The sequence below is a fragment of the Neoarius graeffei genome, chromosome 12 (genome assembly GCF_027579695.1).
Source record: "Neoarius graeffei isolate fNeoGra1 chromosome 12, fNeoGra1.pri, whole genome shotgun sequence".
Classification (NCBI taxonomy): Eukaryota; Metazoa; Chordata; class Actinopteri; order Siluriformes; family Ariidae; genus Neoarius; species Neoarius graeffei.
Window position 1 is genome coordinate 79783258 of NC_083580.1, and position 288358 is coordinate 80071615.

At 42.3% G+C, this 288358-nt stretch overlaps 5 protein-coding genes across 7 annotated transcripts; 2 read left to right on the forward strand and 3 right to left on the reverse strand.

Annotated features, from left to right (window-relative positions):
- Positions 1-38784: 38784 nt before the first annotated feature.
- On the forward strand, positions 38785-136980 carry si:dkeyp-23e4.3 (rho GTPase-activating protein 7). 3 transcript variants are annotated; one of them, XM_060936518.1, is made up of 15 exons: positions 38796-38871; positions 39098-39260; positions 111911-111982; positions 112080-112161; positions 112258-112321; positions 112446-113710; positions 113808-113981; positions 118268-118427; positions 118597-118795; positions 118951-119164; positions 125550-125664; positions 128456-128647; positions 128755-128969; positions 133201-133374; positions 134128-136980. In XM_060936518.1, the coding sequence occupies exons 2-15, from the start codon at positions 39140-39142 to the stop codon at positions 134243-134245; spliced, it is 3165 nt and encodes a 1054-aa protein (XP_060792501.1). In that variant the 5' UTR covers positions 38796-38871; positions 39098-39139; the 3' UTR covers positions 134246-136980. The 3 variants fall into 3 exon arrangements, with proteins under 3 accessions (XP_060792500.1, XP_060792501.1, XP_060792502.1); XM_060936517.1 differs by having other exon boundaries at positions 38785-39260; XM_060936519.1 differs by lacking the exons at positions 38796-38871; positions 39098-39260 and adding an exon at positions 105825-106026.
- A 2623-nt stretch (positions 136981-139603) lies between these two features.
- Positions 139604-172309, reverse strand: rars1 (arginyl-tRNA synthetase 1). Its single transcript, XM_060936510.1, has 15 exons — positions 172183-172309; positions 169218-169349; positions 167225-167413; positions 166786-166894; positions 166597-166697; positions 164659-164780; positions 160197-160317; positions 157550-157679; positions 156075-156179; positions 152060-152238; positions 150109-150218; positions 149865-149970; positions 145004-145176; positions 140950-141197; positions 139604-139813 (listed from the first exon to the last, which is right to left on the reverse strand). Exons 1-15 carry the CDS (start codon positions 172225-172227, stop codon positions 139704-139706), a joined length of 1980 nt encoding a protein of 659 aa, XP_060792493.1. The 5' UTR covers positions 172228-172309; the 3' UTR covers positions 139604-139703.
- Positions 172310-173391: 1082 nt separating this feature from the next.
- ublcp1 (ubiquitin-like domain containing CTD phosphatase 1) lies at positions 173392-193700 on the forward strand. Its single transcript, XM_060936511.1, has 12 exons — positions 173392-173479; positions 173941-174005; positions 174277-174441; positions 177581-177672; positions 177839-177927; positions 178055-178170; positions 180157-180255; positions 183677-183714; positions 185403-185501; positions 188558-188674; positions 188796-188923; positions 192963-193700. Exons 3-12 carry the CDS (start codon positions 174288-174290, stop codon positions 192988-192990), a joined length of 960 nt encoding a protein of 319 aa, XP_060792494.1. The 5' UTR covers positions 173392-173479; positions 173941-174005; positions 174277-174287; the 3' UTR covers positions 192991-193700.
- A 4504-nt stretch (positions 193701-198204) lies between these two features.
- Positions 198205-205294, reverse strand: il12bb (interleukin 12B, b). Its single transcript, XM_060936512.1, has 9 exons — positions 205241-205294; positions 205024-205108; positions 204470-204742; positions 201778-201880; positions 201531-201700; positions 199428-199603; positions 199213-199328; positions 198462-198492; positions 198205-198364 (listed from the first exon to the last, which is right to left on the reverse strand). Exons 1-8 carry the CDS (start codon positions 205253-205255, stop codon positions 198465-198467), a joined length of 966 nt encoding a protein of 321 aa, XP_060792495.1. The 5' UTR covers positions 205256-205294; the 3' UTR covers positions 198205-198364; positions 198462-198464.
- Positions 205295-214153: 8859 nt separating this feature from the next.
- Positions 214154-260846, reverse strand: ubtd2 (ubiquitin domain containing 2). Its single transcript, XM_060935255.1, has 3 exons — positions 260618-260846; positions 240122-240358; positions 214154-215552 (listed from the first exon to the last, which is right to left on the reverse strand). The coding sequence occupies exons 1-3, from the start codon at positions 260685-260687 to the stop codon at positions 215167-215169; spliced, it is 693 nt and encodes a 230-aa protein (XP_060791238.1). The 5' UTR covers positions 260688-260846; the 3' UTR covers positions 214154-215166.
- Positions 260847-288358: the final 27512 nt, after the last annotated feature.

A 288358-nucleotide genomic window follows, 5' to 3' on the forward strand; every position in this document is an offset into this window, starting at 1 on the left:
AGTAAGTGGATGGAACGAGACTGCCCTGGTGTCAGCCTTCCACCATGGTCTGTCTGACCCCATCAAGGACGGTCTGGCCTCTATTGGATGCCCAAGTGACCTCGAAACCCTCATCTCACATGCTATTCGTCTGGACAACAGGATGAGAGAACGCCACCAAGCCTTGAGCCCCCCCAGCCTCCCTACCTCTACCTGGAGACCGTCTACCTCCTTCAGTGACTGTCCAGAACCCATGCAAGTGGGTCGTACTCGCCTCTCCGCATCTGAGAGGGAGCGCAGAAGGAGGGACAAGTGCTGCATCTACTGTGGCAAGCCTGGTCACTTCCGAGCATCATGTCCCGAACTCTTGGGAAAAGGACCGCCCCGTCCAGCCGAGGGAGGGTTGTGACGGGGCCTACCCTCTCTCCCGGACTCCCTGGCCAAGGAATCTACATCCCGGTCTCCATCTCCTGGGGTGAGTCTGTCCACTCTTGTCAAGCTTTGATAGACTCAGGGGTGGCTGGGAACTTTATGGATATTCACTTCGCCCAAAGCATCAATATTCCGACTGCACCTCTTGAAGTCCCACTGTCTGTGTCTGCCCTCGATGGCCAAGCGTTAGGTGATGGAAGAGTCACCCAAGTTACTTCTCCAGTTTTCCTCCAGTCTCAAGGTCACAAGGAAGAAATATCCCTGCACCTGATTCCTTCACCTGAGTTCCCAGTTATTCTAGGCCTTCCTTGGCTTACTCGCCACAACCCTCGCATAGACTGGGTAACAAGCCAGGTTGTGGAATGGGGCCCTGCATGCCATGCCTCTTGTCTGCTCTCTAGCTCTCCTGTGTCTCCTGCTGAGCCCCCTGATCTCACCGAGTTATCTCAAGTTCCCACAGAGTACTGGGATCTCAAGGAGGTATTCAGCAAGAGCAGGGCCGCCGTTCTTCCTCCGCACCGGGCCTACGACTGTGCCATCGACTTGCTCCCTGGGACTACCCCTCCTCGTGGCAGACTGTTTTCACTCTCTCAGCCAGAACGCAAGGCCATGGAGGAATACCTCAAAGATGCCCTGGTCTCTGGGTTTATTCGACCCTCCACTTCACCTGCTGGAGCCGGCTTCTTCTTTGTCGGCAAGAAGGATGGGGGGCTCCGACCATGTATTGATTACAGGGGCCTGAATAAGATCACTGTGCGCAACCGATATCCCCTTCCGCTGATGTCCACAGCTTTCGACCTGCTCCAAGGCGCCACCGTCTTCACCAAGTTGGACCTACGGAACGCATACCACCTCATCCGTATCCGACAGGGAGACGAGTGGAAGACTGCCTTTAACACCCCGTCTGGGCACTACGAATACCAGGTGATGCCCTTCGGACTCACCAACGCACCAGCTGTTTTTCAGGCCCTAATCAACGACGTCTTAAGGGACATGATTAACCTATACGTTTTTGTCTACCTCGACGACATCCTTATCTTTTCCAAGACCGTGCAGGAGCACCGCCACCATGTCCGCCAGGTTCTCCAGAGGCTGCTACAGAACAATCTGTTCGCCAAGGCCCAGAAATGCGAATTTCATGTTCCCGAGGTCTCCTTTCTGGGATTTATTGTACGGACAGGCCAACTCCAAATGGACCCTGCCAAGACCCTGGCCGTCCGGGATTGGCCTACTCCCAAGTCCGTTAAGGAGGTTCAGCGGTTCTTAGGATTCGCTAACTTCTACCGCAAGTTCATCAGGAACTTCAGTTCTGTGGCAGCACCCATGTCAGACCTCACCAAAGGGACAGGTGGATCTTATGGCTGGTCTCCTCAGGCAGAAAAGGCGTTCAAAGACCTCAAGGACTGCTTCTGCATGGCACCCATTCTGGTTCTCCCGGACACCTCCCAACCATTCATCGTGGAGGTGGACGCCTCGGACAGTGGTGTCGGCGCGGTGCTCTCTCAACGTTCGGAAGGAAAGCTGCACCCCTGCGCTTACTTCTCCCACCGCCTGAGTCCTGCTGAGTCCCGGTACGATGTGGGGGATCGAGAACTGCTAGCGGTCAAACTGGCCCTTGAGGAGTGGAGGCACTGGCTGGAGGGAGCACAACATCCATTCCTGGTTTGGACTGACCACAAGAACCTGGAGTACCTCCAGCAAGCCAAGAGACTGAACCCTCGACAGGCTAGGTGGGCCCTGTTTTTCAGTCGGTTTGACTTCACCCTCTCATACCGCCCCGGCTCCAAGAACACCAAACCTGACGCACTGTCCAGACTGTTCTCTGCCACTAACAGGGAGAATGAAGTCGGGCCTATTATCCCTGTGTCCCGGATTGTGGCCCCTGTCCGCTGGGGTATTGAGGAGGCTGTCCGACGAGCCCAACGCCAGGACCCCGGTCCTGGGACGGGGCCACCAGGCCTCTTGTACGTCCCACATCAAGCCCGGGCCAAGGTTCTCCAGTGGGGTCACTCTTCCCCTCTCACCGCCCACCCGGGAGCTCAGAGGACCCTGGACTTCCTGAAAAGATGCTTCTGGTGGCCTAACATGGAGAAGGAAGTAAGGTCATTTGTCCTGTCCTGTGAGGTTTGCACCAGAACCAAGAACCCACGACAGCGTCCCCAGGGTCTCCTGCATCCTCTGACCATTCCCCGGCGTCCCTGGTCCCACGTGGCAGTCGACTTTATCACGGGTCTCCCTGAGTCACAAGGTAACACGGTCATTTTGGTCTTAGTTGACAGATTCTCCAAGGCCTGCCGCTTCATACCACTGTGCAAACTCCCCTCTGCTCTTGAAACTGCGAAACTTTTGTTTAATCATGTCTTCCGAGTCTTTGGTCTTCCACAGGACATCGTCTCAGACCGAGGGCCCCAGTTCTCCTCCCGAGTGTGGCACGGGTTCTGCAAGGTCATCGGAGCCACTGCCAGCCTCTCCTCTGGGTTTCACCCACAGTCCAATGGTCAGACGGAGAGGCTCAACCAGGACCTGGAAACCACCCTGCGAGGCCTGGCTATGGATAACCCGACATCGTGGAGCACCTGGCTGCTATGGGCGGAGTACGCCCACAACACCCTGCAGTCATCGGCCACCAAGCTGTCGCCATTCCAGTGCCAATTCGGGTTCCAGCCACCTCTGTTCCCGGACCAGGAGGAGGACGCGGGGGTGCCCTCGGTCAACCAATATGTGAGACGGTGTCGCAAGACCTGGAGCAAGGTCAGGAAGACCCTCATACAGACCTCCAGAACCAACCAGACTCAGGCCAACCGCCATAGAAGACCTGCACACGCTTTCCGCCCTGGGCAGCGTGTTTGGCTGTCCACTAAGGACCTTCCACTGCGGGTGGAGAACCGCAAGCTTGCTCCTCGCTACATTGGCCCCTTCAAGGTGGTGCGCAGGGTGAACCCTGTCTCCTACCGGCTCCAGTTGCCCCGGACTCTGAGGATCAACCCCACTTTCCATGTTTCCCTGTTACGGCCCATACTGACATCTACGTATGCCCCTGCCCCTAGGAACCCCCCACCCCCCCGCATCTTCCAGGGGCAGACTGTGTTCACTGTGAATCGCCTGCTTGACTCCCGCCGGGTCCGCGGCGGGTTGCAATATCTGGTGGACTGGGAGGGCTATGGTCCTGAGGAGCGCTGCTGGGTTCCTGCTCGGGATGTCCTTGATAAAGAACTATGTCGGGACTTCCATTCGGCCCATCCGGATCGCCCTGGGAACGTCAGGAGACGCTCCTAGAGGGGGGGGTCCTGTTAGGACTAGGACTGTTTTGGCCTCTAGAGGCCGCTGTTATTTCCTTTTCATGTCGTGTTTATTTTGGCCTCTAGAGGCCGCCACTGTTCCTGTGTTTTGTGTTTGTGTTAATTGCCTAATTATCTTCACCTGTGTCCTTAATTAGTTTGTCTATTTATACCCCTGAGTTCAGTCCTCTTGTCACGGAGTCTTTGTGCTGTTATGTTTATCTCCAGTTTCCTTTGTACTGTGTTTTTTGATCTTCTTAGCGTTTGAATTTTTGCACTTTGCTTTTCTTTTGGATTATACTCTTTGGTTTTTTTTTTTGTCTTTTGTTTTGCCCTGTATATAGTGTATATAGTTTAAATAAACCTTTTGATTCTTTTTCTACTTCCGCCTCACGCCTCTGCATTTGAGTCATCCCCCTGGTGGCCTAGTGGGGGTTTGCTGGATTATCACACCAACGAACCAGGTTCGAATCCCAGCAAAACCCTAACAGGTTGTGGGTCTAATCAAGCCATGCTAGAGGCTTGGAGGGAGCTTGGTGCAGAAAGAGTGCTTTAAAGTAGGTGGGTAGATGGGGAAGCCATGGTCTAAGGGTTAGAGAAGCAGCTTTGGGACCAAAAGGTCACTGGTTTGATTCCCTGGACCAGCAGCAATGGCTGAAGTGCCCTTGAGCAAGGCAGCAAGGCACCTAACCCCCAACTGCTCCCTGGGCTGCCCACTGCTGTGGGCATGTCAGGGTCTGGTTGTACATCGCTCTGGATAAGAGCATCTGCTAAATGCCTGTAATGTAAAGGTCTGTTTTTGGCTATGTAGGTAAACATCAGTGGTAGTCCATGGGAGGTTGAGAACAAGTTGTATAGCTGCATTCTGGAACAGTTGCAGAAGTCAGATGGGGTGCAGGAGCGAGTTGCAGGAGTCCATTCTTGGAAATGGCAAGGAACTGAACTGGCCTCTGTGGATAGAAATGGACAAATTTGTTTGATGATGTAAAGGACAAACCAGCGTAACCAAAATCGGTTTAGTGAGATGTCCATGGTTACGTCATGGACCCCAAGGTTATGTCATGGATCCCAAGGTTGTGTGCAGTGACGGATGATTTGAGTTGTTCTGGGAGATCACAAGATCTTGACATGGGGATGCATCTCCAGGGATGTCCAGCAGCTTATAATTTTTCAGCTAATGAGCTGCCATCCATGATGTGATGTCTTCATGATAGGAATAAACGTGAGTGTCTGAGGAAGGGAAGGAGATGAGTTGAATGTCATCAGTATAGCAGTGGTATGAAAACCAAGGTGATGAGATGACCTCAACAAAAGCGTGAGGATAGAGAGAGAAGAGAACAGGACCAAGCACTGAGCCTTGTGGGACACCAATGGAGATTCTGCAGGAAGCAGGTGTGGCTCTTCACCATGTCATCTGACAGGAACGAACCTGCCAGGCTGTCCCATGAAGTCCAAGACTCAAGGCGAATCTTGTGATTGATTCCATTGAAGGCTGATGAAAGGTTGAAGAGGATGAGGACTGGTGACATTTTGGCTGATCTAGCTGCATGAATCTTCTCAGTAACTGATACAAGAGCAGTTTCTCAAACAGGCTATTAAACATGAGAACTCATCAGTATAAAACTTTGATCATGGTGGGTTGTGATTTCCACCACTGTAACAAAATTTACAAATTACACCCATGTGTGTTTAATCAAATCTCAATCACTGAGCATCTCTAATCACATGTCTGTAGACCAGAAACCACTTAATAAGTTCATCTCAGAACACTGATGGTTGATTTCACATCTAATGTCTTGTAATATAGCTGCTTATTTAGCAGGTTTGAATTTGCAGAGGTGGGCACACACCCAGAAGGTCATCCTGCCAACAGTGTGCCAGCTGCAAACACTGCTTATTCTTCACAAAGAAAAAAAAAGTAAATATGGCCAATCTACTTTTGGAGCTCAGGCGCCTTCATGCCTGTATCACTGAAATGTGATGTGCACTGAAATGTAATGTCTTTCTTAAGGTCTTTTTTTTTTTATAATGCTTTTCTTCACATCATGCCTTCTTTCATACTAAATGCCCTTGGGTATCTAATACATCACAGGGAAGTGCCATAGGTTCCTGCAAGTTTGTTCTGAAATGGGAAATGTGGCCAGGCATTTGAATGAGAATTTACCCGTGTACTCGGTTACAAAGCTAATGAAAACTTGATTCGTTTTTCCTCAAGAAGACATAAACAGCTTCAGAAAAAGTTTAGCCTAAGCCGCAATCTGGGATTTGAAGTGATGGGCTTGTTTACATCTAATTTATTGTTTACACGCAATGATTCTTAAAGATAAGTCGTTTAGATCCTACACGTCCTCAGTTCAACCATCACACCACACCACGGGCCAAAGTCAGCATGTTGTTTTCTCTCAAAACCTAATTTAGAGTATTAGAGTGGTTCTTTATTTGGCTTTTTAATACGTCGTTTGAGGATGTGGAACAGAAAAACAAGATGTCAGACTTAACACGGACCAAAAAAGGACAAATATTTAAGGGCTGGATCAAGGGGGACCAGAAGTGGCTTCAAATGAAGAAATGTGAATGTGTTTATGGACAGGCCAGACCTAATAAATGTCTAAAAATGTCTTTTGCCGGTCTCTAATTATAGTGAAATTATAGTGGATGTTTTTGTACAAGGGCAGGTTGTAGAGAGCCACACCATATATCAGCCATTCAACAAATTTTAATCTTCATAAAGTTTCCATTCCACCGACACGATAATTATCTCATTAGAGATAGTGACCTGTTTTTTTTTTTGGGGGGGATTTTTTTTTTTTTAATGTTGCTATTTGATAAGATATAAGCTGATGAGAAGACAGGACCATTTGGGATTAAATTGGGCTAGGTAAAAAATATTCCAAGGTCACCAGGATTTTAGGGTGTATTCAGACCAGGATAGTTCGATAGTTCACTTGCTTTGGTCCGAACCAAACGTTTATTTTATTTTTTCATTTTGGTGCGGTTCGCTTTCACACTGTACATTTTAGTAAGCGGACCAAAATCTGTCAACAAAGCCACGCGCCCTGAGGTCGTTCAGCTATTGGTCAGAGACGACACGCGCACAAAGCGTTAAGTTCAAAAGTAGTCATGGAGGCTTTCCGTGCTGTTATTCTTTTTAATGTCATCAAAGCTATATGTTTTTTCCAGTTTTTACTGTTTTCACAATTGTGCGATTACTATGCTGTTGTACAAGTAATTTATCAACGACGACTTCAAAGGGCAAGGCGGCTACGGAGGATAGCGCTGATGAGCTCACATCATGTTATGACAGTTCTGGCTCTTCACGCAAGACGGAGGAGGTATGTGTCGGGATATTCACCTTATCCATCGTAATAGATGAATTTCTTTTTTGCGTCGCTAGTACCGCCACTTTTTGAAAGAATGTCCCTGATTTTAATGTAGGTCTGACGGAGTTTCTTCACTTTTAGCCGACATTGTTCTGGGGAGCGCGTGAACCCCTTCTCCTTCATTTTCTCACTGAATACAGCAAACACGTCGGCATTTTTGTGTGTTCTCTCCAAAAGCTCAGATATGTGGACATCTGCCCATATATGCACAAGGGTGTGCGTTTCTTCCTTGGCCCACGTTTGCCCCCTACTCATTTTTTGTACTCTGTAGTTTGGCCTGAATGACTGAACGACTGTTGTAAGGTTCCCTTGACAACCGAAACAGTGTTTGCACTTTGCGGTGGAGTGTCAAGACTCTGTTTCCCATAATGCTCGACAAACGACGGAAGCTGCCGAGGTACAAAAAAGCAAAACTGTCGGATTAGGTCCAGTCTGTTTTCACACCTCCAAAAGGTCCGCACCAGGGTTCCTTTGGTCCGGACCGAGTCCGACCTTGCAGCTCAGTCTCGGTCCGCTTGTTTGGTCCGGACCAGAGTTCGGTGGTTTGTATTCAGACCAACCCAAAAGGTCCAGACCAAGGGAAATTTGGTTCGTTTGGTCCGGACCAAACAACGTAGGTGTGAATACGCCCTTAGAGTGAACAAGACCATCAATGGCAGCGTAGCTAACTCCGGCCCCATCTAGTCCAGAAGGAACGATCTAAAGTGGGCCACCTTGGGCAGTTCTACTCTCAACTAATCAACTGTAATGAAGCAAATCTGGGTAGAAGTTATATGCACCCTAGGTTCCCCTACCTTCATGCCAGAAAGAATCAAAATCAGTGAAAAATTGAGGAAGAAGAAGCGATTTGTCTGGAAACTGCTTGTTAGGGCTTAATTACGCCATATCTTCATTATTAATTGCAATTATGCAAATTTGGATATGTCATATGCACCCCAGGCAGACCGACCTTCCTGCCAAAAAAATAATAAAAATCGGTGAAGAATTGAGAGAGAAGTGATTTTTGTGAAATGTGGACGACACCGGACGGATGATGGATGGACAACACGAGGGCATAAACTCATCACCTGTCGGCCAGATGAGCTAATAATCAGAATTACATTAAATATATTTCTGCAAACAAAGGCAAAGTATAAGTTCAGACAGTGTGCCCATTATGTACAGAATCATTTCTATTGTATGACAGGTTGTTGTAAAGATTGAGAGAGGTTAATGTCAATACGTCAGAAATGTATGAGCACCACAGTGTCCTCAATTCCAACACAGAGGCTGAGAAATAGAAGAAAAATAATGTCCGTCTTTCTCTTTATCAATGCTTTATCAAAGTTTTTGGCCTAGTTTCAGTTCTTTTGAGTATTTTTTTTTATGCTGAAATCTTGCGACCCGGGCGGCACGGTGGTGTAGTGGTTAGTGCTGTCGCCTCACAGCAAGAAGGTCCTGGGTTCGAGCCCCGGGGCCGGCGAGGGCCTTTCTGTGCGGAGTTTGCATGTTCTCCCCGTGTCCGCGTGGGTTTCCTCCGGGTGCTCCGGTTTCCCCCACAGTCCAAAGACATGCAGGTTAGGTTAACTGGTGACTCTAAATTGACCGTAGGTGTGAATGTGAGTGTGAATGGTTGTCTGTGTCTATGTGTTAGCCCTGTGATGACCTGGCGACTTGTCCAGGGTGTACCCCGCCTTTCACCCATAGTCAGCTGGGATAGGCTCCAGCTTGCCTGCGACCCTGTAGAAGGATAAAGCGGCTAGAGATAATGAGATGAGATGAGATCTTGCGACCCTGGTTAATATTACTGTATTAGCTTTTCAGGAAACACAACATTGAACAAAGTTCGGTCTAAAACTGCTTCTGTACGCTGGACAGCCATGTTATCGATTCTTGGCTACTTATTCCAAAGTTGCTCTAAAAATTCTTTCAAAGCCTAAAGCACAAATCGAATGTGGAAGCCTTTCAATTTTCACTTAAGGGTATATGCGTTATGTTATTAGTAATCCAAAAATCTTGTGACCAAAATATATGGTCACAAGACATGCTGGGTAAGCGTAATTGAGGATTATCACATCATTCTGAGACCAAAGTGAGGGTAGGAATATGAGATTTTTGTTATAGTGTAAACCACATCATCACAGCTTGCACAGGCCTGGAGCATTAACCAAGCCCCCGAAGGTGCAGTAAAGAGCAGCAAATCAGGTAGAGGTGTGAGCCGATGACCCACAGAGCTTGCTGACAAAGCAGCTTGGTTCACTTTGAAAAGTTGCTGGCTGGATGGGTGGATGGGGTGGGGGGCAGGAGAGACCTTTTGTGCAGTATGAAGATGGTTGAATTATTTAAAAGCCTCTGTGGAGCCTCTGTGCAGCGAGGGCTGCTTCATACAGAGTGCCAATGACCTTCATCAAATTCCACGCATCACACACAAACAACAAATGTTTATTCCTCCAGTTCGAGCAGTTATGAAAACTGAAGGCCAGATCACAAATCCCTACTGAGTGCTAGTCAGGTCCAAAATATAAATGATTTGCAACCATGTGATCAAAATGTGCTAGATCATGAGCGTCCACCATGATGGTGGATATACAAAGCAACTAGGATGGCAGCTGCTGAAAGCGTGTCTGTAAACGATGCTGAATTTTCTCAGTATTACCATGATCTGAACGGTCGAGCAAAGATTCAGTACAAAGAGAAGATAGATGTGTGGGTTTTGACCCATATTATTTTAAAAAGTCAGGTTTTTCTGAAGATAAGAGGCTTCTACTGACCACTAAGTACCCAGATATTGCGTTTTATCTGGTTTGGCTGCCGAAGAATAAAGTCCAACCTTGGACGAAACAGAGCCCGTTTTCTGAGTGGGCGCCCAGTCTGGATTGTTTCTATTGTATAATTTTGCTGACGCTCCTAGAAGCGAAATGGTAATACAGGTGTTAAAATTATAACAACGACCAAGCGAACCACGACAAGAGAACGCTCATTTTACTGCAAGATTCTAGCAACACAAAATAAAATTTTTCTATGATATTATTGAGAAAGCTTTTGAATCTCACCTGAGATAAAATGATTACTGCAAACACGAGCTGTTTTGGTTTTAGCCTCTGTTAGATCAGCCCTGCCGATGTTGTTCAGACGTGCTCGTCTCCTCTCCCCTCTGTACTAAGCCAGACAGAATTCTAAAAAATTGGAACGTGCCACGGTCACGCGTACTACTGTGACCACAACCGTATACAGCACAAAGATATGACAGAGCTAAAAGAACGCTTAAAGCAAAAGCAAGAAAGAAAGAAAGAAAGAAAGAAAGAAAGAAAGAAAAACTTTATTCATCACACACTTGTGAAATTCCTCTCTGCATTTAACCCATCTGAAGCAGTGAACACACACGTGAGCAATGAGCACACAGACACCCAGAGCAGTGGGCAGCCATGCTAACAGCGCCCGGGGAGCAGTTGGGAGTTCGGTGCCTCGCTCAAGGGCACCTCAGCCCAAGGCCGTCCCATATTAACCTAACCGCATGTCTTTGGACTGTGGGGGAAACCGGAGCACCCGGAGGAAACCCACGCAGTGGAAAAACAGAGTTGCGCACGCATGACTATGTTTTGTATGGAATGTCGCTTGACTCCGCATTTGTATATCCACCAACATGGCTGACATCCGGGTTTCTACAGTGGTGCTTGAAAGTTTGTGAACCCTTTAGAATTTTCTATATTTCTGCATAAATATGACCTAAAACATCATCAGATTTTCACACAAGTCCTAAAAGTAAATCAAGAGAACCCAGTTAAACAAATGAGACAAAAATATTATACTTGGTCATTTATTTATTGAGGAAAATGATCCAATATTACATATCTGTGAGTGGCAAAAGTATGAACCTCTAGGATTAGCAGTTAATTTGAAGGTGAAATTAGAGTCAGGTGTTTTCAATCAATCAATGGGACGACAATCAGGTGTGAGTGGGCACGCTGTTTTATTTAAAGAACAGGGATCTATCAAAGTCTGATCTTCACAACACGTTTGTGGAAGTGCATGAACAAAGGAGATTTCTGAGGACCTCAGAAAAAGCGTTGTTGATGCTCATCAGGCTGGAAAAGGTTACAAAACCATCTCTAAAGAGTTTGGACTCCACCAATCCACAGTCAGACAGATTGTGTACAAATGGAGGAAATTCAAGACCATTGTTACCCTCCCCAGGAGTGGTCGACCAACAAAGATCACTCCAAGAGCAAGGCGTGTAATAATCGGCGAGGTCACAAAGGGCCCCAGGGTAACATCTGAGCAACTGAAGGCCTCTCTCACATTGGCTAATGTTAATATTCATGAGTCTAGCATCAGGAGAACACTGAACAACTATGGTGTGCATGGCAGGGTTGCAAGGAGAAAGCCACTGCTCTCCAAAAAGAACATTGCTGCTCATCTGCAGTTTGCTAAAGATAACGTGGACAAGCCAAAAGGCTATTGGAAAAAAAATTTTGGACGGATGAGACCAAAATAGAACTTTTTGGTTTAAATGAGAAGCGTTATGTTTGGAGAAAGGAAAACCCTGCATTCCAACATAAGAACCTTATCCCGTCTGTGAAACATGGTGGTGGTAGTATCATGGTTTGGGCCTGTTTTGCTGCATCTGGGCCAGGACGGCTTGCCATCATTGATGGAACAATGAATTCTGAATTATACCAGTGAATTCTAAAGGAAAATGTCAGGACATCTGTCCATGAACTGAATCTCAAGAGAAGGTGGGTCATGCAGCAAGACAACGACCCTAAGCACACAAGTCGCTCTACCAAATAATGGTTAAAGAAGAATAAAGTTAATGTTTTGGAATGGCCAAGTCAAAGTCCTGACCTTAATCCAGTGGAAATGTTGTGGAAGGACCTGAAGCGAGCAGTTCATGTGAGGAAACCCACCAACATCCCAGAGTTGAAGCTGTTCTGTACGGAGGAACGGGCTAAAATTCCTCCAGGCCGGTGTGCAGGACTGATCAACAGTTACCGCAAACATTTAGTTGCAGTTATTGCTGCACAAGGGGGTCACACCAGATACTGAAAGCAAAGGTTCACATACTTTTGCCACTCACAGATATGTAATATTGGATCATTTTCCTCAATAAATAAATGACCAAGTATAATATTTTTGTCTCATTTGTTTAACTGGGTTCTCTTTATCTACTTTTAGGACTTGTGTGAAAATCTGATGATGTTTTAGGTCATATTTATGCAGAAATATAGAAAATTCTAAAGGGTTCACAAACTTTCAAGCACCACTGTATTTTGCTTTGACGTCACTTGCAAGTCAAAGATGGGAAACAGGCACTCGGATCATTCCTCTAGTTCTGGCACGTGATCAAAATGGCAGGCTAGTCATCATATGCTATATTGTTTACTGAAACCAACTGAGTGTTTGAGCACAGGAGAAAAGTAATACAAAATGACACCAGGAGTTAAGATTGTTTACGTAGATTGTTGGTTTAGTCCAACAGTAACTTAGCAGCCACAGATGGAGCCGCTATACAGGAAGAGAGGCAGAGGAATTCAAATGGATGCAGTTCACACCATCAGGGTGCTCTAACAGCGTCCATATGAAGTGTTTTTCGAGTGCAGTTAATGACAGCCAGCAGAGAAACAGCCATCAGGAGAGATGTGGATTACAGGCTGAGCTCGAGCCACAGTTTGCAAGAGCACCATCACTGTGTGGACGTCAGCACTGTGGAATGACGAGGGAGAAAGATGCAGACCAGAAGATCTGGGCTTTCAGGGTGACACATGGCAGAAGCCAGGAAGTTCTGGCACAGTGTTCAGAGTTGCCAGTTATGGAAAATAGGCCCGAAAGGAATTTATGGTATTACTTGTGTTATCCTGTGCCAATACAAAAAAAAAAAAAACAGCTAAGCTTTTTCAGGGACAGTGACTAGGCAGGAATGCTCGTGTGTGTGTGTGTGTGTGTGTGTGTGTGTGTGTGTGTGTGTGTGTGTGTACACTTTTTTTTTTTTTTTACAGGAATTGATGGAATAGTTTATTACTTTCTTAAGCAATAATATAGTGATTGCTTGCATTCTTGGCCAGTACACCTTGAGATAGTATGACTCATACGGAGCATAAAAACAGCTGCTAATATCTTTTACTGAAACATTTTACTGAACTTGTGATGGATGGTTCAGAAGAGTATTCCAAAAGCAACTTCTGATGTTCTGATCAAAGCAGAGGTCAGGATTTTTTTTTTAAAGATAATTATTGAATAGCTCTGAAAAGATGCTTGGACATCCTTCTCTTTCTCTGCATTGTAGGTTTTCCCTTAATGAAATATTCCCCTCCCATTTTTCCTTTCCTCTTTTATTTGTTCAATATATTTAATATAATCACTCATGGGTGGCACGGTGGTGTAGTGGTTAGCGCTGTCGCCTCACAGCAAGAAGGTCCAGGTTCGAGCCCCGTGGCCGGCGAGGGCCTTTCTGTGCGGAGTTTGCATGTTCTCCCCGTGTCCGCGTGGGTTTCCTCCGGGTGCTCCGGTTTCCCCCACAGTCCAAAGACATGCAGGTTAGGTTAACTGGTGACTCTAAATTGAGCGTAGGTGTGAATGTGAGTGTGAATGGTTGTCTGTGTCTATGTGTCAGCCCTGTGATGACCTGGCAACTTGTCCAGGGTGAACCCCGCCTTTCGCCCGTAGTCAGCTGGGATAGGATCCAGCTTGCCTTCGACCCTGTAGAAGGATAAAGCAGCTAGAGATAATGAGATGAGATATTTAATATAATCACTCATGGGTGGCACGGTGGTGTAGTGGTTAGCGCTGTCACCTCACAGCAAGAAGGTCCTGGGTTCGAGCCCCGTGGCCGGCGAGGGCCTTTCTGTGTGGAGTTTGCATGTTCTCCCCGTGTCCACGTGGATTTCCTCCGGGTGCTCCGGTTTCCTCCACAGTCCAAAGACATGCAGGTTAGGTTAACTGGTGACTCTAAATTGACCGTAGGTGTGAATGTGAGTGTGAATGGTTGTCTGTGTCTATGTGTCAGCCCTGTGATGACCTGGCGACTTGTCCAGGGTGTACCCCGCCTTTCGCCCGTAGTCAGCTGGGATAGGCTCCAGCTCGCCTGCGACCCTGTAGAACAGGATAAAGCGGCTACAGATAATGAGATGAGATAATCACTCATGTATCAAAGAGATTTGTCATCAAGTTAAAACCTGGACAGAAACACCACCATGGCCACTGAGAATAATTTTCATGTTCTATATAAACACAGCTACTGTATATATCTATATAATTTTTCCCTAAAATATATTTAAGAAGAAGAAGCCTGTGTCACATGCACACTCAAGCACAGTGAAATTCCTCTCTGCATTTAACCCATCTGAAGCAGTGAATACACAAGTGAGCAATGAGCACACACACATACCCAGAGCAGTGGGTAGCGATACTACAGCGCCCGGGGAGCAGTTGGGGTTAGGTGCCTTGCTCAAGGGCACTTCAGGCCAAGGCCACCCCACGTTAACCTAACCGCATGTCTTTGGACTGTGGGGGAAACCAGAGCACCAGGAGGAAACCCACACAGACACGGGGAGAACATGCAAACTCCACACAGAAAGGCCCCCGTCAGCCACTGGACTCGAACCCAGGACCTTCTTTCTCTGAGGTGACAGTGCTAACCACTACACCACCATTCCATCACTGGGCAATGAACTTGGAGTATTATTTTGCATTTGCACCACCAGGAGGTACGCTGAAATGACGTAAGCCGGCTTGCTGGCATGATCTTAGCAGGAAGTGCTAGCAAAGATTTTTATATTTCGCTTAGACGCATCAAAATCGTGCTGCATTTCCTCTATCGCATATAGGTTTAATAAAGCATGGGCTTCTTTTTTGGTTCATTTGTCCATGTTTTTTCTCTATTTTTAATGACAGTATTCTAAACGTGTGTGAATGGTTATGGGATGCATCCTGCAGAAGGTCCCATCATCGCCACTCTCTGTTGCCATGGAACAAGATCCTCCCAGGCCAAGCAGTGTCAACTGATCACCACACTAAACAAATTCTCAGCAAAAGGCTCCAAGGTCATGGACTGAGTGCCTTGATCTTGGAAAGGATACTTGACCTCGAGCTATGCCAAGGACGGATGGACAGACAGATGCACACCAACATTAAAAACTGTTGTTTACACGGCTAACGTTTTACATGGATTTTAAAAAATGCCAATTTCCCATGCTGCATTGGCTTGTGTTCAGCTAATCACTGTACACTTACATCATTCATGGTTCCTCTTGTACTGGGAGAGAACCTACCCTGAAGTAGGAGCAAAAAGTCCCTCAAAATGACATTCGAAGAACTATGATCATTCTCAGTTCCTGCAGTGTGAACACACAAAACAGGGGGAACTTCCTCCAACAAGTATCTTCATTTTGACCTATGTCTAATGGTGAATGTCACACAGTGGAGTTGAAAAAGAAAATTTTAAAACATGACCACGGATGAGATTGATGAATAAACCAGAGCAGGACCAAATTTATGACTCATCACAAGATCACTGTATAAAGTGACTAAAATCACACTCAGTGGCTCTGGGCCTTTTCGATCAAGGCTACAAGTGCAGCATAAGTGCTGGTTATTTTGGTCTAGACAGCTCAAGATGTTAAGCAAAGGCACCAGAGAGACTGCTGATTTATACTTGTATTTTTTTTAATTAACATTTTCTCTCCAAACACTGATCCAGGATGTGCATTAGATTCTTTGCAAAGTTTCCTGTTCATAAGTTAGTTGTGGAAGCAGGGGGGTTTGATCAAGCATTTGACATGAATCTCATTCACACTCGGACAAAATGATCTCTAATGATGTACAAAAGGCAATATGGAAGTGGAATTTCCCATCGTTATACACCTTCCCTTATGTCAGAGCACTATAATGTTTTTGTTTCAGTTTCCCATCCACCACCAAACACACACTTCACACTGTCATGTTAATTGTAGTTTTCTCCAGGAATATCTGCTCCTTCACTCTTTTTTGGAGAAACAGAACGTCACGATATAAATCCATCAGTTGATGGTGGGATGTTGGTAAAACTCAAGTCAGCAGTACACAACATGTAAAACAAACAAAAAAAAAAAGATATTAAAAGGCAGACACAAAAGAATCAATGATGGAAGAAGAGCTGCGGAGTTCATGAGAAGACAAATGCAGCTGCCAAAAAACCTACTGGATGAGAGAGGATGTAAAGGATTTATCCGAGGATTAGAAAAGCCTGAAACTCCTAGATGGCAGAAAGATACCAGATAAACAAGACATCATGTCCATTGTCTTTAAATGAAAAACCCTGTACAGCAGAACACTGATGAGGCAACAACAGACCATCTACTACAAGCTGCCACATCTATCAAATGAAGATAGTACTGAACTGGAGAGCTTTGTGTCCTTTACTGAACTGACACACTGCCTTGGATCAAGAGCAGTTTATTGGTAAAATCACCAGGAATAGAAAAACTGACGAGAGTAACAGTTTTAAAATGGTCTCTAGCCTTTAATTTGCCTATCTATACTCTGTATGAAGGAATTTTTTTGAAGTATTTGGTCTGTCGCAAAGCTACAGAAGGGCAGTGTTGATTCTCCTCCCTAAGAAAGGAGATCAGAGATGTTTGAGAAACTGGCACCCATGGATTAAATCCTCTCCAAGCTCTGACTGCTTGAAAATTGTGTTGGCAAAAAGTTCTCCATGCTGAGCAGCCCTACTCCAGGTCGCTCCTGGAATGCGCTTTGACAATTTGTTTTCAGATCTGAACATTGAATTTGTTTCGCTGCATTAAGAAAGAGCAATCAATCAACAGGATTAAGTCTTGTTAAGACACTCAATGCCTTTGGCCACAGCCCAGAGTTTGCCTTGTACACACTGACCCTTTCCAGTCAGAGGAACGCTGTTACAACATTCACACTCACAGTGAAAACTGGGAGCAAAATGGTAAAGTTGAAATGTTCATCTATCCCATGGTGATCTAGTACCATTTACGATGATCTTTTGCCATGTTTCCAGTTGGAATTGGAACCATTAGATTAACGTGTTGTGAATGGTTGTGATGTAAATGATGATGCAGGTGATATTGCGACAGAACTACTGACGCCTGCATAATCTGAATACTAACGTTAACCAAGTAGCTTGGGCGACACAGTGGTGTAGTGGTTAGCACTGTCACCTTACAGCAAGAAGGTTCTAGGTTCGAGCCCAGCAACTGACAGGGGCCTTTCTGTGTGGAGTTTGCATGTTCTCCCCATGTCTGCATGGGTTTCCTCCGGGTGCTCCAGTTTCCCCACAGTTCAAAAACATGTGGGTTCGGTTAATATGGGGCAGCCTTGGGCTGAAGTGCCCTTGAGCAAGGCACCCAACCTGCTCTGGGTATGTGTGTGTGCTCATTGCTCACTGTGTGCATGAGTTTGTTCACTGCTTCAGATGGGTTAAATGCAGAGGATGAATTTCACTGTGCTTGAGTGTGCATGTGACAAAGTCTGCTTCTTCTTAGCTCATGTCGCAACTTGGGATTTTTACAACAATATGGACTTGCCACCTTCTGAATTGTACATCATATCCGGTCTTGCATGTTTTACACCTCTCACGGAGGTTCGGGCTCCATAACATCCCATTAAATACAGTCAGGTGGAAATACACGACACCTGTTACTTTACCATCATGGAAGACTGAGCGGGAATGCAAATTTATCATCGATCCCATGTTGGTTTGAAACCCAGTCCATTGAAAGGTTTCGTATGTGAAAGGGGTTTTGAATCTTCAGTCCTTTGCCTAAAACCTGAGAAGTGTGTGTGTGTGTGGGGGGGGGGGGGGGGGGCTACACTGAGGATATCAGTCATCATCAAAAGAAATGCAGACATGAGACACACAATTGAATGTCCCCAGAAGCTCCAAAGAGCCTCATATTCTTGCATCACCTGGAACAAAAGTAATTCCCTCCTAATTAACAGATTGGTTCAAACTCTTCAGTAGTGCTCTTGGAAACAAGTTTTGGAAACAATGCTGGGGGAAAAAAAAAAAAGCTTTCAGTGCTTATTTATCAGAGGCTGTTAAAGGCAAAAGATAACCATTTATGGTCCAAGAAGAGCCTTTGTATTCCAACCTTTGTTTTCTTAAATCAGGTCAACCATTCTAGTAGATTTAATGGGGCATTTTCCAGACCAGGACTGACTAAGCTTGTTCACTTGGTTGATGAGAGCTCAGGGGATTGACAAGCTGCACAGACGCTGTCTGAACTGGCAGGGCTTTGACTGATGAGGGCAGCAAGAAAGCTGCTTAGTGTGCTGAAAGATGCCAAACTCATGACATTTGCGTCTTCAGCTCTAGTTGGTCAAGAGACTTGTTGCAATTTTCTAAAGCCGTATGAGAGGGATGACTCCTCTCATTTACTCATGTTCACAAAGCATCAGCAAAAGGATCTTATAGGAAGCATGTCTGTGCACTGTGGAGGCCTGAATTCAGAAATGCGACACCAAACGGAGGATTCGTCTGACACTCTGTCCTTGGTAACTTCATTCATTCATTATCTCTAGCCGCTTTATCCTTCTACAGGGTCGCAGGCAAGCTGGAGCCTATCCCAGCTGACTACGGGCGAAAGGCGGGGTACACCCTGGACAAGTCGCCAGGTCATCACAGGGCTGACACATAGACACAGACAACCATTCACACTCACATTCACACCTACGCTCAATTTAGAGTCACCAGTTAACCTAACCTGCATGTCTTTGGACTGTGGGGGAAACCGGAGCACCCGGAGGAAACCCACGCGGACACGGGGAGAACATGCAAACTCCACACAGAAAGGCCCTCGCCGGCCCCGGGGCTAGAACCCAGGACCTTCTTGCTGTAAGGCGACAGTGCTAACCACTACACCACCGTGCCGCCCTCCTTGGTAACTTACCAATTCAATTTTATTTGTACAGCATGTTTGACAATAGACGTGGTCACAAAGCAACTTTACATTCCAGGCCTTTAGAAGATGCTCTTATCCAGAGCAGCCTGGGAGCAGTTGGGGGTTAGGTGCCTTGCTCAAGGGCACTTCAACCATTCCTGCTGGTCCTGGGAATTGAACCAGAAACCTTTTGGTCCCAAACCTGCTTCTCTTAACCATTAGGCCATGGTTGTTGTGTGATGCCCACAATGCAAATGCCATATCTTAAGTGGAGGATTCCGTGCACCATCATGGCCACAAAAACATATAAAGATTATGCAAATGTGAGCATCACAGTGGTGTAGTGCCATGGTCATCACTATTACCTCACAGCAAGAAATTTTGGGCTCGTACCTTGGGGCTTTTCTGTGTGGAGTTTTCATGTTCTCCTTGTGTCTCTGTGGGTTTCCTCCGGGTGCCTGGGTTTCCTCCAACAGTCCAAAGACATTCAATTAGGTCAACTGGCTACTCTAAATTGCCCATAGGTGAGAATGTGAATGGTTGTTGGGCTGTGCATTAGCCCTGTGATAGATTAGCGACCAGCCCAGGGTGTTGCCTTTCACCCAAAGTCAACTGGGATTGGCTCTAGCTTTCCCCATGACCCTGATGAATAATTGCTATAGAGGATGGATGGATAGATAATGCAAATGTATCCATGTTTTTTGTGACATGTTCTAGGCTAGATCCTCCGTTTGATCATAGTAGTTGAGTACAATACTTGGGGTTTCTTGTACAAAGGCTTTCCTCTAAGGCTACATCCACACGACAATGGCAACGAGATTTTTTTTTTTAAATATCGCGTCCACATGGGCAACGGATCAGTAAAATATCAGGTACATATGGCAATGCAACACTTGCTGAAAACGATGCAATACACATGCCACACCTCTACGTGCGCTGTAAGACGGTCCCATCGGAGACACCAGAACAATAGAAGTAGTAGATGCATGCGCATAAACCCCTTCTTCTGTAGCATCAGCCACATAAAGTTTTGATTATTAATCAGTAGCGTAAAACGAAAGACGCAGAAAGAGGAATGAATGGGGGTAGATGGAAGCCGGTACGCCAACGTTCTGATATCCTCCAGAATTCTTTAATGGTCCGGAATAAATTGAATGCTACATGTTGATGGATTACTTTGTTCTTCTACGCCCTTTTTGAGGAATGTATTGTCGGACTTAAACCAACATCTGAAGAGGTGAGATCGCTCCTTTTTTTTTCCTATTTTTGCTGGCGGGATTGTTTTTGTTTTTGGAAAGCGCACGGGCGGTGCACGGTTTTGGTTACACTGCTTCCGCAGTGTTTGGACTAAAGACTCTGCCCCAAGGGCTATTCTCTCTCTCTCTCTCACTTTGTACCATTACACAAATATTCACAGTGAAAATATTTTGTAAGCGCGTTTCATGAACCAAGTTATAGGATTTGTTGACAACTCGCATCGAGTTCGTTACACTTCTACCCGGCGTGAAGCACTGACAGTCATGTGGTTGTGATGTCATCGTAAACAAATCCGTTCTACTCATCCAGACGACTTCGCAATGGCGCCGTTGCCAGATTTTTCCACTCTGGAACCCGTTCTCAAAAGATTTCATTTTGGGGCACCCAAAACGCTGGTGCCGTGTGGATGCCAGGCCGAAATGATAAACAATTTTATCAGATTCACCTGAATCCGTTGCCGTGTGGACAGGGCCTAAGATCACAAGTTCAATTCCTGTTGATGTCATGGCCATACTTGGCTGGGAGTCAAAAAAAGTGAAATTAATCATGCTCTCCAGGTAGGAGGGGTGGCATACTCTCTGTCAACCAGAGCAACATGAGCCAATCATTTGAACTCGTGTTGAAGGGGCAGTTAGTGCTTTCCTCCAAGTGTGTTATGCTGCCCTGTGGCGAAGCCAGCAATGCAGCATCTTTCCAAACTGCTGCTCGTACTGCGGGTGTCTTAGAGATTAGCGGTCATGTGAAAAGAGGGAGCTGGCTAAAGGGTGTACAATGGCAAGTGACTAACTTTGGAAGAAAAATGGCAGGGGGGGGGGGATTGTGTGCGCTCTCTCTCTCTCACACACACACACACACACACCTGCAAACTTTTCCCTGAAGAACATCAAGTTATTCAAATACAATGGGGATTGATATGTTTCTCCTATATCTCATCCCTTGGTTTGACGTAAATGCTTTCGTTTGTTAAAAATCACAGAGCCTTCTGCTGCTCGTCAGTGTGACTGAAGGAATGTCCTGAGTTACTAGAAAGAGAAAGCCAGAAGGGGAAAAATAAAGTAACAAAAATACAACTGACTCAAGCGGTCACTGGTGCTAAGGCAGACTCGTCACAAATATTGATTCTTTCTATGTGGAGTGTAGATGGTTCTGAAGGGCCCTAGAGACTTGCTAAATTAATTCAAAATAAAGTAACCTTTGGTGCAGAATGAAAAAAGGGAAAGTTTTTAAAACGTGTGTATCAATTTTAAATCAATTCTTCCACCCATAGACAAGAACCATCCAGATCCATTATCCACTTCCTAGACACATATCTAACAAACTTGTAAGGAAAATTGTGATTGAGGATCAATGAAAGGTGAGATCAAATTTTATAAAATCAAATGTGTACAAACTTGGTGCAAGGTATAGTGTAAAAGTGCTTAAGGGTGAGATTTTATCCCATTTCAATACCAGAGGTTTTTAATGACTAGGAAGGCTTGAAGCAGACACAGCAAGCCACTCTAGCAATGAAATCAACTTAAATTAGAAATATCAATTAATCCTGTTCTGTCAAGCCACTGAAAAGTCCTGTTAAGGTTATGGTCAAGTATCTTACAAAAGGTCACGTTTGATAAAAGGCAACACTCTGAAGGGTCTTCAATTTGTCCTTCTGGATGAAGGATGAATCTATACATAGCTTTGCAATTAGTAGAACCACTTTAGATAGATAAAACCACTGAGGGACTGTATTTTCCTTATTAGGGGGAAATGGTGGCTTATTAGTTATGGCTGTGGGTTACTGATCAGGTGGTCATGAGTTCAAGACGAAGAACCACCAAGCAGCTATTCCTTTAACCCTCTCTGGTCTAGGAGCACCATATGACATCACGACTAATCAGCCACTCTGAACCCAGCTTTCTAACAAGCTGGGCTAGGATGCGAAATAAAGAATTTCACTGTACTGTTTATGTATATGTGACAATACTCAATGTGTATTAAATTAGCTTTTGAGTTTGCACAATTGTTTATCTTCACCAAACACAAGATGTTTTTTCTAACTTTGCAAACAAAATAGCATTGTTTAATCCGAGCTTAATGGAGACAGTTCCCAAGTATGAGTGGATTTCATTGTATCACCAGGATTTCACCATCAAGAAATGCCCCAGTCAGCACTTACTCTTCCGCCAAGCATGCTTACCCATTACATTTTGTCCTTGAATTATCAGTCTCTGAAAATGGGGAACTTAAATTTCTGACTTCTTCTTTCGGTACTTTGTGTTCCATCTTACTGGCATGAAACAAATTGGGGTAAACAAACCCTGAATAATTTGTAACACATCCTGGATAAGCTGTTTACATTTACTTGAGATTGGTGCACTGAGCAATACTGTGTAAGATTATGAGTTTCCCCTCCATCCAGTAAATCACACAAATCAGGAGGGAGTTAAATGAAAGAGCTCCATGTTTACCATTTGCCAAGATCATTACTGTCCCTAGATTTTCTCTTCTGCTTATAGGGACCATATTCAGAATTGGACTCATGTGTGGTATTAATACTGAAATTGTTCAAACTGGCATATAGAAGTCACTATACTGAAGGTTTTGCTAACACCCCCCCCCCCCCCAAAAAAAAAACAAAACAAAACAAAACAGTGTTCAGATATCTGCATGTGTGTTAAGTTACCATAAAATGGAGAACTGAACTTTGCGTGAGCATTTTTCCCCTTCCTGCTTCATAAATAATTTATTCTGCTTTATTTGTGCTTTACGTAACTCCACCCACTGTCTGTTCATCTGAAGGTTTAATCTGAACAATTCCATTTCAGAGAAACCAAGAAATTATCTGAAACCTGTTGAAATTTTGTTGGAATTAGAATGCAGGACATTACATGGTATTTAGCAGATGCTCTTATCCAGAGTGACATACAGTGCCTTGAAAAAGTATTCATACCCCTTGAACTTTTTCACATTTTTCCACCTTACAACCACAAACTTAGAAGTTTTTTATTGAGATTTTATGTGATAAACCAACACAGAGTAGCACATAATTGTGAAGTGAAACAAAAATGATAAATGGTCTTCAAAATTTTAAACAAATAAAAATCTGAAAAATGTGGTGTGGATTAGTATTCAGCCCCCCTGTACTCTGATACCTCTAAATACAATCCAGTGCAATCAATTGCCTTCAGAAGTCATTTAATTAGTTAATAGAGTCCTACTGTGTGTAATTTACTCTCAGCATAAATACACTTGTTCTGTGAAGGCCTCAGTGGTTTGTTAGAGAACACTGAAGAACAAACAGCATCATGAAGACCAAAGAACTCACCAGACAGGTCAGGGATAAAGTTCTGGAGAAGTTTAAAGCAGGGTTCGGTTATAAAAAAAATATCCCAAGCTCTGAACATCTCAAGAAGCACTGTTCAATCCATCATTCAAAAATGGAAAAAGTATGGCACAACTGCAAACCTACCAAGACATGGCCGTCCACCTAAACTGACAGAGCGAGCAAGGAGAGCACTGGTCAGAGAAGCAGCCAAGAGGCCCATGATCACTCTGGAGGAGCTGCAGAAATCCACAGCTCAGGTGGGAGAATCTGTGCACAGGACAACTATAAGTCGTACACTCCACAAATCTGGCCTTTTTGGAAGAGTGGCAAGAAGAAAGCCATTGTTGAAAGACCGGCATAAGAAGCCATGTAGGGGACACAGCAAACATGTGGAAGAAGGTGGTTTGGTCAGATGAGACCAAAGTTGAACTTTTTGGCCTAAATGCAAAGCGCTATGTGTGACGGAAAACTAACACTGCTCATCACCCTGCACACACCATCCCCACTGTGAAACATGGTGGTGGCAGCATCATGCTATGGGGATGCTTTTCTTCAGCAGGGACAGGGAAGCTGGTCAGAGTTGATGGGAAGATGGATGGAGCTAAATACAGGGCAATCCTGGAAGAAAACCTGCTGGAGGCTGCAAAAGACTTGAGACTGGGAAGGAGATTCACCTTCCAGCAAGACAATGACCCTAAACATACAGCCAGAGCTACAATGGAATGGTTTAGATCAAAGAATAGTCATGTGTTAGAATGGTCCAGTCAAAGTCCAGACCTAAATCCCATTGAGCATCTGTGGCAAGACTTGAAAATTGCTGTTCACAGACGCTCTCCATCCAATCTGGCTGAGCTTGAGCTATTTTGCAAAGAAGAATGGGCAAAAATTTCAGTGTCTAGATGTGCAAAGCTGGTAGAGACATACCACAAAAGACTTGCAGCTGTAATTGCAGCAAAAGGTGGCTCTACAAAGTATTGATGCAGGGGGGCTGAATACTAATGCACATCACATTTTTCAGATTTTTATTTGTTTAAAATTTTGATGACCATTTATCATTTTCGTTTCACTTCACAATTATGTGCTACTCTGTGTTGGTCTATCACATAAAATCTCAATAAAAAAAAGTTCTTGGTTGTAAGGTGGAAAAATGTGAAAAAGTTCAAGGGGTATGAATACTTTTTCAAGGCACTGTACAACGAGTGCAAAAGTCAGATACATTAAGTGCTGAACTTCTGGACAAGAAAGTTCTAGTGCCAACTGAACAATTGACAGCAATACCAAGTGTAATATTCTGTTGAAGTACCAATACTCAAACAGCCAAGTACAACTAAATAGAGAACTCAAAATGGCTAACCTCAGGCTAGACAGTACACAGCCTGGGTTGGTCTAGACTGAAATGCAGTGACACAGTGGGCAGGGAGGAAGGAGAGACGTGCAACCTGAAGAAGTGAGTCTTCAGTCTGCACTTGAAGGTGGTCAGGGAGTCAGCAGCTCTGACCTCAATGGGAAGGTCATTTCACCAATGGGAAACCAGGACAGACAATAGTCTTGAGCAGGCTGGGCAGGAGTAGAGAGGAGGAGGGGCCAGGTGACAAGTAGTAGCAGAGCATAGGGATCTGGCTGGCATGTAGGGGCAGATCAGACTCTGGAGATATCTGGTAAAGCTAGCACCAAATGTCTTAAATTGGTGCTAGCTTTCCAGGCTGTCAAGTGGTTTCGGACCAGCATATTTCCAGAGTCTGAGCCGCAGACCTTCCCATTGAGGTCAGAACTAGAAAAAGACACATCTGACAGTTTATGAGACTGAAAACAAAATGATGACACTGAACACAAACAATTTGTCTGAAATTCAGACTGTAAATTTAAAGCCAGATGACTTGATAACAAACCCTGTGGATAACAATGTGACTATTTCAGATCAGAAATTAGAATGTGTTACTCCCCTTCAAGTGATCAAACTAATTTCACCAATTTCCTCATTAAAATCATGAATTTGTATACTAGATTCCTAATCTACAGGTTTCTTCAAACAGATAACACCAGAAGCAATCAAACCTCTTCTTAAAAAAAAAAAAAACCCTCAATTCTTCCCTTTGCACTGGCTATGTACCTAAATCCTTTAAACTAGCAGCTATCAAACTCCTGATTTAAAAACAAAAAAACCCTAACCTCCACCCCTGTGAGCTGTACAACTAATCGGCCAATATTAAGCCTCCCCTTTATCTCCAAGATCCTACAAAAAGCTGTGGCACAGTAGTTATGCTCACATCTCCATAGGAATAACATCCATGAAATGGAGCAGTCAGGATTTAGACCTCATCATACCACAAAAACAGCACTGGTTAAAATAGTAAATGACCGACTACTGACCTCTGATCAGGGTTGTGTCTCCTTGCTTGTGTTGCTTGACCTTAGTGCAGCTTTTAATGTCATTAATCATACTATTCTCCTTGATAGACTAGAAAAATGTTGGAGTCAAAGGAACAGCCCTCTCCTGGATTAGGTCTCATTTAACGGATGGTTCTCAGTTTGGTGATGTAAATCGCGAGTTCTGTACACATACGAAGGTAATTTTTGGTGTTCAAGGTTCTATTTTAGGCCCACTGCTCCCCCCCCCCTTTGTATATGCTACCTCTGGGTAATATTCATCAGCATGGTATTAGCTTCCACTGTTATGCTGATGACACACAGTTGTGCATTTCAGCAGAGCCAAATGAGAGACACCAACTTAATAAAACTGAGGAATGTGTAAAGGACATTAGACACTAGATGCTTATGAACTTCCTTCTACTTAATTTTGACAAGACCGAAGCAATTATAATAGAACCACATGCAGCTAGAAGTTTTTTTTTTTATTCTATAGTATCTCTGGATGTACATGATGGAATAGAAAGGCCTGCAGTAAAAGACCTTGGTGTGATTATTGACTCCAGTCATTCATTTGAAGCTCAGGTAGAGAACATTATGAGGATAACCTTCTCTGATCTCAGAAATATTGGTAAGATAAGAAATATGTATCACTACACTATGCAGAAAAAAATCATTCATGCTTTTGTTACCTCTAGGTTGGATTATTGTAATGCCTTACTGTCTGGATGTTCCAGTAGGTGTATAAACGAGCTCCAGTTAGTCCAGAATGCAGCAGTGAAAGTCCTTGCTTGAACCAGAAGATACAACCATATCACCCGTATCTTATCCACACTGCACTGGTTCTGTTCAAATTTCACACTGATTACAAAATACTACTGTTGACCTATAAAGCATTGCATGATCTCACACCACAGTATCTGAGCAAACTTCTGGTCTTTTGCTCTGCCACGTCTACTTAGCTCAAAAGGTGCAGGCTATTTGTTGGTACCTCAAATAGTGAAGGCTGCAGAAAGGGGCAGAGCCGTCTCTTAGAAAGCCCCACAGTCAGTGCGTTTACATGCACATCCAAATCGAGCTACTGTCGGTAATCGAGCTAAGGGTTCCAGCAGGGGTGCCAGAGAAATCCAATCCTACATGCACACAAGGAAATCGAGCTATTGTGTGAGGTACATTGTGCACCTGAGCCACAGGTGGCGCTACACGCCCCATCGTGTTGGTACACTTCCAGTTGTTGTCATGAAGAAGAGCTATTCAAGAGTATAAACAAAGTTATCAGTTCCGTGTTCACAAGAAGAACAACGACGAGGACAGCAACATATATATATATATATTCATATATATATATATATATATATATTCTCAACTCGGGCGGCACGGTGGTGTAGTGGTTAGCGCTGTCACCTCACAGCAAGAAGGTCCTGGGTTCGAGCCCCGGGGCCGGCGAGGGCCTTTCTGTGTGGAGTTTGCATGTTCTCCCCGTGTCCGCGTGGGTTTCCTCCGGGTGCTCCGGTTTCCCCCACAGTCCAAAGACATGCAGGTTAGGTTAACTGGTGACTCTAAATTGAGCGTAGGTGTGAATGTGAGTGTGAATGGTTGTCTGTGTCTATGTGTCAGCCCTGTGATGACCTGGCGACTTGTCCAGGGTGTACCCCGCCTTTCGCCCGTAGTCAGCTGGGATAGGCTCCAGCTTGCCTGCAACCCTGTAGAAGGATAAAGCGGCTAGAGATAATGAGATGAGATGAGATATATTCAACTCCTTAAGCTGAATGAGCATGAACTCTATCTCCTCATTGCTCCAGAAGTGCATGTTTCTACTACTGTTGTCATGCCAACAGAGGCTGTTGTGTTTCCCGCTTGTGGTCTCGTCACTCGTCACTTCCGGAAGGGGCAGTGCTGAAGTAAGTAGCTCGATAGGGTTTACATGCACTAAGTAGCTCGGCTACAATCGCATAATCTAGGTCGCGTAGCTCGATTACGAGAAATCCAGTTCGGTTCGATTTCAGCCGAGCTAAGGTGTTTCCATGGCATTTAGAACTTCGATTTCAGTCGAGCTATGGCAGAAATTCGATTTTCTCTATGTGCATGTAAACGCACTGAGTTATGGAACAGCCTTCCAGGTAGTGTTCAGGTCTCAGACACAGTCTCATTGTTTAAGTCTAGGCATAAAACATTTGTTTATTCAGGCCTGTTGTTAATGGCTTTTTATTAGGTAAAGGAGCAGATCTGGAGGGTTCATGGCTATAGAGTGCTTTGGTAAACTACGGTAGGATGTTTGGATGCTGTTGCCCACCCACTCTCACATATTCACTCAGGCTTGTTGATGGTGGAGTAGCTAGCTGCTTTATATCCCAGGGCATTCTTGTGTCTGTATTACCTTCTGGCTCTCCATTTTAGTTATGCTGTCATAAGTGCTGCGACAGCCTGTTGGTAATTCTTCAGATAATGTGTAAGAGGCATCTTAGCTAAATAGCTAAAAACATGTACTTGAGTTAGCTAACATACCTAGCCAGCTCCTGAAACCCCAAAAGCATTTGGCCAAGTTTGGCTACCTTTCTTTATATACTGTTGATAATGAAAATGGTGTATGTACACACACACACACACACACACACCAGAGAGAGAGAGAGAGAGAGAGAGACTGTGCCTGTAATCATGCTTCCTTCATTCCACTTTCCTCTTCACTTTTGGAAGAAAGCCTCAGGAGAGCAAGGCCATTAGCAGCTAAATTAATTCTTGCCAGTCAAAGACACACAACTGATGACGCTGATGAGGAAGCTGATAACCAAGGGAGTCTTTAGGGGCATAGAGACATTACTGTCGAAAGTCTGTTCACACAACAAGAGATTATATCCGTGTACATTTGGGTAGGACAATGCGGTCAGGTGTGTTTGACGATGACTTATTCTATAAACAAACATCACTCCTCTTTCATAAACGTCCCATGATACAGTACAGGGCTCCCAGGCATCCATAGGCATTTCTTGAAATATTTTATCTACATATCATCAACCTATGATCAGAAACATTATCAACCAATAAGAATGATGTATTCTTTCAGATTTTATAAAGTAAGAAGTAATTTCCCTTGTAATACAGGCATTTTATTTTAATCATTTTCAGTGGAACTGGAATCAAACATTTCATTTCCTACACCAATAAATGTTATTAATTTAGGTAGAATGTTTTGTGGTAAATCATGCTTCTGATACCATCTGGAATCCACATTTATAATTGTACAGATCACACACGACTGGGGCTGCGTACAGTAAACCGCCTCTTCAGTTCCAGGTCAGGTGGCAATAGTGAACATCGAACATCGTGTTCCTGTTTAATTAGTTTTGTGTTTAAAAACAAAACAGTATAAATGCAGATTACATATTTTCTTTCACAGCAAATCTATTATCATTCTCAGTTTAATATTGTTTCATGATAACTTACGTTATGATTTTTTTTTTAACTGACAAAGCAATTCCACAAGAGATTGTTGTACGTTACAGGGCATATAATATATAAAAGTATGTAAAGGTGTGCAACACTAACACTGGCATGTTTATCTGACTGACAATCCTCCAGAGGGATTTTAACTCAACCACTGATGGTACGTATCAAAATAACAGTAACAAAAAAGCCAGGTCTACAATCTCAGCTGTGATTAAAAAAAATTAAAATTTAAAGTCAACAAGTGTGCATCAACATTTATACATAAAGTTGACATGGTTTAAATAAACATTGAGTTCAGACTGGATAATCCACGTCATCAGAAAATCAGTGGAAAGCTTTTAGCTCGGACCAATCTGATATAATGTTTAAATTAACTTTGTCATTGAGGACAGATCGAAACCGGCCATCCTCTCCCATTTGGGACGGGTGGAAAATGGCCATCCTCTTGCATTTAGTACAAATCGAAAACTGCCATCTTTTCACGTTTAGTACAAATCAAAAATGGCCATCTTCTCACATTTAGTACAAATCGAAAACGGCCGTCTTCTCACGTTTGGGACGAATCGAAAACGGCCATCTTCTCGCATTTAATATGAATTGAAAACAGCCATCTTTTCACGTTTAGTACAAATCAAAAATGGCCATCTCACATTTAGTACAAATCGAAAACGGCCGTCTTCTCGCATTTAATACGAATTGAAAACAGCCATCTTCTCGCATTAAGTACAAATCAAAAACTGCCATCTTTTCATGTTTAGTACAAATCAAAAATGGCCATCTTTTCATGTTTAGTACAAATCAAAAATGGCCATCTTTTTACATTTAGTACAAATCGAAAATGGCCGTCTTCTCACATTTGGGACGAATCAAAAACGGCCATCTTCTCACATTTGGTACAAATAGAAAAAACAGACCCCTTCTCGCATTTGGGATGAAACGAAAATGGCCGCCTTCTTGCATTTAGGACAAATCGAAACAGCTGCCATCTCGCATTTAGTAAAACTCAAAATGGCTTGTTTTGCAAATCCCAAATTCATTACACAAAATACACCATCAACACATACCCTAAAGGTGAATCTTGACAAAACTTCTAGGAGTCCTTTAGGACACGGTTTAAATTACAGATAGAACAGCACCGATTTTTCTTTTCCGATACCAATACCAGTTCCAAAACCACAAAAAAAAGGCTCCTTCATCGTGAAATATTTCCATAGACCTGATGTGAATGCAGCTCCCACACATTTGCTTTTCTGAACAGCTCACGAGTTGTTGTTGGGCTACATGACGAGTGTTCTTAACACGTGACTTACTCTAACTTGCTTCATGTTCTGGCACGACAAGAGATTCTCAATATTTCATGTGATATTTGTGACAAAACTGGATCAAATTCATTTTCCCCCCTTTCGATATCTGAGCCACTGTTTTCTGATGGTTTCAGACGGATATCGATTTTCTGGGTTTGATCACACAGTTGCCGAGATGCAGGATGGCATGAGCTACCATGTGCTATTTTGAGAATGTGAAGAACCACATGGTGAAGGAACAGTTTTTATCTGCAGGTCAGCAGGCAGATCTCACCTACCATCGCTCCCGCTGACACACACACGCTGCTGAACTTTGCACAGTTTTGCAGAACGCACTTTTTAACTGTGACCTCTTCCACATAAGGACAGGACATCATGGACTATAACTGCACTGGATCACTCTTTACCCGATGACACCTAACGTCTCTTTTATTGTACAGGGTTACTGTCCGTGTCTTTATTATCGTGCTATAGCCAGCTTGCGTCACATTAGTACTTGTAGTACATTTCATATTGTACTTGTAAGATACATATAAATCACACTCCACCTGTACACCCCATAGGACATTTTCTAACACACTCTGTACAGTATTGATGGTTTATAAGAAGTTTTATTGCACAAATGACAATAAACCCTTCAATTATATCTGAATTATTTTTCTTGTTTTTTTCCCCCTCTCAACTTCTATTGCTGGAATGAAAATAGCTACCAAAAATGGTACAAAAAAAAAAAAGACAAAAACCAACAAAGATTGTGTGTGTGTGTACTGTGAAAGGGTCAGGGTGAACCAAAAACAATTTTGAATCTGCACCAAGCTCAAATTTTCACTAAGGATCCAGTACATCATGTACCCAGAAAAATATGCAGTGGAATTATGGGAAATTAACGAACATTATGGGAAATTGGCTCACAGCCTCGGAGTTACCAGCAAGGACAATGTCAGCATCTTCAGCTCAGTTCATTATAGAATGCAGAAGTTGGAGCTTTGTGTGCGGGATGTTTATAACGGCGGAAGGAATGTAGCCGAGCATGAATACTTGGATTTGGAATGAACAGATAATGTGTTCAACAAATACAAATACAGACAAATATACAGAGAACTCCAGAGATACTGATACCGTGTCGGTGCATTACATCCTGATATAGCAGAAGGAAGCGACAGACATCTTCAAGAATATACAGTGCAAATGTAAAAATTTGAAGAACTAGAGCAAGATCATTTAAAAAAAAAAAAAACAAGCCTTATTGTGCATGTGTTAAGTGCAACTTTAAGGAGACTGGAAACTGGTGAAAGTATTTATATGGGAATTTTATGTATTTGAAAGACATCACATCTTGTATCAAAATACTGTACAAATTTCAAAAGGACAGATTTTATGTAAATTAGCGCAAAAGTGTTTGGGATTCGCAGCCAAAAGTAGACGCATTCAGAGCATTTAAACAAAAAGTTTTGAATGTTCCACACAAATAGCAAGTTTTCCACAGTGATGTTAGAAACACTCAATGTCCATCGTTATGAGAGCGGAACTGCCGTATCTGCCTGATTTGTCGTGGACCAAAGATATTAAGAAGAAACATCAGAATAACATCAAAGTTTATCATAAGGGCGGCACGGTGGTGTAGTGGTTAGCACTGTTGCCTCACAGCAAGAAGGTTCTGGGTTCGAGCCCCGTGTCCAGCGAGGGCCTTTCTGTGTGGAGTTTGCATGTTCTCCCCGTGTCCGCGTGGATTTCCTCCGGGTGCTCCGGTTTCCCCCACAGTCCAAAGACATGCAGGTTAGGTTAACTGGTGGCTCTAAATTGACCGTAGGTGTGAACACAAGTGTGAATGGTTGTATGTCACTGTGTGTCAGCCCTGCGATGATCTGGCGACTTGTCCAGGGTGTACCCCACCTCTCACCCATAGTCAGCTGGGATAGGCTCCAGCTTGCCCGTGACCCTGCACAGGATAAGCAGTTATGGATAATGGATGGAACTTTATCATAGGTATATATGTACACGGAAAACAAGCTTTATAGTATATGGTTTGTTACTATCCACTGTTTTGGGTATTCATGTTAAATCTTGGCAGGTACAGATACAACACTCCGACTGCATTTAGATGACATAGTTAGACTTGCTGTTGATTGAGGGCTAAACCTAGCTGCTGAATAGGAAGTATGTTATTTAATCATATTTCACCTGCTCCCATTAGGGGTCGCCATAGCAGATCATCCTTCCCAGTTTATGATCCCTTCCTGATGCAACCCTCGCCAATCTATCTGGGTTGGGACCAGTGCTAAGTATCCCAGCTTGTGCAACCCAGTTGCTGGATATTTTTACCTAACCTGCAGGTCTTTGGACTATGGGGGAAACCAGAGCACCTGGAGGAAACCCATGCAGACATGGGGAGAACATGCAAACTCCACACAGATAGGCCCATCAGCTGTGAGGTTCAAACCTGGAACCTTCTTACTGTGAGGTGACAGTGATTACCACTACACCACCATGACACCTAATTATGCCATTTCATCTATCCAGCCATATATATCCTGCTTATCAGTCAATCCCAGCTGACTTTGGGCAAGAGGTGAGACTCACCCAGGGCTGGTCGCCAATCTATCACAGGGCTACACAGAGATGAACAACCATCACATTCACATCTATGAGGGATTTAGAGCAGCTAGTTGCTTTGGGAAACCAGAGCACCCTGAGGAAACCTACGCATGCACAAGAACAACATGTAAACTCCATGCAGAAAAACCCCAGTCAACTGTGAGAGTCAAACCCAGAACCTTCTTGCTGTGAGGTGAATGTGTTAACTACTGCACCACCACACCAGCCTAGGCCATTTCACTAGAACATAAAAAAAAAAAAAACTTGATGCTCTTACTTTATATCATACACTTAACATCAACCCTGAAGGACGACTCTGATTGGCTAAATGCTTGGCCGAGTTTATCCATTACAGCATCTAATTGTTCCTGGGAATGCCCGGATGCTTCATCTCATCTCATTATCTCTAGCCGCTTTATCCTTCTACAGGGTCGCAGGCAAGCTGGAGCCTATCCCAGCTGACTACGGGCGAAAGGCAGGGTACACCCTGGACAAGTCGCCAGGTCATCACAGGGCTGACACATAGACACAGACAACCATTCACACTCACATTCACACCTACGCTCAATTTAGAGTCACCAGTTAACCTAACCTGCATGTCTTTGGACTTTGGGGGAAACCAGAGCACCCGGAGGAAACCCATGCAGACATGGGGAGAACATGCAAACTCCACACAGATAGGCCCATCAGCTGTGAGGTTCAAACCCGGAACCTTCTTACTGTGAGGTGACAGTGATTACCACTACACCACCATGACACCTAATTATGCCATTTCATCTATCCAGCCATATATATCCTGCTTATCAGTCAATCCCAGCTGACTTTGGGCAAGAGGTGAGACTCACCCAGGGCTGGTCGCCAATCTATCACAAGGCTACACAGAGATGAACAACCATCACATTCACATCTATGAGGGATTTAGAGCAGCTAGTTGCTTTGGGAAACCAGAGCACCCTGAGGAAACCTACGCATGCACAAGAACAACATGTAAACTCCATGCAGAAAAACCCCAGTCAACTGTGAGAGTCAAACCCAGAACCTTCTTGCTGTGAGGTGAATGTGTTAACTACTGCACCACCACACCAGCCTAGGCCATTTCACTAGAACATAAAAAAAAAAAAACTTGATGCTCTTACTTTATATCATACACTTAACATCAACCCTGAAGGACGACTCTGATTGGCTAAATGCTTGGCCGAGTTTATCCATTACAGCATCTAATTGTTCCTGGGAATGCCCGGATGCTTCATCTTTAACCTAATTTACATAAAATCTGCATTTCTCATATTAGAATTTGAGATTTTTCTTTTCTGTTTTTTTTCCTCAAAACTATAGATTAGATTCAACTTTGTCATTGCACACATCACAGGTACAAGGCAACGAAATGCAGATTGCATCTAACCAGAAGTGCATAGCAGTAAATAACGTAAGTGTAATATACATAAATATAAATGTACAGGAATTACAGGGTATGGAATGGTATAATGATATGATAGATATTTACAGTATGTTCAAAATGTGCAATATGAATGAACTATAGTGCAAATGGTATGATATAAATATTTGCAGTATATACAAAACATGGAATGAATAAACAGTAATGCAAATAGTGATAGTGCAGTGAAGTCAGTTCAAGTCAATTCAGTTTGTTCAGGGGGTGTTGAGTGTGTGGGGGGACAGAGTTCAGCAGTGAGACAGCTGAAGGAAAAAAAACTGTTCCTGAACCTGGTGGTTTTGGTCCGAAGGCTCCCATAGCGCCTTCCAGAGGGCAGGAGAATGAACAGTTTGTGTGCTGGATGGCAGGAGGCTTTGATGATGTTTATGGCTCTCCTGAGACATCGCTTCCTGTAGATGTCCTCAATAGCAGGAAGTGAGGCTCCCACAACACGCTGGGCTATCTTCACCACCCTCTGCAGTGCCTTCCGGTCCGAGATATAGCAGTTCCCATACCATGCTGTAATACAGTTGGTTAGGATGCTCTCGATGGTACAGCAGCAGAAGTTCACCAGGATGTCTGAAGAGAGGTGTTTTTTCTTCAGAGTCCTCAAGAAAAAGAGACGTTGGTGAGCCTTCTTGACCAAGTTGGAGCAGTTGGTTGTCCAGGTGAGGTCCTGTGAGATGTGGATCCCCAGGAATTTGAAGCTGGTCACACACTACACTGCTGCATCGTTGATGTGTGTGTGTGTGTGTGTGTGTGTGTGCGCGCATGTCAGCATTCCTCCTGAAGTCCACGATGAGCTCCTTGGTCTTATTGGTGTTGAGCAGCAGGTTGTTCTCACTGCACCACAAAGCCAGGCGGTCCACCTCCTCCCTGTAGGCTGACTCATCGTTGTCCTTGATGAGGACAATCACTGTGGTGTCATCCGCCAACTTGATGATGGTATTAGTGTAATGTACAGGTCTGCAGTCATGAGTAAAAAGGGAGTAGAGGAACGGGCTTATCACACAGCTTTGTGGTACACTGGTGTTTAGGATGAGGGTGGAGGAGCAGTGATGGTCTAAACAAACATGTTGGGGCCTGTTGGTTAGAAAATCCAACAACCAGTTGCAGATGGGACCACTGATGCCCACAGGCCGAATAGCAGTATAGAGTATCCGGCCTTCTTGGAGTCCCTGGGAGACGTACTGAGAGGTGCTCAGACTGGGGACTCCATTGTGCTACTGGGGGACTTCAATGCTCACGTGGGCGATGACAGTGACACCTGGAGGGGTGTGGTTGGGAGGAACAGCCTCCCCAATCTGAACCCGAGTGTTGTTTTGTTATTGGACTTCTGTGCTAGTCACGTTTTGTCCATAACGAACACCATGTTCAAGCATAGGGGTGTCCATAAGTGCACGTGGCACCAGGACACCTTAGGTCGGAGGTTGATGATAGACTTTGTTGTCGTTTCATCTGATCTCCGGCCCTATGTCTTGGACACTCGGGTGAAGAGAGGGGCTGAGCTGTCAACTGATCACCACCTGGTGGTGAGTTGGATCCGCTGGTGGAGGAGGAAGCCGGACAGACCTGGCAGGCCCAAACATATGGTGAGGGTCTGCTGGGAACGTCTGGCTGAGCACTCTGTCGGGGAGGTCTTTAACTCCCACCTCCGGGAGAGCTTTTCCCAGCTTCCGAGGGAGGTGAGGGACATTGAGTCTGAGTGGACCATGTTCTCTACCTCCATTGTAGACGCAGCTGTTCGGAGCTGTGGCCGAAAGGTCTCCGGTGCCTGTCGTGGCGGCAAACCCTAAACCTGGTGGTGGGCACCAGAAGTAAGGGATGCCGTCAAGCTGAAGGAGGAGTCCTATCAGGCCATGTTGACCTCTGGGACTCCTGAGGCAGCTGACGGGTATCGGCAGGCCAGGCATGCCGCAGCTCGGGCAGTTGCGGAGGCAAAAACTTGGAACTGGGAGGAGTTTGGGGAGGCCATGGAGAAGGACTATCGGTTGGCCTCGAAGAAATTCTGGCAAACCATCTGGCACCTCAGGAGGGGGAAGCAGTACTCTGCCAACACTGTTTACAGTGCGGGTGGGGAGCTGTTGACCTCGACTGGGGACATTGTCGGGTAGTGGAAGGAATACTTTGAGGATCTTCTCAATCCCACTGTCATGTCTTCCATTGTGGAGACTGAGGCTGATGACTCAGAAGTGGACTCATCCATTACCCAAGCCGAAGTCACTGAGGTGGTTTGCAAGCTCCTCGGTGGCAAGGCACCGGGGGTGGATGAGATCCGCCCTGAGTATCTCAAGTCTCTGGATGTTGTGGGGCTGTCTTGGTTGACACGCCTCTGCAACATCATGTGGCGGTCGGGGACAGTGCCTCTGGAGTGGCAGACTGGGGTGGTGGTCCCTCTTTTTAAGAAAGGGGACCGGAGAGTGTGCTCCAATTATAGGGGAATCACACTTCTCAGCCTCCCAGGGAAGGTTTACTCCAGGGTACTGGAGAGGAGAATTCGACCAGTAGTCGAACCTCGGATCCAGGAGGAACAATACAGTTTTCGTCCTGGTCGCGGAACACTGGACCAGCTCTATACCCTTCATAGGGTGCTCGAGGGTTCATGGGAGTTTGCCCAACCAGTCCACATGTGCTTTGTGGATCTGGAGAAGGCATTCGACTGTGTCCCTCGTGGTATTCTGTGGGGGGTGCTTCGGGAGTATGGGGTTCGGGGCTCTTTGCTAAGGGCTGTCCGGTCCCTGTACGAACGGAGCAGGAGTCTGGTTCGCATTGCCGGCAGTAAGTCAGACCTGTTCCCAGTGCATGTTGGACTCTGGCAGGGCTGCCCTTTGTCACTGATTCTGTTCATAATTTTTATGGACAGAATTTCTAGGCGCAGCCAGGGGCCGGAAGGAATACTGTTTGGGAACCACAGGATTTCATCTCTGCTTTTTGCAGATGATGTTGTCCTGTTGGCTTCTTCAAACCAGGACCTTCAGCATGCACTGGGGTGGTTTGCATTCGAGTGTGAAGCGGCTGGGATGAGAATCAGCACCTCCAAGCACTGCCATGGTTCTCGACCGGAAAAGGGTGGCTTGCCCTCTCCAGGTTGGTGGAGAAGTCCTGCCTCAAGTGGAGGAGTTTAAGTATCTCGGGATCTTGTTCACGAGTGAGGGAAGGATGGAGCGTGAGATCGACAGGCGGATTGGTGCAGCCTCCGCGGTGATGCAGTCGCTTTACCGGTCTGTCGTGGTGAAGAAGGAGCTGAGCCAAAAGGCGAAGCTCTCAATTTACCAGTCAATCTACATTCTGACTCTCACCTATGGTCATGAGCTTTGGGTAATGACTGAAAGAACAAGATCGTGGATACAAGCGGCCGAAATGAGTTTCCTTCGCAGGGTGGCTGGGCGCTCCCTTAGAGATAGGGTGAGAAGCACAGTCACTCGGGAGGAGCTCGGAGTAGAGACGCTGCTCCTCCACATCGAGAGGAATCAGCTGAGGTGGCTCGGGCATCTTTTTTGGATGCCTCCTTGATGCCTCCCTGGGGAGGTGTTCCAGGCATGTCCCCCCAGGAGGAGGCCCCGGGGAAGACCCAGGACACGCTGGAGGGACTATGTCTCTCAGCTGGCCTGGGAACGCCTCGGTGTTCTTCCCAAGGAGCTGGCCGAGGTGTCTGGGGAAAGGGAAGTTTGGGCTTCCATGCTCAGACTGCTGCCTCCGCGACCTGGCCCCGGATAAAACGGAAGACGACGAGACGAGACGAGCTTTCAGTTCATTAAACGAAAATAATTGGGTGTTGGGGAAAATTCTTTTTATGACCAACACTTGAAAAATCTGAAAGGCAGTATAGCTTTAACGTGATGTATGTGTACAGTAATTTAAAAATAAAACAGTATAGAATTCATATCCATACATTTTCAACTTGCAAGTTCTATAGTAATGATTTTCTCTGCCAAAAGAAAGCATGGTTCATGCAGTCAAACTGATCTTTGTGCAGAAAGAAACATGAACACTTTAAATGTCAGTGAGAAGAAAACTTCTGCTTTTGCTTGTGAAAGGGGAAGATGGATGAGACCAAACAACACACAAGGGACAGTTATTCATCCAGTTCCCCAGACAGTCTCTCTCTCTCTCTCTCTCTCTCTCAACCTTAATATTTATCTCAGCACTCCGCAGACACGAGTGTGTGTATGCATGTGTGTGTTAATTATGGTCGCACAGATGGAGAAGCATCTTTCACTCTGAAACAAGAGGTTTCCTACTCAACCCTTATTTCCTTTTCAGGCGACTTTGACCCCTAGTTTGTGTGTGTGGAGGGAAAACATTTTCTCTTTTTTCCCCTCCCTCACACTCACACTCTCTCACATGCTTGGAGGAGAGTGTGTGCCAAATTACATACAGACTTTTTTGCATCAAGGGTGAAAACTTTCTTCCTCTTGCTCCAGTCAGTTGTCTAACCTCACTCGTGTCTCTCGGCAGATGGAGTAAGGGAAGAGTGTTGAGCGGTTTTCAGAACACCACATGGATATGGCACACACGGTAAAAACTCCACTACGGAGGTCCTTCAGCGAGCATGTGAAGGACTCGACCAATAAGGCTTGGGATATATTCTGGAGAAGTGCACGTGAGAAACGGCTATCAGGTACAGCTACGTGAATGATTAACGCAAACACTCTTGAGATCAACTGCATTTTTTTTTCCTGGCATTTGTGCATTTTAAAATAAAAAGAACCAAGATCAAGTTCTGGGTTGTTCCAGAGATGCTTAATCAAACTTTTAGGCTTGCAGTAATTAAAAAAACAAAAATTCAAAATTAATCATGTGTGTTTGTTGCATAATTGTGGATATCTGCTTCACTGTATTAATGCTTGTCTGTGCAAATTCTGAAAGTTTATCATGGCTTCTGCCAAGTTTCTTAAGTTTTTACCTCACAGATTGAGCGGCTGAGAAAAAAAAATTGGAATTTTATGTTAAAATCTCATTATAGCACGAGGCTTTAAAAGGTGACACTGAAGAATAGATGAATTGGCAATGTGCATACATTTGCAAGCTTTTGGACTATATTAACCTGACATGCACTCAAACAAGACAAGGCTAATTGCTCACATGGCTATTATTTGCATCCTCAAAGCCTTCTGAGAATCCTCACCAAGTGGCCTTGAGTGAACAAGCACTTGTGAGAACCTGATTTTCTCCGACCCACTCTTCTCCCTGTTGACCTTTGAGTGCTCATTATTTGGGGTTGATGTTTATGATTATGGCATACTGTCCTAATATTTAGACTCAAGATGACCCAAGATGTCATAAATACGGTCTCTCACACACACGACGGACGTATTCATACACACAAGACGTTCATCAAGAGCGAACCAGCTAGTGTCTAAAACGTGCAATAACTCCAAATGGACCACAAGAGCTCTCCGAGGACCAATAAAAGTGAGGCTCTGTTACAAAACACTAAATCTAAATCAATAAAATCAAATGAGGTACCACGCACAATGATGCAATTGCCAGGGTGCTTTGGACAACAAGAGCCAACATAAAGAGAATGGATCACTTGGGGAAAAAAAGAATAAGAAGTTGTTGAAGTAAACATCTGGTTCTGAGAGAGAGAGAGAGAGAGAGAGAGAGAGAGAGAGAGAGAGAGGTGTGAGCTCAGCCTTATGTACTTTTTGTCCATGACTATTTTGTAATCCTGGCCTAACTCTTTTGCAAGAAGGCTGATCAAGTTGTGTTTCTCACTCTCATCATGTAAGCATTACCTCATTTCATGCACTAAAGCCGTGTGTGTGTGTGTGTGTGTGTGTGTGGTTTAAATGGTGGGCTTAGTTAGAGGAAAGAGAGGGACTGAGTGCTATTATGATGCAGAGCAGGCCCCTGAGCTTGGAGAGATTACTGTGAGAAACCCTTCCCAGATGTTGCAATCTCAAAAAGGCGAAAAGGGAAAAAAAAAAAAACATACACAGCTGGGGAGGGGGGGGGGGGGAAATGGGGTCAGGTTTCACATTTTTCTTGGCTACAACAACAACAAAGAATCTCTGAAAAAGCTATGATCAATTTAATAGAAAGAAAGAAAACCATGTCCCTTTTCCCGTCCTCCGTCTCTTGGCCATGGATGGTTCAGAATATCTGCTTGCAAAGCGTTTTATCAGGGATGGTTGAGGATTTTTGATACCTTACATCTGTGAAATCCATCTCGTAGTCACGCTACGTCGTCAGTGAGGCGATCGTTGCTATCAGGAGCAGAACAGTATCAGTGAACGTCAAGGCTTGTGGCTTGTTAAGACGTTTTCCACCTGAGAATAAAATCCTTCTGAGCTCCACATAAACACTTCAGCTGGCCAGAATGGGACGGATCATAACAAAAGATGAACGACCAGATAGCGAAGTTTAGCATCGAGTTCACAGCCATTCAGAACACACGAGCGCCAAACTGCATAAATCATAAGAAATGGCTTTCAGAACATGAACCTTGGAGCTGTTTGTCATTATTATCATTATTATAGCACTCAATAGAAGTTCACATGAGCGAGCTTTAAAGGAGGAGTATTGTTCAAGGATTTCTTCTCTTTTCCATTTCAGTCCATTTTTGACTTTCTCGCTTGATTTATTGGTTTCCTTGGCAGGCATTTCATTGAATCGACATGAACGCATATGTAATGGACAACTTATTCCATGCACAGAATCCATCTATTGACAGAAGCTGCAGATGTTGATTGGGGTACAAGTATTATATTAAATTTTTTTTTTAAATAAAAAAAAAAAAAGTTTCCAACGTACAGTCTATATACTCATTATGAATCACACAATCAATTATTTACAATGTGACATACTGGATTCTTAATTCTTATTGGCTTGTTGTTAGCAGCCATGTTTGTTGACCCCATCAACTGTTATTACGAAATGTGAGAAATATGTCGCAGAAAAGAGAATTCCACGTTTTCACTTCACAATGACCACCCAGCGGAAAAGCGTTCAACTTATCAGGAGATCATGAACTCGAATACCAGGGAGACCTAGAGAGTAAAATCAGCTGTGCTCTATACGTGGGATGGGCAGACTTTCTCTCTGCACTAGCGGGCGCCTGTGAGCTTATGTATGTAGAAGGGGGTAAATAGCACTTTCCTCAGAGTGTGTTATAGTTATGCAGCATGACCAGCAGTTCAAAGTGATTTGGTCTCAGATTACAGGTCTCGGATTTCCTCCTTCCACATGATAATGAGAACCAAACAAGTTGAGACACCTTTCATATTCTTACATCATATGACCCGTACGGACCTGTGCGCATGCTCTAAATAAAACCATTGGGAAAAGTCACGTGACTGGATAGATACGGATTTTTGAATCTGGTCCGGAAAAAGCCATACGCGGCCCCGGACCAGTTTCCCTCGCTTCCTTCTGCTGTTTTCATTCATGTATCTGGTTAAGATCTGTTCAATACTTTGGGAGTAACGGCAGGTTGAAGTCGATACAACAGAGTAAAAACTCTGCTCGCATGATGTCGGGAAACTGCTGGTGATTTTCTTTTTGAGTTACGGTGGTCAGGCTCGTTCTCTCTCTCTCTTGATCGGTTTCTCACTGGATTACTCGTCAATATCAGATCACTTTTATAGGGATGTTCTCTCGCTCTCACTGTTTCTGATGAAGGATTCAGCAGCATTTTCCATCTGCTAGTTTTGATGTTATGACTCACAGGAGACTTTGAAGTGAGTTTTCAGTGCTTTACCTACTTATTTTTTTCAGTCAAACTGATTCCTGTAAATAAATAACTATTTTAGAATATAATTGGAGCTGTTTTGATGAAAAAATATTGAGATTTTAAAAAAAAAACGGAAGTCAGAAACACGAGTGTCAATTTCAGTTGAGTTAATGTGAATTGTTTATTGGATGTGGATCAGACAGTTTGAGGTTCACCTTGAAATCTATGAATATTGATCATTTATATTCTTTCATATAAACACTAGTAGCACCAACTTAGAAATACAAAGTCCTACAGAGCACAAAGAGGGGATTAAAAATAATCTTTTATTACTTTATTTTGATAGAGAGTGATAGATGTGAACAAAATTCAATGCTTATTTGTGCATATTTTATAACTAACATTGATTTCTCCTTCTTTGTGATGTATAAATGAGAGTTAAGATCAGCTTTATATTGCACAAATAAAGCCATTTGGTGAAACTTTGAAGAAGAGAGTGTACTGATTTAACGTTTTACTTCATTTGCATAATTAATACTAATTAAATACTAATTTGCATGACTTGTTTTTATTAATTTTTTTAAACTTTTTATTCAGTATACAACCATCTATGGTCCTGCCAATTTCCATGTAAATGTCTTGAAAAATAGAAAGTTATTAAGAAAAAAAAAAAAACATTTGATCTCATTGGTTAATGAGACCCACCCATTTTGGACCATGTTACAGCATATTATGGCAGTTTTCTAAAAAAATTAAGCCATTTTTTCAGTCTTTGATTTGTAATATCTCAAGAACGGATAAATATTTTAATTCTGTAAAAAGTCTGTTGTTCTGCATTCAATTCTGCATTCAACAAGACCAGTTTCAAGCAACTTGGATTGAATTTTCACCTGATATGCCTACTATTATCCAGATGATTTATCAGACACAGAGCTAATTGAACAAGCTGAAATTGTGGAAGAAAATAAATAAAAATAAATAAATAAATAAATAAATAAATAAATAAAAAGTACTTTCAACCGAAGAAATTTTACTTGTTTGTACTAATCCAAAAACAACATTTTGTCATCAAGTCATCATCAGCTGAAGATTGAATTGACTCGATTGCCGACTCAACTCTGTTTTGCTTTCGAACCAAAGTTATTTTGTGTCGACTTAACAGGCTTGTATTGATGAGGTCTCCATGAGCTGACCCGAGTTTGAACTGACTTTTATGAACAATGTTCTCTTAAAATCAAACTGTTATTTCAAACTTGTGCAAAAGTGATTCAACATATAAACAGTTTGCTGTCAATCAAATAAAAAAATTGATTGGCTCATTTTTTGCACACCGTTGTTCAATGTTTTCCACTGTGTATATGTTAGTTTATAAAGGTCATATGATAAAATGCTTATTGACAGTTAGGTCGGTTCAGATGGTTCTTGGTTACTTGCATGTTCCATCCGGCATGACCTCGAGCCAAATATTTTCCCATCTGGCCCTCCCACTCAGTCAATAAGCACATTGTATTTACAGTTCAGGGATAAATGTTCTAACTCCTAAGAATATTTTCTCATAAAACGTAGACTGGAGAAAACAGAAGGGATTTTTAAACCCAGTTCTTTCAGCATTGTCTTTGGTCTCTTGCCTGCTTCTCCGACTGATCCCTTCTCTACCTGGCCACTGATTTTTGGTGGACAGCGTCCTCATTTGGTGGTTGCTCCATATTCTTTTCATTTTTGAACAATGGATTAAAGGACACTCCCTCCAGGGGAGATCCAGAGGTCTGGAGCAACAGAATTAACGCTGTAGACGCTAATGGTTTTTGCTTTATGAAATAAAATATATAAAAAGTGTAAAGTAAGTAAGAATCTTTTAAATATTTAGGTGTTAACATTCAATGAAAATATGACCTGGTCTGATCATATCGATGCCTTAAGCACAAAAGTCTATCAGAGACTTGGCGTATTGCATCGCGTTAAAGGTCCCCTTGCATCGTTTTTTCATTAATTGTGCGGTGGTCTCTGGTATGAATGAATGCCCTGTGAGCCGGTTTTGGTGAAAAAAAAATGCTGTGGTTCTCCTGTTTCAGGCTGTTCTAGTTTGGTGGAGGAGTGGGTGGCGGGAGAACAACAGGATTTCAGCTCTTACTCATTAATATTCATGACATGTAAACATGTTACCTCTGATTGGCTAACAGCAATCAGTAAACGTGTTACCTCTGATTGGCTAACAGCAATCAGTAAATGTGTTACCTCTGATTGGCTAACAGCAATCAGTAAACGTGTTACCTCTGATTGGCTAACAGCAATCAGTAAACGTGTTACCTCTGATTGGCTAACAGCAATCAGTAAATGTGTTACCTCTGATTGGCTAACAGCAATCAGTAAACGTGTTACCTCTGATTGGCTAACAGCACTGTGACGCTACCTCCAGTGGGTCAGAACAAGTGGATGTGGGTGTCTTTGTAAAAACTGTTTTGATTGGCTATTATGGTCTCGACATCGATGTTTTGACCAATAACAATGTAGATGTGGCAGCGGGGGTGTGACCGAGCATTGGTCTGTGAATAGAGGGCAGAGTCAGGGAAGGTAAGTGGCAGAATCACTGCACCTGACAGGAATTAATGTGCGTTTGTGTGTCTTCCCCAGTGACCGCGCCCTATAACGTGCACGCGCGCGTGTGAGACTGGGAGGGAGTGGTTCGTTCATTCATTCGTTAATTCATTCATTTATTTAATTGAATACTCCCTGGGGCAGCGGCTTTCATCAAGGCACGAGGCACGGAGTGGAGCTCGCCTCGGGGTGTGTGGGGGGAATAACATCCCCTGGCTGGGAGCTGACGGGCCCTGGCAGCGCTGGTTTGTTCGGGAGAGGGCAGGGATCGCTGGCTGCCAAGTCTGGGGAGGCTGGGACCTAGGGTTAGGGTTAGGTGAATTACGTCCCGAGGCACGGAGCTAGCCCACTCAGGGAGCACTCTTTCGTTCGGGAGAGGGCAGAGGCCGCTGGCTGCCAAGTCTGGCGAGGCTGGGACCTCCCCTGCCCGAGTTATGAGCGTGCAAAGTTGGGCTGGAGCTGCCGTTGAAACGAAACTGATGCGGAACACCACGCCGCGCCTCGGGGCGAATTACGTCTCGCTCCTCGCACTTTCTTCCCATGGGCGGTCGCAAGCTAAGGTGGGCGAGGCCATGAATGCTAATTTTCAAAGTGACGTAACTTCGTATGGCTTTTTCTGATCCACTCGTTTTTCCGACTATTTTCTTTCATAAGCTAATACAGGGAATGGGAGTAGAATTACATGTTCACATGCAGCATGCATATGCAACTCGGAGTGAACTATGGTATTTCAAAAAGAGCCAGTATTAAACGTTTTTGGTGGAAGGGCACCTTTAAGCATCTACTACTGCTTAGCACTCGCTTGGCACTTTACAATCGCCTTATTTATATTACTGCTTTTTCATGATGCTGATTTAGTATGGGGTGGGGGGAAAAATGAAGTAGTCATGCAACATTTTCAAATATTATAAAATAAAATAATGCTGCAAGATCTATTTCAGACCAAATCAAGTACTTTTCTGCTACTCAAGCTCTTAACCAGTTAAAATGGGAACTGCTAGCTGTCCGCCGCCATCTCCATTGCTGTATTTAAATGCCTTAACAATATTTCTGATCTTAATTTTACTCAGAATTATAATATACATAATTATGAGACACACCGCTGTCAGGATTTACACTTGCCACATGTGCGTACTAACTGGGGCAAAGTTTCATATTATTTCACACAGCTGCTGACTGGAATAATTTAGATATTCCAAAAAGAAAGAAAGAAAGAAAGAAAGACATCAAGCCTTCATGATTTCAAATTGTTTCGAAGATTAACTTAATTTTTTCATATATATTACATATATTTTATTATTATACATACAGGACACTTTTTCCATGGAATAAAAATTCCCTTCTAGCGGGTTTATTGATAGCATTCAATATTATCATTTCACTTATCCTCCATGTATTACATCACTCTCCCCAATGGAGAACGCGCGTGAAATATTGTTATAATATTGCACATTGTCAAGACAACACGACGTCACACATCAGAGCTCATGTGAAGATCCAATGACAAAACTTTTCTGCTGTGCATATGCAGAATCCTTTCTTTGTCCACCGGGAAAGAGAGAAGACAAGGCTAATCCAGCGCTACTGCTAGGATTAGCTATGTTATAATTAAGCACTAAATAAATAAACAAAATGAAACCAAAAGACGCGCTGAACACCTGAATGGCTCCCAAAACTTCATTAAATATTCTTCACGCATATCTACAAGAGAAAAACATACCAACAGACATCAAAAAACTGGAAAAGAGACATCAGAGATGTAAAACTTCCATGGTAGTGAGTGACTAACAGTTTGTAAAACAAACATGGCCGCCAGGGTTGCTTCGTTAAATACAGAAGATTGAGAGAATTTTGGCTGCCAGGTCGCTCCATTGGGTGTAGCTGTCAACGTTGATTTTAAAAGTAACTCAGTAAATGAATACTTAAGTCTGAGTGAAAAACACTGTGGAGAGCGTGCAGCGTGGAAGAGGAGTCTGGAGACAGAAATCTTACCCTGTGTCCGAAATCACTCCCTACTCACTATATGGTGGACTATACAGTGAGTTCACCATTTTGTAGTGCTGTCCAAATGTATAGTGAGAATTATTACACCCTATACAGTGCACTCACAGTATCCCACAATGCATCATGAAAAGTGTGTACAACTGATGGGCGCTAACCAAGCAATATATCCCATCATGCACTGTGGTCGCGCTGGGGGGGGGTTTGAATGGACAGAGGAAGAAACACATTATAAATGGACATTCATGTACAATTAAAAATAGTAAGAGAATAGTAAAAAAGCTAAAATAGAATAAAAGAGTGCAGAGCGAGGAATTAATCAAAAGCCTCAAATTTGATTTAATAAAAAGGCAGCGGCGAAGAAGAAAGAAAGGATTCAGCCTTGATTTAAAAGAACTGAAAGATGCAGCAGACACAAAGTACTTTGTATTTATTAATGTGGGAAATGTGCTCAGTAGCTATAATATGGATTTATCACAAAAATTTTAATCACATGGATGTATTTATTATTTTGAAAACCCACCAGCTGTCTGATCTGGCACGTTTTAATGGTGCGACAGTAATGATGTAAATAATGCAGCGGAGTAGTGTCCAAAAGTGCTTTTACAATTTATCAATGAGCTCACTATAGTCCTTTATATAGAATTCCCTAGATAGTGAGTAGGGAGTAGTAAATATGAGAGTGATTTTGGACACAGAGTTAGATTCTCGGTCGTTAGCCTGTGCTACTGATGAACGCGACAGCGGCTGTAGGTGACTTCACTGCTGCGCTAACAGCGCCAACTTGCGAGTAAGCTAGCGTTGGCCTTCGAAAATGCTGATATGAAGTGTGTGTGTGTGTGTGTGTGTGTGTATATATGTATAATAATAATAATAATAATAATAATATTGGCTGGCTTTTTTATGGTATATCAGATGTATTCCATTCAGCTACTCGTCTTCAACTCGTTCAGCATCATGCTAGCTGAATGGAATATATCTGATATACTATTAAAAAAGCCAGCCAATATTATTATTTTAGAAATATTTCACTTAGTTTTTATTTGTATAATTCTTATTCATATTAGTTGTGGGCGGCACGGTGGTGTAGTGGTTAGAGCTGTCGCCTCACAGCAAGAAGGTCCGGGTTCGAGCCCCGTGGCCGGCGAGGGCCTTTCTGTGCGGAGTTTGCATGTTCTCCCCGTGTCCGCGTGGGTTTCCTCCGGGTGCTCCGGTTTCCCCCACAGTCCAAAGACATGCAGGTTAGGTTAACTGGTGACTCTAAATTGAGCGTAGGTGTGAATGTGAGTGTGAATGGTTGTCTGTGTCTATGTGTCAGCCCTGTGATGACCTGGCGACTTGTCCAGGGTGTACCCCGCCTTTCGCCCGTAGTCAGCTGGGATAGGCTCCAGCTTGCCTGCGACCCTGTAGAATAGGATAAAGCGGCTAGAGATAATGAGATGAGATATTAGTTGTTTATTAGATAGCTACGATTGTATATGTGCAGGACCTCTCTGAAAAACTCCATGGTGATGAGAGCCTCCTGTACAAACATTATTATAAATAAATGAAAGTAAACTGGTAATAGAAGGAATATTCTCCAATTTTTTTCTTAAAGACTGGCTGATTTGCCTGAGCATTTTTTTTTTTTAAACACTATTATGGAAAATTATGGACAGTGAACGTCCACCATGTTTGGAAATTTCCTCAATGAAAAGGTCTCATAAGGTTGCGTTGTTTGCAAACATTTAACTCGGACCTGACTCCATGCCTTCCAGATTTAAATTACTGCTCAATTTGGCAGCATTTTTTAAACACCATGACATCCATGAAATTCCATGTATATGAAGACATCCTAACCAATATACAGTGGGGCAAAAAAGTATTTAGTCAGTCACCAATTGTGCAAGTTCTCCTACTTAGATGAGAGAGGCCTGTAATTTTCATCATAGGTACACTTCAACTATGAGAGACAAAATGAGAAAAAAAAAAATCCAGAAAATCACATTGTCTGATTTTTAAAGAATTTATTTGCAAATTATGGTGGAAAATAAGTATTTGGTCAATAACAAAAGTTCATCTCAATACTTTGTTATATACCCTTTGTTGGCAATGACAGAGGTCAAATGTTTTCTGTAAGTCTTCACAAGGTTTTCACACACTGTTGCTGGTATTTTGGCCCATTCCTCCATGCAGATCTCCTCTAGAGCAGTGATGTTTTGGGGCTGTCACTGGGCAACACAGACTTTCAACTCCCTCCAAAGATTTTCTATGGGGTTGAGATCTGGAGACTGGCTAGGCCACTCCAGGACCTTGAAATGCTTCTTACGAAACCACTCCTTCGTTGCCCGGGTGGTGTGTTTGGGATCATTGTCATGCTGAAAGACCCAGCCACGTTTCATCTTCAATTCCCTTGCTGATGGAAGGAGGTTTTCACTCAAAAGCTCATGATACATGGCCCCATTCATTCTTTCCTTTACACGGATCAGTCGTCCTGGTCCCTTTGCAGAAAAACAGCCCCAAAGCATGATGTTTCCACCCCCATGCTTCACAGTAGGTATGGTGTTCTTTGGATGCAACTCAGCATTCTTTCTCCTCCAAACACGACAAGTTGAGTTTTTACCAAAAAGTTCTATTTTGGTTTCATCTGACCATATGACATTCTCCCAATCCTCTTCTGGATCATCCAAATGCTCTCTAGCAAACTTCAGACGGGTCTGGACATGTACTGGCTTAAGCAGGGGGACACGTCTGGCACTGCAGGATTTGAGTCCCTGGCGGCGTAGTGTGTTACTGATGGTAGCCTTTGTTACTTTGGTCCCAGCTCTCTGCAGGTCATTCACTAGGTCCCCCCGTGTGGTTCTGGGATTTTTGCTCACCGTTCTTGTGATCATTTTGACCCCACGGGGTGAGATCTTGCATGGAGCCCCAGATCGAGGGAGATTATCAGTGGTCTTGTATGGCTTCCATTTTCTAATAATTGCTCCCACAGTTGATTTCTTCACACCAAGCTGCTTACCTATTGCAGATTCAGTCTTCCCAGCCTGGTGCAGGTCTACAATTTTGTTTCTGGTGTCCTTTGACAGCTCTTTGGTCTTGGCCATAGTGGAGTTTGGAGTGTGACTGTTTGAGGTTGTGGACAGGTGTCTTTTATACTGATAACGAGTTCAAACAGGTGCCATTAATACAGGTAACGAGTGGAGGACAGAGGAGCCTCTTAAAGAAGTTGTTACAGGTCTGTGAGAGCCAGAAATCTTGCTTGTTTGTAGGTGACCAAATACTTATTTTACTGAGGAATTTACCAATTAATTCATTAAAAATCCTACAATGTGATTTCCTGGATTCTTTCCCCCCATTCTGTCTCTCATACTGTAGTTGAAGTGTACCTATGATGAAAATTACAGGCCTCTCTCATCTTTTTAAGTGGGAGAACTTGCACAATTGGTAGCTGACTAAATACTTTTTTGCCCCACTGTAGCACACTTTGAGCACTTTGACCCGAAGTTCAGCTCATACGTTCTCGTGTAATTGTAGATGGCTGTGGTATTTACCCGTACATTTCTTTGAAAATTGGAGAACTTTAATAAAATTCTTTCTGGATCCTAAGTCATGGCATCCTGCTGTGCCTAAACGCAATTCATACCAGCCTAGAGGCTAATGGCTCATAAACAGACTGACCTCTATAAGAAGCAGAAAGGTCCAACAAATTATCTTCCTGTTTATGACTTCCCTTCCTTTATATACCTCATTTCCTTCATTTTAAATCATCCCCAACCACAGTTCCTCCTCTTGACTCTCTCATTTTCACTCTGACCAAGATGATTATCCTACATAATGGCCTTCACTGAAGGTTTTTTTTTCCCCCCCATTATGCATGGATTGGTCCAGCACTTCTACAGCAGCTGTCAATCCTGCCCTGAAGATATTAAATCAATTTCTTAATCAGCACATTTTCAGGGACACTGCACTCTAGTGCTTTTGTAAATGGCGTGCCTTGAAGACCTGTGATTGAAAGCTAAGCCACTTCAAACAGCTTGAAATGTTTTTTTCTAAAATCTCATTGGCAATTGAGTCAATATGACTAATGTTAATATCATATAACGTGACAAATTTGAGTCGTTTCATGTCCTGTTGAGATGAACATCCTTTATCAGTATCTGTGCAAGTGCTCCAAATCTCTAACTCTGTCTGGATTTGAACCGGAAATGGGCGTGGCCTGGACTAGATGTTTGCGTTTTGCTTTTAATATGAATCTACACCCAGACCACCACCAGAAACTGGAAAACAAGTAATTTTTCCCCATATTTACAAAATTACAAACACTTATTCACCTCCTGAACTTCATAAACCTCAGTGACATCACTCAAATTCATCATCAGTCTCGACCACACACCCTGTCGAACTTTGTCAGTCTTTCACTTTGTAATTTAATATGATTGAATAAGCTCAGGAACTAACTTTTGAAACAAAAACAACAAATTGCTTGCAAATCAAGGAACTGTTGCTTGGAGTCAACATCAATACCCACCTTATAATTAATAATTCTTCTTTTGGCTGCTCCCAATTAGGGGTCGTCACAGCGGATCTTTCGTCTCCATTGCTCCCTGTCTTCCGCATCCTTCTCTACCACACCCGCCACTTTCATGTCCTCTCTCGCCACATCTATGTATCTCCTCTTTGGCCTTCCTCATTTTCATTTACCTGGCAGCTCCATCCTCAACATTCTCCTTCCTACATCTCTTCTCAGGATGTGCCCATACCATCTCAGTCTCATCTCTCTTAGCTTCATTCCCAAGCTCTCCACATGTGCTGTCCCTCTGATGTGCTCATTCCTTATCCTGTCCAACCTCATCACAAACCTTAACATCCCCAACTCCGCCACCTCCAACTTTGCCTCCTGTCTCTTCGTTAAGGGTACGATCTCCAATCCATACATCACAGCTGGTCTCACTACTGTCTTATACATCTTACCTTTCCTATCACAAATGACTCCCGAAATCCTTCTCCACCCTGCCTGCACTCTCTTTCTCACCTCACTATCGCAGCCCCCATTTTCCTGCACAGTTGACCCCAGGTACTTGAATTCACCAACTTTCTTTACGTCTACTCCTTGCATCTTCACTACACTCTCATCCCCATCCTCATTGATGCACATGTATTCGGTTTTGCTACTGCTCACCTTCATTCCTCTTCGTTCCAATGCATACCATAGCCCAAATACTTTATCATCAGATTTATTTTAGATTTTGAGGTTTGTTACATTCCAGAAAGATCACAAAGGTTCACTGGATGTGCAATCAGAAGCACATATGAAGTATTTCAGCAGTATTTCATTGCAATGCCTGTCGGATTTTCCTGGAAGCTTTTAATTTAAGAATAAAATGTTCTCCAGAACACGAGTTAATTATTGAGGTTTATTTGATTCATCACATAGATCACAGTTTGTGACAGGGAAGGAATACAGGGTGCAGCCTCAATTGATTTGGAATAGATTTTTAACGCTGGATGCCCTTCCTGACATAACCTTCCCCAATCTATCCAGGCTTCGGACTGGTGCCAAGTCTGCACTGGCTTGTGTAACCCCAGTGGCTAGGTATTTACCCTCATCTGCAGGTGTTTGAACAGTGGAAGAAACCCGGAGCACCCAGAGGAAACCCATGCAGAAAGGAGGCACTGGGAGAATACGCAAACTCCACACAGAAAGGCCCCCATCGGCTATGAGGTTTGAACCCAGAACGTTCTTGCTTTGAGGAGACAGTGATGGCCACTGAACCACCATACAACCCAAATCTTATCATCTTGAAATAACAAAGTGTGCTTTCTCGTGGGAAAGAGTTAATTATTTATTATTAATTTTTAATAATTTTAGATAGATCTTTATTCAGAAGACCTACATCATGCAATGTGATTTTCAGTATGGCTCCAGAAAAGTTGAAAAATATACATCATTAAAAACTATAGGGGAGAGCAGGGTAAGATGAGCCACTTTTTACATTTTTCATCATAACTACATGTTAAAGCCATTTTTGCTTCCAGTCTACACACCATACCAAATTTCAAAGTGTACTGTTACTATCTGAGCAAAAAATAATTGATAAGCTCTTATGGTTAGAGTGATATTACCTCTTGAAAAAAAAATGTCAAGTGGCTCAACTTACCCCATGCACGGGGTAAGATGAACCACTGTGTGGGGTAAATTGAGCCAACACAAAACATGTTAGGTTAACAAAGTAAACAACTTTTATTATTAGAAGTGCAATCAATGAATCAAGTCAAGTCAATCAAGTGGGGGATAGGGCCGTTGCATAGAGAAGGGGAGATGAAGAGAGAGGTGATAGAACGAGATGGGATAGGGAGGGATAGATAGATGGACAGAGAGAGAGAGAGAGATATGCATAGATAGATAGAAAGAGGGATGGTTAGAGAGGGAATGAGAGATGTACTATATTATAGAAATTACTAAAACAGTAGAACAGTGCCAAAAAAATCTTATTTCTTTCAGTAGGTTAAAACATTGCTAAAACATGCAGCAATCATTCCATCAATCATTTCATCATTATTCAATGTTCCAAGCATTCAAATTGCAAGGGAACACCATTTGCCTCTCCCTCCGTGCTGTCCCACCAACAGTAAAGGGGCGGGGCAATTTTTTCACAATATCCTGTCTTGACAGGACAGCCTCATCTTTCTCTTTGAAGACAAAGGTCGGCTTTCTTGCAGAGCCATGGCATGACCAGCTTCTTTTGAGAAATCTTGCCTCTATTTCGAAGACATCCAATTTGATTATCTGGCCAATGAAGTAATGCACTTTCACCAACTTGGTCTCTACCTCTCCATTCTTTATCTTTTCAATGAACCTAGTCAGAGTCATCCTGTCCAAATGCATATCCCTCGCCACAGCCCGAATAGGCCTGCCTTTCCTGACTTCCTCTGCGGCTCTCTCCAAAACTGCACGGGATTGTGCGGCCCTGTCTGTTTTTCTTTTGTATGAGTGTGGCATCATGCACACCTGTAATAACAGAGGGCATTATTTTATTTATTAAAAACCTTTTAAACACATTATTTATATTAACATGTTATTTATTTGTTGTTGTTGTTGTCATATATGACCAGTAAATGTGAAAACTTAAGTGTCATCCATATTGGGTAAGCTCAGCCACCAATGGGGTAAGTTGAGCCAGTGGCTCAACTTGCCCCATATCTAATGGCTCATCTTACCCCGTGGCCACCATTTTGTAGAAAAATGCTAATAAAGGGGATTAAGCTAATCAAAATTATTTTTATTAGCATTCATATCATAGCTTAGAAAGCCACTAACTTAACCCTAATGTGTCTAAATATTATTCTACTTTTGTCTTCTCTAAATCATCTTCACTGTGGACAAACATGGAATTGACTTAGAAAGCACAAACACATTTTTATAAATATCTCCCTCACCTAGTTTGACATGTGGTGCTCCTCTCCACAAGTGTAAGTAAATGGTCCCACCCCCCCTTTGAATGTGGTCACATGGTCACATTTGTTTACTGTTTCTTAGAAACAGGGGGTGGCTCATCTTACCCCCTGGCTCATCTTACCCCGCTCTCCCCTACTGAAATAAACAGTTAGTAAGACATTTGAAGAAATATGAAAAAAAAAACAAAAATAATAAATGCTGAAAAAGCATTAAAAATCTTAAACAAAATTAAATAAAAATAAAATAAACAAAAGGCTAATTATTTACTATGAAGGAACTTTTCAGTCCTTTATTTTTTTTTATTACCTCCATTTTTTTTTTGCAATTGGTCTGTTTGTGTAAACAGGATTACACAAAACCTACTGACCTGATTTCTGTGAATCTTTGGTGAAAACTTAAATTTTGCAGCTGAGCCAGGAAATTAATTTCACTTTCTGTAATGTTGAAAGATGACATTTGGCCTTCAAATGTGCACTCAGCAATACCATACTGTACATATTCAAACCTAGTACATGGCAGTAAATTTAAATGGAGGGTATGCACTGATGTCCCTTACCCACCAGGACATGCCCCCTTCAGTCAGATTGAGTGGCAAAACTTAGGCCCAATCCCAGTGTCCACACTAACGGACTCATGGAATTTGACCTGCGTTCCTGCTAAATCCAGGAGGGCTTTGGGCTGGCTCACTGTCAAATCAGCAAGTCCATGAGGGCTCTCTTACAGACATTTTGAGCCCTTTATGCTATAAACAAAAACATTTACAGAATGTGAATTTCTACAGATTTTGCTTGAGGGAAATTACCCATAGTTCATAGCATTGTGACATGAAACATGAGGTTACCAGGGGAAGCATGGAAGGGAAAAAAAAATTAACAAAAACACACAAAATCAAAGGAATGCAAGCACATGCTATTTAAAAAAAAAACACCTAGTTTATTCATCAATCACTTCTTTTACTTTTTGCTTAATGATGCTGTTTTGACAAAAATAATCGTAAATTGATTTGACCATGGGCGGCACGGTGGTGTAGTGGTTAGCGCTGTCGCCTCACAGCAAGAAGGTCCGGGTTCGAGCCCCGTGGCCGGCGAGGGCCTTTCTGTGCGGAGTTTGCATGTTCTCCCTCCGGGTGCTCCGGTTTCCCCCACAGTCCAAAGACATGCAGGTTAGGTTAACTGGTGACTCTAATGCCGCTTTTCCACTACAAACGCGGCTGAGCCGTGCTGTGCCGAGTCGAGCTGAGTCGAGCTGAGCGGGGCTGTTGGAGTTGCATTTCGACTACAACCGCACTGAACCGTGCTGGCTGGAAGTGGGTGGACACATTGGGTGGAGTTAGCGAAAGTGGGTGGACGTCACGTGATGTCGTTAAGCAGCGCAAACAGTGACATCAGTGACAGTGGCAGAACAAGTCAGAGCCGGGCCGGGGGCGGGGCAAATGACCGGGCCCTTTATTAAAGCTTATCATAACATCATTTTAGGCTACAAAATGTCCGCAACTGCGGTGTTTACCAATTTCAACACTACCGGGTGCAACTATATGTTATTTAGTACATCAAGTCCTTCAAACGAACATGTAACTCAGAAACAAAAAACATTAGGATACTGTACATGGCTCATAATAAAACATCAATAGCCTATACTGCGCACATTATTTGAAGGGCATACGAATGAGCGCTCAGAGTGGTGACAGGAAGAGTCAGAAATAAAAGGAGGGCGGTGCAAACCTCACTGAATGCACTGTGTTTACCAATTTCAACACTACGGGGTGCAACTATGTTATTTTGTACATTAAGTCCTTCAAACGAACATGTAACTCAGAAACAAAAAAACATTAGGCGACATACTGTACATGGCTCATAATAAAACATCAATAGCCTACTGCGCGCATTATTTGAAGGGCATACGACGAGCCTTGCGCTCCGCGAACTCGTCCACGATGCTCTGTATGTCACTGATTCAGTGATCTTTTAAGCGGTAGTCTCACGACCCGGATAGTAAACAATAAACATGGAGGACATGGAGTCGTTAGTGTTGCTGGTCTTGGTGCTGTGGCTTGTTGTCACCGACAACGCGGACAGATACTGGCAAGAGCGTATAGATGAGGCGAGGCGCATAAGGCTTCAGAAATTCTCGCAATTCGTAATTATTCTTCTTCCGGGTTTACAGTGTTTACAGATCCCAGCGCGCTCGCGGGGCGTGTGTGGGCATGTGAGGACACTCCTCCTCACCAATCAGTGCACAGGGGAGTGTCTGCTCACGCCCCCAACCTCACTCGGCACGGTTTGGCTCGCTTCAGCCCCACTCCAAAACGGTGCGAGTTTTAGGGGCTAAGCAGGGCTGAAACGAGCTGAGTCGTGCTGGTTTTTGGTAGTCGAAACGCGAGCCGTGTCGGGCTGAAGTGAGCTGAAGCGAGCTGAAGTGAGCTGAAAAAGGGTAGTGGAAAAGGGCCATAAATTGACCGTAGGTGTGAGTGTGAATGGTTGTCTGTGTCTATGTGTCAGCCCTGTGATGACCTGGCGACTTGTCCAGGGTGAACCCCGCCTTTCACCCGTAGTCAGCTGGGATAGGCTCCAGCTCGCCTGCGACCCTGTAGAACAGGATAAAGCAGCTACAGATAATGAGATGAGATGATTTGACCATTACTTCTCGTCCACTGTGTAACGCAAGAGCCTGGAACACATAAGCCTCGTTTCTTTAATGTCTTGGCCATGAAGAAAGTGTACAGTGCAAAACAGGAAGACATCCCAAACCCACAATAGTGTGCAGCAGGTTTTGGTCTCATCAAGATCTCACAATGTGCCGTCCCATTCCAGTTTATACCATTTTGATATGAGAGGATTTGCAGCCTCTCGCACTCCGTCACATACCAGGTGACATCAATTACATCCGTGAGGGTTCACGGCTCAGGCCATGGGGGGGGGGGCATTGGGCTTGAGCCATAGGCGACTGCAAATGGCTGCCTTTAGTCGTTCAGGGAAGCTGTGAAACCAGGAGTAAAACAAACAATTATTTGCTCAAATTAAAGGCAGATGGGCACAAATGTGATCCTTACCTTCTTCCAAAAAACCAGTGGCTCATGGATACTGGCATGTGGCCAGGAATAGTTTCCTGACATTTATGTGTCCCTGATTTTGATGCCTGGTGAATACACAAAGCAGAGCCTGAAGGAATATAAGCATTTACATTGCTGTTCTAAATCATGGTTCTCTGTGTCGAGTCTCGTCATCTTTTAGTCTTTATGTTTTAGATGGACTATATCAGAATATACCGGTACCTGGTAATGACCAAGTTACCAGGACATCAATGGATTTTTTCTTTCCTGATGACATAGGAATAAAATTAGGGCTAAAATAATGAAAGGGTAGTTCAGGTCTCTGCTCTCCAAGAGCCCTTCTAGTTTAATATTTTATTCATTTTATGTAGTCACATACATTTATTTACTTTTTCCATTCATTATTGACAGACTGAATGAACGTGAAAATCACATTTACTGGAACGTCGTTTAGGAAATAAATCTTTCACGTCTTCAGAGGGTGTGGGCGTGACCCTTTTTTCATTTGCCTGGACATGACATCCTGTTAATGTACCGGTGCCATAAATTTGTTGAAAAAGTCCAGGGGCCCAGTCCAGTGTCTGTAGGCTTTATGTAGATACACTGGGGGTCACTGTACAGACGGACATGGGACCTGATGGCCTTAATAATGTCTTTAACAGATAAAACATGAATACATTTTTTATTACACACACCCAGTACAGGAGATTTGTTCGATGGAATATTGCTTATCCTACATGTATTACATCACTCTACCTAACGGAGAATGAGTGTTGAATATGGTTTACGATATTGCATGGTTGTCAACACATCACACATCAGAGACATAAAACTTATGCGAGTGCGAATTTGTAAAACAGACATGGCCGCCAGGTTTGCTCTGTTACAAAATATGGAAGATTGAGAGAATTTTGAAAGAAAAAAAGATGCGTTGAACACCTGAAAGGAATGTAGTATAATAATAATAATAATAATAATAGCTGAATTTTTCCATGGTCTATCAGATATATTCCATTCAGCTACTCGTCTTCGACTCATTCAGCGTCTTCAGCTATCATGACCCTGAATGAGTCGAAGACGAGTAGCTGAATGGAATATATCTGACAGGCCACGAAGAAAAGCCACCCAATATTATTTCATCTCATCTCATTATCTCTAGCCGCTTTATCCTGTTCTACAGGGTCGCAGGCAAGCTGGAGCCTATCCCAGCTGACTACGGGTGAAAGGCGGGGTTCACCCTGGACAAGTCGCCAGGTCATCACAGGGCTGACACATAGACACAGACAACCATTCACACTCACATTCACACCTACGGTCAATTTAGAGTCACCAGTTAACCTAACCTGCATGTCTTTGGACTGTGGGGGAAACCGGAGCACCCGGAGGAAACCCACGCGGACACGGGGAGAACATGCAAACTCCGCACAGAAAGGCCCTCGCCGGCCACGGGGCTCGAACCCGGACCTTCTTGCTGTGAGGCGACAGCGCTAACCACTACACCACCGTGCCGCCCCCCCAATATTATTTAAATATTAAATTTAAATAAATTATTAAATCGTTACATTAACTCATGAGAAAATGGCGTTAAAAATTATTGCAAGCACGGCTGTTCTCGGCTTCTCTACATGCACAATGAGTATACAAGTTACTATTTTTAAAATGAATTAATAAAATAAAAAAGTAAATGTTTATTTTGTAGTTTAGTGCACACTCCTGCAGCTGAAAAAAGAATAGTGGTGTCTACTATTTATACCTGTTCATTCTGAACAGGAAGTATTGGTCCATTTGTTTACATCCCAAACAGATGAATGAACAGACACCAACAGTAAATGAGTCATGTACATGGGCTTCACCTGTCCTTAGTCCTGGGTGTGACTTTAAACTGCAACTGGTGGGGAGTCTCAGGTCCAGGAGGACTTGAGTATTGTGGAAAGTGGAGTTACCCCTTAATCACCACTGCTCCCAGGTCCGCTCTGACCTGGAGTGGCAGCACCTGCCTGGGTTCCAGCTGTGGGTTAAATAGTACATCACCAATAAGGCGCTGGCAGCAGGGTGCTTTTCAGTGCAATGTGGTAGATGAACCCAACAGGATCAATGGCACACCACCAGATGGCATGTGGAAGAGCCACTCAAATGGCCAATGGAGGGCATCACTTGGCAAGTCAGTTGTCACTGTGGGGCAACTTCCATACCCATCAGGTCTGTGGCACTTTTGTGCACCACTTGGCATCAGGTCTGGAGGTCCAGAGAGACAAACACAATGGGGGCATGACACCATTTGTCTTACCTCACTGTGCAAGGCGCTTTGTTAGGAGAGGAGACTAGCATATGAGAGTTCACAAGGCCAAACATTCTGTGGTGGCTCGGCCAGGCCGTTCATGCCGCCGCTGTGGGTGACTATCATTCTGGTGCGGGCCTCACGGCCCATCTGCGTTTCTGCACATCCTAATGAAGCAGTCATCATCGTTAGCGATGGACAGCCAACTTTCACTTGTCTTGGGAGGTATATATTGGACTTCTCGGTCATGCATGAAATTAAAAAACACGCCTGTTTTTGGGTGAAGAGGGTTTTTTTGTGACCCCAGGTTTTATGTAGAAAACATGACATGATAGCCTAAATTAGCTAGTTTGATTGATTGGCCGAACATCTTTGCCACCTCAAACCTCCCGGGTTCCCAGTTTGATGCTGAAAAATAAACACTCAGATACAGAACCAGTCAAGTTTGGACACATCTACTCACTTGAAGATACTTTCAAAATTTCTTGCCATTTCCCACACTGACTCACCTTCATGTCTTAAAGTAATGATGAATGTCATTTCCCTTTACTTCGTTGTTCGGTTCTTGACATAATACTGTATGGATTACTACAGGAGTCGAATAGGGCCCTTTATTCATTTACTACATGATGATCTCAAATGCATTAAGGTGGTGAGAAACTTGTCCACTAATTACCTTTTGATGAGACACACCTGTTAATTGAAAAACATTCCAGGTGACTCCCTCATGAAGCTGGTTAAGAGAATGTCAATAGTGTACAAAGCCTCATCAAGGGAAACACTGAATACTTTCAAGAATCTAAAATGGCAAACATATTTTGTTAAGCTTTTTGCTTACTGCTGTATATAATTCCATATGTGTAATTTCATAGTTTAGATGCCTTCAGTATTGTTCTACAAATGTAGAGCATTTGAATGAGAAGGTGTCCAAACTTTTTTTTTTTTTTTAGATATTTTTTTGGGCTTTTTGCACCTTTTTTATTGGATAGGACAGTGTAGAGACAGGAAATGAGCGGGAGAGAGAGAGACGGGAAGGGATCGGGAAATGACCTCGGGCCGGAATCGAACCCGGGTCGCCCGCATTCATGGTATGGCGCCTTAACCACCTGAGCCACGACGCCCCCAGGTGTCCAAACTTTTGACTGATACTGTACATACACAAATAAGATTTTTACAGATCAACTCCATGAAGTTTGGTGCATTAAATCACAGTCACGTCCATTCTTCATGGCTGGTGAACAGAAGCAGCTTTGCTCTTCAGGAATGCTCAGACTGCTTGTGAAAATATTCATCTGCACATCTTCACCCAAGAGGGACTCCAACGAGTGCAGAAACTCCAGCTCTAGACAGTATGCTTCTTGGTTGAATTTCAAGGAAAATGAAATTCAATCAATCTCTTTCAAGGCCCACTTCTTTTAGTCAGGAAAATAGTATACTGGTTTGGATTAACAGAAATGGGGGTGGGAGACGCACACACTCATTTTACCAGGTAAATTAACAGGTTTTGAATGAGTTCCTCTCAAACAAACACTCAATACAGTGACTCCTATTCTGCTCCTTGGCAAGCAGTGTGATCCTGAAGCTCTGTCCTGTCTCAGCAGTTTACACTGAAGCATGGCCTGTAGCTCTGGGTTCATGCTGTTACAGAGAAGAAAAGTTTCATTTTCCGTCCTGCAAACAATCGAATTACTGTCATGTGTGTTACGTGAAGGTCCATAATCTTTTATATAGCTGAAGAAAAAGAAATAATGAGCTCTAAAGAAGCTCTTCTACTCACTCAATAAGCATTCCCCACGTGCCAACCCAGCACTTAATAAGACTCAGAAGGCTTTCCTGGCACGCTTCCATATGCATCGCAAGTTTTATAAACAGTTATGGGGAACTAAAGAATGTTGCAGTGATGTGAGCGAGAGGGTTTATAGATGTTTCAGTTTGGTCATTTTCCTCATAAGGGAGTTCATGTTCTTGAAGCTGATAAAGCAGAGATCCAGGAGCCAGCCATCAGGGCTGAGAGCTCAAGAACTGAACTTCCTGCTCCGAGATGATCACTTGAGCTGCTGAACCACCAAATGCGTGGGATCCAGAATAGTCAAGGAGTCCTGATTACAATGCAAATCCATCTCTTGTGGGAATTCATTCTCCTTCAGCTCAGTGAATGTAGAAAGGTTTTTAGAAGGAAAGAAAAAAAAGTTGCTTGTACTTCATTTTTCCCCTTTCCAAAACCCTGTTCTCAGTAAAATAGGGAGAAGGAGGAGACAAAATTATATTTTCTATGATATCATATGCATCACTACTCTCAAACTGTGAATGTGTTGATATAATAAAAAGAAACTCACAGGTTGGCTTGAAGATAAGAAGTTTATCATCTTGTGTTGAAAAACTCACGTTTTTCATACGAAATACATCACAGATCTCAACTCATCATCTCTAGCCGCTTTATCCTGCTCTACAGGGTCGCAGGCAAGCTGGAGCCTATCCCAGCTGACTACGGGTGAAAGGCGGGGTTCACCCTGGACAAGTCGCCAGGTCATCACAGGGCTGACACATAGACACAGACAACCATTCACACTCACATTCACACCTACGGTCAATTTAGAGCCACCAGTTAACCTAACCTGCATGTCTTTGGACTGTGGGGGAAACCAGAGCACCCGGAGGAAACCCATGCGGACACGGAGAGAACATGCAAACTCCACACAGAAAGGCCCTCGCCGGCCACGGGGCTCGAACCCGGACCTTCTTGCTGTGAGGCGACAGCGCTAACCACTACACCACCGTGCCGCCCTCATCAAGGATCTGAGCGACATATTTAAACAAGATTGTCAATGATGCTCCGTAACTCCATCCCCTGTCGAGTCCAGAAGGATCGATCTAAAGTGGGCCACCAAATGTTGCAAGCTATATATATTTAAAAAAAAAAAAAAAAAAAAAAAAAACACACACCATGTACAAGCTATATATAGAAGTGATACCCACCATAGAAATACCAACTTATTTACCAGAAAGAATCCAAAATGGCAAGGAATTGACAGAAGTGATTTTTGTTGAACATTAAGGCTTAAATAGTCCATAACTACATTAATAATTGTAATGAAGCAAATCTGGGTAGAAGTTATATGCACCCTAGGTTCCCCTACCTGCATGCCAGAAAGAATCAAAATCTGTGAAGAATTGAGGGAGAAGGGATTTGTGTGGAAACTGCTCATTAGGGATTGATTAATTACTCCATATCTTCATTATTAACTGCAATTATGCAAATTTGGGTAGAAGCCATATGCATCCCAGGCAGACGGACCTTCCTGCCAAAAAGAAGAAAAATCAGTGAAGAAACAAGAGAGAAGAAGCGATTTTCATGAAATGTGGATGACGATGGACGGACATCAGACAACACATAGTGGCATAAACTCCTCATCTGTCGGCCAGATGAGCTAATATACTTTATAGTAATGAACAATTACTGAAGAATTTTCCTTTTAATGCACTTTATAAAAGGACGTTCCAAGTTCACGTTTCATGCATATAAATGCATTTAATTAACATCGCCCTCCTTCACACTCGTTTACATATTCCTACCTAAAAGCTGCCGCAATTTAACCCTCGTTAAAATCCTGCACTTTTGTTCACAACGCAGTTTATTTTCTTGACATTTCTGCATTTCCACACTTGCTGTGCAAGTCCCTTTGCCCGGCCCAATTTATTACCTCCATCTCTCTTCTCTGCTGCCTTATCTGCACCATCATACCTCCCTCCATCTCTGTCTCTCCTCCCTTGCCCTATCGCTCTCGTGCTTATTACATCCCTCCCTCTTCCGCCATCGATTCTCTGCTTCTCCATCTCCCTGTAGTCTTGCTGCCTTTCATTCCCCCCCCCATGCATCTCCAAAAAGGCTTGGAGCATAGTGATGGATTCAGGATGGCCCAAAAAGCGTTCCCGTTTCGGGTCATCCGAGGGCCCAGATAGTGCTGGGTAAGCAAGTCAGAAGGGGCAGCGGGGGGGAGAAATAAATAAAATACATACAGCTGACTGGAATGTAATATGGGGGAGAAATGCCTGAAAGGGTGTAAATCTGTCTACAGAAGAGAGAGGAAGAGAGGGAGTAAGCTGTGGGTAAACAGGGAGGAAATGGTCACCTTACATATCTGATCCAATTTGTAGTTTGGTCAGGATGAATGGAGCGCTTGTGTAAACATGAAGACGGCTCGGCGGAAAGACTCGAGGGAGCTGATGATATCATAGTGAGACAGATGCATCTATATTAAAACGCTGAAAACTCAAAGTATTTTTGGTTCACGATATTTTCTGTTTCCTCTGCTCAGAGTTGTAGGACATCAAAATTTTAACAATGAAATCATTACATTAACGGCATTGAGCAGACGCCCTTATCCAGAGCGATATACAACATACTCGGAGCAGCCTGGGGTTAGGGGCCTTGCTCAAGGGCACGTTAGCCATTCCTGCTGGTCTAGGGAATCGAACCAGCAACCTTTAAGTCCTAAAGCTGCTTCTCTAACCATTAGGCCATTGGCCTCTCAGGTTTAGAGTGGTCCAGGGATCCAGTGCAGAGGTTTAACGAGGTTGTGAACATCCTCAGCGTAGCAATGTTCAGACCCTTTAGAGCCAGTTACTGTATGTAGCTGAAATTGGCTTTAAATGTACACACCATCCAAGAGATCTTATCCTTTAGGGTGAAAATGATCATGTCCCCTTGAGATTACCACTTACATGGTTCGCTTTTGTATGGTACATTTGAAAGGGTCAGATTTCTCCGTGAGGTACAGTATTTTCCAAGTGTGTGTCGTTTTATTTGCAGGCATCGTAACAAGACTGAGAAACAGGAAGCACTCTTTAGACCAGGGGCATCAAACATACGGCACTGTAAAGATTCTTGTACGGCACAACGAACGAATTTATAGTCCGTGTTCTAAATTGCTTACTGCACATGCAGCAGGGGTAACTTTCATGAGTCAGGATGCCACGTGATGTCAACATCAGGACTTGCGTTACACGTGTTTTTGCGACAATGTGCACATGAGCGTTTGGTATTTTTACACAGAGAGCAAACATTAAGAATTCTGGGTCAGACTCTGGAAATCGGCAACAGAGACCGTTGAACTGCTTCAGCAAGCCTATGGAAATAAAGCAATGAGTCGGGTGAGGTGTTTTGAGTGGCATTCGTGGTTCAAAACTGGAGAATGATGAGAGGTCAGGGTGATCTGATGATCCTAAGGTACATTTTCTTGGACATTTTTGAGGACTGTGCTTGTGAAACATACCAAAAGTCTCCATTGACCCAGAATTTGATGTCTGCTGAAGATTGGGGTCCCTTATTTATTTAATTGCAAAATGTACACATGCACATTGTCTCAAAAATATGTGTAACAGGTCCTGATGTTGACAGCACATCATGTGGCATACAGACTGAAGAAAGTTACTGCACACTCCTGCTGCACGTGCATGAGGATTTTGTGTCAATTCTTGATCGATAATCCCAATTAAATCCAGGGTCCAGGTTGTAACACTCGGAAAAGTTAAGGGGGTGAATACTTGTGAAATCCTTAGTGATTCATGTTCAATCCGTGCATTCAGACCAGATTTAGAGAGGTAAATGCTCATAAATTAACATGTTAAAAGAAGAGGAGTTGATTCCTCATTGGCCAATAAACTTTTGTCAGAGCTGGACATCTGAATTTACGTCGTTTCCAACCTGTTCGTTTTGTTCAAGCTTCAAAGTCAAGATACATCAGTGTTCGCCTTTTGTTCACAACAAGCTAGTCAGCTAACAGTGATGGACTGTACATTTTCCTTCTCAAAAAAAAAAAAAAGAACCCCATTGTCATCATTACAGAGTTAACAATCTAATACAGCTGTACGTTAATTAATCTGAAGCTAATACTTCACATATACACTCACCGGCCACTTTAATAGGAACTTCTTGTTCTTGATTCTAAGATTCCTGTTCTTGGCTGCAGGACTGGAATCTAATGTGGTGTTCTGCTGTAGCATGCTGAGATGCCTTTATACTCACCACGGTTGTAAAGAGTGATTATACGGTATGAGTTACTATATTCTTCCTGGCAAATAAACAACTCGAAGCAATCTGTCCATTTTCTGATCTCTGACCCTCTCTCATCAACAAGGCGTTTGTTTCCACCCACAGAACTGTCGCTCACTCACTGGATGTTTTTTGTTTTCCGCACCATTCTGTGTAAACTCTACAGACTGTTGTGTGTGAAAACCCCAGGAAGGAGATCAGCAGTTTCTGAAATACTCAAACCAGCAGTCCATCTGGCTCAAACCAACACCCATACCACAGTGAAAGAAAGAAAGTCACACTTCACTGTGAGATCACAATTTTTCCCATTCTGATGTTTGAACATTGTGAACATTAACTGAAGCTCTTGATTTGTATCTGCGTGATTTGATGCATCGTGCTGCTGTTGAAGGATCGGCTGATTAGAGAACTGCATTTATCTCATATCATATCATCTCTAGCCGCTTTATCCTGTTCTACAGGGTCGCAGGCGAGCTGGAGCCTATCCCAGCTGACTACGGGCGAAAGGCGGGGTACACCCTGGACAAGTCGCCAGGTCATCACAGGGCTGACACATAGACACAGACAACCATTCACACTCACATTCACACCTACGCTCAATTTAGAGTCACCAGTTAACCTAACCTGCATGTCTTTGGACTGTGGGGGAAACCGGAGCACCCGGAGGAAACCCACGCGGACACGGGGAGAACATGCAAACTCCGCACAGAAAGGCCCTCGCCGGCCCCGGGGCTCGAACCCAGGACCTTCTTGCTGTGAGGCGACAGCACTAACCACTACACCACCGTGCCGCCCAACTGCATTTATATATAATTAAAAAAAAAAAGTTGGATGTCTGGGTGTTCCTAATAAAGTGCCTGGTGAGTGTAAGTCATGTTAAAGTAAATAAGTGCTGCTGTGTTGTATGTTCATTCTGTAAGCAGCCGTGTTGATCTGAGGTCCATCAGGGTTGAGGGGAGGAGGTTCGAGGTATGAACTTGAGTTGGATGCAGAATAAATGTAATGTGGCCTTTTACCTAGATTGCTGTTCGACACCTCAATACTGATATTGATGAACTGCTGCGTGTTTAGTTTAACAAAAACACTGGAAAGTGATTATTAAAAAGAACACAACCCCTGCTTGTACTCCTCCAAAGAGGGCAGGGGAACTTTTTGTAATTCAACTGACTCTCCCCACCTCTCTTTCACAAAGAGATCCGCTTCTTTCCTACAATGAACTCAATAGCTACCAATTTTAAGTCTCTCAGTAGCTTTCCAGCTCTTTTTAGAAGCGCAGAAGAACATATCCTGGCAGGACATAATGAAGTACATTAACCTTAAGGCCATGAAACGCTGGTAGCCAGCCTCCTCCGTGGTTAGCACAGCTGGAACATCTTGCGTTTACAAACAGGAGTGACCTGGCAAAGGCGCCCGGAGCTAGCATTCTTCAGCCGTTGTCTTGGGGCTCTGATGGAAACCATGCTTCTTCAGACTGCTAATGGAGTTTCTCAGCATGAAACCTGATGAAGTGTGGACTGGAGCTAGATACTAAGAGGAAAAAAAAAATTTAAAAGGCTCTTAACACTGGCATTCCATTTGCATGGGTGAATTTCACATCGCAAGAGCACACAGCGTGCATAAAGCAGAGTTGAGAAATATAAGCGGTGCTAAGAAGAACTCTGATGATGCTGGAACCAAACGGATGAATGAAGAAGCACAGAGGATGGATTTTATTCATCGTAAACACACAGTGGTTTATTTGACACTATCCTGTGCTGTGGAAAGACCATGTCTACCTGCATAGGGCCCTTGTTCTGTATCACAGTGACGGATGAGGTTTCTACACGGTTGTGTTAGCTTTAATGGAAACCATGATCACGACGGAGTTAGCCGATCCCATCCTCCAGTTCATAAAATAAATAAATAAATAAAAAGCCTCCTCACCTTGAAACTTCAGTCGTCTCTGTTTAGTCCTCGAATCTATCAAGTGGCAGTAGCAGCGCTCTCTCCTGCCAAACCACGACTGCAGGCCTGAATAAGAGATGAGAGGCCCAATAATGTTTAATAACTGATTCACCCATTCAAGACATTCCTTCCCTTATTTGTCTCAGCCCGATTCTGTAATCCTTCTTTTCTCTCTCAACTTAGCGAGGCAGACCAAAAGGAACAAATTGTTTTGCTTTTTTTTCCGCACAGGGCATAAAGTATGATCGTGGCTGTATCTTTGAAACAAATGATATGGAAGCTTATTGTCTTCCTCTCCACGAACCTGCTCTTTCGAACATTAAAAAAAAAAGGGGGGGGGTTAAATGGTGGATGGATTATTTTCCTGAGCAAAACGTTCCTCTCTGGAACAAGAGAGCAATACTAAGAATTTAAAAAAAAAAAAAAAAAAAAAACACCTTAATCAAAGGAGCTGCTATTAATCAAGGTAAAGGACTATGCCTTGTAATGCTTCCAAAGTTGTGTCTGGCATTGGCTTTTCCTGACATGCTTGACCTGCCTATTGACTCTCTCTACAAAGTTTAAGAACAGAGTAATGTTTCAACATCTACATGCTCTTCTGATCTCCAAAAACAGCTCGACCAGCCTATCAATTACATCATTGAAGGAAGACAACGAGGCAAGCATTTAATCACTAAATGAAGCAACCATGAGGTTTACTGTGCCATTTGTTTCTCTCTCTCTCTCTCACTCACTGCACTTGAATTCCTGTTGGAAAGGAGATCCTTTCTGCGATGCATATTTTATCTTGTAAACAGGGCGGATTCTTGCTCGTGATCATAGCTGTCGCTTAGAGCCCCTGGACCACCAGGGGGTGCCATGATTTTTAAAATAGATGCAAAAACAAAAGCACACTTTATGTTGAGTGAAAAGCAGAGGTGGACAAAGTACCCAACTTCATTACTAAAGTCAAAGTACAGATCCCACTGGTCAAAGGTTACTCCGATAGAAGTGAAAGCTGTACAGTGAAATTTTTAACTGAAAAGTGCTTGCTTTTAAAAATGCTTAAGTATTATTTCGGTCAACGCATTGTTGTATTATTGCTACAACGCTGGCAAAACCTCACGCCTTTGAAGCAACCTACTGGATTATTTTGTGAATTCACAAAATGAACGCATGCTGTGCCATCATGGTGGTTTAACGTTAAAGGTCCCATGGCATGGTGGTTTGTTGATGCTTTAAACGGGCTCGTGGAGGTTTCCGGATGTTATATCCGCAGCCTTTCTCGAAATGAACGCTCGGCACGTAGATATAGCCTCCTGGGAGAAAGCCCCATTTCAGCGCTTTTCCCAGTGCGTCGTTTTGCTAATGAGAAGCAGGAGGCGGGGAAGGGTAGAGGGTGGGGGCGGGTCTTATCATTAATATTCATGACATGTAAACGTGTTACCTCTGATTGGCTAACAGCACTGTGACACTACCTCCAGTGGGTCAGAACAAGCGGATGTGGGTGTCGTACTATGGCGAGAGAGAAGGAACAAACCGCGAAGGGAAAAATACCGCGCGCTGACGTCATTAAGGTGCGACATGAGGAAATAAAATTCAACAAATGTTTGGGTTTTTACTGAACAAACAAACAAATAAAATGAACGAGTGACTTAAAAAAAAGAATGTGGGTGTCTTTGTAAAAACTGTTTTGATTGGCTATTATAACAGAGCATGCTGCATGCTTTTTGGTTTTGTAGCACAGAGTACCTGGCTAACTGCAGGAAGCGGTTAGCTGCACAGCTAACGTAGCCATTGCAAGGCTAACGCACCGATTTTAAAACACGGCAAAACGACTTAACAGTTATACACTTACTTGTTCGGTGTTTGTTGCTGATGCGGCAGGGATGCTTGGTACGGACCGAGGCTTCAGTGACAGTTGATGTGCAAAACCTGCCCTGTACTGTCCCAAGTTGTGGAAACATTCCTCAGTAAAATGCTTCCGACAAACATACACCGTCTTAGGTAGACTCGACGGCGTATTATTGGAGTAAATAAAATTAAGCCACTGCGTCTTCAGGGGCTCTCCCGTCGGCAGTAAAAACAGACTCCTTTCTGTGTTGTCACATCCATGTACAGCGCAACTTCCATGTTTGGTGGCAACTTTTGAGCTGGGCGGGCAATCCATACAGTGGGTGGGAATCCAAAGGGGGGGCGTGGGGATCATCTCCCTTGCTGACGTCGGCATGGGAAGAGCTTCTCAACGCGCCGTTTTGACGCGCCATTCTCAAATATTGGGCATAGTTTGGTTTACACATTATGAAATTTCTAGCCACTGGGGTGACTTAAGAAGGTCAGAGGAACTCATTTTAACGTTAAAAAACCTCAGAAAGTGAAAATTTCATGCCATGGGACCTTTAAGCTAGCTAGTCAGTGAAGCGCCACCTGACATGCTAGCAAACGCTTTTCAAACTCAATCATACTGGATAGCTAACGTTACTAGAAAAGAAAGATTTCTAGGCTGCATTCTGTTTATTTGGCAAGATTATGCTAAAACACTTCTGAATATGAGGACTTCAGATAAGTTAACGATATTCATGTTAGCGTAACTCCGTTTTTACATGCTAACTAACTTCATTGCAAGCTTTCTCTTGGAATAAAACGATGGCATACCTCAGTATGCTTCCGCAGGTTGGATGGCGAGTTTTCACAGGCTGGGATGTGATTCGTTTTGGGCACACAAAGCAAAAATTTAAAACAAAACGAATCTTTAATCCTTTCAGAAAACTGAAACATGCCATCAACTGGTCGCGTTCAAATAACGCTGCTGAGAAAAATCAATGAACTTAATTTTATCCAGTCTATGGACGTGACGCGACCCTAGTGATTACTGATCGGCTGTCTCCGTGACAACTGCGAAAAAATCAATCACGTTTTAGAAAAGAAAAAAAAAATCCACTCAAAGCCACTTCATAGTAACGAGGACCTTAATAGTAGTGTAGTGGAGGGAAAAGTACAATATTTGTCTTTCAAATGGAGTGAAGTAAGTCACAAGTTTCCAAAAAAAAAAAAAAAACTCAAGTAAAAGTACAGATACTCAAAAAGTGTACTTAAGGACAGTACTCTAGTAAATGTACCTCATTACTGTCCACCTCTGGTGAAAAGGTGAACTGTTTGTACCAGGCAGTCCCAGGGCATCACTGTGTGGGATAGAAAGACAGATTTACAGTTTATGTAGCCGAGTTTGGGAATGAAGTCAGAAGATGATCACAAAGAAGCAGCAATCGTGAAGTGTTTGTATCCATCTATAGCAGGAAAACAAAGAGGATAAACAGACCCCAAACACGAAACACATTAACACAAATCAATTGGATGTAGTCCTGTTTGCTTAACTTATCTTTTAAAGCTGGACTGCCTTTCAGATTTTTCAAGTGTAGGTCATAAAAAGAATTTTCCCCGACACCCAATTATTTTTGTTTAGTGACCGAAAGCTACTGAATTCGAATCACAGACTTCCAATTTTATTAGTTTTTAAATAGAAGAATTAACGACTTAGAGCCACGCGGCCCTAAATTCTCTGCTATTTTTTCCTGCTTCACCATGACCCAATTCAAGATACTACGTCATGCATCACGTGGTGGGCTTTCCCCGTTCACGCAAGGCATTGTGGGATACAAATTTGAAACAGGAGAGAAAAACGGAGGACGCGAGTGTGCGAATGAAACATGAAAGACCGACTACAGTAACAGAAAGAAAGCGAGAAGAAAAGACGTTATATTATATATGAAGGAAAGGAAACAGGACCAAACTAATAAATATTGGCGCTCAGCGAGCACCTCGGTGTGATCAGCTGTTCGTTTAGCGACAGAATGATGGAACTGTCAGTGCACGCTCAAAGGGAAACCTGTAGATGGCAGTAATGCAACACTGTGGATGCCAGCTGCTGTAAAACCCAAAAGAAGAAGAAGGTAAACCTGCGCATGCGCACACGGACTTCCTCTGTCTGCTTGACTGCGCCAAGCAAGCGATTTCATGCACATTTGCTTTAATCCCCTCAAATTAAATAACTTCCCAGCCACAGAACAGAATGGCCTGATATTTTGTGAGATATTACAGAAATAAACATATCACAATGAACACATTTCAGACGGAACTAAACTTCACTGATTTTATGAAATCGAAAGGCCGTCTCACTTTAACATTGCTATTGATTTATTTTATTTATATCACTGACTTGTTTAGAACAGACATGGCACGATACCATTTTTCTTTTCTGATACCAAACCCTTGAGTGAGCATCAGCTGATACTGATGTCCAAAGCAAACCCTTTCACACAAAATTACATGCTTTGTAAATATACAAAGTATAAATGTAATAATAATTTAAAAAAAAAGTCCTCACACAAGAAAAACCTGTGAAGTCTCTTCATGTAATACATAAACATTTTCACTTATAAAAATACATTTCTTTACCAAATCTAATTCCAAATCTAATCTTTGGCCTTGTTGCAGGATCTGATGCGTTTTCTCCAATTTCCAATCTCATGCTGGTCTGTGATTGGTGCTCTCTACTTCACAGGTTTCATTCCTTTAGTAAATGTAGCTTTTTTTTTTAAGCTAATTGTTTCACGGTTTTCCATTCCATTGAAAATAATGAACTATTCACTCTGGTGTGGGCACCAAGTATTCAGACCTTTCTGAAAAACTGTCAGAAAATCATTTTCTGACAGCAAGTATCAGAGTCCGCCACCACCCCCCAACACACACACACACACACACACACACACACACTATCAGGTTTTATTGTTAACAGAGTTGTGTATGAATAGGCCCAGGATGTACCGAAGACGTGATGACAATCCCCTGATTTTTCATTTTTAATGGAATTACTTCGGTTATTCAGTTCCACTTTCTTAAGTTCACATAATCAATTTGATGACAATCATTTCAGAGGCTCTGAATAACAGGAAGCCGTGGTGGGTTTGTAAGGTTTAACTTAGTGGTGCAAGTTCCCAGGTTTCAATTTCACCCTTCTGAGCCACTAAGGGCAGCATGAAACACCCGGAGAATTAACAGTTAGTTGTTCCACGAAATCGAGTCATACATGAGCTGATATCCAACAAGGCGCACATCACCGAGTTGTCTATAATCCATGTATGATGAGATTGAGTGGAATAACTTATTCTATCCACATTCACTGGATTTTGAGAAATGGAGCATTTTTATTTTTTCCAAATTCTAGAAATAAAAACTTTACACAAAACGTCCAACCAAATCATTTCCACCTAGAATGTTTTTTTAAAAAAAAGGGGGGGGAATGACAGGAGCAATTTGTGAAAAATGCGATAATTCCTGGGGGGGGGGGGGGGGGGGGATGCGTTCTTACCATCAAATACTTTCATTCCATATTTTGTTGCGCTTTTCTTTGTATTTTGGGGGGTTTTGTTTTCAAGTAGAGTTTTTATTTTGTCCTCGGTTGGGTCAGCAGCACGCTCCGCCATTTTGTTTTTCTCTACTCACGGTATATGAGCTGATATCCTCATTGTAGAGTAGCCAATCAGAGCACGCGATTGTCCAGTGAATGTGGACAGAATAATACTGTATATACCAGTGATGTCATGATAGACAAAGCTCTCCATTGGACTTCATGCAGTTTATTAGAAAGCTTCTCTCTAACCAAAGTCATTTTACAGCTAGAGGACTTCCTGTCTCACTCATCCCTTGGCACGGAAACGCTCATTTCATTTCAATGAATTCTTACAAGTTGCATAAGAATGACAGACACTCTTAAAATAAAAAACATCCTACTTTCCCAGGCTTGTTATATTCAGCAAGCAGTTTATCATAAAGCAAATTCCACTTCAAATCAGTCACATTTATAACATTTCAGATGTTTATCATAAAGCAGCCTATAGGAACTAAAGAGCAGGCTCTATGAGCCTTTGCCAAACTATTTAATACCATACGATATCATTTAATAGATGATCTTCCTCTTGATAAAGTGAAAAGCTTGCTTCAATTATAAGTGAGAAAGTTGCAAGTTAATATCACTTAATTGTGTTTTTAAAATCTTGTAATTGAGAAAGTTATCGCGGTTTCACGCAACCTCGCAGTTTCAAGTTATCACACACTTGCGTCTTGATATCCCTCAGCTGCCAGTTATTAAAGAACTGTGACTTTTTTTTTTATTAATCTCACAATTGTGACTTAGTGCTTCCATCTCAAAACACTCAAACCACAACAAATCCAAGCGCATTCAGCAAGCAGTGCGTCAGTGATGAATACAACCCAGCTGAAGTTTTCCATGTAGCAGGATCTGTCCAGTCCGGGAGAATATATTGGGCTGAACAGGAGAGTGGACCTGTGGTGTTGGGTCGATGTTCAGGAGTCACAACAAGTCACAATGATGACAAAAGTCTCAACTGTATAATATTAAAGTCATAACTGTGAGATTTATCTGCATATTTTCTCAAAACATACAGTTACAGGAACAAGCTTCCACAGAAAGAGCAAACCTTTAATGAGACCGTCAATGATGGTGTAGCTCACTCCGGCCCAGTTGAGTCCAGAAGGAACGATCTAAAGTGGGCCATCTTGCACAATAAATGTCGTAAGCTATACACACACTATACATAGAAGTGATATCCACCCTAGGAATACCAACCTATTTACCAGAAAGAATCCAAAACGGTGAGGAATTGACTGAGAAGAAGCGATTTTTGTTGAACTGCTCATTAAGGCTTAATTAGTCCATAACTTCATTAATAATTGTAATGAAGCAAATCTGGGTAGAAGTTATATACACCCTAGGTACCCCTACCTTCATCCCAGAAAGAATCAAAATCTGTGAGGAATCGAGGGAGAAGTGGTGATGTGTGTGGAAACTGCTCATTAGGGATTGATTAATTACTCCATATCTTCATTATTAATTGCAATTATGCAAATTTGGGTGGAAGCCATATGCCCGCCAGGCAGACCTACCTTCCTGCCAAAAAGAATAAAAATCGGTGAAGAATTGAGGGAGAAGAAGCAATTTTTGTGAAACATGGACAATGCTGGACAACACATGATGGTGTAAACTCATCACCTGTCAGCTGGATGAGCTCATAACCAAAAGCCAGTTTACACTCTCAGAAAATAAAGTACATTATTGTACCTTTAGGGGTACAATGGCTTGTCACTGGGGCAGTACCCTCTAAGGTACTTATTTGTACCTTTTATATAGGAACAAAATCGTAGCTTTTTGGCCCTAAAAAAGGTACACATAGTTACCTTGAGGACTAATAATGAGCCCTAGGGGGTACATTCATCTCATCTCATCATCTGTAGCCGCTTTATCCTGTTCTACAGGGTCGCAGGCAAGCTGGAGCCTATCCCAGCTGACTACGGGCGAGAGGCGGGGTACACCCTGGACAAGTCGCCAGGTCATCACAGGGCTGACACACAGACACAGACAACCATTCACACTCACATTCACACCTACGCTCAATTTAGAGTCACCAGTTAACCTAACCTGCATGTCTTTGGACTGTGGGGGAAACCGGAGCACCCGGAGGAAACCCACGCGGACACGGGGAGAACATGCAAACTCCGCACAGAAAGGCCCTCGCCGGCCACGGGGCTCGAACCCGGACCTTCTTGCTGTGAGGCGACAGCGCTAACCACTACACCACCGTGCCACCAGGGGGTACATTAGTGTAGATTACACCCTGGGGGATAGAAATGGACTCCTAGTGTACCCCTATTTCTCACAGTGTATAAAGACAGCAACAATAAGCCAAGGCCTAACTCAAGCTCTTCACCAAACAACTGATCAAACATCTTTATCAAAGTCCCTTGCAGTTCTCACAACCAAGATCCAAACCAAGAAGGCTAGATTTTTTTTTATTATTTATTTTAAGCCCTACCTTATTTCTGAATTTCAGACCTTACCTACTGAGCCAAAAATTGATCCACAGGAACAAAACTCACCAGTTTTCAGAATCTGAAGTTCAACATCCTGACAGACAGGTGAATCTGCTGTTCCGTTTTTTACTCCTAACCTCCTTAATTCACTCATTAAAAGAGCAAATAGGAGCTATTTACAAAGAGCTTGCAAGTTTTCCTTGTTCTTTTTTCCCTCCAAAAAACTGACTCCGCCCCCTTTTTTTCCCATGTTGAATAAGGCCACACCCTAATCAGGCTTAGCCAATGAAAAAAGAACAACATACATGAATCATAAGAAAAGAAAATGTGTAAATAAACTTTATGGAACTCATTTGGTTTTTGTTGTTGTTACAAAAACATTGCATTAAATGAAATGAAGTCGAATTTGATTTATACTGGTTTCAGGTACCTGTGTTCAGCTGTATTCCATACAGCAGGTGTGTTGCGTTTCCTGTCACCATTAACCAGGGTTGTGTGTTTTCAAGAAAATATTTAGCCCAACCACAATCTAAACACACACACACACACACAAAAGTCCTGAAACGAGCTCAAAACACCCAGGTGTTGGAAATGAGAGACATATTCCTTCATTATTTCTTCTTTTTCTCAGCCTCTCTGTGGGAAACAAGGTCATGGCGATGCATGCTGATGTATTTCTGATATATGGACATTATTCACCACATAATCCCTCTTTATGGAAATGTATTAGATTTAATTCCAATTAAAGCTCGACGGCCTTTCGATTTCATAAAATCGCTTAAATTTAGTTCCATCTGAAATGTGTTCATTGTGATTTCTGTAATATCTCTCAAAATATCAGGCCATTCTGTGGCTGGGAAATTATTTAATTTGAGGAGATTAAAGCAAATAATGTGCATGAAATCGCTCGCTTGGCGCAGTCAAGCAGACAGAGGAAGTCTGTGTGCGCATGCGCAGGTTTACCTTCTTCTTCTTCTTTTGGGTTTTACGGCAGCTGGCATCCACAGTGTTGCATTACTGCCATCTACAGGTTTCCCTTTGAGCGTGCACTGACAGTTCCATCATTCTGTCGCTAAACGAACAGCTGATCACACCGAGGTGCTCGCTGAGCACCCATATTTATTAGTTTGGTCCTGCGTTTCTTTTCCTTTGTATAGAACATAACGTCTTTTCTTCTCGCTTTCTTTCTGTTACTGTAGTCGGTCTTTCACATTTCATTTGCACACTCACGCCCTCCATTTTTCTCTCCTGTTTCAAATTTGCATCCCACAATGCCTTGCGTGAACTGGGAAAGCCCACCACATGATGCATGACGTAGTATCTTGAATCGGGTCATGGTGAAGCAGGAAAAAATAGCAGAGAATTTAGGGTCACGTGGCTCTAAGTCGTTAATTCTTCTATTTTTAAAAAAAAATAATAAAATTGGAAGTCTGTGATTCGAATTCAGTAGCTTTTGGTCACTAAACAAAAATAATTGGGTGTCGGGGAAAATTCTTTTTATGACCTACACTTGAAAAACCTGTAAGGCAGTACAGCTTTAACCAGAGCATGGAGTAGCATGATCCCTGCCCCAGTGGACTCCTATTTATTTTCATGTGTTGTAGTTTCCATTTTGACCACTAGGTGCAAAAATAGCATCGAGTCAAATGGGGCGGTGAGCATGAGCATGCTGTGCCACGATCAAATTTGTATTTAAATGGAATTTAAAATGTATGAATGAGGACTTTATGAAGACTAATATTTGTTGAACGGTTGATATCCTGTACATGGTGGAGGAGAATAGTGGTTTAATAAAGTGTGTATAGTGTGTGCACTTCATACAACGGTGTCACGTCACAAATGATTACACATACAGTACATCATTAGTTCCTAAATGGTTTATCACAGTTTTCTGACATTTATTAAAGGTTCAGCAAAATACTACATCCCTTTAACGTCGCTAACAAACGCCACTCTTCAGATGATTATGGTCCTCAGACGCTAAGATCATCACATTCTTACAAGACAAGCATGAATCACAGCTTCTTCCGAAGCCAACTTTTTAGTTGATGAATGGAATGGAATGGAATGGAACGTCACATCAGAATTTTAGTCACCAGGTCATATTTTGTTTACCTGTCTGCTGTTTGCACGCAGAGTGATCCTCTTAATGCCATGATCTTTAACAGATAGTGATATTCAATAAGAATGGACAGCTTGACATTTTCATCAAATGCCATCGAATGCTCTGGTATGAAGTTTTTCCATCGTTCCATCTCCTCGATCGTGACAAACTCGAGCTTGGACACAAATTGCTTCGACAGGCTAACGCTAATGTTTCTCTTTTAGCCTCAGTCTCAGCATCTCGATAGTTAATGAACTGTAGCGTCTGTTGTTAATGTGTTGTAGCCAATCAGTCGATACGATTTAATGAAAAAGTTTGGAGTGTAAACTTATGGAGAATGAAAAAAACAGGCCTGGGTTCTTTTATTTTTTTTTGTTCAAAGAAGTCATTTTTAATTCACACATTATAACAGGAAAGAAGATAACTTTATTCATCTCCTGAACTTCTACAGTTCCTCAACCTCAGCTACATCACTCAAGTTTGTAATGTCTCAAAGGTCCATAGACATCCTGTAGAACTTTCTGGAAAACTTTCTATCTAATACGTCTGAGTAAGCTAAGGAACTACCTACGACGGAGCTGAGACCCAGTGCTGCCCTGAGTCAAAATGGCGTCCTTTAATCTGAATTTCATTATAATAATGTCAGATTTTCATTCAAAAATGATGAAAAGTTCATCAAGAATAATGAAAAACACAAAATGAATGTACACGGAAATATTTTAAAAATTAATTCATACTTCAGACCTCTGAATGTGCACAAGGCGTGGTCTATACGGAGAAATGACTCTGTAAATGAAATCATATTTATTTTATTTTATGAATTTCTGACCTGTTTGAAAAACAAGATAGGAACATCTTCAAGAAACTGAAAGTGATGAACAATCACCCCAGTATCCTCTGTTTCAACGAATCAAGAAGATAACATACGATTTAAGAAAGAGCCAGTCACAACGCCCTAAAGTTAATGCAGATAGATTCAAGAACTCTGTTTTTTTTATAGAATCATATTTAAATATGAATTAGCTGTTTAATTACCAGCGCATTAGAATTTGCGATGTTTTTTTTTATTCTTGGTGTCTATGAATTTTTAAGTGTTTATTATTGTATATTTTTTGTCTTCCACTTTGTTATGTAAAATAAGATATGTATATTTGTCTTATTTAATGAAAAACCATTGATTGATTGATTGAAAAGAAAAATATGGTAGAAATATGGTTTTATTTTTGACTTCAGTAAAGCAGCGTTTCGATCAGGGTGCTTGAGATTTTACTGCATTAAATTTGTGGCTCGTTGTGGCTAAAATATAAATTCTGAAGATTATATTTTATGGTGCATTTTCAATAATCCTGTATTGCAGGAATAACACAATATGGTCACAATAAATTCCATCTTTCACATCAATTACATCACCTTTATTCCCAAAGCTCGGTCGCATTTTCAAACCCAGCGGCGTGCAAACAGAACTGGATATAAATCCATGATGACTGCAAAAGCTTTCAGCTGTCATTCCAAACACATGGCAACCCAGTGAACATGTCCAGACCCAGTAATAATAATATAACTGTCTGTCTAAATGACAGCAGACATTTTGATTGCAGTTTAGAACCAGCAGCAGTACGGCGCACAAGCACGCGTTACGCTCTGACTGGACATCACAGAACAGAATGTTCAAATCCTAATTAAAGTCAAAATTTAATATAGTAAACAGTAGAAGTGCTGTTTGTACTACTGAAGTGTTTAATATGACAAATAATAATAAAAACACCTTCAAGGGATTAACCAGGAAATTTTGAAATGACAGAGTTATGAAATGTCATCATTATACATTAATATAAGATGTTCTAGATGAAAAATTAAGTGGACTTTAGCTTAAAAAACATGTTAAAGTTGTAACATCAGTCCTTTGGGCTGTTTCCCCGGGCGTGGCCGGACTGGATTAGCCAGATACATTGGATGGATGTATTAGGAGATGAAAATGAGGGTGGTGCTGCGTGGCGTAAGATTCCGCACATCTTCTTCATTCCGTCCTGGATCTGAGACGTTTGGCCGAGTGGCTTCATAAAGTAAAGCGAGAAAACTTTACTCCTGGAAAAAGCAGCAAATTGTGCAGTGAGCATTTTACAGAAGATTGTGGATTTGTGGAGGACTTGGATGAAAAAAAATCACTGGGAAGAAGTGAGACACGAGGCAGAAACGATGACTGAAGCCAGACGCGATCCTGTCTTTGTTTCACCACAAAACACCGACAGCACGACAGCACACCGTGTCACACAGCAAACGGATGGAAGATAAGCAGGCAAATATATATTTTTAAATAAACAGGCAATAAATTAGCCACTACTTTATTTTGATTCCTTTTCTAATCCTGCATTGATATAATTTTTGTTGAGAAATGCAAACACACTGACCGAGACCATAATACGCCAGACCATAATATTATACTACAGTCTTGTACAGCATGCACTTGTACAGCACTTTCATCACAGAGTCTTACATGTGTCTGTTCCAGGTCAGAATTGTAGGTCAGGTGGAATTCTTCAACCTAGGTTAGAATTTTGAACCCAGTTTATAATTTCGCTACTTGCATCAGGGAGACTTACGATATCCAGGGTTCAGTTTAGGGTTCGGATTTGGGAAGACTTTGGATTTTAAACTGCTCCATGATGTAATAAGACTGGACTTATTAATAAATTCTAGGTAAGTGTAGACAGAGAGGAAGTGGATGGAAGACAGAGAGACAAAAGGAGTGATGGAAAATCCCTTTTAAGAATCTTAGATAATCCAAAATTTTACCCAGGCTGGAAATTATGGACTAGGTTAAAAATTTTAACCAGGTCAACAACAGGGGGCGGCACGGTGGTGTAGTGGTTAGCGCTGTCGCCTCACAGCAAGAAGGTCCGGGTTCGAGCCCCGTGGCCGGCGAGGGCCTTTCTGTGCGGAGTTTGCATGTTCTCTCCGTGTCCGCGTGGGTTTCCTCCGGGTGCTCCGGTTTCCCCCACAGTCCAAAGACATGCAGGTTAGGTTAACTGGTGACTCTAAATTGAGCGTAGGTGTGAATGTGAGTGTGAATGGTTGTCTGTGTCTATGTGTCAGCCCTGTGATGACCTGGCGACTTGTCCAGGGTGAACCCCGCCTTTCGCCCGTAGTCAGCTGGGATAGGCTCCAGCTTGCCTGCGACCCTGTAGAACAGGATAAAGCGGCTAGAGATAATGAGATGAGATGAGGTCAACAACAACAAAAAAATCACCTCGGTTGAAATTTTTGGACCTGTAACAGCTGTAAAGGACTAGAAAATCTCAAAGTATTTATGATAACAGTACATTAAAGGACCAATTCACAGTCTCTGATGAGAAAATGAATATTTAACAAGATCAGACACTCGAAGAAAAGTCCAAGTTAAGCATGCATCTAAGTTTAATAACATGTGTTGAGCTGGCAAGCTTGATATTTGCTATACTCTGGAACAAAATGTTTTGAGGCGACGTAATAAAAACATCTTCCATCTGCCTCGTGTTAGCAATTCAGCAACACTGAGTCAGGATCCAGGAAAGTGGTGTTGATCTCAGTCTGTAATGTTTATTGCACACTTGAAGAATCTTCAGAGCAGCTTTTTGGCAACAGAGGCATAACTTCAGAATGGCGTCATCATCTCAAATTGACAGAGTGAACAGGCGGAGTATATGGAGGAAAAGAAGGAAGCTAACACTGGGCTGCCAACTCTCACGCAATGAGCGTGAGACACACGCATTTGATTGTCTTCACACGCTCACACGCCATACCTCCGATTTCTCACGCTAGAAAAAAATCTAGTTTATCTATCTGATCTCGGCTACCCATTGCGTCGCGCCAACCACTTGCGATCGATCAATTACGCCTTACGCACGGCTAAACAGGCAGAGCGGTGTTTCCTTCTGTACACACTCCCCTATGGTAGGTGGCGCATCTAATGATGCTGCACTCGCCGGAAGCTGGATAATTGCCTACCGTCAATTTAGAGGAAGAGGAGGGAGAAGAAGGTATCTGAGTTGAAGACGGGTGTCTCAGACAGGTTTGTAGATATGCACGCCAATGTGTGGTGTTACTGGCGTAATTATGAACTTATATAAAGTTTCTTAATCGTTTTAGCCTATAAGTGTTGTGAGAATATTTAATGCCATATCGAGAGCTGTGTACTAGGCATGCTAAATCATTATAGGCCTACTGCCGTGCCACAGCCTCTATCTTCCCCAACAAGCAGCACGGGAGAGCACCTCCTTAGCACACGGTTATTACGGCACATTTTTAGTTTGTTTACTGTATGTTATCATACTTTATGACTTTATTTGAAGCCATACTGGAAATGTTGTAAAATAAAGCAAGTAAGAGATAATATTACAAATGCAAGAAGAGCCATTAGCCACCATACCTATTGTTTATTTACAGGGTATTTATTTTTAATTATTTATGATGTATGTAATTGCTCAGTTAAAGTAAATAAAGCATGGTCACCTGTAATATCAAAGAACTTGAACTTGTTGTGAATAATTAAAAAAAAGACAGAACAATATACTGAGGAGACAGGGTTTCAAAGAGGGCAAGACAGGTAGAGAATATTTGTCAGATAACAGGCCCTGATGAATGCTCTATTACTAATAAGAAACATAGATAAGAAATAAATTAATAAGAAATATATTAATATAGCTTATTTACGTATGACCAAAATTTTTAAGCCCAACTTTGTGTGCACATTCCCACCTATGGCCAAGGTTCAGCTTTTTGTGTTTCAATATTGTTCAAACTTAATCATTTTAATGTTTCTTGTAGCACATGCACATTTTGCTTACTGTTTAAGCATTTTATTTGTTCTTTTGCTGTTGATATTTTTCCCCATGCCAATCTTCTGCTGAACCCAGTGGTGGGGAAAGCCCTTAAATGCATAAAGAATAGTCAGTGAGGGACAATCTTATTTTTGCAACAGTTATTAAAAACTTAACATTTAGTTTCAATTCAGAAGGTGTTTAGGCTTAGCTGATGAAATATTTTCAAACATGAACTTGCCTTTAAATCTGAAACACAGGTCTATAGGGCTACAGGAACATTGGCAGTCATCTGTAGTTTTCTAGTGTGGGGGCTTTTAAGCCAAAACTTGGTGCTTTTGTTAGCCACAAGCTGAAGGCCTGGCAAGTCAGGGTGTGTAAGAATGTAGGCATGGCACAGCAGGCCACTCCAAAAATCCACCAGAATGCAGGAACATCTACTAAATTCAAAATCAACCCCCCCACCCCCATTGTCCATCTCCAGCTGGACGACCCACAAACAAAACACCAGAATGCAGGGGGACAAGTACATGGTGTGCGGAAAAATTTTGCCGTCGACCCCACCCCCCCAAAAAAAAATCTCACGCCAAGGAAATTTGAAAAGTTGCCAGCCTTGGTTAACAACGGAATTTATAATGAAGAATGGAGATAAAGAGGAAGGAGGTCTGATGCTGCCTGGGTCTGGGAACGTCATCACCTCTAACCTTGATGTGTTCAGTCACAGTGACACCAAAACACAAGAACGGACAAATAAAGCATCTTTAGAAACATCCTTCACTCATCCAAGCCAAATGATGGGTGATATTTTTACAGGAGGTTTGCAAATACTGTACGCAACTTTAAGTGTCATGAACAGGATTTTGTATCCGATAAGGAACTTAAAGCTAGACGGCCTTTCGATTTCACAAAATCGGTGAAATTTAGTTCCGTCTGAAATGTGCTCATTGTGATATCTGTTTATTTCTGTAATATCTCACAAAATATCAGGCCATTCTGTGGCTGGGAAGTTATTTAATTTGAGGGGATTAAAGCAAATAATGTGCATGAAATTGCTCGCTTAGCGCAGTCAAGCAGACAGAGGAAGTCCGTGTGCGCATGCGCAGGTTTACCTTCTTCTTCTTCTTTTGGGTTTTATGGCCGCACATCCTACTCACAGCATGTCCTAATGGTGTGTAATTCTTCATTACCAAGCTAAAAACTAAACAAGGTAAGTTCTTTTTCAGTCTCAGGCTGTAAATAGAGCTGGCACTGATCTGATACCCAGTGTCCATCTCATCTCATCTCATTATCTGTAGCCGCTTTATCCTGTTCTACAGGGTCACAGGCAAGCTGGAGCCTATCCCAGCTGACTACGGGCGAAAGGCGGGGTACACCCTGGACAAGTCGCCAGGTCATCACAGGGCTGACACATAGACACAGACAACCATTCACACTCACATTCACACCTACGCTCAATTTAGAGTCACCAGTTAACCTAACCTGCATGTCTTTGGACTGTGGGGGAAACCGGAGCACCCGGAGGAAACCCATGCGGACACGGGGAGAACATGCAAACTCCGCACAGAAAGGCCCTCGCCGGCCACGGGGCTCGAACCCAGGACCTTCTTGCTGTGAGGCGACAGCGCTAACCACTACACCACTGTGCCGCCCCAGTGTCCGTATCAGGTCAAATAGAAAAGACTGGAATTGGATTTGGAAAGACATTTATTTTGGAAAGAGAAATGTTTATATACAAGTTGTAGTTTTTAAAGAAAATGATATGGGATGAATCTCAATATCAGCTGATACTCAAGGTCTTAGGATCAGCATCAGAAAACAAAAAGTGGTATCACACCATCTCTAGGTGGAACACAATAAAATGTGGAAAGGTTCAATATCAAAATATGGAAAATTAGCATCATGGCTATCTGTGTTGTTGGTGATGTACTGTATATTTAATCCACACAGATTCAGTGAAACACAATTTAACGAACAGATTGAAAAGGAGTTTCAGTCCAGCCCTTTACTGAAAATGAGTGTTAGACTGAGGAAATTAAGGCTGTAGTTCATGAACAATTCACTGATAAACATCACCGTTGTAGTGTGAGAAACGTTCAGTAAACCCAGCCATAAATGAATAATGCTGTCTGTCGATTCTGATAAGTATTTGAAGAGATTTCCTGCCTGCGTTTTCACTGACCTTTGATTTGGAGTTTGAATAAGAAAAGGTTTCTGTGCATAAACAGACACAACAGAGATATCAGAAGGCTCGTGATCAAACGTAACAATGGCAACACAATGATCTCCACGTTTCCAATCATGAAGGTTACTTACTCTTCAGATTCGTAAACAATCAGAGCCAATGAGAGACGCTCTAATCCCGTCTCTTCTGCTCTTAACGACGTGTTAAATATCATTTCAGAATCCAGGACACGCCTTTCATCATCATCATCATCATTTAGACCCGGCTGCATTTCTGCAAAGTCTGTCCTTGGATGTTTGCCAGGTACGCTCAGAAAGGCAGGAGGAGGATTTAAAAAAAAAAAGAGGAAACATACGGTGCCAAGAATTAATGTATCTGGAAGAAGTGTATATTAAAACATTGGCAGCTTAAATATGGTTCTCCATTAACATTTCAAAACAGGATTATCAATCACCAGCTGTAACACGCGAGAGAATCTTTCCTTGGATTTCAGTCATCCTGACGAAAAGTTTATCAGGCTATAGAAGAGTGCTATGTCTTACTCTGGACATTTAGGAAATGTCTATATTTGAGAAGGACAATGATTTAAATGAGATGAAGATCCAAGTTTTGTGAAGATCAGACAGAAGGACATGCAGTGAGAAGAATACAAACGTAACTTAGTGTCCTAGTGCCCTTCTCACTGTATACAGACTTGATCTTCTGACCTCTGCATTTATACATTCCATCTGTTCCTCATCAGCGTCTGGCTTTCTCCTTGGGACCGAACTGGAAAATGCTAACTTAAGGGCCTGAGGGCAGGACTTAGTTAATTAGGCGAGGATTTCCTCTGCAGGCGAGCGGCTATAAAAGGCAATATCGCTGCGCAAGATCACAGAGTTCAGCCACCACTTCCTGCGTGTCACCAACATTCCTTCACAAATCATCATCCGACCATTAAGTCCTACATATTACAGCAAAGACACGAGACGTCTCGAGAGCTACTGATATCATGGACGCTGCATGGCGTGGACCAAATCCAATTATGTCGATAATGCTCATAGAAATCGACATTTGTGGCAGTGATGTGGTCTCTAGAGAGCGTTATGTCCAAAAATATTCCCACAGCATGACTCACTTGTGAATGTGTCCCCTACAAACGCCAAAGACACCAAAGCCATACCAGATGCCTAGCTCATATAATAGATACAAGTAAAGGGAATGGACGTGCCAAATATGTAAACCTAGGATAGAGGGATTAATGAGATGTAAATTCAGACATTTATATGCAACTTGATTATATTTTGGAGGAAAGCATACACATAAAGAGCCAAAGGACAACTTTTAATGCAAAATGCTTCTCCAAAGTCAAAGAAATATCAAAGAACATGATACGCTTCATAATTTCATCACAACGTGGAGTATAAAGTGCTCTATTAAGCCATGATATGCGTGGGTTTTTTTCTAAATTAATGCTTATTTAGTAAAGTTAACTTATAATCGGTTGATTCAAACCGTTAAGTTTCATTTGTAGTTTGTTTCATTATCTGTGTAACCGTGATCACTGATACCATGTTTTATTCTCTCCACATTCACTCGATATGAGCAATCATGTGCTCTGATTGGCTACTCTACTACTAGGATATCAGCTCATATATCATGAGGAGAGAAAAACAAAATGGCGGAGCATGTTGCTGAACCAACCGAGGACGAAATAAAAGCTCTACTCAAAAACAAAACCACAAAAAATTATCAAGTATTTAAAAGAAACAGAAATAGCTAAAAGAATATAGTTCCCCCCCCCAATATTTCCTGTTCCACACTCCAGCCCAGTCGGTGGCGGTAATGCACCATTAAGTTGGTTTGCCAACCACCAAAAAAACCCTGAAGAAGAAAAGGAAGAAAACCCAAAAAATACAAAAAAAGCAACAAAATATGGAATAAAAATATTTGATGGTAAGAACGTATCTTTTTTATTTTTCAAGAATTATTATTATTATCTCATTTTCCACAAATGCTCCTGTCATTTCATCGGTTTGTTTACATTCTAAGCTGAAATTATTTTGTCGGATGTTTTGTATAAAGTTTTTATTGATCGAATTTGCAAAAAATAAAAATAAAAATGCTCTGTTTCTCAAAATCCTGTGAATGTGGATAGAATAAAACAGTCATTCCACTCGCCTCGTCGGCTATCAGCTCATGTACAACTCGATTTCATGGAATAACTGTTTTATATAATTGCTAGCATGTCCGTTCTGCCCTCTAGTGGACTTTCAGTGACATACAGTTGCCCGACATCTGTTTACCACTTTGCTCAGGTTTGATAAATTAATGATAGGAATGTAAATGAATAAATGTTCATTTAATAATCCAAGAATACTCTTGATTCAAGCCATCAAGTTTTATTTGTCAAAATAATCCTTGCAATGATGCGTACATACATTGTTGGATGATCATTTCATTTCCGTGCTGTTCTTGTGTTTTGCATTATTAAAAAACATTTGTTTATTCAATAGTGTTGGGAATTCGAGCAAATCTGCTTATATCATAAGAATAATTGCATGGTTTTAACATATCATTTGGATCTCTCAGTTGAACAGGAGTAGAAAAATATTTCTATCTATCAAGATGTTTCTAATGCTGTATCGCGCAATTACAATGCATTGATATGTAAATTTTCATTGCAGAGGTTAATGGGCCGTTTTATGTAATTATTCCTGATGCCACATGATGTAATTCTAAACAGTTCGGAGTGGAAACGCAACCAATAATGATGGTAGGAACAGAAATCTTTTTTTTATATATCTCATCTCTAGCCGCTTTATCCTTCTACAGGGTTGCAGGCAAGCTGGAGCCTATCCCAGCTGACTACGGGCGAAAGGCGGGGTTCACCCTGGACAAGTCGCCAGGTCATCACAGGGCTGACACATAGACACAGACAACCATTCACACTCACATTCACACCTACGCTCAATTTAGAGTCACCAGTTAACCTAACCTGCATGTCTTTGGACTGTGGGGGAAACCGGAGCACCCGGAGGAAACCCACGCGGACACGGGGAGAACATGCAAACTCCGCACAGAAAGGCCCTCGCCGGCCACGGGGCTCGAACCTGGACCCTCTTGCTGTGAGGCGACAGCGCTAACCACTACACCACTGTGCCACCCCTTGTTGTTAATATGTAAGATTAAACCTTAATAATGATAATTAAAATGTATCAATGGTGTGATTTGCAGGACACATTTCTCACATTTAACACATTATTCACAAATCTACGTGCACAAGTGAGAAGTTTGCGTCAAGTCGACACGAGTGCATATCCAATATCTGGGGTAATTCAGAAAGATTATCTAAAGCTTGGACATCCTTCACGCCCAGCATTCCTCTCCTCTATTCCACGCACTTAGACAATTCCTGATGCATTTCAGCACAGCCATTGTTCCTCCTTTCCTGTCCCTGTAGAGCCCTGTAGAGTGTATTGTATCGTCTCAGGGTCATTCGGATCCAAGCATTATTCAGGGATGTTCTTGGATTAAAAACCATTGTTTTGGTCGAGATCAGAAGACTCAAACATCTCACAATTTTCAACATCTCAAATAATATCTAAAATTCACCACAGAGCCTGTAAAGGCTCTTAACGTCGCATCTCACTGGGCTGAAACTAACTCGAGTTCAAATGGACGCCTAACTGCTCCATTTAATGCAAGTCAGGCCTGTTTCTCAAAATGCTTCAGAAACGCCTCGGGTTCTGGACTTCAGTGCAATTCAGTGATGGAATCCAAAATCCCGAAATGTATCTACTGTCCAGTTTAGAGACTGACAAATACAAGATATGTTGGAAAAAAAAAAACCAAAGCTGATAGAGCATGGAGATGAGATATATACAGTTCACATATTCTATATTTGAAAAACAGGTTACCAGTTGATCAGTGATTCCAAAAAAACTAGTCAACTAGTCATCTTTTCGAAAATTAAAAACTAGACGTGGTACTGATATGATCTCCAGGACACCAGCAACAAATGGTGGATCGGATATGAGATAAAGAATAATAACAACAAATTCGATCCGATCCTGTCAAAGTCTACAGTCAAGACACACCTTCAAGATATAAACTGCTTGTAAGACTCAAGAACCAAAAAGCCAGATTAGAGTTTGCTAGAAAGCCTGCCACATTCTGGAACAAAATTGTTTAAACAGAGGGACTTAAAATGGCTGCTATTCCTAAATGTTTAATGTGATATTTTTGTTAAATGCCAAGAAATAAAGCTGAAAGTCAACACTTCAACATTTCAAAACCATTGTGGTGGTGTAGAGAGGCAAAAATACCAAAATTGTGTCAGTTTTCTAATCCGTATCGACCTGAGAGTAATTAATATTATTACAAGTTAACCAGTGATTCCAGAAAAGGAGTTACAGTGGTGTTTGAAAGTTTGTGAACCCTTTAGAATTTTCTAAATTTCTGCATAAATATGACCTAAAATATCATCAGAATTTTCCACAAGTCCTAAAAGTAGATAAAGAGAACCCAGTTAAACAAATGAGACAAAAATATTATACTTGGTCATTTATTTATTGGGGCGGCACAGTGGTGTAGTGGTTAGCGCTGTCGCCTCACAGCAAGAAGGTCCTGGGTTCGAGCCCCGGGGCCGGCGAGGGCTTTTCTGTGTGGAGTTTGCATGTTCTCCCCGTGTCTGCATGGGTTTGCTCCGGTTTCCCCCACAGTCCAAAGACATGCAGGTTAGGTTAACTGGTGACTCTAAATTGACCGTGAGTGTGAATGGTTGTCTGTGTCTATGTGTCAGCCCTGTGATGACCTGGCGACTTGTCCAGGGTGTACCCCGCCTTTCGCCCGTAGTCAGCTGGGATAGGCTCCAGCCTGCCTGCGACCCTGTAGAAGGATAAAGCGGCTAGAGATAATGAGATGAGATTTATTTATTGAGGAAAATGATCCAATATTACAAAACTATGAGTAGCAAAAGTATGTGAACCTCTAGGATTAGCAGTTAATTTGAAGGTGAAATTAGAGTCAGGTGTTTTCAATCAATGGGATGACAATCAGGTGTGAGTGGGCACCCTGTTTTATTTAAAGAACAGGGATCTATCAAAGTCTGATCTTCACAACACATGTTTGTGGAAGTGTATCATGGCACGAACAAAGGAGATTTCTGAGGACCTCAGAAAAAGTGTTGTTGATGCTCATCAGGCTGGAAAAGGTTACAAAACCATCTCTAAAGAGTTTGGACTCCACCAATCCACAGTCAGACAGATTGTGTACAAATGGAGGAAATTCCAGACCATTGTTACCCTCCCCAGGAGTGGTCGACCAACAAAGATCACTCCAAGAGCAAGGCGTGTAATAGTTGGCAAGGTCACAAAGAACCCCAGGGTAACTTCTAAGCAACTGAAGGCCTCTCTCACATTGGCTAATGTTTATGTTCATGAGTCCACCATCAGGAGAACACTGAACAACAATGGTGTGCATGGCAGGGTTGCAAGGAGAAAGCCACTGCTCTCCAAAAAGAACATTGCTGCTCGTCTGCAGTTTGCTAAAGATCATGTGGACAAGCCAGAAGGCTATTGGAAAAATGTTTTTTGGACGGATGAGACCAAAATAGAACTTTTTGGTTTAAATGAGAAGCGTTATGTTTGGAGAAAGGAAAACACTGCATTCCAGCATAAGAACCTTATCCTACCTGTGAAACATGGTGGTGGTAGTATCATGGTTTGGGCCTGTTTTGCTGCATCTGGGCCAGGATGGCTTGCCATCATTGATGGAACAATGAATTCTGAATTATACCAGCAAATTCTAAAGGAAAATGTCAGGACATCTGTCCATGAACTGAATCTCAAGAGAAGGTGGGTCATGCAGCAAGACAACGACCCTAAGCACACAAGTCGTTCTACCAAAGAATGGTTAAAGAAGAATAAAGTGAATGTTTTGGAATGGCCAAGTCAAAGTCCTGACCTTAATCCAATGGAAATGTTGTGGAAGGACCTGAAGCGAGCAGTTCATGTGAGGAAACCCACCAACATCCCAGAGTTGAAGCTGTTCTGTACGGAGGAACGGGCTAAAATTCCTCCAAGCCGGTGTGCAGGACTGATCAACAGTTACTGCAAATGTTTAGTTGCAGTTATTGCTGCACAAGGGGGTCACACCAGATACTGAAAGCAAAGGTTCACATACTTTTGCCACTCACAGATATGTAATATTGGATAATTTTCCTCAATAAATAAATGACCAAGTATAATATTTTTGTCTCATTTGTTTAACTGGGTTCTCTTTATCTACTTTTAGGACTTGTGTAAAAATCTGATGATGTTTTAGGTCATATTTATGCAGAACTATAGAAAATTCTAAAGGGTTCACAAACTTTCAAGCACCACTGTAACTACTCATATTTTCTATAGTTTAAAATGAGAGAAGGCAGTGATCCAATAATCAGAAAACCAGCAGAAAATAGTGGATCGGATATCAGATAAATAACAATAACGAATTTAATCCAGGGCGGCACGGTGGTGTAGTGGTTAGCGCTGTCGCCTCACAGCAAGAAGGTCCTGGGTTCGAGCCCCGTGGCCGGCGAGGGCCTTTCTGTGCGGAGTTTGCATGTTCTCCCCGTGTCCGCGTGGGTTTCCTCCGGGTGCTCCGGTTTCCCCCACAGTCCAAAGACATGCAGGTTAGGTTAACTGGTGACTCTAAATTGAGCGTAGGTGTGAATGTGAGTGTGAATGGTTGTCTGTGTCTATGTGTCAGCCCTGTGATGACCTGGCGACTTGTCCAGGGTGTACCCCGCCTTTCACCCGTAGTCAGCTGGGATAGGCTCCAGCTTGCCTGCGACCCTGTAGAAGGATAAAGCGGCTACAGATAATGAGATGAGATGAGAATTCAATCCAATCCAGTCCTGGAACAAATGGAAAGGATTGGGACTGTTGGAAATAATTTTCTTGATGAAGGATTTGTTTTTCTCTGAATAAATTCATTTCAATTAAAGGTTGGATTTTTCTAATTTTTTCAGTGTGAGTTGAAGCAACTTCACCAAAGGGTGGATTTTTTTCACAACCATTTTACTGATATTTGCAAGGGGGGCCAATAATTATGAAGAGCACTGAACATATGTATATCTATATACGCTCAGCAGCCACTTTAATAGGAACTTGTACTACTTGATTCTAAGATCCCTGTTCTTGGCTGCAGGAGTGGAACCCAATGTGTTCTTCTGTTTTCTGTTGCATGCTGAGATGCTTTTCTGCTCACCACGTTGTAAAGAGTGATTATATGAGTTACTATATCCTTCCTGGCAAAAAAGAAATCTCAAACCAATCTGTCCATTGTGTGATCTCTGCCCTCTCTTATCAACAAGGCGTTTGTTTCCACCCACAGAACTGTCGCTCACTCACTCAGTGTTTTTTGTTTTCTGCACCATTCTGTGTAAACTCTACAGACTGTTGTGTGTGAAAACCCCAGGAAGGAGATCAGCAGTTTCTGAAATACTCAAACCAGCAGTCCATCTGGCTCAAACCGACACCCATACCACAGTGAAAGAAAGAAAGTCACACTTCACTGTGAGATCATAATTTTTCCCGTTCTGATGTTTGAACATTGTGAACATTAACTGAAGCTCTTGATTTGTATCTGCGTGATTTGATGTGATGCATCGTGTTGCTGTCGAGGGATCGGCTGATTAGAGAACTGCAGAAAACAGAACAGCAGGTGGATGGACGGGTGTTCGTAATAATCAGTTATATAAACGTTATCACTTTAGAGTGCAAACAGTTGATAGTTTCTGTCACTCCATCACTTTCCTAGAAATGTCCGATATTTTACTTTCAGAACCAGGTGTTGGTGTTAATGAGTAGAATTGATGATAAAAAAAATACCTTCCAAGAGTTGGACACTGAAAAAGAAAACTGAATAGTCACATGGCTAGCTACAATGATAAGCCACCTATCCAACTTTTGGTGGAAAACTTGCCCAAAAAGGTCCAAAGAACAGAAAAAAAAATGGGGTTGGGCGGAGCAGCACCTCTGTAGCAACTGAACTGTTGAGTTTGTATATGTACATGCTTTTGCAGCATGGTCACTGTGTTTCTAAACAAAATGTAAATCTATGAAGAAAATATACATTTAAAACCCTCGGAGGTCGTTATCATCAGTGATGAGGGCTGATTGTTCTGGTCGTTGTTCTAGAAATCTCAGTGTCAGTGTGAAATTGAGTAAACAGTTTGATTAATCAAACTTGGCACAGCGGAGGGAGAACAGGAGCATGACAAGATTAGAGTTATGACTTTTTTGGCACTGTACACTGGATTTATATTTTTCTATTTAAAAAACGACAACAAACAACAACAACTTTGCTGGCAGGAGGATATCCGAACAGGAACACTCCTTCCTCAGTGGAGGAGCTTGGCAGTCTTACACACTCCGGCTTTCCAAAGACTTTATCGCTGGGAACAGTTGGATAACGTAATGTGATGCTTCCTAACAAAAAAAAAAACCCATCTGTTACTTGATCTCTAGTTTCTTAAGCTGTTTTGAGGAACAGCAAAATCCAAACAAACTGCAGTTGTGAGACAGCAAGCGGAGTTATTACAACTTTTTTTGTCTGGAATCCTAGACATAAATCAATAAGAGTATTCCTGCCTCATGTACAGTTTTCCTGGGACACTTCTATCAAGAATGAGCTGTAAATATTCCTGGATAATATGGCAGGGGGCGGCACGGTGGTGTAGTGGTTAGCGCTGTCGCCTCACAGCAAGAAGGTCCTGGGTTCGAGCCCTGGGGCCGGTGAGGGCCTTTCTGTGCGGAGTTTGCATGTTCTCCCCGTGTCCGTGTGGGTTTCCTCCGGGTGCTCCGGTTTCCCCCACAGTCCAAAGACATGCAGGTTAGGTTAACTGGTGACTCTAAATTGAGCGTAGGTGTGAATGTGAGTGTGAATGGTTGTCTGTGTCTATGTGTCAGCCCTGTGATGACCTGGCGACTTGTCCAGGGTGTACCCCGCCTTTCGCCCGTACTCAGCTGGGATAGGCTCCAGCTTGCCTGCGACCCTGTAGAAGGATAAAGCGGCTACAGATAATGAGATGAGATGAGAATATGGCAGGATTGAATCTGTATAATCTGAAATCGTAATTAAAACAGTGGTTGAAAAAGTGTTCCTTCTTGTGCAGCTTGTGTATTCATTCGGAAGAAGATCAGAAAGTCAGAAATCATAACGAATCCAAAACGACAAATTTCCTGAAGATTCCACTTCATTTTGTGATCCATCCAATTTCAGATTTGTGAAATTCAGTGAAAGCCAGAAGCAATGTACACATGACCTGGCACAGATCATCGAAACTTTACGACAATTTCTAATCATGTTCACATTTGATTGAATTTCATTTGGGGCCTCTGGCATCAGGCCTGACACATCCTGCTCTGCTCTGCTCTGTTCTGTTCTGTTCTGTTCTGTTCTGTTCTGTTCTGTTCTGTTCTGCACCTCGATATCTGTAGAACCGCTCCACATCACAGCGGAGAAACAAAAGGGTAGCAAGCCCCCCCCCCCCAAGCAATCTGGATTATCTCAATAATGATAGCACTCGATTTAATATGTCTCCCACTCTTAATTTCCCCTCTCTTCTGCCCTCTGCAAAGGACAGGAGAAAAAAAAAGTGGAACATTATTAACATTATCAGTTCCACTTTGCTGAGGTCTGGAGTTGTGACAGTGGGATGGAAGGAAGGAAGGAAGGAAGGAAGGAAAAGAAGACAGCGGTTCTTGGAGCATGTGCGTTTTCATCCAGCAAAGGAAATAGCTTTGTGAGCAGCAGGGAAACTTGAACTCATTCACTTTCACCCATCCATGTGTAAAAATACACCATCTACAAATACATCAGGAACACACACACACACACACCCTTGGACAGATCATCATCCTGCTGTCATACATGAACCTCCGATGACGTCCTGACCTGGCGTCTTCGTTTTGTCTCTTAGGAAACGGTCTCTTAGGCTAGACGGCTCCCCGAGCTTTTTATATAATATAAACATTCAATCTGAAAACTTCAAGCAAACAATGGAAAGCCCAGGGCCTAGTGCGGAGGTCGTCACGGCTCACAACACTTCCACGGCATGCACAAATTCACAGAATTCAAACAAAAGATGACAGAACAGGTGTCAGAACAACTGCAAAGGAAAAATGCTCAAATTCAATCAACAAATTCAATCGAACAATCTCGAGAGAAATATCAGCACAAAAAACGCACTAGAAAAAATGAGATCTTAGCAAGTGAAAGAATCTTCAATACAGTTCAAATTATCAAGAATTTCTGATTATAAGATTGAACTAAAGCACAAAGATGATATTTAACAGTTATTCCACAAAATCGAGTCGTACATGAGCCGATAGCCGACGAGGCGCGTAGCACCAAGTTGTCTATAATCCATGTACGACGAGATTGAGTGGAATAACTGTTTTATTCTCTCCACATTCACTGGATTTTGAGAAACAGAGCATTTTTATTTCTATTTGTTGCAAATTCAGTAAATAAATAAAAACTTTATAGAAAACATCCGACAAAATCATTTCCGCTTAGAATGTAAACAAACCAGTGAAATGACAGGAGCAATTTGTGAAAAATGTGATAATAATAATAATTCTTGAAAAAATATATATATGCCTTTACAAAATAATGTAAACCAAAACAAACAAACAAAAAAAACCCACAAAAACAAAATAATGCAACCAAAAAAAAAAAAACACAAACCAAGATGGCCCAAAAAGGAGAGCAACCACCAGCCCCTTCCTCTCTCTGTCTGGTATCTGCCAAACTGATCTTATATCGAGGCTGAACCAGGTGAGACAGGCCTCAGGTGAGCAGGTGGGAGGAGCCAACACAAAACAGGAAAACCAAATGAGCCCAGAGATCGTTACAATTTAAATAAATAAATGCCTTTGTGGGTGGCACGGTGGTGTAGTGGTTAGCGCTGTCGCCTCATAGCAAGAAGGTCCGGGTTCGAGCCCCGTGGCCGGCGAGGGCCTTTCTGTGTGGAGTTTGCATGTTCTCCCCGTGTCCGCGTGGGTTTCCTCCGGGTGCTCTGGTTTCCCCCACAGTCCAAAGACATGCAGGTTAGGTTAACTGGTGACTCTAAATTGAGCGTAGGTGTGAATGTGAGTGTGAATGGTTGTCTGTGTCTATGTGTCAGCCCTGTGATGACCTGGCGACTTGTCCAGGGTGAACCCCGCCTTTCGCCCGTAGTCAGCTGGGATAGGCTCCAGCTCGCCTGCGACCCTGTAGAACAGGATAAAGCGGCTACAGATAATGAGATGAGATGAGAAATGCCTTTAGATCATCGTTTATACAATCATATGTACATGGAACTGGTTGAGACATGTCACGTCCATAACGCAAAAATGAAAAAGCCAGGGTTTTTTTCATGAAGAAATATTTTCATATCGACAGTACATGTTGGTGTTTGTTCAAGTCCCTTTTTCCTTTTATACATTCCATATGATGCTTCTGCAACCATCTTTAAAATTCCATCTGAGAAACTGCTTCTACAAATTGGCTCGTTAATTCTAAGACATTTTGTTTGCCAATGTGAGGGCAAATGTCACATCTACATACAACAATGGTTGATTTTGCATTCCTACACCCTAGGAATACCGATCTGTTTACCAGAAAGAATCCAAAATGGCGAGGAATTGACTGAGAAGAAGCGATTTTTGTTGAACTGCTCATTAAGGCTTAATTAGTCCATAACTTCATTAATAATTGTAATGAAGCAAATCTGGGTAGAAGTTATATGCACCCTAGGTTCCCCTACCTTCATGCCAGAAAGAATCAAAATCACTGAAGAATTGAGAGAGAAGTGATTTGTGTGGAAACTGCTCGTTAGGGATTGATTAATTACTCCATATCTTCATTATTAATTGCAATTATGCAAATTTTTGTAGACGCTATATGCACCCCAGGCAGACCGACCTTCCTGCCAAAAAGAATAAAAATTGGTGAAGAACTGAGAGAGAAGAAGCGATTTTTGTGAAACGTGGATGATGCCAGACGGACAACGGACAACACATGATGGCATAAACTCATCACCTGTTGGCCGGATGAGCTCATAATAACCAGTACAATTTTTAAAAAATAATAATAATAGAGTAATTTCTGAGGAACACTGTTGAAGGAAATTGGTTCATAGTTTTTTTTCCAGGATTCTTGAAGAACGTCTTCTTTCTCTCTCTGTGAGTAAAATCCTTGATGTTTTGATCAGAAATATGGTCCATTACTTAAAAAGATATAAAAATCACGAACTCAATATAATATAATACAATACGATACAATACAATACAAATCCATGTGTGTACGGAAATAAGATGATGACTGAAGGACTAAACCTACTGACTCTGCTCCTGGAATTTCCATCTCTGCATTTTTGAACTCGTAGGCAGATGATTCAGTCTGGAGAGTGCAGGGTGCTTTACTTCCTGTCCTGCTTATACAATTATGTGGGTGAAGATGGTGGGATTCATTTCAGAGCTTTCACATTTCAACGTGTAAACTTTCAACATCATTCAACAGGCAAGAGACATTAACTATAAGCAAACATTTCTTTTGCACTAGCCATCTTTTTATGGTAAGAAATAGCAGATAAAAGGATCTAAAAAGTGACCTTTATTAAGCTTTTAAGTTTCCTCTCCTTGCAAATGTGCATCAAAGTCAATTTACGCCACGTTCAGGGCAAAATCTCTGAATAATCCTTGAGGAAAAGGTACAATCATGCAGTATAATCCCTGATATGTCTATAATCATTTCAGAATACAGTTCCAAAGTCACCCCGCCTTTCGCCCGTAGTCAGCTGGGATAGGCTCCAGCTTGCCTGCGACCCTGTAGAAGGATAAAGCGGCTAGAGATAATGAGATGAGATGAGATGAGTTCCAAAGTCATACCTGAAGCGAGCCAATCCCTGAGTCAATCAACGTTATCTCTTTGTTATTTATTAAATTAATCAATTTTCCTGGTGGGGCGGCACGGTGGTGTAGTGGTTAGCGCTGTCGCCTCACAGCAAGAAGGTCCTGGGTTCAAGCCCCGGGGCCGGCGAAGGCCTTTCTGTGTGGAGTTTGCATGTTCTCCCCGTGTCCGCGTGGGTTTCCTCCGGGTGCTCCGGTTTCCCCCACAGTCCAAAGACATGCAGGTTAGGTTAACTGGTGACTCTAAATTGAGCGTAGGTGTGAATGTGAGTGTGAATGGTTGTCTGTGTCTATGTGTCAGCCCTGTGATGACCTGGCGACTTGTCCAGGGTGAACCCCGCCTTTCGCCCGTAGTCAGCTGGGATAGGCTCCAGCTTGCCTGCGACCCTGTAGAACAGGATAAAGCGGCTACAGATAATGAGATGAGATGAGATGAATTTTCCTGGTGAAAATACATACAAATGCCTACAGTTTGGGATCGTGGCTTCACTTGAGTTATATTCTATTTTTCTCTCCACATTCACTGGATGTGAGCAATTGCACGCTCTGATTGGCTACTCTACTGCTAAGATATCAGCTCATATACCATGAGGAAAGAAAAACAAAATGGCGGAGTGTGTTGCTGAACCAACCAAGGACGAAATAAAAACTCTACTCAAAAACAAACACACAAAAATACAAAAAAGGAACAAAATATGGATTGAAAGTATTTGATAGTAAGAACATATCTTTTTTATTTTTCAAGAATTATTATTATTATTATTATTATTATTATTATTAAATTTTTTCACAAATTGCTCCTGTCATTTCACTGGTTTGTTCACATTCTAAGCGGAAATTATTTTGTCAGACGTTTTGTATAAAGTTTTTATTTATCGAATTTGCAAAAAATAAAAATGCTTCATTTCTCAAAATCCAGTGAATGTGGAGAGAATAAAACAGTTATTCCACTCAATCTCGTCATACATGGATTATAGACAACTCAGTGCTACACGCCTCGTCACCTATCAGATCATGTACGACTCGATTTCATGGAATAACTGTTAATTGTCTCTGAAGATATGTTGTTTTCTCAAGAACTTATTTTTCTCATGATGTTGAGATTGATACCTGAGGTACATCACAGATGAATGCATCCATTTTTACTTTAATCAGAGTCTGGTTTAAAGGTGGAGTAGAAGTGTCAACATCTTACAGCTCTGAGATCCAGGTGGCTGCATTTGACTCCTTGGTTTTGTCCAAAATTTCCTCTTCGGGATCAGTACAGTGCTTCTATCTATCGAGCCTTATCGTTTATCAGTGTGAGACGGTTTTCAAATTAGTGTCCTTCAGTTGAGAAGGCAGCTCTGAAATCTGCAAATACTGTACACCATCACGGACACTTTAGTGATCCTGATCAGCTTCGTTGATGAGAGATTGGGGACTGGGACGTCTCCATGGTTACCGTATGACGTTTGAAAGATGGCACTTAAATGCTCAGCAGTTCAACAAGACGCATGGTGATAAACATCTTCAGGAAATACAATGGAATTACCGAAGAATCGCCATAATAGCAACATGACAAAGTGCTGCTCTCCACAGGGATGTCATACCTTTCTGGACTTTCATAAATATATTATTGTTTTGACAGGAAGAGAGACCACAGCCTTCAGAAAAAAAATAGATTCTTTTTTTTTCTTTTACAAATTTTTTATTTGTAAAGAAGCAAAATAAACACAAATCTCTTTTTAGGTTTGTATCAGTGATTTCTGACAAGAAAAAAAATAATTTTTTTGTTTGTGTCATTCATGGTTAGTTTTTAAGTTTCTGTTTCTGACGTGAAAATCGAATGACCCAAAAGTACACAGATCCAAAACCTTCATCCTGGGACTAAAGATGCTCTGTTGAAGCCAGAGACAAACGCTTTAGGACAACTTTGGAAAGCTAGGTTGCCAATCACGGCTGCGTGATTAAGTCACGCTATTTTTTTATTTCACGCTACTTTTTTAACAAAGTGTGGTGAAGCAGCTTTTAGCTACTATGCAGTGCAGCCATGGAACCAACTGCCAGAGGACATTAAAAATGCTCCTGCTGTTGGCAGCTTCAAATCTAGGTTAAAGACCAAGCTGTTTTCAGATGCTTTCTGTTAAATAATTAATATTGTCTTCTTTACATTTTTTATAATCTTTACTTTCTCTGCATGTTTTAAATTTACTTTAACTTTAACTTTATTCTATTTTATTCTTTATTCTATTCTGCTGGTTTCTTTTTTCTCCTCCTATTTGAACTACTACTTCATTTTATTATTTTATATTTACTATTGTTTAATTCTTATTATTTTCTTTTAATTCTTTTAATTAATTGTTTTAGAATAAAAATACAATTATTTTATGTAATTTTATTTCTCTATTGTTTACTGTTTTTACTTCTGTAAAGCACATTGAACTGCCATTGTGTATGAAATGTGCTATATAAATAAACTTGCCTTGCCTTGCTATTTTTTTATGACACCGTCTCAAAACAAGAAAAAGAAGAAGAAGAAGATATTCCAAGCAATATGACCAACTTCTGATGGCTTGGAACATCAGTGTGGTTTGGTGTTAACGGTGGTCCAGGGTGTTGATATACACTCAGCGGCCACTTTAATAGGAACTTGTTCTTGATTCTACAACAACAACAACAATCGTTTTATTACCCATTTTTAGTGCTATTTACATTTTTTGAATATTTATTTTTCATAACAAGTTTTAATAAAAATAAAAAAAATCTAAATAATCCTTGCAAAACTGAATGTGTATTAAGAATTACAGCTAATTCGAGCTTAACAGCTACTAGTTAATAAAGAATTAACTACCGTAGTAGCCATTAAGAAAGGTTTGTTTTAGGTTTTGTTTAAACAGAGAACATGATATCAACATCAATACCATTCAGGGGCGATTCTAGCATCTGATCTTTGGGGGTGCTTAGCCCCCAGAGCTGACAGAGGCACCTGGCTTGAATGACAGTGTTTCCACGTTTATTCCACATTTAGACTAGACTTAACTAGACAAGAAGACTAGACTAGACAAGACTAGACTTATGCAATGTTTTAACAGAAGCTGACCCAATAAACTATGATATCTACACATTTACAACCACAAAGTATCTCGATATGGATGATAAATGTCGTTTTTATCATTCTGTTCATAGACCAGGGAACATCAATATTGCATTATGCATATTATTGTGTTGTTTTTAACAATTGTAACTCCAGTCCATACCTTCACATCTCGCTATACCAGTAATACTCAGGTGCTACTTCGAGTTCCTCATCGGCGTGGAATCCAGTTAAAAAAAACACCATGTCATAGCAAGCACTCACGCGGACAGGCAACCCAATCAGAGGGGACGCAAGGAGGAGAGGGATTTTACTGCTCATAGAACTATCACGTAACAGGTGAATTCAAGAACACACACACGCCCGCGCACACATTCATTGCGCAGTGCGCAAGGGCACTTATTTCTGAAAATTACATCCAAAAGCAGTGTTTTTGAGGGTGCTGAGCTAGTGGGTGCTGAGCTCGTTTTTGGGGGTGCTTGAGCACCACCAAAAATAGGCTAAACACGCCCCTGATACCATTCCAGACTATGGGGTCTCAGTAACAAATAATACATTTTCCATAATTTGTTCTCGCTTTAGGAAGATAGTACAACTGTTTTGCAGAATGCCTCATGTTATAGGTGTGAATCTTGGAATACAGAAGGTAACAATTTGTTATGAAATTTAATCATAAAAATGGCAATGAGGGAAGATCCCTGTTCTTGGCTGCGGGAGTGGAACCCAATGTGTTCTGTTTCCTGTTGCATGCTGAGATGCTTTTCTGCTCATCATGGTTGTAAAGAGTGATTATACAGTATGAGTTACTATATCCTTCCTGGCAAAAAAACAAAAAGCTCAAACTGCTCAATCTGTCCATTTCCCTCTGACCCTCTTTTATCAACAAGGCGTTTGTTTCCACCCACAGAACTGTCGCTCATTCACTCGATGTTTGGTTTTTGTTTTCCGCACCATTCTGTGTAAACTCTAGAGACTGTTGTGTGTGAAAACCCCAGGAAGGAGATCAGCAGTTTCTGAAATATTCAAACCAGCAGTCCATCTGGCTCAAACAGTGAAAGAAAGTCACACTTCACTGTGAGATCACCATGTTTCCCATTCTGATGTTCGAACATTGTGAACATTGACTGAAGCTCTTGATTTGTATCTGCGTGATTTGATGCACTGTTCTGCTGTCGAAGGATCGGCTGTTCTCAAAACGGTTTATAACCAGACAGAAGTCTCATATCATATCTCATGTTTTTCCTTCTGTTTCTGCATAATATAAAGGCTAAAGGTCTGTCTAGGTGGGGCATTTTGAGCTCGAGTTAAAAAGGAAGCATCCTGCAAGCCAAATGACTTCACACACAATAAGGGTGGAACACGCTGGTGGACACGATGGAGCCAGTGCTCCTGTCATGTTTTCCGTTAGCTCTGTACTGTTGAGGTCGTCCTGTCTCTTCCTGCTAGACACTGACAGGTTTAAAATAACACACAAGGTCATTCACAGTCAAGTGGTTTGTTGTTGTTGTTGTTGTAAGTGTTGTTACATTCCTTTCATTCATTCGATTCGATTTAATCAGAAACACATAGAATCTTTGGTTAATTTGATTAAATTAGCTTTTATCTACAGGAGATGGTCTTGATTTAAAAACCTTTTCCACCACTGCTTAACAATACACGACTGAGAAAGAAATGCATCATCTCTTACAACTATCCTACCAAATATGTCCATCATACGTCCTTCAGAATATCCCACGGCACAGCAGACCTCACTCAGGACCGTGTTCTAGCATTAAATCCATCCGTGACTGCGTCCACTGACGATTCCACCAAATAACCCACACGTGACCCACTCACAGACCCCTTACACCACCATTGATATCGATGAACCTCATCACGACTAATGGCTTTTGACTTCCAGGCTTCATTAGGATCAAGTCCTTGATATCCAATTAGCACTAATGGCCCTCTTGGGTGTTTGATTACATCAAAAGTCTGAAGTTTGGCTCAAAGAGAAGTGAAGAAAAGTACATCGGACTTTTTTCAATCCATTTATGAACCCTTAAAAAGCTTTCTTAAGAAATATTTTATAGATCTGTCACATAAGTTGACCTGTCGTGTCACTGTATAGACCGAAGATTGATTGGAAACTTCGGTACAAACTGCCAACGTGGCACTTAGAGCATCTGGCAGGTGTCTGATGGGCTATGAAATCTGTCAATCTGGGGAAAAAAGGTTGTTAACTTCAGAACGACGCCTGAAAAAGATTCCAAGGGTGGGAAGTTTTGAGAATGGGAGCAGTGGTCAGGAGAAGGACGGGAAAATTAGCTCTCGTAAGTTGACCATGAAGTAAGGGTGAGCGATGTGACAAAAATGCTCATCGTATCATGATACATGATGTGTATCATGATATATTGTTGAGAAATACATTATTATTTTTAATTTATTTTAATATCCGAAAAAAATTGGACATTACACACACTGAAAATAAGAGAACCTTAAACAAAAAAAACTAGACGTTTCTTTAAATTTTCTCATTTAAAATTCAATAACTAACCTAATTCACTCATCAATATCTGCAATATCATCACAGAAATGTCTGTTGTGTCATCATTAATTTCATTTTAGATTTCATTTTAGATTTTATATTGCGGGCGGCACGGTGGTGTAGTGGTTAGCGCTGTCACCTCACAGCAAGAAGGTTTGGGTTCGAGCCCCGGGGCCGGCGAGGGCCTTTCTGTGCGGAGTTTGCATGTTCTTCCTGTGTCCGCGTGGGTTTCCTCCGGGTGCTCCGGTTTCCCCCACAGTCCAAAGACATGCAGGTTAGGTTAACTGGTGGCTCTAAATTGAGCGTAGGTGTGAATGTGAGTGTGAATGGTTGTCTGTGTCTATGTGTCAGCCCTGTGATGACCTGGCGACTTGTCCAGGGTGTACCCCGCCTTTCGCCCGTAGTCAGCTGGGATAGGCTCCAGCTCGCCTGCGACCCTGTAGAAGGATAAAGCGGCTAGAGATAATGAGATGAGATTTTATATTGCCATATAGCCCAGCCCTTACCATGGATCCATCACGTTACATCAAACATCATTTCAAGCCAATTACAAATCTACAAACCTCACAACATTTTAACATCACCGTCACCACACAGCTTCATTTTGCCTGTTTAATATACGGTACACACCACCATGCAATGTTCTTTATATTATATGGACACATTCGCAAAAAAAATGCAAGTAAATCAAAATTATTTTAATTTTGAACCAATTTGCTGTTTCAGCAATGCGCATCTAATCAGCGGGAAAACACTGGGAGTGACATCATCAGAGTGAAATATTGGGAATTATTATACATACAGGACACTTTTTCGATGGAATAAAACCATGTGCTCTATTCCCTTCTAGCGGGTTTTGTTCACTTGGTTTGATAGCATGCAATATTGTTAGCATATCGCTTATCCTACGTGTATTACATCACTCTACCCAATGGAGAATGAGTGTTGAATATGGTTTACGATATTGCATGGTTGTCAAGATAACTTGACGTCACACATCGGAGACATAAAACTTCCACACTAGCAAGCGACTGTGACAATTTGTAAACAAACATGGCTGCCAGGTTTGCTTCATTACAAAATACAGAAGATTTTGAGAGAATTTTGAAAGAGAAAGACATGTTGAACACCCGAAAGGAATGTGTATGTATCTCATCTCATTATCTGTAGCCGCTTTATCCTGTTCTACAGGGTTGCAGGCGAGCTGGATCCTATCCCAGCTGACTACGGGCGAAAGGCGGGGTTCACCCTGGACAAGTCGCCAGGTCATCACAGGGCTGACACATAGACACAGACAACCATTCACACTCACATTCACACCTACGCTCAATTTAGAGTCACCAGTTAACCTAACCTGCATGTCTTTGGACTGTGGGGGAAACCGGAGCACCCGGAGGAAACCCACGTGGACACGGGGAGAACATGCAAACTCCACACAGAAAGGCCCTCGCCGGCCACGGGGCTCGAACCCGGACCTTCTTGCTGTGAGGCGACAGCGCTAACCACTACACCACCGTGCCGCCTGTGTGTGTATAATAATAACAATAATAATAATAATAATAATGTGGGCGGCATGGTGGTGTAGTGGTTAGCGCTGTCACCTCACAGCAAGAAGGTCCGGGTTCGAGCCCCGTGGCCGGCGAGGGCCTTTCTGTGTGGAGTTTGCATGTTCTCCCCGTGTCCACGTGGGTTTCCTCCGGGTGCTCCGGTTTCCCCCACAGTCCAAAGACATGCAGGTTAGGTTAACTGGTGACTCTAAATTGAGCGTAGGTGTGAATGTGAGTGTGAATGGTTGTCTGTGTCTATGTGTCAGCCCTGTGATGACCTGGCGACTTGTCCAGGGTGTACCCCGCCTTTCACCCGTAGTCAGCTGGGATAGGCTCCAGCTTGCCTGCGACCCTGTAGAACAGGATAAAGCGGCTACAGATAATGAGATGAGGTGAGATAATAATGTTGGTTGGCTTTTTTCATGGTTTAATTAAATATATTCCATTCAGCTACTCGTCTTCGACTTCTTCATTCAATCTCATGCTAGCTGGATGGAATATATCTGATATACCACTCAACGCCAGCCAATATTATTTAAATATGTCACTCAGATCTGCGATGGATTTCATCTGAAAAATGCAAGTTTTTCAACACGAGAAGATAAACTTCATATCTTCAAGCCAGCATGTGATTTTTCTTTTTATTATATTGACACATTCACAAACAAAAAGTCCACAAATTTATCAAAACAATTCATCGATTTCCTCACGAGTGACAAGTGTCACGGTTTTGGTTCTCCATGTCCCGATGGAGCTCGGATGAAAAATACCAGTAGCAAGTGGTGTATTTCCCAGTAAAACACTCGTGTGTGTGTGTGTATAATATAAACCGTTTACAGTGTGTTGGAGCTGGGTCTCCTGTCAGAGCTGCTGTTACAGATATTTGACGCATTCGAGCTGTGGTATATTCAGAATCAAATGTCTTGAAGTGACACGTTCCAGATGTGTTCCAATTCCACTGGTCATTTTCAAGCTTCAGCTACTTAAAAGGCCAGATGCTGTGTAACATGGCAGCGACACAACGAACGCCTGAAATATGTCTGGGCAGCTGGAACACAAGTCTAACCCTTGCCTTTGATGCACCATGGGACCCACCCTCGCCGTCACTTGGTTTAGTCCACTGAAAGGGAAATGCTGTCCCAGTGATATCATCAGTCGGAAAAAGAGACCTAGCTATAGCTCCTTTTTGTGAACTGAAAATAATTTTTTATACAAGTTGTTTGTTTTTTTGTAATGCTTGACTATTTATATACTATTTATGACACTTCTGTAACTTATTTCTAACTGGCAACACATTTACTTTGGACTCAACTCTACAGCAATGTTGATTACAAGTAAGTGAAATAGTTTACTTGTCTCTCATTAGTTTAGTCAATTTGGTAGATATTTTTTCTTTTTAAAAAGATGAATCAAATGCATATGAATACTGTAATGTTAAAAATGCTTGTAAAACATTTCAGAATAGATTATCGACAGATTTTTTGCTTGTTTATGAGGAAATAAGTTTTTGAAAAAAGGGGTTACATTTTACACAAATCCTGATGTTCAGAATTAGAGCTTGGGTGTTTCGCATGCTTTTTCTGGAACAGGTGCAACTTCATGAACTTGAAATGTTCCTTAAATAAGTAAGGATAAAAATGTGAAGTTTAAAAAAAACTGAACATTTTGGAAGTTGGCAATCATGTGGATTGGTCGTGAGAATTTCACTAAATGTGTGGCTTAATGCAAACGAATAGAAGAAGAAGAAATTTTATTTCATTTAGACATAAAACCATGATGTTACACAAGACGTCCTGTTTATAATAATCATCATCATCATCATTATAAGAATCTCTATTCCACCCAGTGTAAGCTGACCTATTGTGATGCTTATAAATGTAATATATTCTTTATAAATTACAAATCCAAGCTTCAGAGAGGCTTTTCTTCCAGGCTACAAGAAGCACCAGAGCTCCTCTGTCCACTGACGCTCTTTCAACCGAGTGTTGTTAGCAACGAGCGATATCAACAGGGCATGCAAGCAATTACACCTCTGACCTCACGCTTCTCCACCTACCAGACCTGGCGTGAGCAAAAAGCGCCTGTTATTATGCACCCGAATCAGACTCATCACTGATGAAATTGTACATGAGGTAGAAAGAGAAAGAACAGCTGGAAAGCAAAGACCATGGAAAATGTTGTATATATTTATGCAGCTCAAAAAACATCCACGCCATGTCAGGGGTATTCGTCGGACCATTAAGGAGCCAATGAGCTATCGCCATAATTAAGCTGTTTATCTTTTTCTGTCCTTGTCCATGACATCGCACTGAATGTTATTCTTGATATAAGGTTGTGACAGCTATTAGTGAGGGTTGGGACTCTTGACAAAAAGAGATGAAATTCGAAAATTTTGGCTGTGCAGCGTACAATTCAACGACAAATCATCAGGACCGGTTTTAACAAATACAATACGATTAGTGTAGCGATGATTTTGTAAAATGCGTATGGTAAAATGGTCTCAAACAAAAACAAGCTGCAGTCTGAGTATTATTTTCAAGTTTGCTACTGGAAATGCGTGCCCTGCTTCTTAGTCACATCCCACTGATACAACAGCGATTTGCCAATGATTACAATGTTTAATGTATTAATAAACCATTCATTATACTTTATAATTATTTATAGTTACATTTAATGTTGGGGCGGCACAGTGGTGTAGTGGTTAGCACTGTCGCCTCACAGCAAGAAGGTCTGGGTTCGAGCCCCGTGGCCGGCGAGGGCCTTTCTGTGTGGAGTTTGCATGTTCCCCCCGTGTCCGCGTGGGTTTCCTCCGGGTGCTCCGGTTTCCCCCACAGTCCAAAGACATGCAGGTTAGGTTAACTGGTGACTCTAAATTGAGCGTAGGTGTGAATGTGAGTGTGAATGGTTGTCTGTGTCTATGTGTCAGCCCTGTGATGACCTGGCGACTTGTCCAGGGTGTACCCCGCCTTTCGCCCGTAGTCAGCTGGGATAGGATCCAGCTTGCCTGCGACCCTGTAGAACAGGATAAAGCGGCTAGAGATAATGAGATGAGATGAGATGAGATTTAATGTTGTGGAACATACACAAGACAAGTTCATTCCTGTTATGCTTGACATTACAGCAGCTGCAAACAGTCGTTCGCTCACCAGTCGGTCTAAGTTAATAAGACAAAGAATAAACACAGCTGGTCAAAGTGCTGATACTGGAGACTCCTTCTATAAATGTTACGTAAAGGTTTTTGCCATAGAAAACGTCACCATAACAATAAAACGTCTCTCAAAAGTGAAGCAACCGCAGGTCTAGCGCTCCTGCTGGCTGGCTTCAGTATAACACATTGCCCCACCCATTCCCACATGTTTTAATGACAAAATAATTTTTTTAATGCCACATTTTACATCAAAACTCTTTCCATCTCCAGTGTCTAGTTTTCTCTATGCTGATATCTGCACATTTTTTTTATTTTCCCACAAAAATTAGGTTTAAAAAAGTTATTCATACACTTGGGAATGAAGTGATTGACAGCCTCGAACTTGGTATTGGGAGAAGGAGGCGTGGCCCACCAAATGAGTACCTGATTTCGACTCTCGTCTCTCTTGTGCAGATTCTGGCTCCAGATTTGACAACATGGCCAAGGAATTTTGGCTTCATTTCCATAGAACAGAACCACACTACAGTTCATGTTTTGTTTTTTCTTATCAATGGTATCAACAATTCTACATTTTTCTGAGTTAACTAACACCATTTTAACTCTAGGTAATAGTGAAACAGCTTCCATACAAGTCCCTGTGAATGAGCTGTTACTTTAGAATCTACAGCATATTAGAACTCAAGCATTAATATAAATCCAGGATGGGCGATACCACTGATTCTCTTTTCGATCCGATACCAAGCAATATTAAGTTTAGTATCAACTAATGATGGTAAAATGAAAAGAAAAGAAAAACAGCATCACGTCTCTAAAACGTAAGCAACCACAGCTCTAGCACCCCTGCTGGCTGGCTGCAGTATAACATGTAGCCCTGCCCATCAACATGTATTTCAATGACAAAAGAACCTTTTTTTCATCTCACTTTTTTTCTATGTCAGATTTTTTAAAATTCACTTTTAAAACGTTATTCTACAATGTAGAAGGTGTGGCTACATTTGGGAATGAAGTGATTGATGTGGCTTTATTTATTCCAGAATTCATGATTCAGGATCAACAGCATGTTCTTGTAATTAAAGTTGCGAATTGTACAAGCCATCACCAACCACCTGCGTCTTTACTTTGTGTAATCTTTACTCATGTCGTTTGATTGAAAAACGTTCTTGTGAAGTTATTTACAGTATTTTGTTCCTGATGTTGGAAAGAAAAGCAGTGGTATATTTGATTCCTTCAAAATGGAGTCACTGAACATTGATTCTCGTCTGTGTGTGCAAGCGTGTTGGTTGCTTGGTTGAACTCCAGGGTGACAGATGTTTAATTAATTGTTTGTTTGTTTTTTCGTGTGTATACAGAGCATGCAGCATGAAAGCATGTATCACCATGAGCCAAGACATGCCCAGGCCGCTCAGAAGCTTAGAAACTTGTGAAGAATCCTAGACTGGGAGGAGTACAATTGCATGCTACATCTGTTATCAGCTTCCAAAACCTAAAAAGCTTAACTTCCTGTCGGGCCACCCAGAGTATTTAGAAAAGGAAGTGGCTATATGAAAGGAGAGCCATGTGATACCATCGAACATATGATTTGCACGCACTGGACTGACCACAGTAGATCTTTCTCCAGGGTTGGGGCTGGAGTTGTAGCTTCCGACTGTAGTCTTACTACAAAAGCAAAGTAGTTTCAAGAGCGAGTTCAGGGTGAATCAAAAGATGAGCAAATTATGTACACATTGCAAATGTGTACAACCATCAAAAGCTAATTTCATTTGGTTGCATTTTTGTTATATTTATTCGACAAACTTCTCTGACTGCTGCTCGACTGTTTATTAATTCATTATTAATATTTATTGAGTAATATTTCAGTTTATGTCTCTTGTGGGGGCGGCACGGTGGTGTAGTGGTTAGCGCTGTCACCTCACAGCAAGAAGGTCTGGGTTCGAGCCCCGTGGCCGGCGAGGGCCTTTCTGTGCGGAGTTTGCATGTTCTCCCCATGTCAGCGTGGGTTTCCTCCGGGTGCTCCGGTTTCCCCCACAGTCCAAAGACATGCAGGTTAGGTTAACTGGTGACTCTAAATTGAGCGTAGGTGTGAATGTGAATGGTTGTCTGTGTCTATGTGTCAGCCCTGTGATGACCTGGCGACTTGTCCAGGGTGAACCCCGCCTTTCACCCGTAGTCAGCTGGGATAGGCTCCAGCTTGCCTGCGACCCTGTAGAACAGGATAAAGCGGCTAGAGATAATGAGATGAGATGTCTCTTGTGCTCTTTCTCCATCCTTTTCTGTAACAGGGTTAAAAATGAGCTTATTTGAAATAATTATTCATGTTGTTATAGTTCTGTATGATATTTGTGTGTTGTATTTGAATTATCATCATTATTACACTATTTACACTATAAATTATGAGAACATTCTGCTGTAAGCCCATTGTGAGCCAATGATGTTCTTTTCTTTCTTTTTTTCCCATGTCAGCAAAGTTTTATCTGATTTACTGGATAATTTGTGTGTAGTTCCCAAGATAACTTTTCAGAGAGAGAGAGAGAGAGAGAGAGAGCATAACAGTTACACTTCTCTTTAGTGATTATTAAGAAAGCATTATATTAAAATACATTAAATACAGTAAAAATTGCCTCAATGAGGCTGAAGCTCAGACCAGCCACTGTTGTTGTGTGTGAGTTTGAAATCCGATCAATCCTGTGAGAGGAGTAGCAATTTTTGTGAAATTGCATATGACCCCTGTGTAGCCTCATTCATGGCAGGTGGCGCCACCTGGTAAACAACTCTTGTCTTTATGTCTTTAGAGTCTTCTGGGTGAGTTTCAGTGAAAACATTCTAGCAGTTTACGAAGAGTAGCGTTTAATGTGACAAGTCACCCAAAAATTTCAGACACCCATAAAATTGTAAATATGACAGGTGGCGCCACCATCTTGACAACTTTGGAACATTGTATATGAGTTTGATCGAAATCCGATCAATCCTGTAGGAGGAGTAGCGACTTTTGTAAATTGTAGACGGACGAGGATGACGGACAGATGACGCATGATCACATAAGCTCATCCTGCCTGGCCTACATCCGGATGAGCTAAAAATGAGACATAACCTGAAGCTAATACAAGGTACATTGGCTAACGTTATGGCATCTAGCAAGGTGATTTGACTAGCAGTGTGATGGGTAGTTTGCATTTTACAAACCATCAGTCAAGCACATAAGCACTCGCATTTTTGTAAAAGCTCAAATATTATAGCTTCTGAAACTTCTGAACAAGAAGTTAAAGTCTTGAAGCTGAACACTAAACACGTTATATATATGGACAAACATACAGTGTCCTTCTCATACTAAATATTCTTTACCATATTTGACAGCTGGACATGCAACGCAGGAGGTTCCACCGAGGTCCACTCAACACTGAGGACTTCAGTGTCCTCATAGCTAATTACACCCAAGCTCCACATCCCTATTCTGTCCTTAATTGAGGCATCAAATTTCTGAGGCATCTCTAAGCTTCATCATTTCATTTATGAAAGCTGTTCAGATCAGATGAGGTCAAACTACACAGATCCATGAAGATACACCAGCCACATCCACCACAGTTCTGGATACTGCATAAATCTCTTGCATTGAAAGCTGAAAGAAAAAAAAACCCCTCTGACTGTTTACATATCGGAGCCATCTGTTCTATGTAGCTCCCGGTCCAGCTGTCTTCCCTTGACCCTCCAGTCGCCGATGGGAAAGACAGAACCTGCCTCAGGCGCTGAGGTTTTATGGCTCACCAGCCAGTGTGGAAAAAGGATTTGTTTCCACCATCTGTTCCTGGCTGTGCTCTGTTAGGAAAGAATCAGAAAAGGTGAAAGTAAATGGGTGGCAGATGAACAGAGTTATGTGGCAAGGTGATCCGGCTGCTTCTGTCTCTGTTTCTCCGTCCATCACGAATTCAAAACGAGCAAATTATTCAGTGTCGCCTTAACAATAATCCAGGGGAAATTCATAAGAAAGACAACGATGTTCTGGAACATTGCTGATGTTTGCCTGGTGAAATCAGAGCAATCAATAATGACTCACTTTATTTGTTTGTGTTTTTTAGAAATTGAAGCAAAGGAGGCATGCGATTGGCTCCGAGCTGCCGGCTTCCCTCAGTATGCACAGCTTTTCAAAAGTAAATATTGATTTGCGGTAATTAATTGCAGCAACAAACAAACACTTTCAAATGAACAGCAAACAGTGTTTGACATGTAATTCTGTTCGGTGTCCAGCTTGCCACATTCCTATTGACATAGACTGGGTAAAGAGTGATCATGAATTCCTGGATAGTGACACATTAGACACTCTCTGCAGGTGAGTGCATGATGTTCTGGATTGCATTTTTTATGAGGTGGGAATTTAGTGGATAGTATTCATTTCTGACACATTCATGCTTTCTTTTGCACCCAGGAGACTAAACACCTTAAACAAATGTGCGGAGATGAAGCTGGATCTGAGCAGATTCAAACGCAGAGTGAGTTTATGAGAAAATTTGAGTGGGAAATAAATCTTCACACCATCAAACAAACTTTCTTTTCTACATCCTAAACACAACATGTACTGACATGCAATTGGTTCATTTGTTATTTGTACTCTAGGGTGAAGTCGATGACGATGTGGAGCCCTGTGCCATCAGCCCGAAGTGGTCCTATGACCAAAAGTGTAGGCGCTGGATACGCACAGATGGTATGGACTTTCTGCCATCTGTGGACAGCCCTATCTCAGGTCTGAGAAGGTCTGAAAGCTGTGAGGCTTCTCTGTCAGACAGCAGTGAGCACCATGAGATTCTCTCCATGCACAGCTCCAGCAGTGCTGACAGCGATGGCGGTGGTACCAGCCTCAAAACTTCAGAAGATCCTGAGACAAGCCGAAGCTCCTCTAGATGCTCCTCAACTTACAAACACTTGTCCCCAGACAGCTCCTTCAGTGGACCTCCATCCCCAGGAGAGCCTCATAACTTCAGCATTGAAGAACGCTTCCTTGAGAAGCCTCCTATGAAGAAGGGGCAGAGCCTTCTTCGCAAGATGGACAAGCTCCGACTCCGAGGGTCAACCCTACGGCCCCATGCCCAAAGTGGGAAATCACGGTTAGTCATAAGTAGTCCTATACTACAGGATGGTCATGCGGAGGTGAAGCATGAGGAGCTCCAACATCTTAACATTTCAGGACTCCCGGATAAGCCATGTAGCCCAGTGTCTTGTGCACCACCTTATGGCTCCAGCAGCAGTCCTTCAGAGAACAGCAGTGCAGTAAGTACACCCAGTCCAGTCACCAAGGTTCGTAGTAACTGCAAAAGACAGAACATTCAATCACAGGCAAAAGAACAAGCCTGTGTTGGTGAGCAGGAGATCCCCAACCAACAAAATCTTAATGGTAACACCATCTTTGAGATTCCACACGGTCACAAGCCCGGCACTTTTCCCACGATTTTGCATAACACTGTGCTATCACCTGTTGATTACACCTCTGTCAACTGGAGGACCGGAAGCTTTCATGGATGCCATCGGCGTAGATGTCGGAGCAGTACAGCCAAAGACCAAGAACCACCATGCAGTCCTCTGGTGGCACATGACCATCGTGTTAGCATTTATGACAATGTCCCAGATCATGTGCAAATTATCAGTGACGATGTGTTTTCAGCCTTGGATAGTGTCATGGAAAGTATTACTGGATTACAGCAACTGGTCACTTCATGGACAGACAAACTGCCTGAAGATGGAGATTCAGATTTCTCCCACTCCAACTCTCCTTCCCCTTCTTCTCTCACTGACATCCACCTTGAGATCAAAGAGCAGAGTGAAACGGACCAAACTGTCCCAAAGCAATATTGCAGCAAAATCTCAGAGACAGATCAGTTCCCTTGGTAAGAGATAATTACACCACCTTTTGGAAAATTTTAAACAGATCTGATCTGCTACATTGCAATAGCAAATAATGCCATATGGTTTTGTACATTTCAGTGCTCAGAAACTTCACTGGTGCAGTGAACAGATCTTCTCATCACATAGTCCCACCACCCGAGCCATTGAGTCCCAGCTTGCCCCATGTGTTTCAATGCTGCAGAGACTGAGTCTGCTCACACTGACTGTTCTGATGGACAAACACTCACCCTTCAGCAAGCAAGGATGGAACTGGTAAGATGACCTGAGGATGAAGGAACTGCAAAAGAACAAATTTAATAACGTGCGTAGGCATAAGCAAGACCAGGTTCAGAGATTCATTCATTATTTGTACATGGAAACACACCATTCACCAGACAAATATGTAACCATGGTTCTACGACTGAGCTGATGACCACCAGGGCAGTTTCCTTCAGAACTACTGGAGTTTTCCTGTTTGATTGTTTCCTTGTCAAGTATTGCTGGTGGTCCTCCACTCAGTCTGCAGTTACATACATAACTTACCATTCTACTTCCTTTCATTCCAGACCACCAAAGTGGTTTCCTTTGGTGGAAACTAGTGGAGACTGTCTATTAAAGACGTCATGAGGGTTAATAACACCAGACTATACTAACAACACTCAAACACTACAAACACCATTGTTTGTTGAGACTCGAATATCATTCAAGTATAAATATTACTCATTGTTGAGGAAGAGATTCACTTAAGGAGATCTCATCTCATCTCATTATCTCTAGCCGCTTTATCCTGTTCTACAGGGTCGCAGGCAAGCTGGAGCCTATCCCAGCTGACTACGGGCGAAAGGCGGGGTACACCCTGGACAAGTCGCCAGGTCATCACAGGGCTGACACATAGACACAGACAACCATTCATACTCACATTCACACCTACGGTCAATTTAGAGTCACCAGTTAACCTAACCTGCATGTCTTTGGACTGTGGGGGAAACCGGAGCACCCGGAGGAAACCCACGCGGACACGGGGAGAACATGCAAACTCCGCACAGAAAGGCCCTCGCCGGCCCTGGGGCTCGAACCCAGGACCTTCTTGCTGTGAGGCGACAGCGCTAACCACTACACCACCGTGCTGCCCACTTAAGGAGATGATATTGGAATTTTTTTTTTGACAATAAGTGCACAGCTTTCAGACCATGAGCTGGCTGAGTGGTTCATGTGTCCATCTTTCAACCAGGAGATTGTGATTTGTGGTCAGGTCATACCAAAATTGTACCTACTGCCATCTGGAAAGACGCTCTGCAATACAAATGCAAGTAGGGAGTCAAACTCTCCTAGTTACCAGAGGACCAGCCCTTCACTGTAACCCTAGCTCTGAACCCAGAGATTGGTGCCACCTGATGTGCCTTAAGGACCTGGTTAGTACTGGGGTGGGAGTCTGCCTGGGAAGATCAGGTCCTGGCATGGGAGGGACTTGAACTTTTTTGACAGCTTTCAAAGATGTTGATAGACTGATGCCATATTTTTCCATTTTCCTTTCACTTTCAGGTTTTTCCCTACATCCTGTTGCATGTTGCATTCTTGCTAACAGCTTTTGCATTTGCCCCATGCTGACTGCCAGCTCTTTTAATCTACATCCAAAATGAACTGATAGATTGTATGCTGGATTGCCATGTTGCCAAATCTGAACCACCTAGATAGTCAAAAGTCAAAGTCCTTCCCGTGCCAGGACCTGATCTTCCCAGGTAGTCTCCCATCCCAGTACTAACCAGGTCCTTAAGGCACATCAGGTGGCACCAATCTCTGGGCTCGGGGCTAGGGTTACAGTGAGGGGCTGGTCCTCTGGTAACTGCAAGAGTTTGACTCCCAACTCGCATTTGTATTGCAGCATGCCTTTCCAGGCAGTAGGTACCATCTTGGTATGACCTGACCACAAATCACAATCTCCTGGTTGAGAGGTGGACACATGAACCACTAGGCCAGCTCGTGGTCTGAAAGCTGGGTACTTATTGTCAAAAAAAAAAAATCCAATATCAGCTCCTTGTGCAGCGCTGATCTCTGTTTCTATAGCCCTTGGCCTCTCATCTATACAGTTAGCATTACAGTGGGGGGCTAGTCCTCTGGTGACCATGAGAGTTTGACTCCCCACTCGCGTCTGTGTTGCAGCGTGCCTTGCCAGACAGCAGTAGGTACCATTTTTATGATGGTCTTTTGTATGACCCAACTGCAAGTAGAACTTGCACCTAGATTGTAGCTTATAGGATAAGTGTGAAACACTCTCGAATTCTCAATTTTGTTTGAGGCTATGTCATCAATAATGTCATCCTGCAACACTGAAAGCTATAGTCACAAGCTGCTGCTGATCGATTTTCCTAAAGATTTCGCTTTTGTGAAGAGAGACAACTTACTCTGGTGGTCCTTTGTGTAAGCAGAATATGAAGGCCATGCAAGCTGTCGAAATGCATATCAGGGACATTTCAGTCGGGATGAGGTTTCAGAACGATCCATCAATCAGTAACCTTGAGCATTTTTGTGCTCAATAAGTAAACATGGGCTTTAAGATGGATGGAAATTCAATGAAGGAATAATAAAACATTCAGCATTATAAGTTGCTGTAATACTGGAGAAACTGGAGTAATACCGATTGCTTTAGGCAAAAAGGACACTGTAATTGACTTTTTGAGGCAAAAGTAATGGTCTATTAGTTTTAACAACCATTGAGCTAAGTACAAAAGAAATAACCTTGTTAATTTCCCTACCCATACCCAACATCCCCCACCCCCCCCACACACTGCATTCAGTATTCAGCACAGTCAATTCTGTGTATGATGCTTGATTTCAGATAAGTCTTGTCTGCTGCAGTCCAGTGCCTTCTTCCTCTCTTTTCATTTCCAAAGCGCAATATCAGCTGCAGTTTATAAAGCCACAGGAAGTCAAGAGATGTCTGTGCCATGTTTAGTTGGTAGTGGAACATCATTGGGATAATGGAATGAAGAGGACACTGATATTGTCTTTTTAATTGAATTCAAATGCGTAGTTTGATGCTAAAGAGCGTTAAGCTGAAATGGAAATGAAAGTCTAATGACAAACTTTGCTAGTTCTGATTTCAAAGGAAACCACATTAGATGAAAATTGGTAAATTTGCTGTTGGAAGGGTTGCCTATTTCCTGGCATCTGAGACTTAAATGGCTCTGAAGGTTTATCTGGATGAAATAATGAGAAGTGGCCCTTCAGCTGCATGGCTTGTGAGCACCGCAGTGGAGTTTCATCAGATCAGATCAGATCAGATCTGTTCAAAAATTGCCATCAATGAAGGTCTGAAATTGATCATGGCTTCTTTGTAAACACTGCAATATTTATCAAAAGAGTAAACCATTACTCCTATTAGGTAGTGTAATGCAGTGACACAACCTGTATATGTTCAATGCTCCAAACATGCATATCTGTCTTGAGTTTTTTTTTTCTTTTATTACCCCTCCTCTTGCCTGAAGTCAACTGGGATTGGCTTCAGCTTCCCCCGGCAACCCTGACAGATAAGGGGCATAGATAATGTATGTATGGAAGGATGCATGGATGTTCTTTTATTTTATTTATGTTACTATTTTTGTTTAAACTTACAGTACCTGCCATATTTCCTAAGAAATTTATTTGGTCGATTTCCCAAGATATAACCAAATTCATAGGCTAATTAATACCACCATGACCCTGAGCAGGTAGTTATGTAGAAATTTATAAAACCAAAAGGTAAACATGATGTGCAGAGACTCACGTTCATGTTTATTAATCTCATCTCATTATCTGTAGCCGCTTTATCCTGTTCTACAGGGTCGCAGGCAAGCTGGAGCCTATCCCAGCTGACTACAGGCGAAAGGTGGGGTACACCCTGGACAAGTCGCCAGGTCATCACAGGGCTGACACATAGACACAGACAACCATTCACACTCACATTCACACCTACGCTCAATTTAGAGTCACCAGTTAACCTAACCTGCATGTCTTTGGACTGTGGGGGAAACCGGAGCACCCGGAGGAAACCCACGCAGACACGGGGAGAACATGCAAACTCCGCACAGAAAGGCCCTCGCTGGCCACGGGGCTCGAACCTGGACCTTCTTGCTGTGAGGTGACAGCGCTAACCACTACACCACCGTGCCGCCCATGTTCATTAATGTAGTGTTTTAATTTTTCAAACTTGACATTGAAATCTGAAAGAAAAAAATCTTGCATAACTTTAGTCCCTTACTGCACACGGCTAATCTCAACTAAACGTCCATTAACTTATTTCTTCACTAACAGTATCCTCACGTCTTTAGACCCTCGAGTAAGTGGAAGTACATACGTAGAGAAGAACACACTGAACAGCCAAATAAAAAGTCAAACAAGAACACTTACAAGCTTTAATGAAGGAGTCCATAAGAGGTTCTTCTCAAGATCTTTGAAAGGACATCATGTAAAATGAAAACTCTTGACTTTCAAACAGAAATCATTTTTCTTTTCTTTTTTTTAGCCCACAGTCATGTTCGATATGCAGCAGCTGACTGAAAATCATGTATCTTCCACCATAGGACTGTTCCGAAAGTCTACAGAAAGATAAATGCTTCAGAGCAGAAGAACAGGAAGGTGTTTGGTGTACCTTTGCTTCAGAGTGTTCAGTGGTCAGGGAAACCTCTGCCCCCAAGCATCCTCAGAGCAATGGAGTTCCTGAAGACTGAATGCCTGGATCAGGTGAGATCCTCAGTATATCCTCCTGAAGGTCATGCTAGAAGTATAAACTTTTACCAAGTCCAAAGGTAGATAAGAGCATTAGGCTATTTCTAGGGTCATATGGTCATGGTTAAGCCTCCTCCTCCTCATCATCATCATATTAACACATTTTATGATTGATGTCCAACAGGTCGGCCTCTTCCGGAAGTCTGGGGTCAAATCTCGAATTCAGTATCTAAGAGACATGATTGAGGCTGACCCTGATGGCTTTTCCTTTGAAGGCCAGTCTGCATTCGATGTAGCCGACATGATAAAGCAATATTTCAGAGATCTACCTGAGCCCATTTTCTCCAGCAAGCTGTGTGAGAGTTTCCTGCACATCTACCAGTGTAGGTATTCCCAAGCGGACCTCCTTCCATAGTGTACCTAAAGAATATAATGTTTTGCATGAAGTTTCACTCAGTTTTCTGAGACACTTATACACTTATCTTTCTGGATATCTAGTCAGATTTCTTTCACTGAGTCACCCTTTCATCCACCACAGATTTCCCAAAGGATCAGCAGTTTGCAGCAGTCCAGGCTGCCATCTTCCTCCTGCCTGATGAGAACCGAGAAGCTCTTCAGTGCCTCCTCTTCTTCCTCCATGAAGTGGTGGCCTGTGTGGAAGAAAACCAGATGACCCCGACAAATATTGCTGTGTGCTTGGCCCCCTCTCTCTTCCATCTCAATGTCCTCAAGAGAGACAACACCAGCAGCAGGTCTTTGATATTTTCTTTAGTATATATATTTAAAATATTGGACATTATCTGACAATCTAGCAATTCTGTAAGTCAGATGTATTTTAGTACAAAGTTTTATCAGTAGATTTATTAATCACCTGCAAAAAAAATCTAACTTCTATGATCAAGCAGTACTTATGTAACAGAGTGCAGTTATTGACTCATGCGCAACACCACATCTGGTACATTTTAGTGTTGACTCAAAAGAGCAACAGGAATGAAAGACAAAAGTAAATTTGTTCCCTGAACATTTCTAAATAGTTTTTTCCCCAAAACCATCAGTTTTCTTCCTGTATACTTACAGCATTAAAAAAAGGGTAATGAAAAACATCTCTTTCTGGTTCGTTAGCCTAATCTCAAACTGAAAAATGTGAGATGTTTTCTTTCTTCTAAGGAATTTTTAAAAACTCTTGAAAATTATAAACGTCTATGAACAAAATTAAACAGAAGCATTTATATATATTGAGTGTTTAGGTATAAAATCTGAGGTGACACAAAAGCTACATTTCCATTACTTGTTTTTAGTCAAAGTCCTTCCTGTGCCAGGACCTGGTCTTCCCAGGCAGTCTCCCTGACCCAGTACTAACCAGGCCCTTAAGGCACATTGGGCGGCACCAATCTCCACTTCCATAGCCCTCAGCCTCTTGCCTATACAGCTAGGGTTACAATGGGGGTCTAGTCCTCTGATAACTGCAAGAGTCTGACTCTCCACTCACATCTGTATTGCAGCGTGCCTTGCCAGATGGCAGTAGGTGCCATTTTTATGATGGTCTTTGGTATGACCCAACCATGAGTAGAACTCATGAACCACTAGGCCAGCTTGCGGTCACTTGCTTTTAGTGGAGGTTTGTAGAAATAGTTAAGGTGGGTGGAGCACAGAAGCATGGCAGGCCAGAACTGAGTTTGCAAAAACCCTTTTTATTTCAGCTTTTCAGCTTTTACTTATTCTCCCACATACACACACAAGTGTTCTCATTCGGGGAGAGCTCCCTTCCTCTGCTCTCCCTCTCCTCTTATAGAAGGGAAGACACACAAACACAGGTTAATTCCCGTCAGGTGCAGTGATTCTGCCACTTACCTTCCCTGACTCTGCCCTCCATTCACAGACCGACACTTGACCACGCCCCCGCTGCCACATACCCCCACTGCCCGACTCAGGCCGGGGAGCCATCCGGCCTGCAACTGACTCCCCCCCCTTGACGGGAGAGGAAATCTGCCACGACCATCTGTGCCCCCGGCCTGTGGACCACCTCGAACTTAAATGGCTGGAGTGCCAGATACCAAGGGGTGATCCGCGTGTTGGCATCCTTCATACGGTGGAGCCACTGCAGGGGCGTGTGGTCCAACCAGAGGGTGAAAGGGCACCCCAGCAGGTAGTAGCGGAGGGCGAGGACCGCCCACTTGATGGCAAGGCATTCCTTCTCTATGGTGCTGTACCTGCCCTTGCGCACTGACAGCTTTTGGCTGATGTACAGCACTGGACGGTCCTCCCCCTCCACCTCCTGGGACAGAACAGCCCCCAGCCCTCTGTCCGATGCGTCCGTCTACAAAACAAAGGGGAGAGAAAAGTCAGGGGAGTGTAACAGTGGCCCCCTACGCAGTGCAGCCTTTACCTCAGAGAAAGCCCGCTGGCATTGCTCCATCCACTGGACCGGATCTGGTGCCCCCTTTTAAGTGAGATCAGTCAGCGGGCTGGTGACGTCCGAATAATTAGGTATAAACCTACGATAGTAGCCAGCCAGCCCCAGGAACTGTCTCACCCCCTTTTTGGTCTTGGGCCTCGGGCAGGCCGCAATCGCTGCAGTCTTATTGATTTGGGGACGCACCTGCCCATTGTCCAAGTGGAAGCCCAGATACCGTACTTCCACCCGCCCAATTGCACACTTCTTTGGGTTGGCTGTAAGACCCGCTCGCCTCAGCGACCTAAGGACGGATCTTAGGTGTTCTAGGTGTCACGGCCAGTCATTACTATAAATAATAATGTTGTCCAGGTATGTGGCCGCATAGGTGGTGTGGGGGCGGAGGACCCTATCCATAAGCCGCTGGAACATAGCAGGCGCCCCAAACAGCCCAAAATGAAGTGTGACAAACTGGTGTAAGCCAAACAGTGTGGAAAAGGCCATTTTCTCTCGGGATAGCGGAGTCAAGGGGATCTGCCAATATCCCTTTGTCAAATCCAGTGTCGAATAAAAACGAGCTGTGCCTAGTCGATCGAGCAACTCATCAATACGAGGCATTGGGTATGCATCAAATTTAGACACCGCGTTGACTTTTCTATAGTCCACACAGAACCGGACCGACCCGTCGGCCTTGGGAACCAAGACCACCGGGCTGCTCCAGCCACTGTGGGACTCCTCGACGATGCCCATTTGAAGCATGGCCTCGAGTTCTTCCCGAACCACCTTTTTCTTGTGTTCAGGCAGCCTGTAAGGGCAGCTGCGCACTACTACCCCCGGGGCATCTCAATGTGGTGTTCTATGAGGTGGGTGCAGTCGGGCAGGGGCGAGAACACATCAGAAAATTCTATTTGCAACTGGGCTACCTCCGTAGCTGGGTCGGGGAGAGGTGGTCTCCACAGGGGACCGGAGCGGTGGGTGATGTCAATTTTCCCTTTTGAACCTCCGGCCCCAGCTCCGCCTTCTCTGGAACCACCAACACCAACGCCACGGGGACCTCCTCATTCCAAAGTTTGAACAGATTGAGGTGGTAAATCTGTAACGCCCCACCCCTGTCCATTTGCCTCACCTCATAGTTGACGTCCCCGACTCGCCTTGTGACCTCAAAGGGTCCTTGCCACCTGGCGATCAATTTGGAGCTCGACGTGGGCAACAACACGAGTACTTTATCTCCCAGTGTGAATTCCCTAAGGCACGTGCCCCTGTTGTACAGACGGACTTGACGTTCTTGGGCCTGCCGCAAATTCTCCTGGGTTAGGTGCATGAGTGTGTGGAGTTTGGCATGCAGGTCGATAACGTATTGAATTTCATTTTTGTTTGTTGAAGGTCCCTCCTCCCAATTATCATGCAGCATATCTAAAATGCTGCGTGGCTTACGCCCGTATAATAATTTGAATGGGGAGAGCCCTGTGGAGGCTTGTGGGACCTCTCGCACTGCGAATAACAGGGGCTTGAGCCATTTATCCCAGCTTCGTGCGTCCTCGCTTACAAATTTTCAAATTATGTTCTTGAGGGTGCGGTTGAACCGTTCGACTAAGCTGTCCGTTTGTGGGTGATAAACGCTGGTGCGGATCGGCTTAATTCCCAGTAACCCATACAGTTCACACAGTGTGCGTGACATAAACGTAGTGCCTTGATCAGTCAAAATCTCTTTGGGGATTCCGACTCAGGAGATGACATGGAAGAGTGCTTCCGCAATACTGTGTGCTGAGATATTGCGAAGAGGCACTGCTTCTGGATATCGCATTGCATAGTCCACCAGAACTAAAATAAAGCAATATCCTCATGTTGACCAATCTAATGGCCCAATGAGATCCATCCCAATTCTTTCGAACGGGGTCTCGATTAATGGCAGAGGGCACAATGGCGCTTTTGGAATTGCCACTGGATTTACTAACTGGCATTCGCGGCACGCCGTACACCACCTACGGACATCACCGCGAATCCCTGGCCAATAGAACCGGGCCATTATTCGGGCTAGTGTCTTATCCTGCCCTAAGTGTCCGGCCATGGGATTAAAGTGAGCTGCCTGGAATATAAATTCTCGGTGGCTCTTTGGGATTAAAAGCTGCGTTATCAGTTCTTTAGTCTGAGTGTCCTGCGTCACTCGGTATAATCTATCCTTAATAATGGAAAAATAGGGGAAGGACGGGGTGGCGTTTGGCTGGAGTGTTTGACCATCGATTACTCTCACTTGGTCAAACGCATGCCGCAGAGTCTCGTCTTGCGACTGCTCTAATGGGAAATCCGCGAGGGATTCCCTGAGAGAGGGAGGAGGAGCCTGCTGCTCCTCGCTCTGACGCAGTGATGACGTAGATGGCTCTGTGACAGCTGTTCCTGCCAAAGCCACACCTGGACCTCCCCCCGCTGAACTACGGCAGGCCCCACTCTTCACTAAATGTGTCATTAATTCCCCAAATCCCGGCCAATCAGTCCCCAAAGTTATCGAGTGGGTAAGGCGAGGATTAACTGCCGCCTTTACTCTAAATTTCTCCCCTCGAAATAGAATGTGGACCGACACTAAAGGGTAGTTGTGAACATCCCCGTGCACACACAACACCTTCACCAATTGTGCTCTCCCCAGTGCCTCGTCTTGCACCAGGCTCTGGTGGATTGAGGTCTGATTACAGCCGGAGTCCACCAAAGCCTGATACGTATCCCCTTGGATACTCACCGGTATGCGATACGCTCCGGCCCGATCGAGGGTGGTTCCTGGCATGTTGGGGATCCGGACCACTGCGCCCACCTCCATCGCCGAGCACTAATGCTGGAGGTGCCCCTGCTCCCCGCAGCGCCAGCATACCGGCCCAGGCTTTCCCTCTGCACCGGTGTTCCAGAGCTCACTCACCTGAGCGGGGGAAGACACAGACACGGAAGTCGGAAACAGTAGGACACCGCGGGTGCGGTAGGCCGGCTGGGGTGGAGCCAGCCCCCGCCTCCGCAGTGGGGGAATGGGGTGAGGATGAAAAACAGAAGGGGGGGGAGAGAGAGAGAGGGAGAGAGAGGGGAGAGGAGGAGACATGCTGTACTGCCATCGGAACAGCCACCATATGGTCCTCCGCCAGCTCGATGGCCTGATCCAGCAACGCTGGGCGATAGCACTGGACCCACTCCGCGGTTCCTTCCGTAAGTCAGGTGACAAATTGTTCCAGGGCTACCCGGTCGATGAGTCCCTCAGCGTTGTGGTTGTCGGCCCTCAGCCACTGCCGGCAGGCATCCCAGAGTTGCTGGCCAAACGCGAACGGCCGGCCGACCTCCTCCAGACGCAGCATGCGGAAGCACTGCCGCTGCTGCTCCGGGGTGCGACCCATGCGCTGGAGGACGGCCCTGCGGAGGTCCGCGTAGACCAGCTGGCTGTCGGCGGGGAGCTGTAGCGTGGCCAGCTGCACCTCGCCGGTTAGCAGGGGGAGGAGGCGCGCCGCGCGCTGTTCCACCAGCCAACCGCATGCCTCTGCCGCCTGCTCAAAAAGAGCAAGGAAGGCTTCGGGGTCGTCATGCAGACCCATCTTCGTTAGGGTGAGGTGGGCAGGGTCCGCGGCAGTGGTGATGGTGGGCCCCGCCGACGCAAGCAGGTGCCGGAACGCCTGGCGATCTTCCTGCTGTGCCAGCACCAGGGCTTGTTCCTGCTCCTTCCAGAGGGCAACCAATGCCTGGTGCTGGCTCTGTTGGGCCGAGGCAAGGGCATGGACCAGGTCCTTGAAGGGGGAGGACTCCATGAGGCTGTTCTCTTCTGTACTCCATCCCGGGTTTCGGCACCACTGTAGAAATAGTTAAAGTGGGTGGAGCACAGAAGCACGGCAGGCCAGAACTGAGTTTGCAAAAACCCTTTTTATTTCAGCTTTTACTTATTCTCCCACATACACACACAAGTGTTCTCATTCGAGGAGAGCTCCCTTCCTCTGCTCTCCCTCTCCTCTTATAGGGCGCGGTCACTGGGGAAGACACACAAACACAGGTTAATTCCCTTCAGGTGCAGTGATTCTGCCACTTACCTTCCCTGACTCTGCCCTCCATTCACAGACCGATGCTTGACCATGCCCCTGCTGCCACATTGTTCTAATTCATTTGAATTTGCATGCCAGCATTGACCATTTAAAAAAAATCAGGATGCAAAGGGTGCCAATAATTTTGGAGATGACTCTACATAAACTCACCATGTTGGCATTTCCTTCTGTGACATGCAGTGTTTGGAGATGGCAGGCCACGATATGACAAGCAACGAGAGGAAGTCAAGATTGTAACGACGTCACCACTAGAGCTCCGGAGAATAAACACATCCAGGGTTTTGAGTCTGCAATCTCTTTTCCAGCTCCGTCTTCCTGCTGAGATTTTGGGTGGAGTGCAACAAATTGTCAGATGACAGAAAAACATCTTTTCTGTAACTAAACACCAAGTGCTGCTAGATCGAAATATTTATTTATTTATTTTTAGATTGTTAAAGGGGAAAAAGAAACATGACCGTCTCCAGAAACTGCAGCACAGTGTTCCTTGAAAATGAAGCATGAAGATGAACAATAACCTTTCATCATCTCCACACACACTCTCTGTCATCTCTCCCAGCAGAGCCAGAAGGAAGGAATGTTCCTAATTAGGATTTCCACAAGGCGTCACAGCGAGGTCATGGTATGAGCTGTGGGATATGGTTTTGACATTTCCTGTTTTGTTTTGTTTTGTTTTTTTTAACACAGAGCAGGCCAGAGGAAGTACAGCTTGGGAAGGCCAGACCAGAGGGATCTGAGTGAGAATCTGGCTGCTACTCAAGGGCTGGCGCATATGGTGATGGAGTGTACCCGACTGTTCCAGGTACTGTACACTTTTCCTGGTGAATTAGTTGAAATCTTGGATGCATGTGACTTGTCTCCATCAGTGGCATGAATGAAGGGTTGGTTTCATAATCAAAAGTTCATAACATACATGATATGGCCAAAGGTATGTGGACACCAGAGTGTATATGCATCCCATTCCAAAACCACAGGAATTAATATTCACTTGTTCCACCTTTGCTGTGATAATAAGCTCCACTCTTGTCTTCTGTGAAGGCTTTCCACTCAAGCATTAGTGAGATCAGGTATAGTCCTGGGTATGACTTTAAACTGCAACCGGTGGTGAGTCTCAGGTCCAAGATGGCTTGAGTAAGGGGTAACTCCACTTTCCCCAATAATCACCATTGCTCCCAGGTCCTCTCTGACCCAGAGTGGTAGCACCTGCCTGGGTTCCAGCTGTGGGTTAAATAGTACATACATCACCAATAAGGCGCTGGCAGCAGGGTGCTTTTCGGTGCAATGTGGCAGATGAACCCAGCAGGGACAATGGCACACCACCAGATGGCATGCAGAAGAGCCACTCAAATGGCCAATGGATGGCATCACTCAGCAAGTCAGTTGTCACTGTGGGGCAACTTCCATACCCATCAGGTCTACGGCACTTTTGTGCAGCACTTGGCATCAGGTCTGGAGGTCCAGACAGACAACAAGATGGGGGCACGACATTGTTTGTCTTACCTTACTGTGCAAGGCACTTTGTTAGGAGAGGAGAATAAGTGTAGTTAAAAGCTTAGTGTCTGCAACATGTTTTGCATACATGACCTCATAGATGCACGTGATTGAATAAAGTCACTGAGATTGGAAAGGGGGAAATGATAGCTTAGTGGGGTTCGGCTCTGGGTTACTGATTGGAGGATTGGGGGTTCAAGCCTTTAATAGAATTGGGAAGAAAAGATCTAAGAAGAAGATTGTTACTGATGATAGAATGAACACTTCTCTTTTGTGCCACTCAGGAGAAACAGAAGATAACTTTCTTAAGAAACCACAAGCTTGCAGACAGCCAGAAACCATTCAAGATGAATATTTTACAATGAGTGTGGGGTGTTTCTGTGTATGTTCCTTTTCCTTCTTTGTGCATTTTATTCCACCAAACTTTAGAATGGTTGGCCAAAAAGTGAGAACTGGAGTGTCAGTGACACTTGGTAAAGTTCATGGACTGACTTTTATTGGTTGCGCTCCAGGAAGAACATCTTTAAATCAGCTTGTTTTAATGGAAGTATTGTCTTGAAGATTTAAAAAATGGACAAGAGTGTGATTTTTGGGCTCCTCCTTGTCCTCCTTCTCCTCTTCTTCCCTCCCAATTATTCAATCTCAGTTATTCAATTGTTCCAAAATGTTGAACCTTTATGATGGATTTATGGTGAATTTAACTGCTTAGGGATTTTATCAATCCTTTACCTGACTTGCACAGTGTGACCGTACTCCATCCGTCCATCCATCCATCCATTGTCTGTACACTGTAAAAAAAGAATAGTTGAGAATACTTGAAATTTCAAGGCAACAGTCTGCATCAAGAATTTTATGTTTTGCCAATGATGTGCCCATGATAATCCAAACTATGATAAAACTGTTATCTTTATTAAGAATTCTTAATTAAGTCAATTTTCAATTCCTCATTCTGCCAACATAGATTTCTCTTTTTGCTGAACAGTGGCATTCACAGTAGTACAAAAAGGCAATTGAGGTTATCAGACTTTTGGGGGGGGGGGGCTTTTTTCACCTTTATTTGGATAGGACAGTGTAGAGACAGGAAATGAGTGGGAGAGAGGGACAGGGAGGGAAATGACCTCGGGTCGGAATCGAACCCGGGTCCCCGGATTTATGGTATGGCGCCTTATCCACCTGAGCCACACCATGGGTTTTAAAAACTTTATTTCAATATTGAAGTTTTGTAATTGTGTAGAACAATGAAAAAAGGCATGTATAGTTTAATGATAAATTGTGATAACCTCGGGGGCATCGTGGCTCAGGCCTTGAAATTTCAAGTATTCTCAACTATTTTTTTTTTACAGTGTAGCCACTTATCCTGTTCTACAGGGTCGCAGGCAAGCTGGAGCCTATCCCAGCTGACTATAGATGAGAGGCGGGGTACACCCTGGACAAGTCGCCAGGTCATCGCAGGGCTGACACACAGAGACATACAACCATTCACACTCACATTCACACCTACGCTCAATTTAGAGTCACCAGTTAACCTAACCTGCATGTCTTTGGACTGTGGGGGAAACCGGAGCACCCGGAGGAAACCCACACGGACACGGGGAGAACATGCAAACTCCACACAGAAAGGCCCTCGCCGGCCACGGGGCTCGAACCCAGAACCTTCTTGCTGTGAGGTGACAGTGCTGACCACTACACCCCCGTGCTGCCCATGACCGTACTCAATTTTATATTTTTTCCTTAATTACATCACAAAAGGATTTTAATGAAACCTTCAATATTATCTCGGGGATTCCATAATTTTTTTTCCAAAATACTAATTAAAAATAAAACCTTATGATATTAGAATGAAGGTAAAGTAGTCTGGAATTTTTTTTATCCTTCGCATGGAATGTTTTTACGTATCTTCTTGCATGGTGAAGATTAATTCTGGAAAAAAAATAATCTGTATGTTTCTTTCGATAAGAGTGTCTGTGAAATGAGATGATCATAATTAGCTCATTTCCAATAAATGTCATGCATCTATAATACCACGCATGAAGGTTTGAATTTTACAGATGTTTTAGTATTAATATCACTCACCAATCAGAATAAATCTCACTTTCATTCAGATGCCACCTTACTGGCATGAAAGGAATCCCAGCACCTTTAATGAAGACATCCTGAACATGGATGAGACCGATCTAGCAGACCGTGCCCGGCTAGATGTTTCAGTCCAACAGCTCCTCAAGGAGATGAGGGAGAAGACCAAAAGCTGGGTAATCTGCTCCACCTCTGATCATGTGGATGTGGCATTTAAAAAGGTGAGAGGTCATGTGTCATAAACATGAAATCATGTTATGGGAGCACTGACACATTCCAAATAAAATCATAAAGAGAAACAAGTATGACAAGGACACATTTCTTGCAGGTGGACGATGGTTACCCATTGCCGTTGTGGAGGGGGACGGTAGAAGTGGACGCTCCCCAGAAAGATGTTCTTCAACGTGTCCTAAGAGAACACAGCCAGTGGCAGAGCGACCTCCAGCACAGTGAGGTGGAGACCCTGGACAAGGATTCTGAGATCTACCAGTTCACCCTGCAGGCAGTTGGCACAAGACCACCAGTGCAACATGTGCTTTTGAGGTAATGAGCCAGCGTTTAGAAGGTTGTGAGTTCAAATCCCAACACTGCGAAGCTGTCATGGTTGGTTCCTTGAACAACGACTTTAACCTTCAACTCCTGAGATATTCCTTTGTATAAAATGATGCTATCGGTACTAATGATGATGATTGAATAAATAAATGTTCATCTCATTGTCATTAGGAGGATTGAGAGACTTAAACAGGGAGAGACTGGAGCAATCATAAAAAAAACGAGTGTTACAAAAGATCCGTTTTTATCCAAGGTAGCATTTATGTAATAATGCTTACACTCTCCTCGTGACGTTTATTGTGAGCTCTGTGACTTTCACTGTGGTATGGGTGTTGGTTTGAGCCAGATGGACTGCTGGTTTGAGTATTTCAGAAACTGCTGATCTCCTTCCTGGGGTTTTCACACACAACAGTCTGTAGAGTTTACACAGAATGGTGCGAAAAACAAAAAACATCGACTGAGTGAGTGACAGTTCTGTGGGTGGAAACAAACACTTTGTTGATAAGAGAGGTCGGAGATCACACAATGGCCAGATTAGTTCAGGGGTTTTTTTTGCCAGGAAGGATATAGTAACTCATATAATCACTCTTTACAACTGTGGTGAGCAGAAAAGCATCTCAGCATGAAACAGAAAGCAGAAGAACACATTGGGTTCCACTCCTGCAGCCAAGAAAAGGGATCTTAGACTCAAGTAGTACAAGTTCCTATTAAAGTGGCCGGGGAGTGTATATAGCTGTGGTGGTGAATAACTTAAAGTTTTGGGCTACTGATCAGAAAGTCATGAGTCCTAATCCTAGTGTCAGGGACCTTAAATAAGGATAAAAGGATCATCAAAATGAGTAACTGTCGCATTAAGGCTTTATTTCGAGGCTATTCGTGAGAACAGGTGATCATAAACAGGTTTCTGAACAGTAGAGGTTTTTTTCGTAGGTCTAATAACCCTTTTGATTTTGTCTGTGTATAAGCAAAACCTTTAAAAATGTTTGTCATGCAAGTGTCTTTTAAATTTTTTCAGCACAGCTAGAAATACAGGCGGCACAGTGGTGTAGTGGTTAGCGCTGTCGCCTCACAGCAAGAAGGTCCGGGTTCGAGCCCCGTGGCCGGCGAGGGCCTTTCTGTGCGGAGTTTGCATGGTGTCCGCGTGGGTTTCCTCCGGGTGCTCCGGTTTCCCCCACAGTCCAAAGACATGCAGGTTAGGTTAACTGGTGACTCTAAATTGAGCATAGGTGTGAATGTGAGTGTGAATGGTTGTCTGTGTCTATGTGTCAGCCCTGTGATGACCTGGCGACTTGTCCAGGGTGAACCCCGCCTTTCGCCCGTAGTCAGCTGGGATAGGCTCCAGCTTGCCTGCGACCCTGTAGAACAGGATAAAGCGGCTACAGATAATGAGATGAGCTAGAAATACAGATTTTGTAAAAATTCCTGTTTGGGGATGTGACAAAAAAATGGCAAAGATGCCCTGTGTTTAACCATCAAAATAAAGATGAGATTTTTTTTTGTTGTTGTTGCTGTTGATGAGATCAAACTTATTCTATCTCCATGGCTGGTCAACGCCAAACAAAACACACTACAGTTCCAGCTTCCAAGAGTTCTCTTGGAATGAGACTTCTCCCATTATATTATGTTACAGGCGTTTAACAGACGCTCTTATCCAGAGCAACGTACAACAAACCCAGAGCAGCCTGGGGAGCAGTTGGGGGTTCGGTGCCTTGCTCAAGGGCACTTCAGCCATTCCTGCAGGTCCACGGAATTGAACCAGCAACCTTTTGGTCCCAAAGCTGCTTATCTAACCTTTAGATTAGATTAGATTAGATTAGATTCACTTTAATGATCCTACATCGGGGAAATTCACGTGTTACAGTAGCAAGAAAATGTCATACAGATAACAAAATAAAACTGAAATAAAAATTAGACAAACGAAAGATTAAATACAGAGGGCTATTTGCATTATCTACCATGAAAAAGTATAGAAAGATTGCCTTATTGAGAGGCTCGGAAAAAATTGCACATTACAGGTAGACTCTGTATAATATATATAAGTGCTGTATGCATAAAAATAGTTTAGGGCCTATATTATTGCACATAATAATTGTATCGATGAGAGATGGCAGAGGTAGTAGTGGTGAAGTAGTGCAAATATAACGACAAACAGGTTACTGGTGCTACGTTACAAGTTGTGGGTGTTACACAGTCTGACAGCAGCAGGTATGAATGACCTGCGGTATCTCTCCTTCTTACAGCATGGGTGTAGCAGTCTACTACTAAAAGAGCTGCTTAAAGCCCCCACAGCCTCATGTAGGGGGTGAGAGGGGTTATCCATGATTGATGTCAGCTTGGTTAACATCCTCCTCTCACCCACCACCTCAATGGAGTTCAGAGGACAGTCCAAGACTGAGCCAGCCCTTCTGACCAGTTTATTAAGTTTCTTCCTGTCCCTCTCTGAACTTCCACAGCCCCAGCAGACCACAGCGTAGAAAATCACTGATGCTACCACAGAGTCATAAAAAGTCCTAAGCAGTGTCCTGCACACACCAAAAGACCTCAGTCTTCTCAACAGGTGGAGACGACTTTGGCCCTTCTTGTACAGGACATCTGTGTTGTTTGTCCAGTCCAGTTTGTTGTTGAGGTGAACACCCAGGTATTTGTACTCCTCCATGATCTCAATGTCCAAACCCTGGATGTTCACTGGTACAATTTGAGGAGCCGTCCTTCTGAAATTGATCACCACCTCCTTTGTCTTGCTGGCGTTGATGCGCAGGTGGTTCAGTTCGCACCAGGCGACAAAGTTGGTGATGACCTCTCTGTACTCCAGATCTTCCCCCTCTGACACACGTCCGACAATGGCTGTATCATTTGAGAACTTCTGGAGGTGGCAGCTGTCCGTGTTGTAGCTGAAGTCAGATGTGTAAAGTGTAAAGAGGAAAGGAGAGAGCACTGTACCCTGTGGAGCCCCCGTGCTGCAGACTACCACATCAGACACACAGTCGCGGAGCCTCACATACTGTGGTGTGTTAATGAGGTTGTCGATGATCCATGCAGCCAGGTGGAAGTCGGCACCAGCTCCCTCCAGCTTCCCCCTAAGCAGTGATGGCTGGATTGTGCTGAAAGCACTGGAGAAGTCAAAGAACATGACTCTCACAGTGCTCCCAGTGCCCTCCAGGTGTAAAAGTGACCGCTGTAGCAGGTAGATGACAGCATCATCCACACCAATGCCCTTTAGGCCATGGCTTCCCCATTACTGTAAAAAGAACTGAAATGATCTGGCTGGGACTGTGTATAAATGTTTACCCTTTGCCAGATGAGTAACTTTTCAAACTACAGTCTATAGTAACACGATGGATCAATGCCAGTAGCAAACCCTTACTATTAGAGCTGGGACTTGAGCTCAGCCAAACCTTAGTCAGACACCAAAAAAGCAACAGGGTAAAGGATTTTGTAAGAGGTTAGCGGCAGGCTGCCAGGTCACTCCGCTGTGGGTAGCTGTCAATGCTGAGCTTAAAACTAATTCAGTAAATTACACAGGGAAATGAATACTTAAGTCTGAGTGAAAAATACTGTAGCAAGCGTGCAGCATGGAAGAAGAGTCTGGATGCAGAAATCTTAGTCTCTCGGGCATTACCCTGTTGCTCTCGATAGATAGCACTGGCTTGACCACTTTATTATCATTCGCTAACACTACTGATGAACGCTACACCAGCTGGAAGGTGACTTCACGGCTGCGCTGACAGCACCAACTCCAGTTAAGCTCGTGGTGGTCTTCGAGAAGGACAAGGGTGATACATTTTTGGTCCCGCCCACTATAAATCAAAATCTGATTGGTTAATTAATTCATCTGTCACTTCCTACATAAAAACACACACTGCCATGGCCTTCTGTCCCGGCAATGAAGTCCTAACCAATGAGTGAGCAGCTCGAAACTCTTCTCAGCCTAGAGACAACAAACAAAACAATCTCATTGGAGAACTCGATTTTAATGTTTTCAGGACAGTAATTTCTGTCCTTTCATTTCTGAAACAAATTTGATAGAAAATGAGGCCGAATTAGAATTAGAAGAGAATAATTATCATGAAATTATGAAACAATGAAAGAAATTCAATTTAACATTTGAAATGCTGATACTGTATGTTTGGACCTTCTCTGAATGCCTAGAAGGCCCCGATGATTCCTCTCTGATCAATGCCCTATGGACTCATGCTTGCCTTTTTGACTTCTCTACCTGCAGGACGTGGCAGTCTGATCCTTCAGCAGGGGCTCTGTTCGTGGCGGCCACTTCAGTCGAACGCGGTGATGTCCCAAACAAAGGGGTTACAGCCCAAGTGCTGTGCTGCATGTTCCTGGTGGAGCCGACGGGGCCAAAAAAGTCACGACTCACACATTTTTGTCGCACTGATACCAGGTGAGTCTCAGTGAAGAAGAAGAGAAAGGGGAAAAAATGGCAGTTGACATTTTCCTGTATTTTCTTTGAAGTTTAATTTGTTTCCTGCATAACTCATTCGCCGCTGTGGCTCTGGCAGCAAGTACAAATGAAACATAAAGACATAATACAAAGAACACAGTGAGAAAATTGAGGCGTGCACCAGGGATGTGCTGTCACAGCGAGGGAAAAAAAACATGCGGCGTAATCATTTGAAAATATTCCGTTAGCTCTGTTGACTGGCATGTACCGCCTCGCTGACAGGTTTGGGAAAGTCAGGGAAGAGGGACGAGATGATATTGATCTCAATATTGCATTGTACAGTTTACTGCCAAAGCAAACAAAGTAATGGGTTGAGGGCAGAGCGTTAATTCAATTTCTCTCCGTTACAACCGTTAAGTTAATTACAAGTTTTTTTCAACAGTGACTTTCACTCATCATCTTCTTCTTCTCTTATTATTATTATTATTATTATTATTATTTATTAAACCACAGAAAAAATGCGGTCAATAGAAGATTTGTTGACGTTCATTGAGGCCAATGGCAGCTTTTCCTGTTTATTTGTTCCTTGCAAGTCTGCTTAACATTGTCTGCAAGTCTAATGGGGCTGATCTCATTAGCTAAGAAGGAAATTGAAAGTAAACTAGTCTTTGTGTGAGGCTTTCACAGCCCATAAATCTCAGAAGAGTCCCGGCATGGAGCAGCTGTCCAACTCCAACTGTCTTTCTTTATCAGGGGCCGATCTTTGGAGTGGCACAGTAAAGTTGGTGGGCACCTGCTTTCATCCACCCTGGTGGCAATCAGAGACTCCTTTAAGCCTAAGACGAAAGACGCAAAGCTCACCTTGAACTGATTCAGAAGAAGAAAAGGAAAAAAAACGAACACAGCACTGTTGTATGTGGAGAACGCAGGATGTCAGAAGGTGTTTCACAGGAAGCGTGGGACAATTACAGAGCGTTTTCTGCCAGATGATTCCGGTTGACAAAGAAGGACAAGCGTATGACGAGATGTTCCAGGACAGTCGGTCTGCTTGGTTTATCAAGACTGACAAGGAAGAGTGTCAGAGTAATGAAATGTCTCATCCCATTTGAAGGACCGTTTCACAAGCTAACAGACTGCAAAGGTTGTCTCAGACACCCGCAGTTTTTAAAAGCATTACAAGGACGATTGGGTGACAGTGTGAAAATCTGCTTCTTTGAAAAGTCAGCCTCGATGTTGTTCGATGGAGAGACACCACAGGTGCATTACCTCCAGCGGCGGCTCGTGATCACAGACGTTGGGAAGGTAGAGTGACGTTAATAACGACAAAACAAAATAAAGTTGACGGGCTATTGCATTTGACTTATGCTAAAGGCTAATATCTAATGATTTTTTTTAAGAGTAATAGGCAGTCAAGACTCGACAACACACTCATCCAATGTAGCGTCCAGCAGCTCATATCTTTGTTCGACTGCGTTTCTGATACAGAAGGTGTTTTTCCAAGAGAGCGCATATCATTAACCAGATTCACCAGGTTTCTGGAAGATTCTCAAAAACCACACACACACAAAAAAAAATAGGCATTAGAAAAAAATAAATGTTTCTCAGCCTTTTGTGTAGCCACTGTATGTGTGTATTCACATCCCCCCTCTCCCAGATATAAATTTCTTGCAAATTATTTTCTATAAAACTAATTTTTTTAATTGAGAGTTTATTTATTTATTTATATGCCTCGTTTTGTTTTTCGCTCCATTTCCTTATAAATGCACCAAGGGGAGTCTGAGCGAAACGGTATTTCAATGCACTCTATACTTGTATATGGATGTATTGATAATAAAGCTCCATTAAAATCGTTGCGGCTGCAGAGTATTTTTTAAATACTTCAATTTGGCGTAAAAAGAAAAGCAACACTGTTGTTAACTGCCTTCTCTGCTGCTGCTCCTCAAGAAACAAAAAAAAAAACGTTCATAAAGTGAGCATGAGGCAGCGTCGTTCCCACCCCAATGGACATTTATTTATTAGGGCTTGTTGTAGTTCCCATTTCTGGCCACTAGGTGCAATAATAACTCTATAGCGCTAAATGGAGCAGTGAGCATGCTCGTATAATCACGCAACATTGAAAAAGGTGAGCGAATCAACAGAACATCAGCTTTTATTCTCTCCACATTCACTGGATATGAGCAATCGCACGCTCCGATTGGCTACTCTCCTACAAGGATATCAGCTCATATACCGTGAGTAGAAAAAAACAAAATGGCAGCACGTGTTGCTGAACCAACCGAGGAAGAAATAAAAACTCAAAACCAAAAAAGCAACAAAATATGGAATGATAAGAACATACCTCTTTTTTGGTTGTTTTTCAAGAATTATCATCACATTTTTCACAAATTGCTCCTGTCATTTCGCCAGTTTCTTTACATTCTAAGCGGAAATTATTTTGTCAGACGTTTTGTATAAAGTTTATTTATCGAATTTGCAAAACATTAAAATAAAAAAATGCTCCGTTTCTCAAAATCCAGTGAATGTGGAGAGAATAAAACAGTTATTCCACTCAGTCTTGTTGTACATGGATTATAGACAACTCGGTGCCATGCGCCTCGGTGCCATGCGCCTCGTCGCCTATCAGCTCATGTACGACTCGATCTTGTGGAATAACTCTTAAATATCTGTCAAACAGCAACGCTTCTTAAAATTGTTGGTCAGTCAGAAAGAGATATTTAAAATGTACTGTATTGTGTGAATGAACTTTATGAAGATTAATAATTAGTGAAGATATTAACCTGTATATGGTGGGACTCGGCCTTACCTGCCCCTCCGGATGAGCCGCCGCTGGTGATGCCAAAGTGTCAGAGTTGTACAATTCGAACAACTGTAACTAACATTCGCATATTTATTCCAAAGTGTTTCTGACAGCGCTCGAGGGCACGAACGCGATCCGGTGTGTTATAACGGAGTTTAATGATGTTCACTAAATGCCAGGCTTCAAGTAACGTTGCAATATGAATATGTATTGGTATTAAACATATTTAATTAAAGAAATGACGACATGATGTGATTTATTTTATTGAACTTATAAATCTTTTTTATAATGACTTAATATAATTTAATATAACAATGTATTAACTGTTACAGAAGAGATTATTTAAACATCTAAATCATTAAAGATGCCTTGGACCGTCTGAGCTGGTGTTTTTTTTATTAATTTTCATGCTACATGTGACACTAATCAGCTCTAATTAAACGCATTCATTGTTCATTGTTAAATAAATATATATTTTTCATTTTCATGGATTTGAATGAAATGTTTATCAGACTGTTGATACAGTGTGCATGGATTAAAACGTTGTGTAAAGATATTTTCAGACAGACAGAACTGTGGGGTGTGTGTTATCAAAACACGCATGCACACAAGTTTGTTGTGTGCTTCCACTTGGAATCATTATTATAGGATTTATTTTTAAATAATTTGATATGTAATAAATTTTATCGATGAAAATTTATGTGAATGAACACAGGACATGGTGCCTCCTTTTCCTCGAGACACACACACAATGTGAATTTTAATCCCTTTGTAATTAGCATTAATATTAAAAGTAATGTTAGAGTTTACATTTTGTTGTCTGACTAATTTATTTTCTTCTGAAAAAAAAAAGCCAATTTTGACTGCTTGAAAAAGTCAAAAAAATTGACATTTCATCTCATCTCATTATCTGTAGCCACTTTATCCTGTTCTACAGGGTCGCAGGCGAGCTGGATCCTATCCCAGCTGACTACGGGCGAAAGGCGGGGTACACCCTGGACAAGTCGCCAGGTCATCACAGGGCTGACACATAGACACAGACAACCATTCACACTCACATTCACACCTACGCTCAATTTAGAGTCACCAGTTAACCTAACCTGCATGTCTTTGGACTGTGGGGGAAACCGGAGCACCCGGAGGAAACCCACGCGGACACGGGGAGAACATGCAAACTCCGCACAGAAAGGCCCTCGCCGGCCACGGGGCTCGAACCCAGGACCTTCTTGCTGTGAGGCGACAGCGCTAACCACTACACCACCGTGCCGCCCCAAATTATTGACATCCCAAATTAATATAATTAACTATATACTTGTCTAATGTTCATGGAGTTGGACATACATTGATGGATTTTATTTCACATTTATGAACTGAAAGCTTTTACTCCTTTCAATAGTGCTGCATCAGCGTAGATTTCAAGCGGAAAAATCGAGATGAGACACGAGAATGCTAACATGAGATAGCGGGAAAGGGGTGGAGTTTCCACGTCATCCATCGTTCCAGATTCTCATATCAACCAGGAGGTTTGCTGATTTTAATAAATAAATAAATAATTTACAAAAAAAGACTGATCTTTCCGCATGTTCGAGTGATCACTCGCTTCAGCAGTGATCGTTAACTCCAGCTTTCAAAATGCAAAAGTTCAAAACATACGAGTCGTTAATCTCCTTTTGAACGCTTTCCCCCACTGGTTAATGCTCATGTAAAATTAAGACACGTTCAAGAGCTGGAGTTAATAATAAGGACGAGCAATCTCAGATATTTACCTTCAGCTCCACTCAAGTAATGAGTACATTCTTCAAATCTGGAGTTTAGATCACACAGTTCTCAGGAAGTGAGCTGGTCGTGTACAAAGAGTAAAGAATGAAGAAAGGGGGAAAAAAAAAGCACTGAGAGTAAATTAAATCTGGCTAATTAATCTCCAAACTGATTATCAGGCCAAAGGACGGCATTAATCATCCACAATTCATTCAAACTTGAGGAAAGCTTTGTGCTGAACTCAAAACACGCCGTCCATGATCATTTCTATCTACAGCATATTAGAATTTATTCTCTCCACATTCACTGGATATGAGCAATCGCATGCTCTGATTGGCTACTCTACTATGAGGATATCGGCTCATATAGCCCGAGTAGAGAAAAACAAAATGGCGGAGCGTGTTGCTGAACCAACCGAGGATGAAATAAAAACTCTACTCGGAAACAAAAACACACAAAAAAAAAAATAATAATAAAGGCAACAAAATATGGAACAAAAGTATTTGATGGTAAGAACATTTTTCTCAAGAATTATTATTATCGCATTTTTCACAAATTGCTCCTGGCATTTCGCCGATTTGTTTACATTCTAAGCAGAAACGATTTTGTTGGATGTTTTATATAAAGTTTATTTATCGAATTTGCAAAAAATAGAAATAAAAATGCTCCATCTCTCAAAATCCAGTGAATGTGGATAGAATAAAACAGTTATTCCACTCAATCTCGTCGTGCATGGATTATAGAGAACTCGGTGCTGCGTGCCTCGTCGGTTATCAGCTCATGTACGACTTGATTTCATGTAATAACTGTTAAAGTTTCTGGAACGTGTTGTGGTGTGAAGAAGCAGCGATTTCACCCTACGCCAAGTTCCACATACAGAGAATACGAACGAAGTATTGCCAAATCTGATGTTCTCACAAAAATAAATATGACGGTGGTTTATCATGTGAGCAGACACTAAAGAGAGCTGGAAGTGTAAATACACACTTATGTTTGTATCATGTGTCACGAGGAATTGTGACGTACTTGGGGTAGTTTCCAAAACCGTACACTTTTGTGCGATATCAATTCTTCCTTGCCAACAATTTACCATTTAAAATAAATCATGATTATCAGTCCCAAGCCTGAAAATAAAAAATTTAAAAATCCTTTTCGGCGCTTTCGGTTACTCAGCAGAATGTACAGAACACCACAGATTTTATTTCACATTAAAGAACTCGGAACACTTTCTATTTATCATGAGAACGCCAAATGAGTCCAGTCAAGTGTGCAAAACAGTGGGTGTGGCGAGGGCGGGACTTCCAGATGGCATGAGTTGATATTAGAGAGTTCAAACACCATTCCAGATTTCTATGTGGATTGAATCATCTCCTGTTTTACTCAGGAGAAACGTCCTGCTCCTACGCTAGGCGTAAAGGTCGTCAGGTCGAGTGTATTAGCTTCCATAATGGAATACTGTTAGGCAAAAACCAAGCGCTGCATTTTTAAATTTATCGCCTTTGTCACGGTCAACAGCTTCACATCTATCTCTCCTGGGAACCGGAGATGTTCTAGCGAGGAGTTATAGCAGAGCTGAACGCAATCAGAACAGCAGCTCTGACAGGTCCATCGCTCAATCTCTGGAGAGCTATTCTGGCATTAACGTGAAGAAAAAAATGAAACCAAAAACCAACACGCATTAAAGCCGTTTGGGTTTTATTTGGCTTACAGTACAAATTCAACCGGACTTTTAATTATTGGCTGTGAAGGTCGTGTGGTCGAGGCATCCGTTCGGTCACATCCTCTGGACTGGAGTGAGGCCCAAGATGTCAAAGCCTTTGGCCATGACGGCAGCCGTGGCCTCGCACAGGAGCATCCTCCACATGTTCACCTTCACCACCTCTCCTGGGGAATGAGAACGGGAAAGAGGTGATGGTGAAGAAGAGATTTTAGAGAAAAGTCATTTTCCAAAAGAAAAGGCCCTTAAAAAAAAATCAAAATGAATAACGGTACAAAGGAAAAGCCTGAAAAATGAGCAGCGACATTCTTTCCAGTAATTGATACCATTCAAAAGGAACGAGTACAATTTCCACACTCATGACTTCAAGATGATCCAGAGACCCAAGCAGGAGCTTCATTCTCTCAAGTCTCTTTAGCGCCATCTACTGAAAAACACCAATAACTCCAGTAAACTGTGACTCCACCTCCGTCCCCTAACCCATGTGATATCGTGCCAGACAACAATCTCTCTACTAATACGAGGACCAGATTACATCAAATCTCCACTCTGACATTAATTAACATCTCCACAAAAGGTGCCAAAAGTTCAAAGAAGATCTAATCTAACCATACTTTCGGAGCAACTTCTTTCTTTCCCCCCCAGTCATTACAAGTCACAGTTCAGTGGTGCTTCTAATCTCTTTTCTTGAATCTCCGTTTTCATTCGTCTCGATTAAAAGAGCTATCTAAAAGACGCGAGTTTCATCAATGTCTCTTAATGAGACAATCTAATTAGAGGAGTTGAGGAACGTGGAACCAAAGTCCAATGTCTGATGGAACAGAGATTCTTTTCGATTGCTGTCTAATTTCCGAGAACTTGTACCTGTAGATCTAAAGCCTGGGTTGCTTTTAACTACACGTGCGAGATGGCGACACGTCCACATGGCGTGATATCAAAGTAAACAGCAGGGGGCAGTATAGCACCCTCTTAACAAGCATGTTTGAACAGAATCATGTTCTAGATCAGAGATTCCAATTTTAGACGCAGATCACGATGATAGCGTAAAGAATCATCAGCGTGTTTAACGTCGCTGTTAACGCTGACGTTCCTGCACGTGCGCACACGCAAGGCCATGTGTCAAGTACAACCCAGTATAAACCTAATAAGGAAAAATAAATCTTTCATGTGTGCGCAGTAAAAATTCCTTGGCACAACACCAGCCCACGTCAGGGCTTTAAAACGCTAATCAAGCCCAAACCGCCAGCTGGTTCGTATTTAGCACCTAACGGCGGCGTTTTCACGGCCATGCTGCGAGCCTCACCTGTCTGCCGATCCTTCTCCACGCAGTAGCAGCTGTCGTAGAACTCTGTGAAGGTGGTGGCCAGCTCGTAGAGGTAGTCGCATAGCGTGTGCAGCAGCAGGTCGTCCAGGATCTTCTGCAGGATCTCGGGGAATCTCAGGATGCACTTCCCGAGCTTCCATTCCTTCTCGTGTTCCAACGAGATTTCACATGTCTCCGCCGCTTTGTGCAGAGCTGCTTCTTTGATGTTGGCCAGCCTGGCGATGGACCTGCCGTCCACACAACAAACAAACGTTTCCAAGTTCTAACGGTGAAGCTCTAAATAGGATTAGGAAGAATGGAGTGGGATATAACCAGACAGGCATTATTTCTCAACAATACGTATTATTACGTTCCCGCTCCAGTGCCCTTTAACGTTAATAGAGTTCTTTACATGGCCTACAGTAGGCTCAAGATTCAGTTCACCACCAGCTTTCCTCTTCGTGTTAGCATTGATGGTTGAAGCGAAGGATGTTTTATTCAAACGTGATGCTACAGAGCATTAATGTGAGCATGATTTGTTGCTTGGAGGAAAAATATTCCTCAATAAAGTGGAATATTTTCCTCTCAAAAAGTAACTAGCATTCCAGAAAAATCATTCGCTTCCGCTATTCATGGCTTTCACTCGAGAACAATTCGAGATTTTGCTCACTTTTTTTTTTTCCAATTACGTTTGTGGTTGGGTTTTTTTTTCTAATCCCTGGTACAGAATTTGTTCAGAGTATTTCAAAATGGAGTAAATTTAAAAAAAAAAAAAGCATGATGAGAGTTAGAACTCAGAAGGTGAGAAGACTCAAAGCGCTGAACCCCTGCCACGAGGTTAACTGGCTGTCAGAGGCACTCACGCGCTCTCACACACACAAACACACCATCCATGTGAGGCGCGTCCCTTGAATCATGAATAGCTGTTGCAAAACCGTTATCACTACTGCAAATCCCAACCTCAGTAAACGTTCTGACTTTTAGTTTTCACTTTTTGAAGATCAAGAAAAATGTTCCAAAGTCTGAAGAAACAGCATCAGCATCATCGGATCCCCAAGCAGAGCTTAAAAACTTAAATATTAAAACTTCACGGGGAAATTACTGCATTAGCATTTGAGGGACGCCGATACTTAATTCTGTCCATGTTTTAGAGTGAGCTGAAATATCGGTCCATAGACCCCTTCGCGGTAAACGTCATTCATGCGCAAGAGGAAATTGCGCGCGCAGCCTGGACTCAAAAAAGACTCAGCGACGGTCAGACTGACTTTTGGCGACGGTAGAGACGAGAAGAAATGTGGCAGATCACAGAATCCAGGGACACATGTCGGCCCGGGGGCATTTTGAGTTATTGACAGATTCAGAAAGTACAGTTTCTAAGCTTTCCAATGATGCCTTCCATGTGGAGATCTGACAATATTTGAAGAATGTGTGGCCTTTTGAAAGTGCATAACTCTTAAAACAGAAAAGGGAGAAAATCGCCCTCAAAGTTTTCCATCTCAGCTACTCTGGGTGTAGGGCGGGCACATAATGGTGCTCATTTGCATGACATTAAGGAAAGCCCTACCCCCTACGAGCTAGCACGATGCTACTTTCATGTAAACAAAGATCACCACGTCAATTTTCCTTCCATGCAAAGTATGCCCAACACAATTATGAAGTACAAAAATAAGTCCTAAAGTATACTTTAACGTTTTGTGGTTGAAAAATTACTCACACCGTAAGAAAGAAAGATAGCACGATGATGACACAACTAACACAACACTAGTTTCATGTAAAGCCTCGGTCACAACCGGCCGTACAGTACACGCTCCTACAGCCGGTCTACACGCAAAAAACGCAAGAAACGCACGGAGAGCGCGCATGAAACGCACGAGAGCGCGCGTGTGACGTGCTGATTTTTGAGCCGCAGAGGTTCTTTGTCATGTCAAACAAACTCTACGGGCGCTTACGTTTTTTTCAGGTTGCAAGACAAACTTACGGCCAACGCGCGTCTTTCTCCGTGAATAAAAAAAAAAAAATTAAAAAAATAAAAAACGCAGCAATTTGGGAAACGCCAAAAATCGCACGGCCAAAAAATCGTACGTCCGGTTGTGACCTAGGCTTAACCAAACCACAACACTCTCCGTTACATGCAAAAATAACCACACAGCCTTAGATTAATAAACTCACCCCATCAGAAAGAGAAACGGCGCCTTGCACACACCAATGCCTCCGATGGAATGTAATCCTAGAACGGTCCGTGTATCATCCGATCATTCAAGTATTCCATTCAATCTGGAAAACGAGGTTGCGTTTTTTTTTTTTGCTAGAAATGATGATCTCCGATGTAAATACTGAGTGTCTGTTTGCTTCGCGGTGTTTCAGCTCCTCTGCGCTCTGTTTAGTAACTCATTCCATAGTGAAATCACACGCCTGTATGCAGTTAAGTAGCCATGAGCTCAGCTCGTATCATACAGCTGATTCGCGAAAAAAAAAAAAGACCTGAATCATCATGTGAATGGCCCATATGGTAATTTACCCACACCCCCCAGCAGGCTACAGTCCTGACAAAAACGAGACAATTTGCAACAAAAAAATGTATGCTTTTCCAACAAAACAATCTATTATCTGAAATACTGATTGCATTCTTCAAGATCTCAACTTGCACATGATGGAAAAAAACAAAAATCACAAATTTCGAAAAAAAAAAAAATGCTTCTTTTGCGATTATCTCGGATTCGTTTCGGCCGACATGTGTCCCTGGATTCGGTGAGGGGTCACATATTTGGAAGAAATGCCTAGTTGTTGTGTTGTCGGGTGTCAGAATCGTTGCAGTGATGGGGTTAAAATGTACAGAATTCCAGCAGGATCTCACCCATTCCAAAAAAAAAAAAAGCGCCGACGTCTATGACTACAAGCCATCAAACGTGTAGACTGGGATGAAAGCACCATCAAAAATGCGCGGGTTTGCAGCGCCCACTTCATCACAGGTAAGATCAGGATATTTATTAAATCTTTCTTTTTTATTCTTTCTAGTCTTCGTTTATTGATGTAGCAAAATACTTTGGTAGCGTTTGTCTGATTAGCTGGTCATAGTTACACAATGTAGTGAATATTGTTAGCATGTTAACTTAGCTTAGCATGCAATTGTGTTTGTAGGAGAGGTCTCGCTTGACTCAAGCAGTCCAGATTTTGTGCCGTCGTTATTTGTGTATGCCGAAAATCACAATTTTAAAGCAAGGATGGAAAGGTAAAATTGTGTGCACTCACTCTAAATGCCAACTTGCGTTGACCGCTCTACCCTAGCTCCCGCCCCGTTCAGTTTCATTTCTGCTCTCTGCCTCTCGCTTTTTACGCAGCGCTGATTTCTCTTAGCTGCACTCTTTACACTATCATTCCTTTCATGCCATCACCTCCTGCAAATTGCTGTTTAGTGTTGGGATTTGCTGTTGTAGCTAAAGCCACATTGCCATCACATCACTGGCATAATTTGATTAAAACAAAATGAATATGAATGTCCCATTGTTAATCAAGTTGTAGTCTCGCTGTAACCAGAATGTTGATGGCAGGCTACTTTTGCAAATAGGTTTTTTTTTTTTTTTTGAGTTTGACATTTTTTGTAAATAGTATGACTGCCTTCAGGTATCAGAGGAAAACTTACTAACATCGTCCGTCCACTCTTTAATTAAATGCGGATCCGGTAGGCGATGTCCACTTGTTAGAGTTAACTTATTTATGTAGCATTCTTGATCTTGTAACGACAATTCTTTTGCATAATCTGACAGCTCATAATGCCGGTCTATGGGCAGCGCCATTGTTTCCGAGTCCAGGCTGCGCGTGGACCTAGCAACGGTCGGTTTGTTTACAAACATGCGAAGGGGTCTATACAAACTATTCAGTACTATTCCGCATCCAACCCCCCTCCGCACACCCACACTCCCCCTGTGAGAGGTATTGATCTGTACAGGGTTCATCGAACAGCCGTAGTGAGACTGCGCTTTTCCCGCAAGCTCGAGAACGAATGTAACTGGCACGCCTCGCTCGCAACCATCGATCCCGAGCGAGTGATGCTCACCTGATGCGGGTGAAGGCGTAGAGCAAGTAAGCGGCAGTGTTGCCCCTGTCGTCGAGCATCTTGTCGAAGGAGAAGACGTAGTCGTTGATGCGGTTGTGGGACAAGTCGGCGTACTTGATGCAGCCGAAAGCGACGGCGCGTTGTGCCTGGATCAGCTCCTCCGACGTCAAAACCTGAAACATGCACAAATCAAATCAACATACGACGTTTAAAATAGCGCAGAATGACTAAATCATCCATTGTGGTATTCAGGTCATCCATACTGTCCATGGTCACGAAGGACGAGCCGTTTTCATTAAAGGTCCTGGAAATCTGAGTCCTGTCAGGAGAATCGTAATTACGACATGAACGTACATGAAAGCCATCACATCAGTGTCGTAATTACCACTTGGAAACGGGATTCGGGGGGTCAAGGTGGTCCCAAGGTGAGCAAAATAAAGTTCTTGTTGTTAACAAAAAATAAAAAATATAAGTAGTAGTCATCATAGTAGTCACAGTTCTCTCATCTCACTAAAACGTCCACCTCCAAACTCGTGCTCAAGAACGTCTTCTGAGGAGAACTTGGAGGTCGCTAAAATAAGGTCACATATGATCAGCTAGTTTCCTGGTTCATTTCATTAACCCAGACTACAGATGTGTGTAAACAGTGACGATGTTATACAAGAACCTGATTCAATGAGAGCTTCATGGAAGGCGGCGCTTTTACAACCTCAATTCCAAAAAAGTTGAGACGTCGTGTAAACCGTAATTAAAAAACAGAACGTAAAAGTTTTGCAAATCATGGAAACCCGATGCTACATTGAAAATAGTACAAAAGACAACATGCGTTGAAACTGAGAAATTTTTTTGTTTTTTGAAAAATATTTGCTCATTTTGAACAAGCAACATGTTTCAAAAAAGTTGGGACGGGGCGTGTTTACCACTGTATTGTACCCCATCACCTCTACTTTTAACACCACTCTGTAAACGTTTGGGAACTGAGGAGACCAACTGTTGTACAGTGCTCGGCGTAAATGAGTGCACCCTGTTTGAAAAGTAACATTTTAAACAATATCTCAATGAACACAAACAATTTCCAAAATGTTGACAAGTATAACATCTGTTTAACTTGTAGCGTGAAAGTAAGGTTAATAATATAACTGATGGCGTATTCACACCTACATTGTTTGGTCTGGACCAAACGACCAAACGAACCAAATTTCCCTTGGTCCGGACCTTTTGGGTTGGTCTGAATACAAACCACCGAACTCTGGTCCGGACCAAACAAGCGGACCGAGACCGAGCTGCAAGGTCGGACTCGGTCCGGACCAAAGGAACCCTGGTGCGGACCTTTTGGAGGTGTGAAAGCAGACCGGACCTAATCCGACAGTTTTGCTTTTTTGTACCTCGGGAGCTTCCGTCGTTTGTCGAGCATTATGGGAAACAGAGTCTTGACACTCCATCGCAAAGTGCAAACACTGTTTCGGTTGTCAAGGGAACCTTACAACAGTTGTTCAGTCATTCAGACCAGTGGTAGGCTAGACTACAGAGTACAAAAAATGAGTAGGGGGCAAACGTGGGCCGAGGAAGAAACGCACACCCTTGTGGATATATGGGCAGATGTCCACATATCTGAGCTTTTGGAGAGAACACACAAAAATGCCGACGTGTTTGCTGTATTCAGTGAGAAAATGAAGGAGAAGGGGTTCACGCGCTCCCCAGAACAATGTCGGCTAAAAGTGAAGAAACTCCGTCAGACCTACATTAAAATCAGGGACATTCTTTCAAAAAGTGGCGGCACTAGCGACGCAAAAAAGAAATTCATCTATTGCGTGAAGAGCCAGAACTGTCACAACATGATGCGCGCTCATCAGCGCTATCCTCCGTAGCCGCCTTGCCCTTTGTCGTCGTCGTTGATGAATTACTTGTACAACAGCATAGTAATCGCACAATTGTGAAAACAGTAAAAACTGGAAAAAACATATAGCTTTGATGACATTAAAAAGAATAACAGCACGGAAAGCCTCCATGACTACTTTTGAACTTAACGCTTTGTGCGCGTGTCGTCTCTGACCAATAGCTGAACGACCTCAGGGCGCGTGGCTTTGTTGACAGATTTTGGTCCGCTTACTAAAATGTACAGTGTGAAAGCGAACCGCACCAAAATGAAAAAATAAAAAAAACATTTGGTTCGGACCAAAGCAAGTGAACTATCGAACTATCCTGGTCTGAATACACCCTTAGATTACACATTTTTCAGTTTTACTCAAATTAGGGTGGTGCAAAAATGAGTACACCCCACAACAAAAACTACTCCATCTAGTACTTTGTATGGCCTCCATGATTTTTAATGACGGCACCAAGTCTTCTCGGCATGGAATGAACAAGTTGGCGACATTTTGCAACATCAATCTTTTTCCATTCTTCAACAACGACCTCTTTTAGTGACTGGATGCTGGATGGAGAGTGATGCTCAACTTGTCTCTTCAGAATTCCCCAAAGAAAATATTTTCTTTCCACCACAAAGGTGAAGGCTACAAGAAGATCAGCAAAGCTTTACTTATCAGTCAGAATACTGTAGCAAAAGTGGTACAAAAATTTAAGAAAGATGGAACTGCAACCATCTCACAGAGACGTCCAGGTCGTCCACGGAAGTTAACACCTCGACAGGAGCGTCTTCTGATGAGAAGCGTTGAAGAAAATCAGCATGTAAGTTCACTGCAGTTATCTAAAGAAGTAGAAAGCCAAACTGGGGTGACTATTTCCCATGACACAATATGGCGTACACTGCAGAGGAATGGCATGCATGGATGCCGTCCACGAAAGAAGCCTCTCCTAAAGCCCAGGCACAAAAAAGCCCGCCTAGAGTTTGCCAGGGCCCATGCTGACAAAGATGAAGACTACTGGGACTCTATACTCTGGAGTGATGAGACCAAGATAAATGTTTTTGGAACTGATGGCTTCAAAACTGTATGGCGTCGCAAAGGTGAGGAATACAAAGAAAAACGCCTGGTGCCTACAGTGAAACATGGTGGTGGCAGTGTCCTTATGTGGGGCTGCATGAGTGCTGCTGGTGTCAGGGAGCTGCATTTCATTGATGGCATCATGAATTCACAGATGTATTGCTCTATACTGAAAGAGAAGATGCTACCATCACTCCGTGCCCTTGGTCGTCGTGCACTTTTCCAACATGGCTAAACACACATCTAAGGCCACTGTTGGATTTCTGAAGAAGAACAGGGTGAAAGTGATTCAGTGGCCAAGTATGTCTCCTGATCTGAACCCAATCGAACACCTATGGGGAATTCTGAAGAGACAAGTTGAGCGTCACTCTCCATCCAGCATCCAGTCACTAAAAGAGGTCGTTGTTGAAGAATGGAAAAAGATTGATGTTGCAAAATGTCGCCAACTTGTTCATTCCATGCCGAGAAGACTTGGTGCCATCATTAAAAATCATGGAGGCCATACAAAGTACTAGATGGAGTAGTTTTTGTTGTGGGGTGTACTCATTTCTGCACCACCCTAATTTGAGTAAAACTGAAAAATGTGTAATCTAAGTTATATTATTAACCTTACTTTCCCGTTATAAGTTAAACAGATGTTATATTAAACTTTGTCCTTTCAACATTGTGGAAATTGTTTGTGTTCACTGAGATATTGTTTAAAATGTTACTTTTCAAACAGGGTGCACTCATTTACGCTCAGCACTGTAGATCTGAAAGAGAAATGTTGTCCCATTCTCGCCTGATACACAATTTCAGTTGCTCAACAGCAACAGTTCGGGGTCTCCTTTATCGTATTTTGCGCTTCATAATGCGCCAAATGTTTCAAATGGGAGACAGGTCTGGACTGCAGCAGGCCAGTTTAGCACCCAGACTCTTACTCCAGAGCCATGCGGTTTTAATCTGTGCAGAAAGCAGTTTGGCGTTGTCTTGCTGAGAGAAGGAAGGCCTTGCCTGAAAAAGATTTAGTCTGGATGGCAGCATGCTGCTCTGAAACGTGTTTATATCATTCAGCATTAATGATGACAAGCTACCCATGTCATGTGCACTAATGCCCCCTCGTATCATCACAGAGGCTGGTGTTTCAACTGTGCACTGATGATAAACCGGATGGTCCCTCTGCTCTTTAGCCTGGAGGACGTGGCGTCCATGATTTTTAAAAAGAATTACTACTTTTTCCACTTCGCCTCAGCCCATCGTAACAGAGCTCGGGCCCAGAGAAGGGAGCGGCGTTTGTGGATATTGTTTACATCTGGTTTTAACTTGCGTCTGTGGATGCAGTAATGAACTGTTTTCACAGACGATGGTTTTCTGAAGTGTTCCTGAGCCCATACAGTGATTTCCACATTCTGTTTTTATTAATGTTTTACACAGTGTGCCAACTTTTTTGGGAATCGCGGTTGTAGGATCCTAGCCAGCTTTAGCAGCTAAACGATCTTTGGCGCGTGATGGTATCGTAATTGCGAAATAGGACCTGAATTGGCGTTCACCGCTACAACCGCATTTCTAACTGCGCGTGTGTCGGGAAACATGGTGCAATTACACATCTGCTAGCTTTCTCTCCAGAATGTTCAATGGAACATGTAAACGGACGAGTATGGACGCTTGGTGAAATATATGAGCTGCTTTATTCCGCAGGGATGAAGTTCACCAGGTTGTTAGCGACGTCACTGCAGGTCTTTGCTCTACAGGAAGTCGACGTTTTGTTCTCTGAAAAAGCCGAGAACAGGTTAAGCGGTGAAGTGGTGCGCTCTGAGAGGAATTTAGTGTCGACAGAAAGGAGAAGAAAAGAGAATGAACCAATAAGCCTGTGTGTGTGTGTGTGTGTGTGTGTGTGTGTGTGTGTGTGTGTCTTTCCCTTCTTGTTTGTGCCTGCTCACCTGATCTCTCTCTTTTTCTTTCAGTTTGTCCATGGATCTCTTCAAACCCTCTTCCAGCAGGTCCATTAACCGGACCGTGTCTCCTGAGCGGGTTTTAAATTTCTTCCTGCGCCACAGAAGAGTGTATTAGAGAAATATGAACACATCACCGAGCAATAAACCTGCCTCCTGGTACAGAAAACGCACAGAGCACAATCGTTCGTATTTATCGACTATCTGTAAGACGCAGGTAAAGCGTACGTACTTGTCCTCTCCCAGAACCACTCCAAAACCGGCGTGTTCTACCCGCGTGACCTTTGAGTCGTACCAGCCGATCATTCTCGCCGCAGCAAACACCACTTGGAAGTGCATGGCCTATCGGGGAATGAATGCACACAGACAATTACAGAGATGCCTACCCCAAATTTTAAATTTCAGTATTCTTCAAAACATTTTTCAGTACTTTGGAATGACTTTCAGTAACATTAATTTATGCGCATTTCCATTATAAAGAGGTGTATATACCAATATGTTTAACATTTTAATTATTAAAAAGTACTGTTTTGTGTGAATTGAATAAACAAAACGCGAGCAGCCATCTCAACTGAATTTCCACTCAACAAATTTCTAGAGCATACAATAGATCACATTTTTATAAATACAATAGTGTTCCCTGTTTGCAGACATTACGGTTGACGACCAATCATTGGTATTGAATGTAACTCCTCAAAAGTATTATATTATATTGCCTGGCAAAATGTTCTACCTGTTAACGGATTCTAATAAAATTAAAAAAAATTCTTATTTCATGCCAAAGAGAGTCCGACATTGTTATCTTAATGTCCCAATATATAGATACTTCAGCATAATGCTTCAGAAGAGACATTGAATAAAATGGCATTTATAATTGTATTTAAAACAGTGGAATGATCAATTTTTTGCCACAATCCCAACAACACTAATCATAAAATTCTGTTTTTGATCAGACTACATGTACATTTGCACTTGCAACACTGAAAAGACTTTGAATTAAAGAAGTACAGCCAGTGTTTGATATTTCAGTGAATAAAAATCAGACATGTAAAAAGAAACTGAATAAGTTTAACTCACATTTCATGGCACTAATTGGCAAGTTCAACTCCAAGCACAGGTCAACCATCACCGCTTCAGCACGCGTCACGTTCCGTGTCTTTTCATCCACAGATTTCGTAAAAAACTGCTGGATACCCCCAGATTTACTTTCCGCCTGACTCGCTGTTTCAGCATACTCCATATGCATTTTTTGTAGTTGACATGCCGCCTGCAGTCATCGTGACCACCATGCGTGATGTTAATGTCAGTTCTACACAGTTTGCAGTGCGCGTATCCATTGCCCTTTTGACTGGGTGTAACGCACGGCCATTCTACCGTATCAAAAATAGCACGAACAAATGTGCGGAATCTGCGCATGTCACACACAGCATGTGCGGTTGTCGTAAAAATAAATAGCCGTGAATTGCGCATGGATTGAAAAAGTCGCTTGGACATTTAAAAACAACTCACTGGAATTTTTTCTCATCTCATCTCATTATCTCTAGCCGCTTTATCCTTCTACAGGGTCGCAGGCAAGCTGGAGCCTATCCCAGCTGACCACGGGTGAAAGGCGGGGTACACCCTGGACAAGTCGCCAGGTCATCACAGGGCTGACACATAGACACAGACAACCATTCACACTCACATTCACACCTACGCTCAATTTAGAGTCACCAGTTAACCTAACCTGCATGTCTTTGGACTGTGGGGGAAACCGGAGCACCCGGAGGAAACCCACGCGGACACGGGGAGAACATGCAAACTCCACACAGAAAGGCCCTCGCCGGCCCCGGGGCTCGAACCCAGGACCTTCTTGCTGTGAGGCGACAGCGCTAACCACTACACCACCGTGCCGCCCCCTGGAATTTTTTAAGACTTTATAATAATTCCGTACAGAATAACACTGTTTGCCGTAACATCGTATTTACGTAACTTTTCCGTACAAAATACGGCCAATCCGTACTAGTAGGCATCTCTGCAATTATATACCGTACATATACACATACGCGCGTGAATGCTAGAGCAAGAGGTGGAGCTTTCTGATCTGACAGGTGGTTCTGACCCACTCTATTCCGCCTGTGGTGAAACGCCGATACATACACAAGCTCGTGTCCTGTTACAGGTGAGAGGTGATGCTGACACACCTGTCCGCTATCTGTGACGTAGATGATGATGTCAGCCTTCTCGTCAAAGAGACGCTGGTGCAGGGCTGCGAGGTCCGATGTGTCGTATGTGTAGCCGCCGTCCGACTTCACCACCGTCAAAGGGACGGCCTGACCAGGGGCGAATATAATCTTCCTGCCTTCATCCAACTCCACCAGGCCTGAGAGAGAGAGAGAGAGAGAGAGAGAGACAGAGAGACTCTCAAAGCAATGCTGCCCCCTAATGGGTATACACACACTGGAACCCATATTTTTGCACTTCATACTCCTTTAATGTTTAATGCACTGGGCGGAATTTGGTGCGAACATTGATTCATGAGTTTAAACGGTTTAATACAGCAACGAGCCGTGAGCCCATGCCATGCTCCTTCTGTCCACACATCCATTTTAGTCATAAATACAAAACAAAATCCTTCAGGACTGCAAAGACACGGCCATGATGTAATGTTTTCTCGGAGAACTTGCATTACAGTACGTTTACTGTACTGCTTCATACCGATCGCTGTTGCTATGGCAACTGAAGGCCTATTCAGATCGGATTAGTTTATCAGCTCCTCGATAATAAAAACTCCTGCAGCAGGAATGAGTTCTTTGTGGGCCGGATTTTCCCGTCACGTCCATTATTAGATATTTAAAGAACTTCTCTCTCGGTGATTATTTATAATTGAGAGAAAGTACAAGTTGATATCGCCTGGACGCGATTATAAAGCAAAGCTGGGGTTATAGCGGCTCCTTTAATCAGTCTGCAGGTTCTCGTTTTTCTTAACGAGTTTAATTTCTTTCTCCTCCTGAAAACGCGATGAGGTTTTAGCGCACAGGGGTGAGTTTCTCAAAAGCATCGTAGCCCAAAGATCACTGCTGAATGGGAGAGCGAGCATCACAATGAACGCTCTCTCTCCTACTTAAGATGCACTTTGCATTAAGAGGCTTTTGGGAAACCCACCCGGGATCTGGTGTACGGCTGAGAGCCCGTTCTCAAGCATCCGTTTTTCATTCCGTGATTTGCGAAGTGTTTAATATTTGTGGGAGGGGCACTGATCAATGGTACAATGTGTGAGGTTACGACTGAAGAGAGGAACAAGAAGTAAAAAAATAAATAAAAATTCTTAAAAACCCGATCAGATAAAAAAAAAAAATATGAGTTTGGTGAAAAACGGCAGGTAATTTGGGCTGGAATTTTCTCCAACCAGGACGGAGAAAAACAAACATCGACATGACCGATGTGGATGGAAATAAAATCACAGAGTAGCTCCTGGAAAACAGGATGCTACCCCAGAACCTCACGTACATTTAATCCTGTCTAGATAGAACTTAGAATTTTTTTTTTTAAAAACATATATATCGTTTAGTCCATTTGAATTGAACCCTGGCATGATGTCCTCTTCAGTTCGGTTCTTTAGCGATCACACTCGGGCAAGGTCCAAAACAAACATTTCAGGACTACCCGAGTGAGACGTTCTTAGTCCAGTTCCAAACTCTCGTGCATTTTGATCGTGACAAAGTGATTCAACTCCAGGAGCGTGTGTTTTGAGTTTGTGAGGAAAACGTTTCCTGTAGATGTGAGCCAAAGGACAGAGCTGTAGCACTGCGGTGAGTTCTGGAGAACTGGACTGGTGAACAAAAAATAGAAAATAAAGGCTGGATGTGACACAAAGCTGCAAATTTAGATTTATTTAGACATTTCTGTAGTAATTTATTCAGCGCTGCAGGCTCGGTGCACTTGGTAAAGCTTTGTTCACGTTTTTCCGTTGCAGGCGTGTTTTCAGCCACACACCTCTTGACCGACGTGTTTCTGCTTTTTGTTTAACAAAAACAAACCAAACTAGACAGAAACTGTGACTAAAGTCACAGTAATTTGCGCTAGCTCTTACAAACCGGGACGTCTGGTCACCGTACCCTATAGATCCGGAACGGTAAGAGATAGAGAATGATGCTTAGTGAGGAAAAAAAAAAAATCCTGTTTTTCATGGATCATTCCAGTTCAGTGATCCAGATCAGCACCAAAAGTCATAGCAATGACTTTCATTCAGCCCAGAGGTATTATTCAGGTGGAATTTGGTGATGATTGGTTAAAAACAAAGGAAGAAATATAGCGTCCTAAAAAATTTTATAATAATATGATTTAATAAAATATAAAGATTCTGAGACCACTGCAAGTGCAGATTAATTAGCAAATGAGCCAAAAGTCATCCCCCTGGAGCGCCCTCTGGTGGCCTTCATAATAATCATCATCATGTGACTGAGTTTGCATTGCTTTTCATTATATTGGACTTAACTGAATTCTTTGACGTTTCAGTTGGACTTCTTACAGAATTTGATCTGATAAGTTCTTTTTTCCTTTGATATCTGATCTAGTTTCTGCCAACATCGATCTGTCTCATCTCCAGTTTTAAATGTGCAGGTGTTAAGGACGTGGTCTCTAATCCACAAAATAAACCTGAACGTCACCCAGGATTTGCCGATGATTATCTCCATTCAGACACCGACGTTCACTCAAGATGAAGAGATTAAAGGACATGGGACATGAAACATAAATGCACGCTATATCAGTTTCTTTCCATTAAAAATATGAATTAATTGCATCAACAAATACAAAATCATCTATTAAATTCAGCAAAATCGTTATATTCGTGATGATTATATGGCATTTCTGCTCGACTTCCGATATGCATTTTCTACAACCAGAAGAGCCGCTGTCACGTGATCATACGTCACAAAAACTTTCGGGCACAGCACAAGCGGGTAGATGAATGGAGAAGTGGATGACAAGAAAATTGTTTTTATAGTCTTTAACGTACATTGGACATCATGGTGTATTGTGCTGCTTATGGTTGCAATAATTCCAATGGGAAATGCCCTGGAGTAAGTTTTTTTGCATTCCCCAAGGACCCGAAGCTGAGGAAAGTGTGGGCTCACTACTGCCGTAGAAAAAACTTTGCACCTACTGTTTCCCACAAACTGTGTTCGGACCATTTCACTGAGGATTCTTTCAACTTTAATACTCAGGTACTGAACGAAATTAATTGCCAAGCCAAATTTACCTTCACTCGGAGTTGTACCATTATTTTTTAGACAGGGCGGATGAACCAGGGCATTCGCCTGCCTGGCCATGCCCGACAAGGAGCGCTCTCGGCCAGCTTGGGAGGCAGACGGCAGCCCCTCATGGAAGTGTGGTTTTACCATGGGCCTCATGTGGAAAAATGCCGAGGTGCATTCGCTAAGCGACTGAAAGCCGAGGTAAGGATTAGTATTATAATTTTGGGTGTATCAATTATTGATTATCATAATTCTGACTCGTTTCGCCATTTTGAATGTTTTCATTTCGGACTCTGGAAGCATTGTATCTCGAAAAATATCAGCAACAAAAAACTAGCTTGCAACGGACTTTAGCTAGATCTATGATGAACTTTCAATGTATGATACAAAAATAATACTTCTTTCAACAGATCATTAGCCTTTGAGCAGAATTGTTTTTAACTTACCAGGAAGTGTTATGGAGCCGACCGCTTTCAGTTTCATGGGGACTGAATGAACTCTCACTCTCAGAATCATCTGACCCGTCAGAGTAAAGACAAGATCCATGTTCATGTGAATTTCCAGCTATCGGTTCGAATTGAGAGGGTCTAACTTCACATCTCTGTGAAACATCGGGAATGTCACTGTCGATGGGGTCCATTTCGGTAACCTGTTTACATTAGATTCCCAAGCGCTGGCTCCTTGGAAAGTTTTTGTTACGTCACGGGTCACGTGACCACCTAGCTCATTAACGAATCCTTGTTTTATGCTGATGTATAAAAAAACTTGAATAATGTGATGATTTTCACATTTTTGACGCCCTGCAGTGATTTAGATGGCATTTCTTATGTCCTTTATACATAATTATGCCCAGAAAAAAATCCATGTCCCATGTCCTTTAAGACTGCCTCGGTTTTGTTTAACTGAGAGTGAGCTCTCCAGCAAGATCAAACCTGACTAGCACCTGTAAGGTCCAACTCACCTTTCTCCTCAAACTCCTTCACCACTTCAGTCATCATATCCTGGTAGTACGACTCTCCTCGCTCCACAATACGGATGCCCAGGCAGTCGTAGACCTTCTGAAACTCTTTCATTTGCAAACACGAGAGTAAGGGGGGGGGGGGGGGGGGGGGGAATAAATAAATAAATAAATAAATAAATCATCATTAAAACAAACCCAGAGGGAGAGTATGGCTTAATTAAAGACGCTGCACTTTAGGGAAATCTAACAAAAGCACGCGCCTGTGGATTTACAGGAGGATTTGATGTTTCTACTCTGGAAAAGCAAACACGGACCCGCTGACCTTCACGGGGTTAAGTCTCTATTTGTGCATGGGATCTGATTAAAGCATTAACGGGACAGTTTTTGAGTTTCCCCCAAATCCCAGCTTGTCAAGGATTTAATCAAGAAATAAAATTACACCTTTGGTCTTCTCTGCCCTTCAGAGTTCAGGAACTATAATCCAGATCCATCTGCTGCTTGGAAATATCCACCGTGGAAATATCGAACAGAGATGCTGAAAATGGTGGCTTGATGGAGCAAATTAGCTCAAAAGGTCTTTCAAAAACCATATGTTCTGGAGATTGAATAGACTTTTATTGATTTAGCCTCTGAGCAGCGTATTAAACAGGAAACCTGATTTAAAGAGTTCATCTTGTACTGCAAAGTGAAATCAGTTGCAGGTGTTTTTTTTTTTTTTTAAACAGTTTGTCAATTTTAACAAGATCAGTTTATTCAGCAAGGAGCCAAGATTGCTGCAAATTCCTATAAAGCTATTTAAAAAAAAAAAAAAAAAAAACACTTTACGAAATGCTCATAAAGAATCTCGGTGAATACACACCACACTTGAGCATGTGGACATGTCCAGAATAAAGCACAGCCAGCTGGGCGAGTGAGCTTTTAGGACTACCTTGAGTACAATAAAGAGACCGGAGTTCATTGTGCCTCCGAGCTGTAATTTTTCACCCCTCCTTGTAATTAGCTTCAAACCTGATGCCCTGAAGCTTTGTGTGAAATGGACTTGAAAACTGGTTCTGTCTCCTTAAAAGACATGAAAAAAAAAAAAACCTCACGGCTCATCGTACGATTTGATTTCTGAGAACCTTTAACGATGAAAAGAAATTATTCACTGTTTACGTTCCCCGCTACAGACGAATAAACGCAACGTATTTCGATATGCTTACCATCTGCGGTGTAATCAATCACAGCGGACGGAGCAGGTAATAAAACTCACCACGAGGCTATGAGGTGTCTCGGAGTATTTGGTCAACCATCCGTTTAGATAAACACTCCTCAGACATTGAATCAGGGAAAAGAAAAATATCAAAAATAAAATTAACAGTCAGTCGTTCTCAGATCAAGCTGTGAGGCAGCACTGCCCCCTGGTGGGCGATGTGATTATTTTCACTTCACAGCCTCTGCAGGAGAACCCGAAAGCGAGTTTGGTGTGAGCTCACCTTTGCGAGACACGTCACAGATCAGATTCCAGGCCTTGATGAAGTCTGGCTCTTTGCTCTGCAGCCTGACGACGCACTGATAGGCCTTCTTCTTAAACTCCTCGTCTTCATCGAAGCGCTTCTTCGACTCCTGAGAGTGAGATGATGAACGAATGTGGATTATGAAACAACAAGAATCTAACAATTTTTAGAATCTACCAGGCTTCGACACGATGCGGTACGTTTTCAAGTCGATAATTTGGCAATACCACTGAATTAAATTTAAAAAAAAAATACAAATTCAAAACCTAAATGTTGTGTTTGCATAAATAAATATTCACCCCTGTGCTTCAGAACCCTGTAATTTAGCTCTGGTGTAACCTGGTTGCTGTTAGGAGGTCACAACTTGTTGGATGTACGATTAAAATGTCAAGGAAAACTCCAGAGAGCATAACCAAACAGACAGCATCATGAAGATAAAAGCGCTCTCAGGAGTTCTTTTGGAAAAGTATTAATCACGGTTTGACAAAAATAATTCTGGTAGATTCTATAAAAGGTTCTGTCGTGTCCCGATACCAAAAAACAAACTGTACAAAGAGCTACGTTTGTCAGCAACCCAAAAATTTCCATTGTGAAGCATGGTGGTGGTAGTATCATGTTGTGGGGACGCTCATAATCAGCAGGGTTGAGAGCCAAATACAGGTACTAGAAGAAAACGTCTCCCGGTGTGCAACAGAATTCAGACTGCAGCGAAGGTTCAGCTTCCAAGAAGACAACGATGCTTAGCGTACTGCCATAGCAACGCACAGTCTGATGGAGAATCATGGGTAAGTTTTCTCCATCCAGTCTGACAGGACTTGAGCAGAAAGTGTTTTACAAAAAGAATGGGCAAGAACATTTGGATCCTGATAGAGATGTACCCCGGCTGTGATTTCAGCTAAACACGGTTCTACGCTCACAGTACTGACTGAGCATATTTACACACAATATTTTGACATACCGTATTTATCCTTATAGAAGCGCCCTCCCTATTTGACGCGCCGCCACGATTTTCAGAGCTAGAATAGTATTTACCAACCATTTTCTTCATTTAACAAACTTTAAATCCAACAAACCACAACAGAGACGTTCAATTTCACCGCTGATTTTTTTTTTTTACCGGAAATCGCGTTAGTAAACATGGACAGTATAAAATACGGACATTCACTCTGCTGCGGATACAATACGGGTGGAGACGTACCTTTTGTTTGCACCACTCTTGTACACGTTTACGGTGAACATTAAATGTTTTTGCAGCTAAGTGTTTGCCTTTCTGCTCTGCCAGTTCTACAACCTTTAACTTAAAACTAGCGGTGAAGGATCGTTTTGAGGACGACATTTTGTTTTGTGAGCTCATGAACATCGACGATGACGTGAATTGTGACGTCACTACAAATAGTTTACTTACCAATGTTATCCTTATAAGCGAGCTGGACATTGTTTAATTGACTTTTTGGACATATAACTGTATTTTCATGTGTTTCAAAATAAATGTTTTAAATTCCGATGATTTTGTCATGTTCGATTTTTGTCATTTAAGGGTCGAAATTGACGCTCCCCCTTCATGTTTTGCATCGCGCCCAGGCGCGTTTATTAGGATAAATACGGTATTCAATATTCTCTACTGTTGGATCTATTTACACAGCCAGTCTTGCATGTGTGTGTATATATGTATATGCTTACATCCACACTTGAGTTTAGGTGTGCATGTATATATATATATATATATATATATATATATATATATATATATATATATATATATATATATATATATATGTGTATGTATGTATATTCTGAATGCCTATTTAACTTTTATTGTTTGTATATTCACTAGACATCTGTATTGCAAGTTAGTTCTTCAGTATATAGCCTTAAGGATAATTATAACCACCCCTTTTTTATAGCCCTACCTGTACATACTTCTCCCATAACTTTTGTACATATACTGCACAGATGTATATGTGTATATTCTGTATGCCTATTCAACTCTTATTCTTTTATATTCACAAGACATCTGCATAGCAAGTTAGCTACTTCTGTATATAGCCTTAAGGATAATTATAACCACCCTTTTCTATAGCCCTACCTGTAGTTACTTCTCCCTTAACTACCGTACATATACTGCACAGAACTACTGAACATCCTATTTATTTATCTGTACATTCTCTACTCACTATAACCGTCTCATTTGCACTAGCTGTACACAGCTGCATTCATCTATACATATTGCTTATCTGCACATACTGTATTTATTTGTATTATACTGCATTTCTGTTATTTGCACTTCTGATTAGATGCTAACTGCATTTCGTTACCCTGTATTTATACTGAGTAATGACAAAGTTTAATCTAATCTAATCTAAAATATCATGCAAGTTAAATGGCAAAAATGTTAAGCTCCTTTCAATTTTAGGTTCTGAATTTGGCGTTTGAAGAAATGTCAAATCTAGCAGCGAGTCGGTTTGTGTGAAACGCTCAGACTTGCCCAATTTCCATATTCAGCTTTTACATTTAAAATAAATAAATAAATAATCAATCATAAAAATGTATGAAAGGTACGCTACACAGGTGTAAAAAGGTTTCTATAAAAACAGATTCAAGTGTAACTGAACTGAGATCAGCTTACTTTGTAAAAAGCCTGGAGGTCTCCGATCGGTGGGGAAACACTCAGATAATTTGGAAACTTGTCCTGCAAGTGAGCGATGAGCATTCCAAACTGCGTGCCCCAATCTCCCACGTGATTCAACCTACATTTAAAAAATAAAATAAAATAAAATTCCACAACGGAAAACAAGAAGTCAAAACCACTGGGACTGTGTGTGTGTATGACATAATGACATATCATCAATATTGTGATAAATGATACACTTTCCTGAGATATCGTTGGTATTACAATATTTATTAAATAAAAACAAACCACAAAATACTTCTAGATAACATTTTTGTATCTTGTTTTATGTCAGTTTTTAAGATGGCAAAATTTCAAATATACAGTATCTTTTAAAATTCCTCCTTAATTTATTTTATATACATTAGAATAAAAACGAATAAAAAAAACTTATTGAATTCAAACTCAATTAAATAAAGTTACACCAAATTCATTACATTCACAGGATTCCAGTTTATTTTTACACAGAACTCTAATTTAATTTGTAAATGAAACACTTCTGCTTAACTGGAACTTCGTTAGCATCTCATATACCTCTGTATTTAATTTATGATGCAATAAATAAAATAAAGATCATAAATTTGGCCATGAAAGCTAAATCCATCATCATATCCGTCTTCATTCACAGCCTACAGCTGTTCCAGCAACTGCGTTTCCTAAACCGGCTCTTTATTTACCTGAATCTTTACAGAGCGCAAAGGCAAGGTTAGATAGATCGGAAAAAATTGAAATATTTCTACAGCGTTCAGGGTAGAGATTTATATATCGATATATTCACCGTTTTAAAGTAGAGACATCAAAACGTGTTAAAGGGAGAAAATGATTTGAACCACTTTTGGCCAAAATCTGATTTTTGTCAGAACTGAGCTGCAGTGAAGCTACACAGGGTTTTTCCTTACATATTTTAGAATATTTTGGAAAAATTTAACTGGAAGTTTAACTCCTAAATAACTTTAGATTCAGTTAACAGAAAAGCACTTTAATAACAGTGCCATTAGGACTAATCGCCATGCACCTGTTCCTGATTAGAGCTCAATCACAGCGCAGACATTTATATAAGGACTCTGAGTAGCACACAGACTTTGCGAAAGCCTTGTATTTTGTGTCTCTTCTGGTTTTGACCCCATGTGTGTTTTTGGACTGCGAGTATTGTATTCTCTCTGATATCCTGTCTGTGCCTCACTCCACCACTGACTGGTTTTCCACCCTGCTTTCGTCTCAGTTTTGGATTTGTTTGCTCCTGTTTTCAATAAAACTCTTCCTCCAAAACTCTTACATCAGTCTATCGCCCTTACACGACACAAACTGTCAACTGTCCAACAAGCGAGTGGACTAATAAAACTGTTCTATATGAAACTGTCGTGAATATTTTCTATAAAATGTCTCAGTACATGTGTTAATCCCACGTAATTTTTTAAAAAGCAAATTAAAAATAAGCGCTGGATAAAAACCCATCTATCTTATGGAAATAAAGATACGAATTTTGTTGTCTGGTGGTCAAGTGTTTATGAGATCCACCGCCTTGCACTTACGGTCAGGTTCCCTGTGGTGGTACACGGACAACATTCGTACATACGCGTGGTCAAAAGTCATCAAAAATCAGATCGATCAGAATCAGCTCATATTCTCTTATGTATGGGGCTCCGTTATAAAATTAAATATTCATATGTTTTATGAATTTTGTACACATTTAACTTTTCTTTCTTCGGTACAATATTTAATATATTTATGTTTTGAACTCAATACGAATAAGCTGCCTTATTTTTAAAACAAAATTTTTTTTTTTACATTTTATTAAGAACAGTTTTATGCATCTATATAGTTATACATTTCATGTAAATAAGGCTAAAAGTAGATAGTTTTCAGAAAATTATCAAAAAGTACTCTCAGAAATGTTCTACTAAAAACAGCAAATTTTCTACAGTGATTTTAATCACTTACGCATAACATAACTATTGTGGAAATGTTCTAGCTAGTTTGCTTATGCAAAATTTAGCTCATTACAGTTCTGATCTTCTGTTTTGACTCCAATTAACTCAACACCATTTGCTTTTTTAAATATATAAATCTGTACAATAGGCTCGGTGCACCTTAGAAAGATGCAATATAAACAAAACTCAATTTATTATTATTATTCCTCCATGTCATTTCACTTCACTTCACATATCTGCGTGTAAGAGACGGCTGAATTTGATCACTCAACACATCGACTTTCCTCTGGGAACCCCGAACGCTTCACCTTTATGCTAAAATCTGAAAAATGTCTTTTTTTAATATTTGGATTTATGGTTCTGATATTTTTAATCTCAAAACTATAACCTCTGATTCTGATTCATACGTTTTTAAAGGTGAATCTTAATTTGAGAAAGTTGTCGACTCCTGAGCTCATGCATGAAGACAGTACTGTACTGACGCTGAGACTGACCTCAACACATCGTGTCCCAGATACTGGGGAAAGTGGGCATGAAATTCTCGACCCAAATGATGGCGTTCTTCAGGGCGTTTGAAAAATTCAGAGTGTTTGTCAAAATTGGATGGGATACTGGTGTATTTGACAGAGCCTAAACGAGAGGATTTAATTCGCCTCGTACGTGCATTTCCTGCTTTGTTTGGGGATACTCCATCTCGAACCACTTGGATCGAGCACGATATTGATGTTAGTGATTCGGCCCCGGTGCGGCAACGCTTTTATCGCGTGTCACCAGAAAAACGTCGAGTGCTGGAGTCGGAGGTGCGATATTTGCTGGATAATAATCTGGCAGTCCCGTCGTTTTCAGAAGGGGCGTCCCCGTGCATTTTGGTAGAGAAGCCAGACAAAACGGTTAGGTTTTGCACAGATTTTCGAAAGGTGAACAGTGTCACTAAAGGGGACAGTTTCCCGTTACCTCGAATCGAGGATTGTGTCGACTCTGTGGGGTCTGCCAAATATGTAACGAAACTTGATCTCTTAAAGGGATATTGGCAGGTGCCGTTAACTTCAAGGGCTATGGAAGTCTCCTCCTTTATTACCCCATTCGGTCTGTACTCTTATACCGTCATGAGTTTCGGCTTGAGAAATGCGCCGGCAACTTTTCAGCGGCTTATGAATCGGGTAATTGCGGGTTTAGAGGGCTGTGCCGTTTATTTGGATGATTTGATTCTGGTCAGCGACACTTGGGAATCGCATCTGCAGAGGCTCAAATCGGTGTTTGAACGTTTGACTGAGGCGCAGCTGACTGTGAACCTTGCAAAATGCGAATTTGCTAGGGGTACGGTGACTTATCTTGGTAGAGTTGTCGGTAATGGGGAAGTGCGTCCGATTGATGCGAAAATTTCGGTTGTCCAGCAATATCCACCTCCCGCTACAAAAAAAGATCTGCGGCGATTTTTGGGCTTAGTGGGTTTCTACAGATGTTTTTGTAGGAATTTTGCCACCGTGGTAGCCCCATTGACAAATCTTTTGAGGGATGGGGAGAAATATGTGTGGGGTGCTGACTGCCAAACGGCGTTCGAAAATGTTAAGTTATTACTTTGTTCTGCGCCTGTTCTGTCTGCTCCATGCTTTGATAAGCCCTTTGTATTACAGGTTGATGCCAGCAACGTCGGAGCGGGTGCTGTTCTGATGCAGGCTGATACGCACAATATTTACCATCCTGTGTGTTTCTTTTCAAAAAAATTTTGTTCGTACCAACGCCACTATTCTGTGGTGGAGAAAGAGACATTGGCCTTAATATGGGCTTTGCAGTACTTTTCGGTCTACATCAGTTCTGCCGTGTCCTTGACTGTTTTTTCTGACCACAACCCTTTAGTTTTTTTAAATTCGCTGAAGTGTCCAAACCAGCGCTTAGTGCGTTGGTCTTTATATTTGCAGTCATACTGTTTGGATATTAGGCACATAAAAGGGTCAGAAAATATTGTGGCCGATGCGTTATCCCGTGTCTGATCATTTGCCGTTTTTGTATTTCTTGTTCCCCTGTCTCTCTTTTGCTCTCTCTATAGGAATCTGTGGAGGACTGCGATTTTAGGCTCTGCGTTTTCCAAAAAAAAAAAAAAAGGGGGGGGCGTGTGACGCCTGCGAGCGTTTCGGGGGCGGTGCCTCTGTTGACAGCGCGGAGCTGGAAGTTGATTGTGCTGAATGTCGCCAGCTGCGAAGCCTTCACCTGGGCCTATTAATAGGACTTTGTTTGTGTGTGAGGGGCCGTGAGCGTTAGGCTTCACGTTGGCCATGGGTTTGGTAATTTGTATTTGTTAAAATTGTATGAATTCCAGTAAAGAGCATGATTTTCTGTTTTTGAGTGCCTTATTTTGGGTTTGGGGTTATTTGTTTGAGTCAGAATGTAACACTGATTCATACGTTTTTAAAGGTGAATCTTAATTTGAGAAAGTTGTCGACTCCTGAGCTCATGCATGAAGACAGTACTGTACTGACGCTGAGACTGACCTCAACACATCGTGTCCCAGATACTCGAAGAGACGACACATGCTGTCCCCGATGATGGTGGAGCGCAGGTGACCCACGTGCATCTCCTTTGCGATGTTTGGAGAGGAGAAGTCGACCACGACCTAAAAAAAACAAAACATACATCGATAAGCTAATTAAATAATGAAGGAACAGTGCCTTGCATAAGTATTCACCCCCTGAACTTTCCCCACATGGTGTAGTTTACTGAAACGGACTTAACTGTGATTATTACTATTTTATTTACCTATCATGACATGAACGTTAATGAAACTAAAAAGCAAACATCTGTTGGTTACACCTTGAAGAAATGACAGCTGGATCATGTCTCGATCAGCTTTGCACATCTGGATCCCAATATCTTTGCCTCTTCTTCTTGGCGACAATGTTGAGGCTCAGTCACATGGGGAAGGTTGCTGATGAACAGCAACTGTTATTGTTTGAGATCTGAGCTTTGACTGGGTCATCACACACACACACCACACAATCAGGTTCTTGGTTCTGAACCATTCCGGTTCAGCTTCAACAGTACATTCGGCATCATGGTCCTGTTGGAAGCGAAACCTCGGACCCAGTCTCAAATCTCTTGCAGGTTTTCTTCTAAGCTTGCCCTGTACTTGGTTCCAGCTCCATCCATCTCACCCTCAACCCTGACCAGTTTCCCAGTCCCTGCTGGTTTTCCTGGTCTGGTTGGAAGAAAGGTTCTTTGGTTAGATGTCACCAAAACTGAACATTTTGTCTTTTGTATACATTTCTATGCTTGGCAAAAATCCAACTGAGAACTGCTGTGAAGCACGGTGTTGGTAGAGTCATTTTGTGAAGCATAGTGCTGGTAGCATTCATCAAAAACACATGGCAGGTTGGCTTGCCCTGTACTTGGCTCCATCCATCTCACCCTTAACCCTGACAAGCTTCCCAGTTCCCATAAAAAAAAAAAAAGCCCGATGCTACTGACACCGTGCTTCATAGCAGTTCTCAGTTGGATTTCTACCAAACATAGAAATGTATACAAAAGACAAAATGTTCAGGTTTTGGGGTCATCTAATCAAAGAACCTTTTTTCTAACCAGACTGGATGCTTTTCCAAAACTTTACCCTGGACTGGTTTAGGTTGCTCCTTGAAGGTGTTTGTTCAGGGACGTTCTCGACCAAACCCTGGAGCTTGAAAGCAACAGGTGCATTGATCCCACACTAATCATGTGACCCCTGAATGAAACTAGCCACACCCAGAACGAATTTCGGGGGTTCATAAAAGTAGGGGGTGAATATTTTTATGCTCAGAACCAATACTTTTTTTAATGCGGACATAATTTTGCAAATTGTACTAACATTTCTTCTTCACTTCAATATTTTGAGGTCATTTGTACAGAATCGGGACATCTCATCTCATTATCTGTAGCCGCTTTATCCTGTTCTACAGGGTCGCAGGCGAGCTGGAGCCTATCCCAGCTGACTACGGGCGAAAGGCGGGGTACACCCTGGACAAGTCGCCAGGTCATCACAGGGCTGACACATAGACACAGACAACCATTCACACTCACATTCACACCTACGGTCAATTTAGAGTCACCAGTTAACCTAACCTGCATGTCTTTGAATGAAACCAGAGCACCCGGAGGAAACCCACGCGGACACGGGGAGAACATGCAAACTCTGCACAGAAAGGCCCTCGCCGGCCACAGGGCTCGAACCCGGACCTTCTTGCTGTGAGGCGACAGCGCTAACCACTACACCACCGTGCCGCCCCAGAATCGGGACATATAATCCAAATTAGGTTCATTTCTGATCAGGCTGTGACGTAAGTAGCTTGTAAAGGTTACGGGGGGGGGGGGGGGGGGGGGGGGGGGGATACTTATGCAACTCAACAAGTGTCCAACTTGTATCATCTGCTCAGTAAAGAACTTAGAATTGTTTTTCCAACCTTTTTCTTCTTGTCCAACGCTGGAGGCTGCACGCCGCTGAGGAGCAAGTTGGTGAGAAGTTTTGACACAAACGACTTCTTGAGATGAACGTTAATAAAACCTGCAACAACAAAACATTTCGCATCATTCGCAAAGTTCTGAGGGTTCTTTAGATCTTAGTGCGTCCGTATCTCGTGTTCTAACTCCACCTGGTCCAGCGATTTCCGTTTTCTCAATGAGTTCATTGTCAGGAATGTTTTGGGAAATCTTCTCCGCGATTTCCCGGGGGTTAACCTTCAGTCCTTTTCCCTTCATCATCTGAGAAAAGAAAGAAACAACTCACTCAACAATCGTAGAAAAACGAATATGAGGAACGTACGTAATGAAAGATTATAGCTATATTAGGGAAAGACACTTTATTAGGAACACCTGTCCACCTGCTCGTTGAGGAACTTATCCAATCAGTCCGGTGTGGATTAGATTATTTTTGCGTTTTATTTCTACATCAGGTTTATATGAATTTCATAAAGCCACTCATCATCCCTTAGATTTCTGTCTCGAGCTCTACATCCTGAACCTGAAGATGTTTTGGGTTAAAAGATCACTTCTGATGAGATGCTGGTCGTGGACTTGTTCTGAGTGACTGACCTGAGACATGGCCATGGCACTGTTGCACTGGTAATCTCCAAACTTGGGCTGCTGGTTGGGCGCCACAGCAAGCGGCGGGTTCTCCAGGTCGGGGTACGCTACGCTGATGGCATGCCCAAAGATCTCCTGAAGCCTCTGGTTAATGTTGGTCATGCTCTTGCTGCTGGAGCTGTTCTCCTCTTGCATACTCTAGAAAGCAGCAAAGAACATTATTCCAATAAATTATTATTATTTATTATTCATTTTCAATTGGCAATCACTGCTTTATAAATTTGGATCAGTTGCATCGATCCAAATCATCAGAACTTTACCGTCCTGCATTTAATTAATTAAAGAGTCAGGATATCAAAATAGGACTTCATAGAGGTTAAGATTATATTTTTGCTCCTTTTTCACAAAACTGACAGGGGTTCCTCTTTAAAAAACACTAAAGCAATTCTCAACAGACCTCTTGCAGTCACGTGACCGGAATGTAAACAGCCGCCATCTTGTCGGTAAAAAACACCGCTGAATATTGCTGCACTCGTGTACAAAATGGATCAATTTCAACCGACGGACTACACGGCTCATTTTTCTAATGAACAGATAACTAGATATATGTCTAAAATAAACGATCTACAGATTAGTGACCCTTATCGATTACCGGACGGAGTTTTCACGACTGTGTCAGTGGATACCGAACTGCCAGCGGAATACCCAGGCATGTATAATTACCTCATTAACTTTCCCTCGCTGTTCAGTGGTGAAGCACTGCGTGCTTATAAATCTCTGGACAGTTATCTTTACAGAAATTCAGGATTTGTCAGCGACTCAGATGTGGCATCTTGTAAACAAGAAAATAACAATCCTCATTGGACGGGTAAGTCACTTAAGTATTGAGACCCCGCTGGTCTCGCTATCTCGTCCGGAATGTTGTGCATGCGATGGAAATCGCTACAAACCGTCATTTTCTGCTGGAAACCAATGTCCAGTAAGTCCATACGGTTGTAGTGGATATTGAAGTCCGGTACAGACGAACAACACGGAAAAATACACACAAAAAACATAAAAAACGTGCACAGGTAGGGAGAGCTTGTAGTCGCAGCATCCCCATCATGCGCCGCCATATCCACTATTATGGTTGAATATTTTATATTATCAGTTAGATCAAGTATCAGTAGTCTATCACTGTTACTGTATATATGGTATACCTGATAGCAGCAATCCATTTTGCACGCCTGTCAGGGTCCCGTGGCAGCCTACTGTCAAGTGTATGTGAGCATCATGGGTTTCCCACACTTGAAAGGGAAGGACTCGGACACAGGATTCCACTTGTCTTATGTTTTATTGATTTTCAGTGGAGTTGACGTTGTAGTAGAATTCTATATAGTAGGGTTTTCCAGAAGAAAAGGTAGAAGTAGAAGGCGGAAATATGGCGTTTGACCGACAAGGTGGCGTCTGTTTACAATCTGGATCGGATGTGACGTCACATGCAAGTGCTCCATTGTCCTGAAATATCGCCTTCCAGAAGCCTGTGGTGCACTGCGCTGAATTCAATCCTAAATAAAGCTCATAATCTGTTCAAGTCCAAACCAATGACACACACTCAGGGCCGTTTTTTGTTTGTTTGAGCATTAAACCCCCACTGAATAATCAAATTCCCAGGAGACATAACTGACCCCCGGCGAATTCAGCACGTGGAGACACCACAGCTATTCTCTTTATACTATTATTATTATTATTATTATTATTATTATTATGAGTATTATCGATTGTGAAAGAGTAAATGAATTGATGTGTCCGATGGGACACTTCCTACTTTGTAGGAAAAGTGAAAAAAATTACTCCTTGAGCATAAACGCATTCCACCACTTGAAAAAGTCACACAGGCTGTCAGAATAATGAGACGTTTTCTCAAAATTATGCTTTAACATCTCATTACGAGACTGAAATTCATAATTATGAGAAAGTTCTCTCGTTATGATGGAGGCTGAAACAGGCTTCCGTTGCTTACCTTTCTGAGGATGTTCAGGCGATATTTCAGCCTGGTGTTCTCCTCCCTGAGCTCCTCCAGCGCCGGTGAGGAGAACTCCGTCTCTTTCTTCAGGTTCTCCACCTGAGCCCAGAGAGCCTGAATCTCCTTTTCCTGTCAGGAGGAGCACAAGAATCTTTCACCGCTTCAAATATACACATTATTATTTATTAAATAATAATAATAATAATAATAATAATAATAATAATAATAATAATCACCAAGTGTGGAAAGCATTCATTCCGGATCTTTCTTTTCTAATTTTACGCAATAATTAAATGCATCAGGAATTACATCAGTTTATAAATAACGTGAATTTCAGAATTTCCTGATGATTCGTGTCACCGTTTTGAACACGCAGCTCAGTGCAAGACTCGAAGAAAATCTGATATTTACTTATATTTAGAAATGATGCATAATTAATCATAGATAATGAAAATTTCAAGAAGATACCGAACATCTCCTCTCTTTGGGTTTAAAGCTGATTTTCTTTCCTTCTTCTAATATCTTTAAACATTTCCACTTCATTCCCAGATTATCAGTGTGTTCAGTTTTCTTCTGGACTCTTTTGTACATTTATGTTTTATTTCTTAATATTTCTTGAATGTCAGTAAGGATGTTAAGGGCAACTAGACAAGTCATTTATAAAATAAATTAAAACCTGACAGAATGAGAATATTATATATATATATATATATATATATATATATATATATATATATATACACACACACATACACACACGCGCACACAGTGAGGCAAAAAAGTATTTAGTCAGCTACCAATTGTGCAAGTTCTCCCACTTAAAAAGATGAGAGAGGCCTGTAATTTTCATCATAGGTACACTTCAACTATGAGAGACAGAATGGGGGGAAAGAATCCAGGAAATCGCATTGTAGGATTTTTAATGAATTAATTGGTGAATTCCTCGGTAAAATAAGTATTTGGTCACCTACAAACAAGCAAGATTTCTGGCTCTCACAGACCTGTAACAACTTCTTTAAGAGGCTCCTCTGTCCTCCACTCGTTACCTGTATTAATGGCACCTGTTTGAACTCGTTATCAGTATAAAAGACACCTGTCCACAACCTCAAACAGTCTCACTCCAAACTCCACTATAGCCAAGACCAAAGAGCTGTCAAAGGACACCAGAAACAAACTTGTAGACCTGCACCAGGCTGGGAAGACTGAATCTGCAATAGGTAAGCAGCTTGGTGTGAAGAAATCAACTGTGGGAGCAATTATTAGAAAATGGAAGACATACTGTACAAGACCACTGATAATCTCCCTCGATCTGGGGCTCCACGCAAGATCTCACCCCGTGGGGTCAAAATGATCACAAGAACGGTGAGCAAAAATCCCAGAACCACACGGGGGGACCTAGTGAATGACCTGCAGAGAGCTGGGACCAAAGTAACAAAGGCTACCATCAGTAACACACTACGCCACCAGGGACTCAAATCCTGCAGTGCCAGACGTGTCCCCCTGCTTAAGCCAGTACATGTCCCGGCCTGTCTGAAGTTTGCTAGAGAGCATTTGGATGATCCAGAAGAGGATTGGGAGAATGTCATATGGTCAGATGAAACCAAAATAGAACTTTTTGGTAAAAACTCAACTTGTCGTGTTTGGAGGAGAAAGAATGCTGAGTTGCATCCAAAGAACACCATACCTACTGTGAAGCATGGGGGTGGAAACATCATGCTTTGGGGCTGTTTTTCTGCAAAGGGACCAGGACGACTGATCCGTGTAAAGGAAAGAATGAATGGGGCCATGTATCGTGAGCTTTTGAGTGAAAACCTCCTTCCATCAGCAAGGGCATTGAAGATGAAACGTGGCTGGGTCTTTCAGCATGACAATGATCCCAAACACACCGCCCGGGCAACAAAGGAGTGGCTTCGTAAGAAGCATTTCAAGGTCCTGGAGTGGCCTAGCCAGTCTCCAGATCTCAACCCCATAGAAAATCTTTGGAGGGAGTTGAAAGTCCGTGTTGCCCAGCGACAGCCCCAAAACATCACTGCTCTAGAGGAGATCTGCATGGAGGAATGGGCCAAAATACCAGCAACAGTGTGTGAAAACCTTGTGAAGACTTACAGAAAACGTTCGACCTCTGTCATTGCCAACAAAGGGTATATAACAAAGTATTGAGATGAACTTTTGTTATTGACCAAATACTTATTTTCCACCATAATTTGCAAATAAATGCTTTAAAAATCCTACAATGTGATTTCCTGGATTCTTTCCCCCCATTCTGTCTCTCATAGTTGAAGTGTACCTATGATGAAAATTACAGGCCTCTCTCATCTTTTTAAGTGGGAGAACTTGCACAATTGGTGGCTGACTAAATACTTTTTTGCCCGTGTGTGTAAAATCATATAGTTTTTATTTCTAATAATTACTCCTTTCTGTGCAAGCACTGGGCTATGGAGCCATTTAATACTACATACTACTGTACTAAATAGTATCCACTCATAACAAGCCTCCATTAGTTTTGTACTAATCTTACATACTGTCTAGTACGGAAGTCTTCAACCAGTTTCCGAAGCTAAACAACCGGTTAGCATTCACACTTCGACCAACTGTAACTTTTTTATTAATTAAGCCACAATATTCTCAGAAGTAAAAATTAAAAATATAAAAGTAATATTAAGGCTTTCTGACCTTTTTTAACCAATTAAACACTTAGAACCCCAACACAACTAAGCTTTTGCGAGCTTGCTAGCGTTGTGCCTGAACAAGGCTCGATGCCAAATCAACGCTTACAGCACTACATAGGCAGCAAAAGAGCCGGTTACTTCCCTGCTTTCTAGTGCACCTATATAAAGAAGGGGAAGTTATTTGGGATGTAGCCCGTGTTACATCAGAAACAGTTATACACACAGTCACACATAGAAAACACATGCAGTGTGTTTCTTTTTAAATAGTACAATAATTTAAATGTAAATCTGACCTGGTTCTCAAGCCGGTCTGTGTACTTTGCCACAGGATCACCCATATTCAGGAAAAAATATATAAATATGTATCTCTAAAGCTACAACTGCGTGTAAAAGTTGTCCAATGCGCTATCTTTCACTTCCGGTAGGGAATTGTGGGAGAACACTCGACAAGCCTAAAGCCCTCACACAAAAACTAAAATCCGCCACATAATCACTGTATATCGTGTATAAAAAATAATTAAAGGAAAAAAAAGAGCTCTGAGTGAGCATTATAAATATACTATACACCACTGTTAGGTTCTTCTGACTTTCCAGCTTGTTTTTGTTTGTTGGAAAGAATAAACTATGATTTTCACATCTCATAAATCAGCAAGAAGCTCATTCCAATCATAAGTAAATGCAGATTAATCAAACTGCATGCACAATCACTTCCTATCAGAGCCAGAACCAACCTAATTATGGTTTTATATACAAGTTCTCCAAGCACTGGAGGAGCAAATCAAATTATGGAGTCAAGAGAGATCCCATATATAAGAATAACACCATCAGAAATAAGCCATCAATCTAGGATATAAGAAACAAGAAAGGAAAACAGTTTGATTAATAATAATAATAATAATAAATAGAGATACAATCTGTTTAATCTTCTCCCCTCAGGGAGGCGATATAGATCACTGTCTGAAAAAAACAACCAGACATAAGAATAGTTTTTTTCCCCCCTCAGGCTGTCTCTGTGATGAACAGCTAAAATCCGGGATTCATATATCAGTAATATCACTTGCAAAATATCTGCACACTCATACTGTCATTCTGTGCTCACTGTTACTTACATTTATACTTATTTATATTTACTATTTCATCTTTGCACTATGCACCATATTGCACCAAAAGGGAAAATCCTTTGTGATCTGCACACTCATACTGTCATTCTGTGCACACTGTATACTTTATATTTATCTATTTCATGCTTGACTTACTTGGATTACTTTGCACTATGCACCTATTGCACCATTTTTTTTCTGTTTGTGTGTGTATACGTTTTTTATCTGTTTTGTACTATGAGAGCTAAGTGAAACCGGAGTCAAATTCCTCGTGTGTGTCTACATAACCTGGCAATAAAAGTGATTCTGATTCTGATTCTGAATAATAATAATAATAATAATAATAATGAGAATTATGTTATGAAATGTAATTCCCCATTCAGGCAGAAGGTGGCGGTATTGAGTTCAGATAGCAGTCAATAAATGGAAAGCGAAGGAGGGCGAAGAAGAGCATGGTCTATGGATAACTACAGAATGAACTCTGTTTGATGTAAGTGAAATAATAATAATAATAATAATAATAATCGTAGTCGCGAATAAATCTCATAAACTCTGCATATTCCCGCATTAAATGGTGATTAGTAAGCAGTCGCTGTGTCCCAAATCAATTTCTTTTAACTCCCCGTAGGCGCTTTCTATAAGAAATAAAAATGGCGTCTGCACCCTATGTAGTGCACTTCATATGCGTCAGAGAGCCGTTTGGGATTGAGCCGGTAGACAGTTTGCTAGCAACTGATATCAATCCAAAAACAGTTAGCTCAGTTTCTTGAGCACTTTTGGTGCCATGATGGTGATGTTTCGTGAAAAATAGAATGTTTGCATGCAAAAGTGAATAAATATATATGCAGCAAAGCCTGTAAAAGCACACGAATAGCTATCTAGTTAAAGTACAACTCCTATTGTGATTGTAAATAAAAGTGTGTTGAGAGATTTCTGCTGTGTGTTGTTCAGATTTGAGAGTCTGCTGTGTCACCAGGTGAAAACCTGTCTAAGGTCACCCAGCATCCTGTGAAAAGGTATCATTTACTTATAAGAGTAAATCATGTACACACTGAGCTCCAATGTCCAAGTCAGGTATTTTTACCAACCTGTAATGCATGATTTTTGTAAAAACTCACACAACATGGCTCTTCTGTGTATATTTACAGTTAGAGACTGTATTTAACTGACTTTTCTTTATTCTAAGCGATGGAGAAGTGAGACAGGACGATCAGGAGAACCCATGAAGGCTGATCTGTCTCGAAGTCCATGAGCCGGAGTTCATCGTTTTATTTTTTCTCACCACAGATTTTCCCATCATGTCTCTGTCGGTGATAATAAAGTGGGGAGGACAGGAGTACTCCATCAACGCTCTGTCCGAAGACGACACCATCCTGGACCTCAAACAGTCCATTAAATCTCTCACTGGAGTCCTGCCCGAACGCCAGAAACTGCTCGGCTTGAAGATCAGAGGTAAACTTGTTCAGGGAAACCTCTAGTCTTACAGCAACCTGATGAACTTTATACCATCAGAACTTTTTTTCGCGACTACCATCTCATCATCATCATCATCATCATCATCATCCTGCACCAGCGCCTTGTTCTGTTTGTAAGGACACAGGGTGGGTTTCTGCGATAGGCGGGGTACACCCTGGACAAGTCCCCAGGTCATCACAGTGCTGACACATAGACACAGACAACCATTCACACTCACATTCACACCTACGCTCAATTTAGAGTCACCAGTTAACCTAACCTGCATGTCTTTGGACTGTGGGGGAAACCGGAGCACCCGGAGGAAACCCACGCGGACACGGGGAGAACATGCAAACTCCGCACAGAAAGGCCCTCGCCGGCCACGGGGCTCGAACCCAGACCTTCTTGCTGTGAGGCGACAGCGCTAACCACTACACCACCGTGCCGCCCTTGTGATTTACTGTTTTCAAAAATAATGATCAATGATTAGCTGATAGATGAAATAAAGACACATGAATGATCATTTCTATTATTTCAGGTTTAATGAGAATAAGGGAGGAGTAACAGTGTTAATATCTGTGCGGGTCGGGAACTGCTGACTAGGCAGAGGCAATTCGGAAACCTCTGCAGTGATCCACAGTTCAACAAAAAAGGACATTTTTAATATAGTCCTTTTACAGATCGGTTGTGTAACGTCCCACATGGTCGACGTTTTCACTTTAGATTTGAACGAGGGCAAAAAAAAAAAACCCAGCATATTTAATTATATTTAACCAATATTCACTGAGCTTGAGGTGCTTAATTGTTTTAGTATAAATACACAGGTGATTATTTTTTAAAAATCATATTTAAAAAAATAATTTCAGTCTTCAAAAGGAGCATGTAAATGTGATAACTTTGCGGCACAGACTTGTCACTTATCCACGCTGAGTCACATAAAATACTTTGTTTTAAAATTGATAAAATAAATGACAATCCCACCTTCCCTTTGAATAGTTTTAGACCAAACTTCAGTGCTTTTAGGAACAGCGTTTTCTTTCATCATTTGTAATTCTTCCTCACTTACGGTGACGAAGCGATCGGACGCTGATTTGCCAAGTTGCTCGAGGTGATTATGGAGAAATGGTCTGAATCTCTCAACCAATCAGCACGCACGATTTCCGATAATCACCATAAAGGTTATTTGTAAAGTGTTAGATTTGACAGTGCTATCTCGGACTATTTTTAATCTTTGCGGATCAAAAAATTCTCTTTTTTTCAGCCAAAAAAAGTGCCATTTTTGACTACTTTTGCCTGAAATGTTTTGGTTGCATCTCTAATAAATTTAGTAACATATATTACATTACAATAAGGGCATTTAGCAGATGCTCTTATCCAGAGCAACATACATCATACCCAGAGCAGCCTGGGGAGCAGTTGGGGGGGTCGATGCCTTGCTCAGGAGCACTTCAGCCAATCCTGTTGGTCCAGGGAATTGAACCAGCAACCTTCTAAAAGTCCCAAAGCTGCTTCTCGAACCATTAGGCCATGTTAACTGTCTACGTGTCTAATGTTAGCTAAAGTCAAACATACACCGATAGATTTTATTTCACATTAATTATCAAGACATTCTTAATTTACCGCGACGGAAAGTGAGAGCGCACTCGAGTCCAGTTGAGAGCATGTGAGATGGTGGAAGGGGGCGGGGCTTCCATGCAGTGTGAGTTAATATCGGAGAGATATTAAAACACCTGAGCAAGTCATTCCAGAGTTAGATGTTGATCAGTGCATGGCCTGTTTTACTGAGGAGAAAAAGATGTGGTGGAGTTTTGTGTGACTGGTGTTAAATAGACCCCTTCGCATGTTTGTAAACAAACCGACTGTTGCCAGGATGCGCCTGGACCCAGAAACAATGGCGCTGCCCATAGACCGGCATTATGAGCTGTCAGATTATGCAAAACAATTGTCGTTACAAGATCGAGAATGCTACATAAATAATTTAACTCTAACAAGTGGACATCGCCTACCGGATCCGCATTTAATTAAAGAGTGGACGGACGATGTTAGTAAGTTCCCTGGTATACAATGGCCAGATATATACTCGTACCTTACTGACAAGACTTCAGTGTACACCCACGAAAAACTTCGTGCCTACAAGTCTTTAGACGCATATGATTGTTATGTGCGGGCATGTACAACTTGATTAACAATGGGACATTCATATTCATTTTGTTTTAATCAAATTCTGCCAGTGTTGTGATGGCAATGTGGCTTTAGCTACAACAGCAAATACCAACACTAAACAGCAATTTGCAGGAGGTGATGGCATGAAAGGAATGATAGTGTAAAGAGTGCAGCTAAGAGAAATCAGCGCTGCGTAAAAAGCGAGAGGCAGAGAGCAGAAATGAAACTGAACGGGGCGGGAGCTAGGGTAGAGCAGTCAACGCAAGTTGGCATTTAGAGTGAGGGCACACAATTTTACCTTTCCATCCTTGCTTTAAAATTGTGATTTTCGGCATACACAAATAATGACGGCACAAAATCTGGACTGCTTGAGTCAAGCGAGACCTCTCCTACAAACAAAATTGCATGCTAAGCTAACATGCTAACAATATTCATTACATTGTGTAACTATGACCCAGCTAATCAGACAAACGCTACCAAAGTATTTTGCTACATCAATAAACGAAGACTAGAAAGAATAAAAAAGAAAGATTTAATAAATAGCCTGATCTTACCTGTGATGAAGTGGACGCTGCAAACCCGCGCATTTTTGATGGTGCTTTCATCCCAGTCTACACGTTTGATGGCTTGTAGCCATAGACGTCGGCGATTTTTTTGGAATGGGTGAGATCCTGCTGGAATTCTGAACATTTTAACCCCATCACTGCTACGATTCTGACACCCCACAACACAACAACTAGGCATTTCTGAGTCTTTTTTGGGTCCAGGCTGCGCGCGCAATTTCCGCTTACGTATGAATGACGTTTACTGCGAAGGGGTCTATTGCAGAGTTCATACACAGATTTGGTCATATAATATTAATATTAATATAATATATATATATAATTAGAGTAAACATCAGCGTATATCTTGTCGAGACGGTTAAATCTCCACCTACCTCGGGGTAATCAGGTGATTTGATGTCTGTTTGCAGGTAAACAAGCTGATGACGATACAAAGCTCGGCCTGCTGAAGCTTAAACCCAACAGCAAGATCATGATGATGGGCAGCAGAGAGGAAAGTCTGGTAGGATTCTTCACATCGTCTGTAATAGAGAAGAAAATCCAGAGTGCTGAATTTACTGTTTATTCCAAAATGGCGTCGTCTTCGCATATAGTTTTGGAATTTCTTTCTTAGTTTCTGTGTTTTTAAAAAATTGCTCATCGGCTCATTTGCCTCGTTTCTTGTAAAGGAAGACATCCTGGCTCCTCCTCCTCCTGAAAGTGATGATGTCATCAATGACTTTGACATTGAAGAGGAGGTGATCGAGGTGGAGAACAGGTGCGTTATTGGAAACACATCCATATCACGTGTGTGTGTGTGTGTGTGTGTGTGTGTGTTAATGCCATATTGTAAAGAAAAAATAAATAAAATGTTCTCCTGTTGATTCCTGAACGTTTTTCTGAAGGGAGGAGAATCTGGCAAAGATCGCACGCCGCATCAAAGAGTACAAAGTGGAGGAGTTAAACCCACCGAGAGAGGGGAAGCGCTTACTCGTGTTAGACGTCGATTACACGCTGTTCGGTGATGAATCTGCTGCTTTTATCTGTCTATCTAATGATTTACTCACTTAACTACACACACCCTTCTGTCCTTGCATACTTACTCGTGTACTTATTTATGTAATTACAGTGGTATGCAAAAGTTTAGGCACCCCTGGTCAAAATTGCTGTTACTGTGAACAGTTAAAGCAAGTTGAAGATGAAATGATCTCCAAAAGGCGTAAAGTTAAAGACGACTCATTCCCTTTATATTTTAAGCAAAAACAATTTTTTATTTTCATCTTTTTGCATTTTCAAAATGACAAAAAAAAAAGGAAAAGGGCCCGAAGCAAAAGTTTGGGCACCCTGCATGGCTAATACCTAGTAACACACGCTTTGGCAAGTATCACAGCTTGTAAACACTTTATGTAGCCGGCTAATAATCTTTCAGTTCTTACCTGGGGGATTTTCACACATTCGTCCTTGCAAAAGGCTTCCAGTTCTACAGGTTTCCTGGGCTGTCTTGCATGCACTGCTCTTTTGAGATCTATCCACAGATTTTCAATGATGTTTAGGTCAGGGGACTGTGAGGGCCCGGGCAAAACCTTCAGCTTGGGCCTCTTGAGGGATTCCATTGTAGATTTTGAGGTGTGTTTTGGATCATCGTCTTATTGTAGGACCCATCCTCTTTTCAACTTCAACTTTTTTACAGATGGTGTGATGTTTGCTTCCAGAGTTTGCTGGTATTTATTCAAATCCATGCTTCCCTCGACCAATGAAATGTGCCCTGTGCCACTGGCTGCAACACAACCCCAAAGCATGATGGATCCACACCCATGCTTCAGAGTTGGAGAGGTGTTCTTTTCCTGGAATTTGGCCCCCTTTTTTCTCCAAACATACCTTTGCACATTGTGGCCAAAAAGTTCTATTTTGATTTCATCAGTCCACAGGACTTGTTTCCAAAATGCATCAGGCTTATTTCGATGTTCATTTGCAAACTTCAGATGCTGAATTTTGTGGCTCGGACGCAGGAACGGTTTTCTTCTGATGACTCTCCCATGAAGGTCATATTTGTTCAGGTGTCGCTGCATAGTAGAACAGTGCACCACCACTCCAGGGTCTGCTCAATCTTTCTGAAGGCCTTTTGCAGTTAAACAGGGTTTTTATTTGCCTTTCTAGCAATCCAACGAGCAGTTCTTTCAGAAAGTTTTCTTCATCTTCCAGACCTCACCTTGATCTCCACTGTTTCTGTTAACTGCCATTTCTTAATAACATTACGATCTGAGGAAACAGCTACCTGAAAACACTTTGCTACGTTCTTCTCCTGCTTTGTGAGCATCAATTATTTTATTATTCAGAATGCGAGGGAGTTGCTTAGAGGAGCCCATGGCTGTTGATTTTAGGGACAAGTTTGAGGAGTCAGAGAATTTATACAGCTTTGAAATCTGCATCATCTGACCTTTCCTAACGAAGAATTTGAACAAGCCACAGCTCAATAAGCTAATTAAGGTCTGGAACCTTGGGAAAAGTTACCTGAGAACTCAAATGTATTGGGGTGCCCAAACTTTTGCATGGTGTTCCTTTTCTTTTTTCACTCTCCAATTGTACAAAACAAAAATAATACACAAATCCTGCAGAAAACGCTGAATAGAAATGTGTCGTCTTTACCTTTATGCCTTTTGGTGATCAGTTCATCTTCTGCTCACTTAACTATTCACAGTAACAGACATTTTCAGGAAGGGTGCCCAAACTTTTGCATGCCACTGTACATCCTTATGTTGATTTTACAGTTTACAAAAATACCTTTTATTTCCTGTTTGCTTTCTGCAAATGGATTCCATTCGTGCCGTAATTTCAGTAAATGTCCTGTAGTAGGGCTGCGTTTAATTCTGATTCTTTTATAACAGTCCAAAATTATCGCTCATCCACCTCCACATGCTGAACCATGTTGGTCCAGAGATCGCCAAAATGATCAGTTCATCTCGCACCGAGATTGTATTTGTCGCTGATTGTGAATATTTTCTCTTAGATCACAAGTCGTGTGCCGAGACGGGGCAGGAGCTCATGAGGCCGTTCCTCCACGAGTTCCTCACGTCTGCGTACGAAGACTACGACATCGTCATCTGGTGTGAGTGCTCACGGCTTCCTGAGCTTTCACAGTGTTAGGAGTATTAACTTTCATTTCATATAACTTTATAAACTTGAAGGATGATGTCATCGTTTTCCTTGAGGGACATATGAAGTAATTAAAATAAAAAAATTACATCAGTGTTTGGCCGAATACTCTATACTGCTATTCGGCCCATAGGCACAAACAACAGCAAGAGCCTCTCCCCGACCCGAAGGCGGAGAGAGGCGACCCTCTCGTTCACTGGGGTAAACTCCAACACATGGCGGCTGAGCTGTGGAGCTATAAGCAAGCCCACACCAGCCCGCCGCCGCTCACCGTGGGCGACTCCATAGAAGTGGAGAGTCCAGCCCCTCTCGAGGAGCTGGGTTCCGGAGCCCAAGCTGTGCATGGAGGTGAGCCCGACTATCTCTAGCCGGTACCTCTCAACCTCCCGCACAAGCTCAGGCTCTTTCCCCCCAACGAAGTGACATTCCATGTCCCAACAGCTAGCCGCTGTGTTCGGGGATCAGGTCGTCGAGGCCCCTGCCTTCGACTGCCGCCCAATCCACACTGCACCGGCCCCCTACTACTACCCCTGTGGGTGGCGAACCCACAGGAGGTTGGACCCACGTCACCGCTTCAGGCTGAGCCCGACCAGGCCCCGTGGGCAAAGGCCCGGCCACCAGGCGCTCGCATACGAGCCCCAACCCCGGGCCTGGCTCCAGGGTGGGGCCCCGGCTGCACCATACCGGGTGACGTCACGGTCCTTGTTTTATTAATTTCCATAAGGGTTTTGGTGAACTGCTCTTGGCCTGGCCTGTCACCTGGGACCTGTCTGCCTTGGGAGACCCTAACAGGGGCGTAATGCCCCCGACAACAATGCTCCTAGGATCATTCAAGCACACAAACCCCTCCACCACAATAAGGTGGCTGTTTTAGGAGGGGACACGTCCTAGAACAGCCACTGTTTGGACTCTGTAAAAGAGTCGATGGTAATGTGATCAAAATATCGTATCATATCATGATTCTTAAAGGGATTCTACGATATACAGGTTTGTTTCAAAGCGCCAGCAAAATACTCGGGTTTCGGTTAAAAGAAAATAAATGTATATGTTTTTAAAAAAATGTTGTTATATACGGCTCATTCTATAATCGCAGGCACGCATCAAGTGTCGACGCTGTTCGTCATTGTCAACCCCGTTATCGTTAAACTGGGAAATCCGTTAACAGACTTGATGATAACAGAGTTGACATTTCCCACCATTTTGTGTCTTAACTCCACATGCTAACCTCAAACTAGCGACCACACGGCATGTATACTAAAAAAAAACAGAATTTTATGGATTTTAATCATTTTGTTTTTGTTTTTTTTTAAATGAGAGATTCGCTCGAATATCACAATAACAGAGTTGACAAATAATGAATCTACTGCTGGCGTAAAATCCTCAACGTTTTGTTCAAATTAATGAGAGAAGAAACAGAACGTACCTCACTGCCTTTCTGAAGTTTCCCGCCAGAGGAAGTGACATCGCTCGATTCAGGTGTCACGCGTATTATTCAAGTCTTTGTGGATTTTATGCGCTTTTAGAACAGAGTTGAGAAGAACATTGGGACTGATAAAAAAAATAATAATTATATTTTTCATCACTGAAATTTCACAAAATACAGAAAATAGACTTTATGTGCAACTGATTTTATAACAGTTAATAGAATAAGTCCCCAAAAAACAGACTGTTCGACTGAATCACTTCCTGTTTATTGGAGTTGAATGGATGAATCAGGAATCGAAGACGGCCAATAATGTGGGGGGAGGGGTGGGAGTCATTTAGTTAATATTGTATGGATAAATTGGGTCTAAAATGTACATCAAGCATCGCTGTTGGTGAAAGTTTGTCATGATTTGCATTATTGTTCAAAACCGATTCAATAAAGATTTCTTTCGTGGAAAATAACAAAAGGTTTTATCTCAGAGACATGAAATGTACCCCAAATTCTAGAATGACCCGTGCATTTATGAAAAAATTAACACTGAAATAAAGGGGGAAACAATTATGAAAAAGTTTTCCAGTTGTAAAGATAAAGTACAAAATTTTAACATAAAAAAAAGTCGTCATGATATCCGCGATATCTCAGAAAAGCGTATTGTAACATAATTTATCACAATATCGATATTCTCGTCATATCACCCAGCCCTTACTGCAACTCACTGAAAAGTTGTTTGAATTGTGGAGCTACTCGGCACGTCGAGGTGCACTGACTAAATTACATCATCTTGCTTATTAACTTATAAAATTACATCTACTTACATCTAAATTACATCATCTTATGTATTAAATTACATCATTTAATAATCGTTTTCTCTGCCTGGTGTTTCCTTCGATGGAAAAGTATTTTTAATTAAAGAAAATGTTCCTTGGATGTCATATTTGTTCCCAGGTTTCCACGTCCCCAGTGACACCATCATGATTGGTCAGGGCTCGACATTAATGGTCGTCCGACTGTCCGGGACGACCAAGCGTTTGGTCAAATCCACATCTGCCTGTCCGATGAGACGAGGCGAATATTTATTTGTTGGAAATCATCATTTTTATAGTAATTATTTAAGAGTGACATCAATAAAGTTCCAACATCATGAGTTCAATCCGCTCAGTGATCCAGCCGTGTTATCGTTCACGAAATTCCGGGGAAGCCGAGTACAGCAGGTGTGTGTGTAAAAATAACCACGCTGTAATGTCTAATTATAGATTATTAGACTCATTGAAATCAGAGAAATGTGATCAGATACCTCAATAAAATATCTGTGGTGAATTTTCATTTAATTGTATTTTTTTTTTTGTATGGTTCACATTAATGATAACAAATGTGATAAAATATTTCAGAGGAATTTTACGACAGCAAAAGCCGAACTCACGGTTTGTTTTCATTCACAGCGTGATTCTGTCCCCCTGATCATGTCCAACTCGTCGTCTTTAAATTAATTTATACTTCAGGTTTTACTGGATTAATCAGGATTTAACTTCATTTCCTCCAGAAGCTTTGAATGTGGGTGAGTCTAACTCTTAAACCTGCAGATCAGGTAATGGGTTAGAACACACACCATAACGGGGCACTGGACAGTTTCTGTTTATTGTGATAGTGAAAGTTTGAGTTTTTGAAAAATTATAAATCATTAAAGCATAATGACGATCATAACTGTACCTGCTTTTTGATAAACTTTTGTTAATCACTTTCCTTTCACTGAACTCGTAAATACAGAGGAATAAAAAGGTTACGGTCAGGACGAGCGGAAAATCTCGCTGCGTGATGGTCTGCGATATATTTCTCACCGGAACATAACAGGACTTTAATAATCGGCATCGATTTATCATTGAAAACTTTTCATTTGTGACGGACAGAAATACAAACTGACCTTATTTCCCTCACTTTGGTTCCTTTACAGCTGCGACGAGCATGAAGTGGATCGATGCTAAAATGAAAGTACGTATATCACCGAGTCTCTACAGAATTATAAGCTTCAGAACTTTGTGTTTGATTTTATTTAATTGTGAATTTCTGTTTTATTAGTTAAAGGTTCTGGCTGCAAAGTTGAATTCTGCGTAAAATGTTCCATTTCTGTTGCTGTTGGAGTTTCAAGATGTTTTGCTGCTGCGCGCGCGCACACACACACACACACACACACACACACCGTGTATCCTGTGTGTAAATGTTTTGCCGAGATAAAAAGCATCCCGTATTTTACGATTCCAGAGATTGCCGAAGCAAGTGAGCAACAATAACGCATCACGTGATCACCGTGGGGGCGTGTTTGAGCTACTTTTAACCAAAACAAGTCGGCGTGGGCGAACATGGCGGACTCGGCTCTCCCGCCAGTGGAAAGAAAAGGAAAGCCTGCCTAGTGAGTAGGGTGCATCAGTTGCCCCCTAAAAATGAAAAAGTTCCTCCGATCATGATGCATTTTTGTTTTTATGTTCCTTTTGGTAAGAAAACACACTGGGTGAAATATTTTGACAAAATTCAGAAGTTTAATGGCGGCACCAGGAGCTCAAAGTTATGGAAAAAGCTGCTATTTTATGACTTTTATGACAAAATTTCGATCACTTTTCATGAAACATTATGGCACCTTATAGAGTATACCAAATATCTTAGATACACATTTTTAGTACATATTCTAAATATATTATCCAGCACAGTTTGAGTTTTAGCTGTTCATTGAATCATTGTTCAACTACTTTTAAACAATACAAATGTATTATGAATGACATTAATGCTTCTCAATCCTTTGCAAAGGTTCTTAACATGATCTCTGGCTCACAAGAAATCAATAAATGGAGTCCAACATTGTGATTCAAACCTTACGCGAAAACATAAAATAAGCGTTTTTTGGCAAAAAATGAAGCTCATGGTGCCACCATTAGACTTTTGAATATGGTCAAAAAATTTTACAGGATGTCTTTATCGGTGAAAAGGAACACCCAAACAAAAATGCATCAGATTTTATGAAAGTGAGGGCAACTGATGCAGCCTACTAGTGAGTGCAACTGCAAGATCGAGTAAGGTTAGATGACGTGTCTTTTTTCTGGACAGATAACTAAATCATTGTAGCTAGCGCTTAGCTATCTTAGCTTTAGAATGCAATCAGAGCTCTACGGTAGCGAGTATGGAGTTATTATACACCGAATGTTTTGATCTTACAGAAAAAGAAACAAGAACACAAAAGCAGGAACAGAGAAAATATATATTTACTTGTCTTTTGTTTCATGGATCTATTCACAGACATCAACCGCAAATTACATCCCTGCGACCCAAAACTCTCGGAGGTCGATGCAGAGTCACGATGTTTTCTTGGTGTGACACAGTTCCATAGTTATGCTAATTAGTTAAAGCTCCTCGTTTCCGTCAGGCCGTACTGTTTTTACCTCAAGAGGGAGGAAGACAGTCCCAAAATGGAGAAAAGCGACTCTCAGAATGATCATCAAAATGATCACATCCCATTCGTCTGCATGATATTGTTCTCGTGAGATGGAGGAAAATGCCACGTACGATTAAAAACAATTAAAATTTCAGATGACTTTGCAGTCAGAAGCTTTAAGGTTGTTGAAATCTTAATCACTTTGTGTGTGTGTGTGTGTGTGTGTGTGTGTGTGTGTGTGTGTGTGTGATCCCAGGAGCTGGGTGTGTCAGACAACCCAAACTACAAGATCACCTTCATGCTGGACAGCGGAGCCATGATCACAGTTCACACACCTAAAAGGGGCGTGGTGGAGGTGACGTACCGTACCTGTCCTCCCTCCAACTCAATTATGCAGGCGAACATTCAACAAAATCAAAATGCATTATTTAATTTAATTTTATTTTATTTAAATTACGTTTATTTCCTGTCAGCCTTCTTGTCTGTTTGATCCAGTCTGGGGATTTTCTCTGATGTCTCACATTAACGAGGCGTGTCTACGGACCAGAACGTTTACTTCGGCGTCTGCATTAAAACGTCACATTTGTACGTTTTAAGGTGTTTGGAGCGTTGAAGCTTTGTTTTTTTTTAATGATCTTTATTGAGGATGCCGACGTCACAGAGTGATTTACAGAAGGTCCTCAAAAATAAAAATAAATTAAACTGTAAAAGTGATACAATATTAAATATGAAAAACACACAAGTTAGTTGAGTGGTTTATATCAACCCACGAAATAAAGTGTAACTGTGAATAAAAGTAAAGAACACAGGTTCGACCACGGTCAGGTCAGCGGATTAGAGAGAGAGAGAGAGAGAGAGAGCGCTGAAAAGAAAACTCTACAGCTGAAGTACAGCGAGCGAAAATGGATTAATTTAGATTTCAAGGGTTAATGAAAATCACTTCACTAAAAATAATAATAAATATATAAGATAAATTTAAGTTTTGGGATTGTTTATTTTTTGTTTTTTTTTGACAGAGAGACTACTTTGGCCAAACATACTAGAAAACTGCTTTGCAGAGGCCTTTTTTAAACTTTCTTAATGTCGTCAGTTCTTCCCTCAAGGACTTGTCGAACTTGTTCAAATCGTTGACAGCAAAATTTTGTAAATGTCCACAAGCCCCGGTTTCTATTGACTGCTGTTTTTTGGATATATTACAATTAAAGCCTTTCGATTTCATAAAATCTGTGAAATTTAGTTCCGTCTGAAATGTGATGATTGTGATATATGTTTATTTCTGTAATATCTCACAAAATATCAGGCCATTCTGTGGCTGGGAAGTTATTTAATTTGAGGGGATTAAAGCAAATAATGTGCGTGAAATCGCTCGCTTGGCGCAGTCAAGCAGACAGAGGAAGTCCGCGTGCGCATGCGCAGGTTTACCTTCTTCTTCTTTTGGGTTTTACGGCAGCTGGCATCCACAGTGTTGCATTACTGCCATCTACAGGTTTACCTTTGAGCGTGCACTGACAATTCCATCATTCTGTCGCTAAACGAACAGCTGATCACACCGAGGTGCTCGCTGAGCGCCAATATTTATTAGTTTGGTCCTGCGTTTCCTTTCCTTCGTATATAACATAACGTCTTTTCTTCTCGCTTTCTTTCCGTTACTGTAGTCGCTCTTTCACATTTCATTCGCACACTCATGTCCTCCATTTTTCTCTCCTGTTTCAAATTTGTATCCCACAATGCCTTGCGTGAATGGGGAAAGCCCACCACATGATGCATGACGTAGTATCTTGAATCGGGTCATGGTGAAGCAGGAAAAAATAGCGGTGAATTTTGGGCCACGTGGCCCTGAATTCATTAATTGTTCTTTTAGGGGAAAAAAGTAAGAAAATTAGAAGTCTGTGATTCGAATTCAGTAGCTTTCAGTCACTAAACAAAAATAATTGGGTGTCAGGGAAAATAATTTTTATGACCTACATTTGAAAAGTCTGAAAGGCAGTATAGCTTTAAATGTAGTGTTATAGTTGTCATGAGTCTAATTGAAATTAATTTAAAACTTATGAGTGAACAGCTGGTTTAGAAACTTGTAAATGAAAGTCGCTCGATGTTCAGCGTGTCTGTGGCCAAACAGCTTCCACTAAAGCTTGTTTAAGGCCTCTGTTCCTGATGAAGGAAATGTAAATCCAAAATTATTCATGCTGCTTTATTGTGGAGAACTTGAATTTGTGCCATAAGAGCAGAATTTCCCCATCGACCCATATGATATCTGCATCGTCAAAAATAGGCAAGATATAACTGTTAAAAAAAATAATACCCGGGCCTCGAGGAGTAAACAAGCTTTGATTCGCCTGAGAAGACCCGGCTTCTTATTTACACTACTGTTCAAAAGTTTGGGGTCACTTTGAAATGTCCTTATTTTTGAAAGAAAAGCACTGTTCTTTTCAACGAAGATCACTTTAAACTAATCAGAAATCCACTCTATACATTGCTAATGTGGTAAATGACTATTCTAGCTGCAAATGTCTGGTTTTTGGTGCAATATCTCCATAGGTGTATAGAGGCCCATTTCCAGCAACTCTCACTCCAGTGTTCTAATGGTACAATGTGTTTGCTCATTGCCTCAGAAGGCTAATGGATGATTAGAAAACCCTTGTACAATCATGTTAGCACAGCTGAAAACAGTTGAGCTCTTTAGAGAAGCTATAAAACTGACCTTCCTTTGAGCAGATTGAGTTTCTGGAGCATCACATTTGTGGGGTCGATTAAATGCTCAAAATGGCCAGAAAAATGTCTCGACTATATTTTCTATTCATTTTACAACTTATGGTGGGAAATAAAAGTGTGACTTTTCATGGAAAACACAAAATTGTCTGGGTGACCCCAAACTTTTGAACAGTAGCGTATCTTCGTACTTATGTAATCTATATGATCATGCTGTTGGTTGGCGTGAACATCCCCGCCTCATTTTGGTGCTACGTTTGTTTATGTTGTGGGCTGTCGGTAATGGGTGTGCTCAGGTTACGTATCCATCACGTGCCTGAAGTGTAACTGTATTTGGGACGTGTGATTGTCAGTATTCTTGGTGTGTAATGACACAACAGATCAATTTGGATCCAATTAAAAGACGATGACTGATTATAATTCATCATAAAATGATGATGATGATTTTAAAAAACAAACACCGATAGTTTTTAAAGTCCTTCATTATGCTGTCAATCATCATTCATGAATTAATGCGAGTCCCACCCCAGGTTCTGAACAAAGTTGGTCATGTATCAGTCAGAAGGAACCGAACCGAACCGTATCGTATCGTGTGTCTGACTCAATTTTATCGTCATTCAGTCAAATCATTTTTGAATTGTGTTGGAAGCCTGAGGTTTACACCGGGAAATAGATTGTGTCTAAAGTCCTTGTTATTCTCAGGTGAAGCCTTTGGGAGTGATCTGGGGAAAGTACAACGAGTTTTACAACCGAAAGAACACCATCATGTTCGACGACATCGGAAGGAACTTTCTCATGAACCCACAAAATGGACTGAAGGTACAAGGAGGCTGTGCACACTGCACTGATCCCTCAGAGACGGGAAATAACGTCTTACTTTCTCATCGTGTGTGTGTGTGTGTGTGTGTGTGTGTGTGTGTGTGTGTGTGTGTGTGTGTAGATTAAACCGTTCATGAAGGCACACTTAAACCGAGAGAAAGACAAGGAGCTTCTGAAACTGTCTCACTACCTGAAGGAGATCGCCAAGCTGGACGACTTTTCAGGCCTCAACCACAAGCACTGGGAAAGGTTCGTGTCAACGACGTTCCAATAAAACGACAAACTTATTGACGTCGTTTACAGACACTTTTCTCCTCAATGGCCGGCGGTGTAACCTGCAGCTCTCTGGCAGTCATGTCGTGCAGAATGTCTTGGTCAGTCGTTTCCTTTCCTTTGCTTTTTATTGATTAAATAACGAGCGTATAATCCTGCGTTTACATTTCTATCCAGACGTATCGCACAGTTTTCAACAATAAGCCGTCACGATGTTTCAGTTTTCTCAAACGCAGATTGATTTAATTGTCTTTTTTTTGAATCTCTGTTTGGATTTTTAGATTAACAAAATGCAAAATGAAGACGTGACACAATTTTGTAAATATTTACAGATATAAATCGTACGTTATTAAAAGTTTTACATAAAGAATTAAACACTTCAGGGCATGCTGGGAGAGAAAAATAATGAGCCACAGCACAGCATAACCCGGAGTGTTTTATTCCTCTTACGCCACAACAATTTGCCAACAATGATGTACTGTATTTCGTACAATATTTTTATTATGTATACTTTTAACAAATTTAATTACAGAAGCATGTATATAAAGTTATAGTTATACACGATGTAATGTTGTGATGTGGCCATGAAATGAGTTAGTTCCTGTTCTTGCAAATGTTATAGCAGCTATAAACATCCAGTCTTTCAGCATCAGTGAAGGAAAAAAGAAGATAATTGAAAATATTTATATAAAATCAAAGTACAACCCCGATTCCAAAAAAGTTGGACAAAGTACAAATTGTAAATAAAAACGGAATGCAATGATGTGGAAGTTTCAAAATTCCATATTTTATTCAGAATAGAACATAGATGACATATCAAATGTTTAAACTGAGAAAATGTATCATTTAAAGAGAAAAATTAGGTGATTTTAAATTTCATGACAACACCACATCTCAAAAAAGTTGGGACAAGGCCATGTTTCCCACTGTGAGACATCCCCTTTTCTCTTTACAACAGTCTGTAAACGTCTGGGGACTGAGGAGACAAGTTGCTCAAGTTTAGGGATAGGAATGTTAACCCATTCTTGTCTAATGTAGGATTCTAGTTGCTCAACTGTCTTAGGTCTTTTTTGTCGTACCTTCCGTTTTATGATGCGCCAAATGTTTTCTATGGGTGAAAGATCTGGACTGCAGGCTGGCCAGTTCAGTACCCGGACCCTTCTTCTACGCAGCCATGATGCTGTAATTGATGCAGTATGTGGTTTGGCATTGTCATGTTGGAAAATGCAAGGTCTTCCCTGAAAGAGACGTCGTCTGGATGGGAGCATATGTTGCTCTAGAACCTGGATATACCTTTCAGCATTGATGGTGTCTTTCCAGATGTGTAAGCTGCCCATGCCACACGCACTAATGCAACCCCATACCATCAGAGATGCAGGCTTCTGAACTGAGCGCTGATAACAACTTGGGTCGTCCTTCTCCTCTTTAGTCCGAATGACACGGCGTCCCTGATTTCCATAAAGAACTTCAAATTTTGATTCGTCTGACCACAGAACAGTTTTCCACTTTGCCACAGTCCATTTTAAATGAGCCTTGGCCCAGAGAAGACGTCTGCGCTTCTGGATCGTGTTTAGATACGGCTTCTTCTTTGAACTATAGAGTTTTAGCTGGCAACGGCGGATGGCACAGTGAATTGTGTTCACAGATAATGTTCTCTGGAAATATTCCTGAGCCCATTTTGTGATTTCCAATACAGAAGCATGCCTGTATGTGATGCAGTGCCGTCTAAGGGCCCGAAGATCACGGGCACCCAGTATGGTTTTCCGGCCTTGACCCTTACGCACAGAGATTCTTCCAGATTCTCTGAATCTTTTGATGATGATATGCACTGTAGATGATGATATGTTCAAACTCTTTGCAATTTTACACTGTCGAACTCCTTTCTGATATTGCTCCACTATTTGTCGGCGCAGAATTAGGGGGATTGGTGATCCTCTTCCCATCTTTACTTCTGAGAGCCGCTGCCACTCCAAGATGCTCTTTTTATACCCAGTCATGTTAATGACCTATTGCCAATTGGCCTAATGAGTTGCAATTTGGTCCTCCAGCTGTTCCTTTTTTGTACCTTTAACTCAGGGGCGATTTCTCAGAGACAACAAGGGAAGCCGAGCTTCCCCTAAAATTCTCTCCCCAAACTGCGGCATCTATGACGTTGAATTCTCATTAAAACAATAACTTGCATAACATAATATATGCCCAAGATTGTATTTACGTTCATAACTATCCTGTAACTTATTTGAGTGATGTCTGATGAACTTGCAGTTCGCTACGAGAATCACCTTTGCTGCCAGGCTGTAACCAGTGTTGCCAGATACTGCTGACGTTTTCCAGGCAAAATATGTTCAAAACCCGCCAAAATGCACTTAAAACCGCCCAATCTGGCAACACTGGCTGTAACCTTTCTTATTTCAATGGGCTGTATGGCTGGCAGCCGGGTATCCGTTGCAGTCTATGAGACGGCTCTGAACAGCCAATTTCGGCTAGTTGTTATTGGTTAAAATCGACAAAATCGTCACTTCCAGGGAAGCTGGGCTTCTCTGGGACTAAACGAGACAGTGGGAGGGACAAGAAGCCGGGCTGATGAAGGATTATTGGAGGTAGTGTTTGAAAGACATGAGGAGGGCGGGCTCTGTACTTCGGCGTCGGCGAGGAACACGGAAGTATGATCAGTCCCTAGCGGATGTCGAGAAAGTGTAGTCGTGTGCCAAAGTGCTGTCCGAATTTCTTTTCATATAAACGTTTCTTCTCATTGATGTCTCTGTACATTACTCTGCAAATAAATGTAAATATTACTCGTTGTGCTCCGTTAACTTTCATCCATTCTATCAGTTTGATCATTCGTGAATTCACTCGTTTATTTCATTTGTAGTTCAATCTGGTTGTAGGCTAGCTTGAGCCTTATTGGGATCTGCAGTGCTAGCTGCTAACAGAAATTGGTGAAGTCTCTGGAAAGCACAACCAGCTGGTATGACAGGGTCACAGACCATTTTCTGGAAAAGGAGCGGAAGGCAGAATTTGTGTATAAATAGTGTTCGTGTTCATGAATGTGAAGTGTGTATATTGTTTAGTAATGTTAAGAGAATGGTGGGCTCTGTGTTATAGGTTATACCTGGGTATAATATTCAAGGTTCTGTGTGTTGCATAGCCTACCTGGTTATGGATTTCCAGACTGTGTTGCAGAAGATGTTCAAGGATGTGTTGCACAGCTGGGTGTTGTGTTAAAGACTCTGTGTTGCATATCAGGGTATGATGTTCAAGGCTCTTCGTTGAATAGCCAGTGATTTTTGGATGTTTGATATTTTTGATTAAGGATATGAGGCACTAGCCTGGCAAGCCAGACTATAACATGAAATGTACAAGCAAAAATACTTTCTGCCACTAGGTGGGGTTGTCTAGTTCACTATGCTAATGGGGCACACCTTTCTATGCTTTGATATCCGGCCTACAGGTTTTACGATGAATGCGTAAAATGGGCTTCCCCTGTTTTAAAAACCAGCAGCCGCCACTGCTTTAACTTTTCCAGCCTCTTATTGCCCCTGTCCCAACTTTTTTGAGATGTGTTGCTGTCATGAAATTTCAAATGAGCCAATATTTGGCATGAAATTTCAAAATGTCTCACTTTCGACATTTGATATGTTGTCTATGTTCTATTGTGAATACAATATCAGTTTTTGAGATTTGTAAATTATTGCATTCCGTTTTTATTTACAATTTGTACTTTGTCCCAACTTTTTTGGAATCAGGGTTGTAAAATATTATAAAAATTAAGTAAAAATCTGAGTAAATTTCAATAGATAGCAGATAAAATTGGCACAAATTAAAAAAAAAAGTATTAAAAACTAATTAATGCAATAAATCTCAACATGTGCAATACGTTTTAAGCTGAAGTTTAAACTGAACATTTAGAATCAACAGTATGTGTTGATCATGAGAGCTTTACCTGCCGGTTGAACATCACACTGTTTCCAAGATGAGATCAGATGATGATGATGATGTTTACCTTTGACCCCTGCAGGTACCTCTCAAAGAAGCAGAGCCAGTGAAGCAGCTGGAGCGTTCAGCCTCAAGAACAAGTGATGCTGGAGACTCACAAGCCATCACCAAACATCTCTCTCTCTCTCTCTCTCTCTCTCTCTCTCTCTGAAGAGAACCGGACTCAGAGGACTCCCCTTTACAGTTCCACAGATGTGCTGAATAAACCAGTAACAGCTGTAGCGCGAGCGTTTCAGTCTTCCCCTCCTCATCACACTGATGCACTGATCATCACCGTGTCGGAAAAGGGAACCTTTAGAAGTCTTGCTTGAAGCGAGTAGAATTACATCCACAAATCCAGAAATATTCTCAGTCCTGCTTTATAACTTTGAGCCCAAGATCACTTTATTCATGTGACGTTTCTTTTACAGCCAGTTTCTCCATTTCAGAAGCGTCGAGTTCTGGATATTTTAGGTTGCAGTGTTTACGTGCACACATTCAGTTTGTGTATTTTTGATTTTTGTGCAGCGGTCGCTCTGGGAAAAGCTTTCTGATCAGTGAATACAAAACACAAACAAACCAAAAGCAAAACTGAAAACTGGAGAATAAAATAAACATGACAGCAGAACTGAAAGTGTCACTAAAGCTAAAATATTACAAAAGTAAAAGCCTGACGTTAAAACTAAAACTAAAAACGGAACAAAACAAAGAACTCGATCAAAACAAACAGGACAGAAAAATCAAAAACATAGACGTGCAGTAAAGTCTCTCTCTCTCTCCTTCACTTTATCTCTCTCTCCCCTTCTCTGTCTCTCTTTCTTTCACTCCCCTTCTCTCTCTCTCTCCTCTTTCTTTCTCTCCCCTTCACTCGCTCTCTTTTCCCTTCATTCTCTCTCTTTCTCCCCTTCACTCTCTCTCCCCTTCTCTGTCTCTTTCTTTCACTCCCCTTCACTCTCTCTCCCCTTCTCTCTCTCTCTCTCTCTCTCTCCTCTTTCTTTCTCTCCCCTTCACTCGCTCTCTTTTCCCTTCATTCTCTCTCTCTCCCCTTCACTCTCTCTTTCCCCTTCACTCCCCTTCACTCTCTCTCTCTCTCCTCTTTCTTTCTCTCCCCTTCACTCATTCTCTTTTCCCTTCATTCTCTCTCCTCTTTCTTTCTCTCCCCTTCACTCGCTCTCTTTTCCCTTCATTCTCTCTCTCTCCTCTTTCTTTCTCTCCCCTTCACTCGCTCTCTTTTCCCTTCATTCTCTCTCTCTCTCCTCTTTCTTTCCCCTTCACTCGCTCTCTTTTCCCTTCATTCTCTCTCTCTCCCCTTCACACTCTCTTTCCCCTTCACTCCCCTTCTCTCTCTCTCTCTCCTCTTTCTTTCTCTCCCCTTCACTCGCTGTCTTTTCCCTTCATTCTCTCTCTCTCCCCTTCACTCTCTCTCTCCCCTTCACTCGCTCTCTTTTCCCTTCATTCTCTCTCTCTCCCCTTCACTCTCTCTTTCCCCTTCACTCCCCTTCACACTCTCTCTCTCTCCTCTTTCTTTCTCTCCCCTTCACTCGTTCTCTTTTCCCTTCATTCTCTCTCCTCTTTCTTTCTCTCCCCTTCACTCGCTCTCTTTTCCCTTCATTCTCTCTCTTTCCTCTTTCTCTCCCCTTCACTCGCTCTCTTTTCCCTTCATTCTCTCTCTCTCCTCTTTCTTTCTCTCCCCTTCACTCGCTCTCTTTTCCCTTCATTCTCTCTCTCTCTCCTCTTTCTTTCCCCTTCACTCGCTCTCTTTTCCCTTCATTCTCTCTCTCCCCTTCACTCTCTCTTTCCCCTTCACTCCCCTTCTCTCTCTCTCTCTCTCCTCTTTCTTTCTCTCCCCTTCACTCGCTGTCTTTTCCCTTCATTCTCTCTCTCTCCCCTTCACTCTTTCTCTCCCCTTCACTCGCTCCCTTTTCCCTTCATCCCCCCCCCCCCCCCCCCCAACAGTAAATCCATCAGGAATTAAACAGAGGACAGGGAGTATCTCAAAGTTTGTATAAATACTGTTTCTGGTATTTATTATTGACATATTTAATAATTTTTAATGTTCAGTGTTTGCGTTGACCTAGTGTTTACTTTTGTGTTTCTTTGGCAGCAAACGTTTACATTTACAGGAACTGTTTTGTTGTTTGAGCTCTGACGTTGTTTTTGTCGATGTAGTAATCTGAAACTGTAACGTCGCGTCACGACCCGTCCTCTTGCGCCATTTTGTCATTTTTATTCCAACAACATGGACATGAGCACCGAGTCTATGGATTCAACTCGAGTTGAAATAAATAAATGAAAAAAAGAGAGAGATTTTATCATGAGTGTTTCTTGTTGAATAATTCAGTACAGGAGCGCTTTCCTAAATCCAGTGTATTGTAATCTTCAATCTAGAACCCGATACAGTAGAACTTTTCCAGGCTTTTATTCTGTAGAACCTTCTGGGTGACTCAGGTGGAACATCATCTCAGATCTAAGTAAAAGTGAGTGAGCGGAGGTTGTCCAAACTTTGTGGCGACAAGACGTGAGCAGCAGATCCTCTGAGTCCTGTAAGCTGTGAGGTGGAGCCTCTGTGGATCAGACTGGTTTGTCCTGTATGTACCGCAGATGCTGATCGGATGGAGGTCTGGGGAACTTGGAGGCCGAGTCAACACCTTGAACTCTTTGTCAGTGTGGCAGGGAGCGTTATCCTGCTGAAAGAATCCAGTGCTGTGAGGGAAAACAGTACCGTGTCCATGAAGGGGTGAACTTGATCTGCAAGCATGTTTAGGTAGGTGCTGCGTGTCAAAGGAACATCCAGATAAACGTCAGGACCCGGAGTTTCCCAGCAGAACGTTGTGCAGAGTTTCACACTGCCTCCACCAGCTTGCCTTCTTCCCACAGTGCATCCTGGTGCCATTTCTTACCCAGGTCAGCAACACACACAAAGCCATCCATGTGATGGAAAAGAAAATGATTCATCAGACCAAACCACCTTCTTCCAATGGTCCAGTTCTGATGCTCATGTGCTCCTGGCATTGGACCGCTACCATCTGAGCGCTCTGCAGCCCCACAGCTCCATACGCAATGATGCACTGTGTTCTGACTCCTTTCCATCAGAGCCAGCATTCAAGTTTTCAGTAATTGTGCGACATGAGCTCTTCTGTGGGATTGGACCAGACAGCCTTCATCTTCACTCCCCATGTGCATCATTGAGCCTTGGGGGCCCATGACCCTGTCTCTGGTTCACCAGTTGTCCCTCCTTGGATCATTTTTGCCCGGTACTAACCACAAGACCTGCTGGTTTGGAGATGTTCTGACCCAGTTGTCTTAGGGTCATAATTTGGCCCTCATGAAAGTCACTCGGATCCTTACACTCGCCCATTTTTCCTGCTTTCAACACATTAACTTCAAGAACTGACTTCTCTTGCTGCTTGATACTGAGATCCCACCACTCGACAGGTTCCACTGTAATGAGATAATGTTCTTCTCTTCACTTCTCAGTGGTTCTAACGTCATGTCTGATCAGTGTATATTTCTAATTTGTCAGAAGGTTGATAAATGTTCTGTAACCGCACAGCTCCGAGGGTAGTGCCAGCTGAAAGGCCCAGTGCTCGTATATATAGGAACAACATATTCACAGGGAGGTCTATACATACACATTTAGCTAACGCTGCATTCAAAACTCAATGTAGAATTTCCAACCTCTTACAACTTGGAATTCCTACTTGGAAAGTTCTCTAACCTCCAACCTCGGGTTCAGCACACGGCAACATGTCATAAACGGCCTTTCACACCATTAACAGTAAATTAAAAAAAAAATCACTTCACTACTTTAAATGACTTTATAGTACTGAAGAAGATCAAGTTATTTGAGTAAAGCTGGAACACTGGCCAGACATTTCTCAATTTTAAGAAAGTAAATGTCAAACTTGTCATCACTAATGTTCGCTCATTAGTCATGTTTTTTTCCACTTTGTAGCACAAAAATGGAGTAAATCTTCCTCCTTCCAAGTTAAACTGACTGCAGCAGGACATTTATTCACACAACTTAGGTATGAGAGCTTTATTCGTTTGCACTAGCAGCACTGGCACAAATTATTATTATTATTATTATTATTATTACGTTTTTTAGGATGCTATTTCACATGAATACCTCTGGCCTGAATTACATTGCTATGACTTTTGGTGCTGATCTGGATCACTGATCCAGAATTATCCATGAAAAACAGGATTTTTTTTTCAGTCACTTAACTTTGTCAATTTTCATGATTTTTTCAATCAGTTTTTTATATTGTGTTCGGGGTGGCAGGATGCAGCTTTTCCTCACTAAGCGTCATCTCTTACTGTTCCGGAGCTATAGGTTTTGGTGACCAGACGTCCCGGGTTGTAACAGCTAGCGCACTTTAGTCACAGTCTCTATGTAGTTACCTCCACCAAGGAGGTTATGTTTTCGGTAGCGTTTGCTTGTTTGTTAGCGACATTACAGAAAAAGTAATGAACGAATTGCTCTGAAATTTTTTCCAGAGGTGTGACTGGGCACAAGTAACAATCCATTAAATTTTGGTGGTGATCCGGATCACCTTCTGGATCCGGGATTTTTTTTAAAGGATTCCTGGCGGAGGTCTGCGCTCTCCGAGTGCTTTTCTAGTTTATTTACACTACCGTTCAAAAGTTTGGGGTCACCCAGGCAATTTTGTGTTTTCCATGAAAAGTCACACTTTTATTTACCACCATAAGTTGTAAAATGAATAGAAAATATAGTCAAGACATTTTTCTGGCCATTTTGAGCATTTAATCGACCCCACAAATGTGATGCTCCAGAAACTCAATCTGCTCAAAGGAAGGTCAGTTTTATAGCTTCTCTAAAGAGCTCAACTGTTTTCAGCTGTGCTAACATGATTGTACAAGGGTTTTCTAATCATCCATTAGCCTTCTGAGGCAATGAGCAAACACATTGTACCATTAGAACACTGGAGTGAGAGTTGCTGGAAATGGGCCTCTATACACCTATGGAGATATTGCACCAAAAACCACACATTTGCAGCTAGAATAGTCATTTACCACATTAGCAATGTATAGAGTGTATTTCTGATTAGTTTAAAGTGATCGTCATTGAAAAGAACAGTGCTTTTCTTTCAAAAATAAGGACATTTCAAAGTGACCCCAAACTTTTGAACGGTAGTGTATTATTTTACTCACTGTCGGGGAAATGTTCAGGACTTTGTACTTTGGCTTATGTGAGAAACTAAATTGTGTGTCTTAATAACTTTCAAGAAAGGGAAAAAAAAAGATGTTGCTGATGTGTTGTTCTTTAATAAATAATAAATATTGACAAATTGATAAAAGATAAGAGGAATAAAATAGCACACCACTGTATTACATAATAATATTAATATTATTAACTGATATAGTTATCATACTGGAAAAACAGTAAATGGTCAGATAGAAGTGGGATGTTTTCTTCTTGCCCTGTTAATAACAAAAACACAGGAGATATCAGTGACGCAGTGTCATAATAATATCGTCAGGAATTAAGTGCTTTAAATTTGTAATGATCGACTCGTACCTTTTATTTCTTCGATTTTTGTTTGATGACCCTTGGTAAAGGAAAGAGTACATTATCAACCAGTGATACAAATGGTGTGTTTGATATTTTAAGGTCTAAAAAAAAAAACATGAACTGAAAATTGCAACAGCAAAAAAAATTGCACTGCACAACATACACTTCATATTAATAGGAACACCTTTACACCTGCGCATTCCTGCAATTATCCAATCAGCCAATCATGTAGCAGCAGCACAATACACCAAATCAGGCAGATACGGGTTTCACGGAATAAAAATCAAAACAGTTCTGATAAGAGACGTGTCAGAAGAACATTCAGACTGATTTGAGCTGAGAGGAAAGTTACAGTGAATCAGAAAATAATCACCACTCTTTACATCCATGCTGAGCTGAAAAGCATCTCAAGGTGGATGAGCTCCAACAGCACAAAATCACATTGGGTTGCGCTCCTGTCAGGGTCGAACAGGAACAGATCCAAGGCTCCACGCATTCACCGAAACTCATTCCAGCTTCAAAATGCAAAAAGACCTTGTGACGAGATGCTTTTCTGCTCACCACGGTTGTAATGAGTGGTTATTTGGGTTACCGTAGCCCATCTATCATTGTACAAATGTATAAATTTCCTCCAAATTTGCTGAAGGAGGTTTTGTGGATGATGCTCGGTGTGATGCATCAAAATTTTTGGTTTAAACGTCAATCCTTAGAAGTTAGCTAAGAAAGACAAAAAAAGGTGTAAATAAACCAGACTCACTTGTGCTGGCTCCAGTCACTCCAGACTTTATTGGTGAAGGAGTCCTGAGCTCTCACGCAGAACGTGTAACTCTTCCTCCCGGAGACCTTAAAACGGGTCTCAGTCACGTACTGGCTCTAAAACAAGTCAGGTTTTTTATATTAATTATGTGGAACTTGAACTGAGAGTCCATTTTCTCGCAACACTTTGTTAGTCGTGACAGACCACATGCTTACGTGTGAATGGTTTCCTTCGTGGTCATGCGATGTCTCATCACAGTCCTTGCGATGTGACACCACTTTCACTTCATATTGCAGAGGGAAGAACGTACACGGCCGGTTCCATGTTTTGGGGACTTCCCACTCAAACTCGTTGTTCTCGGCCTTGGTGATGTCGACCTTTCCCGGCTTGACTGTGTAATCAAGAACAAGGTCAGAAGAAGGAACGAGAGCGACTGGTGAAAACACAAAGCGATAAGAAGAAAAAAAACAACCCGTCTTGTACAACAGCACGACAGCCATCAGTTACCAAACCTCTAGCTCTCCAGACTTATCGTGTGATGGAAGCTCAGCTCATCTCATCTCATTATCTGTAGCCGCTTTATCCTGTTCTACAGGGTCGCAGGCAAGCTGGAGCCTATCCCAGCTGACTACGGGCGAAAGGCGGGGTTCACCCTGGACAAGTCGCCAGGTCATCACAGGGCCGACACATAGACACAGACAACCATTCACACTCACATTCACACCTACGCTCAATTTAGAGTCACCAGTTAACCTAACCTGCATGTCTTTGGACTGTGGGGGAAACCGGAGCACCCGGAGGAAACCCACGCGGACACGGGGAGAACATGCAAACTCCACACAGAAAGGCCCTCACCGGCCACGGGGCTCGAACCCAGGACCTTCTTGCTGTGAGGCAACAGCGCTAACCACTACATCACCGTGCCACCGTGATGGAAGCTATTTTATGTAAAAGATAGTAACTGTGAGGATTTGTATGTTGTATGATCACACCATCAAAATGCAGTATCTTTATACTTAAGGTTTCTATGCAAGGATCGACTCGGATTAGTCCATTATGGGAGCTAGAGGGGTGGATTTCAGGTTCGAACCAACCCTGTAATGTTTTCCACTTCTAAAAGCTGATTCCTGGATGATCAATGCGGTAACACGAACAGTGCAGCTCATGATACACACTTTTTATAAAAAATAATTATCGCACAATTACTGCGCAAAAAGACGCTTCAAATGTAAAAAAAAAATTGTGCTATAACACTTTTAATCATTGTCACCTGAATTCGACTCATAGTTTGTTTAATCACGTTTTATTGACGAATAGCTGCTGTGGTGAGAAACAGTGATGGTCAATTAACCAATCAGGATCAATCATTTTCCCCCCAGCAGCTAGCTATACGCTCAGCTCTCAGATATCAAGCGTCGCTTGGATTTGACGCTCCTCTAAAAGTTCTCTCAAATTCAACTTTTTGCCCTTTACTAAGCGCAACAAAGAACCAATAAGCCTTCAAATGTGACCTAGCAGGGATGCGACTCACTAGCTACAACGCAGGCGCTATATTCAAGGCTATTTAGCGTAACCTTAAAGACACCCCATGGCTGATATGACGAAATTATTTTTAAAAAATCAGAAATACAGAAGGTGTTAATGCCAGGCTGTACCTGGAGAGCCGACCTCACAGCAAATGATGAAACTTGGTGGGCGTGTCATGTGATTTTTTTTTTTTTTAAAGAGTAGCGAAAAAACTTCCATGTGTTGTACAAATTTATTCGTAAGTCATTTATGAGAATCCTGTTAGTTCAGGAAAACTTTCGTAGGAGGAGACTCGCTAACGTGAGACTCGACTCGTCTGAAACCGCGAACGATTTGCGAGTAAAATTTGTTCGTATCCAGCGTGAATAACGAGAAGGACCTGTTGTTTTGATCAGGATATTTTCTTAGCAAAGTGCAAAAACCAATAACTTTATTCAATGATTTTAACTCCATAATTAAATACTTGTCCAGTTATAGCAGCGTTATGTGACATTTAACGCTGTGCACTTTGAAAATGCAATGTTTTCAGAAGATACGAGTGAAAAACATATGATCAGCAGGATAAAGTGATTAGTGAAACTGAATGAAGCCATCAGACGATGATTTTTCCCATATTTAATTTTCCATTCCTACTTTATATGTTTAATATCCAGGTTTTTAAAAATATTTTTGTGAACACTTTTACGTCACGTTCCTGAGCACGCTATGAGTTTATAGTTGAAAATACAGAGAAATAAAGTCAAGTAGCTTGAGCTCGGTGTGTAGAACAGTGGACTGATGTCAGCTCTTACTTATGTCATGGATGAAGAAAGTTCTTTGGTGCTCCTCTAAGCGGTACTGGTTCCGGACCAGCAGGGTCAGGTTAATGCGGGTCACCTCCTCAGAGAAAGGACACTGGAGCTCTTCACAAGTCAGCCCTGTGTTATCAGCATCCAGGGAGCAGTTGATGACGCTCGAGTTCCTGCGGAAGAAGACTTCGTCAACTTGGACGCAAACTACAGCAGTTTTAATGATTTCAATGATTTCAGTCCTCCTTACCGGAAAGCTTGGAAAAACACCACGACTCCATTCCTTATCGGATCCCATTTCCATGAGCAGTGGAACGGACCGCTGTAGTTTCGTGCTACACATGTAACGAATTCTACATGAAAAGAAAATAAATAAATCAAACACTTGTAAAAGGTTTCTTCGTCTCTCATCCAGCTAATGACTGTACGCGATACAGCAATCAAAATGAGCTCAGTTTAGCATCCGATCAAATTCACCAAGAATCGTGAATCACTTCGTCACCTGCTCTGATCTTCTCATGCTTCACAGTGTCGTTAGTGTTAAGCTACCCACGCACATCTAAAGATGAATAAATGACCAAAATGCAGCGTTGAAGTTAAATATGAGCGTCTCTCATACTGTAAAATGTTACCGTACACTGGAGTAAGCAAAGACTCGTATAACGTAAAACGAGGCGCCTCATTTACCTCCCGAGAAAACGCTGTTAGAACTCTGTCGAAAATCATGTTGAGGAAAGACTCACACATTTGTGAATGTTAAAGCGTTAACTTGTGTTTTTGCTATGCTAACGCCAGGGTAGATTAGCATCAATTCCAGGAGCTAGGCAGCAAATCAAATTCTGCCCAATGGTAAATACTGGTGGGCGGCACGGTGGTGTAGTGGTTAGCGCTGTCGCCTCACAGCCCCGTGGCCGGCGAGGGCCTTTCTGTGCGGAGTTTGCATGTTCTCCCCGTGTCCGCGTGGGTTTCCTCCGGGTGCTCCGGTTTCCCCCACAGTCCAAAGACATGCAGGTTAGGTTAACTGGTGACTCTAAATTGAGCGTAGGTGTGAATGTGAGTGTGAATGGTTGTCTGTGTCTATGTGTCAGCCCTGTGATGACCTGGCGACTTGTCCAGGGTGAACCCCGCCTTTCGGCCGTAGTCAGCTGGGATAGGATCCAGCTCGCCTGCGACCCTGTAGAACAGGATAAAGCGGCTACAGATGATGGATGGTAAATACTGGTTATTTACAATAACTGGTTATTTATTTCTGATTAATTCATTAGGAAGTGACGTAGTGCTGGTTATGTATCCACGCAACAAATTTACAGACATCACATGTTTTCAGGCAAAATGGTGGCAAAAAAAATTACCTCCTAAGAGTTTTAGATATGCCATAAAAGTCCATTTTCTTCAGTCTGTTTCTGTTAGCCAATCAGAGTGAAGTTATTTACATATTTAAATTTAAAGGCACACCCCCAAATCAGCCTGTTTTATCCTGTAGGGTTTTCATACCAGGCAAAAAGAGTATAAAGAAAAGAACTAACTTGTTTTTGTTTCTTTTTTTCAATAAAAAAGTCAAATTTTACAAAAGCATCTCGGGGAATAAAATAAAATAATTGAAAAGAGGTATAAAATGCCTCCTTTAATACTTTTATAGCAGAGTGTATTTAAAACTAGCAATTTTTTTTGTTTTCCACTTTTAACTGAGTAAGATTTTGGCAGTAAGATTTTTTTTTCCACTTAAAAACCCTCTACTGCACGGTGTTGCCATTTGGCAACAATTAATTTATATAATTTTTCTAACAGGCAGGATGAAAAATTCTATATTTTACTATTGATTTTTGAAAAGATGGACCTTTCTTTTGCTCTGAATCCTAATCACCAGGTTACACGACCAGGAAATAAATGCCTGTCACACTTCTGTTTTCAGCAGATGCTCAACACCATCAACGCTGCCACCCAAGAGCTGTCAAAATTATTGTTCAGGATAATAATAATAATAATAATAGCACAGAATAATTTCTCATCTCATTATCTGTAGCCGCTTTATCCTGTTCTACAGGGTCGCAGGCAAGCTGGATCCTATCCCAGCTGACTATGGGTGAAAGGTGGGGTTCACCCTGGACAAGTCGCCAGGTCATCACAGGGCTGACACATAGACACAGACAACCATTCACACTCACACTCACACCTACGCTCAATTTAGAGTCACCAGTTAACCTAACCTGCATGTCTTTGGACTGTGGGGGAAACCGGAGCACCCGGAGGAAACCCACGCGGACACGGGGAGAACATGCAAACTCCACACAGAAAGGCCCTCGCCGGCCCCGGGCCTCGAACCCGGACCTTCTTGCTGTGAGGCGACAGCGCTAACCACTACACCACCGTGCCGCCTAACATTTAATTTTTATAATTAAAACAAGTTTAAATCTAACAAGTCATTTGTAAAATGATAAAACGTCATTGTTGCCATATGGCAACAGCAACAACATGAAAATACTGAATAGAACTGCAGTTTGTCTTTTAAACTGATTGGAATGTCAGAGGCTTATATCAAACTCAGATACTCTAAGAATATATTTAAAACTTTTGATAATATATTAAAGAAAAAACTTTATTTATTTAGATTTGTTTTGTACTTTGACATTTTGTAGGCAGTCGGATTTAAATTATTTTAGCAATATTTGGTGATGAATTGCATTGACTACAATTAAGATTTTTCAGGAAAAAAAGTTATTTAAAAAATTAGATTTTTACAGCCCTTTCCATCACCGTGCATTTTATAGTATTTACCAACCACCCCTTTAAATAAAAAAAAAACTTTTTCATACTTATTTCAGCTTTATTAAGTAAGAAAAATGCAATAATTCATGCAGTATCAGGTTCAATAAATTATTGTGCTTTTATTATTATTATTATTATTATTATTATTATTATTATTATTATTATTATTCACTTACCTTTGTTATCATTTTGTAGCAGAATGGCCTTCTCAAAGTCCAGTGGACTGACCAGCACCAGCGTGTGGTTCAGAACGTCTCCTGAAGCGCTGTGGCAGGTGAAGTTTCCTCCCAGCATCGCCTCGATAGTGACGTCTATCCTGTTCCCCTTGGCGTGGATGTGGCGTTGATTTTTCCTCCAGTGGATCTCGGTGTCTTCAAACTCATCACCACAACTCAATCCCACTGTGGTCTTTTGTTCCATTGGGTTTCCATTGACTTCCAAAGCAATAACTGGAACAAACGAGTCCCGATTTCAGACTTTCGGCAATAATTTAATCTGAACACTGGATGTTGTGATGAATAAATATGATGAATGTAATATTCTTGGTCAGTAGTCATAATATAACTAATAGCTGAACATAGTGAACACTTTAAATAGTTGTCTCAGAGTGATCCAATTCCAAGTGACTTTTTAATGAAATAATGTGATCAAATTTGATGAGAAGAACCTTAATAACTCCAAACTTGTGCTGATTTGTAAAATAACGTAATAAAATAAAGCTAATCATCACCGTTTGGTTTGATAACCCTCAGCGTCCTGCCGTCCCCGAGACGAAGAAGAGTTAGACACAAGGCAAAGATGGAAAACAAATTCATCTAAAACAGACAAACAACCCGATTACTCTCTGTCAGAAAACCATCCATCTCTGTGCTCAGTGTGAATATTTATATTACAATACGAACGACAGAGTAATGAAGTCAAACTTTACAAAGTGAAATCAATCCTACCTTCTTTATTATCATTTTTTTTTTCCTGTCTAAGCAAGATGAAGTTTCTGAAACTGTGCTCACACTGAACAAGTGACTGAATGCACCACAATTTATAGGCAGGTGAGACAGAAACAAAGAAATTCCCAGCAATGGACAATGAATAAGACAAGGAGGAACTTAAAGAGCATCAACAAAAGACATGAAAACCATTACCCTTTGGAAATTTCACACATGACCTGATTACTCCGACACACTGACATTTATTTTATCCGCCAACATTGATTCTTTTAGAAGAAAGAGATTTAATCAACTCAAAAAGATCGGAATGGTGCAATTATGTTGTTGTTTCCAGCTCACTATATTCACATTTCATATGAAAACACATGATGAGTTTTCTTGTTTCCATTTTTTATTTTGTTTTACAACCAAAAATTTACACTTGAGCCTTTATTCCGTCCCAGGAATACACTGATCTTTATGTTCATCTGACATGTTGCTTAATGTTAACAGATTATGTTGTGTGGTGTGTGAAGAGTTTCTTGCAAATATAAGTGTATTATTGATTGATTGATTGATTGATTGATTGATTGATTGATTGATTGAACACTGGATTTTATGTCTCAGTTTTATAAAACCAAGAAGTGAACCAAACCAAAGCCATGTGTTCCACTGATGTTCTCACGGGTAAGAGAAGTGTTTGGGGTTTTTTCTTTTTTTGGGGTGAATTTCCCTTCACTGGGATCAATAAAGGTTGCCTTCTCTCCTCTTATCTTCTCTTATCTTTAAGCACAGCTCGTGAATTTACCGTCATGTTCGAGAACCCATCATGATATCGTTGTAACGCACTTTAATCACATCGTCAGTCGTTATGGAACAAAGCAGGAGAAGTAAAACTGTCCTTAATTGTGTTGTGTTATTTTGGGTTTATTCGGGTTGTTTTCCCGTTGTTACTGGTTCATTTGTTCATTAGTTGGAAAAGACATGGCTTCCGTCTGTGAAATTCCATGCATCCATCGTGACCGTTTTCCTGTCATGAATCGATCAGCCACAAATGTCCGGAATCTCAGAACCTCAAACCTACATTGGTGAGAGACAGAGAGACAATGCTGCCTGAATGAAGAAGTGAAATAATAATTATACAGATAGGAAGATGAATACGAGGCTTAAATAAACACACACACATACACACACGTTTGTCTCACTATCCTTGTGAGGACCTTCCACTGACATCATTATTATTGCAGTTAATTAATTAATGCTGTGCCTGAACCTCAACCTCACCCAAACCTTAACCTCAGGAACGAAAAGGAAACTTTTTGGCTCATCCATCCATCCATCCATCCATCTATCTATCTATCTATCTATCTATCTATCTATCTATCTATCTATCTATCTATCATTTTGTTTAAAAAATACACAACAAGAATTTCCTTGTGCATGGGGACCATCCAAATACACTGTAAACCCGAATAAGTTGAGTTGACTTAAAAAAATTGAGGAAAGTGGTTGCCTTAAAAAAAATAAGTAATTATTAATGATTGAATTGAGTGCCTTAAACTTACAATCTTCTGGTAAGTTTAAGGTACTCAATTCAATCATTAATAATTACTTATTTTTTTAAGGCAACCACTTTCCTCAATTTTTTTAAGTAAACTCAACTTATTCGGGTTTACAGTGTATCCCCACAAGGTCGAAATTGTCAGATCTTTCCATCCTTGTGAGGACATTTGGTCTTCAGTAGTACACTAAAACACACACACAGACATGAGTCAGGGAAAATGTAGCAGGGGAAGTCAGAGATTCCTCTTGGAGGTCATTGTGAGCTGAGAACGCAAAGTGAAAAGGGAAGGGATCGTGTTTACTTGGCCCCTGTGCAGGAGTGAAAGTGATCGGTTGGAGGAAGGGAAGAGGAAGTGCAGTGTGTGTGCAAAGTGTTTGCAGAGTGCAGCAGTGGCACGATCACTGTATGACTGTAACACGTAACGGGGTCTTCACACAAGCTCGGGCTTTAACATGGCACTTTCACCCAAACGCACAGGGAATTCCACCCAGCGCTTATTGGAAGGACTCTTCACTGGCTCGCTCTTTTACGGGTAATGAACCAAAACACATCTCAGAAAAAAAACTGTCTTGAAGACGTGCTTCAACTAGAGGTGGGTGATATCTCAGAAAGACCATATCACGAGTCTCGAGGGCTTTTTTGCGACCCGCAATACTGCACTGTATTCACGGTCTCGACACTCACCGGCCACTTTATTAGGAACACCCATCCATCCATCCATCCACCCACCTGCTGTTCTGTTTGATGCACTTCTCTAATCAGCCGATCCGTCGACATCAAATCACGCAGATATACAAATCGAGAGCTTCAGTTAATGTTCATGATGTTCAAACATCAGAATGGGAAGAAATGTGATCTCACAGTGAAGCAGTGGCGGCTGGCTCATAGGGGGCGCTCGGGCGCCGCCCTCCCAGATGTGGAGGGGAAAAAATATAAAATATATCGATATAAATTTTTACAAATTTTATTATCAATGTCAGGGTGGCACGGTGGTGTAGTGGTTAGCGCTGTCGCCTCACAGCAAGAAGGTCCGGGTTCGAGCCCCGGGGCTGGTGAGGGCCTTTCTGTGCGGAGTTTGCATGTTCTCCCCGTGTCCGCGTGGGTTTCCTCCGGGTGCTCCGGTTTCCCCCACAGTCCAAAGACATGCAGGTTAGGTTAACTGGTGACTCTAAATTGAGCGTAGGTGTGAATGTGAGTGTGAATGGTTGTCTGTGTCTATGTGTCAGCCCTGTGATGACCTGGCGACTTGTCCAGGGTGAACCCCGCCTTTCGCCCGTAGTCAGCTGGGATAGGCTCCAGCTTGCCTGCGACCCTGTAGAAGGATAAAGCGGCTACAGATAATGAGATGAGATGAGATGTTCAAACATCAGAATGGGAAGAAATGTGATCTCACAGTGAAGCAGTGGCGGCTGGCTCATAGGGGGCGCTCGGGCGCCGCCCTCCCAGATGTGGAGGGGAAAAAAATATAAAATATATCGATATAAATTTTTACAAATTTTATTATCAATGTCAGGGTGGCACGGTGGTGTAGTGGTTAGCGCTGTCGCCTCACAGCAAGAAGGTCCGGGTTCGAGCCCCGGGGCTGGTGAGGGCCTTTCTGTGCGGAGTTTGCATGTTCTCCCCGTGTCCGCGTGGGTTTCCTCCGGGTGCTCCGGTTTCCCCCACAGTCCAAAGACATGCAGGTTAGGTTAACTGGTGACTCTAAATTGAGCGTAGGTGTGAATGTGAGTGTGAATGGTTGTCTGTGTCTATGTGTCAGCCCTGTGATGACCTGGCGACTTGTCCAGGGTGAACCCCGCCTTTCGCCCGTAGTCAGCTGGGATAGGATCCAGCTCGCCTGCGACCCTGTAGAAGGATAAAGCGGCTAGAGATAATGAGATGAGATGAGACATTTCCACCAACTGACTCTCATTCAGCGGTGAATTTCCACCGACAGACTCGGATCATTTCTCTTCTTGGGCGCTCGGCAAAGCGCCCCACAAGTGCAGCGGAATAGCCAATCGTGTATGGCTGCTCGGGAAAAATCATAAATATTTGGCCAATCAGCATCGCCGAATTTAATGGTTTTGGGGCGCTGGAAATTTCGCCCCTGCTACAGAAAATGCATCTCTCTCTCTCTCTCTCTGTCTTTGATGTTCAAAACTAGACTTTTGGTTCATATTGGACAATAATCACACAGCTTTCTTGTCATAGTTTGTATTCACAACAAGAGTGTCAACACTGTGTTTCGCTCCCCCTCTCACTGTCTCGTTTCACAGAAATACACCAAGCTCAGAACACACACACACACACACACACACACACACACACACACAGTTGATTTGTATAGATTCAGCTGAAATCATACCCTTGCTGTAAACTTCTCTCAAGAACTTGAGTATTGTATTGTATTTGAAACCGTTCCTTTCCAAAGCATAAATGAAGCCTAATATAGCTGTAAATTGTTAATTTACTTTATCTGTGAAACTGCTGATTTTGAGAAGGAAATTAAATTATTATTGTGGAATTGTCATTTTCTGACTGTTCATTTGAATGCTTATACTGGACTAGGCAGGGAACTCTACTGGCACACACCAGCCCCACTAAGAATTTTTTTCACCAGCCGCCACTGCAGTGAAGTGTGACTTTCTTTCTTTCACGGTTGGTTTGAGCCAGATGGACTGCTGGTTTGAGTATTTCAGAAGCTGCTGATCTCCTTCCTGGGGTTTTCACACACAACAGTCTGTAGAGTTTACACAGAATGGGGCGAAAAACAAAAAACACTGAGTGAGTGAGTGAGTGAGTGAGCGACAGTTCTGTGGGTGGAAACAAACACCTTGTTGATAAGAGAGGGTCAGAGATCACACAATGGACAGATTCGAGGTGGTTTGAGCTTTTTTGCCAGGAAGGATATAGTAACTCATATAATCACTCTTTACAACCGTGGTGAGCAGAAAAGCATCTCAGCATGCAACAGAAAACAGAAGAACACACTGGGTTCCACTCCTGCAGCCAAGAACAGGGATCTTAGAATCAACAACCAGAAGTTCCTATTAAAGTGGCCGGTGAGTGTGTATCATGATATTTATGTAAGTTTGCTTCTGGACAACTGGTGTGTTCGCATTAGTAAAGAAATGAATAAAAATGAGGAAAAACTATCTACAAAAAATTAATTTAAAAATATCTCCGATATTCCAGAAAGCCGTATTGTGAAGGAATTTGTTATGATACTGATATATATATATCGTTATATCGCCCAGCTCGAGTGTTTTTATTTTATTCCCCTCACTGTGTATCTATCACCTGGAAAGGTGTGCATCGTGTCCTGAGCCTTAAATCATTTTCCAGCTTTAAACGTACAGTATGTACTGAACGGACAAACAAAGAGCAAGTCAAATTTTGCTCTGAGAATCTTTTCAGACAAGTTCATGTTGTTTATGATTTTAAAAATCATCCCAAAATTACTGGAGACGAATAAATCTGAGTCATTATAATAATTTCCTTCAATCTTCCATGAAACATCTTTTCGGACTTCCTGTTACACGTACAACCTATATGTACGTAAATTAGGAGTGTAACCCAACTCCGTTATCTGTATTCAAATTTAAACCCATCTGTTTTTCATACTAATCTGACCAGTGTGGGACTGGAAACACCAGAAAATACACGAGGAAAAAAAAAATCCCAGTGGTAGAAACACCAGCCATAGTTTCATGGTGTATGAAAACTTCCTCAGTCTCAGTTCAGGCGCATCTAATCCTGCGAGAATTACTCTTACGAACTAATGTACTTAGTTGTACTTTATTTCCCAATAAACTCGTAGCTAATGCTGATTTAATCCAGTGCAGCCCTGAGCAGGTGGTTACTAAAGGTGAATGTCGTCCTTCTTTGTTCACAAAGCTTCATATCTAACTGCGTGAAAACACCAACGTCCAGCTCACGTGGCTTCCTCGTCACGTCCTGCAGGATCCCGTTCTGGACGTACACCTCGTTCCAAACCATGTATTCATGTTCGGTGCAAATACACACCGCTCTTGTGTTAGAGACAGACAGGTAGCTATGAGGAGCTGGAGTTAGTAGGTGGGACTGTGAGTTGGCCTAGTGGTTAGTGTGTCCGCCTCTCGACTGGGAGATCGTGAGTTCTACTCGCGGTCGGGTCATACCAAAGACCATCTTAAAAATGGGAACTACTACCGTCTGGCAAAGCACACTGCAATACAGATGCGAGTGGGGGGTCAAACTCTCATGGTTACCAGAGGACACGCCCCTCACTGTCACCCGAGCTGTATAGGCGAGATGCCGAGGGCTATCGAAACAGAGATCGGCGCCGCACCCGTACGCTTTAAAGAGCTGGTTAGTACTGGACAGGAGACTGCCTGGGAAGACCAGGTCCTGGTGTGAGAGGGACTTTGAGTTGACTTTGTTAGTAGCTGGAGTCTGCTGATTATCAGCCGTTTGATGGATTTATTGCCAAACATCTCAATATCGTAATCCTGGAAATGTAAAAGTATCATCAGGAGGTGTTTTCCTGGATTCATTAACAGTCATGAGTTTAAATTTCTCTGGTTAACGTTACGCAACCAGTGTGTTATTTTCTAGCTAGCGCTGTACCACAGCATGCCTGAATACTCCAATCTGATTGGTCGGAAAGCGAGGTGCGTGTCACGTTCGTATAACAGCACAGGAAGTTCCGGCTGTAACATGAACGTTTATGTTAACTTGCTTGTTCGAATGCGTTATTGTTTCGATAGGAACAGCTCATACACAGGGACTCCGACAGCGAACGCATTTAAAAACGCATCTTCGAACAAAGAAACTCGTGACTCAGCGGGTAACGATTCACCCAATTTACAATTTGATCCGATTTTCCTGTGATATTTTTGAAAAAATATTAAATGAAGAAAAATGCAACATCTACTTTTCTTTTTCAACTTAAATATTCCTTTTGTTTCTTTTTCTTAATAACCAACAGTAATTACTGAGCTACATTTGTAAAGGTTGGAGTCAAATATAACCTATTAACTAAAATATTCCTTTTATTAAAAATTAAAAAAAGTTGAAAACAAATTCATCTTTTCTTAATAAACTTTTATGCACATTTGTTCTGCCTCTCTTTTCTTCATCTTTCAGCAGTCTGTAAAAAGAGAGAGAGAGAGAGAGAGAGAGAGAGAGAGATCGGATTTCTTGTTAACTCTATTTGTACACAATCACACAGCAGCTCTTTCACATTTTAGATTTTTTTTGTGTTTTTATTGCATTAGAGCTGTGTTACTTAACGCCTGCACTGAAGTCACGCGTATTCTCACTATTTTACATCACTGCTCCCTCTGCTGTCTAGACAATTACATCGAGGAAAAACTACGAGATCACGCAGCCTGATTAAAAAAAAAAAAATCACGATTAACTTTTTATTTCAGCAATTTGAATTGTGATAAATCTGTATTGCGATTTTTTGTTGCACGATATATCGTTACGTACTGAATTGTAGTAGTCGACGTGGTGACGTTTTTTAGTAAAGAGATATTTATTTCACATTTAAGGATGGAGTAGCAGGTGTAATTGTGCTCAGTGTCAGGACTGCTTCCCTTTTCTGTGTAAAATGACAGGCTGAACTTTGTGTGTGTGTGTGTGTGTGTGTGTGTGTGTGTGTATATATAGCATGCTTGATTATTTTGTCCAAAGGTCTTTTCTGGTTAAAATGAGAAAGGTACAGGTGTAGATGTGGTCATAGTTTCACAACAGTGACTCAGCGGGTCGTGTGGTTGAGTCATGGCTCGGGTGATGGTGTGTGTGGAATTTTGTTTGTTCTTTCTGTACACACACAGGTTTCCTCTGGGTTCTCCAGGTTCCTCGTACCTCCCAATAGCCAAAACATTCCACTGTGTATGAACGAATCTGTGAAACATGGTGGTGGTAGTGTCATGGTTTGGGGCTGTTTTGCTGCATCTGGGCCAGGACGGCTTGCCATCACTGATGGAACAATGAATTCTGAATTATACCAGTGAATTCTAAAGGAAAATGTCAGGACATCTGTCCATGAACTGAATCTCAAGAGAAGGTGGGTCATGCAGCAAGACAACGACCCTAAGCACGCAAGTCGTTCTACCAAAGAATGGTTAAAGAAGAATAAAGTTAATGTTTTGGAATGGCCAAGTCAAAGTCCTGACCTTAATCCAATGGAAATGTTGTGGAAGGACCTGAAGCGAGCAGTTCATGTGAGGAAACCCACCAACATCCCAGAGTTGAAGCTGTTCTGTACGGAGGAACGGGCTAAAATTCCTCCAAGCCGGTGTGCAGGACTGATCAACAGTTACCGCAAACGTTTAGTTGCAGTTATTGCTGCACAAGGGGGTCACACCAGATACTGAAAGCAAAGGTTCACATACTTTTGCCACTCACAGATATGTAATATTGGATCATTTTCCTCAATAAATAAATGACCAAGTATAATATTTTTGTCTCATTTGTTTAACTGGGTTCTCTTTATCTACTTTTAGGACTTGTGTGAAAATCTGATGATGTTTTAGGTCATATTTATGCAGAAATATAGAAAATTCTAAAGGGTTCACAAACTTTCAAGCACCACTGTATAGGCAGAACCAAATCATGAAAAAATAACATTATTATATAATTTCTGATCGAATCCTTCTATAAATTAATATAGAAAACTGTTTCACATCAACTCATTTCGGAATGAACTCAAAACATTCTCCAGTAACCGTGACGCAGAGCGAGAGCGCGAGTTGAGAGTGTGAGATGGCGGGAAATGGGAAGGGGGCGGGGCTTCCAGGTGTGAGTGTTAATAATCAGAGAAACTGAGGAGGAAAAAGACTGATGGTGCATTTTCTTTCACCTGTCCTAACGTATTCAAAATGCATCAAGGTTTGCAAGGCCTCCTAATCTAATCGAATCGGAATAAACGTAACTGGATATCATGGCAGTGTTATCATATCGAGAAGATTAAACTGTTACATCACTTAAACCTCATGGAGAAAAAAAATGCTTGTTCTAAAATCATGACAGTTTTTTTTTTAATTGATCTTGAATAAATATTTTATCTTGGGGAGGAAAAACACTAAACTTTGCACCCCGAGCCCTGTGTCTCGGTTTGAGACAGTTTCCTGCTCACGCTTCCACCTGAGCCGTGTTGAACATGACTCCTCTCGGCTCTGCAGAGTGAACGAGGCTCTGTTCTGACCACAGCAACCTGCAGCGAACTTTAACGTAGTGACATCATGTGGTTTAGAGGATTAGAGCAGAAACTCCACTGTAACAATGCCGAGTTCAGCAATGAATGAACTTCAGAGATTTTCCATACGACGACCACAGATTAGCAGAACGAGTGACAGCAAAGGAGAAGGAGTGAGAAACCACAAACCGATGGAGTAGAAACGTTGGTATTTTAATTAAAAACGCATTCTGGATCAGTAAAATAAGCCATCACTTTTTACCATTTCTCCTTCAACAGAACAGAAAATGCTTAAAAACACACAGGAGGAGGAAATCACAGGGCGGTTCGCTACGTTCAGGCGAGCGAACTGCGTTAGCGTCTCTTTTTCCGTCTTCATAGCGTAAATTTTGGTGCCGAGACGGTCGATCAGTCAGTCAATCCGTTCCTTTCTTCCTCGGCACCTACGTACACTCATCAATACGAGAGAGACAGAGGGAGGACACGGTGCCATGGAAACCTGGCGGATCAGACCAGATTCCTGACGCTCCATGCAGAGCCGTGCAGCAGATCGACGTCTTGCATCTCATCTATATTACGTTACGTTACAGTAACAGACGTACATCACAGAGCATCACGTGATACTGCCCTGTCTCAAAGCAAATGACCTGAAATCTAGATGAAAAGGTCAAACAGCTGACTTATTACACACACACACACACACACACACACACACACACACACACACACACACACAAAAAAAAAAAAAACAACCAAAAACCCATGCCTATTCACTTTAGGATCATTTTGCAGTGCAAGAGATTCATTTGATGTTAAAAAAAAAAAAAAAAAACAGAAAGGGAAAAAAACAGGAAAAAAAAAAAAGACATTTGAGGACAGAAATGAAATTTAGATTCCTTCTTTTAGATATTCTTTGATAGATTTCGGAACGAGTTCAGGAGCAAAGTTTTCCATAAAAAAGGGATTTGTGAAAAGCCAAGCCTCCAAGGAAAGTCTCCGAGAGGGGCGCAGAGTTTCAGACGTCCGTATTTCAGGTCTGCCTTGCAGACATAAACGCATCAGAAGAAAAAAATATATATAGAAGAGAAAAAAAAAAAAAAAAAAGGAAAGCACTTCAGGGATCGTCCGACGTCTCTTTAGAGCAGCGCGCTTCCTCTCCAACGCTCTGAACACAACACGGTCCCCAACAAGATACTAGAAGGTTCCGCCGTTTTCTCAGTTCTCGACAGGCGGCGGCTGGCTGACGATCACCTGCACTACGTAGTCTTTGGAGATGTTGAGCTCGTGCAGCTTCATGCGGTCGCTGAGCGGCCGACCCGAGAAGAACCAGCGCTGGCTGGACGCCTCGAGACCCTCCTGAGCCTGCAGACGCCGCTTCATGAACAGCACGCTGTCTCCGGAGCGCACGGCCAGACGCAGGTCGCGACCCGTAGAGAGACGCAGACGCAGCTGGCACTCGTGTCCCTCGGTGGGCGGGGCCTCGGGAGCCTCAGGTGTCTCCGTCTCACTCTTTTCCTCGATCATGTTGACGGGTGGAGACAGGCAGTACACGGGGAGCTGGTAGCGGTTTCCCAGTTCATCATAGCACTCAGTCAGAGCACCTGGGTTTGGAAGAAAGAAAGAAGGAAAGAGACACAAATATATAAAAATCAGTCAAATGACACATGGACACACACGAAAAAAAGTTAATCAAAAGAATTTTAATTGTGAACCAGTTCTCCATTTTGACAACGCACATCTAGTCAGCAGGAAAACACTGGGAGTGACGTCATTGGAGTGAAATATCAGGAATTATTATACACGCAGGACACTTTATCCATGGGATAAAACCATGTGTTCTATTCCCTTCTAGCAGGTTTCGTTCATTTGGTTTGATAGCATGCAATATTGTTAGCATATCGCTTATCCTACGTGTATTACATCACTCTACCCAATGGAGAATGAGCGTTGAATATGGTTTACGATATTGCATGGTTGTCAAGACAACATGACGTCACACATCGGAGACATAAAACTTCCGCGCTAGCGAGCAACTGTGACAATTTGTAAACAAACATGGCCGCCAGGTTTGCTTCGTTACAAAATACGGAAGATTTTGAGAGAATTCTGAAAGAGAAAGACGCGTTGAACACACAAAAGGAATGTGTATGTATTATAATAATAATAATAATAATAATAATAATAATAATAATGGCTGGCATTTTTTTGTGGTCTATCAGATGTATTCCATTCAGAGACTTGTCTTCGACTCAGAAGACAACTTCGATGGAATATATCTGATAGACCACGAAAAAAAGCCAGATAATATTATTTAAATGTGAGTTTTTCAACACGAGAAGATAAACTTCACATCTTCAAGCCAACGTGTGATTTTCTTTTTATTATATCGACACATTCACAAACAAAAAAATCCCCAAATTTATCAAAACATAACTATCAATTTCCTCATGAGTGACACATGGAGATTTATGTCGGGGTTTTGGTTCTCCGTGTCCCAGATGGAGCTCAGATGAGAACTATGAGTGGTGCATTTCCCAGTAAAACACTCGCGTCTATATACCGTAATATCATGTTTATGTAACTTAAATTCTGAGGAAAAACATTTAAGGATTTTTTTTTTTCTTTTTCAAAATGTCTAGATGGGGAGAGTTGGGACAGTTCATCATGTTACAGATTTATTTCTTGTAGTTTAAAAATGTGGGCGTGTCCCTGCATGAGGATGAATCTTATTTCCTTCCTTCTTGAGAATGGAGTCAGGTTTTGAATCGAGTCAGGTTTTGGGTAAACGGATATTTTTCTCTCGCTGTACCAGCGCTGCGTGTTCACACAGTTCATATGGGACAGAGTTTGATCATAAATAAATCAAAATTAAACATGTCGGATTAAGCTCGGGATTTTATTTGTGTCCCATGTCTCCCCTCGACGTCTCAGAAAATAATAATGAGAGAAAAAGTGAAGTCTGAAGGCCGAGCTGAGAAACTCATGCTGTGGTCAGAGGGGACGGTAAATACTCTCTGATGCAGGATGAACCTGATGCGGCTTACAAAGAATTTCACACAATCTACAAAAGATGGAAAAGCGTCCCGAGTTTTCCCCGCTCTCCCCTATGGGATATAACATGAGGAGCGAGTGATTCCACATATATTACAAGCTGATCCATAAAACTTAAATTTTATTTTATGATTGACCTATAAAACTTGAAAACAGGTCAAACTGGCACGAACTCATCAGAGAGGCTTCACTTTCATTCTTCACATATTATTCTCTCCACAGTCACTGGATATGAGCAATCGTGCGCTCTGATTGGCTACTCTACTACTAGAATATCAGCTCATATACCGTGAGTAGAGAAAAACAAAATGGCAGAGTGTGTTACTGAACGAACCGAGGACGAAATAAGAACACTACTCAAAACCAAAACCCCCCAAAAAGAAAAAAAAAAGACAACAAAATATGGAATGAAAGTATTTGATGGGAAGAACATATATATATTTTTCAATAATTATTCATCTCATCTCATTATCTCTAGCTGCTTTATCCTTCTACAGGGTTGCAGGCAAACTGGAGCCTATCCCAGCTGACTACGGGCGAAAGGCGGGGTTCACCCTGGACAAGTCGCCAGGTCATCACAGGGCTGACACATAGACACAGACAACCATTCACACTCACATTCACACCTACGCTCAATTTAGTGTCACCAGTTAACCTAACCTGCATGTCTTTGGACTGTGGGGGAAACCGGAGCACCCGGAGGAAACCCACGCGGACACGGGGAGAACATGCAAACTCCACACAGAAAGGCCCTCGCCGGCCCCGGGGCTCGAACCTGGACCTTCTTGCTGTGAGGCGACAGCGCTAACCACTACACCACCGTGCCGCCTCAATAATTATTATTATTGCATTTTTTCACAAATTGCTCCTGTCATTTCACCGGTTTTGTGGTTGGTTGAAGAGAGCAACTGGACTTGCTTGACGATTCTTGAAAACGTTTCGCCTCTCATCCTAAAGGCTTCCTCAGTTCTGTCTGACTAAAGGGAGTATCCAGTGTTTATCCTCTCATGGATCATCATAGAATCCGAATCAGAATGCTGATGGCTGCATTGTGCAACCACAGATTACTATGTACCTGGATGACTGAGTTTCTTCACAGATATGTTTCTACGCACTTTGGGATGAGATCCCTTCGACTGGTGCGGGAGTATGAGAGGACTTCCAGAAAACTGGCAGACATCTAGAGGATCGTTCATTTTTGTCAACCTGGAACGACCATCATTGAACAGAGGTGGGTGTCTATGACATCTCTGATCAGCCTCCTACAATGCAGCCACCAGCATTCTGATTCGGATTCTATGATGATCCATGAGAGGATAAACACTGGATACTCCCTATTAGTCAGACAGAACTGAGGAAGCCTTTAGGATGGGAGGCGAAACGTTTTCAAGAATCTTCAAGCAAGTCCAGTTGCTCTCTTCAACCAACCACAGATTACTGTGTACCTGGACGACTGAGTTTCTTCACAGATGTATTTCACCGGTTTGTTTACATTTTACGCGGAAATGATTTTGTCAGACGTTTTGTATAAAGTTTTTATTGATCAAATTTGCAAAAAATAAAAATAAAAATGCTCCGTTTCTCTAAATCCAGTGAATGTGGATAGAATAAAACAGTTATTCCACTCAATCTCGGTGCTACGCGCCTCGTCAGTTATCAGCTCGTGTACGACTTGATTTTGTGGAATAACTGTTCAATATAAATAAATTTTTCGACAACTATCAGTTCAGTTCAGTTCAGTTCAGCTCAGCATGGACATTTCAGTTCTCTTCTGTTTATTATTAATACCTCAGCAATCTCTGGTTTCCCATTTAAATGGATTTTTGTACAAAGTAAGTCTTTGTTTGCTGATTGTGTTTAAAAAAAAAAGATTATAATCCAATTCTTGTGCGCGCTCAAAAGTGGCAGAACCCTCACGTCAGCACACGCTTCTGAGAGGAAGTTCATCAAAGTTCACTCTGCAGCAGTACCCTACAGCACACAGAGAAAAGAAGCTCCCTGGGAGTATTAGGGAAAGTTTTGTTTCATTGGACGCATGACAGACACCGATACGTGTACTTCGGAAGAATTTTGTGACAGTTTCAGTCGAGACGTGAGCCATCATTTCGACCTGACGCCCGTGTGTATTAGAGTCGCGTCAACGCGTCCAGAGAGGAGACGAGCGATGAGATGGGATTTGGGGCAATCTCCTGCGCTCCGTCAGGTGAGTATAAGATTAGCGTAGCTTAGATGAGAGATTAGCGTTTCACGGGTTGGGGTTTCACTGGCGATGATGTAACTGTTCACATGTAGGATGACTTTCACTGAAAGGGCAGCAAAGGGATATGAAGCCCATACAGTCCTGACCTTGTGGTCACCACAGCGCAGGTTCTCTTTTCATTTTCTAAATGAGTTTTCAAAAATCCCCTTTTTAAACACCATCCAGCCTCAACTCGAAGCCAGAAACCTTGCTTGGGAACGAGGTCTGAGGGAATCGCCGTGATCAGGACAAAGGTGAACGGCTTTCGCAGTTCTTTTTTTTGGAACTTCTTTTTATTTCCATTTATCATGTGCAGTCATATCTTATATACAGTACAATAAAAACAAAAAGCAAGTATATGCACAGGTACGAAAGTCTTGAAAGAGTCATTAGTCCATGGGTCTCCAATCTTGCCCATCATGTGCGGAGTGAAATGAGAATCTATACCAAGAGTCCAAATATAATTAGAGATGTTCCAAAACTGGATTGATTCACAACCTAGAAACACTTTGACATTACTCCGCAAATGGTCATTTTCACAGCCTTATTCAAGGTGGGGAGAAAAGAGAAAAAAACAACAATAATAATAATAATACAACCCCAATTCCAAAAAAGTTGGGACAAAGTACAAATTGCAAATAAAAACGGAATGCAATAATTTACAAATCTCAAACTGATATTGTATTCACAGTAGAACATAGACAACATATCAAATGTCGAAAGTGAGACATTTTGAAATTTCATGCCAAATATTGGCTCATTTGAAATTTCATGACAGCAACACATCTCAAAGTTGGGACAGGGGCAATAAGAGGCTGGAAAAGTTAAAGGTACAAAAAAGGAACAGCTGGAGGACCAAATTGCAACTCATTAGGTCAATTGGCAATAGGTCATTAACATGACTGGGTATAAAAAGAGCATCTTGGAGTGGCAGCGGCTCTCAGAAGTAAAGATGGGAAGAGGATCACCAATCCCCCTAATTCTGCACCAACAAATAGTGGAGCAATATCAGAAAGGAGTTCAACAGTGTAAAATTGCAAAGGAGTTTGAACAGATCATCATCTACAGTGCATAATATCATCAAAAGATTCAGAGAATCTGGAAGAATCTCTGTGCGTAAGGGTCAAGGCCGGAAAACCATACTGGGTGCCCGTGATCTTCGGGCCCTTAGACGGCACTGCATCACATACAGGCATGCTTCTGTATTGGAAATCACAAAATGGGCTCAGGAATATTTCCAGAGAACATTATCTGTGAACACAATTCACCGTGCCATCCGCCGTTGCCAGCTAAAACTCTATAGTTCAAAGAAGAAGCCGTATCTAAACACGATCCAGAAGCGCAGACGTCTTCTCTGGGCCAAGGCTCATTTAAAATGGACTGTGGCAAAGTGGAAAACTGTTCTGTGGTCAGACGAATCAAAATTTGAAGTTCTTTATGGAAATCAGGGACGCCGTGTCATTCGGACTAAAGAGGAGAAGGACGACCCGAGTTGTTATCAGCGCTCAGTTCAGAAGCCTGCATCTCTGATGGTATGGGGTTGCATTAGTGCGTGTGGCATGGGCAGCTTACACATCTGGAAAGACACCATCAATGCTGAAAGGTATATCCAGGTTCTAGAGCAACATATGCTCCCGTCCAGACGACGTCTCTTTCAGAGAAGACCTTGCATTTTCCAACATGACAATGCCAAACCACATACTGCATCAATTACAGCATCATGGCTGCGTAGAAGAAGGGTCCGGGTACTGAACTGGCCAGCCTGCAGTCCAGATCTTTCACCCATAGAAAACATTTGGCGCATCATAAAACGCAAGATACGACAAAAAAGACCTAAGACAGTTGAGCAACTAGAATCCTACATTAGACAAGAATGGGTTAACATTCCTATCCCTAAACTTGAGCAACTTGTCTCCTCAGTCCCCAGACGTTTACAGACTGTTGTAAAGAGAAAAGGGGATGTCTCACAGTGGGAAACATGGCCTTGTCCCAACTTTTTTGAGATGTGTTGTTGTCATGAAATTTAAAATCATCTAATTTTTCTCTTTAAATGATACATTTTCTCAGTTTAAACATTTGATATGTCATCTATGTTCTATTCTGAATAAAATATGGAATTTTGAAACTTCCACATCATTGCATTCCGTTTTTATTTACAATTTGTACTTTGTCCCAACTTTTTTGGAATCGGGGTTGTAAATACAATGACGTAAAAAATAAATAAAAAATGATTAAATAAATAAATTTAAAAAAACAAACGACCCCCCCAAAAAATTATTATATTAACTTAAAATGCAAGGCAACTGGGGCCCATTTATTTATGAAAGCATCTGTTTTTAAACTTAATGATGCAGTCAAGTAGTCCATATTGTAAACATCTTGGATTCTTTCTCGCCATTGTATTATTGTTGGGGAGTGTGGTTTTAACCAGGAGACTGTAATTACTTTGCTATCAGGAGAAGAATTCTCAATAAATCTGCCTGGTTATTTTCTTCAAGATCCTCTAGTAATATCCCTAATATGAAATATTGTGGTTCTAGTGGCATGTCTATTGACAGACATTTCTTAATTTCTTTTTGTACATTTTTCCAGTATTCTGAAAGTATTGGGCAGTCCCAAAAAATGTGTGTATGGTCCCCCACCATACCACATCCTCTCCAGCATTGTACTGAGGTATTGCTCCATTTTGACGTAATCTGTGGGGTCCTAAAGTACCTCATTTTAATCTTCCATCCAAACTCTTTCCAGTTAGGGCGACTGATTATTTTATGTCCATGCCTACATGAATTTTCCCAATCTCATCTCATCTCATTATCTGTAGCCGCTTTATCCTGTTCTACAGGGTTGCAGGCGAGCTGGATCCTATCCCAGCTGACTACGGGTGAAAGGCGGGGTACACCCTGGACAAGTCGCCAGGTCATCACAGGGCTGACACATAGACACAGACAACCATTCACACTCACATTCACACCTACGCTCAATTTAGAGTCACCAGTTAACCTAACCTGCATGTCTTTGGACTGTGGGGGAAACCGGAGCACCCGGAGGAAACCCACGCGGACACGGGGAGAACATGCAAACTCCGCACAGAAAGGCCCTCGCCGGCCACGGGGCTCGAACCCAGACCTTCTTGCTGTGAGGCGACAGCGCTAACCACTACACCACCATGCCGCCCGAATTTTCCCAATGTTCATCAGAAATTATAACGTTCACGTCTAACTCCCATTTTTCCTTTGATGTCCAGATTACTGTTTTTTAATTCATCTTGCAATATCCTATAGATGTGTGATATAAACTGTTTTAATTGTGCCTTCTATGGTTGAAATAAAGAAATGTTCCATAACAGATGCTGGGTTACACAGGGTCTCCCATTCTTGATGTGCGTGTAAGTAATGTCTTATTTGAACAAATCTAAAAAAATCCTGGTTTGGTAAATCAAATTCGTTCTGGAGTTGTTCAAATGATCTAAGAGTACGTCCCTCAAACAGCTGGTCTAGAACCACTAAACCTGCCTCTTCCCATCTCTTAAAGCCTCCATCAAGTCCAGCTGGGGGGAAATCTATGTTGTTTGCTATCCTTACAGCCCTGGATATTGTCATAGGGAGATGCGGTTTTTTTTCCTCACAGTTGACCATATTTTTAGAGTATTTTTTATCCAAATATTATTAATTTTCCATTTTCCCCACTGATCTTGGTTCAGGAATGGGATTGAGTCTAATGGCATATCAGGACAATCGCTCTGTTCCATTCCTCCCCATATTGCATCAGTGTCCCGGGATATCCAAGCAACCATTGACCCAAGTTGAGCTGCCCAATAATACATTTTCAGGTTAGGAAGATCTAGACCTCCATTGGCTTTTGAGCATAGTAGTCTTTTAAATTTAAGTCTGGGTGCTTTGCTTTGCCATATAAATTTTGATAGCCATTTATCAATTGTATTGAAGGTGGAGGTCGAGACATATATGGGTAGTGACTGAAAACGAAAAAGTAATCTTGGTATCACGTTCATCCTTATCGCCTCTATTCGCCCTGTGAGGGATAGGGTATAATTTCCCATCTTGCAAGGTCCGCTTTTATTTGGCCCATCAGTTTACCATAATTAAGTTTAAATAGTTTTGCTAAATCTGTTATTATGATTCCCAAATACCTAAAACCTTGTGACCAACGACAGTGAAGTCTACCTGATAACTGTGTGGGCCAGGTTCCATTTAGCATCATTGCCTCCGAGTTTGATTGGTTAATCTGATAACCAGAAAGCTGTCCATAACTTTTTAATGTATCCATTAGTGAAGGAACAGAGACTACTGGGTCAGTTATATAGGCCAATAAATCGTCTGCATAGAGTGATGTCTTGTGTTCTCTATTACTCATGTCTCCAATTCCTTTAATATCCGCATTTTGTCTTACAGACGCTGCCAACGGCTCAATATTTATAGCAAAGCGCAGGGGACTTAGGCAATCTCCCTGCCTCACCCCCCTCCGTACGTCAAAAAACTCAGAGCAGCAACCATTTACTCCGACACGTGCCTGTGGATTTTTATACATGACTCTGACCCAGTCTACAAACTTTGAATGAAATCCCATCACAGATAATGTTTTGTTCAGAAAGTCCCAGTTTACAGTATCAAATGCTTTTTGAGCGTCAAAACTAATTAGCATAGAAGTCTGCCTTTGTTTCTTGGCACATGTAATAATGTTTAAGGGTCTTCTGATATTATTTGCTCCCTGTCTACTGGGTACGAACCCTGTCTGGTCCAGATTGATCAGGTTTGTAATACGTTTTTGAATCCTCTGTGCTAAAATACTGGTCAGTAATTTCTGGTCATTGCAAATCAAACTAATGGGTCTAAGCTTTCGCGGTTCTGATGGAGAGATGAGCGGACGAGCAGATCTAAGCACGACTGACGCATCTGGCTTTTCACTGAGCACATTAACCTGTGTTTGACTAACACTCACTGGTCTTAACTTGGTTTTAATTCTATGTACACGTACGCAAGATGGCTGCCGTGTGCGTTTGCTTGGAGCTTCATATCGCAAACCACGTACAAGTTTATCAACAAACTAAAATCGTGTCTCAAATCGCATACTTATAATCACATACCATACAATTCCAAACTGTTACTGAGTCCAGATATCATTTTCTATAATTTTCAAGATCAGGAAATACTTCTGAACGTAATGTCAGGGTTTTTAATTTGAAACACAGCCCATGATGACAATCACGACGACAGCGGAAAGTTTCAACAGAACTCATCAGTAGCTGTGTTTCCATTCACCTGCTTCATGTGCAACCTAAAGAAAAAAAAAAAAAGAGTAATGGAAAGGAAAACGTGAACTTTTAAAAATTCTCAAAAAGTTTTTACGCTCACATGAGATGTTTTTTGAAGGAATCGATAAAGTGATATTTTGCAAACGTGAAACTGAAATATTTTTTGCACTTAAGTCACACGACACATTTAATAGAAACGGACCAGTCACAATTGTTTTTGTTGAAAATTTTAAAGCTTTACTGCCTTTCAGATTTTAAGTGTAGGTCATAAAAAGAATTTTCCCGACACCAAATTATTTTTGTTTAGTGACCGAAAGCTACTGAATTCGAATCACAGACTTCAAATTTTATTAGTTTATTTTTTTTTAATAGAACGATTAATTAATTGAGAGCCATGTGTCCCTAAATTCTCCACTATTTTTTCCTGCTTCACCATGACCCAATCCAAGCTACTACGTCATGCATCATGTGGTGGGCTTTCCCCGTTCGCGCAAGGCATTGTGGGATACAAATTTGAAACAGGAGAGAAAAATGGAGGACGTGAGTGTGCGAATGAAACGTGAAAGACCAACTACAGTAACAGAAAGAAAGCGAGAAGAAAAAGACATTATGTTATATACGAAGGAAAGGAAACGCAGGACCAAACTAATAAATATGGGCGCTCAGCGAGCACCTCGGTGTGATCAGCTGTTCGTTTAGCGACAGAATGATGGAACTGTCAGTGCACGCTCAAAGGGAAACCTGTAGATGGCAGTAATGCAACACTGTGGATGCCAGCTGCTGTAAAACCCAAAAGAAGAAGAAGAAGGTAAACCTGCGCATGCGCACACGGACTTCCTCTGTCTGCTTGACTGCGCCAAGTGAGCGATTTCATGCACATTATTTGCTTTAATCCCCTCAAATTAAATAACTTCCCAGCCACAGAATGGCCTGATATTTTGTGAAATATTACAGAAATAAACATATTTTTTTTTTTTTTGCAGGGCCGGCATGGTGGTGTAGTGGTTAGCGCTGTCGCCTCACAGCAAGAAGGTCCTGGGTTCGAGCCCCGGGCCGGCGAGGGCCTTTCTGTGTGGAGTTTGCATGTTCTCCCCGTGTCCGCGTGGGTTTCCTCCGGGTGCTCCGGTTTCCCCCACAGTCCAAAGACATGCAGGTTAGGTTAACTGGTGACTCTAAATTGAGCGTAGGTGTGAATGTGGGTGTGAATGGTTGTCTGTGTCTATGTGTCAGCCCTGTGATGACCTGGCGACTTGTCCAGGGTGAACCCCGCCTTTCGCCCGTAGTCAGCTGGGATAGGCTCCAGCTCGCCTGCGACCCTGTAGAACAGGATAAAGCGGCTACAGATAATGAGATTTACCAGCTGGGAGGTCCGTATGGTGAAGTACCGTGACCTTGGCCCAGAGGGCCTCGCTCAGTACTTTCAAGACCTCAGTCACGGTATTTCACCATACGGACCTCCCAGCTGGTAAATAACATGTATATCACAATGACCACATTTCAGACAGAACTAAATTTCACTGATTTTACGAAATCGAAAAGCCGTCTAGCTTTAAAATATTGCTTCGATTGGGCGCAAAACTCTAACAGAATTCCATCGAGTGTGCTTGAATTTCCGCTTGGAAACCTGATGAACAGGAACGTTTTGATTCTGACGTGATTTTAATCCACCAGATGGACATCAAGTACGCAGACGAGTGTGTGAGCAAGGTCACTAGCGCTGCTGCTATTGTTGTTGCTTCTGCACTTGAACACAGCGCCATGTGTCGAGTGTAAACCACTCCACATTCCATTAAAGACGATCATTAAAACAAAAGTTAATTTTTATCGAAATTGTCCATAGGAATTGGACGTAAACTGCACTCACATCAAGTAAAGTGTCGATCCTGGTGTGTATGTGGGAAAGAAGATTTGGGAAACTTTATGTCGCTTTGAACTTCCTTTTATTTTTCAAACAAACAAATCAGACATAAACCAGAGATATATTTATGGCCCTTTTCCACTACCCTTTTTCAGCTCACTTCAGCTCACTTCAGCCCGACACGGCTCGCGTTTCGACTACCAAAAACCAGCACGACTCAGCTCGTTTCAGCCCTGCTTAGCTCCTAAAACTCGCACCGTTTTGGAGTGGGGCTGAAGCGAGCCAAGCCGTGCCGAGTGAGGTTGGGGGCGTGAGCAGACACTCCCCTGTGCACTGATTGGTGAGGAGGAGTGTCCTCACATGCCCACACACGCCCCGCGAGCACGCTGGGATCTGTAAACACCGCAAACCCGGAAGGAGAATAATTATGAATTACGAGAATTTCTGAAGCCTTATGCGCCTCGCCTCATCTATACGCTCTTGCCAGTATCTGTTGGCGTTGTCGGTGACAACAAGCCACAGCACCAAGACCAGCAACACTAACGACTCCATGTCCTCCATGTTTATTGTTTACTATTCGGGTCGTGAGACTACCGCTTAAAAGATCACTGAATCAGTGACATACAGAGCATCGTGGACGAGTTCGCGGAGCGCAAGGCTCGTCGTATGCCCTTCAAATAATGCGCGCAGTGGGCTATTGATGTTTTATTATGAGCCATGTACAGTATGTCGCCTAATGTTTTTTTGTTTCTGAGTTACATGTTCGTTTGAAGGACTTAATGTACAAAATAACATAGTTGCACCCCGTAGTGTTGAAATTGGTAAACACAGTGCATTCAGTGAGGTTTGCACCGCCCTCCTTTTATTTCTGACTCTTCCTGTCAGCGTTGCAACCTCTGAGCGCTCATTCGTATGCCCTTCAAATAATGTGCGCAGTATAGGCTATTGATGTTTTATTATGAGCCATGTACAGTATCCTAATGTTTTTTGTTTCTGAGTTACATGTTCGTTTGAAGGACTTGATGTACTAAATAACATAGTTGCACCCGGTAGTGTTGAAATTGGTAAACACCGCAGTTGCGGACATTTTGTAGCCTAAAATGATGTTATGATAAGCTTTAATAAAGGGCCCGGTCATTTGCCCCGCCCCCGGCCCGGCTCTGACTTGTTCCGCCACTGTCACTGATGTCACTGTTTGCGCTGCTTAACGACATCACGTGACGTCCACCCACTTTCGCTAACTCCACCCAATGTGTCCACCCACTTCCAGCCAGCACGGTTCAGCGCGGTTGTAGTCAAAATGCAACTCCAACAGCCCCGCTCAGCTCGACTTGGCACGGCACGGCTCAGCCGCGTTTGTAGTGGAAAAGCGGCATTAGTCACAGCGGTAAAGCGGAGCTCCTGGTGAGTTTATGAGTAAAATATTTCCAAGGGCAAAAAAAAAGAAAAAAAATCCCCCTGAATAGAACAGTAATATTACAGTACCATGAATGAACCATCGAATTGTGTCGTGTCGTGTTTTTCACCTCAGTAAATCACTGCATTGTCTTGTGACAGTGAGACCAATAATGAGAGACGCATTGCAGTTACGATACGTATTTATTCTTTTCTTTGATGCTGCATGCCATCCACCAGAAACACCACAGAATTTATTATGGTGTGACTCTGCTGGATGCCTTTCACTTTACACCACTACTGTAGAGTTATCATCTAATATCACACTCCATACATCAAACAACTGTCTGGTTTCATCTCTCATGTCCACGCTCGAACAGCACCATTAGGACAAATCACCATGCACCTGTTCCTGATTAGAGCTCAATCACAGCACAGACAGACATTTATAAAAGGACTCTGAGTAACACACAGACTTTGCGAAAGCCTTGTATTTTGTATCTCTTTTCTGGTTTTGGACTGTGAGTATCCTGTCTGTGCCTCACTCCACCACGGACTTGTTTTGGATCTGGTTGTTTGCGTGTTTTCAATAAAACTTTTCCTGCGCAACTCTTACATCCGTCTATCGCCCTTACACGACACAAACTGTCAACTGTCCAACAAGCGAGTGGACTAATAAAACTGTTTTAACTCGTTTTATATGAAACTGTCATGAATATTTTCTGTAAAATGTGTTAGAGTGTGTGCTAATCCCATGTTATTTAAAAAAAAAAAGCCAATTAAAAATACATGCTGGATAAAAACCCATTTATCTTATGGAAATAAAGAGATGAATTCTGTTGTCTGGTGGCCAAGTGTTTATGAGAGATGTTTCCTTGCATTTATGGTCGGATAAATCGGGTCGATGCTTGACCATACCCTGTTCAGTATGGAGCTCTGTTCTGTGTGTGAGGAGCGCCGCTCTATAAACTCCATAATCACACACGGGTGAGAATAATCATGCCTAATCACCTGCCTGTTAAACCCGCCTCCTCTCATCCGTAGCTGACGCTCGACCACGCCCCCCTGCTGCCACATCATTTTACATCGATCCATCTTGGTTGTATCTAATTATTAAAAAATGCTGAGCACAAACAAATTTCAGCGTGTTCTGCTTTAAGCTCCTGATATTGAAAGCAGCACTGAAGTCATTAAATTGAATAACTATTATTTGAACATGACACTGATCATAAATGATGGTCATTTTAACAGCTGGGAACTGATTCCAAACAGAACGGATTCGATTTCATTCACTACAGAGTGTCAGGATCAATAATCATCACATCCCGAGGATAAAAGACACTCCGGTAACGAGGATTCAGACGTCTTTCAGCAGTGTTTTTCCAGCTGCTCCTGCGTTTTTCCAGACGGCTGAATGAAAACATTCCCGTGTTGTTTTGGTGAAATATATTTACGCTTTCTTAAAACTGAGATGTCGAGTTGTCGCTTGTTTTTGTCACAAGCAGAGGTGGACAAAATACACAACTTCATTACTTAAGTCAAAGTTCAGATCCCACTGGTCAACTGTGACTCCGATACAAGTGAAAGTTGTCCAGTCAATTTTTTACTTAAGTTAAAGTACTGAAGTATTTGCTTTTAAAAATACTCAAGTACATTTTCTGTCAACGCATCGTTGCATTATTGCCACAACGCTGACAAAACCCAACACCGTTAGCAAAGACAGAAATGTGAATTCACAAAATGAACGCATGCTGTGCATCATGGTGGTTTAACGTTAAGCTAGCTAGTCAGTGATGCTCCACCTGACATGCTAGCAAACGCTTTTTAAACTCGGAAATCATATTGGGTAGCTAACGCTACTAGAAAAGAAAGATTTCTGCATTCTGTTTGTTTGGCAAGTTTATGCTAAAACATATTTCTGAAAGCACTTCAGATAAGTTAACATTATTCATGTTAGCGTAACTCTGTTTTTACATGCTAACTAATAGTGTCCAAGTTAACTAGCTGTGTTACCGTTAGCCGTGGACAAGGCTACGGCAACTTGGCGGGAAAATCCATAGAAAGTCATTTGACGAACCAGACTGCACAGCTATTGCAACGTTATCGCTAGCTCTAAAAGCACAGCAGGGTTTCCCATACATAGACCATTGCGTTGCGCAGCGCCACACAATGGATTCCTAGCGCCACACAGTCAGACTCGCGATTTTGAAAAAAAAAAAATTCCGTTGCATACTGTTCCGTTCATTCATAGTGCTCTTTCTTCTCGTTCACGCATGCACACACCCACACAGAGAGCGAGGCGTGTCCACAGGCCTGCCGGTGCGCATATACCCGGACTGTAAATAGGCCTGTTAGGCTAATTAAAAATAACGCAGCCTTCCCAATTCGCCTTCCGACCCCTTATTTTAAAAGGTAGCCTACGTCGTGCTCGTGATGAGCTTTATCATAGCCTTCTTGGCTTACAGGAAACGGACATCCCTGAGTCAGGCTATAAACCAATTTTGATGCATACAGTAGCAGCTTGACGTGAGGAACCGGCCTTATTGCATTATCCCGTTTATCCCGCTTCAGCATTCATGCAAGTTATTAATAATGGCTTGACATTCACAATAAATAAGGATTTCCCACTAGCCTAAATAAAATGTTATACTCGCGGGGATGCCTAGTTGATGCTATCTGAAGCATAAAATCTGAACCAGAGATGCACCGATTGACCGGCTGCTGATTGGAATCGGCCGATTTTCACGTGATCGGCCATGACCGGCCGGTCAAAATTAAAATATGCCGATTTTCTGCCGATCAAAACTTGTGTATCACATAGAGGTGAAAGTGGAAATACTCGTAATTCGCAATTAAAAAGACTGCAGCTACACTGGCAGCTTGAACATGCTTTCTAGTGCGATTGTGTTGCACTTGCGCAGAACAGTGTCAGTCCTGCGCACCTAACAAGCTCCGGCGCGCGCGCCGTTAACAAAAAAAAAAAAAATTTCACTATATTTGGATATATTACATATCCAAATATAGTGATTTTTTTTGCCAGATATTGGATGTGAAAAGAAGAAAATGTTTGTGGTTGTGTAAATTTCCCATTACAGGAATTAATACGTTAGCCTCTTACCAAACATCTAGTTAGATTTGTACAAAGAGAGAAAGAAGAAAAAAAATGTCTTTTTGTTTGTTTTGCAGCCTTGGTTACACTTGATTCCACTGGAAATTATGCTACAAATACACATTTGACAAAGATGATAGAATGGCTATGGTATAAGTATGACTGGAAATTATTTTTGTATTTTGATACTGAATGAAGAAATGGGTTGTTCTATAAGGCATAAGTTTTCAGATCTAAACAGGCTTGTGAAAGTGTGTTCCATAGCAGTAGGCAAATAATATATGAGGGGGAAGTTGTTTTTGTGCCAGATATTGGATGGGAAAAGAAAAAAAATTGTGTGAATTTCCTATTTCAGGAATTAATATGTTGATACCAAACATGAAGAAAGATTTTACAAAGAGCAATGTCTTTTTGTTTGTTTTCAACCTTTGAGGTGTTGAAAATGTATTCCTGAAAATCTGGCAGAATGTTCTATTAAAGAAAAGAGAAAAAGAAAATATAGTCTTTGTGTGCGCTGTGAAGTGGTTTGAAAAAATGAAATCGGAATCGGCCAAAATCGGTATCGGCAGGTCACACTCCATGGGAAATCGGAATCGGCCCAAAAAATTGCAATCGGTGCATCTCTAATCTGAATATTTTAAGAAACACCTTTATTAGCGAAGTAGATAAACCATCACTGCATCACTGATCCGCACACACACTGGCAGCTGAATTAAATGTTCTGATAGGGCATGCAGGCTTTGTGCCAATTAGGGTAATGCTTTTTCATTATTGTTGGTTGCCTTGGTGTTACCTTAAGTGGTTTCTTACATCTAATTATGATATTTTATTATTTTGTTGTTACATTATACTATTTATTTCACTTTAATATTGGTTGAGGTAAGTGTTGAGTTCAATATTTAAAATAAAAACCTCCAGCTTGTTTTTTGCAATTTATTCCTTGAATGTCAACTAAAGAATGATTGAAAGATTGCCACCAAAAAGGCAAAAAACTAAACTTTAACTTCAGTTTTGGTGAGTAATTTTCATAAATTTAAAAGACAGGTTTTCCACCAACATCAAGCCCAGCAAACTAATGGCCTGCCCTGTAATGTAAAGCTGGGTCGAGGAATGAAACCTGGCAGGGTTCTGGTAAAAAATTGTTCTAGCTGTCTTCTCTTAAAGAACTTAAAAGAATTTAGATTGAACTGAATAATCTCAAATGCTTCTTGTAGCTTTAAAATAGTCCCAGCAGGTGACTCTGAAGAAAAATACTGTGTGTTTGAACACCGCCCGCTGTAGACACTTTGCATACACCCCAATGACCGACTCCACCGACCGCCACAACACCGCCGTGCACGATTCCCTCATCGGCACAGTGGAGCACCACAAATTGCTACCTGGTCTGTGGGAAACACTGCACAGACAACTTCATTACAAGCTTTCTCTTGGAATAAAACGTTTCCAGACCTCAATATGCTTCCGCAGGTTGGACGGCAAGTTTTTTGTCGGCTGTGATGTGGTTCATTTTTGGCAAACAAAGCACACATTTAAAACGAAATAAGTTTTTAAACCTTTCTGAAAACTGAAACATGGGTTCTAGGTAAAGCCGTGAGTGCATGTGTGCGTTCTACCGCCTCCTTCCATTCTGCCATCAACTGATCGTGTTAAATAATGCTGCGGAGAAATCACTGAACTTGATTTTATCCAGTCTATGCACGTGACGTGACCCTAGTGATTACTGATCGGCTCTGCAAAAAAAAAAAATCACGTTTTAGAAAAGAAAAGAAACATCCACTTTCAAAGCCGCTTCGTAGTAACGAGGACCCTGATAGAAATGTAGTGGAGTGAAAAGTACGATATTTGCCTTTCAAACGTAGTGAAGTTAAAGTCATAAGTTACCCAAGAAAATAATACAGATACTCAAGAAGTGTACTTAAGTACAGTACTCAAGTAAATGCACTTCGTTACTGTCCACCTCTGGTCACAAGCTGATTTTTCTTCCAGAAATATCATCTCATGTTTCTGTCGTATCGTCTCTCTCCCAGAAGAACACCTGAAAGCTCAGCTTTCTCGTCTCCACAGGTCGCTACGTCACGTCTTCTGACCTTTCAACACATTCAGAGGTGTTTGAGATGATTCCCGACAATACTCCAACACGAGATGGAGATCAGAACGAGAGATTCGGGGCAGCGAAGTGACGCACGGAGACCGTCCTCTGGCTCTCGTCCGAGTCCCAGCACTGTGAGATGAATGAAAAAGACCAGCTGGCTCTGAACCATCACAGAGATCAAAACCACGTGACGGCCTGCACACAAGCTGACTGCAGAACCGCAAACATGTCACAAGGAGGTACTCAAGAGCCTCAGAAATGTTCTGACATCTGCTCCGATTCAACTTCCCATCAACATTCCAGAAAAAAAAAAAAAATTTATAAAACACAATGGCTTGGAATGCTGAATGAAGGACAACGTGGAGGACGGGAGAAAAACAACAAAAAGCGCTGGTCAAATGCAAACGTTTTAAGAAGGCGTATTTGGTTTGTGGTGGGTTTATAAGACGTGGTGGTTCTGTGGAATCGGACCAATCAGAGCCAACCGTTCAATCGGGAAAATGTGGGTCGGACCGGTCATTCGTTCACATTCATTCCTCAGGGCAGGAGCGAACAAACTTTTTATCCAAACCATTACAAAATTGACTGAGTTCCAGATTTATAACTCAGGATTAATGTAGCATTTAAACATTTTATTAAACCACGATTTACAACTTTAGTGGGAAATGTTTGGTTTTATTGCTACAGGAAAATAATCCAAGCTGGGACATTCTCATAACACCCCGATACAAAGCAGAGGGACTTGGTTTCTCCCCGACTCGTGACTTTGCGTTCGCGTGCAGAATGTTTCAGATTAAACAAACCAGGATGTAAAATGTTTCTCGGGTTCCTGCACAGATCCGCTCTGTTTCTCTTCACGCTTTACACCATCGTCGTGATTCTTGTCATGACTCAAATTGAAAACAATGACCTTCCTTATTCAGAAGCATTTACCAGGCTTGTAGTACTCGAGTCTGACTCATGCCCTAATTTTAAGGACTCGTGACTTCAGAATCAGAATGAGACTCAGAATTACTTTTACCCCCGGAGGGAAAATTCAAATTTGCTACCAAGCTCCTGAATCAGAGAAGTAGTAAACATGTCTAAAGCGGTGTTCACACGGCACATATTTGCATCGATGCTGCACCGATGTATTTTGTTGCGATATATCTTACACCGGTGTAAATTTTGTGGAGCGTTCACACGTCACAAACCTGCTTACTAGAGAGAAGCGTGTTAGCACCGGTGCAGCCCCACTTGCGTTCACACGGCAGTTTTTGCGACCGTGCTATACGATAGTAATAATGCGAAATGAAATATGCGCATGCGTGAAAATGTACTTCCTTTTCCCGGTTGTCATGGCATCACCAAGTGCCGGGAAAACAACGTGGATGAAGACACCAGTGTTGCCAGATACTGCTGACATTTTCCAGCCCAAAATATGTTCAAATCCGCCAAAATGCACTTAAAACCGCCCAATCTGGCAACACTGGAAGACCCGCAGTTCTGTTGTTGATATTCGCCATTTTGGAAGCGCAAAATACCAGGATGCAAATTATGCAATGCCCGTATGTAATCAACTCTCCTCACGCGCAGTGAGTCTACCCCTGTAGCGTTCAGACGTCCCATTTTATATCGGCGCTGCCCCGCAAACTAGCATTTACTTCGGAGTAAATTTCTTAAACCACCTCCCGAGCGGGGTTAGACTTGCACCGGTTTAAGCAGCTTTCAGGGGCTGCACCGGTATAACTTTGTACCGTGTGAACGCTCTACTGGGGCAGCCCCGGTGCTACACCGGAGTAAAAGTTGCCGTGTGAACACCCCTTAAAAGTAGAAAGACTTGAGCACTGATGACTCAGACTTTTTCTTTATTTTTTATAACATGCCATAATAATTTGGCATAAGATATTTATATTTCTATCTACATTAATTTTTATACTAATTTTGTGCAACAGAAGCACATTCACCTGTTCATACGTCACATTCAGGAGCAAACTAACGTTAACGGCGCTAAAATGCCTGGAGAGACGCCGCTAGGATTGTCCGCTTTGCTTATACAGACTTCTCGTGCCGTGGGAAAAAATGCACTGCTACAGCATGTGTTCCATATGGAGAAGAACTATCGAGGAGACGACGGGGACGACCTCGAACTTCAATCGTCATTTGGCGAGACCACACCCAAAGAAGGAAGTGACACGCTATGTTCATTGCTCTGTTGATAGTGGGCGGGGCTTGCTGAGTGATGAACTAGCTTTTTATCTGTAGCGTATTAACCAAAACGGGGCAGTGGAGCAGGAACGTTAGTCCAACGCAGTAGCAGAGACGCTTTCACATAAAGGCAGCAACAGCCACCGTCACATGGTGCGGGTGGAGTCTTGTTCTCGGACTCGACTCGAAATTTTCTTTAATGACTCAGACTTGAACACTGGGGACTCGAGACTGGACTCGGACTCGACTACAACAGTGGTATTTACTCAGACTTTTTATTTTTAAAAATTCAAACACTAACTTTAAGAAAAAACCAGTTAGTGTTCGTGCTCAATAACGCCCTGAAGCACGACATAACGATGCGATTTGAGACGCAACACCACCAATCTGTTTAGCTGCAGACACGGTGTCACATGGTGCTACACTGCCCCCATTGTTTACATTTAGTATTGCACCACATGGACACGTCGCACGTGCAAAAGCAACGGTCTTGTTATTGTTGTTGGTCTTAACAACTCCACCCCCCCCCGCTGACGCAAGCGGTTCTTTCCTCTGGCCCAGCAGAGAGTTGGTGCTAGTCTGGAACCGGTTTTTCTGGCCCCAGAGCCAGTTCTTTGTCAGTGGAAACAGAAAACCCGGTTCCAAACTAAGCACTGGCCCCGAACCAGCCCTGGAACTGCTTTGGTGGAAAAGGGGCATGTGTCACATACAGAGAAAATCAGTGATTTTTCCTGATTACGTCAATAAGTTGCCGAGAGCTTTTTACGTAATTGACTCTTTGTATGAGGTAACACGGGGCCTACGGACAGTACAGGTGAGCTAACTGTCCTGCGCTTAATAATTCTGCAATATTATGGACTGGAGGCAGATATTTATGTAATAAAAAGAACGCACGTCTTTACTGGCGCTTATTTCTGTGACCTACAATCGCAATCAAATCTAAAACCTGAACAATGCTTTTGTATAGAAATAAAACAAATCTAAAACTCCCTCTGACTCCGGCTGCTTGGGATGGCCATGTTCTCATGAGCTGAAAGTATGACCTCATGGCTTGACCTTTTATCTCACCAAAAGTAAAATCAACTATTTCTGAAGCCCAAAGCAACGTGAACTCCAAAGGTGAAAAGTGACAGATGACCACCACGATGAGATCCCTTCCTTTAAATTCAGCTCTTTCAGGGAACCTTGGAGAGCACCGACCTTCACTATGACTGATGTTTGCCTTTCCTGCAGCGCAGGGGCTGCCAGAATGATGCAGAGCAAAAGGTTAGAGCACAGCGAGCCGCAGCAAGGACACCTGCTGAAACTGCTGTAAAGACCCCACTGACCACAGACATACATTCTGTGATTCGAGTGTGTGCATCCCCCTGCTGCATCAAACCACCAAGCAAACACACAACTGCTTCAAACAATCATTTCACCGACACGCAACGAGAAACCGAAACCTGTATGACAGCAGGAGTTAGCGAACATCGTCACAATCTCACAATAACGACGTCCGTGTCCATCGATACGACATGTTTCACAAATAGCACTTCAGCTGCCGTGGTGTGAGATCACCTTACATTTCGGTTATGAACTCACGCAACACATGTCCTGCAATTCCAGTCAAAAGTTTTGATCAATTTTACAGAAGATCTGCTTTCAATTCATTTCAAACTTCCTGTATATCTGATGCCAACGTAAAAACCAGAGAGATCTCGGCCTGTCTCAGATCTGACAATCATGAATAAGAACGTTGTATATTTTAATTATATACAGCAGACACACACACACACATATATATATATATATACACACACACACACACACACACACACATATACATACACTCAATACATCTCCATCACCAGCAAAACAGAAGTGTTGTGTTAAAAAAAAGAGAAAACAATTAAAAAGCAACAAAAATCACATTATAAAGGGTGAAAAAATTATTCTGATACGTAAATAAATTCTAATAATACTTTAAATATATTTTGCAATTATTAAACATTCAGGACAACTTTTAGCATCAACTCAGTGGATTTTAATCAGGGTTTAAAACTACTTAAAAAAAAAAACACGTTGGAAAAAGATCACAAACTGTTCATATTTCAGAAAAGTATATAAATATCATTATCCTATCAACATTCACTGGATATGAGCAATCGTGAGCTCTGATTGGCTACTCTACTACTAGGTTATCAGCTCATATACCGTGAGTAGAGAAAAACAAAAATGGTGGAGCGTGTTGCTGAACCAACCGAGGACAAAATAAAAAACTCTACTCGAAAACAAAACAACAAAAAATACAAAAACAAAAAACAAAAAATATGGAATAAAAGTATTTCATAGTTAGAACACACACACACACACACATATATATATATATATATATATATATATATATATATAAAAAAAATTTTTTTCAAGAATTATTATTATTATCGTATTTTTCACAAATTGCTCCTGTCATTTTGTCGGTTTGTTTACATTCTAAGTGGAAATGATTTTGTCAGACATTTTGTATAAAGTTTTTATTGATCGAATTTGCAAAAAATAAAAATAAAAATGCTCCGTTTCCCAAAATCATTATAACAATGTGTTATAATGAGTTTATAACATCAACGAAACTGACTTCATGTTAAAACTGTTAATGTTATAGTCAGGCTGTCTGTTGTTGCCCAAATGAGGATGGGTTCCCTTTTGAGTCTGGTTCCTCTCGAGGTTTCTTCCTCATGTCGTCTGAGGGAGTTTTTCCTTGCCACCGTCGCCACAGGCTTCATCATTGGGGATAGATTAGGGATAAAATTAGCTCATGTTTTAAGTCGTTCAAATTCTGTAAAGCTGCTTTGCGACAATGTTTATTGTTAAAAGCGCTGTACAAATAAACTTGACTTGAATGTGGATCGAATAAAAGAGTTATTCCACTCAATCTCGGTGCTACGCACCTCGTTGCCCATCAGCTCGTTTACAATTCGATTTCGTGGAATAGCTTAAATAATATCATCATATTATCATAATATCGGCCAGCCTTAGAGTTAAATATTCACATTTCAGTCGTTCGGGTCACGTTCCAGGACGTGTTTACAGGAAAATAATCCACTTCAGGATGATGATGGATCACCACACTGTCGTGGATTATTTTCCTGGAACAGCATGCTCCGCTGTGTTTTATTCCTTACTTCATGGATATGTCGGACTGGATGGAGGATGGCGGCACTGAAATATTCATATTTGAACAAAACACAAAATATTTAAAAACAAAAAAAATAAATACAGAATTTATTGATACTGATATTTGATACATCTAACAACACGGCAATATCGACTGAACCGCTAAAAAAAACACGAGTGATCAGGAGATGACGTACCCCCCCACACACACACACACACACACGAAACCCCACTCCAAATTTTCCTAAGTTTAATTGGTTGCCATGGAAATATGGAAAAAATAATCACAGAAATCCCAAAATGTCAAAAGGCACAACTCCTCTAGCTCACTGAACATAACTGTCAGGTTTTGTGAAAAAATTCCTAATAGTTTTGGAGTGATGCTCCGGAAACTAAAATGTTTACAGACAGACAGACAGACAGACAGACAGATCGCTATTTCCCCCCACATTATAATCCGGGGGGATAAAAATCCAGCTTTCAAATAAAAAAAATCACTAACACTGAAAATATAATAAAAGTAGAAATCTAATAAAAATCAATCCGAACAATGAAATTCAATCGAATGTTTTTGGATGGAAACATTTCCAGTTCAAAAAAGGAATCTTTTCCAAATCCAAGAGAAAGTTTGTTTTTTGCTTCTTTTATTGTTACCAGTTCGGATCAAACTCCTGTTTTCTCTTTGTTCGGCTCGAGGCCGGTTCCAATCCTGGGTAGCGGAGCCACAGTTTACTGATCTCGTATATAAAGGATATTACACACTTACACAAAGATATGAAGTTTATCTTCGAGTGGTGAGTGTACAGATCACAAGTAAGTGAACAAGTGAAAATATTTTCAACACAAGATAAACTTCATATCATCGCACCACCGTGTAATGTTCTTTATATTATATGGACGCATCCACACACAAAAAAGCAAGTTCATGGAAAGAATTTTAATTTTGAACCGGTTCACCATTTTGACAACGCGCATCTAGTCAGCGGGAAAAAACTGGGAGTGACATCATCAGAATAAAATATCAGGAATTATTATCCATACGGGACACTTTTTCAATGTGTTCTATTCCCTTCTAGCAGGTTTCGTTCATTCGGTTTGATAGCATGCAGTATTGTTAGCATATCACTTATCCTACGTGTATTACGTCACTCTACCCAATGGAGAATGAGTGTTGAATATGGTTTACGATATTGCATGGTTGTCAAGGCAACATGATGTCACACATCGGAGACATAAAACCACCGCACTAGTGAGCGACTGGGACAATTTGTAAACAAACATGGCCGCCAGGTTTGCTTTGTTAAATACAGAAGATTTTGAGAGAATTTTGAAAGAGAAAGACGTGTTGAACACCCGAAAGGAATGTGTATGAATAATAATAATAATAATAATAATGTCTGGCTTTTTTTTGTGGTCTATCAGATATATTCCATTCAGCTACTCGTTTTCAACTCGTTCAGTATCATGCTCGCTGAATGGAATATATCTGATAGACCATGAAAAAAAGCCAGACAATATTATTTAAATGTCACTCAGATCCGCGACGAATTTTGTATGAAAAATGTGTTTAACACTAAAGATAAACTCCATATCTTCAATCCAACATGTGATTTTCTTTTTGTTATATCAACACATTCACAAACAAAAAGTCCCCAAATTTATCAAAACAAAATTTACCATCGATTTCCTCACGAGTGACAGATAGAGATTTATGTCCCGGTTCTGGTTCTCTGTGTCTCAGATGGAGCTCGGATGAGGAATACAGTATGGCTGTAGAGGGATGTAATCATGGTGCGATGTGGTGCTGTGTTTACCGTGTGGCAGAGTGATGCTCGCTCCGTCGATGATGGCCTGAGCGAGCTCGTGGTCGTTGCTCTCGAAGGCCTGTGCGGCGGCCTTCAGCGCGTCCCAGATCTCTTTGCGGCCCTCGAAGGCAGGCGCCGTGTCCCAGAACTCATCACGCTTGCTCCGCAGCTGGCCGTCCGTCATCGGGTAATCGCTCTTCCATTTGGGCTTCTCTCTCTTCAGGGGCTGGTTCCGCCCCAGAGCCACTGCACCAAAGGACACAAGGGTTGATGAGAAACTCAGAGAAATACGACATTAAAGTTCTTCCCAGGCGTATGGACATGCGGATTATTATTATTTTTAATTTTCCACTTTTACTTAGATCTATAAATGATTGATTCGATTGGCTTTAAATGATCAAATCCAGTTTTAAAAAAGCAAAGTAGGAACTACATGTTCGATAATCTATTTGAGCTGACGTGAATTTTATTTTTAATTTTTCCTTCGACATTTGGTTTTACTTGCCTCAAAAATTAAAAAAAAAAAAAAAAAAAAAAAAAAAAAACACACACATGTAGATATTTATTTTTTATTTTTATTTCAAACATTGCAGTTGTTCCAAAAATCTTTGAGAACTTAATAATAATAAGAAGAACAATAATAATGTTTATTACTTATATAATGCATTTTACATGCATATATGATCAAATGTGCTTAAAATATCATCCATAAATAAGTTAAAAGAATACAAATAATATAAATGAAATGATACCCTAAAGATATATAAAACCCAAAGTATTGAAATATTGCTAAGCTGTAGAATTTACATATCATACATATAGAATTTTTAAAAAATCAGTTATGAATGACATTTAAAAAATGTTAATTATGAAAAATAAATTACCTTAAATCAACTAACACTATGCTGTGTTTTCCCCAGAAAAAAATTAAAGCCCTAAATTCTGGCATGATAACACAGACAATTGAGCGCCGAAGGTGCGAAGTGAAGCTGGGGGGAGGGGGGCATGCGGCCCCCCGGAAAATTTATTGACAATCGATGCTCTCGGGTGCATTTTCAGGGTCTCTGAGGTTTTAGATCCATGATGATTATAGGAGCAGTTTTACCAGCGTTTCACTGATTTCTGACCTAAACAGTATTAATGTGAACACATTTAAAATTTCACCTTAAAGTTCAACATGCAAGTTAAACTGTTGTGTTATAGATTACTGAGGTCTGATCGACTGAAAATCTACGGGATCCCTTAATTATCTATGATCGAGTCGTGTTGTAACAAAAATGTGCATGAAGATATGAACAGTGGTTTGCTCCGTCTTATGCAACCCAGTGAAGAGACTCGATCATCATGACCTCCTGTTGATCACAAAGGGATCTGAACCTAAGACCTGCCACCTTAAAATAAGTCGCTGTATTACTATAACTAATGATTTAGAACATTTCTGATGCAATTACCGTAATATATGTAGAACTAAGCTACACTGAAAAGAAAAGTAAGGCAGCTGCATATTATAAAGTTTAAATTTTGGCACTTTATTAAATGGACTAGGTTAAGATTAAAACATATTTAAAGGAAAAGAAAACTTAAGTTTGCAGAAAGATTCTGTACTTACTGTATAAACACATTCATGAAGAGAATTCGTTAATAAGTGTCAAATGTAGCATAATTTCGAATAATAATGATGAGCGTATTTGGCAGTGTGATGTCGCTGTGAGCCTTTAACAAAAGAATAATCCGGAGCCGCCTTTTGTTAAATGGATCCCAGTGACGTCACACTGTGATTAATTTATTGTGATAGTTGTCTGGTTTTGTGCGCCATCACTCACGTGGGTTTGTTGACGTTTAGTCAACCAATCTTTGATTGAAGCCATAATTCACTATGTTCAGACTGCAACCTGAAACGACCCATATCCGATTTGTTGTGAAATACGATTTTTTTGTTAGGCCGTTCACATTACCAATTATATGAGACTTGTATGCGATCTCCAATATGAACGGAAAACGACCCAAAAGTGTCCCGCATGCGCAAATTGACACGTAATAAGCACATCTACGTAATACGTAAAAAAAAAAAAAAAAAGCGCACTCTTCAAGTTTGCAAGTAAAGCATGGAGATGAGGCGAGACCTGGCGATGTGGATTTTGTGGCGGCGGCGGAACTCACACAATAATCTGATTAATGTGGGCAGCAGACTAATGAGACCGAAGGTGTCAAATTACTGGAAATTTCCAGAACAATCTTATAATCTTGTAATACAGGATGGTTTAAGTTATAAATCAGTTATAGAAACTGTTTTATTTAATCAGGCTAACAGATAAACATCCAGGTCCCTACCAAATCCACCATTAGCTTGATCAATTCTATAAAAGTCTATTTAAATTCTGAAAACTGTACAAATGTTGTTGTTTTCCACCAAAGAGGTGGGATTAGCCAACGCAGAATAGTGACGTTTGTCTCTTGTTGATGACGTGTAGGTTGCATGAATGCGACCTGTCCGGTCAGACTGCAGTCGCATGTGAAAATAACGGATATGCATCGGAATTAGGACCACATATCCAAGCGGCCTGGGTCGCATGTGAAAAAAATCGGATCTGTGTCGTTCAGATTGTCAATAACAAATCGGACACAGGTCGCATATGGGCAAAAAAATCGGATATGGGTCGTTTCAGGGTGCAGTCTGAACGGAGTCATGGACGAGGTCAGACTTTTGTGATTAAAATGAGTCAGCTTTGTCCGTCTGGTTGGGGACAACATCGGCAGCCAATGAGATCGCTTATAATGAACCGGAAACTTCCGGGATGTCTGACGTTTTCTTTCCAAGTTTTATTGGACGGTTTGAACATGTGATCTTGACGTAGCCAACAGATTACAGTTTGTTTACATCATACCACGCGGACATATTACTTTGACAGAATCAACACAAACATTGGGGAAAAAAAAAAAAGAGCGCTCGTTTAACACAAATATCAATCAGTATGCAAATGGAGCTGTTATTTGTTCTCCTATGTATCTAGTTACTTGTGGGTAGGAAATTTAACGTATCGGTATAAATCTAAGCGTATCGGATTTTAACTAAAGCGACTAAGCGTATCGGATTTTAACTAAAGCGACTAAGCGTATCGGATTTTAACTAAAGCGACTAAGCGTATCGGCAGGCAGAGCAAGCGTATCGGGCCCGACACGCTAAAACGCTTTGGGGAAAACCATGACTATGACAGAATGCTTAATTCAATAACAGATCACTAATTCCTGAGCGTAATCAGTGAATCCGTCACAGCGTGAGAATATTAGTGTTAGTCGCCCAAATGGGACACAAACTAACACAAGGGGGCGCTGTTCTGTACATTTTTTTGCAGCTATACACCTTTGAACCCTCGGAATCGTTTTCAGCGTGTTGAATTGACTCAAAAGCTTTGGAATTTTTTTAAATGATAAAATTAACATTCAAATAAAGCCTTCACATCTCTCAATGTAGTTTTATTATATTACACTGAAGATATTATTATACAAGATTAAAAAAAGTAATAAAAGAATACAGTACTGAATGGTGGATGTTCCAAAGGTGAGAAAGCAACAAACCAATAAAAATTTATCATCAAGGGAAATAAAAAGCGCCGTCGCTGTTATGAAGTGGCGAGCTGGCAGCAGACGATGTGGACCGACTCGCCTCTTCCTCTTTCCTCTTCCTCACGTCTCCCTGCCTCGTGTTTCCATTTCCAGGCCCGACCCGACCTGACCGGAGTCTGCTGAAATATCTGAAATTCCCTCATGTTACGGCGGAGAAGAAAGCAGCCGCAGTGCCTCAGAAGAAGCCGAGGCTCCTGGCTCAAACACAAATGGCATGATCTAAGGGCTCAACTCGCTGGCTGCTTTTCACGGAGACTGGATCTCAAACAATTACCTCAGAGGCCCCTCGGGGAGAGACAACGATTTATTAGGGCAAACATCTGCCTGCTGTTAGATGACACTCAAGTCCAGAAACACAATAAAGACATCTAAGAGATCCAAAAAGGCAAACATCTGGGCTAAGTGAAGGCAGGAAAGTGAAACAGCTCAGGGAAATTAAAAAAAAAAAAAAGAAAAAAAATGTAAAACCCGTTGTCTGATCTGATTATTCTTGATTTGTGATGCAGCATCTGAATCTGTTCAGTTCAGCCTGGTGGTGGCAGTGTGCCGGTGTGGGGAATGTTCTCCTGACATACTGTAACTGGGCACCAATCAAGCAGTGACTGAATGCCACGGTGTGTCTGAGTGCCAGGTGCTTGTTCTGGGTCAGAGTTGGTTCAACTTGCAAACATTCTAGGAACCAGTTTGTGTTTCCACGGCCTGAGAGCCACATCATTACGTCACTCGATACATCTCTGTTTTCCGAGCAACTCCAGCCCCAAACACAAAAAACAACAACAGCAGACTACGATGTTGCTCCTGGATTTGAGCCGACACCGGCATCCAAACGTGACTTTAGTTGTTCTTACTGGTTATGATAATCCCGCCCCCAGCCCCGGACACAAACGGTTCTTGGTGCTCGACCAGGAAAGTGTCGTTGCTGCTCTTGAACCAGTTTCCCGGCTGAGAGCCAGTTCTTTTGGTGCTGAAACAGGAACGAGTAGTTCGGAATTAGACACCGGCTCCGACCTGACCCTCCTTGGTGGAAAAGGGGTACAAGTCATCTCAAACTGGTTCCAGGAAGGTTGTGACTGTGGTAGAGTACTTCAGTGACCTCGGCAGTCACCAGACATTTGTTCTGAGAGCAAAGTGCCTTTTTTCTTCAATGTACGTTCATTTGGTTTAGTATTTGGACCTTAAATTTTAACTTTCACCAACTTAATTTCAGCTACTGAACATCAACAGTTCAGTTACCACTGAGGAGTTTTTCCCCCACGACCCAATAAACAGCAACAGAGACATGTAAAACAAACCCATAGGTTTTATCGACCGACAAACAAACAAACAAACAAACAAACAAACAAACAAACAAACAAGACGAGATCTGCCTGTCAAGTGAGGAATAACCCACATTATTCTCTCCACATTCACTGGATATGAGCAATCACGCACTCTGATTGGCTACTCGACTACTAGGATATCAGCTCATATACCGTGAGGAGAGAAAAACAAAATGGTGCAGTGTGTTGCTGAACCAACCAAAGATGAAATAAAAACTACTCAAAAATAAAACCCCAAAAAATAAAAAAGCAACAAAATATGGAATAAAAGTATTTGATGGTAAGAACATACCTTTTTTTTAATTTTTCAAGAATTATTATTATTATTATTATTATCATTGCATTTTTCACAAATTGCTCCTGTCATTTCGCTGGTTTGTTTGCATTCTAAGAGGAAATGATTTTGTCAGACGTTTTGTATAAAGTTTTTATTTATTGAATTTGCAAAAAATAAAAATGCTCCGTTTCTCAAACTCCAGTGAATGTGGAGAGAATAAAACAGTTATTCCACTCAATCTCGGTGCTACGTGCCTCGTTGCCTGTCAGCTCATGTACGACTTGATTTTGTGGAATAACTGTTAAACGTTCCACACTCATGTCCCGACATGAAGTGGATTATTTTCCCACAACACAACGATCGGAAGTCTAGAATGACGATTTTTAATGTATTACTGAACGACACTTTTTAATCACTTACAGTTCCTTTAGAGCAAATTAATAAGACAAAACACAGCAGAAAGCGTAAACTCCTCCGTCCTTAAGACTTTCTGAAAACTTCCTGACACTGGAGACTCCTTCCAGAAACGTATCCAAACAGAAAACGTCACGCTAATGATTATACATTTTTCTTTGCTAAATAACAGACCTTTTTTTTGGATGATGTGAAGCGTCAAGCCGTTACTATGGAAACGGAAACGTATTAGAACGAGGACATGGATATAAACTTGTGAGTTATGTTACAGCCGGTCCGAGCTGTGCTGTGATAGAAAATGAATCAACACCATAAAGAGAAATAAAGGCTGATTATAAAATTATTGCCAACAATTATTTTTTTGATGTGATCTTTTTGATCCTAACTGTGTTAAACTCAGGAAGGCTGAAGTGAAGAGTGGAAGAGCCAAATATCACGTCCAGCAACACGTCCTTCCTGTATTCACCTGGAAATCTATGAGTTGATGATGTCATGCATGTGATGTGTTTAAAAGCACGTCAGTTGTAATGTCAGTGTGCCCCCTTGTGCCTGGGTCCACGATCTCGTCAGCTCCATGACATGAAATTTGCACCGAAAGAAAAAAAAAAGTAATGAATCTGTCTACTTTTACAGATGTTTTACAGATGTGGAACTGCTGAGCAGGAATGCTGAAGCACTTGCTGTAATTTTCCAGGTGCTTATTGTATTTAGACGACATAAATACAGTGTTTCAGGATTCACCTGAGTGCTCATGCGGGACTTGACTTTACTGTTATGTGATTTTTTTTTTTTAAAGCTCAGATCCAGAACTGAAGACCTGACGCTGGCTCTCAGGGGACCACGCAGGCGGCACACAGGACACCCACACACTCATTCACACCGAGTGTGTAAATAAAGCCGGCGTTACGGTGTACGATATTCGACCTGATTTAGTTGTCACAGGAAAAACTGCACAGCGCAGAATGGAACCAAAAACAGCTGACAGTAAAGTCCTGGCAGTGTCAGGAAATGTGGATTAAAATCCCAGAACACGAGCAACGCTGCTGTTGCTGAGAGACGTCCCTAAAATCCTCCAGCAGGACAACAGGATAAGATGAGACACAAAACTCATGGGGGAGCTACAAATAACGGGAGTAGTTACAGCTGGGAACCCAAACTCCCAAAGTTCCCAATTAGAACCATGAAATGCAAAGTAGGGGAGAGCGGGGAAACTTGGGACATGTTCATCCTGCATCAGAGTGTATTTACCGTCCCCTCTGACCACAGCATGAGTTTCTCAGCTCGGCCTTCAGACTTCACTTTTTCTCTCATTATTATTTTCTGAGACGTTGAGGGGAGACATTAGCCTAGTAAACTAGACCCACCCGCCTAGCGGCCAAAAATATTTTTTGCCTGCGAGGGGGTCTAGCCTCGCACCATATAAACAAAAACACCCCGGGCATCAAATCGTGCCCGCCAATCACAACGCAAGGTTTTTGTTTGGATTCTTTGGGCGGGCTTTTGCAGGAGTGACGACAAAGCTGCGCGACGCTGGAGAAAGCGCAACAGGAAAGATGGCTACGGCTAGTGAACAGCGCGCGTTTGACTCCGCTTTGGAATCAGTTTTAGAAGAATTAAACTTGGAGTTTTTGTTGAAACATGAGCAGGAAGAGGCTCTCCGCTCATTCCTTTTCAAGAAGGATGTTTTCGCTGTTTTGCCGACCGGCTACGGCAAAAGTCTGATCTACCAGCTGGCTCCGCTCGTAGCCAAAAGGATGGGGCTAGTTTGTGCAGTACGAAGAATTAATAAACAGCTTTGAAACATTACTTTTTGATTGTTTCTTATTTTCCCGTTATTTTAAATTTAAGGGAAATTATTTCACCAAACACCACTAAATAAAAACTCTCAAAAACAGTTTAAGCAAACCCTCGAAAAACACTTGGGAAAAAAAAAAAAATGAGTGTATGTGGTACAGACTCCAAACTTGTGGTCATTATCTCCAAACTTCTTAATATCTAGAACCTGTTTATTAATTAATACGCATTTTGAAAAATTATTTATTTCAAGGCCTCCCCCACTGCTTTCTGTCACTCTGACTACGTCACAGTCACTGTTGCGCTGATTGGTCAGAGCGTTGGCCTATACGCACAGAGACAGTTTGAAAGACAGCGGTTTGTTCCTCCCACCCGCTTCGGAAATGTCTACGGATCGAGGCCAGACTAAATATTCACATTTAGTCTGGCTTGCCAGGCTAGGGAGACATGGGACACAAATAAGATCCCGAGCTTAATCCGACATGTTTAATTTTGATTTATTTATGATCAAACTCTGTCCCATATGAACTGTATGAACACGCAGTGCTGGTACAGCGAGAGAAAAATGTCCGTTTACCCAAAACCTGACCCGATTCAAAACCTGACTCCATTCTCAAGAAGGAAGGAAATAAGATTCATCCTCATGCAGGGACACGCCCACATTTTTAAACTACAAGAAAAAAATCTGTAACATGATGAACTGTCCCAACTCTCCCCATCTGGACATTTTGAAAAAGAAAAAAAAAATCCTTAAATGTTTTTCCTCAGAATTTAAGTTTAATAAATAATACTATATCTGGTAACTCGAGGCTACAGACTTTAATTTTGAACAAATCCCCGATTCTCCAGCATACATTACACCATAGAATGGAGGTGGAGGAGAAAATACTTTTAAGTTTCAGTTGATAAAATATTGAAGTGAATATTAAACCTTACTGCAGCGTCCAGCTTCGGCTCCAAAGGAAGTCGGTTACTGTCAGGGGAACATCGAACTTCTGATGGAGTCTAAAACCTGACTGGGTGAAATTAATTTATGGGACTACAAACTGCCCCAGGTCTCCCCTGTACCAACTCTCCCCACTCTCCCCTACTGGATAACAAAGCAGTTGTGTTTGGGGTCTGCATATCGGTTCGGAGATAATCCTTTATTATTGCAAACAAAGAACCCGTCTCCATGACGACGTCACACATCAACGCAACGGTCTGAAAGATGGACTGAGGTATAAACGTTCAAAAATGTTTTGTTGTCTAAAAATGTAACCTCTCCTTTTTAGCGTTTATGAATCGAAATATTTCAAACGAAACCCAACCCTCGTAGTGGCGACAACGAAACTCACACATACAGGTTTAAAAACTTAACTGTGGCATCAGACAGAACGCACACCTCCATCACACACCTCCCCTTTACTCAGAAACGATATTTTCTCTTATTTGAACGTATTTCATCAGCGTGAAATACACTCGAACTGAAAGTTTTGTTTCAAATGAAGGATTTTCAAAATAATTATTTCAGGTATAATTTTAGGTTTTGTCCTAAAAAAAAAAATAACACGAAGATGTTCCATTCATTTTAAGCTTTTTGAGGTTAAGCTTAAAATAAATAAATAAATAAATAAAATATAATTTCAGGTTTTGTCCTTTAAAAACAAAAAATATTAACACAAAGACATTTTTATATATATAAAATTAAAAAAATAAATTAAGAATTATTTCAGGTATAATTTCAGGTTTTGTCCTTGAAAAAAATTGCCCAAGGTTTTAACACAAAAACATTCCATTTATTTATTTTTTAAAGGTTAAGGTAAAGCTTAATAGATAGGTGTTCACAAATGCGTTCCATTTATTTTAAATTTTTTTTAAGGTTAAGCTGAAAAATAAATACAGATAGATAGATAATTATTATTTCAGGTTTTGTCCTTAAAAAAAAAAAAGATATGCACATAAAGACATTCCATCCATCCATCATCTCTAGCCGCTTTATCCTTCTACAGGGTCGCAGGCAAGCTGGAGCCTATCCCAGCTGACTACGGGTGAAAGGCGGGGTACACCCTGGACAAGTCGCCAGGTCATCACAGGGCTGACACATAGACACAGACAACCATTCACACTCACATTCACACCTACGCTCAATTTAGAGTCACCAGTTAACCTAACCTGCATGTCTTTGGACTGTGGGGGAAACCGGAGCACCCGGAGGAAACCCACGCGGACACGGGGAGAACATGCAAACTCCACACAGAAAGGCCCTCGCCGGCCACGGGGCTCGAACCCGGACCTTCTTGCTGTGAGGCGACAGCGCTAACCACTACACCACCGTGCCGCCCACAAAGACATTCCATTTATTTATTTATTTTTAAAGGTTAAGGTAAAGCTTAATAGACGGACAGACGGATTATTTCAGGTATAATTTCAGGTTTTGTCATTTAAAAAAACCCAAGATATTAACACATTCAATTTATTTATTTATTTTTACATTTTTTGTTTATCAATTAGGTAATCATATTGTTTAATTCCTTCACTTTGTCTCAGATAATTTTTCCTCTATGACAGCGTTACTCAAACTTTTTCAGACCAAAGACCACTTTATCCATCAAGAAAAAAAAAATTGCAGCCTCTCAATCTCCCGAACAAAAAACACTGAGCCGACTTCAGCAGTATATTACAAATTACACACTCGTGAAATGACAGTTTTATAAATAGTATCAGCGACTCGCTCACTGTTGTCCTTCTCTTAATGGGAAGAACGCTGCTGATTATTCTGATCCATCAGTGAAGGAATGTCTGACTCCAAACTGGATAGTTTTAATCTCCACAATGATCCGGTTACGCTGCTTTGTTTTCTCAAACAAAGAATCATCATGTCTTTGTACTTTGTCCTTGCTTGTGTCCGATGATTCTTGTGCTTTTCTTCTGACGACCCGCTATTCAGCCACTGATCCGCTATCTTTGACAGTTTGATGCCACGTTTAATTTGGTTACTCGGAGTTTCTCCGCATTCCACATTCCCTCCACATTCAGAGGTGACGTTGATATGAAAGTGCAACCTAAAGTGACGGAGCTATTGGCGACGTCGCAAAACTGTTGGCTTGCGTAATGTCAGACAAATTCAAATAACAGGCTACTGTTTGAAATTACAGAGGACTTTATTTCATATAGAAAACGACTCATCTGTGCTACACAGAACTTTGCTTTTAGAGTCACATCGGCAATTTGAGAAACACTGATGAAATATGATACTTTACGACATCAACTCGGGACCACCAGGGGTCGCTCGCGGACCACCAGGGGTCGCTCGCGGACCACCAGGGGTCGCTTGCGGACCACCAGGGGTCACTCATGGATCACCAGGGGTCGCTCGCAGACCACCAGGGGTCGCTCGCGGACCACCAGGGGTCGCTCGCGGACCACCAGGGGTCGCTCGCGGACCACCAGGGGTCGCTCATGGATCACCAGGGGTCGCTCGCGGATCACCAGGGGTCGCTCGCGGATCACCAGGGGTCGCTCACGGACCACCAGGGGTCGCTCATAAACCACCAGGGGTCGCTTGCGGATCACCAGGGGTCGCTCATGAACCACCAGGGGTCGCTCATGAACCACCAGGGGTCGCTCATGGATCACCAGGGGTCGCTCGCGGATCACCAGGGGTCGCTCGCGGATCACCAGGGGTCGCTTATGAACCAACAGGGGTCGCTCACGAACCACCAGGGGTCGCTCGCGGATCACCAGGGGTCGCTCGCGGATCACCAGGGGTTGCTCGCGGATCACCAGGGGTCGCTCGCGGACGACACTTTGAGAAACTGTGCTCTCTTACCCCTTTTCCACCAAATGAGTTCCAGGGCTGGTTCGGGGCCGGTGCTGGTGCTGGTTCACAACTCGTTCAACTTGCGAGCCAGCTGAGAACCAGTTTGCTTTTCCATAGCTCGCGGTGCTAAGCGGAGCCACGTCATTACGTCGCTGCATACGTCATTACGTTGCTGTATACGTCAGTTACGTCGCTGTATACGGAAGTTACGGCGCTACATTTGCATAAACCTTGGCGCGAATATCAAAGCAAAAACAACACGGAAGAAGCAGCAGCGGCAACAACAACAACAATAATAATAAATTACTTCGCATTTGTACAGCTGCTGCTTCTCGCCGCTTAAAAATGGCGATCTTTCGCGGTCTTGTTATTGTATTGTTGTCGGTCTTAACAACTCCGCCCCCCCCCGCTGACGTAAGCGGTTCTTTCCTCTGGCCCAGCAGAGAGTTGGTGCTAGCCTGGAACCGGTTTTTCTGGCCCAGAGCCAGTTCTTTGTTAGTGGAAACAGAAAACCCGGTTCCAAACTAAGCACTGGCCCCGAACCAGCCCTGGAACTGCTTTGGTGGAAAAGGGGCAACGGAGTACCACAGTATTGCTTAAGTTTCAAATTTGACTTATTTCTTAGATATCTCCAATATTTAGTATTATAAGGGTTTTTTGGGGGGTTTTTTTTGTATCTATGGCTCGGAAACTTTCTTGTATATCTTTTATATTTAGTATTATAAGTTTAACAATTAATATTTTGGATTTTTAACATTAACAGAGTCTGTATATTTAGCTTTTATATCAGGGAAGAGCCATATTTGTGGAAACTCTGACAAACTATTATTATTATAATTTCAGAAAGACTCAATTTCACACGCTGTGCAATTTTAGGTGACAAAAAACATCTCATCTAATATCTATGGATATATTTTTTAAAATAATTAATGCATGAATTAACTGTTAAAGCGTATAAGTAGCTAACCAGCTCCCAGCCCATTCTGACATCACGTCAGGTGTACCTGATCAGTATTTTATAATAATTAAGTTAGTTTTATGAACACTGTGGAATCAGCTCGAGCTTCTCCAAAGACCAAAGATGAGACTTCACTCGATCCTAAAGACATATACGAGTCTGGAAATGTGACTGGTGTAAAGTCTGACAGCTTAATCAACAAACAAATGGAGATGAGAGACAGACAGGAAGACACCCAGCGCTCATCATTAACGGATTAGATTTCTTTACGTGAAGCCGGAGGGTCGGTGGAGTCCTCACGCTTCTAAACCCCACGGCTCGCGCAGCTCAGAACCGACACGTGCAAACAATCAGTGATTTTAACAAGCATCTGAAGAGGCCTATAAAAGACCTTTCTTCTTTCCCAAGATTGGAAAGAGTGAGCCACTGATTGAGACGTGTTTGTTCAGGAATACGGTGTTAATTTAATTTGCAGAACGAGTGTTTCGCTGCAGCGTGTGAGAGAGCGCGAGAGCGTGAGAGCAGCAGTCACACAGCCCTGAGATTAAAACACACCGTGAAAGGAAGATGACGTATTTCAGACTGCATGAGCTTCTCATCAGGACAGCACCGCCGCCCAGAGCTCCGCTCACATCTGGGAACCATCGGCTCAAACAAACCAATATCCTCCGAGGGGGAAAAAAAAGTCTAACTTATACATCTTCTGCACGCACAGAGCGAACGTGTGGTCGGGAAAACTCGGAGAAAAACTCCGAACAGTTCCTTCTCCGATCCCGTCTGAGGAACAGCGATGCTTGGAGTGGAATGTCAACCAACATATTGAGATATTTTCTCCTCTTTAATCATCATAATACTGTCAAAAATATAACGTGCAGAATTATGAAAATCAGAAAATGAATCTAAATATTTTGTTTAAATTCTTTATTGTAATCTTGATGAAGCTTGATGAATATAATAATTTTTTTTTAAAATTCAAAAAAGTACTTTTTTGGAGAAACCGCATCATTTTCAACAAAACACATTTGAAACTATTGTTTTAGATTACACTGAAAGTGTGCTGTGATGTTTCAGCTTGGCGCTGCCTACAAGCAGTTCCTGACCACACAGCTGGTGATACTGTTACACCTTCTCGTTTAAAAAAAAAAGCTTGTTTTTAATCTCTGGATGATTAATGGTCCGTTCACACCAAACACAGCAAGAGAGACAAAAACACTTGCTCTGGCTGCTCTCGATAGAAGTTTGCGGAAGCTCTGTGACACAGATGAAACATCTTGCAAACGTTATTTAACAAGGACGTAAATGTCAACCGGTGTCTTTGTGCCGACTGACCACAAGGAAGGTAGTAATTAACCTCTTTTAAATGTGAAGTAAGAAATCGATCGACGAAGGAAAACAGGGCTTTTCCCCAAAGTGTGGATACGCGGCGCTCTGCCGTGCTGTGTGATGTCAGCACCGAGCTGTCACTTGCACACCAAAAAAAAAAAAAACCCTCAGTACTATAAATTGAACAATGCAGAATGCTTTCCGCACCTAAATATCTCCTGAAAACGAGTAACCAGAGCAATAGGAAGATATTGTAATATATAGGTCTAGACGATCTATATATTACGGCATGGTGGTGTAGTGGTTAGTGCTGTCGCTTCACAGCAGGAAGGTTCTGGGTTCGAGCCCGGTGGCTGACGGGGGCATTTCTGTGTGGGTTTCCTCCGGGTGCTCCGGTTTCCCCCACAGTCCAAAGACATGCAGGTTAGGTTAACTGGTGACTCTAAATTGACCGTAGGTGTGAATGTGAATGGTTGTGTGTACCCCGGGTGTATCCCGCCTCTCACCCATAGTCAGCTGGGATCGGCTCCAGCTCGCCTGCGACCGTGCACAGGATAAACGGCTACAGATAATGGATGGATGGATGGATGGACGGACGGACTATCCTGGTCCTCAACCCAGAAGTGAAAATAAAGGGTTTCGCTGCGTGCCCTGACTGCCTTTCGCAACCATACATAAAGCCATGTTTTAGGCTCCAGTCACTAGATGGCGCTGTTGCATGATTTGAGCTCGAGTCTGTTCCTGGCGCTATACTGCAGGCTTTTTGTGTGTGACTTTTGCCTGTTGGGTTGCAGGTCTGTAGTTGACAGCCGTATTGCTAATATTCAAATTTCAGCTGCTGTATTGTTCAATATTCTGCGTTTTTTTGTTGTGCGATAAAATTAAATATTTCTCTGAAGTGACCGTTTCCAATGTTTTCATTTCAAACCTAATTCTGCCCTTTAAATTTTGCCCCTTGCATATTTGACAAGGTAAAAAACAGCAAATTTAATAATGCTGAATTGTGCCTAAAATCGACCCAAGGTGCCGCCAGAATGCACCATTTGAAGTCTCTAATTTCAAAATGTTCCAGGGGAGCGTGTCCCCGGACCCCCCAGCAGCCGGCCCTTACGGACCGGGCTCCGCATCAGGAGCACCACTCTGATATTTTTTTCTGGGGAAAGCTTTGAAACAATGAACAATTTTGATACGTGTTTGGTGAGAAAATAAACGACATAAATGACTCAAAAGCCATCATGCGGCGTGACGTTTGTGTTGACGCTCAGCGCGAAGTCAAATTTCAGTGTGCAGTTTATTCGTTTTTTTATTCGTGTCCCTGACGCACCATAAACAACGTAGAAACCCAACAACGCAATTATTAACGTCTCCTCCATTGTGCGGGCGAATGGTTAGAACAGAAACAAAATTTACACGTCAGTGTTCTCTCGCATTCTCTACACCGGAGCACTTCTAAACTCTGATTGGTTGCCGCTGAACCACATCATCGCTCATTGTCATCAAGCTGCCTGGACTTTAACTTTATTCCGACGCCTTCACTGCTCAAGACACGCCGCTGAGAAACGCTGACTCACATCGAAAATGAACGACTTCCGGCCGTTATGACGCTCTCGCTGCGTCTGGTGTGAACGTAGGTTAAAGCAACGGTAGGCAATTTTTTCTTTTTTCGAAGCATTCTTTATTATATTTCTTGAAATTCTCTTTCCATCCAGACAGCAGGGAATAAATCTGACAATATAAAGAAAAAACCCGTCCAATCAGTTCATTCTGTCTGAATCAGATGATTTAATGGCCGACCAGCCACTCGGTGCACGTGACCGGAGTCTTCCACAGAAATATCACTAAAGCTATGAATGAATGAGTCATGAGGTAGATGGATATGCGCTAAGCTCCTCCCCTTAAAGTTGTCAGTTGTGGACTCGTCCTCCGGCAGTAGTCAGGCGGTGCGCGTTCATGTGTTTCAGAGGGACGGCTGAACAGAGGGGGTGGGATTTTTCCATCAGATACTTCAAAATCCAGCTGACTCTTGCAGATTTCTCCAAAATTACCTTCTCGCTTTAAATCGTTTATCGTGTTTTTAATGCTAACTGACTAGCAAGCTAAATCAACATCATCAAACCTGCACTGTAATGGGTAATGAATCTAAATCGTGTGCGTATATAAAGTGCAAAACCAGGAAGTAAACAGGAAATGAGGAACAGATTAGACACAGTGACCCCTGCTGGACAGGAGGCGTGCTGTGACTGATGATGGGAAAATGTCTGTGGTTGATTATTTGCCTTAAGTGTGTCAGTTAAATGTCCTCCTGTGGTGAAAGAAGGTTTTCATGAGACTAGATTTTTCCTAGTAGTTTTTTTAAAGGATTGATTCTGTGCGACATTTGGAAATAATTTTATCTCCTTCATCTGTTATAACCGTTAATAACACTGGTTGTATAACTGATCGACACACTGGAACGATAACGCAACACGGTCGTGCCTTTAATATTTGTAATATTTTTAAGAATGCAGTGAGGCATTACGGGGTTTCGTCCCATCTGTGCCTTTCAGATCCTCACCAGCTGGGTCACGTGTCCCAGAGGGAAGAGAGCAGTGGAAAGAAAACAATGGCAGCAGATGTCTCATTTACTTCAGCTTGGATCACATGATAAGGAGCAGGTCAAGTTGCACAACTTCTGCGTCGTCTTGCTCTGGGGAACCACAAACGGCATGTGCGAGGTGTTTCCTGCCTCTGTGTTAACTCTTAATGAAGTCCACGATTAGCCAACGTTCTGTTCACGGCTCATCGGCTAATCATGTGGAGATGTGTTTAAAAAAATCTGTGACATGTTTCCGGTTGTTGGTCAGCTCGAGTATTTCAGAAACTTCTGGAATTTTCATGCGCAACAGTTTTAACACGGAATGATACAGAAAACAAAAACATCTCGTTTTGTTTGTGGAAACACCTTGATGATGATGATGATGAGAGAGGAGGAGGAAAAGGAGGATGTTCAGACTGGTTTGAGCTGACAGGAAGTCTACAGTAACTCAAACCAGAGCGTCAAGGGCGTAGTAGCTCATGTGGCCTGCCATCAAAACACCCATGACGACCAAAGGACTAAATTTTGTTCCTCGAATGAAGATCGACCCAAAACATCGATCAGAACTGAAATCAGATGAGAAATCAGAGAGGAGATACAGTTCTAGTGAGAGGCCGGGAAAATGTGTTCATTTGGCCGAATTAGTAACTCGTTAGCAAAAAAATTGACAAAACAACAACTAATGTTTGTACAGAGTGACGAGTTCTTTCAAACAAAACAATCAGAATGGAAATCCGTGGAGAACTGACGGAGGAGATACGATTTAACTGAATTGTGGATGACGGACACCTCGCCATGGCAACAGTTCATCGACCTCGTGTAGAGATGAGCTAATAACCACTCTGTACATCCATGGTGAGCAGAAAAGCATCTTAACACATCAAGTGTTGAACAGGATGCAGAACACCACAGAAATCTGAGGCATAAATAAGCACCAAAACCAGACTGTCACACTGCGTTTCCTGATGTTATGGAAATAAATCGCATCATTTTCTTCCCTGTATCTCCGACGCAACAACGGAGCCCCTGATATTGTAAATGTGCCGTTACGTTTCCAATCGTTTCTGCCTATAAGCAGTGCCTGACTGCAGCGCTGCTCACACCTTGAATACTCCCCTTAAACCTCAAATGGTGGAATTTTTTTTTGTAGCATAGCTACATACCGCTAATCGTGGTGAAATGTAATGCGATTATCATGACAAGATAATTTTCTAGCAATATATCCTCTGAACTCTGTTTACGTTAAAAGCATGTAACAGGGTCGGCGTGTGTGGAGCGGCCTCTCGACTGCTGAACACGAGATAACATGACGATAAGGTGCTGAATGTCAAATAAAGTATTTATAAAGGAGTCACTGGCGCTCAACATCAAATTTTCATGTCATGATTATTTTATTGTTTACAAATTTATCACAAATATCGCATGGTGATTTGTGGCCGTCTCGATCACCGTAAACGAATCTATACGCAATTCACTGTATGAGAAAGTTATTTACTCACACAAGATAAACAGAAATGTTCCTGATGAACCTGTTCTTCGTGTCAACTTAAAAATCAGTAGAAAATATGTCGCTTTTTTTAAAGAGAGTTAAAAAAACAAAAACAAAAACCCCTGCCCTCTGTGCTTTATGTCTGTGACAAATCAGTGACCTGGGAGACGAAGCACAGTGCTGCATAATGCAAGAGAGAGCAAAGCTTCATCTTTCACCTCACACATGCCCACAGTGTCACGGCGTCCTTGAAGGGAATCAATACAAGGCTGAAGGTCTGCGCAACATCACGAAGTCCATCCAGATGTTTATATGAAAAGTTGAATGTTATGAAGTTTGTTATGATAAGATATAACGGGCATCTTGATCCATAGAGTACGATACGTTTAAACAAGTAACATTTCAATACACTTAAATTCACCGCCGATCCGATTTGATCCAGGTTTGATTCAGATTCAGTAAAATGTATCACATGTCCTCCTGTCTTTATTTCACCTGAGATTTACTACGATGTTAATTCTCTCTGTAAATCTTAACATTTTTCATCCAGCGCAAAGATTCACTAAAACACAACTGACTCTGTGCTATCGCCAAGTCACGATTCGCGATACTGTTTACAGTCAATTGCAAAATCGCTCTTTCCCAGTTTAGATCTTTGTGTTGTCAAAGCATTAGAGCTGTGTTACTTCCGCCTACACCGAAGTCACATGTATTCCTGCTATTTTATGCTACTGCGCCATCTGCTGTCTCAACGACACAATTACAGCAGGGAAAAACTAACAGGTTACACAGCCTGATAATAATCACGATTCATTTTTTATTTCATCGATTCAAATTGTCATAAATTTGTAGCGTGATTTATCGTCGCATGTTACATCATTACATGCCGACTGTGCTCCAGACAGATAGAAGAGGGTGTGGCCAGATATACCGTATATGTAATCTGTGTCATTTACATGTTATGTAGGTTTTAGGTGGAAAAAAATATTCTGTTCTGTTTAATCTGCATTACAGGAAGATGTTGTGTTGCTCTAGCCTGGGCCCGCCCATCCTAAGTGTGACGCAACACGAGGGCCTGTTGCGAGCTTAGTCTGGCAAGGCAAGCTATCTCCAGCTCTTCCAAGCTCCTGAAAAATCAGGAGCCAATCAACTTTGAGCATCTCCAACGGCCCTGGGTAGAGGCGTGTTCAAGGCAGTGACGTAGTAGAACTGCGACCGGAAGCCATAGATTGTTTACAGAATCTATGCCGTAAGCGCTTCATTCACTAGAAACATTACGAACATGGAGCAGCGGCAAGCCTTTGACACAGCGGTAGATGCTGTATTGAAAGCATTCAACGGGAAGTTCTCATTGAAAACGGAGCAAAGAGCAGCCCTGGAGGTATTTATCTTCTTCCTGTTACTCAAGCAGTTTCCGTCGCGTCACATACGTCAGAGGAAAGAGTGATGTGATTGGTTTAAGCTTCGTCACAGCCTTTTCTGGCTTCGACCAGTAGCAAACTGAGGCATTTCAGGGAGGCGGGTCAACCACGCCTTTGGGAAACGGTTGGGCTTAATATCTTTGCCAGACCAAATGCTCGCAGAGCTTTGAAGTCACGTTAGCCAGACTAGTGTTGCTCTGCTCCGAATTCAGACAGCAGGATATTAAGGTTCGTATCGGAGACAAAACTGGTGAAACATGTATTACGAAACGTAACACGTTATTGTTTATTATTGTAAATTGACTAGCTGGAAGTGTTGATTAGCGAGCGCTGAGGGAGCTAGTGTTACCTGTCGCATCTTAACATCAATTTCGGTTCACGTCATGACTTTATACTGCCTTCGTAGGCGTGTAGCACGTTTGCGGTTTGCGGTGTCGGTGAGTTTTATTACCGTGTTGCATAAACACAATAAAAGCAGGGCTTTTCTTGAGAACTTTTATTATATCCAAAGTCAAATTCGACCAAAATGTGTTGTCGATTTTCCGATTGTTTTTTATGGATATGTGAGATGTGAGAGCACTTTTTTGTTGTTGTTCTGGTTATTTTGGTGCATGATTGTTGCGTTCACACTCATTCACCGGAACACACAACACCGAGAGGGATGTGATGCGAAAGTGTTCTGGGGTCCACACCAGCTCACATCTCACGGCCCACAGATTCCAGAGCAGCTTCTGGAAGTCTCAGGAGCGCTGATGAACTCCCTGCAGAAACACGGGCACCACTTTCCACCTCAATCTCCTTTGTCTGATTAGCCCCGCCCCTAAAATGATGACGCACCTCCTGTATACATGTAGCATTCACAACATCTGTACCGGAAGTCCTCCAGGGGCAACAGGAACACCCCAGGGATCATTAATAACCCTCTGCACAATTAATACAGTCTAATCACAACCGGAAATGCAGCACAGCTTGGCTCGTGCGACGTTTCCGTGGCAACGCGACGAAGAAAACCGTTAGCTTGTGCTAAGTTCATAAAGTCTTCATTCTGACTTTGGTTTCCACAGCTGTCTGTTTATAAAACAAACAAACAAACCCCTTATCCGTGTCCTGAGATATTATTAATAGGTTTTAGATTTCTGTTCATTTACATTTACAAATATAATCATGGACATGCCGTGAGGATGAAAATAAAACACTGACCCACATTGATTTTTACTGGCTACAAAGCTAGCAAGGGCTCTGTGTGTGTGTGTTTAGCAGCTAGCATGCTAGCAGAAGATGGAATATTTATAGCAAACGCCTGAGGAGAAAAAAAAGAGCAAAACATGAAGGAAGCGCTTGTAGAGGATGAATAAGGAATGGGATGTGATGTAAAAGTGGAGCTGTGTGTGTGCAGAGGCAGCATGAAGGGCATGGGGGGGGAGGGAGAGAGAGAGAGAGAGAGAGAGAGAATGCAGTGTAATAATGATGTAAAACATGGCCGGCTGTGTGCAAACTTTCATTTCCTACCTCCGGTTCCGTCTGAGTTTTCGTTTAAGCTGCCTGAAGAGTCATGATGACTGCCCACACAGCCACCCATGGATGTTTCCTCTCGCGTCTCGTCCTCGGTCCGCTCCCCCCTTCCCCCTCTCTCTCTCTCTCTCTCTCTCTCTCCTCAGGCAGGATGGACAGAACCGGAGCGGAGCATCAGCCGGCCGGAGGCGGGCTGCCGAGTGCGCGCGCTCGCTCTCTCTCTCTCTCTCACACGCGCGTACTTTGTGGGGACTCAGTGACATCATACACTCCCTCCCCCCTCAACCATCACAACTAACTGCCTAACCCCGCCCCTTACCCTAACCTAACCCCGCCCCTTACCCTAACCTCATTCTAACCTGAACCCTAAAACTACGTCTTAACCCTCAAACAGCCCTTTGAAGAAGTGAGGACCAGAAAATGTCCCCACTTCCCAAAAATGTCCCAACTTTGCTGTTTAAAAACATGTTCTGGTCGTCGATATGTAGCACACTTGCACCTCTATCTTTAACCTTAACCATCACAACTAAATGCCTAACCCCGCCCCTTACTCTAACCCCGCCCCTAACCTGAACATCATTCTAACCTGAACCCTAAAACTACGTCTTAACCCTCAAACAGCTCTTTAAAGAAATGAGGACCAGAAAAGGTCCTCACTTTTCAAAAATGTCCTAACTTTGCTGTTTAAAAACGTATTCTGGTCATCGATATGTAGCACACATGCACACTTGCATCTCTATCTTTAACCTTAACCATCACAACTAACTGCCTAACCCCACCCCTTCCTATAACCCTGCCCCTTACCCCACCCCTAACCTAAACCTCATTCTAACCTGAACCCTAAAACTACTTCTTAACCCTCGAACAGCCCTTTGAAGAAGTGAAGAACAAACAAAATGTCCTCACAAACCAATAATGTCCTAACGCTGCTGTTTAAAAATATATTCCGGTCCCCTCAATATGTAGCACGCACACACACACACACACACACACACACACAGTTCTATCTTTATGAGGACTCACTGACATAATACATTCCTTAGCCCCTTACTAACCTTAACCATCACAACTAAATGCCTAACCCCGCCCCTTACCCTAACCTTAACCATCACAACTAAATGCCTAACCCCGCCCCTTACCCTAACCTTAACCTAAACCTCATTCTAACCTGAACCCTAAAACTAAGTCTTAACCCTCAAACAGCCCTTTGAAGAAGTGAGGACCGAACAAAATGTCCCCACTTCCCAAAAATGTCCTAACTGCTGTTTAAAAACATATTCTGGTCCTCAAAATGTAGCATGCACACACACGCCCACACCTACCTCAATGTCTTAAGACCTTCCTTTGACAGAATTATTCATGCATCTTTCTATCTTGATTAATTCTACACTACACCTGAACATCTCATCATCTCATCTCATTATCTCTAGCCGCTTTATCCTTCTACAGGGTCGCAGGCGAGCTGGAGCCTATCCCAGCTGACTACGGGCGAAAGGCGGGGTTCACCCTGGACAAGTCGCCAGGTCATCACAGGGCTGACACATAGACACAGACAACCATTCACACTCACATTCACACCTACGGTCAATTTAGAGTCACCAGTTAACCTAACCTGCATGTCTTTGGACTGTGGGGGAAACCGGAGCACCCGGAGGAAACCCACGCGGACACGGGGAGAACATGCAAACTCCACACAGAAAGGCCCTCGCCGGCCCCGGGGCTCGAACCCGGACCTTCTTGCTGTGAGGCGACAGCGCTAACCACTACACCACCGTGCCACCCCTACACCTGAACATAAACCTGAAAAACATTTCCTCATGCAGACCTGCAAAACGTCCCCACAGAGTCAGTTCTGTCAGATAGTTCTAGCCATGTAGGTACATTTGGTCCCCACAAAGATAAAAATGTGGCCCCACACAAACACACACACGTGCACACACACACACACACACACACACACACACACACACACACACACACACCTATCTTGTATCCTTTTTAAAGTTCTTCCTTTGATATAATCATGAACACAGCATATCAGGCCTACACCTAAATGTAACGTTTTTCTCGTGGGAAACAGTAAAAAGATTTCTATCTTATGAGGACCATAAAGAGATAAAAAAAATACAATCCCCTTGACACGTACACGTGCACATACAAGCACAAATCTGAGCAGAAATTTTTCAAGAAAGAAAAACAAAACCAGGAGACATTCCAGGTCCGACTAGTTACATCATTGTATATTTTATTTTATTCTATCCACATTTACTGGATATGAGAAATGGTGTGCTCTGATTGGCTCCTCTATTCCCAGGATATCAGATTATATACTGTGAGTAGAGAAAAACAAAATGGCAGAGCATGTTGCTGAATCAACAGAGGACAAAATAAAAACTCTACAAAAACAAAACCCAAAAAATACAAAAAAAAAGGCAACAAAATATGGAATGAAAATATTTGATGGTAAGAATGTATCTTTTTAATTTTTCAAGGATTATTATTATTATTATTATTATTATTATTATTATTATTATTATTATCGCATTTTTCGCAAATTACTCCTGTCATTTCACCGGTTTGTTTACATTCTAAGCGGAAACGATTTTGTCGGACGTTTTGTATAAAGTTTTTATTTATTGAATTTGCAAAAAATAAAATCGCTCTGTTTCTCAAAATCCAGTGAATGTGGATAGAATAAAACAGTTATTCCACTCAATCTCATCGTACATGGATTGTAGACAACTCGGTGCTATGCGCCTCGTCGCCCATCAGCTCATGTACGACTCGGTTTCATGGAATAACTGTTATATATTTTTCCAAACAATGTGAAAATATGCGGCTATATCGGCACGTTTTGCTCATTGTATTTTCACATCATTTGGGGAAACATGGTTTTAATACTTAAGCGAAATCTCACACATCTCTCTTTAATTTTCAGTCTATTTGATTTGATTTAATTTTTCCATTGCACTTTTGAGTTCTCAATTCTGATTGGCTAGAAGGAGAAGCTAGAGATGAATTTTCTACAAGAGCACGATGATGACACTCGGCCCAGCTCACTACAGCTACAGCTCGCAAATCACAGCTCGTCTGATCTGCATCATCTCATTCTAATAATAATAAAAAAGAATAATTGTCTTGTTATTTAACAAAGAAAAATGTCCAGTCTAATCATCAATATGGTGAAGTTTTCTGTAAGGAGACTTTTATGGAAGGAGTCTCCAGTGTCAGCACTTTGTAACAGTTCATAAGTATTCAGATAGCTTCAAGACAGAGGAGTTTATGCTTTCTGGTTTCTCAATAACATGGCAAGTTGCTTTTTCTTTTGTTTTTGTTTGTTCATTCTTATTAATGTCACGAGAGAGAATAGAGAGAGTCTGGTGAGGGAAGGACTGTTTATAGCTGCTATAACATGAGCAAGAACAGGAACTAACTTGTCGTACGAAATCTTCCACAACATTAAATGCAACTACAAATGGTTAAAAAAAGAACGATGTGTCATTCTTTAATAAATTAAATTATAATTATTGTCATTGTACAACCCTGATTCCAAAAAAGTTGGGACAAAGTACAAATTGTAAATAAAAACGGAATGCAATAATTTACAAATCTCAAAAACTGATATTGTATTCACAATAGAACATAGACAACATATCAAATGTCCAAAGTGAGATATTTTGAAATTTCATGCCAAATATTGGCTCATTTGAAATTTCATGACAGCAACACATCTCAAAAAAGTTGGGACAGGGGCAATAAGAGGCTGGAAAAGTTAAAGGTACAAAAAAGGAACAGCTGGAGGACCAAATTGCAACTCATTAGGTCAATTGGCAATAGGTCATTAACATGACTGGGTATAAAAAGAGCATCTTGGAGTGGCAGCGGCTCTCAGAAGTAAAGATGGGAAGAGGATCACCAATCCCCCTAATTCTGCACCGACAAATAGTGGAGCAATATCAGAAAGGAGTTCGACAGTGTAAAATTGCAAAGAGTTTGAACATATCATCATCTACAGTGCATAATATCATCAAAAGATTCAGAGAATCTGGAAGAATCTCTGTGCGTAAGGGTCAAGGCTGGAAAACCATACTGGGTGCCCATGATCTTCGGGCCCTTAGACGGCACTGCATCACATACAGGCATGCTTCTGTATTGGAAATCACAAAATGGGCTCAGGAATATTTCCAGAGAACATTATCTGTGAGCACAATTCACCGTGCCATCCGCCGTTGCCAGCTAAAACTCTATAGTTCAAAGAAGAAGCCGTATCTAAACACGATCCAGAAGCGCAGACGTCTTCTCTGGGCCAAGGCTCATTTAAAATGGACTGTGGCAAAGTGGAAAACTGTTCTGTGGTCAGACGAATCAAAATTTGAAGTTCTTTATGGAAATCAGGGACGCCGTGTCATTCAGACTAAAGAGGAGAAGGACGACCCAAGTTGTTATCAGCGCTCAGTTCAGAAGCCTGCATCTCTGATGGTATGGGGTTGCATTAGTGCGTGTGGCATGGGCAGCTTACACATCTGGAAAGACACCATCAATGCTGAAAGGTATATCCAGGTTCTAGAGCAACATATGCTCCCATCCAGACGACGTCTCTTTCAGGGAAGACCTTGCATTTTCCAACATGACAATGCCAAACCACATACTGCATCAATTACAGCATCATGGCTGCGTAGAAGAAGGGTCCGGGTACTGAACTGGCCAGCCTGCAGTCCAGATCTTTCACCCATAGAAAACATTTGGCGCATCATAAAACGCAAGATACGACAAAAAAAAAACCTAAGACAGTTGAGCAACTAGAATCCTACATTAGACAAGAATGGGTTAACATTCCTATCCCTAAACTTGAGCAACTTGTCTCCTCAGTCCCCAGACGTTTACAGACTGTTGTAAAGAGAAAAGGGGATGTCTCACAGTGGGAAACATGGCCTTGTCCCAACTTTTTTGAGATGTGGTGTTGTCATGAAATTTAAAATCACCTAATTTTTCTCTTTAAATGATACATTTTCTCAGTTTAAACATTTGATATGTCATCTATGTTCTATTCTGAATAAAATATGGAGTTTTGAAACTTCCACATCATTGCATTCCATTTTTATTTACAATTTGTACTTTGTCCCAACTTTTTTGGAATCGGGGTTGTACTTTGATTTTATATAAATATTTTCAATTATCTTCTTTTTTCCTTCACTGATGCTGAAAGACTGGATGTTTATAGCTGCTATAACATTTGCAAGAACAGGAACTAACTCATTTCATGGCCACATCACAACATTACATCGTGTATAACTATAACTTTATATACATGCTTCTGTAATTAAATTTGTTAAAAGTATACATAATAAAAATATTGTATGAAATACAGTACATCATTGTTGGCAAATTGTTGTGGCATAAGAGGAATAAAACACTCCGGGTTATGCTGTGGCTCATTATTTTTCTCTCCCAGCATGCCCTGAAGTGTTTAATTCTTTATGTAAAACTTTTAATAACGTACGATTTATATCTGTAAATATTAAAAATTGTGTCACATCTTCATTTTGCATTTTGTTAATCTAAAAATCCAAACAGAGATTCAAAAAAAAAGACAATTAAATCAATCTGTGTTTGAGAAAATTGAAACATCGTGACAGCTTATTGTTGAAAACCGTGCGATACGTCTGGATAGAAATGTAAACGCAGGATTATATGCTCGTTATTTAATCAATAAAAAGCAAAGGAAAGGAAATAACTGACCAAGACATTATGCACGACATGACTGCCATTACAATTTGTACTTTGTCCCAACTTTTTTGGAATCGGGGTTGTAGAAGAGCAATAAAACACTTCAGGACAAAGAAAATCAGCCACTTCAGGATGGGAACAGCGAGCCAATCATTATCCTGTATATAACAGCACACAGAGCTGTGTTTTATTCTTTACATAATGAAGACAGGGAGCTCAAAATGACCTCTGATGCCCTGATAAACCTCAATTTATCTGACAATCTCTCTGTAGCTTAATTAGTTTACATCACTTCAGCTGTATATCCATAGTACAGCTTCCTTTTTGTCTTTTTTGTATCCATGAATTTGGTTTATTTAAATTTTTTTTTTTTAATGGCCGTTCATTTTAGGTCACGGCCATTTCGCAGCTGATGTATTCCCCTTTGGAACTGAGATTAAATGGTCTAATTGCATCACTTCGTGTCTGATGGAAATCGCTGTGATGGTATTTTGTGGAGCTCAGCCATCTTCAGGAACCTGAACAGCACTACGAGACACACTCATCCGTCAGAGAGGCGCTGCTTTCTGAAACCACTTAATCGATTACATTCAATCCAACTGTACACCCTCAAGTGGTGTATTCCTGCCTTTCTCTCTCTCCTTCTGCTGATCTTGGGTGTTGGGTTTTGTTCTGCAGTGGTGACTGGATTACGGAGCTCCGCGTATCTGGAGAACGATGAACACAAATACTAGCGTTTGGGAAATAATCAACATTCAGTCAAAGTGTACATAGTAATATTTATCAGTATGGTACAGTACAGTACTCCGGGAGAGTCAGAGACCGCGCTTTTGTTTTCAATCAAATGGCTGTTCAGAATTTCTGGTTAATTATTTGCTGTTAAAAAAAAAGTAATAATGGGGAAAACGTCCAGTATATTGATTCCATTTTCAGGTGAACAGTGATACAGTATTTATTCATGCAGGTCAATATTAGGACATAAAATATTTACTGTTTGTACTGTTCAAGACCTTTGTATTATTTATGAACAATAACTATAAAGAATAATCGTGATGGGGAAATGTGTTGAACAGAAAATAAGCAAGTAAGAAGTAGAAGAAAAAATTATGTCACGCCTTTCTCATATCTAGGCAAGGCAAGGCAAGGCAAGTTTATTTCTATAGCACATTTCATACACAGTGGCAGTTCAATGTGCTTTACAGAAGTAAAAGCAAAACAGTAAACAATAGAGAATAAAATTACATAAGAAATATAATAAGAATTAAACAATAATAGAAATAAAATAATATAATGAAGTAGAAGTTCAAATAGGGGGAAAAAAACAGCAGAATAAAATAGAATAAAAGTTAAGTAAAATTTGAAACATGCAGAGACTGTAAAAGTACAGATTATAAAACATGTAGAGAAGACAATATTAATTATTTAACAGAAAGCATCTGAAAACAGCTTGGTCTTTAACCTAGATTTGAAGCTGCCAACAGCAGGAGCATTTTTAATGTCCTCTGGCAGTTGGTTCCATAGCTGCACTGCATAGTAGCTAAAAGCTGCTTCACCACACTTTGTTTTAACAACTGGTTTTAATAGTAAATTTTTCTGTTGCGATCTGGTAGATCTGATCTACCAGAATCTAAGGAAACTGTCCATCAGAATACACAGAAATTCACACAAATGCCATTAAAAAAAACATCAACTGGCATGAAGATCGAAAGTGTTGAAAAAAGTGAAAGGGTTTAATCTGGGCTGTGGAAACATGGAAGGTGGAAAGTGAAGAACACAAAGTGCATCCAGATGAAAAGATAAAATTGCTACTGACTTTCTACGAGTCCTAATAAAATATACCTAATAAAATGGCCAAGAAATGTAAATTAATAGTCTTGCTCTGAGTGTGATTGTGTGTATATGTCTGTCAAGACATACAGTACAGGTTTTCATTTAGTGCTGACTGAAGTGAACGATGATGTGTTTCTCTGGATTACTGACATCATCCTGTTGTTAGCTCATCCGGTTGCAGGCGAAGTTGGATGAGCTTAAGCGATCATGAGTTGTCTGTCTGTCCACAATTTACAAAAATCGCTACAGGACTGACCAGATTTCAATCAAATTCACATACAATGTTCCCCAGGTGGGTGTGCATAAATATTGTCAAGGTGGTGGTGCCACCTGTCATATTTACAATTTTATGGGTGGCTGAAATTTTGGGTGACTCGTCACATTAAATGCAACTCTTTGTAAACTGGGATGTTTTTACTGAAACTCACTCAGAAGACTCTAAAGACATATTCCAACAAGAATTGTTCACCAGGTGGCGCCACCTGCTATGGAATAGGCTAGAGAGCGGTCATGTGCAATTTCACGAAAATCGCTACTTCTTCCACAGGAGTGATCAGATTTTGATCAAACCCATCTGGAATGTTCCCCAGGTTGGGATGTATGAATGTTCTCAAGACAGTGGCGCCACCTGTCATATTTAACATTTAATGGGCATTTGAACATTTTGGGTGACTTGTCATATTAAACGCGACTCTTCGTAAACTGCGGGGACGTTTTCACTGAAACTCACAATTCCAACAAGAATTGTTCACCAGGTGGAGCCACCTGCCATGGATGCAGCTACACAAGGATCACATGCAATTTCACAAAAATCGCTACTCCTCCTACAGGATTGATCGGATTTCAAACTCACACACAACAATTTTTGTTGTTGTTATCATGTAATACATTCATTATTGCAGATTCGCCTTTGTCAACTTACACGAAGGCAATATGTATTATTCATGCTTCATGCACATGCCTTAGTGATGACTGCGGGTCAGAGGAGAACGGCTGGACTGGTTCGAGCTGACAGGAATGCTATGGTAACTCAAATAACAACTCTGTACAGCCGTGGTGAGCAGAAAAGCATCTCAGAATGTGCAACATATCAAACCTTGTGGCAGATAGGCTACAACAGCAGAAGGATCTTGTCCACTGTAGCCTCAGACTCCTGCTCCTGGCTGACACAATGTGGTGATCTGCTGTAGAAGCTCATCTAGTGTTGGGTCAAGCCCACCTAAACCGAGACCAAGTCATGACCGAGACCAGAGTATATCGAGACTGAGACAAGACCAAGACTCTGAGGGGTTGAGATCAAGTCAAGACCAAGACCAGGCAAGTGTGTGTGTGTGTGTGTGTGTGTGTGTGTGTGTGTGTGTGTGTGTGTGTGTGTGTGTGTGTGTGTGTGTGTGTGCGCGTGTGTGTGTGGGTGTTGATGGCTGTTTACAGTGACGAAAATTTCAAATGAGCAATGAGTCACGTTATTTGTCACATTGGAAGCAGGAAGTTTGACATCCAATCACAGTAACGATGTTCACAAATAAATTAGATGCGACACAGACAGTTTAGTGAAATCCACACAGTTGTGGTCTTGACTGGTTTTGAAATAAAATCCTGACACACTATGTCCGACACAAAGACAAGACGGAGTAAAAATGGGGTCGATTCCGAGACGAGACTGAGACCTTCAAAAAGTGGTCTTGAAACTGGTCTTGAGTTCAACAACACTATGTTCATCCACCTCAAGGTTCGACATGTTGTGATGCTTTTCTGCTCACCACTGTTTCTCAGAATACCTTTAGTGCTCTTCAGGTTTTCCCAAACGGTATTTGAATTTATTTATTAGATACATTCAGTTCCATATACTGTACGTAAAGGGGCGATGACAAATTCAAGAAGAGGAATATTTCCTTTTAAGGTCACGTTTCATTAAAAAGCATTGCTCTTCATTATTTTATTATATGCTCTCTATAGGCGGCACGGTGGTGTAGTGGTTAGCGCTGTCGCCTCACAGCAAGAAGGTCCGGGTTCGAGCCCCGTGGCCGGCGAGGGCCTTTCTGTGTGGAGTTTGCATGTTCTCCCCGTGTCCGCGTGGGTTTCCTCCGGGTGCTCCGGTTTCCCCCACAGTCCAAAGACATGCAGGTTAGGTTAACTGGTGACTCTAAATTGAGCGTAGGTGTGAATGTGAGTGTGAATGGTTGTCTGTGTCTATGGCTACGTTTACATTACGTCGAATCAGCGGATCATCAGATTAACGTTCTTAAAACGATTCGCGTTGACACTAAAACCGTTAGCCGTGCACACAGCAACACCAATACGCGGATACGCTCGGCTCCGCAGGCATCCTGCGCTCCAAATCATTCCGCCCTGAACAGCGAGTGCCCTCTGGAGGGTGCGCACTCCGGCCCTGCGCAGCTCACAGAGCGCGCGAGTGAAGTGAACAAGCTGTGATTCGGGACTGAGCCGCTGTGTGTGAGATCCCAGCGCATATCACTTATTACTTGCAAGTGGAAGGATGGCAAGCCTAAAGACAATCATAACTACACAATGGGCAGTATTTGCATCAGTATTTGCAGTATTTTCATACTTTTATACTCTTTAATGAAAGGTGATACAAGGCGGAAGTCTGTGCCGTTTTTCAGCAGTCGCGTCACATGACCAACGCCAGCGAATCAGGAAGGTGGATGTCACAGTGACGTTGTCCAATGAGACGCCAGCTAGAGCTCAGCACAGCGTATTCGCGTATTCTCAATGTTTACACAGCACCGGAGCTGATACGATCTAGATTGAATACGTGGACGCTGGCGGATTCCCGTTTCCCCGCTTTTTCAGGGGGGTTAATGTAAACGGACAGTGCGTCCGCGAAGAAAACGAGACAGATACGGTCTAGTGTAAACGTAGCCTGAGTGTCAGCCCTGTGATGACCTGGCGACTTGTCCAGGGTGAACCCCGCCTTTCGCCCGTAGTCAGCTGGGATAGGCTCCAGCTTGCCTGCAACCCTGTAGAACAGGATAAAGCGGCTACAGATAATGAGATAATAATAATGCTCTCTATATATTTAACAGTTATTCCACGAAATCGAGTTGTACATATAGCGAACGACGCACGTAGCACTGAGATTGAGTGGAATAACTGTTTTATTCTCTCCACATTCACTGGATTTTGAGAAACAGAGCATTTTTATGTTTATTTTTTGCAAATTCGATAAATAAAAACTTTATACAAAACGTCCGACAAAATAATTTCCGCTTAGAATGTAAACAAACCGGCAGCAAAATGACAGGAGCAATTTGTGAAAAATGCGATAATAATAATAATAATAATAATAATAATAATAATTCTTGAAAAACAAAGAACAACAACAACAAAAAAGATATGTTCTTACCATTTTGTTGCTTTTTAGGAGTTTTGTTTTCGAATTTTTATTTCTTCATCAGTTGGTACAGCAACACGCACCGCCATTTTGTTTTTCTCTACTCATGGTATATGAGCTGATATCCTAGTAATAGAATACCCAATCAGAGCACACGATTGCTCATATCCAGTGAATGTGGAGAGAATCATTTCTTTAATGCTCTATTTTATACCCACAGATTTGGTATCATTGGTGATTGTTATTAAAGGATCGTTAAATAGTTCAGTACAGACCTACGTGCTGATAGTTTATTATGTATATACTAGTACTGTGAAATCAGTAGATTTTCCAATTGTAGTTTTTTATTCTACTTTTCTAAGCTACAGTCTTTTCCGTCATGATGCATTCCAACACCCAGTAGTTCGAAATGAAGTGTAATATTTTGTGCTGTCGGTAAAGATAATGTGATATACGTGCAACATGGAGAGCATAGAACAGTAACCAGTTTCACAATCTGCATTTATCATGTTGCTTGGACAGATTCATTATTTTCTCATCCAGAAATGTCGACTGCATGTGGTGCTCTCTAGTGTGTAAATCAGCACAGTGCAATGACAGACATGACAACGTGTGGCTCAGATTTACTGTACCGTATGTATACCAGTTTTATTCAGCTTTAGCCTGTGAGACAAGATAGTCTGAGGTTAATTTTTTTTTATTTAAAGGAACTAGAAGATACAGCTAATGAATGAAGCATGAAAGCAAAAGGTCATCTTTGCTAACCCCTTTCTCCTGATCTTGGTCACGGTGGATGTGCAGCTCATCCCAGGATCAGTAGCTACAAGTCCAGATTACACCCTGAACACACACACACACACACACACACACACACGCACGCACGCACTACAACTCACACACGTTTTTAGACTGAGATATAAGTTTTATCTCCCTGGAGGAACAAGGATCTGGAGGACACCTGAGCAGGAGAATTTCACGTGGACAGTAAATGAAGCCCTGTACCACTAATATCTCATCTCATCTCATTATCTGTAGCCGCTTTATCCTGTTCTACAGGGTCGCAGGCAAGCTGGAGCCTATCCCAGCTGACTACGGGCGAAAGGCAGGGTACACCCTGGACAAGTCACCAGGTCATCACAGGGCTGACACATAGACACAGACAACCATTCACACTCACATTCACACCTACGCTCAATTTAGAGTCACCAGTTAACCTAACCTGCATGTCTTTGGACTGTGGGGGAAACCGGAGCACCCGGAGGAAACCCACGCGGACACGGGGAGAACATGCAAACTCCACACAGAAAGGCCCTCGCCGGCCACGGGGCTCGAACCCGGACCTTCTTGCTGTGAGGCGACAGCGCTAACCACTACACCACCGTGCCACCCACACCACTAATATCACATGACTGCCAAATTAGTATTTATACACTGTGAAAACTTTTCCAGAAAAAAAATCCTGATGTCATTTTACAGTAATTATAGTTTTTTTTTTTTTATTAAATAAATACCTAAGCTAGGGTGGCACAGTGGTGTAGTGGTTAGCGCTGTCGCCTCACAGCAAGAAGGTCCGGGTTCGAGCCCCGTGGCCGGCGAGGGCCTTTCTGTGTGGAGTTTGCATGTTCTCCCCGTGTCCGCGTGGGTTTCCTCCGGGTGCTCCGGTTTCCCCCACAGTCCAAAGACATGCAGGTTAGGTTAACTGGTGACTCTAAATTGACTGTAGGTGTGAATGTGAGTGTGAATGGTTGTCTGTGTCTATGTGTCAGCCCTGTAATGACCTGGCGACTTGTCCAGGGTGTACCCCGCCTTTCGCCCGTAGTCAGCTGGGATAGGATCCAGCTTGCCTGCGACCCTGTAGAAGGATAAAGCGGCTACAGATGGGATGAAATACCTAAACTGATGTTATCAGTTATTACTTCTTCTTCTTTACCTTTATTTAACCAGGAATAATCCCATTGAGATTCAGAATCTCTTTTGCAAGGGGATCCTGGCCAAGAGAGCAGCACAGCAGGTCCACATAAAGTACACAATTGAAAAAACAGCAACAAAACAAACATAAAAACAGTTAAAACAAATTGGCAAATCACATCATTACATTATAATCACCAGCTGCGTTCAGTATGAGGACATGTGCATTCAGTAGTCAAATAGTCCTTGATCCTAGCTTTAAAATCTTCCATACTTGGGAGGTAATCCAATTTAAGACGACTCTGTAATTTATACCAGGACGAGGGTGCGAATGCTTTAAAGGCACCAAAGACAGTCCGCGTACGAGGAATGGCGTACATTATCAACCTATCGAGCCGGAGACTGCAGCTTTTGGTGGTGACTTTAAGAGTCAAAAGAGAACATAAATAAGGAGGCAAGTCACACAGGATGGCCTTATAAAGAAAACTGTACCAGTTTTCCCATCTACGATTGTGCAGAGAAGGCCAACCGACACTCTCATACCGTATAGGCTGCAGTGATGAGTACGAAAACCTGAATCCGTTACAAACCTTAATGCTGCATGGTACACTGAATCCAGCATTTTCAGAGAGGAGAGTTTTGCACACGTGTATAAGATGTCACCGTAGTCACGTATCGATAAAAAAGTTGCCTGTATCAGTCTTTTTCTCGCACTAAAGGAGAAACAACTTTTGTTTCTATAGTAGAAACCCAGTTTAACCCTGAGTTTCTTTGTAAGACACTCAATATGGTATTTAAAAGACAGATTTTCATCCAAGTAAAATCCCAAGTATTTGTAGACTGAGACTCGTTCAATCACTTTCCCATTTTGTGTAACAATCTGACAAACATCATCTGTGTTTCCTGATTTTGAAAAGCACATCATTTTAGTTTTGTCAGAATTGAGCACAAGTCTTAATTGAGTAAGATTTTTCTGAATAATATTCAAAGCAGATTGCAGCTTTTCTGTGGCACTTGCTAACGATGAAGCAGAACATTACAAAACGGTGTCATCTGCATAAAAGTGAAATTTGGCGTCAGTTACGTTTTGACACAAGACATTTATATAAATAGTAAATAAAACGGGACTCAGTATGGACCCCTGAGGGACACCATTTTGAGTCAGCAAAGGATTGGAGGACACACCATCAACCTGAACACTGTGTTCTGCCACTCAAATAGTTGCCAAACCATTTGACAGCTTTTGAAGACTTTCCAATATCCCACAATCTCTGGCACGAGACTGCGGGGTCAACCATGTCAAAAGCCTTTGACAAATCTAAAAACAATGCAGCAGAGTATTCTTTAGAATCAATAGCACTTATGAGATCATTTAAGACTTTCATAGTGGCAGTGACAGTACTGTGCTTTTTTCGGAAACCAGACTGCAATTCATTTAAAATGCTATTTCTTGTTAAAAAATCTTTCAACTGGTCTGTAGCGGTTCAGTGTTGGTGGGTGGAGCACAGAGGACGGCAGGACAGAGATCAGGTTCAGCACTAGCGTTTATTGCTATACTTTTCAGTTTTAACAATCTTTTCAACTAGACACCCACACGACTGGCGTCTTGTTCGGGGATGAGCTCCTCTGCTCTCTGCTCTCCCTCTTTAAATAGGGTGTGGTCACTGGGAAGACACACACAAACACAGGTTAATTGACGTCAGGTGTAGTGATTCTGCTACTTACCTTCCCTGACTCCGCCCTCCTGTCACAGACCGGCATTTGACCACGCCCCCGCTGCCACATACCCCCACCACCCGACTCAGGCCGGGCGGCTGTCCGGCCTGCAGCCGACTCCCCCCCCCCCCCCCCCCCCCCCTTGATGGGAGAGGAAGTCCGCCACGACCATCTGCGCCCCCGGCCTGTGGACCACCTTGAAATTAAAGGGTTGGAGTGTCAGATACCAACGGGTGATCCGCACGTTGGCATCCTTCATGCAGTGGAGCCACTGGAGGGGCGCGTGGTCTGAACAGAGGGTGAAAGGGCGCCCCAGTAGGTAGTACCGGAGGGCGAGGACCGCCCACTTGATGGCCAGACACTCTTTCTCTATGGTGCTGTAGTGCTCCTCACGCACCGACAGCTTCCTGCTGATGTACAGGACGGGGCGGTCCTCCCCCTCCACCTCCTGGGACAACACCACCCCCAGCCCTCTGTCCGATGCATCGGTCTGTAACATAAAGGGGAGAGAAAAGTCAGGGGAGTGTAAAAGTGGCCCCCCACACAGTGCAGCCTTTACCTCAGAAAAAGCCCGCTGGCATTGCTCCATCCACTGGATTGGATCTGGTGCCCCCTTTTTAGTGAGATCAGTCAGCGGGCTGGTGACATCCGAATAATTAGGTATAAACCTATGATAATAGCCAGCCAGCCCCAGGAACTGTCTCATCCCCTTTTTGGTCTTGGGCCTCAGGCAGGCCACAATTGCTGCGGTCTTGTTAATTTGGGGACGCACCTGCCCGTTGCCCAAGTGGAAGCCCAGATACCGTACTTCCACCCGCCCAATCGCACACTTCTTCGGGTTAGCTGTGAGACCCACTCGCCTCAGCAACCTAAGGACAGCCCTTAGCTGTTCGAGGTGCCTCGGCCAGTCATTGCTATAGACGATGATGTCGTCGAGATAAGCGGCCGCATAGGTGGCGTGGGGGCGGAGGACCCTGTCCATCAGTCGCTGAAATGTAGCGGGCTCCCCAAACAGACCAAACGGAAGTGTGACGAATTGGTGTAAACCAAACGGTGTGGAAAAGGCCGTTTTTTCTCGGGATAGTGGAGTCAAGGGGATCTGCCAATATACCTTCATCAAATCCAGTGTTGAATAAAAGCGAGCAGTGCCGAGTTAATCGAGCAACTCATCAACACGAGGCATTGGGTACGTGTCGAATTTAGACACCGCATTGACTTTTCTATAGTCCACAAAGAACCGGACCAACCCGTCGGCCTTGGGTACCAAGACCACCGGGCTGCTCCAGTCACTGTGGAACTCCTTGACGATGCCCATTTCGAGCATGGTCTCAAGTTCTTCCCAAACCACCTTTTTTTTGTGTTCGGGTAGCCTGTAAGGGCGGCTACACACTACCACCCCCGGGGGTTTCTCTATGTGGTGCTCTATGAGGTTAGTGCGACCAGGCAGGGGCAAGAACACATCCGAAAACTCGGTCTGCAACTGGGCGACCTCCATGAGTTGGGTCGGGGAGAGGTGGTCTCCACAGGGGACCGGAGAGGTACATGATGCCAATGCCCCTTTTTGAACCTCCGGCCCCAGCTCCGCCTTCTCCGGAACCACCGACACCAATGCCACGGGGACCTCCTCATTCCAGAGTTTAAGCAGATTGAGGTGGTAAATCTGTAGCGCCCCACCCCTGTCCGTTCGCTTCACCTCGTAGTCGAAGTCCCCGAATTGCCGTGTGACCTCAAAGGGTCCTTGCCACTTGGCGATCAATTTGGAGCTCGATGTGGGCAAGAGTATGAGTACCTTATCTCCCGGTGTGAACTCCCTAAGGCGCGTACCCTTGTTGTACAGGCGGGCTTGCCGTTCTTGGGCCTGCCGCAAATTCTCCTGGGTTAGGTGGGTGAGCGTGTGAAGTTTTGCACGCAGGTCCATAATGTATTGAATTTCGTTCTTACTTTGTGAAGGTCCCTCCTCCCAATTTTCCAGCAGCACGTCTAGAATGCTGTGCGGCTTACGCCCATATAATAATTAGAACGGGGAGAACCCCGTGAAGGCTTGGGGGACCTCTCGCACTGAAAACAACAAGGGCTCGAGCCACTTATCCCAATTACGTGCGTCCTCACTTACAAATTTTTTAATGATGTTCTTGAGGGTGCGATTGAATCATTCCACTAAACCGTCCGTTTGTGGGTGATACACGCTGGTGCGGATCGGCTTAATCCCCAATAACCCATACAGTTCGCGCAGTGTCCGTGACATAAATGTGGTGCCTTGATCAGTCAGAATCTCTTTCGGGATTCCAACTCGGGAGATAACGCGGAAGAGCGCCTCCGTAATACTGCATGCTGAGATATTGCGCAGAGGCACTGCTTCCGGGTATCGTGTTGCATAGTCCACCAGAACTAATATAAAGCGGTACCCTCGTGCTGACCGATCTAATGGCCCGACGAGATCCATCCCAATCCTTTCGAACAGGGTCTCGATTAATGGTAGAGGGCGCAAAGGCGCTTTTGGAATGGCCGCTGGATTTACTAACTGGCATTCGCGGCACGCCGTACACCAGCTACGAACATCGCTGCGAATCCCCGGCTAATAGAATTGGGCCATTATTCGGGCTAGTGTCTTATCCTGCCCTAAGTGTCCAGCCATGGGATTAAAGTGAGCCACCTGGAATACCAATTCCCGGCGGCTCTTTGGAATTAAAAGTTGCGTGACTCGCTCTTTAGTTTGAGTGTCCTGCGTCACTCGGTATAACCTATCCTTCATAATCGCGAAGTAGGGGAAGGACGGGGTGGCGTTCGGCTGGAGCGTTTGACCATCGATTACTCTCACTTGGTCAAACGCATGTCGCAGAGTCTCATCTCGTGACTGCTCTAATGGGAAATCTGCGAGGGATTCCCCAATAGAGAGAGGAGGGACCAGCGGCTCCTCACTCTGACGCGGAGATGACGTAGACGGCTCTGTGACAGCTGCTCCCACCAAAGCGACACCAGGACCTCCCCCTGTTAAATGGCAGGACCCACTCTCTACTAAGCATGTCATTAAACCCCGAAATCCCGGCCAATCAATCCCCAAAATTAAAGTGTGGGTAAGGCGAGGATTAACCGCCGCCTTCACTATAAATTTTCCCCCACGGAAAAAATGTGGACTGACACCAAAGGGTAGCTGTGAACGTCCCCGTGCACACACAACACCTTCACCCCCTGTGCTCCCCCCAATGCTTCGTTTTGCACCAGGCTTTGGTGAATTGAGGTCTGATTACAACCAGAATCCACCAACGCCTGATATGTATCCCCTTGGATACTCACCGGTATGCGATACGCTCTGGCCCGATTGAGGGCGGCTTCTGGCGCGTCGGAGAGCCGAACCACCGCACCCACCTCCATTGCCGTGCACTGCTGTTGGAGGTGGCCCGGTTCCCCACAGCGCCAGCAAACCGGCCCGGGCTTCCTCTCTGCACCGGTGTTCTGGGGCTCACTCACCTGAGAGGGGGGAGAGACAGACACAGAAGGGAGAAACGGGAGGGCACCGCGGGTGCGGCGGGCTGGCTGGGGTGGTGCCGGCCCCCGCCTCCGTGGTGGGGGAATGGGGTGAGGATGGGACACAGGAGGAGGGGGAGAGAGAGAGAGAGAAGAGGGGAGAAGAGAAGAGGCGGTCTCCTGTCCTGCCGCCGGAACAGCCGCCAAATGGTCCTCCACCAGCTCGATGGCCTGATCCAGCGACGACGGGCGGTGGCACTGGACCCACTCCACGGTTCCTGTCGGCAAGCGCGCGATGAACTGCTCCAGCACCACCTGATCGACGATCTCCTCGGCATTGCGGTTGTTGGCCCTCAGCCACTGCCAGCAGGCGTCCCGGAGTTGCTGGCCGAACCCGAACGGCCGGCCGACTTCCTCCAAGTGCAGAAGCGCTGGCGCTGCTGTTCGGGGGTGCGCCCCACACGCTGGAGGATGGCCCGGCGAAGGTCCGCATAGGCCAGCCGGCGGTCGGCGGGGAGCTGTAGCGCGGCCAGCTGTGCCTCTCCCGTCAGCAGGGGGAGGAGGCACGCTGCGCGCTGATCCATGGGCCACCCCGAGGTCTCTGCGACTTGCTCAAAGAGTGTGATGAAAGTCTCGGGGTCATCCTGTGGGCCCATCTTTGTCAGGGTGAGGGAGGACGGGCCCGCGGTGGAAGCGTCGGTTGTCCCCGCCGACGCGAGGAGGTGCCGGAATGCCTGTTGGTCCTCTTGCTGGGCCAACACCAGGGCCTCGAAGCGCTGCTCCTGCTCCTTACGGAGCGTGACTAGCGCCTGGTGCTGGCTTTGCTGGGCTGTGGCGAGGGCGTGGACCAGGTCGGCGAACGGGGAAGACTCCATGGGGGTGGTTCGGCGTTGGTGCTCCACGTCCCGGGTTTCAGCACCACTGTAGCGGTTCAGTGTTGGTGGGTGGAGCACAGAGGATGGCAGGACAGAGATCAGGTTCAACACTAGCATTTATTGCTATACTTTTCAGTTTTAACAGTCTTTTCAACTAGACACCCACACGACTGGCATCTTGTTCAGGGATGAGCTCTCCTCTGCTCTCTGCTCTCCCTCTTTAAATAGGGTGTGGTCACTGGGAAGACACACACAAACACAGGTTAATTGACATCAGGTGTAGTGATTCTGCCACTTACCTTCCCTGACTCCGCCCTCCTGTCACAGACCGGTGCTTGACCACGCCCCTGCTGCCACATGGTCACTTATAAGCCCTTCTAAAACTTTGGCTAAAGCAGATAATTTGGATATCGGCCTATAATTATTGGGATTTGATCGGTCACCACCCTTCAATAAAGGAGTGACATATGCTGACTTCCATACACTAGGAATTATCCCAGTTTCTATAGTCAGATTGAAAATGTATGTCAAAGGTTCTATAATATGTTGAGCTATGTACTACTGTTGTGGACTTTTTACAAAACATGACAGTGTGATGTAGTGAGAGTCCTACATTATATATATATATATATATATATATATATATATATATTGAGTTTACATGTTACTCACTGAAACGTAAGGAAAAGGAAGTGAGAAGACTTTCTCTTTATGTAATAATAATTATATGTTTATTTAAGGGTGGCACGGTGGTGTAGTGGTTAGCACTGTCACCTCACAGCAAGGAGGTCCGGGTTCGAGCCTCGTGGCCGGCGAGGGCCTTTCTGTGCAGAGTTTGCATTTTCTCCCCGTGTCCACATGGGTTTCCTCCGGGTGCTCCGGTTTCCCCCACAGTCCAAAGACATGCAGGTTAGGTTAACTGGTGACTCTAAATTGAGCGTAGGTGTGAATGTGAGTGTGAATGATTGTCTGTGTCTATGTGTCGGCCCTGTGATGACCTGGCGACTTGTCCAGGGTGTACCCCGACTTTCGCCCGTAGTCAGCTGGGATAGGCTCCAGCCTGCCTGCGACCCTGTAGAACAGGATAAAGCAGCTACAGATAATGAGATGAGATGTTTATTTAAACCTTTTGCAGTAAAATAACTGAATTACAGGTTTAGGTCAGAAACAATAAATACCAGACAATACAATATGAATAAAGAGTTATATATACGCAATATATAAAACGTCAAGCAACATAGGATAAATCTTGCGCAAATTTGTGGCTAACAAAGTTCTTAAATCTATTAGTTGCTACAGTTCGTACAGAAACTTTGTTCGCCGATCTTAATGCGTAGTGCGAGCTTGTTACAACCAAGCGACTTGACACAAGGCTATATACTGGGTTTTCTGGCTTTAGTTTAGACATAAACTTCTTACATGCTGTAATTCTGCGATCATATAATGTAACTAAATTAGCTTTAGTTAAGGCTTCGCTATAATCAACGCCTGGGAATATGATAGAAAGTGCACGCTTCTGAATCTTCTCTATAGCGTCAGAAAGGTACTGTGGAAGGCCGGCAAAAACAACAGAAGCGTATTCTAATGTCGATCTTACGAGTGAGCAGTACACTTTAATAATATCAGAGGGAGGCACTCCGCAGCGCTTAAGCTGTCTAATGGCATAAAGCCTACGATTTGCTTTCCTCACTATATAATCACAGTGAACCGCCTAAGTCAAGTCATGTGAAATATATACTCCAAGAAATTTAAATGACTCAGCTCGTTCCAAAAAAGAACCACATATGGCAATAGGTGGGCACTGATAACTATTATAGTGAAGAAAGTCAACCGACATTACCTTGCATTTCGCTGGATTTAGGCACATGTTGTTATTAGCTGCGAAAGATTGCACCTCAGTAACTACGTTATCAGTTAGAGCAATGTTTCCTAATTTCAGTTCTGTCCTCATCCTGCACTTCACACGTTGGTATTTAAAATGCATGTAATGCCTTTTTGTAATGCTTTAAAATGAATATATATCATGAGTAACGACCAAAATTAATTAATAAAGCAGGGGGAAAATAATATGAATTATTTGTTATTTTATTATAAAGCACAAAACTGTTGATAAATCACGGCGTCTGGATCCCAGAAAAAGGTGCCTTGCTTCAGGGCTAATCTCGCATGACATCATGCGTGGAACCCCGGTTATCTGGGTCATTTCGGTTCATCTGACTCTGTGCTTGTTTACTCGCTGAAATTGGATATTGTTGTTGGAATCTTACAAAAATAACACTGGGAAAGCACTGCGTGGTGTTTGGATGTTCAAATCCATATAGAACAGGACATTCAGTTCACGAATTTCCAAGAAATTACACTAATCTAAAGCGACAGTGGGTGAGGTTTGTGGAAATTAAGTGGGCAGATTTTGTGTTGCCTACTAATAATAAATCTGATTCATCGAGTGATTGCCATCACCATAACTGACATTTGATCAGACGTTTGGACAGTTTGTCGATTCCCAGATTATCGCCCACTTCATATTTTCTTTCAGTAATCACACTGAATTAGTGTACATTTTAAAGATTATCTCATCTCATCTCATTATCTGTAGCTGCTTCATCCTGTTCTACAGGGTCGCAGGCGAGCTGGAGCCTATCCCAGCTGACTACGGGCGAAAGGCGGGGTACACCCTGGACAAGTCGCCAGGTCATCACAGGGCTGACACATAGACACAGACAACCATTCACACTCACATTCACACCTACAGTCAATTTAGAGTCACCAGTTAACCTAACCTGCATGTCTTTGGACTGTGGGGGAAACCGGAGCACCCGGAGGAAACCCATGCGGACACGGGGAGAACATGCAAACTCCGCACAGAAAGGCCCTCGCCGGCCACGGGGCTCGAACCCGGACCTTCTTGCTGTGAGGTGACAGCGCTAACCACTACACCACCGTGCTTAGAATAAAAATCCGCAAACCAATCTGTGTTTCTGATTCTCTCTGGCTGGTGGTGCACTATCGGCGCTGAGTGGGACTGTGGTGAACTGAGTGAACTGGCATCTGTTCCTCATGTTGGGGGCTTGAAAAGATAGCCATTTACTACGGAATATCCTTGATCATCTTCTGCCCCTTCATCCAACATATAAGAATCCCAATCACTATCAGAATTCTCTCCAAAACATGATTCCATATCGAGACTGCTCTAACCACTGCTGCACACGGGAACGGTATTGATACCTGGATTGTTACACATGTGACGTCACGCACCCCTTCGGGATCTTCCGGATCAGTCTCAGCAGATTCTGTGCAAATTGGCTGAAAATCTTATTGATTTTACATTAATTTATGTCCTTTTGGATCAGCTATGATTTGAAAACACATGGTCAATCAACATAATGATTGTTGCTTTGTACAAGGAAAAAAGTGTGGTTTGGGGACATTAAATTCACTTGAACACATTCACATTGTTCATCTTAATCTACCCTGTGACTGAGCGCAGTCAGGTGTGTTAGCTATTAAAACTTTCGATTCAGGACAAGTTCAAATGAAGTCGCAAAATCTGTGTCCACAGAGCTGATGTCAAAAAAACATTAATAATCAAATGAAAATAATTCTGAAAGGCACGCGATTTTGATTGCTGGTATCGAGGAAGACTGCAGTGGAAACGCGATGATGGCGCCACTGGAGCGCTCAGTGTTGAGTGAACACACGGGGGAAGCAGAGAGCCGAGTGTGAGAGAACACTGCTGAGGTTTACACCACTGAAATGACTCTTACACATCACACCATGTGACAGACAGACAATTAGATGGACAGACAGACAAACAGAGAGCCAGACAGGCTGATAGAAAAATCAACAGACAGCCAGACAGATAAACAGGCAGCCAGTTAGATATAAAGACAGACAGAAAATTAGAAATAGACAAACAGACAGTCAGGCAGCCAGATAGAGAAAGAAATGGACAGACAGACAAACAGGCAGCCAGCTGGACAGACAGACAGACAGACAGACAGTTAGACAGGCAGCTAGATCTAAAAATAATAGACAGACAGGCAGCCAGTTGGATATACAGACAGACAGACAGACAGATAGATAAACAGGCAGCCAGTTAGACAGACAGACAGACAGAAAAAATAGATAGACAGACAAACAGGCAGCCAGTTGGATATACGGACAGAAAATCAGACATTTAGACAGACAGACAGGCGGACAGATAGAAAAATAGGTAGACAGACAAACAGGCTGCCAGTTGGATATACAGACAGACAGACAGACAGACAGACAGGTAGCCAATTGGATAGATAGATAGATAGATAGATAGATAGATAGATAGATAGATAGATAGATAGACAGACAGACAGACAGACAGACAGACAGACAGAGAGTTTCAGATATTCAGAGAGTTTGTTCCAGTAACCTAATCAATATAAAATTACAACCCCGATTCCAAAAAAGTTGGGACAAAGTAAAAATTGTAAATAAAAACGGAATGCAATGATGTGGAAGTTTCAAAATTCCATATTTTATTCAGAATAGAACATAGATGACATATCAAATGTTTAAACTGAGAAAATGTATCATTTAAAGAGAAAAATTAGGTGATTTTAAATTTCATGACAACACCACATCTCAAAAAAGTTGGGACAAGGCCATGTTTACCACTGTGAGACATCCCCTTTTCTCTTTACAACAGTCTGTAAACGTCTGGGGACTGAGGAGACAAGTTGCTCAAGTTTAGGGAGAGGAATGTTAACCCATTCTTGTCTAATGTAGGATTCTAGTTGCTCAACTGTCTCAGGTCTTTTTTGTCGTATCTTCCGTTTTATGATGCGCCAAATGTTTTCTATGGGTGAAAGATCTGGACTGCAGGCTGGCCAGTTCAGTACCCGGACCCTTCTTCTACGCAGCCATGATGCTGTAATTGATGCAGTATGTGGTTTGGCATTGTCATGTTGGAAAATGCAAGGTCTTCCCTGAAAGAGACATCGTCTGGATGGGAGCATATGTTGCTCTAGAACCTGGATATACCTTTCAGCATTGATGGTGTCTTTCCAGATGTGTAAGCTGCCCATGCCACACGCACTAATGCAACCCCATACCATCAGAGATGCAGGCTTCTGAACTGAGCGCTGATAACAACTCGGGTCGTCCTTCTCCTCTTTAGTCCGAATGACACGGCGTCCCTGATTTCCATAAAGAACTTCAAATTTTGATTCGTCTGACCACAGAACAGTTTTCCACTTTGCCACAGTCCATTTTAAATGAGCCTTGGCCCAGAGAAGACGTCTGCGCTTCTGGATCATGTTTAGATGCAGCTTCTTCTTTGAACTTTGAACAACTTCTTTTAACTTTGAACTTCGAACTCTGGAAATATTCCTAAGCCCATTTTGTGATTTCCAATACAGAAGCACGCCTGTATGTGATGCAGTGCCGTCTAAGGGCCCGAAGATCACGGGCACCCAGTATGGTTTTCCGGCCTTGACCCTTACGCACAGAGATTCTTCCAGATTCTCTGAATCTTTTGATGATATTATGCACTGTAGATGATGATATGTTCAAACTCTTTGCAATTTTACACTGTCGAACTCCTTTCTGATATTGCTCCACTATTTGTCGGCGCAGAATTAGGGGGATTGGTGATCCTCTTCCCATCTTTACTTCTGAGAGCCGCTGCCACTCCAAGATGCTCTTTTTATACCCAGTCATGTTAATGACCTATTGCCAATTGACCTAATGAGTTGCAATTTGGTCCTCCAGCTGTTCCTTTTTTGTACCTTTAACTTTTCCAGCCTCTTATTGCCCCTGTCCCAACTTTTTTGAGATGTGTTGCTGTCATGAAATTTCAAATGAGCCAATATTTGGCATGAAATTTCAAAATGTCTCACTTTCAACATTTGACATGTTGTCTATGTTCTATTGTGAATACAATATCAGTTTTTGAGATTTGTAAATTATTGCATTCCATTTTTATTTACAATTTGTACTTTGTCCCAACTTTTTTGGAATCGGGGTTGTAGATCATACTGACTGTACAGCTGCTGCCAGCACCTTTGATCTAAAGGTGGGGCTATTAAATATTAGATCTCTTACATCTAAAGCGCTAATGGTTAATGAACTCATTACTGATCAGGAGTTTAATGTGCTTTGTTTAACTGAAACATGGATTAAGCCAAATGAATATATAGCATTAAATGAAGCGAGTCCTCCTGGATACAGTTATATACACCAGCCTTGTCTCACTGGCAGAGGAGGCGGCGTCGCGGTTATTTATAATGATTATCTAGGTGTAACACAAAAACCTGGTTATAAATTTAATACATTTGAAGTTCTTCATACTCATATAATGTATGTAGCCTCGAAAAATAGGTCTACCCAGTTAATTCCGTTACTTATTATTTACAGGCCCCCGGGGCCATATTCTGAGTTTCTTCCTGAATTTGCAGATTTTCTCTCAGATCTGGTTATTTCCTTAGACAAAGCTTTAGTTGTCGGAGATTTTAATATTCACTTCAATAACCCAGAAGACCCTTTAAAAACAGCGTTTGTGTCCATTTTAGATTCAGTAGGGATTAATCAGAATGTCATAGGACCGACCCATAATGGTGGTCACACCCTCGATCTAATACTAACATTCGGGTTAAACATAGAAAATATAGTCACACTTCCACAGTCTGAAGTTATCTCAGATCATTATCTCATCTCATTCAAACTATGTCTGAGCAAGGGCGTAAAAACGGTGTTGATATTGGTGGGGACATAATTTGGCCAAGCGCCCCAGTGCGCCATGGTTGTCGCACGAAATGTGGCCTACACTGTACAAATGATTGGTTGTCCATTCCTTTGTGTTATTTTGATTTTTAGCACCAGGTACACTTAGTCTTAGACTTAGGCTAACATCTGCATGTATACGGGCAATAGGGGAGAGCGGGGTAAGATGAGCCAGGGGGTAAGATGAGCCACCCCCTGTTTCTAAGAAACAGTACACAAATGTGACCATGTGACCACATTCAAAGGGGGCCGGGACCATTTACTTACACTTGTGGAGAGGAGCACCACATGTCAAACTAGGTGAGGGAGATATTTATAAAAATGTGTTTTTGTGCTTTCTAAGTCAATTCCATGTTTGTCCACAGTGAAGATGATTTAGAGAAGACAAAAGTAAGACACATTAGGGTTAAGTTAGTGGCTTTCTAAGCTATGATATGAATGCTAATAAAAATAATTTTGATTAGCCTAATCCCCTTTATTAGCATTTTTCTACAAAATGGTGGCCACGGGGTAAGATGAGCCATTAGATGTGGGGCAAGTTGAGCCACTGGCTCAACTTACCCCATTGGTGGCTGAGCTTACCCAATATGGATGACACTTAAGTTTTCACATTTACTGGTCATATATGACAACAACATACATACATATATATATATATATATATATATATATATATATATATATATATATATATATATATATGACATCAGATGAGGAAGACCAGTTGTTAGATGTGGGGGATTATGTTGTGGCAAAATTCACAGGGAAGAAGAAAGTGCATTTCTTCACTGGCCAGATAATCAAATTGGATGTCTTCGAAATAGAGGCAAGATTTCTCAAAAGAAGCCGGTCATGCCATGGCTCTGCAAGAAAGCCAACCTTTGTCTTCAAAGAGAAAGATAAGGCTGTCCTGTCAAGACAGGATATTGTGAAAAAATTGCCCCGCCCCTTTACTGTTGGGGGGACAGCATGGAGGGAGAGGCAAATGGTGTTCCCTTGCAATTTGAACGCTTGGAACATTGAATAATGATGAAATTATTATGGATGGAATGATTGCTGCATGTTTTAACCTACTGAAAGAAATAAGATTTTTTGGCACTGTTCTACTGTTTTAGTAATTTCTATAATATAGTACATCTCTCATTCCCTCTCTAACCATCCCTCTTTCTATCTATCTATGCATATCTCTCTCTCTATCCATCTATCTATCCCTCCCTATCCCATCTCGTTCTATCACCTCTCTCTTCATCTCCCCTTCTCTATGCAACGGCCCTATCCCCCACTTGATTGACTTGACTTGATTCATTGATTGCATTTCTAATAATAAAAGTTGTTTACTTTGTTAACCTAACATGTTTTGTGTTGGCTCAATTTACCCCACACAGTGGCTCATCTTACCCCGTGCATGGGGTAAGTTGAGCCACTTGACATTTTTTTTTCAAGAGGTAATATCACTCTAACCATAAGAGCTTATCAATTATTTTTTGCTCAGATAGTAACAGTACACTTTGAAATTTGGTATGGTGTGTAGACTGGAAGCAAAAATGGCTTTAACATATAGTTATGATGAAAAATGTAAAAAGTGGCTCATCTTACCCCGCTCTCCCCTACATTATCACACAGAGAAAGTGGACATTGAATTTGCTGTGAATTTCGCTGTAGTGGATGACCTACCCAAAATACAACAACACAATCAATCAAAATTATGTGCTGCTGCTTCATTTTCACACAACTTTTACTATTTTCACACATTTGAAACATCACGTGCTTCCTTTTGAGTTACTGCAATTTCAGAATCTGGAAGTAATGTAGATATGGGTGGTAGAAGTGTGAAGAGTTTTGGTAGTTGTAGTGCATTTTGCAAAAATGTTTATTCATTAAGTTGAAAGGATTAAGTGACAATTGTTTCACATTTTATTGCAGAGGTTACATACATACGCATATACACATGCATATATACATATGCATATACATGCAAACAATGAGCAAGAAAAAAGTAAATATAAGTAAACATTTAGCATTACCTACAAGCATTTATTAGTGTGTGTGTGTGTGTGTGAGAGAGAGAGAGAGAGAGAGAGAGAGAGAGAGACAGACAGACAGACA

What these genes read in the sequence shown, in the direction of transcription:
- il12bb (XM_060936512.1), bottom strand. An exon ending in GAGGGTTATCAAACCAAACG is followed by an intron (nt 204,743 to 205,023) that starts GTGATGATTAGC and finishes CGTTTGTTCCAG; the next exon opens with TTATTGCTTTGGAAGTCAAT. An exon ending in TTTCTTCATCCATGACATAA is followed by an intron (nt 199,604 to 201,530) that starts GTAAGAGCTGAC and finishes TTGATTACACAG; the next exon opens with TCAAGCCGGGAAAGGTCGAC.
- ublcp1 (XM_060936511.1), top strand. Translation starts at nt 174,288, where the DNA reads ATGTCTCTGTCGGTGATAATAAAGTGGGGAGGACAGGAGTACTCCATC. An exon ending in GTGATCGAGGTGGAGAACAG is followed by an intron (nt 177,928 to 178,054) that starts GTGCGTTATTGG and finishes GTTTTTCTGAAG; the next exon opens with GGAGGAGAATCTGGCAAAGA. An exon ending in CTACGACATCGTCATCTGGT is followed by an intron (nt 180,256 to 183,676) that starts GTGAGTGCTCAC and finishes GTTCCTTTACAG; the next exon opens with CTGCGACGAGCATGAAGTGG.
- rars1 (XM_060936510.1), bottom strand. Translation starts at nt 172,227, where the DNA reads ATGGGTGATCCTGTGGCAAAGTACACAGACCGGCTTGAGAACCAG. An exon ending in GCCTGAACATCCTCAGAAAG is followed by an intron (nt 167,414 to 169,217) that starts GTAAGCAACGGA and finishes GCTGCTTTCTAG; the next exon opens with AGTATGCAAGAGGAGAACAG. An exon ending in GTGCCATGGCCATGTCTCAG is followed by an intron (nt 166,895 to 167,224) that starts GTCAGTCACTCA and finishes TTCTTTTCTCAG; the next exon opens with ATGATGAAGGGAAAAGGACT.
- ubtd2 (XM_060935255.1), bottom strand. Translation starts at nt 260,687, where the DNA reads ATGGGTGGCTGTGTGGGCAGTCATCATGACTCTTCAGGCAGCTTAAAC. An exon ending in AAACTCAGACGGAACCGGAG is followed by an intron (nt 240,359 to 260,617) that starts GTAGGAAATGAA and finishes CCTTTGGTGCAG; the next exon opens with TGGCTCTGGGGCGGAACCAG. An exon ending in GAGCATCACTCTGCCACACG is followed by an intron (nt 215,553 to 240,121) that starts GTAAACACAGCA and finishes TTCCAAACCCAG; the next exon opens with GTGCTCTGACTGAGTGCTAT.
- si:dkeyp-23e4.3 (XM_060936517.1), top strand. Translation starts at nt 39,140, where the DNA reads ATGGATATGGCACACACGGTAAAAACTCCACTACGGAGGTCCTTCAGC. An exon ending in AGCAAGCAAGGATGGAACTG is followed by an intron (nt 113,982 to 118,267) that starts GTAAGATGACCT and finishes CTTCCACCATAG; the next exon opens with GACTGTTCCGAAAGTCTACA. An exon ending in TTTCCTGCACATCTACCAGT is followed by an intron (nt 118,796 to 118,950) that starts GTAGGTATTCCC and finishes CATCCACCACAG; the next exon opens with ATTTCCCAAAGGATCAGCAG.